The sequence below is a fragment of the Ceratotherium simum genome, chromosome 38, assembly GCF_057802395.1.
Source record: "Ceratotherium simum simum isolate JZ-2026a chromosome 38, ASM5780239v1, whole genome shotgun sequence".
Lineage (NCBI taxonomy): Eukaryota > Metazoa > Chordata > Mammalia > Perissodactyla > Rhinocerotidae > Ceratotherium > Ceratotherium simum.
The window spans coordinates 8221035-8508640 of record NC_141937.1 but is presented as its reverse complement, the minus strand read 5'-3'; the positions used below and the strand labels follow the sequence as shown (position 1 = coordinate 8508640).

General features: G+C 45.7%; 4 protein-coding genes and 1 pseudogene across 4 annotated transcripts; 3 read left to right on the top strand and 2 right to left on the bottom strand.

Moving 5' to 3' along the window:
• Positions 1-13498: 13498 nt before the first annotated feature.
• Positions 13499-14473, top strand: MAS1 (MAS1 proto-oncogene, G protein-coupled receptor). Its single transcript, XM_004440536.3, has one exon. The coding sequence runs from the start codon at positions 13499-13501 to the stop codon at positions 14471-14473; it is 975 nt and encodes a 324-aa protein (XP_004440593.1).
• A 58792-nt stretch (positions 14474-73265) lies between these two features.
• On the top strand, positions 73266-190657 carry IGF2R (insulin like growth factor 2 receptor). Its single transcript, XM_087425066.1, has 48 exons — positions 73266-73580; positions 94156-94295; positions 103561-103685; positions 105518-105616; positions 110744-110876; positions 113476-113605; positions 116135-116240; positions 119212-119374; positions 119560-119722; positions 120573-120676; positions 126494-126658; positions 128754-128894; positions 130090-130233; positions 131316-131453; positions 132075-132222; positions 132760-132937; positions 133582-133697; positions 134171-134339; positions 135629-135808; positions 138918-139019; positions 140345-140446; positions 141885-142080; positions 144822-144992; positions 145595-145738; positions 146046-146221; positions 146507-146594; positions 149425-149640; positions 150412-150542; positions 150831-150928; positions 162275-162411; positions 163514-163704; positions 165325-165451; positions 166799-166918; positions 167246-167502; positions 167806-168024; positions 169585-169734; positions 172156-172317; positions 173597-173804; positions 174158-174304; positions 175347-175581; positions 176704-176840; positions 179541-179655; positions 180597-180743; positions 181417-181604; positions 184134-184320; positions 186760-186912; positions 188025-188094; positions 188851-190657. The coding sequence occupies exons 1-48, from the start codon at positions 73432-73434 to the stop codon at positions 189265-189267; spliced, it is 7482 nt and encodes a 2493-aa protein (XP_087281192.1). The 5' UTR covers positions 73266-73431; the 3' UTR covers positions 189268-190657.
• Positions 190658-199619: 8962 nt separating this feature from the next.
• On the top strand, positions 199620-230442 carry SLC22A1 (solute carrier family 22 member 1). Its single transcript, XM_087424949.1, has 11 exons — positions 199620-200071; positions 205486-205589; positions 207750-207904; positions 210476-210644; positions 211901-212015; positions 212249-212355; positions 215623-215837; positions 219609-219717; positions 226498-226610; positions 228042-228141; positions 230255-230442. Exons 1-11 carry the CDS (start codon positions 199661-199663, stop codon positions 230319-230321), a joined length of 1665 nt encoding a protein of 554 aa, XP_087281075.1. The 5' UTR covers positions 199620-199660; the 3' UTR covers positions 230322-230442.
• Positions 230443-238464: 8022 nt separating this feature from the next.
• Positions 238465-238932, bottom strand: LOC101387688 (non-histone chromosomal protein HMG-17 pseudogene; annotated as a pseudogene).
• Positions 238933-252005: 13073 nt separating this feature from the next.
• SLC22A2 (solute carrier family 22 member 2) lies at positions 252006-282832 on the bottom strand. The gene is made up of 11 exons (XM_014795370.2): positions 282422-282832; positions 280905-281008; positions 275665-275819; positions 273380-273548; positions 268856-268970; positions 267240-267346; positions 265707-265921; positions 264744-264852; positions 264084-264196; positions 259397-259496; positions 252006-252072 (listed from the first exon to the last, which is right to left on the bottom strand). The coding sequence occupies exons 1-11, from the start codon at positions 282830-282832 to the stop codon at positions 252006-252008; spliced, it is 1665 nt and encodes a 554-aa protein (XP_014650856.2).
• Between the last annotated feature and the right edge of the window lie 4774 nt (positions 282833-287606).

Below are 287606 nucleotides of genomic sequence, written 5' to 3'. Positions count from 1 at the left end.
CTATTGCCAATCCTCCTCCTTTTTTTTCTCCCTTTTTCTCCCCAAAGCCCCAGTAGATAGTTGTGTGTCATAGTTGCACATCCTTCTAGTTGCTGTATATGCGATGCCGCCTCAGCACGGCTGGACAAGCAGTGCGTCGGTGCGCGTCCGGGACTCGGGATCCGAACCTGGGCCGCCAGTAGTGGAGTGCACGCAACCAACCACTAAGCCACAGGGCCGGCCCCTCCTGCTCAGTCTTGATGTTTGATGTGAATGTCTTGACAATATTTCCCAGGCAGGTGGGTGGAGGTAAATTGGTAGGGGAATGTGTAGGATGTTGTTGGATTGCTGTGTAGACAGCAATGAGAAGGAGGTAACGAGCCTGCCTCTAGAGCAGGGTTTTTCAACCTTGGCACCAATGACATTTTGGGCCAGATAAGTCTTTATTGTGGGGGCTGTTCTGTGCATTGTAGGATGTTCAGCAACATCCCTGGCCTCGACCCACTGGATGCCAATAGTGCCCTCCTCTCAGTTGTGACAACCAAAATCTCCAGATGTGCCAAATGTCTCCTTGGGGACAAAATCAGCACCCCCCTTTTGAGACCAGCATTCTAAGTTGATGCTGCTGTACACTTGGAAAAGGAGCAAGAGATTTCTGCTTCTCCACGCAGACGGCTCAGTTGTCCGGAAGCAGGGAATGAGGCGTTTAATACAAGGGCAGATGTCCCAGCCCTGCACATTCCCATCAGATCCCTTACCTGCCATGGATAGTCCTTCTCACAGATGGGTTTCTCTTTGTCCGGGTTACTGCACACACACAGAGAGAAGAGTTTGTCCTTTGCTCTGGAGCTGCACACCTGGAAGGTCCAGCCTAGGGTCAGACCTCTCTTTTGGGTTGCTTAGGAACAGGACAAGGTTTCTGATGGCCCACCCGGGAACCCTAGTTTTGTTGGCTTGTCTCTCCTCCCTCCCTTCCTTCCTTCTTTCCTTCCTTCCTTCCTGACTGGGAATCCAGGACCGTGAGAGGACTGTGGCCAACTGAGAATGTGAGAGGAGATGTTTGCTTCTCAGATCTCCAGAGAAAACTCTGGCAAGTATAACTGTATAGCATTGAAAACTCTCTGCCCTATCCCTCAATAAAGCTGCACACCCCACACCTCTGCTTTCTTTGATTCTTTTTGCTTTTCAGTCAGCGCTATTGTCCGTGTGTTCCTCTCACTTTCATGGGAGGTAAATGCAGGTAGCAATTTCGAGTAGACCTGCAAAGCCCGCCTCCTTAAACATCTGTGGAGACCACCATGCTGGTGTTCCCTGCCTGCTGATTCATTAGCTCGGTTTAGCACTTCCACGAGACTGGTATTGGCAAAGTGTCTTTCAATCTCTAGCTTTCCTTACACCCCAGCCTTCCAGAAATACATTAAACTGGCAACTGTGTGAAGGAGCTGAGGTTCAGAGGGGCTAAGCTGCTTTGGGGAGGACTCGCATCTAGTGGTTAGTTTGATGGAAAGCGTGGCTCGGAGGCAAAGCAGCCTTAGGCACAGGCAGAATAGCCAGTCACCTCTGCAATGTAATTGGAACAATGTCAAACCTCTCTTCTCAAACATCTCCCTCTCTCTCTCTCTGTTTTTTTGCTGAGGAAGATTCACCCTGAGCTATTGCCAATCTTCCTCCTTTTTGCTTTGAGGAAGATTAGCCTTGAACTAACATCTGTGCCAGTCTTCCTCTATTTTGTACGTGGGTCGCAGCCACAGCATGGCTGACGAGTGGCGTATGTCTGCACCTGGGATCTGAACCCGCGAACCCGGGCTGCCAAAGCGCAGGAGGCAGAACCTAACGCCGTGGGGCTGGGCCCTCAAACGTCTCTGTTGCATTCAGATGTCATACTGCCTACAATTCTTTTCATTTTTGCAGGAAGGTGGTGAGTGTTTAGTATACCCTGTATACAGTCAGCCTGGCTGGCCAGGGCTAGTGTGAGGTGTTGGAGCCTGAGCAGGTGAGGAGCACCCATCTGGAGGCAGCCCAAGGGCTGGTGGCAGTGACATGGCAGGATGAGGAGGGCATCTGCCTGGGGGGTAGAGGGGACCTGGTGCCTGGTTCACAGCTTCTGCTGGGTGAGGAGTGTGTCCCAGGGCAGGGGGCAGTGGCAGTGATGGCCTCTCATGAAATGAAAGACCCCAACAGAGTGAGGAGGGCATCTGTGCAGGGGTGGGGGACAAAAGTGGTAGATATAGGAGATTTTTTTATCCACAGGTGGGTTGATCAAATAAGTAAATATATCATGGGTAATGGGAGACAGGTTTCTCACCATCAGAGAAGGGAATTACAAATATGGAGAGGAAGAAAACTAAACTGAACTCAGTGGTGTTGGGTCAAAATTGGAAATATTGGTGTGAATTCATTGGTATTCAATATGTAAGAAAGATATAGAAATATAGATGTCAGTGTGTGTATGTATGACTGTGCATATGTATTAATATACATATATTCCTTAGCTCTGTCCACTGAGAGGGCCTGGGAGCAGTGACACCCCAATGGCGGTGGGCACACCCAGCACCCAGATATCTTGGCTTCTAAATACCCCTCTCTACTAAAAGGAATCAGGGCTCGTTGGAGAAATGGTTGATTCTAGGGACTGGGACAGGGAACATACAAGATGAGTAGCGCCTGATAAAATATCCGGTCTTTTGGCTTGGAAGGCTGGGAATACTGGATGAAGCATGGAACAGCAGGGAAGGTCTGATTTCTGTTTGGAGCATCAGCTGAGGCGGGTGTGCCACGATGAGAGGCCCAGCTGGAGATATCAGGGCTGCTGGTTAAGGGCCTGGTATTACGGGAGATGTCTGAGTTACAACCATGGATTTGGATATCATCTCTATGCAGCGATAGTTGAAATGAGGGGGTTGGAGGAGGCCACCCAGGAAGAGTCTATAGACTAAGAAGAGAGGAGGGCCAGGAGTGGAGCCCTGAGGCCCAAAGGGCAGTGTAAGAAGAGATCCAGGGAAGGAGACAGAGAAGAAACTGCAGGAAGGCAGGAGGAGAGCCAGAGGGAGGAAAGTGTGTCTAGGCAACGGTGTCATCTCAGAGACCTCAGCGAGGAGGATGGAGTAGGATTCCACGGCACACTTTGTATGCGGTGTGTGGGGGGATGAGAACGAGGTCACATCTTACTCCCTTTCAGAGGACTTGTCTAAAAGGGTGATGCTGATGAATGGACCAGTTCTTTTATTATTTTTCAACAGAAGTGTTTGTTGATAGTGGTGATGACTATGGATTGTTTCATTTCACAGAAGAAAGTGGCTTCAGAAGAAACTGAAAACAACTCATCGCTGTTGGTTTTTATGGTTGTTATGGGTTTGGCACTGGGTAGGTGGTGCCTTAATAAATAGAAATCCACCCTCTAATAAAGAATATCCTTTAATAAACAAAAAGCCCATCCTTTGAGGCTTTTAATAAAAGTCATTACTGACCATCAAGTTGATTGTGGTGATCGCTTCTGGTGACATTAAGGTGATTGTTAAATGTCCCAAAAGTTGTACTGGCCACATATCTGGGTGAGTGGACTTCACACATAAATGAACTGTTGACAAAGCACTGATGTTAGGAGTAGAAATAGTGCTCACTTGAACCTGGTCAGCCCAGGCTCTGGTCTGGCTTGGCTGCTAGCTAAATATGTAATATTGGGCTAGTCGTGAGTCAGTTTCCTCAGCTGTAAAATAAAGGATGGTTTGTGGGATCGACATAATTCCTTCCACTTCTAAACCTTAGTGATCAACAGAGGACAGGCAGACTTGTAACAGTAAGGAAGCGTTTTTAAAAAAACTCCAAGCTGCATCCTCTTACATCTTCTATAACATACCCCAGTTTCTGGGGGAAAAGAATTTGTAACATATACGACAAAACGTTATATTTATATGTTTCTTGCAACTCAATAAAAGAAATGGGCAAAGAACGTGAAAAAATAATCCATCAAAGAAGAAATACAAGTGACTGTTAATAGGAAAAAATATCTAAACTCATGAGCAATCAAATAAATACAAATTAAAACAAAATATCTTTTTAATCACCTATCGAATTTTGGAATTTTTAAAAATGGAGATGTGGAGGAAAAAAGCATATATATGCTGTGAAAAAAAGCATTCATATACTGTTGATGTCAGTATAAGTGGTACCGTTTTTTGGAAGACAATTTGTTAATACACTTTAAAATCTTGAAAAATATGTATACCCTTTGATCCAGCAATTCCACTTATAGAAATATGTCCTAGGGAACTAATTAAAGATGTGCATAAAATTTGCATCCAAGAAAGCTCATTACAGTGCTTTGTTTTTTTTAAAAAGAAATGGTAAAAAATCAGAAGCATCCAGTATCTCCAAGGTTAGAGGATTATTAAAAATAAATTATGGTCCATCCAAAGAGTGCTTATTTTTTTTCAATTATTTTATTGAGATTATAATGGTTTATAACATTGTGTAATTTTAGGTGTACATTATTATTTATCAGTTTCTGTGTAGACTGCATTGTGCTCACCAACAATAGTCTAATTTTTATCTGTCAGCATACATATATGCCCCTTTACCCCTTTCACCTACCCCTAGCCCCCTTCCCCTCTGGTAACCACTAATCTGTTCTCTTTATCCATGTGTTTGTTTATCTTCCACATATGCGTGAGATCATGTGGTGTTTGTCTTTTTCTGTCTGGATTATTTCGATTAATGTCATATCCTGAAAGTCCCTCCATGTTGTTGCAAGTGGGACAATTTTGTTTTTTTTTATGGCTGAGTAGTATTCCATTGTATATATATACCACATCTTCTTTATACATTCATCCATAGAAGGGCACTTGGGTTGCTTCCACATATTGGCTATTGTGAATGATGCTGCAATTAACATAGGGGTGCATAAATCTCTTTGTATTGTTAATTTCAAGTTCTTTGGATAAATACCCAGTAGTGGGATAGCTGGATCGTATGGTATTTCTATTTTTAATTTTTTGAGGCATCTCCATACTATTTTCCGTAGAGGCTGCACTGGTTTGCCTTCCCACCAGCAATGTATGAGGGTTTCATTTTCTCTGCATCCTCTCCAACATTTGTTATTTTATTTTATTTTTTTTTTGGTGAGGAAGCTTAGCCCTGAGCTAACATCTGTTGCCAATCCTCCTCTTTTTGCTGAGGAAGATTGGCCCTGAGCTAACATCTGTGCCCATCTTCCTCTGTTTTATGTGGGATGCTGCCACAGCATGGCTTGAGAAATGGTGTGTATGTCCGTGCCCGGGATCCGAACCTGTGAACCCCGGGCTGCTGAAGCAGAGTACGCAAACTTAACCACTACGCCATCGGGCCAACCCCAACATTTGTTATTTTTTGTCTTGTTAGTTATAGCCATTCTGATGAGTGTAAGGTGACATCTCATTGTAGTTTGATTTGCATTTCCCTAATAATTAATGATGTTGAACATCTTTTCACGTGTCCATTGGCCATCTGTGTATCTTCAAAGAGTGCCTATTAAAGTCAAATTTTTAAAGTATATGCTGACAGAGAAAATGTTTACAGTATGATACTGAGTGAAAAAAAGCAGGATACCGAAGCAGATTATAAAATGCAATCTCAATTTTAAGAAAGAGTGTGCATGTGATATATAGAAAAAAGACTACAAGGAAATAGCCCTGAAATGTTGCATCAGGTTAATTTTGAGTAGTGGCTTTATGTGTGATTTTTTCCCACTGAATTTTCTAAATTTTTTACAATGAACACGTATTGTTTTATAATTAGAAAAAAAAGGGCATGAAAAGAATTTACAATCCCCCCGTTTTGTGTTATGATTAAACAGACTATAAGATGAGCCGGTTGGGGTGAGCGTCTTTCCAATGGACAAGCCCCTTGTGCACAGCAGGGCGGCTTAATCAGTACCCGAGGCTACTTCACTTCGCAGTGGACTCTGAATGCAGAGTGCACACAGCGACCCGGTCCTACAGTGGCAAAGTCAGAATTAGAATTTAAACAAGTCTTTGGCGAAAAAAGTCCCCTATAATACTAGGGAATATGATGCCTTCAACTCCTCAAGTAGGAAGGATTAGAGGCAGACTAGGTTGGAAACATGTAACAGAGAGGCTATAAAAGGTAAGGTCTTAAAAATAGGATCAGGCCCCAGGGCAGAATGGGAAGCGCTCAGGAGTCAGAATCAGGAGCGCCCAGCTTCACAGCGCTTCCTCGAATTAGTCGTGAATGTGTGTATCTCGCAGTCTCTCCAGCTTCCATTTAGTGGTCTATAAAAGGAAGGGGGTTTGCTTAGACCATTGGTTTCCAGACTTTTTTTTAAAGTGAGAGACTGGCTCAGCTTTGAGTTTGAAGTCAGGGGACCCGGGTTCCTGCCCTGGCCAGCTCTGTGATCAGGATCCGTGTGGGCTTTCAGGCTCTGATGCCTGGCAGGGTCCAGGGAGCACCAGACAGGGTGAAGGATGAGTGGTGGGGGCCTGTGCAGCCGTGTGACGCAGCGGCTCTGAACGTGTCCTGCTTATTAATCCTTAGTTTCTCCCCTAGAAAGTGGGAGCAATACACCTTCCTTATCAGCCTCCCAGTGATTGAAAGATACAAAGGTGGCATGAAGAGAAGACTCTTTGGACCCTAAAGTCCTGCACAGCAGCATTCTCACACGCCAACGTATTGCTTTCTCCCTGGAGACTCTAGGAAAGGAGAGGGAAGAGACGATGAGAAGATGCTTCTATGATGCTGCCAATGGCGCTTCCCAATGATGATGATGGCACCTACTTGACTTTTTGTACTCTGTTCTCAACTGAGATTTCCCCTGCTGCATTGCTGTGTTACTGACCACTGCAGCAGCGTGGAGGGCTGTTAGGATGAGCTCCCTTCCACCCCAGACGGTCACTGCCAGCTAACGTGCAGCATTGCAAATACAATTGCTGTCTGAAAATGGAGCTGCATAAAAAAGATGATTTGCATGTCTGGACAGAGAGGCCACAGTGCTAGGACTGGGTTGACATGGAGACAATGACTTACCCACAGTGGTTAATCCTGCTTCCCCTCGTCCTCTCTGCTTTCTGAGAACCCAACCGTGTGTCGAGCCAAAACTAAATTATTCTGAGCTAGACTGTTCTGTCAGCTAGCAGCAATTACCCTTCTATTCCCCTCACCCTTCCCAAGCCCAAATATCCTAGTCATCCACCGATGGAGAGGAGTCATGTACAAAATGACCAAGGAGCCTGGGTTTGCAGAGTGGTGAGTGTGTAGGACCAGCAGCGTTCAAGGCACTTCTTGCCATAGCCTCTTTCACTGGAAGGGCTGAAATCCAGTTTGATCTGGTAAGATTGGGAATGCGATTTTTAGCAACGTGTTCATTTAAATGAAACCCCACTATAACAAAACGATTTGGAGAGTCATCATTAGTTTTTGATGAGAGTTAGTTTGAATGGGATATTTATTTGCTTTCCAATCACATCATGATCAAAATATGCCTCATATGTGATTCGGGAGTTACGCTCTAACCATTCGAGAATTGTTTTCATTAACTGTGATAGCCTGGGCTTGAGGTAGCGGCTTTCTTTTATGGGTAACCAGAGTGCATTCTCAGGACTATTGTGATGGGCTTTATTTTTTTAAATAATTCAATAAGTATTTATTGAATGCCCACGCCAAGTGCTGAAGATTCAGACATGAATAAGATAAAGTCTTGTCTTTGAGGAGTTTGCAGATTAGTAGGGGAGATATAATTTTAACTCTACAAGAAGGAACATGATGGCTATGGAGGTAATTAATGAATAACACCAGAGTGGGAGGAGGGCGTATTGGTAAAGGAAGGGATGGCAGTGTGAGAGGCTCGGAAGGATGGACTGGTGCAGGGAACAAGTTGAACAGGAGACGAGGGGACTCATCCCAAGACTCTAGACCAGAGACATGGGAATAGAAGAGGAGCACGTGGTCTAGGTGGCTTCTGCATTTGAAATTTACATTCAGGCAAATGCACAGTAATGAATAATGTTCTAAAGATGTCATATGTGTGTGTGACTCTTTGTTTTATGAAGTTCTGCTTGTTAAAAAATGTAGGCCCTCGGGTGCAGGGAATACACAGATGAGTACATCTGGAATCTGCCTTGATGCATGTCACCCGATGCTTCAGTCTCAATGGACCATGAACTGCTTTCTTTGTTCTCCCGCTCTCCCAACCGCTGCCCCTCCCATTCCTGATCTCAGTCACTAGTAGTTTCTCTACACAGCCTCATCAGATGGAAAACTCAGTCCCTTGACTCCTCCCTCTTCCTTCCCCTTCACGGTCACTGAGGCCTGACCAGTCTTCGCTGAAATATCTCTGGAATCCGTGCTCTCCTTCCGCCATTGTCCTAGTTGCTGTTTCTCACCAGAACTGTTTCTACAGCCCTGCTGGCTTCTTTGCTCCATCCGTTGTTCCCTTCCAGCCAGCCTTTAGACTCTGGCCAGAGTAACCTTTCCAAAACACAGTTCGAGTCATGTCCCAGCCCTGCGTGAAAATATTTAATGGCTCCCTAGAGCAAACGGCAGTGTTTTTCAAACCATGGCCCTGGACCCACCTGCATCAGAATCCCCTGGGCTAGGAAAATTCAGATTCCAGGGCTTTCTGAAACAGGGGGGCCCTGGAATTTGCCTTTTTAATAAGCGACCCCAGGTAATTTTTAGGCACTAAACTTGAGTAAGCATAGCCTGTAAAAGAAGTCTGACGTTTAAGGAAGTATCGTAACCAGGTTTTCATGCTGAATTCAGTCCAGCCATTCATTTCTTTACAAAATCCTTTCTCTGCCCAAGGTCCACCAGACTCCTCAAACCCCACCATGAACATCCTGTGCCCTCCTGCCTCCATGCCTCTATCCATCTGTTCTCTTTTCTTAAAATGCCTTTCTTCCCCTCCTCAGCTAACAAACTCCTACTGACCCTTCAATGCCCAGCCCTGTAAAGCCTTCCTTGAAACCCTGAGTCATTGCTTCCTGCTCTGTGCTTGCCCGGCTCACGGTTAAGGTCTCCTTTATTCCATTTCCCATATTGAATTAGATTTAGTTCTTTCTCCCTGTGCAGAGAACTGTGTCTTATCTATTTCTTTATCCATAACACTTAGGACAGTGGCTGAAACATGTTTGTTTGAAAATGGAGAGAAGGTGATATATCTGCAGAAAGTGAATTTGGTTACTTTGGTTTGACTTTGAAAGAAAAATACAATTTTATCTTAGGCGTCAAAATGCCTTTCCTACCTGATTTTTGTGCGGAGTACGTGAGAGCTCTGTTGCACGTAATGAGAGGCGGAAAGCTGAAGGAGGTTGTGGTTCAAGGGTGTGAGCAGAGTCAGAAAGATGTTCTTGTCAATTTTCTTAAAAATTCTGATTAGGTCCTGATTTTATTTCTAGTCTTTGGATTAGGTTTGTTATTAAAAGACGAAGACATTTTACTTCCTTGTATAAGGCATTTTGGTTTTCTGATGGCTCTAAACCTGAGCCATCCAGTGTGGTAGCCGCTACCCACAAAAGACTATTGAGCATGTGAGATGTGGCTGGTCTGAAGGAGATGAGCTCTAAGAGTAAAAGACACCTTGGATTTTGAAGACTTGATGTGAAAAAAAATAACGTAAAATATATCATTTTTTATATTAATTACATGTTGCAGTGATATTTTGAACACATTGCGTTAAATAAAATGTTATTAAAACTCATTTCACCTATTTCTTTTTACTTTTTTATGTGTGGCTACTAGTAAAACTTAAATTACACCTGTGGCTCATGTTATATTTCTATTGGATAGTGCTGGTCTAGACCCCGTTTACTCTCTATCTTTTTGTACTCCGGATTATTCTTTTTTCTTCTTCTTTCCCTAAAACACCACCACTACCAGGAGCAGCAGCAGCAGCAACAAAACGCCCAGCTCTGAGGCGCATGCCATCCAACTATGTCACCTACCACCCTCCTCTCTGTGACTATCTGCAAATCCCTCAGTCGCTTTCTCAAATCCCTTGAAGATTTTAGCCCCTGGCTCACAGTCATTTTTTTCTAAGTCTATTCCTATCTCCAACACTACTTCCCAGTGATTTCAATGTCCATATAGATATTTCAGTGTCCATATAGGTACTCTTCCAGAGCCCTGGCCTCCAGGTCCTGGTCTCCCCTCACATGACCTTGTCCTCCACTGTCCCTCAGCCATTCATCCCCATGGCCATGCTCTACACTTGTCAATACCAATAACCCCAACACCACACGGCCATAATCTCAGTTCCAAGCATCGCATTCTCCAACCCCGCCCCCACCACCACCATTTTCCAGTTTCTGCCTTTAGTTCCGGCACCTCAGCGGTTCTCGGACACCACTGAGATCTGCAATAGATGGCTCCTATCTCCTGCTCATTGTCCGTCACCTCCCCGAGACCTCACTTTTCTCCTAACTCTGTTGAATTCCATAGTATGTCGTCATAACCACTCCCTTCCACGGGCTTCAATTCCTTTGCCCCCCACTGTCCGTTGCACAAGCCTGATAATACCCAACCCTGGTTAAATCCAACCCTCTTCTTTCTCCGGGTTTGCACCCGGACAGCTGAACCAGAGCTGGAGAAAAGCCCATGTCATGCTGAATTGTCTCTTTAAATTCATGAGCACCAGCCTGGGCAGGCTCTAAGGTTTGCCTGGCCATCCTGCTCTTTGTGTATTTCCCTAGTCCTTTCCCTCCTTCACTTGATTATTTCACACTTCCCCTCTCTCCTTAAACCCTCAACCTCTCCTCATTCTTAGCTGATGACCTTGCTCCTTACTTTGCTGAAAAACGAGGTACTGTACGTTCGGAAGAGAACTTCTTCTAACATCTAACACTCCCCTGTCACTCTACCCACCTGGCTGCATCTTTAACCAGATCCTCTGTCTTCCCTCTGTTCCCGTGAATAAATTATGCTCCTACCTAAGGCCAGCAACTCCTCGGAGCTCTAGATCCCTACCCTCAGGTATCATCCATTGTTGCCTTTCTACCGGATAATTCTCATCAGCTTATCAACTCTCCCTCAACCCCACAGCCCTCTCCAGTGACTGCTCCATTTCTGCTTGAATTTACATTCAACTTCCTTGAGAAGGTTGTCTATACTCACTGTCTCCACTTACTCTCGTCCCATCCTCTCTGGAATCCACCTTGATTAATCAGGCTTTCATTTTCTCTGCTCCACCAGAACTTCTCTCATCAAGGTCAACAATGACTCTCCTCTAATGGTCAATTTCCAGTTCTCACGTGACTGGAACTTGCTGTGATGTTAGCACAGTCGATCACACTCCCTTCTCCTTCAAACACTCTTTGCTTCCCAGATACCACTCTCTTAGTTGTCTCAGATCCTTCTAGTTTCTCTTGTTTCTTTCTAACCTCTAAACTTTGAAATGTCCCAAGGCTCAGTCCTTGGACCCCTTCTCCTTTTTGATTACTCACATTTCATGGGTAATCTCATTTAGCCTCATGATTTTAAATTCCACTTGTTTGTATACAACACTCACATTTATATCCCCAGCCTACATCTGCCCCCGAACTCCTGACGCCCTACTAGACACCTCCATTTGGCTGTCACACAGGCTTCTTTAACTCCATATGCCCCTCCTAACCGGCTCCACCTGTGCCTTGTCCATTCAGAAAATGGCTAAAAACGTGTTCTCTCTTTCTATGATAACACATATCTTATCCATCAGCAAATCAAATTGCATCCAGAGTCTACCCACGTCTTACTGCCACCACCACCACACTCTGGTCCATGACGTGGTTCATGCTCTACTTTTCTCAGTGGCACTTATTATGATCTGACATCTATTTATTTGTTGTTGTTGTTATGTTATTTGGTTATTGACTGCCCCCACAATGGCATATAAACTCTAAGAGGTTGGTGCTTTGTGTGTTTCTTTCATTGCTGTATCCCAGTGCCTAGAACAGTGCCTGGCATGGAGTTGGCACTGAATAAATATTTGATGGGTGATTTGGCGGAACATGGCTGTCTTACCTACAAACTTACAACAAACCCTGGTCTCTACAGCAGATCTTTGGTCGGCCATGCCGTGGTATTGTGAATTGCGGTTCTTGTGTTGGGCCCAGAGGGTATTGGGGTCTATATCTTCTGTGTAATTATGAAATGAAAGGAGACTCTGCCCCAGTGAAAACAATTTCCAATATCTCGTCAGAACAGCTGAGGGAAGTGTTAGTGGGGAGACGGGGATTCAGGACAGTGGAGGCAGGGACCTCTCCAGGCTCCTGGATCACACCACCGGGGAGGTAACTATCCTTTCACCAGTCCGCCTGCTAGCCCAGGTTTCAGGCACAGCTGTACTGAGTGAAAACCCTGGCCAATGCCAGGGTTCTGCTGACTCAATCCTGGAAACGTCTCATATCATCAGAGACATTCAAGCTCCACAAAATATCACATCTGTGTACTGTTCTGCTTCAGGTGAGCTTGTGAGGAAAAAGCAGATATCTACCAATAAAAATATTGTTTTGGTCAGCTTCCTAAAGGTTCATTATTTTTTGCACATGTAGGAGCCCTGTTCTGCAAGGACAAAGTTCAAAAAGCAAAGAACAATATTTTAACACCAAAAAAAAAAGTCTAAAGAAAAAAACAGCCAAGGCTAGTGGTGGAAGTGGCTTACGTCTATTTGTTACATAACAGGAAGAGGGTACGGGCTGTGCGTGTATTTATTTTGCAGTTTGTAACGTGTGAGGGAAAGTTTCTGAGAATCTTTGCTTTGCCGTCTCAAACGTTTAGCGTTTTTATTGATTTCAGGTTAGTGCTTTGTTTAATGTCTGTCAATAGTGTTTTCCTGCCTAGTCTGGCCTATGGTATGTGGATGTGTAAATACCTCTTGTTAAGGCCCGCCATCTGTTGCAGAGTCTTGGTTTGCACTGCACACCTAATCTGAGTACGTGCCCAGCTTTGTCACAGGTATTGAGACTACATAAAATAAAGGCCTTCTAATTGTTCATGCTTTCAAAAATATTGGTACACTATTGTACGTAATTTTGCTAGCTATTCCCTCTCCTTTACTCATGGCTTATGGCACTTTATGCATTAAAAAACAACAACAACAAGATTGCCCAAACATGTATTCTGTCATAGCATTTTAACGTGATTAACCTTGTCCTTCAGGCCAGGAGATGGAGGCACAGGAGATGAGATGATTTTCAAAATGCCATCCTGAAATCTTGGGCCAGACCAGAAATGCACACCAGGAACTCAGACCCTCTGGCTTTGCCAGACCCCTTTTGGCACTGAAACACAAGCAAATAATAATACAGAAATAAGGGCAATTGGGAGATCAAAAAGTCATTAAATCAATTCTCTTTTCTGGTGAAATGTCTAATTTTATCATCATTAAAAAGAGAATTGTACGGTCTATTAAACATTTTTTTGTACAGCATGAAGGTTTTGATCCATAGCGGAAATTCTCCCTTTTCCTCCACTTCATCAATTTTCATGGTTTTTTTTTTTTTAAACTTATTTACAGAAAATTACCCAAAGAGCCCCAGCCTGAGGCCTCCTCATGGATGAGTCAAATGCGACATCATTTGTTGAGGAGTCCACAAACGCCTCAACCAGCAGGAACACCTCCGTCGGAGACCCGCATCGGGAGATTCCCATCGTGCACTGGGTAATTATGAGCATCTCCCCACTGGGCTTTGTTGAAAATGGAATTCTCCTCTGGTTCCTCTGCTTCCGGATGAGAAGAAATCCCTTCACAGTCTACATCACCCACTTGTCTATTGCCGACATCTCTCTACTCTTCTGTATTTTTATCCTGTCTGTTGACTATGCTTTAGACTATGAGCTCTCTTCTGGCTATTACTACACAATTGTCACGTTATCGGTGACATTTCTGTTTGGCTACAACACGGGCCTCTATCTGCTGACGGCCATTAGTGTGGAGAGGTGCCTGTCCGTCCTGTACCCCATCTGGTACCGATGTCATCGCCCCAAGCACCAGTCGGCATTCGTCTGCGCCCTCCTGTGGGCACTTTCTTGCTTAGTGACCACCATGGAATATGTCATGTGCATTGACAGTGAAGGTGAGAGTCACTCTCGAAGCGACTGCAGGGCGGTGATCATCTTTATAGCTGTTCTGAGCTTCCTGGTCTTCACTCCACTCATGGTGGTTTCCAGCACCATCCTGGTAGTCAAGATCCGAAAGAACACGTGGACATCCCATTCCTCAAAGCTGTTCATAGTCATCATGGTCACCATCATCATCTTCCTCATTTTCGCCATGCCCATGAGACTCCTTTACCTGCTGTACTATGAGTATTGGTCAACATTCAAGAATTTGCACCACATTTCTCTTCTCTTCTCCACGATCAATAGCAGTGCCAACCCTTTTATTTACTTCTTTGTGGGCAGCAGTAAGAAGAAGCGATTCAAAGAGTCCTTAAAAGTGGTTCTGACCAGGGCTTTCAAAGATGAAATGCAACCCAGGCGCCAAGATGACAATGGTAATGCCGCCACAATTGAGACTGTCGTCTGAGGACAGTGGAGTGACATAGTGGACAAAAATGGTGGGACACAGATAATTTGTAGTTTGTGTTTGGAACACAACTTAAGTATCTCCTCAACATGATACAGAGGGACACCCCATCCTATATGCATGAGACACTAATTAATGATGAGGTTGTACTACTGTATTGTATCTTTTGGAAATGCCTGAATACGTGTTGGACCTCTACCATTTCTGTACCTATCAAAAACATTCTTTCTGTTCCTCCTCAGCTCTTCTGGCAGCATTTTCCCATGAACTATAAAAATTCCTCTGGCAGGAAGGTTTATAACTGTGTACAAGAAAAGGTAACAAAAGTATTTATTGGAACTAGAGGAGGCGGAGCAATGTAGCGGGAGGAACATGGACCTGGGAGTCAGGCGGACTCTGTCATTTGCTGCCTGTGCAACTTCAGGCAAGTGGTTTAACCTCTTGGAGCCTCATTTCCTCACTTATAAAATGGTGACAGTAATAGTCCATACCTCCCGGGCTTGTAGTGAGGATGAAATAGGAAGATAAGGGATGCAAAGCACCTGGCACATGTCAATGTTCAATAAACGTCTGTCTCTCCTCACTCCTTTAAGTGGAAGAAGAAATATATACTTCTCTTTTGTAAAGCACACACACACATACACACACACAGCTCTATCATGTACAAATAGTGTTATTATGTTTTTAAATGTAGAATGTAAATTTAGGAAGGTCTTCTTTCTACTTGCAGCATGAAAGCTTTTCATGGCACATCACTTCTATTGAAAACATCCGCAGATGTTATAAAGTCCAACCAGCCACGTGTTACAGCACTGTTTCCAGTTGTGAAAAGAAACGTTGGCCACCAGTAGAGGAGTTTCTCACAGCTTCCTTCCCTTTGTGGGAATCCTAGATGCCATGAAAGTCTGTTTTGAAATCCTTTGCTGGATATACATTTTCATGAACGGAATTTAATTCACGAGTTCATGAGGGTGATGGTGCTTTTGGAGCACCCCCTCCCCGCCCCGCCCAATGAAGTGGTGGGTTATTTATAGCCACCAAGTTCTCACCTGCAGCCAGATGTGGGTTTCTGCCCCTCTGGGCCTCCTCTCCTCCTGAGCATTTCTGTGTGTCATTCCCGGAAGGAGGCTCAGTGGCAGGGGTTGATGAGAGTGTGGCCACATCTTGGAGGGAACACGGACATTTCTCCCCAGACAGATCTTGGCACGACGTTCTGAGCATCTTAGCGCTCTGCCGCTCACCTGCCATGACCTGTGTCTGTGTCTTTGGGCAGCTTGTCCTGGGTTTTAGCTGGGAAACACATCATGGCCTGTAGACTACACTACTATACTTAGTTTCCTTCTGCCCTGTCTAGACGTCCCCCAAAAATGGCAATGCTTCGTGTGGCTCTGTGGAGAGTCATATGTTCTCACCCATAAATGAGCCCATGAGTATTTATTTTAACTGTCTCTGAAGGGTCAGAGGAGCCGTGATGAAATGATTCTCTGTTGCCACCTGTTTCCTCTCCATCCTCTTCCTTTCAAAAGAAACAATCGGGGCCGGCCCTGTGGCTTGGTGGTTAAGTGCGTGCGCTGCGATGCTGGCGGCCCGGGTTCGGATCCCGGGTGCGCATCGAGGCACCACTTCTCTGTCCATCCTGAGGCCGAGTCCCACATACAGCAACTAGAAGGGTGTGCAGCTGTGACATACAACTATCTACTGGGGCTTTGGGGGCAAAAAATAAATAAAATCTTTAAAAAAAAAAAAAAAAAGAAACAATCGCCTGCAGCCATGAGGGCAGCTTCGCTGGGGGTGACGTGCAAGTCTCTCCCACCCAGCCGAGCTCGGATGCAGGCGGCTTTTCAGTGGGTGATGGCCTCTGATTCAGAAACAAGGCAGCTTGCTTTCAGGAGCCCAGATGGGTGTGGAGCAATGACATTTAGAACGATCTTGTTTTTGATTGAAAACAGAGCATCTTCATTGGGAAGGAACAGAATACGGAGATCAGAGTGTCTCTCCTCTGTTTACCATCATCTCTCCCGATGCTGCACTGGCCTCTGGGTTAGTGAAAAAGGGGTCAACCTTGTCTCATTTCAAAGGGATCTTGGTCTCAAAGAGGTACTTAAAGACTCTTAGAAACAAGGAATTTTCACCCAAGGAATATGGTGAACTAACGGGAAGCCCCCATTTATTGCCTTTCTGCAGATGTAAGGGGGGCATTGAATGTGATAATGAATATAAAAATTCTTCTAACCTTTTAAAGAGTCATGGCTTGCAAAGAAGTAGGATTCAGAGTTTGGCAGTGTTGTAAGAACAAATTTCTCTCTTTATTCACCTAAACCCATCCCCCAAAGTGAACCATAAAGTTAAAATTAAAATGAGGGGCCGGCCCGGTAGCAAAGTGGTTAAGTTCGCGTGCTCTGCTTTGGTGGCCCAGGGTTTGAGGGTTCAGATCCCAGGCGCAGACCTACACACCGCTTATCAAGCCATGCTGTGGCAGACATCCCACATATAAAGTGGAGGAAGATGGGCACGGATGTTAGCCCAGGGCCAATCTTCCTCAGCATAAAGAGGAGGATTGGCAACAGATGTTAGCTCAGAGCTAATCTTCCTCACCAAAAAAAAAAAGAAAGAAAGAAAGAAAAAGAAAACTAAACTGAGAAGATTTAAGTAAATATGCAAATACGGAGAGTAGACCAGATGATTTATACCCATTGGACATTTAGACAATTTGCCTAAGTCATCGTAGATTAGGAGGTGCCATTTCTGAGAATTCCCTGGGCATGGGGAGGAGGTTGTTCAGATATAATGCCCATCCTCGACGAAGGGGAAGGATTTGTAGTGTTCATGCTACAAATGCTCATGCGTGGTCTCTCTGCCAAACTCCAAGATGTGAACAAGGCCCGGATGAGCGAGTGGAAGCCCCTGTGGTCTAGAATAGGAGAAGGAAACAACACAGCTATCTACAGCTCCAAGCTGCGCTCACATCAATGTCAGGAGAGATATAAACAAAGTGGTGTGGCAGCCAAGGAGAAGGTGAAATCACATCTTTGGCAGTAAAAAGGAATGTTTCATGGAGGTGCCCTTTGGGTTGCTTGAAGGCAGATAGGATTTCAAAAGACTGAGGAGGGAGAGAATTCCAGGCCGAGGGCAAGCGTGAGTGAAGGCAAGGACATGCAGCTCAGGTGAAGCAAGTCCAGTCTCTCTCACTTCCTTGGATTGGCTGGAGAAGTGGTCCTTGGAGACTCAGGCCGGATCATCAGCCCCCTCCTCTCTCTTTGTTGCTACTGTCTTTGGCCTTCTGGCACCACCTTCTTCAAGTTCCTTGGAATTAGACCCCCAGGCCTTCTCTCCACATCCACTCGCACCATCATCCAGCCATGCAGTGGGTGGCCATTCTAATTTCTTATCTCCACAAGTCCCCCACTGGCCTCCATCTCTGCGTCATCTCAAGTGACCCTCAGCTCCTCTCCTTTCTGAGCTACACTCTGAGCCTTATTGCAACTCAACCCAATCTACTTCTGAAAAGTAAAATCCCACAGTTCTGCCACCTGACCAGGCTCTCCTGCCCCTTACATCATTCACTTTCTTACTCCCACTAGCCATGGGTTTCTACACCACTGAGACCTCTTGTCTGACCATTGAGTTCACAGGGTCTGCGAGTCCCCTTGGCGTCTTCTCTGTCCCTGTGCAAGCAGACCCCTAGTGTCCCTGGTCCAGTCACCCTCTCTGTGCTGTCCCTGCACCCCCCCATCTGGTCTTCTGCCCTGGTTGCCTCTGCCCCAAACCAGGCTGCCAAGCAGCGCAGAGAACTCCCACAGTAGTCAGATCAGGCTCCTGCAGAGTCATGGTCCTCACAGGCCGGTCCCTCCTCATAGCCCCACGAACCTCATCCCCCATCCTGTGGGCAGCTCTTCCAAACTCCCTCTCTCTCCTCCAACTCTCTGTCTGGCACCTTTTCCTGCACTGTCCCTCTCTCCTCACAACCTTGCTTCATAGGTCACTGAAAAAAACCAAAGCCGTTGGCAACAACTCTCAGATCCTCCTGACCATCTAGGGTGACCTCATCCACACCACTCATTCCTCCTGTTTTCCTGCCTGAGGATTTTTGTCCTCTTCCACATTTCCTGTCTACTGGCCTCCCAGAGAAGAATCTTACTCCTGTAGTCGCAACCAAAGTTGTGTTTTTTTTTTTTTTTTCTTAAGTAAAAATCCAAGTCCTTACAGCGATCTACAAGGTTCTATGTGACCGGCCCCTGTCTAACTCTCGGCCCCTCCTAACTCTCCAGGGTTAGTGTGGCTCCCTCCTCCAGCTACAGCCCCTTCCTTGCAATTCTTTGAAAGTGCCAAATACACTCCTACTCCTGGGCTTTTCACTTGGGTGTTTCTTCTTCCTGGAATGCCTCCTCCAGGGCTCTGCACACCGTCTCTCTTCCCTCGGGCTTCTGGTCAGATGTCACCTCAGGAGGGAGGCGCTCTCTGCCTACCCCACACCCGGTCACCACCCCTCCCTCATCCCCTCCCTGCTGGGCTCAGTTTGTCCTCAGCGCTCATCGCCATCATCGTGTTACACATCCCTCTGCTTGTTTGTCCGTCCTAGAGGATGGCTCCTGAAGGTCAGCGGCTTTCCTTTGTCACAACTATGGCCCCAGCCCCCGGAAGAGCAGGTGCTCCTTGTGCTGTGGTGGTGGAATCCCCCGCCCCCTCTCTGGGCAATTTCTTTTCCACATATACACAGGCTCAGCTTGCTCCCATCTTAACCTGGTCAAAAAACGAAAGCCATTCCCTGCAGTCCCGTTCAGCTCCTATCCCATCTCTCCCTCCCTTTGCAGACAACCTTCTGGAAAGGCTCTTCCACACTCGCTGTCCATTATGATTCACCCTTCACACCCAGCCAGCTGACTTGAGACCTCACCACCAGACTGACATTGGCTCAGCTACGAACATGAGTGACTTCCACATTGCCACATCTGACAGGTTCTTTCTACCTATACCTTTTGGGGTATTTGACATGGCTGACCATACTCTTCTTGAAAATCTCTCTTTTCTTGAATTCTAGTTAGCCACTTTTCCTTTTGGCTCTCACTGTGAATCCCATTCTGCCTATTCGGAGTCTTCTCATCTCTTCCATTGTTCTTCCCTGCTCCTCCCCTAAATGGCCATGTTTCCCATGATTCGGTGGCTGGGCCTCTGCTCTCTCCTTCTGCACACTCTCCCTGAATACCCTGATCCATAATCGCTTACATATTAATAACCCTCAAATCTACAGTGACCGACAGAATTCTTTGCTGGGCTCCAGTCCTGTATACCCAACCACCTAAGGGACATTTGGACCTGATGCCCGGCAAACACTTCGAATGCAACCTGTCCAGTTCCCCCCACCCCCATTCCTCCCATATTCCTTTCTCAGTGGATGACACCACTAGTCATCGTGTCACACAGGCCATGCTATTCCCTTGACATAGATTGCCTTTCCCTTTTTTTCATCTAGCAAACTCCATTTATCCATCTACATCCAGCTCATGCAATCACCACTCAGGAGCGTCTGCCTGGAACCTGAGTTCCTGGAGGACCATTTCACGCCTTCTCTTTCCCAGTCTTTCAACATCTCTTTCCTGCCCTCACTCTCAGCTGATGGTTTGCTTCCCTTTTCACAAGAAATAGAAGCAACCAGAAGAATCTTCCACACCTTATAGCATCGTATCTGCTGGTCTGGCTGCATCTCTCTGCACATAGGCTTCTCTCCTCTTCGCTCGGGGGGAGCCCACTGTGCCCACCCACACCCACACACAGCTCCCTTCTCCTATTGCCTGCCCAAGGCCATGGCTCCAGCAATTCTGCCCCCTTTACCCTGCATCGTCGATTTCAGTCCTGACCAAGAGAGGACAGATTTTCAGGAGGCAGGATGGAGGACAGTTGGTGAACCTCATTGGCCTGGATTAGCCTGCCCCCTACCACGCATGCCAGTTGTTTCTCTGTAGACAGTGCATTCACTGAGAGAACAAGTGGAGAGCCCAGCAGTCCACACCACTTCTCCCCTTCCCTGGGCCCTATGTAGACGGACTCAGAATGATTAGTTTCCTTTATGGGCTTGTGTGAAGAGCACCTGTCAGATGCCTTATGGGGTTCCTACAATTTCACCACTAGTGAAATAATCCCTTTAGGTTAAATTTTGACTTTTCACTCAACCCCTTGTACAACTACAAATCATCCCACCAAGTCATACATAACTCTTCCTGTGCTTTTCCCCATGGAGAGGAGCTTTTCCCCATGGAGAGGAGCATCACAAGACTAGACACCCAGGTGTGAAGGCTGCTGAATCAGGGGGTGGGGAGTGGGCGGTGGGGTGTGGAAAGGAGGAGGCGGAGCCATAAAGTACTTGATCACTTGATGCCACACACAGGAAGCTTCTCTTTTTCTTTCACATTTGACTCCCTAACATTACAAGGTTGTGTGGGGAATCAAAATCCCCCAACATGAAAGCATTGATTACCAAATGTACCACTTATAAAATTGGTTCCCACCAAGCCTCCCTCTCTGCTTAGCACTAGAGTCTCTCTTTCCCTGCCTCACCAACATTTTTGTGGGTCAGTCTTGCAATGTTTGAAAATCGATGCAAACACAACGCAAACTGATGGCAAATTTCAACTGGTGATCTTACAAAATATTCTGGATTCTGTGAAGTTGGTAAAAGAGGTGTTGAACTGCTGAAGTAACCCTAAACTATTGACAAAAGAGCACGGGGCAGAGTTAGACCTGTTAGCAGCTGAATCAGAGGAAAATAAGCAAGAATGGTGATGAGATGAGAGCTCCCAAAAAGAAGAGTTTTAATATCAAATGTATAAGGAAGGCTCTTGGGAAAACTGACAAAGTCCTCAGGTATTTTTGCAAACATTACCCATTTATTGATATTCAGCGAAATTAACGGTGAAGTAAAGGATGTCATATCATGGTATTACACAATTTTGACAGAAAAAAGTATGCCAAAAATTAACTCTTTTCTTAAAAGAGTTGACTTTTCTTAAGACTTGACTTAAAACAATAAGGTATTGTCATTTCTCAAGGTTCTGTGGGTTGATTGAGCTCAGCTGGGTGCTTTTCATTTGGGGTCTCTTATGGTCAGCTGCTGGCTGACACCACAGTGATCTGAAGGCTGGACTGGCCGGAACACCAAGATGGCGCACTCACATGGTTGATTGACCAGCGGCTGTGGGGTCAGCTGGAGAGGCCATCCAGAGTTCCTACCCACGGCCTCTTGATGTGGCTAGAGTTTCCTACTACATGGCAACTATGTTCTGAGAGGAACCCAACTGAGAATAAGTTTTCCAGGAGGCCAAAAATCAACCATTGGTTTCTCATTTGTTTAAAAGAATTAGCATGTGGTTGAAATAGCAATAGGTTTTGATAAAGGCAAAAGAGAAAATTTTTTCATATTTTTAATTTTACTGTTCAAGATAATGTACTAAGCTTCTTTTTCTTCAGGATTTACTATGAAATTTTGATCCTAACTTTAACAAGATTCCCTTTTTTTTTTTTTTTTTTGTGAGGAAGATCAGCCCTGAGTTAACATCCATGCCAATCCTCCTCTTTTTTGCTGAGGAAGACTGGCCCTGAGCTAACATCTATTGCCAATCCTCCTCCTTTTTTTCCCTTTTTCTCCCCAAGACCCCAGTAGATAGTTGTATGTCATAGTTGCACATTCTCTCTAGTTGCTGTATGTGGGACACGGCCTCAGCATGGCCTGACAAGCCATGCGTCGGTGAGCGCCCGGGATCCGAACCCGGGCTGCCAGTAGCTGAGCACGCGCACTTAACTGCTAAGCCACGGGGCCGGCCCCAACAAGATTCCCTTTTAACAAACTTTTACTAAAACTAGTCATCCTTGGATAAGGAGATCCTCTTGCACTAGTTATGTTTTTAAATGTGTACATACGAATGTTAACACAAAGAGTTGAGTTGTCAAAGCAGATTCAATGTGAATTGTAGATCTTACCCAACAAAAAACTGAAGATTCAAATGATACAGGCAAGTGCAGGCATCTATGAAACATTTTTTTCTGGAGGAGCTCAAAAGGGAGATGCAGTTCCCCGAATGTTCCCTTCTCCTCCGTGAGAACATATTTTAGTTTCAGATTGACTGATGAGTTTTGAGCAATGTAGACAGATATATTGCTCTTGAAGGAAGGTGTTTAGGTTTGAGGCCCCTCTGTTTTGTATTCTAATTACTCAGATAGAAAATGTGTATGTGACTACTTCCCCTTCTCCAGTCTTCTGTGCCCCATAAATCTATAAATTCCAAATTTATTTACAATATCCATCTTGACAGATCAGGTATATTCTACTGAAAATAGGACTAATTCCCTGAGTAGAACACTTCTACAAAGCAGCCTGACTGAGGTTAGCATCTTTGCAAGGAGCCCTGGTTGAGGTCATTCATTCCCCCAGGCACTCCCTGCAGGGAAGGTGTGAGTTACCGGCTAACACCCTCTTTCTAACACCCCCGCCAACACCAGACTGGAAGTGCTTGAGGCAGAGACCTCATCTTACAAGAAGGGAGAGTGGGAAGGATACTGCACTTGGAGTGAGAAGGCTAGAACTAAGAGCCTGACTCTCTACTTACTAGCTGTGCAAGCGTCAACAAGTTAATCCCTCTGACCCTTGGCTAGCTATATAATCGGTGACTTGGTTGGAGTTTCCCCCAAAGCAGATCCTGAGGCAAGGATTTGGTGCAAGTAATTTATACAAGATGAGTGTGGAGGGAGTGGAAAATTCAGATAGGGAAGGGAGGAAGCCAACATAGGGAGAGTATGGGGGTCCAGGACAGTGGGGACCCTCTGAGAGATGCATGTAACCCACCACTGGACTGCCCTCCTGGAGGGGCAAAGGTGATGCTGAGCCACCACCTCCTGCCCCTCATAGGCAAGGGTCACTCTTAGAGCGACAAGCTCTAGCTCTTCTAGGTGTGTCCTGTGCTCAGGTGCAGCACAGCCCATGGTGAGAACACTTCGAGGCAGAGTCGCTCAGGGAGCCATGGGCAGGTGCAGGATCTGCCTGCAGGTGACCTCAGGGTGGCCTCGGGGCTGACTGACAGCATCTGCTTTAAGGGAATAAAAATAACCTGCCTCATAAAGTAGGTGTGCCAAGAAGCAAGATCAAGTATGTGAAACTGTGTAAACTGGAAAACATCAATCAAAAGTCAGTCATTCGTTGAAGACATCACGCTAAGTGAAATAAGCCAGGCACAAAAGGACAAATACTGTACGATTCCTCTGTACGATTCCTTGCTTTCAGTTCCTAGAGTAGTCAAGTTCATAGAGACAGAGAGTGGGAGGGTGGTTGCCAGGGGCTGGGGGGAGGGGGAAACGGGGAGTTAGTGTTTATCGGGCATAGAGTTTCAGTCTGGGAAGATGAAAATGTTCTGGAGATGGATGGTGGTGATGGGTGCACAACAATGTGAAGGTACTTAATGCCACTGAAGTGTACACTTAAAAATGGTTAAAGTGGTAAATTTTATGTTATATGTATTTTTCACACAATAAAAACAATTAGTTCTTATTCTTTCAAGGCACTAGGCGTGATGCTCAGCATGATTGACAGCGTCTGGCCCGGGGATGGGCCACGAGCCAATAGTATAGTTGATAAAGAATGAAGACAAACTTTCTCAGTCACTCCAGGGGGTGTAGAATGGGCATTATCTCCACTGAGAGCCCAAAGACATGAGGCCAATTAAACAATACATCACAGAACCTGTATTTTCAAATGAGTGCAGTCTCCTTTGAAGCAGCCCCACACCATCTCAGTGAAGCCCCTGCACAGGGCTGGAGAGTAACCATTTCAGCTTTTCGGACCATATAGTCTGTGTTACAATGACTCAACTCTGCTGTTTTTGTGTGAAAGCAGCTGTAGAAATACGTAAATGAATGAGCATGGCTGTATGCCAATAAAACTTCATTTACAGACACTAAAAATTAAATCTCATGTAATTTTCACATCATAAAAACTTTCCGTTATTTTTCTTCAAACATTTAAAAATGTAAAAAATTATTCTTAGCTTGTAGCCACACCAAAACGAGCAGTGGCTGGGTTTGGCGGCACCTGTACTTTGCCACCCCTGGCCTAGAGTATTTTGGGAATCCCTCTTCTGGAATTGCCTTCAATGTGGCCACAACACACCCATTTACATGCCTGACCTCAGTGGTGACAAATCTTCATTGTTTCCTGGGGATTTCACGTTGCATAAGGACCAGCAGACAGCCTGACTCAAATCTGACGGAGAGATTGGTGTAAAGCTGAGAAATTCTGTTTTTGGCAAATCATAAGGTGATACTAGAAATTGAGAGATTTTCTGTGGTAGCTAACTTGTGTGTAAAGATAATTCCATTTCTACGCTCTCAGGGACTATTTTCTTCAGTCATACTCAACTATATTGTCTGAATTCAGAGGGAATTATTGGAGTTTTTCAGAGACCAGGAATGAAGTGTTCATGCATAAGAATTCTTGTTAGATTTTTAGAAGGATAAAGATCTCACATATGGCTTTTGGGTACAGCATGAATAAACTCTAATTGCTAACACATGAAAAACCAGAACATTCCTAATATTGGGTTGATTAGCACTTGCAAGCTTTGTACCATCACCATCCTAAACAAGGAACATAAGCCTTGTTCCGAGTTGTGGGATAAATATTTCAGGATATTCTTAATGCAAAGGTCATCATCACACTGACTTATTGATGTATGCTTTTGATCAGAGTGTACCTTTTAGAACGGTTTGCTCTTAGTCAAATGTAGAAAGCCAAAAACATTCCTTAAAACACACAAAACAAAATAAAGTCACAATGAAACATCATTAAAAATCCTTCCACTTCATTAGCTCTGGTTGAGGATGCTTGAAGGTTTATGGGAAATCGAAGTGAGCTTGAGTGCTTCCTACCTTTCTTCTTCCAAGGAGACGGGAAATAGATGAGGCCCGAGGGGCAGAGGGGCCATTTCTCTTCCTGCAAATGACAAACCGAGAGAGTGCGTGACAGCGCTGATTGTATTTTTGGAGGGCTAAGCACCCCAAATCTTCCCTTGTATCTCTATAAAGGCAAGACCAAGAACAAGAGCATTTCCTGGTTGAATTTCAAGTTTGAAGGGTCTTCTGTTAGACACACGAAGTAGGAAAACCAATGTTAGTTTTACATGGCCGTCAGCCTGGTGGCCCGGCTCAGGCCTCCACATCCAGCCATTTTCTCTGGGCCTGCCCTTGAGGAAGGGGAGCACAGCTTCACAGCACCCTGTCCACGATGACCCTTGGAGGATTATCACTCTTAGACAGTCCCTGCTTGCTTTGACTTTTACTTACAGACCTTATTCTCAACTCTCAATCATTTTCCTTTTTCATCTTAAAGTTGGGTGAACTGAAATGAGAGAAGACGATGTCACTGAGGGCAAAGCATTGTTGAGGGCTACAGGCATAACAGAAAAGCTCTCTCCGGGTCCTTGCGCATCCCCTCTTGGCACAGATTGTGGCGCCGTGGAGACTGGAATGAAATTACAACATTGGGGAAGTAGACTGGGAGACACGATGAACCTGTGTCCTCTCTCTCGGGTTACAAGAGATGACCCTGAGTGGCCGGAGGTGCTCATCAGAGCTGGTCAGAGTTCAGTAAAGGGACCGTCAGGGCAGGACGTTGATGTCTTAGTTGCTTAGCAGTGTCTGTTGGATGACTGAGATCTCCACAGTTTTCTCAGGAGGTGTCCCCATAGGGGCCCAGCCCCCAACTCAGGCCACAGCCTGGGATGAGAACAGGGCTTGGCACAGAGAGAGATTTCCTGCTCTAAGTCAGAGGGGCCCCTGGACCGGTTCCTGGTCCACAAGGAGATGAGACTGAGAGGAAGCATTGAGGACATTTTCTAGTCATTTGACAGAATAATCTCATGTCTCTTGAATCTAATGATTGAAATATTAGACATATTTTGTATGACTTTGGTTTTTATTTCACTTTTCAAGTCTTTTTTTTTTTTCTCTGGTGAGGAAGATTAGCCCTGGCTAACATCTGTGCCCGTCTTCCTCTATTTTGTATGTGGGACACCACCACAGCATGACTTGGTTGAGCAGTGTGTATGTCCGAGCTGGGGATCAGAACCTCTGAACCCCGGGCCGCCAAAGCAGAGTGAGTGAACTTAACCACTATGCCACCAGGCCAGCACCTCATTTATTTTTATTATATTTTGCAAAAGACACGGTCTGCTTTGGATTATAAAAAAAAAAGGAAGATGTCTCTTGTCACAGATTGTTGGGAAGCACTGCTGCAGGCCCTGTGAACATAGTCTCTATTTCTTCTCCTTTCTCTTTCTGGGGAGTTGTGCTTAACTGCAGAGGTAGGCTAGTGTGTTGTGTTGCACTGTGTAATGCTAGGTCTAAGGAAAAGCAGTCCTCAATAACCTAAAGGGCAGAAAGGGCTTGGGTTTTTATGGAGGAGGCTGAGTTGCTGCAGGAGGCAGAGTGTAGCCGGCTTGCTGTTGTTGACCTGCTGGTCCCGCCATCCCCTGGACACCGTCCAGAGGCTGAGCTGTTGTGGCCTGCTGCCTCTGCGTGCCACCACAATTGCATTCCAGTCATTCTGTGTCTATGCAAAGTCCTGGGCGAGAGTGCAGTTGGACACGCCAAGTTTGCACACTGCACGCATGTCCTGGCTGCTGCAGGACAGGAAGAGGGCACATCTGCCCCTCCCCTTCCCTTGTGAGACCTGGGCCCCTACATTCCACAAATGCTACACATAATGGGACACTAAAGGGACAAGTGCCCATTATGGTCCACGGCTTTGGCTGCCCCACATTCCATACATAGCCCTTTCCCCACTTGTAAGTGTCCCACGCCCTCCGCACCTTTCTCTGCCTCCCTCCCCAGCTCCAAGACTTTCCAGTTATCACATCCAGCTCGAGTCCAGGATGCTTGGGTGACGCCCTTTTCTCTTCCTTTTTCTTGCCCTGGAATCCTTCCTGTGGGTTTAGAGAGAAGCAATCAAACAGAAAACCCCAAAAAGAAGGAAATCCCGGGGTAGCAAATATTCACCATCTGGGTAATTAGCCTCTGAAAAATTGAGATATTTTTCATTCAGTTTACATTCTGTTGAACATCAATCTGCACACCTAAGATGATGCATCCTATGGTACAGTTTTTGCATGATCTATACGTGAACCAGTCAATAAAAATTTATGTATGACAGGCTATCTGAAATTTTTCAATTCCGTGATTTTTCACAAGAAACGAAGGGGACAAACTTCCTAATTGTTTCTAGAACCTTGGGGAGCTTTAAGTTTGGGTACGTGTGGGACTCTGTGTGTTTTAAACAGAAGGGGGAGAGTTGATTTTGTGCGGTGAATTTTCCACATCTTTTATAGCAATGTTCTTTTCTGGAATGTGCGTGAGTTCAGAAGTAAGACCAACTGGCCTTAGCGTTGAGACTTTATTTGCATAAATAATGATACCTACCTGGTGAGAAGTAGAGAGTACTACTACTAACTCAAACAGCTATTTACTGTCTGCCAGACACTTTTCTTAGGGCTTTATGTGTATATCTCATTTAATACTTACAACCTTATAAGTCTGTGCTATTACTATCTCTGTTTTATAGACCAATATCCTTAAACTAGTCAATGATAGAACAAAGAATTTCAAAGTGTGACAGTCTGCCTCCAGGACTTCTAGTCTTCATCTTACTCAAATATTAGATTCTTTCCCATATTGACCAAAGATCCTCTTTCACTCTTCATGCTGAAAAGGAAGTTGAGAAATTTATATGTCATGTGGATGACACGAGGAATCACTGGGGAAAGATTAAGATGTTCCTTCAAGCCTAATATCTTTTCACATCACTAATATCCTAATATCTTTCACAGAGATAAGTAGTGTGGAGTTTAGTTATTAAGAAAACTAAATCTTGATGTTCTGGCTCCTTAATTGTTCCCCTGTCTTCCTCCTCCAGCCCAGCTGCTGTGATTTGGCATGTTATGGTTAAACTGAATGGAAGAAAGGGACCTGGAGCAACTCCAGTGTTCTCATTTCAGGTTTTACCGGAAGGTTCTGCAGGAAGCTGCGCTGCCACTGTCTACAAACAAGACAAGAAGAACCTAGGTAGCAGAGAACTTAGCGCTGGGGCCCGGATACTGTTTCTAGGGAGTGTCTGGACATTCCTGCTTCGTGCGTGGGTCCTTGTCACCTTGTGATTCTTCCTCCTGAAAGCGGATCCTGTGGACCTGTGCCTTGAAGGACGCCAACGACGTAAATGTTCCAGTGCGGAACCTGGCAAGTTGGAGGGTACAGGATGGAAATAGAAGACAGATGGGACTGGAAACATGAAGGGCAGTTTTCAAGCATCCTGAGAAGAATAGGAGAGAAATTAGACGATAAGACATAAGGCGAAAGGACACGACAAAATACTCAAGCAATGAACTAAGAAGAATGAAATTGGTTTGAGAAAGGTAAGAATTAACAGTACACAAAACTATGAATAAAAAGTGCATTATGTAATAATTAGCAGGAATCTATATCTCCTTTCAGCAAAGAACTTAAATATTTTAAAATAAATAAAAAACCTTTATGCACCCTAACTCTGATACCAGCCCAACACAAGGTTGACATAAGGGAAGCCATATTATAGAAAGGAAGCCATATTGTAGCTATGAATGACCTCTGATTAACTAACCCAGCTGGATATGCTCTGGCTCACACGTAGTCTAGGTGATTAACAACCACCGTCCAGGAGATATACATGCTCTGTAGATTTTACGGCCCCTGCTGCATATGTACTTCCCAGCTGTGATAAGACAATAATTTTGTTCTTTTGAATTCCTTAGGAATGTAACGACCCCTGGACAGAGATTCTATACTGGTATCCATCATCAATGACAGCTGAAAGGTCTAGTGTGGCGACTCCCAGTCTGGAACACCAGGGGGTCAACATTCCTGACCCCTCCTCTATAGCCCACTAGCCCCATATAACTGCTCCAAGATTCTGTACCCTTTAAGATGGTTCTTTAGGACACTAATCCACCATCTTCCAATCAGCTAGCTCATCACTTGATAAAAGTCCTTTTCTACCACCATCTTGCCTCTTAACGGATTGCCTTTTGTTTTACAGAGAGCAGATGGTGCCCTTTGTGCAATAACACCTCCCCTCCAATTTTTGGAGCCCTTTCATTTTCCAGAATGATCCAGGGCAGGCCCACCCATCCTTTTATCCTCAGCAGTAAGTCTCCAGTGAGGCCCCATCTTCAACAGCTTTTGTCTCTCAGTAACTGTTAAATGAATGAACAAAGAAGGCTTTCAGATAAAAAAAAAAAACAAGTAACCTCCTTCCCCTCCTGTGTGCCAGATTCCGCTTTTGAAAATTCCTCCAAGACAGCCATGACATCCACATTTAATCTACTTACACCTGCATCAAGCACCATCCTACATTTTGTCTTTCTCACTCTCTTGCAGCTACCATTTTGTCCCCTGTGTAGGCTACATAATATATCATTCATTTTTGTGTGTTTTTGTATAATAATTGTGTCATAGTCTATGTAGTTATCTGCCAATTGCTTTTCACTCAGCATTATGTTGAGAGATTCACCTGTGCTGCTGTGTGTAGTGTGGTTCATATATTTTGACTGCTGAAATATATTCCTCTAGGTAAATATTCTACGTTTTATTTATTCTCTTGTTAGTGGACTGTTTTTGTTTTTGTTTTTTTTAAACTGAAAACATTGCTATTTAGAAGCTTTTCTAAACATGTCTCCTTGTATGCTTGTGCAAGAATTTCTCTTGGGCATACACCTAGAGGTAGGATTGCTGGGTCAGATTTACAAAACAATAGCGAAGTGTGTTCTGAAGTGGGGCAGGGCAGATGGAGTGAACCAATTCACACTCCTCCCACAATACACGAGTCCAGATGATCCACTCAGTTGGTACAGAGGATAAAGTTGATCCTCACTATACTTCTCAATGTTTGCCAGTCTAGTGAGTGTTATGTGGTATATTGTTGTAGACTTAATTTGCACTTGCCGGATTACTAAAGCTGTTGAGCATCTTTTTGTGGTTACTGGTCATTTATGCTATACTGTATTGAATAGTGTCCTCTCCTCTCCTCAAATTCACGTTCACTCAGAATCTCAGAATGTGACCTCATTTGGAAATAAGGTCTTTGCAGATGTTATTAGTTAAGTTACGATGAGGTCATACTGGATTAGGGTAAGCCCTGAATCCTATGACTAGTGTCCTTATAAGAGGGCTGGATGAAGACAGACACATACAGAGGGAAGATGGCCATGGGAAGACAGAAACAGAAATTGGAGATGTGTCTACAAGCCAAGGAACGCCAAAGATTGCCAGCAACCATCAGAAGCTAGGAAGAGACAAGGAAGGATTCTTCTCCAGAGCCTTCCGAGGGACCATGGCCCTGCTGGCACCTTGAATTTTTTCCACTGGTCAAATTTTCAAAAATCTCTCTGGCAAGTCTTAATTACTTACATTGCCTTAAGTACTATAGCCTTATATAAGTCTTTATATCTGGTAGGAACATTCCCTCACCATATTCATTTTATTTTGGGGTGATATAGCGAATGCTGCCCATGCTCTGACCATATCCCTTTGAATTTCTTTACATTCTTCATTTCACTACCAGTTTTCCCTGGGACCACTTCCTAATAAATCATTTTCACATGTAGCCCTGTGTATCTCTGTCTCAGGGTCTTCTGGGGAACTATTTTAAGACTTTGATATTCCACATACATTTTAGAATATCTTTTCAGGTTACGTGAAAATCCTGAGATTTTGTTTGGAATTGTATAGAATATCTGATCAGTTTTGGGGGAGAATTATGCCCTTATGATGATACTGAGCAATGGGCTCACTCTGCTCACCACAGTCTGAACAAATTAATCACAATGAGTTAGGGATCGAGAAAGGAAGTTTTAATTTGATTAGCCGGCATAATCGGGAAGATGGCGGATTAATGTCTCAAAAAAAAATCTTCAAAAATTACAGAATCTTGAGGTAGTTATATAGGGAAAATGGAGGGGATTTTCTTCAGGCATGATGGACTCCAGGGTCTTTTATCGTTCCCTTCTTCTGTCAGTTGTGATGGATATCTCATAGGTGTGTTTCCCGCCAGTGGTCAGCCTGTTCCTGGAAAGAAACTCATGGAACAAACTTTTAATTTATCAGGCTATCAGGGAATACATATGTAAGCAGAGGCCATAAATCAGGAGAGCATGTGAATTTTTTAGAGTACGTGCAGAGCAGCGAGTAGTCACACAGAGGAGGGGCTGGGGCCATTTAGCGTAACAAGATGGCATCAATTATGCTCACTTACAGTGATATTAAATATTTTTTACACATGAATATAAAATATTTTTTCATTTGTAGGTCTTATTTAATAACTTTTAACAGAGCTTTTGTAGTTTTCTGAGTAAAGGTCTTGTACATATTTTATTAGATTTATTTCTAGGCACCCTATAGTTTTTGTTGCTATTGTAAATAGTGGGGATTTTTTTTGTTTTGTTTTAATTTTGCTTCCTAACTGTTGCTAGTGTATAGAAATGCAATAGATTTTTACTCTTGGTCCTATTTTTTTGGTATGCCACATAATTTTTGGCTGAATTGTACACGAGAAATGTGTGTCAGGAGCCCTTTGTCAGTCTAGTGAAGACTACAGACTCCTTCTTAGGAGAATGTTTTTAGATGCAGATAATAAAATGCATGGGATTACAAAGAAGCCTTCCAATTATATTGGATTGCAACACAAAGAATTTGGGGTCCATAGACCCCACGTTAAGAACAGTGTAGAAGTTCTGGATGGTGTTATCTCCCCCAGAGAGGGTTGACTGCTAACTCTGGTGAGGCAGATAGAGTGGAGTTTGATCATCTGGTTTTTTTTTTGAGGAAGATTGGCCCTGAGCTAACATCTGTTGCCAATCTTCCTCTTTTTCTCTTTTTTCTCCCCCAAAGCCCCAGTATATAGTTGTATATCCTAGCTGGAGGTTCTTCTAGTTCTTCTATGTGGGACACTGCCTCAGCATGACTTGATGAGTGGTGAGTAGATCTGCATCCGGGATCCGAGCCAGTGAACTCCGGGCCACTGAAGCAGAATGTGCAAACTTAACCACTATGCCATGGGGATGGCCCCAAGTTTGATCATCTTGATACCATCATGGGCTGAGCTGATTTGAGACTGAACTGTAGTTTTGGAAGGCTTTGTCTTTCTCTGGTTTGCACTCCCCTGCAGGGTACTCCCTCTAAGAGTCCCAAATAGGGACTTATTTTAGTGTTAGATAACTTGCAACAGAGAAAAATCCAATCACCCAGTATTTTAGGGAGTAATATATTTGGCAGAAGCAAATACATTTGTGCAGATAATAGCCTCAGACAGATTGTAGATATCAAGACATTTAATCACAGGGTTCTGACATTTAAGAACTCAGAGTTTGGAGCCGTGTTGGCTTCCAGAGATAGGGAGAGCTTAATAAGCCAAATAAATTATTCTTTCGTTTTCTGCTGAAAATGCTGTAAATAGCATTTTACAAGTCCTGTCTGTCATCTTTTTATGAGGAACATTAACTATTCCTCTAGCATAATAATTTTGTGAAAGAAAGAATATTTCTCAATATATTTATTAATTACCAAATAACAAGACGAATGAAAGATCAAAGATTGATTGCCTTCTGTCCTTTCTTTTAGTGATCCAAAAAATTTTTAAAAATATTTTTAATGTACAGTTCTGACCTTTTAGTTAATTTCCATTTGATTTTGGCAACAGAAAGGGTTATATAATAGTGCAGCTTCCTTCCACCAAATAGAGATCTGAGTTTTAAAAAAGTCCAACTATTTAAATTTAGAAATATTCAATGTTTGGTTAAGAAGGAATTTTTTTAAGATTTTATTTTTTTAGAGTAGTTTTAAGTTCATGACAAATTGAGGGGAAGGTACAGAGGTTGCCCATACGACCCCTGTCCCCTCACATGCACAGCCTCCCCTATTATCCACATCCCCCATTAGAGGACATGTTGGTTACAATTGATGAACCTACAATGACATGTCATAATCACCCAAAGTCCATAGTTTACATTACAGTTCAGTCTTAGTGTTGTCCACTCTATGGGTTTGGACAAATGTATAATGATATATATCCATCATTATAGAATCATTCAGAGTATTTTCACCACCCTAAAAATCCTCTGTGCTCCACCTCTTCATCCCTCTCCTCAACCCCTGGCAACCACTGATCTTTTTACTGTCTCCACAGTTTTGCCGTTTCCAGAATGTCATATAGGTGGAATCATCCAGTATGTGGCCTTATCAGATTGGCTTCTTTCACTTAGTAATGTGCATTTAAGTTTCCTCGAGGTCTTTTCATGGCTTGACAGCTCATTTCTTTTTAGTGCTGAATTATATTACATTGTCTGGATGGACCACAGTTTATTTATCACCTACTGAAGGACATCTTGGTTGCTTCCAAGTTTTGGTAATTATGAATAAAGCTGCTATAAACATCCATGTGTAGGTTTTTGTGTGGATGTAAGTTTTCAACTCCTTTGGGTAAATACCAAGGAGCACAATTGCTGGATCATATGCTAAGAGTATGTTTAGCTCTGTAAGAAACTGCCAAACTGTCCTCCAAAGTGGTTGTACCGTTTTGCATCCCCACCAGCAATAAGTGAGAGTTCCCATTGCTCCACATCCTTGCCAGCACTTGGTGTTGTCAGTATTCTAGATTTTGGCCATTCTAATAGGCGTGTAGCGGTATCTTATTGCTTTAATTCGCATTTCCTTGATGACATATGATGTTGAGCATCTTTTCACATGCTTATTTGTCATTTGTGTATTTTCTTTGGTAAGGTATCTGTTAAGGTCTTTGGCCCGTTTTTACATCAGGTTATTTGCTTTCTTATTGTTGCATATTGTGGATAACAGTCCTTTACCAGATGTGTCTTTTGCAAATATTTTCTCCCAGACTGTGGCTTGTCTTCTCATTCTCTTGACATTGTCTTTCACAGAACAGAAGTTTTTTTGTTTGTTTGTTTGTTTTTGGTGAGGAAGATTAACCCTGAGCTAACATCTGTTGCCAATCCTCCTCTTTTTGCTGAGAAAGGTTGGCCCTGGGCTAACATCCGCGCCTATCTTCCTCTACTTTATATGTGGGACTCCTGCCACAGCATGGCTTGATAAGTGGTGTGTAGGCCTGCACCTGGGATCTGAACCTGTGAACCCCAGGCTGCCGAAGCGGAGCACACGAACTTAACCATACACCACTGGGCCGGCCCCAGAAGTTTTTAATTTTAATGAAGTCTGGTTTATCAGTTACTTCTTTCAGGAATTATGCAAGAATTTTTCCTTTTTGACATTTTTTTTTTACAAACTTGTCTTGTTAAAAAAGAAACAACAATAACTACAGTACAATACTCCTTGTGTTATATTACTTCTATTGCTTAAGGTCGGTTGGAAGAAAAGACAGTCCTCCATAGTATGTGGACTCTACCCTGTTTATTCAAATCAGTTCAAACATTGATTTAGCATCTTCTACACACCATGCACTATGTTAAACATAAATAATGTGGTCCTGGCTCAGAGATTCTGTATTTTGTACCCTGCTTGAGTGTAAGTAGCACAAGATTGCTCCATAAGCTAAATGTACCAATAAGTCAGGGATCAAAAACAAAGTAAAACAGAAAATTTTTTAAACAAAACTTTCATTTCCGTAAACTTATTTAGCAGTTTGCATATGGAAAAATCTATAAATTATTTTTAATTTCAGCACACACATAAGTTTTGAGTTTTATGGTTTATTTTTTATTTTTTATTTTTTTGTGAGGAAAATCAGCCCTGAGCTAACATCCATGCTAATCCTCCTCTTTTTGGTGAGGAAGACCAGCTCTGAGCTAACATCTATTGCCAATCTTCCTCCTTTTTTTTCCCCAAAGCCCCAGTAGATAGTTGTATGTCATAGTTGCACATCCTTCTAGTTGCTGCATGTGGGACGCGGCCTCAGCGTGGCCGGACAAGCGGTGCGTCGGTGGGCGCCCGGGATCCGAACCTGGGCCGCCAGTAGCTGAGCACGTGCACTTAACCGCTAAGCCACGGGGCCGGCCCAAGTTTTATGGTTTAGATTGTGCTTATTTTGAAGTTCATAGAGGGCAGATGGTGGGCACCATAATCACTTCAGTCCTGGGGACCACTAAAGATCTGCGACTCATTTGAGTTTAAGTTCTGACTTTGCAAACTTGGTTGAGAGAAGCTTAGAAGTTGGAGACAGGATACTTGCCCACTTCTCCTCCCCAACACTCTCTCTCCCAGAATTCCTTGGACTAGGGAAAAGAAATTCAAGGAGCATGGGGACAGATTTGATGCAGAGAACATGGTGATTTGAAGGTGATCACACTCTTCCCGAGAGTTTGGACAGGGGTAGGAAGGGTCATGAGAAAGTTCTTCCATGATACAATGAGGATTATTATAGTCAGTTCAAGAGGTTTAGGGCTGATCAAAGAAGAGACAGGACCACGAGGTGGCAGTGTTGCACAACAAGCTTTATTGTGTGGCACTTGGACAGGTTGCCTTAGGAGGAGAGGTCCCTCACAGCAGGAGACCCTCTAGAGACAGTGGGCACTGGGCCACCACCTGGAAGGGGAAGAGGGTACAGGAACTCCCAGAGGAGAGGAGACTCAGAGAGGGGTTTACGTGTCCAGGTGTTGTCACTCAGCAGCAGGATGGGAAGTCTCTGGGTTAGAGAGCTCCCAAGGGCAACAGCAGTTTGGGCTCTGTGATGGTTAATTTTATTTGTCCACTTGACAGGGCCATGGGGTGTCCAGATATTTGGTTAAACATGATTCTGGATGTGTCTATGAGGATGTTTCTGGATAAGATGAGCATTTTAACTGTTAGACTGAGTAAAGCAGACGCCATCCCAGTGTGGGTGGGCCTCCTCCAATCTATTGGAGGCCTGAATAGAACAAAAAGGCTAAGTAAGGGAGAATTTGTTCTCTCTGCCTGACTGCCTTCAAGCTGGGACATTGGTCTTATCCTGCCTTTGGACTTGGACTTGAACTGAAGCTTACATCAGCAGCTCTCCTGGGTCTCCAGCTTGCCAACTGCAAATCTTGGGACTTAGCTTCCATAACTGCATGAGCCAATTCCTTATAATAAATATATATATATCTCCTATTGGTTCTGTTTCTCTGGAGAACCCTGACTAATACAGGGTCTTTTATAGTTACAGGGTTTGTCTTATCTATGGCTAGCAGATGTTAGGTGCAGTTTTGTGAGGAATGTAAAATGAGTAGTCTCTAAATGGCTAAAAAAATATGTGTATTTGGACTATATGTAAAGCAACTGAACGTGCGAGAATTTGAGTTTTGTGCCAGTGCGCCTTGAGCTAATAGTCCTAGCCTGCTGTGAAGAAGAAAACAATATAGGGACCATTGTAAGCCCATGCACAGGAACCATGTCTGGCCCATTTATATAACGACTATGGAGGAAAGAGGAAGGTCCCAAATTAGTAAACGTCTTAGTAGGTAACTGTGCTTTACCTAACTCTGGAGTCTTCTCTGTCAAGGGATGGCAATGAGCTGGGGGTCTTACATTTCATATGAACTCTCTATCATCCTTGCTTGTCCACACCACACCAGCCTGGAGAAGGAAGCAAGGGCTCAAGTAACCATAGCAACAGTAACAAAAATAGGCGCGTCTTCTCAGCCGCCATCTATGTCCTTACTTTTCCTGGCAGAGTCCCAGGCGGTTCCACGTGCTCTCCTTGGCTGGCAGCCACGTGAGTCCATCTACCGCAGCCACTGGCGTGTTTGCTTAATAATGTTTTTTTTTCTGATTAAAACATATTTAAAGCTTATTATACAGGATATGGGAAGTAGAAAAATTCAAAGAGGGAATTAAGTGACCCATACCAGAGATAACTACTAACATTTTTATGTACTTCCCCTTAGTTTTTTTAAAGGCATATTTATAAATATTTAACATCATTATTGTTTTGTATTCAGTTTTTTGCACCTTAAATTAAATCATATGATTTTCCTGTGTCATTAAATATGTTTTAGAAGCATAATTTTTAATTCCAGAATAAAATTGCATGCCATGGTTGTAGCATAATTTGTCCAGTTGTTAGATATTCAGATTGGTTCCCACTTTGCCCATTGATAACAAGAGTGAGGACGCTGGCTGCCCCCACTGACGCTGCTCCAGATGAGGCTGGGAAGGGCTCTCTCCCTGTCAGTCTTCATACTTTTAGGCATCAAAGAACATGAAAGTACTTTCTTGGTTTCTTTCTGTATCTCTGATCTTACAACATTTCATTAATCTCATTCTACCAAGAGGGTACAAGCCCTCTTCTGAGAAATGTTGAAGCTGCCAAAGCCAACAAACCAAACTGGTTGGGAAAGAATAGAAGAGCTGGGCTGACTGGAGGTTGGCAGAGCTGGCAATTGAGGCACTACCTCAACAGGAACATTGTACTAACGCCTGGTTTGATTTCCATTCTAAGATGTGCTATGAATCTTTGAAAGTTATTCTTTTTTTTTTTTTTTTTTTTTTTAGATTTTATTTTATTTTATTTTTTCCCCCCAAAGCCCCAGTGGATAGTTGTGTGTCGTAGCTGCACATCCTTCTAGTTGCTGTATGTGGGACTCGGCCTCAGGATGAACGGAGAAGTGGTGCCTCGATGCGCACCCGGGATCCGAACCCGGGCCACCAGCATCGCAGCGCGCGCACTTAACCACCAAGCCACAGGGCTGAAAGTTATTCTTGATCTGAAAGTGCATTTCTCTGTCTGAGAAGGTCATGCCCTTCAATCAAGTGGATATCTTTGCAGAAGATATTCATATGGACCTAGAGGAGAAAGGCATGCCCCTGGGCCGGCTATACTTGAAACTGATCAGTGACTACGCAGTTCAGTGGCAGCTCCTGTAGCAAGTGGCCAGGCAGCCAAGGCAGGGGTTCAAAGACCCCAGTCCCCCATCATTTAGGGGGGTGAGTAGCTGCTTTACTTGCTAAGGCAGATCACACTCATCTTCTTTTGCTGCTTCAGGGCCCACTTTATCAGACCCAACCCAAACTCAGCGCCACCCACAGCATCTCAGTGGTTAGTTGGTTAGAAATGAGGAGAGTCTGCGTGGCCAGCGCATGAGGACTCGTCCTGGTCAGTATCTCCGGGTTGGACAGCACTGGAAGCAGCTGCTGCTCTAGCATCAGAGGTAGTTTTCCCAGCATCACTGCAAGGAATAGAGATTTCCGTTTGTAAAATGTATTGAACAGCAATCCGGAACTGCAACAAACCTTTCTCTGATTGAAAACTGCGGAAAAAAGAGAGATTGTCGTGAACTTAAAAGAACTTTTTGACACAATGGAAAAAAATGTTCGCATAAATTTGACTTGGAGGGGGGGCCGGCCCGGTGGCGCAAGCGGTTAAGTGCGTGCGCTCCGCTGCGGCGGCCTGGGGTTCGCTGGTTCGGATCCCGGGCGCGCACCGACGCACTGCGTGGCAAGCCATGCTGTGGCGGCGTCCCATATAAAGTAGAGGAAGATGGGCACAGATGTTAGCCCAGGGCCGTCTTCCTCAGCAAAAAAAGAGGAGGATTGGCGGATGTTAGCACAGGGCTGATCTCCTCATAAAAAAAGAAAAAAAAAAATTTGACTTGGAGGGAGTGCATCACTCTCTGAAAAAGCCCACAGATTGGCCTGATGCCAAAGATCCTGGTTTCACAGATGCTGGAAAGGAGATGCTCAGCCCCCCAACTCCTCCTCCCCCGTGGTCTCCTCAGAACATTTTACAAAATCTGTGTCGCAGCATATCAGAACTCAAGCGTGATCTCCTTTTCTGGTGCGGTGTCCCTTTTTTCTCCTGGGGCTTGCCTGAAAGGAAACTCAGCACGAGGGTCTCAGATCTCTTGGTAAGCTTCAGTCCAGGACTGGCTAGCATCATTCCTACATTGGCATGATGCTCAGGTGCTTTATGCCTGATCATTCTATATCGGTTTCAGCGGGCCACCAAGAAGCCTTCTTTGCCAAACGATCAACAATGGCAATCTTCCTACTTCACCATGTAGACAGGCCTGGGTCGGGTGGAAAACCTGCAGGCTACAGGGCAGGAGCTGGGGGTGATCCGGAGAAGGCTACAGGTGCTCAGTGGATGCCAAAAAGGCAGGTGATCCAACAGAGGCAGCAGCGTGAAGAGGCCCAGGGAGCGCATGTGAAGGGGCCCAGGGAGGGGTCAGAATCCAGGAACCTGGGAGTCAGACAGAGGGGTCTCAGACCTAAAGAGGGTTGGGGAGACAGGGGTGGAGAGTGGGAAGGAGGAATGAGGGGGTGGGTCCCTGGGCTGTTTGGTCCTTTTCTTTGGGGACACTGCATTTATCTGAGAGGCAGCAGAACGTGGTGATGATGGGGAAGCCGACGTTGGAGGCTTTGCCTGAGTCCGTGTTCTGGCTGTACTAGCCCACTAGCTAGTTCCTCCAAACGAGAGCCTTGCCCCCCGTGACGCAGCTTCCTTATGGAACAGCCGGGATGACTCTAATAGCGCTCATCTCCATGCGGTGGTGAGGATTCAGCGTTGCTCCATGTGAAGCACTGGGAGTGTGGCGCACAGTAAGCTCTGCGTAGCCTCGCTATCATCGCTTCCAAGCCCGCGGGGCCTCCGCTGTGGGCGAGCGGAAGTGGTTGTGGGCGCGGAAAGGGCCCAGACCCGCACCCACGCGTTTATTCAACACCTTGGACACAGCTCTCCTGCACCTCGTCTTGCTTGCTCACCACGTGAGGTTGCAGGGCAGCAATTATTACTTTTATTCTACACAGGAGAAGCTGAGGCTCAGAGAGGGTAATGAAACCGGCAGTTAGCCATTGACGATTAAGTGGCTAGGAACTAAAGTTTTTTTCCTTTTTGCAATTCCTGGTTATAGCTTTTAGCTGTTTACCCTCCCCTTGTTAACTGTGCTGCTTAGGCAATACGCTGTCTGACTCCCACTAGGTTCCTATAGGTAACATCTCCCTGGAGCCTGGGTTACCGTGGTAATGGGTGTTTGAGCTGTTTTTCAGGAATTAGAGCCCCTTGTCCACTTCAGGCCTGTTGAGACCACCAACTCATCAACTGGTCCCGTGCACACGTCCGATAAGTGACCTTTTGAAGTCAAGAGGCTAAAAACTCCATCCTGGGGTCATGCTAATGCTGCCATTTTTTTGTGTGTGTGTATGAGGAAGATCAGCCCTGAGCTAACATCCATGCTAATCCTCCTCTTTTTGCTGAGGAAGACCTGCTCTGAGCTAACATCTATTGCCAATCCTCCTCCTTTTTTTTCCCCAAAGCCCCAGTAGATAGTTGTATGTCACAGTTGCACATCCTTCCAGTTGCTGTATGTGAGACGTGGCCTCAGCATGACTGGAGAAGCGGTGCGTCAGTGTGCACCCGGGATCCAAACCCGGGCTGCCGGTAGCGGAGCTCGCGCACCTAACCACTAAGCCACCAGGCCAGCCCTAACGCTGCCATTTTGTGAACAGGCGTCCCATGAAGAGGCATGGAGTCTGACTACGCTTGCACAGATCATCAATTACCTCGCCTCTCCTCACCTCCAATCATCTGTCTCTACACTGCAGACCACCTTGCCCCCACCTCATAAATATCCCTGAGTCCCCGTTATCAGGGAGACTTGAGACTTGTTCTCCCATTTTCCTCACTTGGCTGCCTTGTGATTAAACCCCCTCTCTGCTGCAATCTCATCTTCTCCGTGTTTGGCTTTCTGGGTGACAAGCAAAAACAGACCTGGTTCGGTAACAATAACTTGCTTTGAGTCACACAGCAAGATTTGGCTTTGTACTTAACTTTCTCTCTTCTATCTGCAACTTCCTTCCTCCCCTGCCCTCTTGACCCTCGTAGAACTGTAGCCATGCTTAGGCCTAAGAGCAGGCCTGATGAAATGAAAAGTAGAAGGCAATGCAGGAGGCAAATGCCAGAAGCTATTTTCCGAGGGTCTGACAAGCACGGTGTTAGTTACTCGTCAGGGCCTCACTCCATGATGCAGCTGCTCTGAGGGCACCAGGATAACTGTGAGGTCAAAGAGCAGCTGTGTTCCTGTGACCTCAGGAAACCACTTTCACATCTCCTGCTGCCCTCTTGGAAGCTCCCGGAGCTCCTGGACCACAGGTGGGCTTGACAGAAATCACGTGAAGAAGTAAGGAAGCCTGCAGGAGACCTCAGCTTGACTTATAGAGCTGAGCCTAGCAGGGCGCCCAGCACAAACCTGACCCCTCCAGCTTCTTGTTTATTTATGTGTAAAAGAGGGCATTTAACTATATAAGCTCAAAGCTTTTTCCCAGTGAGAGAGCCTCCATTTCCACCTCTCTGTATGAAAAGACCCTTAAGACTTTATAGCATAAAGAAGAGAAAGAGAGAGAGAGAAAGAGAGGAGGGAAATAAAACCCAAAACTTAATTCTCCTTTTTCTTTCTTTAACAGGTTCATATTTGCTATTCTGTTGTTCTTGATTGTGGGAGTAATTCAAAGTCCCAAATATGCAAAAACCAGTTGGAAATGTTTTAAAAGGGCAGCCAAACAAGCATTTCTCTTCCAAATAACAAGTTTGATTCCACTGTTGGGTTTTTTTTAAACTTTTGTTTATCTCCACTAATTATTTAACTTGGATTTTAATGCTTTCTCACTGAATAAATATTCCTAAACAGGTTAAAAGAACGGAGAAATAAGATCATCCAAAAACACTGGTCATACAACGTGCTCTACTGATGAGTCCTGGGTTGGGGATGAAGGAACTTTGTTTTGCTTCTGTCCCTGCCATGAAGTGGTGCCTTTGGAAGCCATTTGCCTCCTTGCGCCTGTTTCTTCCTCTGTCAGATTAAGTGGGTTGGACTCTCAGGTGGGCAATTATTATTTTGGGGATGTTTCTGTCTCTTTTCTCGTCTGGGCACAGGACCCTGGGTTTCCTTTGGATAAACACCCCTCTTCCACCATCATGGGCCCCATGCCGCATGAAAGTCCTTGAGGAGACTTTCAATATCTGCCCTTCTTATCTCCAATTAAACCAGGGAAAATGACACGCACAATCAGGGTTGGGAGAAGGAGGAACAGATGGAAGGAAAGGTTTTTGCACCCAGAAAGGTGGGAGAAATCAAAATACACTCACTTCTGCTTTACTGAGTATCTAAGGACCATCTCCCAGCTTGAAGAAATAAACAAATGCCCAATCAAACAGGAGCATCTGGAAGGTCGAGGTGTAACAGCTAGATTTTAGGTTAGCCTGAGGGAAGGCATTTTAGGGAAAGGAAGTAATATTTTAACTGTAATCCTGACTCACCAGTCTCTGAGAATGCACTCTAGCCTGCACGTAGCCTAGATGATTAAGCACCTCTCACTTTTGCAAAATACATGATCTGCTAGTTCTATGACTCTTGCTCACGTATATCTCCCAGCTGTGATAAGGGCAACTTTGTTCTCTGAGTTCCCCAGGAACATGATGACCTCCAGAAAGAAAAACTCTGTGTTGGTACCCGTCACAAATGACAGAAGAAAGAGATAATGTGGCTCCTTGAAGTTCGTCACACTGGATGATCAACATCCCTAAACCCCTCCTTCCTTGCCCTTTTCCCCTATATACCTGCCTCAAGATTCTGTATGACTTTAAGATGGTTCTTTAGGACACTAGTCCACCATCTTCCGATTGTGCTAGCTGATCGCATAAACTTTCCTTTCTCAACCACCGACTTGTTTGCAATTGATTGGCACTGGATTGTGGTGAGCAGAATGAGCCCCTTTTTGCTTAGTTACAGAGGTTAATGGTCATTTTTCAGTTGGGAAGATAATAAACAAAGAGGATGATTACTTCTTAGAACTGCAGTGTTATTTTTCAGCAGTTTTAGTAAAACTTCCCTTTCCCTAACTTTTCTTTCAAATGGCTATTTAAAAATAACGTTTTAATTTTAGAATAGTTCTATGTTTACAATTTGTGAAGATAGGACAGAGAGATTCCATATACGCTACTTCCCTAACATTTTATTCAAAACTTTCCAGTGCCTAGTTGCCAGGCTCGGAGATATTATCAATATCGTGCCCCTTGTGTATACGGACAGCAGAGACAGCCTCTTTTGCTACTTCCTTTTTAGTATATAACTGGCTCACAACTTTTAAAGCAGAGGGATTGGGAGTGATGTTGGAAGAAGGAAGGGGAAGGAAAAGGAGTAGGTTCAGTAAATTCTTTAACGTTCTCAAATTTTATTTTAATGGTTAATTTCAGTCTCACTAGCTGCAAATCTTTACAGAAACTGCTAGCAAGTGTCCGACTGGATGACCCCGTGCCACGAACACAAGCAGTCCTCCTTCCTACAGGAAGACACGTCTCCCTGCCCCTGGGAGTGGCTGCATGGGGCCATGAGCAGCTTGGTTCGGGCGCTGGTTTGGGCAGTGAGGTGCAAATGGTGGATATGTTTTCTGCAGAGTTTATGTCATTTAAAATATTCCCCATGCAGGCCCAGAATATTCTCTGCTGCAACCTGTGTGGCAACTGTTCTAACACCCATTGAGCAAAAAGTGAACATGCTGACCTCTGAGAAGAGCATGCAGAATTTTCCCTTGTCCTGGGAAGGGAAGAGGGAAATGTAGACTCTTCAGGATGGAATGGACCTCGGGTTTTTTTTTTTTTTTTTTTTTTTTGCTAAGGAAGATTAGCCTTGAGCTAACATCTGTTGCCAATCTTCCTCTTTTTGCTTAAGGAAGATTCGCCCTGAGCTGACATCTGTGCCAATCTTCCTCTATTTTGTACGTGGGTTGCCGCCACAGCATGGCCACTGACAAGTGGTGCAGGTCCGTGCCTGGGAACTGAACATGGGCTGCTAAAGCGGAGCGTGCCAAACTTAACCACCAGGCCACAGGGCCAGACCCTCGGGGCCATTTCTTAAGCTTCTTATCACACTTTTAATTCCTCTACTGCAATCAAAACATTGGCATAAAGATAGACGAATAGATCAGTGGATCAGAAGAGAGAGTCCAGAAATAAACCCATGGATATGTGGACAACTGATCTTTGACAAAGGCGCAAAAGCAATGCAGTGGAGAAAGAATAGTCTTTTCAACACATGGTGCCAGGACAATTGCATATCCACATGCAAAAAGATGAACTTGGATCCATAATGAACAATATACAAAAATTATCTCAAATTAGATCATAGACCTAGATGTAAAACCTAAAACTATAAAACTTCTAGAAGAAAGCAGAGGAGAAAATCTGTTACCTTGGGTTAGGCAAAAATGTCTTACCTACAACACCAAAAGCACAATTCATAAAATAACAAATTGATAAACCATACTTCATCGAAATTAAAAACTCTGCTCTTCAAAAGATTCCGTAAAGAGAATGAAAAGATAAGCCATAGACAGGGAGGAAATCTTTGCAAAGCCTATGTCTGATAAGAACTTGCATTCAGAATATATAAAGAACTCTCAAAACTCAGCAATAAATAAACAACCCAATTTTCAAATGGGCAAAAGATTTGAACAGACACTTCATCAAAGACTATATAAGGATGGTAAATAAGCACGTGAAAAGATGCTCAGCATCACTAGACATTAGGAAAATGCAAACTAAGACCAGGAGGTAATACTACACGCCACTTAGAATGACTAAAATTAAAAAGACTAACCATATGAAGTGCTGGCGAGGATATGGAAAAAGTGGAACTCTCAGACACTGCTGGCAGAAATGTAAAATAGTGTGACCATTTTTGAAAACAGTTTAGTAGTATCTTAAAAAGTTAGACATACACCTAGCATATGATCCATCCATCCCACTCCCAGGTATTTTTCTAGGAAAAAAGAAGATATATGTCCGAGGATATGTACACAGATGTTCATAGCAGACAGCCCAAATATCCATCAACAGGAGAAGGAATCAACAAACAGTGGTACATGGAATATTACTCAGCAATAAAAAGGAATGAATTATTGATATATGTAACAACATTGATGAATCTCAAAATCAGTATCCTGAGTGAAAGAATCCAGACAAGAAGGAGTACATACTGTATGATTCCATTTGTATTAAAGCCTGGAAAATGCAAACCAGTCTCTAGTAACAGAAAGCAGGTCAGTGGTTGCTTGTGGGGAGCAGGGAGAGAGGGATTAAAAAGGAGAGGCACAGGAAACTCCTTCTAGGAAGGGATGAGTATTTTCACTACCTTGACCAGGCTGATGGTTTCATGGGTGGATACGTATATCAAGACTAATCAAGTTGTCCGCTTTAAATGGACATATTGTATGTCAATATGCACTTTATGGCATGCCAATAATACCTCAACAAAGCTATTTAAATTTTTAAAAATTCCTCTGCTGAACAATGCCCAGAGCTTTTCAGCAAAGTTCCCTTGATCAAAATCAGAGATGAGGCGGCCCAAAAGCTGCAAACTGAAAGAGTTCTTTGTACCGAATGAGCAGATTCTCGAGCCACATGAGTTATCTGTGGCGGGATCAGTCAGAGGGACTGGGCGAGGGGATGGAGAAGAGCTGGGCTGGTGGGCACGTCAAGAGCCTTCACTTCATCTCTGAGCTGAGTGTCATCTGTGAGATGGTGGCCTTGGACAGGTTGATCTCTAATATCCGAGGCTTCATGATATGGTGGAAATACCCTTCGATTTTCCATTGGACAAATCTGTATTTGAACTCTGACTCCACCACGCACTGGTCTTTGCGTTGTTGCCCTTGACCTCTTTGACCCTGGGCATCCTCAGGCAACACGGGGGTGGGGTGGGGATTATTAACCCCTGGCGGGCTGTGGGGAGGATCAGGCCACCAAGTCAGAGATGCAAGACGTCAGATTTTTTCTCTACTTTTCTGGGACTGAATTTAATTTCTTCTTGGAGCCATCAATCCACTGGAGAGTAGAAGTCAACCCATTTGGTTGGTGACTTTCCTCGAGTAACTTCTAAGTTGTGGAGGGTTTACGTGGGGCTATGGTAGGGGTGGGGTCTGGGTCTTGCCCTTGCAGGGGTTGGCTCAGATGTCTTGACTGGCCTTTGAGGGCTGATCCACACGGCTCACAGTTGAGTTGTGCCTCGTGGGACCTAGCCCTCTGCAGGCCCCGCTCTCCTTGGCCTCCTCCACGCCCCATTCAGGGAGGCAGTTGGCCCGGAAGTTAGAGATATGGCCTGGAGACTGCTTGGATCTGAAGCCCGGCCCCACCGTTTCTTAGAAAGGGCAGAAAATTTGTTTTCATTTCTGAAAACAAAGGGGATTGAAATAATTTAGCTCATAGGATGGTTGTGAAAATCAAATGAGTCAGAACTTAAAACAGTGCCTGGAACTTGGTGAGTCTTGGATAAATGACATTTATTTTGTCATGCTGGAGTGTGGGGGCCCCGTCTGTCCTTGTACCTGGGCTCTTGGTCTCTCCAGGCTCCCCCAGGAAAGGTGGCACCTGGCCCCTCTGATCTTATCTCCCCCAAACAATCTGGGGGTTCCAAGGGATGGAGAGAGCAAGGCCCAGGACCCCATCACAATCTACTCACTTAAGGCTCCCCTCTCCAGAAAGGGTCCCCCTGGGAATTTGTATCCAGTCTTGGGGAGAAAGTGTAAGGGCAGAACGCCTTGCTGCTCCTCCTTGTGCTTTGTTCTAAAAAAATACATTCCAAAAAATACCTCCACCAGGGCCTTAAGTCTCAAAGACAAGCATGGGCTTCTTTGCTGTCTCCATTCTGCTTGATGTGGAGCATCAGTGGTGAGCCACACATGTGGGTACCCCATGACTGAATGCGGGAGGCTCACGGGGACAGGGACATGCAGGGGGTACCCTTGGTTAACATCTCCAGATGTCAGCCTCTGCCTGGTTCTCTGGGGTCTAAGAGCAGGTGCTTGGTGCAGAGGGGAAGTTGCCAGTAGAAGCCACCCTGTCACCCTCGCCCCTACAAGTACTGAAGCTGGGATGGCTGCATTAGATTCTCCCTGCAGGAGACCAGACCTGCGCGGTCAGAATCTCTGGCAGTGGGCTCAGGAGATGGGCATCACCTCTTATCTAATGCCCTTTGCAAAAGTCAGGGCTCAGCAGACAGGGGTGAGGATGCCCCAGGAGTAGAATCAGCTCCAACTCTATTTTCTTCTGGAGACATGTCTTGTTCTCTAAGGCAGCTTAACAGGTAAGCTAATGATGTTTTGGAAGATAACGCAAGCTGAGAAATATATACTGAGGAGCAATGCCATCCTGCCACCTTGTGGTGATATCATTCTGTGAACGCTCTTTGTAACTGTGGCCTGTAACCTAGAGACTATTAGGGAGCACTGATTTTCCTGAAAATGATCAGTGTGTAATCCTACACAATGTCTTATTAACTACCACTACACTCTCTACGAAAAACAGATTATTTAAATATAAAATGTATCATTAAGATCAACCTTTGAGGTATATGAGACTTAAAGTACTCATTCAACAAACGTTCATCTTCCTATATGCAAAGAGCAGTGCTAGGCTCTGGGGAAAAATATAAATATAGTCTCTGTCCTCAATGAGCTTAAAATATGCCAGAGGATAAGGACATTTTACATAAATATCTATATTACAAGGCAAAAAAAGTATGCGTCATACAAGGAGCTTTGGTTGAGCAGGGAAAGAAGTTGACGACGGCGTGGGAAACTGGGAGAGGTCAATGAGGGAGGTGGCATCTGAGCCCAGGGAGTCACCAAATATCTTTGAGTAAAGCAGGGACATGGAGGATCTGTGTGGTAGAGAGTTCATTTGACTAGTAGTGGCAAGCAGTGATCAGCAAAAACTTTTGATCGTGCGCCACTAAAAATCAAACAAAAACAGTGAGCGTGCATTCCACTAAAAGTATTTTATTTATAAATTATAAGCATTTATGGATATAGCATGTACGTTATAAGGCCTATATTAAAAGGAATAGACTAGAATAATAAAGAGAGTAGCCCTAGTACTTTCTTCTTGCTTCCCATCAGACTGTCAGGCCCACCCCAGTTTGGACGTCGCTGAGGTAGACTGGTATGGATGGGAAGATGGAGCAAAGAGAATCAGAGAGACTCTTGCAGGCAAGAGGTGAGATGGACCTAAGTGAGCTGGAGACAGAACGTGAGAACAGGGACAGACCTTTAGAGACAGAACTAGAGAATTGCCAGGAGTGTAGGGAGAAAGAATTGTTAAAGGTAATTCTGAGTTGTTTTGTTTTGAAATCACATGCTGTTGGGAAGATGGTGAATCCCTTACTGAAAGAAAGAATATAGAAGAAAAGGCAGGTTTCAGGAGAAGAAAATGAGCTTGTTTTGTATATGTTGAGTGCTAAGTACCAGTGAAATTTGTTTAGCTGTCCACAGGACTCTGGAAATTTCTTTTCGGAAGTCCAGAGTGGAGTAGTGTCATCTGATTCAGAGGTGATGGCCAACTGTAGGACGTATGAAGTTACCCAGGGAAAGACTGTAGAGTGAGAAGAAAACAGAGCCAGGGACAGACTCCCAAGGAAGCCAACTCCGAGGGGCAGATTCAGCACAAGTTCCCTGGGAAAGACTCTGAGACAGAGAATTGCCGGCAGGTGTGTTGGGAGGCGTCTCAGGATCAACACTTGTAGGGGAGTGAGGAAGGAGGATGGGGTGGAGGGAGAATGAACAGTGATGTGGTTTCAACAGGTCTCAGCCAACCCCTCAGGAGCTCTGAATCGGGATGGCCCTTTGAGAGGTGTGTCGCGGTGTGCCGGCCTGGTTCCTACTGGCTCGTGGGAGTGGCTGCGTGCATCTCGTCCTGGCTCCTCACTCAGTGACAGCAGGTTGATCTTGAAATTGGCCACGGTGGAAGAATTTACACCACAGAAATCACCCAACGTTACAAATTTTCTTGCCAGCTCATCTCTTGGCACAAGGAGACCTGGTGGCCACCGTGGCCCCAGTGGAAGCCTTCCTTCTTTGGGAACTGGGCTTCACACTCTACAGATCCAAGATCCTCTGGGGCCCATTCATCCAACTTTTACCAAGTGTGTTCCGTGTGTAATGTTCTTCAGGCTGCAAGAAAATGAGTCTGACTTTCTGTTTGGAAGGGGTTGACCCATTAGCCCATGGTTTGGACTCAGAACAAGGACACAGCTGCCTCCCTGAGTGCTACCTTTGGTGAATGGAGATTGTCCTCTCTCACTAACAAGAGGAGGATCAAGAAGAAATGTGATTCCTTCTGTCCCAACAGGCCTGGTAGGGAGTAATTGGGCCACCTCCGTAACTAACATCGTATGCTTGTCAACGTTAGGGATGGGGCTTTTTAGCCTGTCTATTGTATAATACTTCCTTTTCCATTAGTTAGTAAAGCATATTCTCTTAAGTAAACTACGTCACAGATAATATCGTATTTTCATCACAGACCTTCCCCATTCATTATACACCCCCACCCTGTTTTAGAGTTTCTAGCCCTGATTTTTAGATAATTCAAGGTATCTCTATTTCTGGGGTATGAAATTCTCAACATGAAATTGATTTTAATTCACTTAAAATGCCACACTACACAATTATTAAGGGTGGAGAAGCGTAGAAAGGGAAGAGGATTATTTTTAATTTTATTTATTTTTCTTCCCCCAAAGCCCCAGTAGATAGTTGTATGTCATAGCTGCACATCCTTCTAGTTGCTGTATGTGGGATGCAGCCTCAGCATGGCCAGAGAAGCGGTGTTTCGGTGGGCACCCGGGATCCGAACCCAGGCCGCCAGCAGTGGAGTGTCCGCACTTAACCGCTAAGCCATGGGGCCGGCCCGGAAGAGGATTATTTGAACGAACAAGAGAATGACGTCATCATTCCTAAAATATTGAGAGTGATCCTAATAGGCTGGGTCTTATTCTTTAATTGCTCGGGGGGTGCTATTTTTTATTGTTTTGAGGAAGATTGGCCCCGAGCTAACATCTGCTGCCAGTCTTCCTCTTTTTCTTTTTTCTCCCCAAAGCCCCAGTACATAGTTGTATATCCTAGCTGTAGGTCCTTCTAATTCTTCCATGTGGGACACCGCCTCAGCATGGCTTGATGAGTGGTGAGTGCATCTGTGACCAGGATTCGAACTGGTGAAACCTGGGCTGCCAAAGCAGAATGCAGGAACTTGACTGCTACGCCACTGGGCTGGCCCCAAGGGGATGTTATTTTTGCCTCTGTAACTAGGTTGTCAATTCTTTGATGCTTCTGACTTTCTGTGGTGTTTAGCCCAGCTGAGGAAAGCTAGAAGGCTGGTGATAGCAAATGGTGGATTGAATCACTTGATTCTTTTTTTAAAGAACAAAGCTTTTTTTCCTTACCCACAGCCCCAGTACATAGTTGTGTATTCCGGTTGTAGGTCCTTCTAGTTCTTCTATGCGAGCTGCCGCCACAGCATGGCTACTGACAGATGAGTGGTGTGGTTCCACGCTGGGGAACCGAACCAGGGCTGCCAAAGCAGAGCGTGTGGAATTTTAACCAGTAGGCCACCAGGCCTGGTTCTGAATCACTTGATTCTTGCCAGAGAAGGATTCACCGAGCACTTCCTAGATTGACTTGATTTTCAGCTTCATATTGCATAGGCCATAACAGATTATTCTACTGTATGACCCAACCCTTTATGTTAGGCTGTTTTACCAAATGCCTAATCTAAAAGCTTCCTCTTGGCATTTATCCCTCTTTTCTCACTCTGTGCTCAGGAAAAATAAACATACTCACTTGAGAATGTTACTTTCCTGTTCATTTATTTTTCAACTATTTTATTGAACTCTTCTTATGTGTGCAGCATTGCATTAGTCACTCAGAGGCCATGGTGATGAATATATTCCTGGCTTAAAGGGGCTATGACTCCAACTGGTACAATACAAGGGTATTATCCAGAATAGGTATGTTGGAAAAACCTTTTCAACTCCATTCTGTAGGTGCCTGGTCTTTATTATTATTATTATTTAAACAGGTTATTGAGATACAATTCACATACTATACAATTCATCTATTTAAAGTGTACAATTCAATGGTTTTTTAGTATATTCACAGATATATGTAAACATCACCATAGTCAATTTTAGAACATTTTCCTCACCTCGAAAGAAACCCCATGCCTTTTAGCTACCATCCCCCTGTCCCCTCACCGTTCCCCTCCCCATTCCTAAGCAACCACTAATCTACTTTCTCTATAGATTTCCCCTTTCTGGATATTTCATATAAATGGAATTATACAATATGTGTTTTTTTTGTGTCTGGCTTCCTTCACACTTAGCATGATGTTTTCAAGGTTCATCCACGTTGTAGCATGTATCAGTATTTCATTTGTTTTTATAGCCAAACAATATTCCATTGTATGGATATACCGCATTTTATTTACCCATTTGTTAGTTGATGGACATTTGGGTTCTTTCCACCATTTGGCTATTACGAGTAATACTGCTATAAACACAAGTTTTTGTGTGGACATCTGTTGTCATTTCTCTTGAGCATATACCTAGGAGTGAAATTGCTGGGTCATGTGGTAATCATTTGAGAAACTGCTGGACTGTTTTCCAAAGTGGCTGCACCAGTTTATATTTCCACCAGGAAGCGTATGAGGGTTCCAATTTCTCCACATCCTTGTCAATACTTCTTATTATGTCACTTTTTGATTTTAGCCATCTTATGAGCGTGAAGTGGTATCTTGTGGTTTTGGTTTGCATTTCCATAATGGTTAATGATATTGAGCATCTTTTCATGTGCTCATTGGCTATTTGTATATCTTCGCTAGAGAAATGTCTATTTAGGTCCTTTGCCCATTTTTTAATTGGGTTATTTGTCTTTTTATAAATGAGTTGTCAGAAGGTGCCTGGCCTTTAAGGGGAGCTAATCTTTAAAGCAGCCTACACCAGTCTGGGGTCACATGATACTTAGGAGTTTCACATATGTATCATGTTATTTTTAAACATTTCCAAAAAGTGTACATACACCAATCATGAGCTCTCATAGAGTAATTAAACTCTCAGTTTCCTTTCCTACAGTCAAAAATTATTACAACCCAGAGTGGTTACACGAGTTACGTCATTCTCATCAGGAGCTGATGGCATGGAGGGTCCGGAGTGAGATTGATGGCCCTGACACAGTGGACAAAGCCACGCCTCAGGCAGCCACAGTTCCTGAACTGGACATATCCAACATGCGTTTAGCCTCAGATAAGAATATAAAGTGACGTGCCAAATCTTAGCAGTGCTTACCATCATTTATTCATTCAGTGGACATTTTGTTGGTGGTGAACTACGAGAACAATTTGGGAAATAATTGACTTCATTTATCTCTTCTGCAAATGTGCATTTTCTTATTTGAAAAGAGATCAACTGTATTGTTGTTACTCCTTAGCATTCTTCAAGCTTCCATTTTCTCATACCATGTTATCATTTATTCTGCTCCCTCCAGGGTCTTCTTTAGCAAATCTGCGACTTGTATAAAGTATGAGGTTATTATTTGGACACATTGTTCTATTTGGAACTTCACTAATGGAGGACCCGACAACCACGGTTATTGAAGCTTTGCGAGCCCTCTTCCCATTGATATCCTCTGGTATCCTGCTTATACCCAACCCCCTCTGCCCCTAAATCATGGACACTACTTCCTTTTCTATTATGGAAGAATTTTAAAGCTGTAGTAAGTGTTGTCCTCTCTGGATAGTTTTGTCTAGTATATGTGTGTGTTCCCACTCTCCTCTCTTGACCACAGTGTTTGTTTTCTCTCCCGTGTTGTCATGGTATGCTCCTTTTGCAAAGCCTTCTCTAAATCTGCTAAGCAGAGTGACTCATTTCTAACCTTGAACTTCCAGTGCACTTTCTGGAGTCCTTAATTATGCTGCTTGGTTAATTTGTTTGCTTATTTATCCATTCATTCAACAAATATTTGGCAGGTGCCTACTATAGGCAGGTGCTATGCTAGGACTAGAGGTACCACTGTGAACACAACAGGCAAAATCCCTCCGCCTCCCCACATGCAGCTTATAGTCTAGTGGGTGCAACTTATCATAAATAAACAAGTGAGAGTAATGTGTGAAAAGCTAAGTGAACAAGAAAAGAAAAGAGTGCTGAGATTGAAAATAGGAGGTAGAGAGAACAACTATTTAGATCAGTTGCAGCTGGCTTCACCAAATTTGAGAAGGCGCCAGATTCCTCTGCTGGTGTGGGAAAGTGTTCCTGGCAGAAGAAACTGTATACACATAAACCTTGAGTCAAGAAAGAACTTGGCGAGTGCGCCATTCACAAAGGAGACCAGCAGGACAAAAAGTAGTGAGAGAGGGGGAGGTGGAACCAGAGGAGGAACAGGTTCATGGTCTTGTGCGCCAGAGGCCAGAGCTTGGATTAATTCACAAGTGCAATGGGAAACCATTAGAACATTTTAGCAGGAGATTGCCATGACCCCATAAGAGGCATAAATTTCTCCATCCACAAACGCGGGTGTGCAGAAATGTGATTTGTCTAAAATTGAATTCAACTTAGCTGACAATTTTTTGTTTCTTCTGATGGAGGAGAACCTCATCTTGCCATAATTCATTCAGTTGCCTCTGGTTTACAACAGTCTCTTTCGGGAAACCTCTCAGTTAACTGGATTTCTCTCCAACTTCTCTCCCTTCTCCTTTCTCCCCACGTGGTGTTTGGGTTCAGGGGAGGCTCCCACACGGTCCTGGTGTGGAGAGGTGCTTTGTGGTCTGTGGCCATCTTGTTCTTGCTGGCCTTCAAGGAGATACACAGTCCCACAAGGCCACCAGAATTGGGCTGCCTTTTCTGGTCTCTGTCCCAATCGAGAGCCCCTGTGGGACCCACCCTAACCTATTTTGGTCGTTTCTTTGCTGGCCCTCCTGCGCCCTGTGAAGCTTCTCTCAGCCCACCTTCCTAAGCATCTCAGCATTGCTACCCACCACTCAGGCGCCCTGTGTGCACAGAAATTCTCTTTGGGGTTTGCAGCCTGGAGGTCTTCGCCCTGAGAGCCAGAAATTCTTCAGTGTACCTGGGGTTCTATCACACTTTCTGTGCTCTCCCATTCCAGCAGTCAGCTCAGGAGGTAGGGTGCTGGATCCCTTCTCAGGGACCACCCCCTCCCCAGCATCTAAATTATTAATGACTCTCAATTTCCTCTTTCTCACCTGCAGGTTGAGTTCTGCCTTTTGAGTGGCAGCTGGCTCTTGTGGGCTTCCACATGTTTCCCAATGTTAACAAACAAAATTCAACTGAGTAAGCTTTAAAGATCTTATTGGCTTTATTCAATGATTCATGAATGGGGCAGCATCCCATCTAGCAGATAGAAAGGAGCTCCGAGGAGCTGTACAAAATGAAAGACTTTTACAGGCAGAGGGGAGCAGGACAAGGAAGTCCTACTATCAAAAAGTGGATTGGCTGTGGCAAGGTCACTTCCTTTAGGGGACGAGAGGGGTCTATCGGGCAGATGACCTCATCAGTGCTGACCCGGTGATTGACTGGTTTAAGATTCCATTCCTGGGAGAGGCTGAAACTGTAATTAAGCTAGGTATTAAGTCTCGGTTTGGTGATGTGGGGCTTAGCATAAGTGACTCCTTTTTGGGCCCATTGTCTCTCTCTCTCTCTCTCTTTTTTTTTTTTTTTGTGAGGAAGATCAGCCCTGAGCTAACATCTGCCCATCCTCCTCTTTTTGCTGAGGAAGACTGGCCCCGGGCTAACATCTGTGCCCATCTTCCTCCACTTTATATGGAACGCCGCCACAGCACGGCCGGAGAAGCGGTGTGTCGGTGCGCGCCTGGGATCCGAACCCGGCCTGCCAGCAGCAGAGCGCGCACACTTAACTGCTACACCACCCGGCTGGCCCCCTGTTGTCTCTTTTTTAACACCGTTCTGAAGACAGAGTTACTCCAGTCCTGGGAGTGTAATAGGGTCAGCATATTCCACGTGAGGGGTTAAAAATTGGTTCCACCAAAGCCCGCCTTGGTCAAAGGTGAGATTTCCCTTCATCCCTCCCAGACCCTGCCCTCAGGATGCTTATCCCACAAGCACCTCCGTCCTATGTTCTAGGGGACTTAGGAGCATGCTGGGCCCTCTGACAACGGACTGGGAAGTCTGGAGGCACAGATGCGAGTTGACTAAAACCAGCTAATTGGCAAGCAACAAGCAGGCTGGTGGTCCTCATCAAAGTGCAGCCAGGGGCCAGCCCGGTGGTGTAGTGGTTAAGTTCATGGGCTCTGCTTTGGTGGCCTGGAGTTCACGGGTTTGGATCCTGGGGTGTGGACTTATACACTGCTTGTCAAGCCATACTGTGGAGGCGTCCCATGTACAAAATAGAGGAAGATTGGCACAGATGTCAGCTCAGGGCCAGTCTTCCTCACAAAAAAAAACAAAAAAAAACAGGCAGCCAGAGGCTGGTCTCTCCACGCTTTTCAGACTCAAGGCTGCCTGAGGCCTACTCTAGGCTTTCTCCGTGTCTCTCTCTCTCTCTCTCTCTCTGTCTGTCTGTTACTCCCTTCTCTGAGCCAACCTCCCTTTTCTCTCCGCTTCCTCAGCTCCCAGCACATTTTATCTCAGCTCTGGGAGGCCCAAGCCTGCTCTGAAAATCTGCATCTGAATCTTTACGTCTGGCCCTGAGGCGGTGGATCCTGGGCCCAGCAGCCAAGTGTTTGCAAACTTTGTTCCTGCTCTGAAGTGGGTGACTCAGGCCCACGGGGCAGGAAGGAGAGGGCCCTGAGTTACTTGAGAAGGACTTTCAGGTGGGGGTGGGGTGGAGAGCTGAGAGGGAAGTTCACTGGCAAGTGCTTTGAAATCTGATTCTAGAGCATTCTAAACATTCTAAAACTTCCCAGTGCAAAGGACAGAGGAAGGCCAGTCTGGAGGCTAGAGCTGATGGTGGCCGGGCCTGGAGGCGGCCCTGGGGACAAGAAAACATAAATATAATGATTTGTTTTGTATTTATAGACCCGGCTATATCGCGTGTGCCTCTGTGTTAGGGACCTTATTTCATTATTTCAAGGACCCTTGGGGACTAGCTCTGCATATTTGTGGAATTTATAAATTCTATTTCAGTCCATTAACCTTCTCCAATCCTTCAGGGTCATCTGGATTATATTCTCGTTCTGCCCAGGACTAGCCATTCCATATAAATTTTGATTAATGGCAATAACTGGCCAAAGAAAGCAGATGTCTTTTGTAAACACACTCAGGATCTATTTTGTCTCCTGAATAGCGGTCTCCCGAGGGAATACCTCCAGGAAGGGGCCTGTTTGTAAGTGATTAGACAGTTAACGAAGCCTGCACAATTCAAGGCAAATGTGCATTTGCTGTTAATTCTTGAAAGTGTCTACTTTCTGTCTTAAGCCTAAAGCCAGCAAGTCCCAGCGTTTGTTGGGGAAAATCAGTCCAATTAGCCTTGGCAGAGCCCCTGCAAGCTGTCTCCCTTATTTACCAAAAAGAAGAGATTCGCTGGAGGGATGCCCAGGTCAATGGGAGACACACCCCACGCACTTGTGCGCCTCTTGCCGAGATTTCCTGTCTCTTTGGTGGCAGAGCTGCCCCTGCTGTGTGAGCAATGGCCCCAGCTGCGGTGAGTCTGAGGGACAGGAAAACGTGAAGCAATAATCCAGATACAATTAGCCCATGCCACTCAGCCTTTGCTAACTGCTGTAACCACGACCCCTGTAGCATACTCTTGGGAAACAGAAAATCATTGTGAGAATTGCTCAACGGAGCTATTTCACAAACTCTAGAATAGAATCACTCAGAGCAAAGCACAGCATTCAAGGTGGAACATCAAATGCGGAGTGAGGGGACAGCTAGAACAGCTGGTTTGCAGGGACCGTTTTCTGGAGGAGCAGCCTGTCGCTGTGGACATTTTTCTTAACCTAAAGGAAGATGGATTCTTCCATGAGAGTGTCTGCAGGCCTGGACTGGGGGAAGGTGTTGGTCTTGCTTGCCAGGCAATTGTCATGTTAAATAACACTGGCTGGATGTATTTAATCAGACCCATCAGAAAAATGTATTCGAAAGTCAAAGGGCGTCCTCACCTCTGCTCACATGGCTTCATAACAAAGATCATGAAGACTGTGAGGTGACTTATGAATGAATGTGGGTGAGGTGATGTCACACAGGGCACTTGAAAAGTAAGCACAGAAACATCTAGTTATATCTACTGATATTTACCATATTCAAAACTAAAACAGATTTTTTTCCCCCTGAGGAAGATTTACCCTGAGCTAGCTTCTGTGCCAATCTTCCTCTATTTTGTATGTGTGTCACCGCCATAGCATGGCCACTGACGAGAGGTGTAGGTCTGTGCCCAGGAACCTAACCCGGGCCACTGAAGCAGAGTGTGCCAAACTTAACCACTAGGCCATGAGGCTGGCCCCTAAAACAAGAAATTTTGAAAATGCTGGAATCCTGAAACCCTCATGCCGTGAGCTGACAAAGGTGACATCGTCACATCTCAGGTAGCCTCTGGAAAGCACTGCTGTGCACGTGTGAATGAGTGAAAAAGGCAAAGCATACTCTATTATTATAAAGATAGCTTAGACTTCACGGATACCTTGAAAAGGTCTCAGGCCCCTCAGGGGTTCCCAGACCACACTTCGAGAACTGCTGACACAGAGAAATGTAAATGGCTCCTGGGTCCCTGCGGGACTGGATGCCACCGAGGAACTGAATTCTGCACACAGGGGGCCACTCAGTTAGCGCTGTTTAGTTTTCAATCTACAGCCTAGAGAAAGGTTTGCAGCAGAATGTGGAAAAGAAGAGGATTCCCATTTTACAGAGATTAAAAATATGTCCCCCAGAGCAGGTTTCCAGCAAGAAAGCAGCAAACTTGAATGTCAAGTTTACTTCCACTAATTCTTAGTCTACTTTTTTATGGGCATTCAACAAATGGTTTGGCCACTGATATTTAAAAACCGTTACCACACCTATATACCGTTTATTGAGCACTTAACGTGTACGGAGCATGTGGAAGTTCTTTACCAAGTGCCCTCTCTGTGTTCAGGACAGTGCTAGGCACTTGACAGCCATCCATCATTATTCGTATTTTACAAGTTAGGAAATTACAGTTGAGGGAGGGTAAGTAAATCATCCAGAGGGCTCAGCTAGAATGTAGGAAAGCAGGGTTTCAAACCCAGGACACCTTTTTGAAAGCCCAAGTGCTTAATCACAAAACCATAGTGTATTGCATAAACACCCCTGTGCATTCAAGGGCCTATGGGAAAATGCTCACACGTCTAGACTCATGTCACCAGTCAATCTCTATTGCCATGTCGATTCAACATCCAATAGCGGAGTGTTTTTACATGCTTGGTATTCTACTAGACCCTGTGGAGGACACAAAAATCATATAAAATATATTGAGCCAGCCCTGATGGCCTAGTGGTTAAAGTTTGGTACCCTCTGCTTTGGTGGCCCGGGTTCAGTTCCCGGTCGTGGAACCACACCACTGGTCTGTCAGTAGGCATACTGTGGCGGCAGCTCACAGAAGAGCTAGAAGGACCTACAACTAGAATATACAACCACGTACTGGGGCTTTGGGGAGGAGGGGAAAAAAAAAGAGGAAGATTGGCAACAGTTGTTAGCTCAGGGTGACTCTTTACCAGAAAAAAAAAAATCACAAAAAATATAGCCCCTGCCTTTGAGTTTACCAAAATAAATGCACAAAAATGGAAAGTTAGCTAATGATACAAGTTAGTATATGGTAAATGCCAAACAAAAGGAGTGTCTTTGGCATTCAGAGCAGGGAGGCCACTGGGGTCCGAGGGGTCAACCGAGGCATCATGGAGAAAGAGGATTTTGTGCTGGGCTTAGAGGAAAGATAGCTGGCTTCTAGGAAAAAAGAATGGAATTGGAATTAGAAACTAGCCTTAGCTGGAGTCCCAGTTCTGTCATCAATCAAATGTGTGAACTCGAGCCAGTACAGAACTTCCAGGGCACGAGGACAGCAGTGCAGCGGTGACATCTCCAGGCATGCTGATGCCAGCTCTAGTTCACCAGTCTTACCGCTGGGCAGCTGGTTGTCCCTTTCCTCAGTCATGCCCAACATGCACATCCCCAGAGTCCTGCCACCCAACGTGGCACGTCCCTCCCTCGGAATTGGTCTCTCAGCCAGCAGCCCTGTGTAGACACGAGCTCCTGGCAGGCTCACACTTTTCATAGTTTTGAACTGAGTTGTTCTCCCCAAATCTCCCTTGAAATCTCATAGATCTGTACAACTCCAAGCCCCTCCATTTCCTTGTTCTACAACCTTGGGCAAGTTGCTTTAACCTCTTGTGAAGCTCAGTTTGCTCACGTGTAAAATGAAGATAACAATGCCTTACACGGTAGTTGTGAAGGTTAATGACTGTCAGTCATCCAGGACAAGACTCGGCACTTTGTAGGTTCCTGATAAATTAGAATGGCTCTTTATTATCCAACTCCGGTGTACTGTACCTACGACATAGTTGCAAGCAACACAAGCTGTGAAATGTTATATTGGCTTAATTTATTTCTTTGTTTCAAATTTCAAATCATCATGGAACTGGGTCATCATGGAAAGATAAAAAAATACTGCTAGTTGTGCTAAACCTCCCCAGAGGGAGTGGGGAGAGAATGAAACTGCGAGCATTTCAACTTTACAAAGTACTCAGCACTTTTTGATTTTAATAAATAACCACAAATCCCTATTTATACCTTTTGATGCTAGAGAATATTACTTATGAGGACTAGTAATTTCTAGGATGTAATGATTTAGTCAGGGGCAGAAGTTGAATAGTCAAAGAAGACCGATTTTTGACTCTAGTCCCACATTCCTCAAACTCAAGTTTCCCCATTGCTATTTTCCAGAAAAGGATGGAGAGAAGGAAGGGAGGGAGGGAAGCAGAGAGGGAGGGAGGGAAAGAGGAGGGAAGGACAGAAGAAAGGAGGGAGGAAGGGAGGGAGGAAGAAAGGAAGGAAGGGAGGGAGAGAGGGGGAAAGGAAGCGAGGGAGGGAAGGAAGGGAAGAAAGGAGGGAGTGAGGGAAGAAGGAAGGAAAGGACACTGCTTTCTAAGAACCTTCGCCTGCTCCTGTGGTGGTTGTTAGGATGCTCTACTTCGCCACTGTGACTTGCTAACAACTACTGTTGGTTTCTTTCCACCAAGTTTTTTCTTATGTCAGTCGGGAATCTCAAGCTAAGAGAAGTAAAAGTTTGCAATTTGTTTTTTTTAGTTACTGAAGAGAGCTGAAGGATTTTCATTTGCAATGGAACATGGGCTTCAAAGGCATGTGTATAAAGTCAATGCAACTGAGACCCAGTGATGATTTAGGGGAGGGGTTTTTGGTGATGATTTCAATATTACCAATATTCATATTGGCAGAGCTTTATTATTTGCATGCCACGGTCATACACATTATCCCATTTAGGTCCCATAACTACCCTTTGAATGGGGTTTTCACTTAGAATGCCTTTAGCGGAGATAACAGATGACCCAATTCCTAGCTAATACAGAGAAGTTGGAAATTTTTTTGAGCTCACATGAAAAGAAGTCTGGAGAAAGGCTTCTCTCTCCCATCCACGTTGTCAAATTGTTCCTAAGGTTGGTGGGACAATCGCTAGTGGTAAATGTTTCCTTGTCCATCCCTGGGGTAGAGAGAGGCTGGCTTTGCGCAGCAGCATTTTCGTAAGAGCAAGGAGGCTGGTTTCCCAGAAGCCTCCAGTAACCCTCTCCTCATGTCTCATGGGCACACAATGGCTTAGGCATGCTCATTTCTGAATTAATACGGCCCAGGGGACAGACAGCTTAGATTGGCTTAGATTCCTCAGCTGGGATGTAATAAATATTGAGCACTCAACCACAATGTCCTCTACATGTGTCCATTTTCTAGATCAGGGGTTGGCAGACTATAGCCCTTAGACCAAGTCTGGCTGACCGCCTGTTTTCGTAAACAAAGTTTTATTGGAATACAGCCACGCTCATTTGCTTGTGTAGATTTATAGCTGCTTTCATGTTACAAAAATAGGGATGAATAGTTGTGACAGAGACCATGTGGTCCGCAAAGCCTAAAATATTTGCCATCTGGCCCTTACTAGAAAGTTTGTGGACCCTTGTTTTAGGTGAAGAAAGTGTGGTTGAATTAAATGACCTCCAAAATTGAAGAGCCAATAAGAGGCAGAGACTAGATTCTAATTCAGATGCCTGAAGCTGTCTCTGCTACCAGCTCCGCTGGGAGAATTTCTTGGGACACCCTTGCATTTTTTGTGATGTTTGCCAATGCAGCCTTTTATACACAGCAACAGTGATATAGGCCTGCTGAAATAAACATGTCTATACCAACTCATTCAGTTCTTAGGAACAATGAATTCACATGCTTCTATAAATAAAGAGTAGGTGGGGGCATGAGAAAACTAATGGGATATTTTACAATTCATCATAATAAGTTTGACTCCTCATCAAAAAAATACACAAACACCAACTGGAGTAGGAATAAAAATTGTCAGTAACCATTGAGATAAAAGCAAAGATTTTCAAAAAATAACTTCACAGAGATGAAATGCTGATTTATGTTACTTTGATGAGTTTTATTCACAGAAAGTTAGCTTTTAAAATGAGGGAAGGGGCCAGCCCCATGGCCTAGTGGTTAAGTTTGGCGTGCTTCGCTTCGTGGCCTGGGTTTGGTTCCTGCGTGCGGACCTACACCACTTGTTGGCGGCCATGCAGTGGCGGCGACCCACATACAAAATAGAGGAAGACTGACATAGATGTTAGCTCAGGGCAAATCTTCCTCAAGTGAAAAGAGGAAGATTGGCAACAGATGTTAGCCCAGGGCAAGTCATCCTTAGCAAAAAAATAAAAAATAAATGAATAATAAATAAATAAAAATGAGGGAAAAAATTGTGAAATCAATGAATACAGTATTCACAAAAAAGATACACCTATGCTATCTGTTTTTCTTGTATTGTGCCTTTAATATCCCTCCCCACATTTACTTTTTCAGCCCGTCACATTCCCCTCTGACTTTCTGTAGTAGCCAATCTACTAGATGGCTCCATTCACCCTCAACTTTTGGTGTTCACGCTTTTGTGTAGTTCCCACATAATGTAAGGGTTGGTCTGTGTGACTAAGAGAACGTGGCCAAAGTGAGGGTGTGCAGCTCTAAAGCTTTGTCATAGAAGGCATGGTAACTTCTACCTTGGTTTCTTGGATTGCTTGCTCTGGGGAAATCCAGTCACCATGCCATGTTCAAGCAGCCCTGTGGAGAGGCCCCCATGGAGAGGAACCGAGGGCTCCCACCGACAGCAACACCAACTTTCTAGCCACATGAATGAGCACCTTGGAAGTACATCCATCCCCGGTCAAACCTTCAGATGATTGCAACCTTGGCTCACATCCTACTGCAACCTTAGGAGAGACCCTGAGCCAGAACTGCCCTGCTGACCCACAGAAAGTGTGAGATAATAAATGCTTATTGCTACTTTAAGTTTTCAAGTTTTGGGGTAATTTCTTAAGGTGTAATAGATAAGTAATATACATTTCTTCCATATTAGATTAAAAAAATGGTGGTACAGTAGGCAGGCAGGTCAGAAAGGATAGCAATGAAACAAAGGACAAAGAAGGAGGCTAAGTAAGAAGTCAAGGGCTGGCCCCATGGCCTAGTGGTTAAGTTAAGTGCACTCCACTTCAGCGGCCTGGGTTAGGTTCCCAGGCACAGACCTAGACCACTCGTCAGCGGCCATGTTGTGGCAGCGACCCACATGTAAAGTGGAGGAAGACTGGCACAGATGTTAGCTCAGGGCGAAACTTCCTCAGGAAAAAAAAAAGAAGTCAAATGAAGGGAAAAAAAGAAGGTATCTCCAGATTTTTCAGAGTTGTGCAAGTTCACTATTCTGATACCAATAACAGTAGGTAGCTTTTCTGTGTGCCAGACACTGTGGTGGTATCTATAAGTACACTTTCTTTAAGGGACCGTGGGTTCTCGTTTCTTGGAGATTTTAAAACTTGATAGGGTAAGGGGAAAATGCTGAAAATATCTCTGTGTGTGTTATAGACATAAAAGAGATACTCTTTCTCATTTCCCTCTTTCATTTAGTTTTCCCACTCATTCAAATATCTGTTCTGGGCACTGAGCTGTCACTGTTCTAGGCACTGGGATCTACCAGGAGCAAAACAGAGTCACAGAGCTGGTGTTCTAGGCGGACTTTCTCTTTTTCAGTGGATGGCATCACCAAATACCCAGTCATCCTACCAGAAACCTGGGAGTCATCCTAATGCTTCTCTTTTCCAACCTCCACAGTGAGTCCCCAGCAATTCCTGCTGTTCTGCACCCCCCTGCTGCTGTCTTCCTGTGAACGTCCATCCTTCTCACCTGGTGGATCTGTTTCCTGGGGCTGCTGTAATCAACTACCACACCAGTACCTGGGTGGCTTAGAGTAACCAAAATTTATTGTCTCACAGTTCTGAAAGCCAGAAGTCCAAGATCAAGGTGTTGGCAGGGCCATGCTCCCTCTGAAGGCTCTCGGAAGGGTCTGTTCCAGGCCTCTCTCCTGGCTTCTGGTGGTTCCTTGACTTGTGGCAGCATCACTCCAATCTTCATATGGCGTTCTCCCTGTGTGCATGTCTGCCTCCTCACGTGATGTTCTTTTTATAAGGTATTAAGAAAGAGACAACAGGTCCCAAATGGAGTCACTTATGCTAAGCTCCATGTCACCAAACTGAGACTTAATTCCTAACTCGATTATAGTGTCAGCCTCTCCCAGGAATGGAATCTTAAACCAGTTAATCTGGAATTGCCTACTCCCCACTGGTGAGGTCATCTGCCCAATAGACCCCTGCCGTCCCCTAAAGGAGGGTGACCTTGCCACAATCAATCTGCCTTTTACTAGTATGACTTCTTTGTCCTGCTCCCCTCTGCCTGTAAGTCTTTCATTTTGTACAGATCCTTGGAGCTCCTTTCTATCTGCTAGATGGGATGCTGCCCAATTCATGAATCGTTGAATAAAGCAAGTAAGGTCTTTAAACTCTGCTCAGTTGAATTTTGTATTATAACAAAGAACACCTGTCATGTTGGATTAGGGGCCCACCCTACTGCAGAATGACCTCATCTTAACTAACTACATCTGCAACAACTCCATTTCCAAACAAGGTCACATTCTGAGGGACTAAGGGTTGGGACTTGAACATCTTTTTGGGTTACACAATTCAGCCCATAACACCTGGGTTATGTCACAGGCCTTCAACCAGGCTCCCTGCCTCAGGTAATCCCTCACACCTATCCTTCACTCAGTGGTCAGTGTTATCTGCCTAAAATGAAAATCGGATTATGTGGCAACCCAGCTGAAAATCCCCCTGAGTTTCCCTTCTCTTTGGCAAAGCATGAAGTTCTCCTCACTAGCCCCGTCCCCTCCACCCCTTCACTCTCACCTGTGTTCTGGCTACATCAGCTCAAATCATCTCCTTTGGGACTCTCTCTGATTCCTCCAGATTGAGTTAAACTTAGAGGAAATTCTCTGTCTCCCTTAGTTCCCTGCAGGTAATTACCTACCTACTTATCACACTGAGTAGTAAATCGTTTACTAAATCGTTTGCTTACTTGCCTCTCTTTTTAAATCTGTGAGTCCCTTGAGACAGGAACTGTGCCTTCTTTGTACTCCTAGTGCTGAGTATAGTATTAATTAAAAAATAAGTATTCCATATATGTTTGTTGAATTAACTTTACTGTCTTCTCTTGGAATTATGCCTTTTTCAGAGAGTGAGGAGAGAAGAGAAAGATGCTGGTCCAATGGGTCACGTGGTTCCTGTGATCGTTTTATGAGAGGACTCACTCATACAGAGTCTTGGTAATACAGATCTAAGGGTTTATATTTATTCATGAGCTCCTTGACTCTCCTTGTAGAGGACATTACAAACTAAGGAAACCGCAGCACATATCTTGAGTCAGATAATGGTTTGTTTACAAGGACACTGTCTGTTTTCCCATCCTCTCACTTACATGAGGTTATCTTGCTTTTTAGCAGAAGAACTTAAAGAATGGAGGTCTCTAATCTGAGGACTTTTCTTTCCAACCACCAACCTAAAAGTGATCTTTTTGCTGGAGTTGCTCACAACACAGCTGCCATCACTCATTTTCATATGTGCTTCTCATAACCTACTCCACAGAGTTCTCCAGAGGAACTTCACATGAACTTTCTCTTCCCTCTTGGTTCCTACGAATCCCCTCAGTTCTCTTTCTATGTGTCTGCTCCATTTCTGCCTTGTTTTCTCTTCTCCATAAATATGGTGCTCCCCAAGGGTGGCAAATTGCATTTTCCAAAGATGGCCACACCTTGATATTTATCCCATTCCACATTCTCTATATGCCTGACACTCTCCCGTTGACAGCTGGGGTCTAGGGTTCCCCCCCTTAAATGTGGGCAGGGACTAGTGACTGCCCTGAAAAATAGTGCACACCAAAATTGGTGTTATGTGACTTTGAAGCTGAGTCCACCTCTCTCCCTCCTCTCTCTCTCTCTCTGCTTGATTTGGAGCCCAGCCACCATGTTTGAAGGAGCTCAGGCCACATGTGGAGGCCACACGCAAGCATTCTGGCTCAGGTCTCAGCTGACAGCAAGCACCAACCCTCAGACATGGGGGTGAATGAGTGTTCTGATGACTCCAGCCCTGAACCTTTGAATCTTCTAGCTGAGGGCCAGAAGTCAAGGACTAGAAAGGAGCCATCCCTCCTGGGCCCTGTCTGAATTCCTGACCCACAGAAACTTGTGAGAATTAATGAGTGATGATTATTATTTTAAGTCGCTAAATTTGAGGGTCATCAATTACACTCCAATAGGTCACTAATGCACCAAGAATCTCTTTTCTCTTTTGTTCTCTTCCTGGGTGATTTTATTCACTTTGCTGATATCCAGTTATCCCTCTCATCACCAACTCTCCTGTCTTTGCAAGTGTCTCCCTCATAATTACTTCCAGCTCCAACTTCTTGTCCACGTTTAGTGTAGTACCACCAGTTGCCTACTGGGCATCTCCTCCTGCATGGTCCTCAGACTTGCTATTGCACAGAAAGACACTTAGCATCTTTCTCCTCAAAGTCCTTTCTCTTCTTCTGTTCCCTCTTTTTGTTCTTGGCAGCACCAACCTTCCCATCCAAAAACTTTAAGTATCATTGATGCCTTCTTTTCTATCTGTCCTACCCAACCAGTTGCTAAGTGTTGCATTGAATCAGTTGGTATGCTTTTGGCTGCAAGTAAGGCAAAAGCCAACTAAACATGGCGTAGCAGTCTGGTTCCAATCAGGAGATAGAAACAGGGGATGTTTAATATAAAGAATTATTAACTATGACAAAAGAGCAACTATAAGATATAAGGAAACTCTATATGGTTCCCTAGGGCTGAAGGAGAGGACCCAGGAAGGACAGGCTTGGAAGGGGTCCAGATCTCATTGGAGAAGTGTGGTTCAGCTCACTGGATAGCACAGAAGTTCTCTGGATTGGCCAGGCTGGAGCTGGTCTGCAGTTGCAGTAGGTCACCCTCCAGCAGGTAGGTAGGGGAGCAGGTGATCAGCAACCAGTGGTGTGGATGTGCTGGACACAGCAGGAGAATCTCTTCTCCTGCAGTGTCCCTCCAGAGTATGTTCTACCCAGAAAGCTTAGCATCACGCTCACTTTAAAGGAGAACTACTTTCAAGTATTCTTTTATCACAGAGCATATATTGAAAGGTGCATTTGGAGCTAAGAGGCAATAAATTATTAACTAACACACTTGGCTTAGGCAAATTTATTTATCGTGTCACAAAACAAATGGTCAGATACTGGCCAGTTTTAGGGTTTTGGTGAAGTGGTCAACAATATCATCAAAGATCCTGATATTTTCCATCTTTCTCCCACTGTGTTGGCTGTATCTTCCCTCAGAGTTACAAGGGGCTATAGCAGCTGCAAGTGCCTTATACAGACAGTACTGCATCCAAAAAAAGGAGAATTTCCTCCTTTGCATCGCTTTTTATTGGAGAGGAAAACGTTTTGCAGAAGGTCCCAAGAGACTTCCCATCAATTTCCATTGTCAGGATTTGGTCATATGCCCTCCCTCTGGTTGTAAGAATGGCTGGGAGGCAAGGGTCTCACATCTTTGGCCTCTTTACTGGGAGGTGGGCTTTGCCAGCAAAGAAGGGAATGCCTGCAGGAAGGCAGCCAACCATATCTGCCTCATTCCTCTATCCAGCTCCCCCTCCATTCCCACGACCACTACCCTAGGCGGTCACAAGGTACCCAGGAGCCCTATGTGGTCACAAGGCCTGAGTTAACCAATTTACTCTTAATTAGTTAATTAGTCAAGTTAATTAATTAATTGGTTAAGTTGATTAGTTAAGAATTAACTCTTGGCCAGGTGTTAACTAATTGGGAACTTGGTGTTCTTGGGGAAGAACAAAAGGCTTTCTGTTGTTTCTTTTGTCACCCTAATTCTGATACTGGTTTTTTTTTTGTTTTGTTTTTTTTTTTTGTGAGGGAGATCAGCCCTGAGCTAACACCCATGCTAATCCTCCTATTTTTGCTGAGGAAGACCGGCTCTGAGCTAACATCCATTGCCAATCCTCCTCCTCCTTTTTTTTTTCCCCCAAAGCCCCAGTAGATAGTTGTACGTCATAGTCGCACATCCTTCTAGTTGCTGTTATGTGGGTCGCGGCCTCAGTATGGCCGGAGAAGCGGTGCGTTGGTGCGCACCCGGGATCCGAACCTGGGCCGCCACTAGTGGAGTGCACGCACTTAACCGCTAAGCCACAGGGCTGGCTCTGATACTTTTATTGAAACAGTTTCTACTCCATTCTACAACCAGATGGATTTTCCTGAAGTGTAACTGTGAATATCTCTCTCTCAGGCTCTAAATCCCCCAGTGAGAAGGAAGTTTATAGTTAAAATCATGAGCTTTTAGAGCCAGCCCTGATGGCCTAGTGGTTAAAGTTCAGTGTGCTCTGCTTCAGTGGTCTGGGCCCAGTTCCCGGGCGTGGAACCACACCACCCGTCTGTCAGTAGCCATGCTGTGGCAGCAGCTCACGTACAAGAACTAGAAGGACTTACAACTAGAATATACAACTATGTACCGGGGCTTTGCGGAGGGAAAAGAAAATCGTGCCCTTTTGTACCAAATCATACAGTTCACACTGAAGCTCTGTCTCTTACTAATTGCATGACCTTGGGTGAGGTATTTAATTTCTTTATGCCTGAATTTCTCATCTTTTAAGTGAGGATAATCAAAGTACCTGTCTCATAGGTATCCTATGAAAAGTAAATGATATAATACAGGAATGGTTTTTGACACACAATGAGTCTTCAATAAGTATTATTTTGTCAGCTATTATTGTTTTGCACTTTATAGCCAATTAAATCTAAATTTCTTCAGTGGATCATTTAAGATCCTGCAGGAGCTGACCCCCATAAAATTTTTCCAAACTTATATTAAAATGGACTATCTCCCTTACTAAGCCATGATCTACTTGACGGAAGATTATATTTTATAAGGCCAGGATTTAGCATAATCTTTGGCCAAAGTAGTTTCTCTCTATTTCCATGTGTTTTTTACTCAAGCAAAAGGCCTTGTTCATGACACAGCTTCTGTCTTTTTCTACCTGTGACTTGCTCTTGCTGTTCTCCTGTCTCAATGTCCTTTCTCTATATTCCCCTACCCCCACCTCATCCTTCCAGGCTCAACTCAAAAGCAGTCTCTTCCATGATGGGGTCTCTTTCCCAGCTCTCATTTGAAAAATGTCAAACCTCTAGAAAAGTTGAAAGCATAGTACAGGAGTGCTGACATACTGCTCACCTACATTTAGCAGTTGTTAATATTTCTGACATCTGCTTTCTATGTATACGTATATCCTTTTCTTTTCTGAACCATTTGAAAGTTGCCCACATCATGACATTTTACAGTCAGCACACATCACCTTAGAACAAGGATGTTCTCCTAGAAAATCACAATATCATGATCTCACCCAAGGAATTTAACATTGATTCAATAATATTATTGACTATATGTTTTTTTTCTGGGCAAACAGATTACTTTATTTATCACTGTAGGAATCACAAAATGCCCAAAAGGAATGACAATGTGCCTTGGGAGTCTTTGAGTCGAATTATACTCTTCTCTGGGTGTTCAGAAAAGTTTCTGGAATTTTGTTGCACACTCTGCCTGAGTTTCAGAGAGAGCTCTGAGCACCATCAGTCTGATAGCTTGTGGATTGCATTCCAAATGGGGCACCCCAGTGGCTTTACTGGCAGCTACCATTGCTCTAGACACCAAGCAGGGACACCTGCAGCAGCAGCATATGTCTATCCTTGATGTGTCACCTGAGCTTGTGTTTCTGAAGCAGGGCCAAGTGTCAAGCGCAAGAAGATTGAGCCTTCACAATGGTGTAGTGGTTGGAGCATCTGGATTCCGAGCCTGGGTCCATCCTATTATTGTGCAGTGTATCCGTGTTCTAGGACTGTTGTCACAAACTACCACTTTTAAGCGGTGTTTTAGGGGCCTTAAAACAACAGAAATTTATAGTCTCAGTTCTGGAGGCTAGAAGTCCAAAATCAAGGTGTTGGGAGGCCCATGCTCTCTCTGAAGGCTCTAGGGGAGAATTAGTTCCTTGCCTTTCTCCTAGCTCCTGGTATTACCGCCAATCGTTGGCGTTCCTTGGCTTGCAGATACATCACTCCTCCATTCTCATATGGCCGTCTTCTCCCTGTGTCTCTCTGTGTCTCTAGTCTACTTCATATAAGGACACTAGTCATACTGGATTGAGCCCACTGTAATCCAGTATGATCTAATGTTAACTAATTACATCTGCAAAGACTATATTTTCAAATAAGGTCACATTCTAAAGTAATGGAGGTTAGGACTTCAACATATCTTTTTAGGGACATAACTCAAGCCATAACATAGGGTCTTGGGCTAACATCTCTGAGTCTCTGTTTTCTCAAAGGTTTGCTGCAAAATTTAAATGAAATACAGGGGTGTTACACCCTATTCCATTTGACTTTAGAGTTTCTAACATAAAATTTATATTCAGATTTTTCCAATTATACCCAAGTGTCCCTTATACATTCTTTTTTTGGGTTCCAGGCTCCAATTAAGGGTCATGCATTGCATTTTGGTGTCTTGCCTCTTTGTTCTCCTTTAATCCAGGACGGTGGTTCTCAAACCTTCATGTGTATGAGAATCTCTCAGAGAGCTTGTTAAAACAATTTTCTGGGGCCCATCTCCAAAGATTTGGAGTCAGTAGGTGGGTGTGGAGCACATGAATTGGCATTTCTAACAAGCTGGCAGGTGATGCCAAAACTACTGGTCCAAGGACCACATGTTTGAGAACCACTGATCTCGAACAGAGATTGGTAAACATTTTCTGTAGAGGGTGAGATGGTAAAATACTTTAGGCATTGTGGGCTCTGTTGCAACTACTCGATTCTGCCACTGTAGGAAAGCAGCCACAGAATACATAAACAAATGGGTGCAGCTATGTTCCAATAAAACTTTATATATGAAACAGCTACCTGGCCAGAGTTGGCCATCAGCCTGTTGTTTGCTACCCTTATCTAGAACAGCACTCCTGCTTTTTTGGGGCGGGAGGGGTGGTCTTTCAGAGCATTGACATTTTTGAATTGTACAGTTCAGTTTTCTTGTAGAATGTTTCATAATATGGATTTGATTGTTTTTTCTTTTTAGTGAGGAAAATTGGCCCTCAGCTAACATTTGTTGCTAATCTTCCTCTACTATTTTGTATGTGGGACGCCACCACAGCATGGCTTGATGAGTGGTGTGTAGGCCTGCTTCTGGGATCTGAACCCATGAACCCCGGGCTGCCAAAGTGGAGCGTGCAAACTTAATCACTACACCACTGGGCTGGGCCCGATGATTGCTTTATTCTGATTAGATTTAGGTTAACATCTTGGCAAGAATACCACATAAGTGATATTGTGTCCTATAGGGGAAAATTGTGAAAGACTTTGAAATGGACCAAAATATTATTGGCTAGCTTCAATGGAAAGCTAGGCATTGCCTAGTGTACTCTTCTGGGTTATCTGATTCTATGTGGGTTTGTGCCTTTCATTTTCTTTGAGCTATTTTACAACTCTGTAAATTGTAGAATACTGATGGTAAGGCCTATGATTCTTGTCTTTAGAAATGCAAATTGTGTCCATCGGACATGCAGTTGATTTTTGACCTATGGATATTGAGCAATCTTCCCTCTATTAGGCAACTGACCTTCGGCATTCCTGACTGCCTATACACACCGTTGGATCCTCTTTGGATTCTCTTCTGAACCAGTTGTAACATGTTACTGGTTCTCTCATGAATTAAAGAGTTGTTACATCTTTGACACATACTTTTTTGACATCTGCATCTGAGTCACGATTACATTCTCTTTTAAATATTATCCTTTTGCAGTATTTTTCATTGCATTGCTTCAGGAAGCAGAAAATGTTAGTTTTTCCAAATATCGGTGATACTAATTTTGATGACTTGATTAAGGTGGTTCTACCAGACCTTTCTATTGTAAGATATATTTTCTCTTTATTAGGCAAATATACTTTGAGACAAAGTGAATATTCTGGTTTGCAATAATGTCCTACCTGATAGTTTTAGTATCCACTGAAGATCTTTGCCTGTAACAATGATACAAGTGAAATTGCAAAATATGAACCCTTTCTTGATGCCCACAGTTGGACATCTGAGCACTCCCTTTGAGCCACTACAACATTTTCTTTTCTTGGGTTGTATTACTCTTTGGCAGTATAGCAAAGTGGCTAAGCCACAGGCTCTGGGACTGACTTGGACGCAAACCCTGGTTTTTTCACTTACCAGCTGCATGCCCAGCAAGTCATTGAATCTTTCTGTGCTTCAGTTTCCTTATCTGTAAAATGGGTGCAATACAGATACTTCTCTTATAGGATTGCGTTAGGATTAAATGAGCTAAATCAAAGCACCAGAACGTTACCTGGCACATAATTACCTGCTCAATAAATGTTAGCTATTATTGAAGCATGATTATTTGTCTGCGTTTGTATCCCTGCTTTGCCATATCTCAAAGTGTCTTCAGGGAAGTTACTTAACATCTCTGTGCCTTCCTTCCTCATCTGTAACAAGGTTCCCGCCTCATAGGTTTCTGGATTCATGCTTGTTAAGTGCTAGCACAGTGTCTGGTACGGAGTAAGCATTAAAAAAAGACGAGCTGTTACCACCATGATTATTCTGTATCTTTTTATTTGCTTTAAGAGAAGGTAAATTTTTTGACAAATCTGAGAACATTTGTCTTCTTACTTCCACTGTGCCTAGCTCGGAGCCATTCACATAGTATGGCTTTAACAAAATACTTGAGTGGAAGAATTAATAAAGCTTTGTTGAGCGGCACTCGAGGGATAGTTAGACTTTCCGCCTCCTTTCTATTTCACGGTCCTGTATTCGTGCCTCCTTCCTTATTGCAGCAAGCCCACGCTTGGGAAAGAACATCCCACAGAAGGTTGTGAGAGGCCAAAAGTTGGAACCTCCCGCACAGGGCTCGGGGATTTGACTCCGCATGGCAGGAAAAGTGTGTCCCCATTCGCCACGGATCCAAAGCCACACACAGCTGTGCGGTGGCACTGACGGCTGGGCACTTAATCTAAGCCTTTTTATTTTCCCCTGTCTGTCGGTCAAGGGTGGGAAACGGTTACTCCAAGTTAGGAAGCGCACGCGTCTGGAGCCAGAGTGCGCGCCAGGGGAAACTGAGGCCGAGACCCCCTCACCTGCGCCCGCCGCGCCGCTTCCTGGTCGGCGCGTGCCGCGCTCACGTGACGGAGCTGGGCGGGGCCGGCGGGCGGGGATCACCTGAACAAGGGAGTCATGTGAGCGGGGCGGGGGAGGGGGCGGTGCCGGGCGCGGTCACGTGACGCGGTTCCGGAGCCGCCGCCGCCGAGCCCAGCCGAGCCGCGCGCCCCTGGGCACTCGCTCCGCTCGCGCTCCTGGTGCTGCTCCTGCCCCTCTGCGTCTCCGTCTCCGCCTCCGCCCTGGCGGCGCGACCACGTCCCGGGCGCGGCCCCCGGCGGCCGAGTGCGGCTGGTCCCGCGCCCGCGGTGCAGCCCGGGCCCGGCGCGATGGGAGCCGCCGCCGGCCGGAGCGCCCACCTGGGGCCCGCGCTCGCCGGCCGCCCGCCGCGCTCCCTGCTCCTGCTGCAGCTGCTGCTGCTCGTCTGGGCCCCGGGGGCCGCGCGGGCCCAGGGCTCCGAGTTCCCTGAGCTGTGCAGGTGGGTGGCCCGCCGGGGCGCAGGCTTCGCTCGCGGTGCCCCGGGCGCGCGCCGGGACTGGGTGGGGGGCGGGGGCGCTCGGGGAGGGGGCCGGGGTGCCCAAGTCTCCTCTAGACCGGGCTGGGGCTCCCCGCCCCCGAGGGAAAGTTGCCCGCGTGGTGCCCAAGGCTGAAAGACTAGGGGTGCTGCGCGCGGGCGGAGGGCGCGGGGGGCGCGACATCCTGGCGCTGGCCCCAGGAGGCCGCTGCCTGGCCACTTGTGGCTATCACTAAGTCCGGGGTGGCTTTGTGTCCGAGTGCCCGGCGGCCCCGAACCGTCCGGGGCACACACTGCGGGCAGCCTCCCGCCCAGCGCCTGCCCCCTCGCAGCGGTGCGCCTGCCCCCTCGCAGCGGTGCGCCTGCGAAAGTTGGAGGACGTAGGAACTACAGCTCCGCTTTGTTCCCGCTCCACGTTGTCCTCAAAGTTCCATTAGCGGGGCTTTGGAGAGGCCCCTGAGTGTGGAAAGACTCCCCCGCGCGAATGGCCTTGGAGTTGGGGGGGGGGGTTGGTTTCACTTGCTGGTTGATTTCCTCAGTGCGGTGTTCCATTTTCTCTTTATAGTAGTTTTTCTGCAGAAGGTGACTTTTGTTTTCTTTTTGATCAGGGGAGCGGGGGGTGGTCATCCTGTATTGGCTTTCACGACTTTATCCTTCACTTCTCCGAACCTAACTTCCTGTCTAGTTGCTCACATGATGTCGTTGTCTCCGGAGTGGATTATTCTCGTGGAGTCTTGCTCTGGGAACCATGACTGTATAATCGCTAGACCCATCGAGGGCTGTTGGTGTCCGGCCATGGCCAGGAGGCCCGGGACTGGGGAACTGCCAATTCCGAGAATTTTCTGACCAACCTTTTCTGGACTGTTTTGAATGATGGAAAATCCAGCTTTTATTTATTTTTTAATCTTTGGTGGAAAGCAATCAGGAGGAAGAGTTCTGAAAGAATAGTGAGCGATCAGCAGTTCTCCCTGGCACTAGCAAGTTACTTCTTAGAATGAAGTGAATTTGAGCCCACTTTGTGCTGATCTTTGAGTTTGTGGTGGAGTTTATGGGGTTCTTATTCCCTTCTATCAGAGATGGTCTTATTAGCACCCCTGAGTTCAGAACTTGCAGAAATTATCATTCTAAGAAGAATGAGGCAGAGCTTACAGTAAAACTCTTTGGAAAGGACTATATTCTTTATTTCTTTTCCCTTTTTTGGAAGGGAGGAGGGGGAGTTTGCTGTATGTTAGTTTATAGGCCAGTTAGCTGCCCTATGATACATAGTTACTCAAGTAATGAGCGTGGTACAGCAAGAAGGCAGGCAACTGATACAAGGTCAGGCTGCAACTGACATTTAAAGGAAGGAGTTTTGGAATAATGGCTGCTGTGACCAAACACATCCATAAGAAATGAACTTAGCTGGACTGGGGGTGTGGAAGTCTTGGTCTTGTTAGCAAATTGGAATTTATTTCTTAGGAGTTAAAGTTCAAGTTGGCCTCAAGGGCAGACCCATATTCTGTGGCTGATGCAGGGGGCCCTTCCTTTTGTGTTAGGTTAGTCATCACTGCGTTTTGAACCTGCATTCATTGACCTCATCTCCAGGTGGAACACAGCCTCTTGGTCCAGTAGGAAATAGCCTTTGTATTTTTAAATACTCCTGCCCACAGTCACATGTGGACGTAACTTAGTGAATGCTCAAATGTTCTGAAGGGTGATATGCATTGTTAGTATGATAAATGTGCCCTCTGCATCTTTAGAATATTTTTAAAGTTGGTACGTTTGGTTTGTCTGCCAGGTTTCCTTAGGACAGCAAACCGCGCATTCTCTGCAGAGGTGGGCTTGCTCACGTTTGTTTCCCTTGTTACTGCTCTGTGGTTTCGCACTGAGACTTCTCCAGAGCCGGATTGAATCTACTTTAAACTCAATACCTGCAAAGTGAAGTTTTTCCTGTTCCTGTTTTCAATGGCTACTTGGCTTAAATACTTGTTAAAATTTTTGGGGGGAGGAGGGGTCAAAAATCTGTGTAGTACTTTTATAACACTCGCCAAAAGTTCCTTAACTCTAGTGGGTATTTGAAGAATGGGAATGTGAGCTGATCATCTTTTTAATACCAAGTATCACCAAAGCAGGATGTGTTAAGCTGCCTTTTTACTCCATCCCTGGCCATCCATTTAGCTGAAATGTACATAACTCACCCCAGTCTCCACTATGAGTGTGGAAAGTAGACTTCTGCAAGTGTTACTGTGTGTGTGTGTGTGTGCAGCTTTGTCACATGGCTGCAGTCCTCGATAGACACAGGATCACAGTTCCAAATGTTTGTAAATTCCTTGTTTGTACTACGGAACACATTTTTCCATTGAAAACCATCTTGGTCCTTGTGATTTGGTGCCTAGGGCAGAACCCAGATCCCCGTCATCCATCTCAATGGGTTTGGAGTGCCCAGACATGGTACAGCTTCAACGAGACCCTTGTGGTCAATTCTCATCATCTCCAAAAAATGGAGTTGGGTTTCCAGGGAAACATCCCCTCCTCCCAAGCCCAGGTCTCTAAAGCCCCAGAGGGTACATTACATCTGCAGTCCCTTAGGACCAACTGGGGGAGTCAGGGGTGCGTGCAGGGCACCATGTGGGCCCTCGGGTGAGGGCAAAGCTGGCCCTGATGACTCCTGGAGTCAGGGTGGTGGGCAGGGGTGCAGTGCCTGGGGCAGTCAGTTATTGGGAGGGAGGAAGGCGAGTGGAGGAGCTCTCAGCAGCAGCTTTGATTACATCTGTGCACGTGGAGAGAACAGGTCTCTGCGAGTCGTGCCCTGAAAAGCAGGGACAACAAAGGCAAGTTTCCCACAGTGTGTCTGGCTCTGCGCAGCGCTTTCAGTAAGTGCTTGTCCTGTGGAGACACTCAGTCACGTGTGTTCTAAGTGGGAGGATTGCTGCCCCAGGTGAGTCTCGTACTGTGGGAGAAGTTGGGGAGCCTGAGTCACTCAGCTGTTTCTTGGGAGGTGGTGCGCTAGCAGAAAGAACTGGAGGCCACTGTGACCAGCTGTGGGACTGGCAGGTCCAGAGGTCCGAAGGGGTCTTGTGCTGGTGAGGGATGCCTGCAGGTCATTGGGGCAGGACCAGAGAGAGCAAGAGGAGAAGGGGCCCAGAGGAAGAGGGGGCAGAGGCTGGGCCACACAGAGTCACTAAAAGTGACCCAGATGCTCTCCACTAGTCAGTAGCTTTACTCATTACTGTATGATTTACACTTTGTAAAATGCCACCTCACGTATTTAATAGGTGAGTTTCCACCCTTTAGGTGTTAGCATCCTTAATTAGTGAGGTCGTAACAGTTTGTACTAGTTATAAAACAATGCATTGGGCTGGTTTGATTTAAGTAGTTAAGTAATTTAAAAGTTATTCCGAACAAATTTCCCCCTAGTTGTTTGGATATAAATGCTGGAAAGGCTGGAAAGGTTTTATTATGTTGTGGACAAGAGAATAATGAAGCCGGCTGGGAGTTAAGGTTGATTTAGTTGCTGTCTCTAAGGAGATTTTTTTTTCCTGCGATTTTTCTGAAGGAATGATGCTTATCTGCCTAATTTGGGCCACATGTTAAACCTGGACCACATCCATTTGTGTGTATGCATTTCTTGCAACAATAAGTGTGTGTAGATGCCCAAGATTCTTCATTATGGGTAAATGAGATCTCATGCATTAATTCTTAGAGTAGCATCCTGACAAAGTCCCAGGAAGTGAATTCCTAATTGGGCTTCACATCTTTTATCAGTGCTTCATAGAGGGATTTTTAAAAGGGAGGGTTGAGAAAAATAATTTAGATGTTCTCATCTTTGTTTTGATCTCGGCATATAAAACCGTATGGTACTAGGCAGAGAGAATTCAACAGGGCTAGTGGCAGAAAGTAGCTGATTACTTTGCAGTTACTGTTGTTTTTCTTCTTTTTCTGTTCTTTTTCCTTTGAATTGTCCCAGCCACGGAGACCTCTTGTTAATGCCTCCACTGGTCATGGATGTTGTATGAGGAGGGGAAGTAGCTGAAATTGGGTAGCTGAAATTGGGTATACTTAGGAGTCCTCCTGTTTTCCTCAGCACTGACTCGTGACCAGGGAGGGACAGAGGCCTGAATTTATCCTTTATTCCTGGCAAGGTGACGCAGAACTCATTTATTCTCCAAGTATTTCTTAAGCAGAGAAAAAAACTAGGAGGGATCAGAGCTGGAATGGAGATACCATAAACAGAACGCCACACTGGGTTCCTGGAAGACTGCTGGCCACGACTGCTCTCCCCAGGGAGCCAGCAACCATGAACACCCTCCTCTCCTTATTTTTGTTAATTTTTAAATAATGTGTAATCTCAGTTTTGATTTTCTCTTTGATTCAAGAGTAATCTAGATGTTACTAGTTTTTGGCTATTATGAATAAAGCTGTTGTGAATATTTATGTGCAAGATTTTGTGTGGACATGTGCATTCCTTTTTTTCTTGGGTAGATAATGTAGGAGTGGGATTTCTCAATGGATGGTGAGTGTTTACCTTCATAGGAGCTGTCAGACTGAATTCCAGAGTGGTTGGCTATTTTGCATTCCCACCAGCAATATGTGAGAGTTCCAGTTGTTCCGCATCCTTGTTAACACTTGATCTTATCAGTCTTTTAAATTTTAGCCAATCTGGTGGGTTTGTAATGGTATCTCAGTGTTAAAAAATTTCTTTAAAGAGTTTTAAGAGTTTTTTATGTATTCTGGATACAAGTCCTTTCTTAGGTATGGGTAATGTGTATTATGAATATTTTTTCCCAGTCTTTGGCTTGCCGTTTCATTTTCTTAGTATATCCTTAGAAGAACAGATATTTTTTAATTTCAGTGAACTTTATCTTTTTTTTTATGGTTTGTAGACTAAGAAATCTGTGCCTTCCCCAAGATTTCTTAGCCTCAGCCCTATTGATATTTGGGCTGGATAATTCTTTGTTGTGGAGACTGTCTTGTGCAGTGTAGGCTATTAAGCAGCATCCCTGGCCTCTGCCCATTAGATGCCAAGAGTAGCTGCCCCCCCCACCCTTGCCCCGCTTGTGACAAACTGTCTCTAGGTATCTTAAATGACCCCTGCTAGGCAAAATTACCTCCAGTTGAGAACCACTCATCTACTCTAAGGTCAAACAGATTTTCTTCTGTGATTTTTTCCTAGAAGTGTTACAGTTTTAACTTTTATGTTTAGCCCTATGATCAATTTTTTGAGTTAATTTTTATGTATGATATGAGGAAAGGGTGAAAGTTAATTTTTTTCCATGACTGTATCTAGTTCTGTTTGCTAATATTTTTTGTAGAATGCTCACAGCTGTGAGATTGGGCTGTAATTTTCTTTGCTGTGCTGTTCTTGGCTGAGTTTAGTATGTTTGTCTGATGGAAAGAGCTAGTTAGCTTTTATTTTATTTACAGTATTTTATTTACAGTATTTTATATGCTGTGGAACAGTTTTGTATAAGATGGACATGTTTTCTTTTTTTTTTTTTTTTTTTTAAAGATTTTATTTATTTTATTTTTTCCCCCCAAAGCCCCAGTGGATAGTTGTATGCCGTAGCTGCACATCCTTCTAGTTGCTGTATGCGGGACTCGGCCTCAGGATGAACGGAGAAGTGGTGCCTCGATGCGCACCCGGGATCCGAACCCGGGCCACCAGCATCGCAGCGCGCGCACTTAACCACCAAGCCACAGGGCCGGCCCTGATGGACATGTTTTCTTCCTTAAATTTCAGTAGAACTCACCAGTAAAACTATCTGGGCCTGATGCCATTAAGGAGATGGAGTATAGTGGAGGAGGTGTTTTGATTACCATTTGTTTTATCTACTTTATTTTTCTATTCAGATTTTCTGCTTTTTCTTGAGCCAGTTTTGGTACTCTGTATTTTCCTAGAAAATTGTCATTTTAGTTATATATTCATATACACATATGTAGCATGCTACTCTTACACTTTTGAAAATACTCTATCTGTAAATTAAAAAAATTCCTGATATTTATTTGTGCATTTTTTCCTTAATCATATTTACTAAAGATTTGTTTACCTTTTCTAGTCTTTTTGAAAGAACTAGCATTTTGTCTTGTTTACCATTTCTATCACCATTTACTTTGGATTTTAGTAATTTCTGCCCTATCGCTAACTTTTACCTCATTTTCCTTTTCCAGTTTGAGTTGAAAGCTTAGATCTTTTATTTTAAATCATTTTATATAATTAAGAGATGAATTTAAAGCTGTATGTTTTTTTGTCCTGAGGACCATACCACTCATAGGTTTTGATGTAAAGTTTTTATCCTTTAATTCTAAATATTTCCTTCTTGGACCCAAAAGTTCTAAATATTTCAGTTTCTTGGACCCACTAACTTTTAGAAATCTTTTTTCCCTGGGTAAATGGATCACCCCCCCCCCCCCAACCTTGTGGCCAGTAATTGTGGTGGAATTATTGACACTTCCTTTGTGGCCTAGCACCTAGTCAAGTAGGGAATGTTCTATATGTTTGGAAAAAATGTTCTCTTTTTGGGTCAAAGTTTCATTAATTGTGCTGTTCAGCTTTTCTTTACTGTGACTTATTCTTTGTCCTGCTTGATTTGTCTTTTATGTTTTGTATCTGGTTACCACTTTGGACAGGGTTCCAGAAGAATATCTCGTCTCCTGTCCCGTAGGTTAGCGAGTCTCCTGTTGTTCTAAGCTCTTCAGCTTTTCTGTTGATTTTTTTTTTTATTTCAACAAGGTCTCCAATTGATGTGTATAGTAGTGCCCCCTTATCTATGGAGGATACTCTCCAAGACCCTCAATGGATGCCTGAAACGGCAGATAGTTCCTAACCCTATATAGACTGTTTTTTCCTATACATACATACCTATGATAAAGCTTAATTCATAAGTTAAGCACAGTAAAAGATTAACAACAATAACTTAGAATAAAATAGAATAATTATAACAATTTATTATAATAAAAATTACCATAGATCTTAGCAATCTCAGCATATGATTTTTTTTCTTATTAAGTTGAAAACTGTCACCTTTTCACTTAAAGTAAGCCCTTTACGGCTTCTCTCTGGCGTATCCGAATTGCCAGCATCACTACTCTTGCGCTTTGGTGCCGTTATTAAGTAAAATAAGGGTCACTTGAACACAAGTGCTGCGGTACCATGACAGTCGATCTGATAACCGAGATGGCTGCTAAGTGACTAATGGTTGGGTAGTGTATACAGTGTGGATCCGCCGGACAAAGGGACTTGTTATGTCCCAGGTTGGACGGAGCGGGATGGCGTGAGATTTTGTCATGCTACTCAGAATGGCGCACAATTTAAAACTTAGGAATTGTTTATTTCTGGAATTTTCCACTTAATATTTTTGGACTGTGGTTGACCGCGGGTAACAGTAGAATTGTAGAAATTGTAGAAAGCGAAACCATGGATTAGGGGGGACTGCTGTATTCACAGCTGCCTGTTCTCTCTTCGTGCATGCCACCGCTTTCATTACCCCTCGGAAGATGTCTCGTAAGGTTCTGCTCTGATTGCTCCGTTCATTCTCTTTCCTTGGGCCCAGTTTCTCTGTTGGGGTTTGTCATCTTGTTTTCACGGTGTTGGTGCCCTGCTGACGACTGGTGATTCCTGGCTGTACTCTTTGCAGTAAGGCTTCTGTTGGGCATCTGTGGCCTCTCCTCATGCAGCTGTGCAGGGCGGGGCTGGGAGCCGTTGTTGGCACTTGGCTGTCAATTGTTTTCGAGGAGATAAGGGCTGGGCAGGGCGTTCCTCTGGCTGGTGTGTCTCTGTGGCTGGTCTTGAGTCTTAGGTCCTTTTCCACCTTCCCCAGTGTCACCCTAGCCCTGTTCCTGCCAGGAGACAGCTGCTAAAACCATGTTGATGTCGATGGGCAGAGTGCAGTGTGTTCTGCCTGCAGCTGGAGACGGGAGAGCTGGATTATTGAGTTGGCTATGGCAAATCACTTCTGTTCTCTGGATCTGTTTCCTCCTAAGAGAGATGGGAGTGGAGTTTGGAAGTGCCTGTCCTGGTTTTGAATCTGGACGCCTCCCTTTACTAGTTGTAAGGTCTCGGGCCATTTCCGGGTCCTGTGAGGTCTTAATTCCCTTTGGTGTCCTTTTGGTGCGACCCTGTTTTGAGGGTTGGTGTGAGGATTAGAATGTAGTTAAGTGCCTGGCCGGTCCTCATGCTCATAAATTGTGGTGGCAGTGACTGCTTTTATCTATAGGTTAGAGTTGCTCTGTTAGATCAGTGATATTTTTAGCCCATTGCTCTGCACCCCCGCCTTCTCCGTTAGTGCCTTGGGAGCATTTCTTCTTTACCTCTTGTATACATGGGCACTCCACCTAAGAGTCCTTTTGAGAAAGAAACCTTTATGTCATTTAAAAAAGTTTTACAACCACTGGACTCTGTGATTCTCAGGGTCCATTTTTGCATCCACAATTCTGTGGTTCTGAGGTATGTGTCCTTCAGGATTCCTTCAGTGCGAGTAGCAGAAAGTCCACCTCAAATTCCCTTAAACCAGGAGGAGCTGGATGGCCGGAGGTGTGGGATGTGGGCGGGTGCCAGGTGCCATATGTTGGGGCAGGCCCTGGGCCCTGGGCCCTTCTTGGCAGTTTTCTTGGCTTAACCTCCTTCCTGTGGTGACTGCAGCAGTTCCACATCCAGGGAGGAAGAGAGAGCCTCCTTGTGCATCTCCTGCAGGAGTCAAGAAGCCCCAGCTGACTTCTGCCTGGGGGTCAGTGGTCAGAAGGGGCTCCTGGGTGCACTTAGACCCCGCCCGGCTTCCCTGGAAGGAGGGAACGGGTGCTGGCCTGGATTCCAGGGCGTCTGTTGGAGGTGGGAACGGGGAAGGAGAACGCAAGCCCGTGGGATGGATGTAAAAGCACTTGGTAAACTCCACTTTGCTGTGCAACTTAGAAACCAGCTGCTGCTGGCTAGGTTTTGAGGCGCCCAAAGCAGTGCGTCATCTGCCTATTTCTGGCTCTGTGTTCACCAGCGCAGGGGGCAGGTCGGTGTGAATCCTCCACAGTGGGGGAAAATCCCAGTCCCTCTAGTTCCTGCAAACATGAAACTTGACCTTCACATCAGCTAGAGACCTTGGGTAGGATTTTTCTTTTTTGTTTTGTGGGCTCTTAGATCCCCTGGGGCAGCCGTCCTTCGGTAAACATATGGAGGGCAGCTTCCTCTGGGCCACCGAGCAGATTCCTACAAGTATTACTGTTCACAGGGAGCGAGGAGAGTTGTAGGAAATCAGAGAGATTGTGAAAGTATTAATTTTCGTTTTGTTTTAGGATATGGAGGAAAAAATTAAGGAATGTGGAAACAGTGAAAAGTGGCCTTTGAAATTTTGTTGCCAGTGGGCGGCCTGGGAGGAAAGTTGAGGGGCTGTCTTCTTAACTGGAACCTTTGGGCTTTAAGGCCGAGAATATTCTTCACACATATGCGTGTGTTGTGTGATAAAATGTGCGAGTGCACGGAGACAGCTCATGCAGGAGTAGATTGACCGTTGGATTTTGATTGTGTGTAAAATTAATTTGTTGCCATCTGTAGGATCATCTCTAGTCTAAAACCAGTTCTACATTTTAAAACACTGTTTTGTACTAAAAGCACAAAACTCCCCAAGCACTCCCTGCTTCTCGCCCCCGGGCTGCAAATAGCAGCACAAACCACCAGAATGGAAGTGCTGAAGAAGTCGGTTCCTAGAAGTGACACCAGTGTCTCCAGTGAGTCATCCTTGTGGTTCCTCTGAGGCTTCTCCACCTGCTGTCCGCCACAGAAGTGTTACCACAATGGAGAGCAGCAGCCTGGATCTCTCCTGTATCTTGAGAGTTGACCCTTTAGAGGAGGCAGTGTGGCTTGGGCACTGTGGTTGACACGCTGAGGCGGGGAAGAGGAGCTGCGGGCCGGGGCTGTTTTATGTAGGCTGCACTATCCCGGGGTCTTTCTGTTAGGTGACATTCAAGCCGACCACGAAGGAAGTGAGGGAGTGAACTATGCGTCTTGCGGGGGGAAGAGCATCAGATGGCTCTGGCAGGGAGCACGGCTGACATAGTTGGGAAATGGCGAAGGAGCCATTGTGGCTGGAGCAGCATGAGAGACTGAGAGAATGGAAGGAGAGGACTGGAGAGAAGGCAGAGAATTATCTGGGGCCAGGTCCTATAGGCCATTGTAATGACTCCGGCTTTTATTCTGAGGGAGGTGGGAGCCCTGGGAGGATTTTGAGCAGAGGAGTGACATAGGGTGGGGGGTGGCCAAAAGGGGAAGCTGGGGTTTTTGATAGACCAGGTAAGAAGTGATAACAGTTGGGACCAGGGTTGTAGCAATGGGTGTGGTGAAAAGTGGTCAGATCCTGGATATTCTGAACGTACAGCTGATAGGATTTGCTGATGATTGGATATGGGATGTGAGGAGAGAAAGAAGAGAAAGGATGACTCTTAGGTGTTTGGTCTGAGCAGTTGAAAGGATGGAGTTGCCGTTGTCAGAGATGGAGAGGGTTGTGGGAAATGTGAGTTTTGGGGGAAGAGGAATTTGGCTTGGCCATGTTGATGTTGAGACGTCTACTGGACATCCAGGTGGGAGGTCGAGTGGGCAGTTAGAGCTGTGTCTTTGGGTTTAGGGCAGTGTCTTGGGCTGGGGAAATCAGTTTGGGAGCTGCCATCATATAGAGAAAACCACTGGATGACATATTGATGGAGGCAAAGTCTGAGGTACAGTCATGCATCTCTTAACGACAGGGATATGTTCTGAGAAATGTGTCATTAGGTGATTTTGTTGTTGTGTGAACATCACAGAGTGCACTTACGCAAACCTTGGTGGTGTAGCCTACTACACACCTAGGCTACCTGGTACTCATGTTATGGGACTACTGTCGTATATGCGGTCCTTCATTGACTGAAGCATCGTTATTCGGCGCATGACTGTGCTCAGTTCTTAGAGGTCTGCTAGATGACAGGGAACAGCAGAGGAGGCTGACGAGGAGCTGCCAGGGAGCTGGGACAGGAACCAAGAGAGAGCGATGTGGGGGAAGCCCAGGGAAGAGCGTGCTGTAAGAAGAGAGTGGTCAGGTGCTGAGCACCCAGAAATGCGAACACCCAGAATTGACCAGTGGGTTTTGCAGTGCAGGGGTCTTTGGTGGCTGCGACACAGGTTTTGGTGGAGAGGTGGGAAAAGCCTGGTTGGATTCAAGGGAGAATGGGAGGATAGGATGTGGGGACAGCAGGTTTGGACCACCCTTACAAGAAGTTCACTGTAAGAGGGATCAGAGAAATGGGTGGGATGTGGAGACAAGGGAGTGTTGTAACAAGTGGGATATAGCACAAAAGGTTTGTATACCGAGGGGAATGGTCTAGCACAGGGAGAAAAATTGGTGATCCAGGGGGAAGGGAGAGAAGGAGGGAGAAGAGAGAGAGGAGACAAAAACAAGTAGGTGAGAAGGGCTGGGAGCCAGAGCACAGGGGGGAAGGCAGACTATGTGAGGACGATGCTACTAGGCTGGTAGGTTTGATGGAAACTTGGAAGTTTCTAGTTCAGCTTCCTCAGTGAATTAGGACTCAAGGTCTCTGCTAAGGGTAGTGACTTAGAACAGCTGCTTGTTCTCATCAGGTTACATTTTGGTTGGTGACGCCTTTACCGTGGCCATGTGGTGGAGATAATAACACAAGCTCTGGGGCGGAACAGGCCTCTTTCAAATGCTGGCTTTGCCACTTGTTGAGGTTTTGACGGGAGGCAAGGTCAATGCCCTCAGTAGGCCATTGTTCCGTGTCCGTGAAGGAGGGCGCAGCACCTGCCTGGAGAGACTGGGCGGAGGTCAAGTGATGGTGTTCGCAGATCATGCAGCGAAAGTGTGGGGCGTAGAGTCACTCAACAAATGTTCCCCTTATTCTTCTTAAAAGCTTTTAAGGGTTAGGTAAGATAATGCTGTTCTTTTTAAATGAAAGCTTTTGTAAAGGTGATACTGACTTGGCACTAAAGGGGTATGCTGTGTGTTTGTTTCCTTTTCCCAGCTGGGTGTTAGGTTTTGCTGAGCCGGACGTGCCACCCTGACATTTGACCCCAGCATCTTCAAAGCAGAGCCTTTTCTCCTGTGTCAGCCGCATTGGCCTGGTGAAGATGCTAGTAGGATAGCGGCTTCGTGAGCATCGTGAACCAGCCAGCTGAGTGCCCAGAAATTAGGAAGGCAGACCTTCCCCTGTAGGTAGGGCTCTGAGGCATGGGCACTGGGTCTGGGAAGGTTTTCTGGGATGTTGGTGACGGCCGACTAGGGGACTGAGCATTAAGGTTTGAATTCTATGCTGAGGGCTGGGTTGACTTTAAAGGCAGTTGAATTCAGACATCCATATAATTAATCCAACCCTTCCTTATGCTTATGAGGAATGAAGGATGAGAACATTTAGATGATTACTCTGATTTAAATAAAGATTGTTATGGAGCAGGGTTTAGGGTTGAAATACTGGCCTGCATCCTGGTATCATGCAGTTGATCTGAGCAGAAATGCCACCGGTGTCACAGAGGAAGGACAGGCCGGTCCTTTGTGGTAGCTGTATGTTGTGCCGGAGCGCTTGCTGATTTACTAAGAATTCCACACTTGGCATTTCAGTGAAACCTCTTTAGGAAGAGTGTGTCCTGTCCTTTTCCCCTTGCTACGCTGCCAGAAGTTCCAGATTCATCAGGCCTCTGTTCTGGTGGCAGCTGGTGGCCACATGGTGCAGGCTTGGGTTGGCCTGAAGTGGCTGGCCTGTCCTGCGAGAGCCCAGAAGGCAGCTGGTGTGTGCATGTGCGTGTGTGTGTGTGTCCCCGTGGCCTGAGCACCCCTGGCCTGTCCTGAGAGATCCCAGGAGGCAGCTGGTGTGTGTGTGTGCACAGGCATGTGTGTGTGCGTGTGTGTCCCGAGCCCCTGGTCTTTGTCTTGAACTCCCTCAGCCCTGTGGAGATGGCCCAAGACAAGGCCTGCCCCCTGCCTCCCTCTCTCCTCTCCAGTTCCTTGCCAGTGTCATGTGACATTCCTTTAGGCGGCCCCAAGCCAACTTACCTTTTTTTGTAAACTTAATTTTTAAGCCGTCTGAATCCTTCTGTTGATCCAGATGAAAGCCTTAGATCATAGTGTCTCGAAAGCTCTGCTTTCCTGGTCTCGATTTTCCTGACAGTGACCTTGCAGGGGCTCAGTCGCGTAGACAAGGAAGTTGGGGCTCAGAGAGATTAAGCATGTCCCACACAGCTGGTCAGACCGGTGTGGGGTTCAGGGCCCGGTCTGGGGGTTCTTTCCACCGTTGCCATGGTGGCTTCCCGAGTGAAGCTCGCCTCTCTTTTACATTATCTCTGTCAGTCACTCCTGACGCTGGTTTTAAAGCATCATTGGGCCCCCATGCCCACGCCCTGGCGCCTTGGGCTCTGGTGCTGACTTAACAGCCTTGCTTCCAGCCGGATACCTCTCTAGCCAACTGGCTTCCTGCTCCCAGACCCTGTGTAACTACCAGGGAAAACCAAAGACTGATGTTTGGCACATCCTTGTTTTTTTTTTTGCAGGCCCTGTGTCTTGATCCACAGCTTTGTGGGTTTGCTAGAATAGGAAGTGAAGTACTTCCTATATGAGCTCTGGCTGTGCCGTGTCAGGCTCATGTGCTGCCCAGTCTTCATATCAGGGTGGGGATTTATGTGCCACATCAGATTTTTCTCTTCTAGTGTCAGCAGCAGAAAGTTGTTGACAACAGTGGCTACATTATGCTTTGGACATTCTGCTGCAAATGTCCGTTTGGGAAACCCTGCCTCTTTCTATGCCCTCCTTTCTCCCTGTCCCTCTCAACCCCCTTCTTAGTTTAGGAGACTGTTCCAGACTTTTGAAGGTTAGTGGGCTGAGTGTGTGAGCTGAGAAACTATCTGATAATGATAAGGGGCAGTAGTGAGCCAAATGATTTCCTGAATGTTCTGTTGGAGGACTTGGATGCAGGCCAAATGCAGGAAAATCTTTTTGGATGTTCACGTTGGAAAGACTTTGCATTCCCCTTATCCCCAAAGTTTTGCTGCTCTCTCTAGATTCAGAAAAACATTCCTGTAGCCAGTGACCGTCTTTGTGAATTTAGCTCGTATATCACCAACTGGGTTTTTTTTTTTTTTTTAAAAGAAACCAAATTATAGATTCACACATGCTTATTAATTACATTACTGGTTCCATTGTACCTCTACCCTGCTTTATATACCGATAATTGTAGGCCAGTAATAAAATGTTTAATAGCCACATGACCATTACCATAACCCCAGGACTCAGGGAGTGAGGGAACGAAGGTGTATTTCGAAAGACTGTGGCTCTGTGACAGTCCACGAGGAAGGGACAGAATGAGAGTTCTTGGAGCTGTTTTGTGTTGGAGGGAAGGAACTCAGCTTTCTAAGATTTTTTTCTTTAGGGGTTGGGCATACCATACATTTTATCATTGAATTTTATAGACTTTATTCTAGATGTTAGCTGTTTTAAGAATGAAAGCACCCCAAATTATATTTTGCAAGGTATTGCAGTTTTGTAGGTATTCAGTGATGACACATGAAAACTTGAGAGGTGTCACAGTAAGACATCAGTGTCAAATAGTTTAAAAATATTGTTTGGTTGTACCCCTCCAGCCTTTTCTTCTGACTTCTCTTTCTTCTGGCCAGACATGGATACTTCATTCAGTGGAGATGGCTCTGTGTTTCTCTTCTCTAAGCTTCCTGAACTCGAGGCAGATTTGCTGCCCCTAGATTGGTTCAGCCCTGACCAGGATGGCTTCTGAACGTGGTGTTTGCTGGAGCAGTGTTGGGAAAGTAGAAACGCCTTCCTGTCTCTGCGTTGGTTGACAGTATGCCACTTGTGTGCTTCCTTCTCATTGGGAATCTACCATCACCTTTGAGGATATTATGAAACTTAAACCGAGTGAGGTTAAAATGGGACCTCTGTGCCGCTGAACAGCCGCAGACTGACTGCAGTAGTAGTATAAAATGGTTTCAGCAGAGGCCATGGGATTGTAGTCGGGGGCAGACAGTCTTAAGCTTTCTTTAACTAAGAGAACGACCCAGCCTGTGTGCTCAGCTTGCACAGTGAAATTAATTGCCTGTGTCCAGGGCATATTGCAGTCACAGAATTCACCTTAAAATCAAAGATCTCTTAAAGTCATTTGCCTTGGGTGTGACTTCTCCTCTGCCCCATTCCCTGCTGGCTCTGATTGTTTGATTGTGGGATGGTCCCCAGTTACTGATGGCACTTACTATGGGACTGTTAGTGGGGTTTTCGGAGGGCGGCTCTGTGGTAAGCTAAGGAGTCATTTTAAAGGAGAGTGAAGCTGAGATGAGGAGAACGGGATAGATGTGTTCCTTCTTAGTGGAATCCTCGACCAGCTTGGGTACAAAAGTGAGGCGAGTGCAGCCAGGGGGAAGGAGAGGGCTCGGAATTGATCCTCCTTCGGAAACCAGTCTGGTGAGGGAAGAGAGGCTGTGGTAGGCGCTGCCTTTGGTGTTTGGCAATTCACGCGGTGCAAAACAGAAAGCAGAACTGGACAGAGGGTACAGAGCAGCAGAAGTTTAAAACTTGGGGAAGAAGTTGAGCTGGGAAGAGTAGATGATTGTTGATCAGCGTGACGCGGGGTAGCCCAGATCTTCAGAGAGTTCGCCGCTTCTCAGGGGCCATTGTCAGATGGACTCACTCTGGAAATCTTTATGCCAACCTCGAATCTGTGATTCTAGTGGCATTTATTGTGACAAGATTTAAACTCTAAAGTTTGGTGGAATGGTTTGCCAGGTTCAGTGTTGTACCTCAAACTAAATATTTCCTGAAAAGGTAAAAAAACTTAAAAACATTGGTTCTATGCGAGGCAGTTGAAGCATTTGCCCTTGGGGCTCAGGCGGACCTGGGCGTACTCCAGGCCTTGTCATTTCATAACCGTGTGATGCTGGGCAGGGCCCTTGACCTTTCTGGGCCTTGGAATCTTTGACCTTTCAGCTGAGGAACTTGGGAGAGTGGAATAATGGCGTCCAGTGCTGGGGTGGCTTTGCCCCGTGGATGTCGGCACCTGTGGTGACAGTTGTGCTGTGATGTGTTCTTAGTCCCCTGGCCCGCTTTCCTCCTCCACCCATCAGTCAATATTGATTCTGTGCCTGCCAGTCGTCGTTCTGGGAAGGAGGGCGTTCCTGTCCAGAGTAGCTGTAGTTGGAGACACCTAAGGAGATCTAGCCCCGAGTGTGGGAACTACCAGAAGAGCTGGCGTCAAGCTGTGGATGCAGGGGGGACAAGCCCCCGCGCGCGGTCCGGGGGACTTAACTCGTGTTCGTGTATATCTAGAGTTGTCAGGTTGGCTTTGAAATGAACTTGGATTTTTTGAGAGCGGGAGAGGGACATTTTGCACTCTGGAAAATGAGGTAGAATGGCAAGAATTTTGCTTGCATTTGCTAATTTTCAAAGCCAGGATTCTTGCACAGATGGTTTTGTGTCCAGAAGAGCAGTTCTAACCGGGCTTAGCCTGCCTCCTTCGAGGATATTAACTGAATTTCGCAAGGCTGGGACAGTGGGCAGGGCTTCTGGGTGATGTTTCCCATCGACCAGCAGCTGCTGCTTTGGACCTTTGTGGTTTTCCCTGCCCCACCTCCCTGCATCCTGTTGTTTCCCTCAGATGAGCTGGAGTATGGCATAGAGCCATAGTGACTTTTAGAAGACGTGGAGTGTTAGAGTTTCAAGCAAATGCCCACTGGGTGTACATACTTCTCCTGCTGTAGGAGATGCTGGTAGAGCACATATATTTAGAAACATTTTTGTGTATGTGTATGAGTGAGGACTACGTTTCCACACAGCTTGCAAATATTTTCTTCCAGAGGTTTTGTTTCTTGCTAAAAAATTTTAAATTTTGATATTACAGCTTAGTTTTCTCTTTGATCTAATCTGTTGGTCTCATTTTTTTCCTATCAGTTTTTTTTTTCTCAAGTCTTTACTGGTATAAGCTCAAACAGCTTGGTCTTGAATGTAGACTTTTTTGTGAATCTCAGCCAAATGGTCTTACTTGGCTGTGAAATAAGTCATACTGTTGGGTTTCCTAGTTTTTGCTGTACATGTTCACTTCAGGTAGAGAATTTTCTAGTGGACAAACTTGGACAAAAGTTTATTATTCCTCGAAGATATCATTAAATTTTATTGCGTCTGTAGTACTTTTATTGCTTCTGAAACCATTCTCTGGTTCTAGAATATGATCATGGTGCTTTTAAACTTCAGCATAAATTTAAAGAATGGTTTCAGCCTAGGCCATTCTGGTGGTTTGGCCTTTCATGTGGCAAAGAGTCTAGAATCATCTAGTTTCAAACACATGATTTTTTTAAAAAGCGCTTTCAGATATTTATATGACTTTCAAGTTTATTGTGAAATAGTCTTTAAAAAATATTTCCTGCTCGTGGAAGCATATCTAAATGACAGTTTAACTAGAGTGCATACCGAAATACATAATAGTTTTTGAAGTATGCTCCAGGAGTTTTCACATAGATTGTTTCAACTGAATGATTATTCCTGAGCTCCTAATGATACAGGGCGCCAGGCATGTTCATCTGGTTTAAAGCAGACATACGTCTGTTGGAATCAGAATGTGTTAAGTGCTGATGGCCTGCAGATGCCTGGGTGGTGTAGTTTAGAGACATGCCGTGGCCATTCTTTCATTTTTAAGTGATATGACTAAGGGCTCTTCACCCAAGTGCTGTAGGTTGGGTATGTGAGGGGCATGGAAGGCACCAGCCTGAAGGGAGCTGCCCTGTGGTACGTGGTTAGATCAGCCCCCTGAAAAAAGCCAGCACTCAAGTTCTGTCAGAGGATCCTCCCTACTCCCATCACCACTGATCATTTTGAGAAATCTTGACAAAGCAAATATGAAATGCAAATAGAGAAAAGAAATAACATCAAATAGAGCAACATTTTTCTTTTTAGAGACCCTGATTTCCAGATAATCAGGACAACATCCCCCGTTTTACTCTTTTTCATCTCTTTTCTGCTCTCCAAACACACACTCTTTTCATTTACCTTATTTAAATATCACCTTTGCAAAAACGGTGGATTTCTGTTTTTAAGCAAGGCATAGCATTGTAGGTCCTATGCGGATTTCTTTAGTTCTTTAGAGTTGATTCCTCCTGGTTGACTCATTCTAAAATGATACCTTTATGTACCTCTCTCGTATACTTAGGATTGTGAAACACTTTAATGATGCCACTGCCAAGGTTTTAAATTTGATGTTTAGTATCCTGGAAAAACTTAGTCATGGCTCCTGAATAAGACATTAGTGTTATTCCTTAATTAACCATAATTAATAGAAAAGTTTTACTTATACTTTGCAAATAAAAACACTTGATATTTTATTTGTTTGTTTGTTTTTTTTGTGAGGAAGATCAGCCCTGAGCTAACATCAATGCCAATCCTCCTCTTTTTGCTGAGGAACACCGGCCGTGAGCTAACATCTATTGCCAATCCTCCTCCTTTTTTTCCCCTTTTCTCCCCAAAGCCCCAGTAGATAGTTGTATGTCATAGTTGCACATCCTTCTAGTTGCTGTATGTGGGACGTTGCCTCAGCATGGCTGGACAAGCGGTGCGTCAGTGCCCGCCCAGGATCCGAACCCGGGCCGCCAGTAGCGGAGTGCACACACTTAACTGCTAAGCCACGGGGCCAGCCCCACACTTAATATTTTAAAGAAAGATGCATAGTGTCTTCAAATGGCCTTCCTTTGCGTCAAGTACGAAATCAAAACTGCTTCCTTTAATCTGCAAGGCCCCTGTGTGGCCAGGTGTCCCCAGCGCCTTGCCCTCACTTGCCGCTGCTCTCCTCGTCCACCTCGCTCCCACATCGCCCTCCTTTCCTTCCCACCAGTGTGCTGAGTTCATTCCAGCCTCAGGACCTCCCAGTGGCTAGTCTGTGTGCTGGAATATTCTTCCCACCATATCGCCCTCTAGGTTGCCCCTTTTTGTCATTCAAGTCCCAGGGCAAAGATCAGCTCAGAAGACTTCCCAGTCTAAGTAGCTATTTGGTTGTTTCCTATGACATTATGCTATTTTGTTTTTGTCAGAGCTCACAGATACTAGTAGGTGGAATTATTTTGTGAATTTGTTTACCTGTTTCTTTTCTGTCCTCCCCTGGAATATACACTCCAGGAGGCCGGGGACTTCTTGTCTCTTTTGATCATTGCTGTACTTGTTGGTGCCTCTACTGATGACTTTCTCATGCCTGGTAATACTCGGGTTATTTTCTTGTGCCTGACTTAAGTTAGGAGACAACTCTGAGGTGTCACTGACCGAGAAGCTGAGTTCACTGTAACTGCTTTCGAGCCTGGTGACACCCCAAGCTGGGCGCTCGCCAAGCACACTGGCCTGTTTTTCAGGTTTCTAGCAGTTCAGTGGCTGTAAGAACTTCCAGGGGACGCCAACCTGCCTGAATGCTGACGTGTGTTTGTGTCCCTTGGCTTGTTAGCAGGTGAATCTGATCGGTCCCAGACCTAGGTTCAGGAGAATGCTGCGCTCCTTGCCTGCCAACAGCCCCGTTGTTGGGGTTCCTCCATTGCTGGACAGGGCAGTGGGGAGACTGCTTCTAGCAGGGAGAAGTGTGTTGCCTGGGTTTTGTGCCAAGTCATTGCCCTGCTGTCCTGCTGCCTGGTGGACGGGGAGCTCTGGGATGTGGACTGCTGCTTCCATGAGGGAGTGCTTTCTGTCATCAGGGTGGTGGTCTCAGGGCCTAGCGACCTCGAGGTCTCACCCCCAGGCCCTCCACAACTCCTGGGTAGGCCGAGCCTAAGCAATTCTGATTTAGTCTATCTCCCTTCCTTTCATCAGTGCTGTGGCATGAATACAGTACCTTTGCATTTTGCAGGGGACTTTTTAGTTGGTTTCCTCGTTCCTTGTCTCCACCCTGGGTGAGGACATTATGCCCCTTTTACAAAGTGGACAAAACACTGTCTCTGGGAAGAGTGGAGAACTGAGAATAATTGTTTTGACAAAACTGACAAACCATTGTTTTGTCCCAAGGATGCAGACTGGTTCATTAACAATTACCCACTGATGCAGTGGGTCCACCTAAAGTCAATTTTGTCTGATTTTAAATCAGATCATTGCCCCATTACACAACTTCACCTTATCAGTTCAGATCTGAACTCTAGCTGTAAAAGGTAAAACCAGAAGTAGAACTGTCTTTCATGCCATAACTAGTTTTTAAGTAAAATAAAGTTAAAAACAGTCCTGTGGCTTTTCAGCATTCCACTGTGATTGGAGAGGTTACTATCTTACATTCAACATGATTCTGGAGCAGTTACTTCTCTGAGTTGATGTTCTTAAATTAATGGTAGAGTTTTAAGTATTTTGATGATCCTAGAGTCCTGAGGCGGCTTCAGAGTGGGTTGAACCAGAGCGAGATGGTATTTAGTGGTTTCTGCCCTGGCTTCTGTTCAACTTCACATAGTTTGACTTGAGTATTTTTGGCTAATGAAAGTGGGTCTTCTAGGCTGTGGTCATCTTAAGCAAATGTGGCTTGAATGTAAAACTAGAGAGAAGTTGAATTATTGGCAGATCAGTGACAGTGACAAATTATTTTTCTTCCTTTCTAGTTACACGTGGGAAGCTGTTGATACCAAAAATAACGTGCTTTATAAAATCAGCATCTGTGGAAATGTGGGTATCACCGAGTGTGGGCCGTCAAGTGCTGTTTGTATGCACGACTTGAAGAAAAACAGCTATCATTCCGTGGGTGAGTAAAACTGCCCTTAAATTACTGAATGAACAGAATGATCCCAAGTTTGCAGAAGGACTCTATGTATATATAGCTATCTACACGATTATATATGCTTATAATATATAATATACATTTTATGTTTTATAAGTTAAAAGTGGTAACAATTTAAATGTCCACTGTGAGGTTAAATTAGGTTACTTCCATCTAGTGGATACAATATGGTTGATCATTTTGAAGAATTATGCACCTGTGTATTTATTGCTAGAGAAGGATGTTTCCCATATAGCTCTGCCTTCTCATGTTTTTCTTAAACCCTGTCTTTACTCTTCTCCCTCCTTGACCACTTTTCCTCTAGTGCCCAGCCCCCTTCCCTTCCTTGTATCTTTCTGCTTCTTCTGTGGTGGTTTGATTCTTAGGCAGTCTGTATCACTTTAGGTCAGAGATGGTCGTTGGTGTTAGGCTTACAGTAAAATTAAATGGCCCTAAATAGCCAATCCCAGAGAAAAAAGTGCAGACCTTTCTTTCCTAAGGCTCATTTCATTTCCCCAAATGCCTTCCCTTTGGGTCGCGATCCCATTCCTCTGGTGAGGATGACGAGTCCAAGTGGACTGACCGCTCTACTAGGTTACATGGAGTGGGAGAGGGGCAAGGGAGAGACGTAGGGCAGATGTAAAAGCAGCCGGCGTCGTCCTGGGATTTGGTGTTGCGAATATCTGTGGTGACCTTTGACTAGGACACTTTGAATGGTGAGGTCTGATGGTGAGGGACAGTCATGAAACAGAGACAGCACGTGACAGGGGACGGTGTGGTAGCGAGAAGCGGATACTAGGGAGGTTTTTGGAATTGGGAGAGGCCGGCTTACTGTGGTAGCTCCGTCTGTCATTTCAAATGGAAATTCCTAAACGCAGTGAAAAGGGCTTTTTAGAAAGTAATGTTTAGAGTAGGAGAGTAAAGTTCGTGATGTCTGCCGGTTGAGGCCCAACTCCTGTTTGGTTTTCCCCTCTCCCAACATGGAGACTGTCTAGACTGAAAACACTGGTGACAGGGATTTGAGGCCCAGGATAGAGATGTGAGAAGGACCAGGTGGTTCTGAACTCTTGGGTCAGACAAGTTTTATTATTTTGTGATATCCTTAAAAAACTTGCAAATGACATTGCCTGTTTCCTGGTTTCCATCTTTTGATGAATCATGGAGAGAGGCCGCACGTGGGCCTTCTAGCCAGCGTGACTCAGGTTTGCAGAAAGAGGAAAAGTAGTTTTCTCTTGACTTTGTTATAATACTTGACTGTAGTATTTTTGGCTAATGAAAGTGTGTCTTCTAGTTTGTGGTAGTTTAATGTAACACAGGCAGACACCAGGTGCAGACAAGTTACTAGGAGGATGATTTGTGGGCTGGGCATGGCTGGACAGAATTTGAGAATGACCAAGTTAGGTAGGCTCTGAAAGCCAGGCAGGAGAGTTATTTTCCGAGGTAGGTAGTAGATCTATTGTAGATTCTTTGTGATGGTAAACGGGGCGGTGATGTGATAACATGCTTTATCTTTAGAAAGTGTCTTTAGAAAGCTGGGCCTTTTAGAAAGCTGGATGAAATAGGAGAGGTTGGTTAAAGGGGAGAGGCCAAAGGTAACTAGTGACTTAAAAGCTGAGTTATGTTAAGTTGACGGTGATATAAACCAGCAGTTTCCGATCTCATTTGACTCCCAGACACACGGCAGATGCTTCTCCCGGGGCCTCACACTCCCAAAGGGAGAGAATGGGGCCATTGATGTGCACTTGCAGCACCAGCAGGTGCTGCCCTGTCCTTCAGCTCAAGAGCAAAATATGTGAGTGAGAGTGACGTTAGTGTTCGCACAGAGATAATCGCGAATCAGACCTAATCTGGCTAATTTGTTATACAGTATTTCTATTGTATAATTTATTATCATAAATCTAGTTTTATAACTAAATAACAACTAAATTTGTCGTGCACTTATGTGCCAGGCGTTATGTTTTGAAGTAAAATGTCTCATTGAATTCATTCAGCAACTTTTTGAGGTAGGTGATTTCATTTCCTTCGTTTTATAAACGGAGAAACCCAAGCACGGAATGGATAAGCCGTTTGCCAGAGGTGGTACGGTTGTGGGTTTGGATGCTGGCAGGCCAGCTCCAGAGCCTGTGAGCTGATTCCAGGCTGTGTTGTCCTGTGAGTCACAGGGTCATATCAGATGGTTGTAGAGCTAAGATGGCAAGTCTGAACTCCTGGCTCCGAAAGGACAACTGAGAAACTAATTATGAACGTGCTAGAAAGGAAAAATGTGAATTTTGAAAACAGCTACAAAATCTGGAGCTCCCCATAGATCACAGGAAGAGAAGAGCTAGTACAGCAGTAGATCCAAATATATATGAAAACTTAACGTATAACCAAAAATTGGGTACAATTAAGCTCTTTGTCTGTTAGGAAACAGCGTTAGACTTCTCCTTCAAAGTAATTTTAGTTAAAAGTAAAAAGACAATAGAACATGGGGAAAAAACCTAGTAAAATAGAAATATAATCTAGAGGAGGTAAGAGCTTCTCTTAATAAATGATAAGAAAGACAACCCAGGAAAAAAAGGGTGAAGTCTAAGAATGGGCAATTCACAAAAGAAGAAATTTGGATGGTCAATACCACTTCATTAGTAAGCCAGGTGTGAATGCGAATCAAAGCAGTAATGAAATCTCATTTTTCCTCAAATTGTCAGAGGTTTAAATGGTTGAATCATAGAGTGCTGGCAAGGAGCCTAGAAACGGGCACGTTCACATATTGCTATGGGAAGATGGTTGTCTGTAACCCTTTTGGGAAGATAATTGTTGATGTGAGTTTCATACTGCCCATAAGGGCAGCTTTTGTCCTTAGAAATGAATATTAAGACTTCAACTTTGGTTTAAACAATATTACATTATTTTTGATTTAAAAAATCATCCAATCAGTTCTTCCTTAGGCAAATGATATTGTTAGGTATATAAATCTAGCAGACTTCTGCACTCCTTTTTATGGGACCTGTGAACAACATTGGTTCTATCTACAACCTAGTTGAATCATCTATACCACATTTTAAAATGATTTATGCATTTTAGAAGTTTTATTTCCTTTTAAAGTACTTCAGGTGTCTGATCTGACAATTAAAACTTTAAGTAGTAATAATAATTCTTATAAATTTAATAGTTTAAGCTTAGAAATATGATAAACCTGACGTTCTCTTAGATGTTCTAATGCTGTGTCACAGGTCTAAATCAATGGCTCAGTTATAACCTTTGAATTGCAGTTATAACATTAAACATTGCAAGGATGTAAAAATACCGAATATGTTCACGTTCCTCCTAACATCCCAAATGTTAATACTGTGGTTTTAAAGTAATCTTTCTGACAGTTAAAGCTACATATCCACTTCAGGAAGCCTGTTACCAGCCCATTTAACTGATGTAATGTACCCACCAGGGAAGTGTTGATTGAGGTTACTTACCACCAGCGCCTGGGATTCTGACTGCTTCTTATTGGTGGCTTGCGTAGGGTGCAGTGAATCCGATTGTAGCCGTTGTGTCAAGTGACTTCCTTTACTCTGAGGAGCCTGGCTTTTGACTCCAGGCGATATTCGTGTTCTCTGGTTCTTGTGTGCGCTCACAGAAATCTACAGCAGCCATCCAGGTTGATCAGTGGGTTGAATTTTGCATCTCTGACTATTACGATGTGAAAATATCTTTTCCTCTTAAGCCCTGTATTCTTTCATTTTCTTAAAACCGTATAGTTCTACTGGATATTTAAGATGAAATCTGGTTGAGTTTTAGATATAATTCGTGTTTTTGTCTCATTTATGGTGTCTTCTGATAGTCTGGCAATATCTGTGAAATTTTAAAACATATATTCCCATAACCTACTTCTGTAAATCTTGCCAGTAGAGGACTTAGTACCGTATATAGATTTTTGTACAATTTTTTTTGGTAGCATTGTTAATTATGACAGATATGCTGGAACAGCCTAAATGTATGGGTATGGTTCAATAAATTCTAGTATATTTTATTCTGATTTTCTTGGTTAGATGACATCTTAAAAGAAAGATGTATAAATTATATTTTAAAACAGTCAACATTTAATATTCATTTATTTGTTTATAACAAATATTTGAATGAATCAGTCACTGAAACAGACAAAAATCCCTTTTCTCATGGAGCTTGTATCCTAATGAGTGGGAGAGACAAAAACAAACACTGGCTAAATAGTATGTTACAATGTGATGAATGCTGTAAAAAAGAGAAGGAAGGAGAGTCTGGAGTGCTGGGGGGATCTCAGGAGAGTACGTGTTCAGGAATATTAATAGGGTTAAGTGTTGCTGAGAAATTGACATTTAAGCAAAGACTTGGAGCTGAGGGAGTGAGTCACATGGCTCTCTGGGGGAACAGCCAGCACAGGGGACAAGGGGCAGTATCTGAGGGGGTAATCAGTGGTAGCAAGAATAGAAATCTCTTTTTAAAGAGTGTTAATATAAAGAGGAGCAGAAATACGAGGCAAGAGCTGGAGGGAAAAATAGGTAGAGAGGATTCTCTTGTAATTTGGTGAAATAACATGTGCACAGTACGCATTGAAGGACACGATACAATAAAGAAGGGAAAGTGGATAGCGAGTGGGACCGAGACGTGCTGGAGCACGTCTGTGACTAGCACGGAGAGGGCTGTCTGCCTGTCTGGCAGGCTCTGATCGATGTGTTGGGGAGGCCTGGCGGCCGCGCGAGGGGCCCAGAGGCCGCCTGCGGAGTTGGGATGGCCAGGCCGTGCAGCCTCAGCGAGGCCGAGTTGCGAGCTCGGCTGGGCTCGGCCGCGGACGCCGAGGGTTGCAGGCGAGGCCTGGCAGGCCCGGAGCGCGGCCTGGTCTGGCGGGCTCTGGTGAGCGCTGCCTGGCGCGCAGGGTCTGCAGGACCCTGCGCGGCCTGGCCTGGAGAGCGTGGCCGGGTCTGGCGGGTACGGGCGAGCGTGGCCTGGCGGGCCTGGCGCGCAGGGTCTGGAGGACCCGACGCGGCCTGGCCTGGAGAGCGTGGCCGGGTCTGGCGGGTACGGGCGAGCGTGGCCGGGCGGGCCCTCGGGTGCGCAGGGTCGGGAGGACCTGGCGCGGCCTGGGCTGCGGAGCGTGGCTGGGTCTGGCGGGTCCGGGTGAGCGCGGCCTGGTCTGGCGGGCCCGGGCGAGCGCGGCCTGGAGGGCCCGGCCTGGCGAGCGCTGTCTGACGGGCCCAGCGCGTGGTCTGGCGGACCCGGCGCGGTCTGGCGGACCCGGCCTGGAGAGCGCCGTCTGGCGGACCCGCCACGGCCTGGCGGGCCCGGCCAGCGCGGTTTGGTCTGGCGGGCCCAGGCGAGCGCGGCCCGGTCTGGCGGGCTCGGCCTGGAGACCGCGGTCCAGTGGGCCTGTCGCGCGCAGCCTGGCCTGGAGGACCGGGCCTGGAGAGCGCGGCCTGGAGGACCCGGCGCGGTCTAGTCTCGTGGGGTCTCGCCAGTGCGGTCTGGTCTGGTGGGCCCGGGCGAGCTCGGCCTGGTCTGGCGGAGCCGGCCTGGAGAGCGCGGTCTGGAGGACCCGGCACGGTCTGGCGGGCCCTGGCGAGCGCTGCCTGGCGGGCCTGGTACGCAGGGTCTGAAGGACCCGGCGCGGCCTGGCCTGGAGAGGGCGGCCTGGTCTGGCGGACCCGGCCTGGAGAGCGCCGTCTGGTGGGCCCGGCGCGCGGGGTCTGGGTTGGAGGACCCGGCCTGGAGAGCGCGGTCTGGAGGACCTGGCGCGTGCGGCCCGGCGCGCGCCGGAGGACCCGGCGCGATCTGGCGGGCCCGGCGAGCGCGGCCTGGTCTGGCGGGCCCAGCGAGCGCGGCCTGGTCTGGCCGACTCGGCCTGGAGAGCGCGGTCTGGAGGCCCTGGCGCGCGCGGTCTGGCGGGCCTGGCGCGGTCCGGCGGGCCCAGCGCGCGGTCCGGAGGACCCAGCGCGCGGTCCGGCGGGCCCAGCGCGCGGTCTGGCGGACCCAGTGCGGTCTGGCGGACCCGGCCTGGAGAGCGCGGTCTGGAGGACCCGGGGTGGCCGGGCGGGCCTGGGCGAGCGCGGCCTGGTCTGGTGGACCCGGCCTGGAGACCGCGGTCTGGCGGGCCTGGCGCGCGCAGCCTGGTCTGGAGGACCCGGCCTGGAGAGCGCGGCCTGGAGGACCCGGCGCGGTCTGCTCTGGTGGGGCCCCGCCAGGGCGGTCTGGTCTGGCGGACCCGGCCTGGAGAGCGTGGTCTGGCGGGCCCGGCGCGCGGTCTGGAGGACCCGGCGCGGTCTGGCGGGCCCGGCGAGCGCGGCCCAGCCCATTTGGCGCCGTCCTCGGGAGCTGGCCGTGGGCCTGGCGTGCTGGCCGCCGCCCCGCAGTCCTCGCCCGGCTCTCGTCTGGGGAGGACGGCCAGGCTGGCCGGTTGCCGCGGTTGTCTGCCGCGGTTCGCTGCGGCCTCTCCCCGAATGCCCGGGTCGGCAGCCGCTCGCGGCTGCGGGGTGGATCGGGCAGAGGAAGAAGGCGAGGTGGACGGGCGGGCGCGATGCCGATGAGGCCTGGCGCTGAGGGATGCCAGTGCCCCGTGTAGCGGCGGCCAGGGCCTTCCTCGTTTCCTTTGCAGGGCGGGCCTAGCAGTTACGGGGAGCCCCCGGCAGCTCTGGGCACAGGGCCGGAAGGGGCCGCGGTGTGGGGGGACAGGAGACGTGGGGGAGGGTCTTCAAGGTGGGGGGGCCGCGGCCCGGGAGCGCCCCCTTCTGGCCGCAGCGCGCGCCGCTTCCCGCCCGCCCTCCGTGTCTCCTGGAGCGCAGCGCTGCAGGGGCGCAGAGTCCCCGCCCCGTCTCCCGGCCCGGACACACCCGCTGTGGGCGGGGCCAGAGCGCTGTCCGCCGGGCGCTGTCCTTGGTCCCGGAGCCTCGGCAGGGCTTCTGCACCCTCTTGGCCGAGAAAAAGGTTTTCGAACAGACCCCTGGAGTTTGAGGCAGAGAAGGATGATTCCTGCAGACCTGTGCACTTAGGCAGGCAGGAGAAAGAACCGCGTACTGTCAGCCCGGTGCTGTGGGCGCAGCTCTGAAACCTGTTACCTCATCCCCATTGGCATCTTAATTCCCACCTCTCTCCACTTTTTTCTTTTTTTTCTGTTTTTTTGTTTTAAAGATTTCAGGTGTTTGTATCAAATTGGACCAGTTATAATTCTGAGTTCATGATATGCACTCATCACTAATCCATGGGCTAACCTTTTTCTTTTTGTTTTTTAATTAGTCGTTTTGGATAATGTAATGAACACCATCTCTAACAAAATCTAGGAACCTGACAGTAACTACTATCTGTGTGTTCCCCCATCCCTCTGTCTCTCTTCATTGGAAGTGATCATTAGCCCACATCCTGTATTTAAATTTTCTCCCTCTGTCTCTGTTTCTGTCTTAAAAGTCTGTGTGTGTATGCGATGTTTTTTAACAGAAAATGTATATCACGCTATGTGTAAGTTTTTGGGACGTAAGTGGTAACAGCAATATTATACTGCTAAAAGTCAACCGAATTGTTATCTTTCGCTGTGGTTTATTTCTTCTAACTCATAATATCATGGGGATCTGTCAAAGTTAACTGATTCCCTCTTCTGTTGCTGGGCGTTGGGGTTGTATCCAGGTTTTTCTAGTGTGAAGAACACGACATGTTCACATTCTTTCACATGTTTTTTGTTATATGTATATGTGCAAGGTTTTCTGTATGTAAGAGTTGGATAGCTAGGTCATAGGGTACGTGAATGTTCAATTTTAGGATGTGTGCCATGCTGACTTCGGTAGTGGTTGTACCAGTTCACGCTCCACCAGCAACACAGGAGAGCTCTGGACCATCTCTCCTCCAACACTTGGTATTTAATTTTTGTCAATGGAGTGGCTGTAATTGGTGTGTCATGTGGTTTTGATTTGCAATTCCTTGATTACCAGTGATGTTGAACATCTTTTCATATCTTTATCGACATATGTCTTCTATTTGTCAAATCGTGTCTTGTCCATTTTATATTGGGTTGTCTATTGCATGTGACCTTTCTCTCTAGAAGCTTTAGAATTTTCTTTTTGCCTTTGATATTAAAATTCACCACAACGTGACTAGGTGTGGGTTTCTCCTTCTCTCTCCTTTTTGTGTGCTCTCTGTCAGAGGTCATTTATTTTCATTTATTTCCTAGAATTATAAAAAAAATTTTTTTTGTTTTTTTGTGTGAGTGTGTATATTCTTGATGCCAGTTCTTTGCCAGCTCTGTGTATCTCCAGGTTTATAACTTGTTTCTGTTTTCCTTAAGGTATTTTTTGATGACTGTAAACTTTTAAATTTAGTAAATGAAATTTATTGGGTTTCTTTTGTAGTTAATGCTTTTGAGTCTTAAGAAATATTTTCCCACATTAAGATCTAAAAGATAATTATATTTTCTACTAAGAGTTTTGAAGTTGGTTTTTGATGTTTACGTCTTTAATCTGTTTAGAGTTGATTTTTGTATACAGTGGTAGGTAGGGATCCAATTTTATCTTTTTTCCGTATGGATTGCCATTTTGTTTTCAGTTCCATTTATCAAACAGTCTCTTGTTTGTCCACTGATCTGATACATTACCTCTGTCATACTTCAAAGTTTGATTCACACGAATGTCCCTTGGTCTGTATTCTAGTCTGTCAGTTTTTCTGTTGGTATGCCAACTACCATCATGTTGATACTGTATAAACTTTTGTTCTGGATTATTACAATATCTTAGGCAAACTGAGACGTGATCACCTACTTTTGGGCCATTGTAAAAATTTTGATTTCATAGCGTGTGTGATATTTCAGCAGCCAAGTTGTATATTCTGATTTATTTTTTGAAGATTTCCCTGGTGCAAGATGCATGGGGAAAGGGATGGTGAGGGACGAGACAAGAGTGGAGGCAAGGGGACCAATTAGGAGGCTATTGCCAGAGTACAGGTGAGAGATGATAGTGGTTTTAGTAGTAACGGAGATGGGGAGATGTGGACGGATTTGAGATGGAGGTTGAACCAAGAGAACTTTCTGATGTATTGAATGTAGTAGATGAGAGAAAGATGGGACTCTGTAATGTGTTTGAGGCTTGACCAGCTAGGCAGATGAGGATGCCATTCCTGAGATGGAGAATTCTGGGGAAGGGACAGTTTGTAAGTTTATAAGCTTTCAGATGAATTATAGCACCACTTTTAATTTGCTTATGCTTGGAAATAGCTTTACGATTATGAATGTTCTATAGCTTGTTTATGCTTTTTCCTCTCCAAATAGGTGACTCTGGTTTGAAAAACGCAACCAGATCTCTTCTGGAATTCAACACAACGGCGAGCTGTGAGCCGAAAAGCACGAATCACCACTTCCAGAGTAGCATCACCTTCCTATGTGGGAAGACCTTGGTGAGTCCACACAGAGTCACTTTATCATCTTTTCTTTTGTTAACAATTTTTGCCCCTTGGGCATTCTTGCTGTAAGTGGTATTCCAGGAAGAACAACTGAGCAGAATTAAAAACACAAACAAGCAGAAACCCAACCAAATCACCATTGGCATTAAGAATCAATAAGTAAACAAATCCTAAGCCTATAGTTATAACGCTAAGTGGAACTTGACCAACATCCTATGTAAAACTACAATTCAAGGTGATTAGTGTGTTTCAACTCAGAGCACTGTTTAATGTTTATGTTGCAGGCATAACTTTTTTTCTTTCTAAAACCTCTTCTCCCAGCATTTTATTTTGATAGTTTTTAGAGCAATGTGTTTATTTTTTAATGTTTTTCTTTCCTCATTTACGTTAAGTTGGAGAGACCAACATCTATCTAGGAGAAGCCTTGGCCAGTGGATAATGGGGTTCCTAACCTTTTAGGGTATCACTAGTGTTGAAAGGGGACATATTTATTTAAAGCATGATGCTTGTTCTTACTCTCTGCATATTTATGTGACTTTTTGGTTTTAATCTTTAGTATTTAGAAAGGGACTTCCAGTAAATAATTGCTAGCGTTTAGGTAAAGCAGTTTGTGTACAAATCCTATAAATATTCTCAAACTAGAGAAAGAACCTAAGTGTTTAGAAAAATCAGGTTGAGTGAAACTCACGTGCCTACCAGACTCCTTTAAAATGTGATTTTAGAATTTGGTGCTGAGGGGCCGGCCCGGTGGCACAAGTGGTTAAGTGCACACGTTCCACTGTGGCGGCCTGGGGTTCGCCGGTTCGGATCCCGGGTGTGCACCGACGCACCGCTTGTTAAGCCATGCTGTGGCGGCGTCCCATATAAAGTGGAGGAAGATGGGCATGGATGTTAGCCCAGGGCCAGTCCTCCTCAGCAAAAAAAGAGGAGGATTGGCATTGGATGTTAGCTCAGGGCTGGTCCTCCTCACAAAAAAAAAAAAAAAAAAAAAAAGAATTTGGTGCTGTGACTGCTGCATCTTCAGGCCGGTAATGTCTCATCTGAAGAACTTAAAAAATAGAGCTTATATTGTTAATTTTGGACCAGCCCATCAATTGCACTATCGTCCATGTTGAAACTTTGGGGGAAAAATCTGTCTGCAGCGGTATGAAATATGGAGATCTGTGTTACAGAATAAGCCAGCTGCTGTTTTAATTTTAACTAATTTCCTCCAAGAATTCTGTGTTCACCGCACAAGAACCAGAATTTCGAGGAACCTCTTAGATTTGCACATGGGCGTGTAGAGGTAAATTCCTGCCGTGTCATGTGTCACCCAGCAATGCTGTGGTGACCAGTTTGGAGTCAGCCCTGGTCGCAGTGTGTCGGGAGGGGCTGCCCTCGTGTGTGGGGGCGTCTGGAGCAAGGCTGGTGTACAAACTCAGCCGGGACCAGATGGGCCTCCTCCCTCGGCTTACAGGATGCGTGAGGTCACATTTTCTGGCTTTGGTTTGTTGGCATTGGTTAGAGAACATTTGGAGTTGGAGACTGCAAGGAGACTGAGGATTACGTCCCATGAATTTACTGTACTTGCATAGTTGGGGCAGTGGAACAGTTGGGGACCCATTATGCCAGAATTCCAACGTGATTTCACGAAGCTTTTGTCTCAGAATTTTTGGGTTTGGGAACTTCCTGATGACCTCGTTTAACTAAAACAGTTGCGTTGCCCACCCCCCTCCTCACCCTGCTTTGCTACTTTAAAATTTTTCATTAAGCTTTACTGTTTTAACTTTAAAAAAGAAAACTTTACAGTATGCAGCATGGTAACTTATTTTTATTGTTTTGAATAGGGAACTCCTGAATTTGTAACTGCAGCAGACTGTGTGCATTACTTCGAGTGGAGGACTACTGCAGCCTGCAAGAAAGACATCTTTAAAGCTAATAAAGAGGTGACAAGGGGACTTCAAGGTTACAGGCTTGCGAAGTGCATTCTGGGACCCTTAAGATTTGAAATACTGACACAGATCTTTTGGAGTGGAAACATTTTTCAGTTTTCAAACTCCATTTGAGCAGAGATACCACGTGATTTAATTGTTGAAACGATGTTGGGTGGTTCTTATTTTTAGGACAGGGCATTTAAAATATCGCAGGACGTGATTGGAAGTAGGATGGCTCACCAATCTAAGGCAAATTACTTCTTGGTTTCTGGTGCTGTGTAACTCAGTAACTAATGACTGTGGTCGAGCTTGGGTTTAGATTATTCATTACCTGCAGGTGCCATCTGCTCAGCCATGGGCTGGCTTCTGGATCCAGGCCAACTGTCCCTAAGCCCTTCACCTCTCTGCCTGCTGACCTCAGAGACCAGATAACTGTTATCGTTACTTTAACTCTTTCTCTGACATTGGGTCAAGTCATTCTTGGCAATTTAATGCAGCATCCTCTTCCCTTGCTTTGAGGCTCTGAGGCTGGCTCTGCCACATGGCTTTCCCCGGCAATGGAGGGGAGCAGACAGCGGTTCCCTCAAACACCTCTCCCCTCCCACCACCCTGGGTCTGAAAGATGGTTTCCTGTGCTCACCTAGACTACAGTCTCTGTGGATTGGTTCTTCTCACTGTTCCCACCACCCTGGGTCTGAAAGATGGTTTCCTGTGCTCACCTAGACTACAGTCTCTGTGGATTGGTTCTTCTCACTGTTCTCCATTAGGTTTCTGTTCTGAAGAGTTGAGTTGAAACACTCTCTTAGGCGCTAGGAACTGACAAAAGGGAGTAATCAGTCATTTTCAACTGACGGCCTAATACCATGCCGTTTAAGAAGGGCGAAAGAGATGTTTGTTTTTAAAAAATAAAACCAAATCAAGTTCTGAATAATAAACTAGCACTGATTTTTCAAATATGACAATCTGTAAAAGAAGACAGTTTGATACGGAGATGGAAGAGGCAAAATGCATGAAGGAGAGCATGAGGAATGCTCAGTGAGAAAAAAGGTCCAAGTGTGGAAGGAGTTAGGCCTACTACAACGACACTGATATTTAGGAGATGGTGTCTAATTTAAATTTTAAAACTTGGGTTCACCTGTTTGCTAGGACACAGTGAGTGGCAAGAAAAGCATCTCAGAACCGCAGAGGGGTGGCCTTCTGGAGACCCCAGACCTCTGCAGGCCCCACGCCTGTTCCCGCGGGCCCTGATTCTTCAACCCGAGACTGATACCCATTTTTCCTGTTTTAACTGAGCATCCTCTTCTTTTGCTTTGCTGACCTGATAGTTGTGTCTCCTGTCACCTATGGAAAAATTGCTTTCATCAATAAATAAATAGCCACTTGTTTCTGTTTTCTTTGTGTTTTGGGTCAGAAGTCACAAAGTACAGCCTGTGGGCCAAATCCTGCCCCTGGCCGGTGTTTGTGCAGCCTTAAGAACGGGTTTTACATTTTTACAGGATTGTCCAAAAGCAAAGAATACACAGCAGAGACCTATGTAACTCACAAAGCCTAAAATATTTACTCACTGACCCTTTACAGAACGAGTGTGCCGACCCCTGTTCTAAAGTGTTTTTTGGGGTGGGAGTGAGGAGGTATAGTCTCTGTTTTTCTCAAAATGGTGACGTTTAATGTCTCTTAGGAGCTGATGTAGAGATGCATGAGAAATGCTGCATTGTGTTCTCAATGCTCGTCTCTTGAGATCTGGTTGACAGCTGGGCTTTATTCGTTCAGTTTTCATTTATTGAGGGCCTCTTGTGGGCTAAACAGTAGGAATGTGATTACATTTTGAAAGGATTCTTGCTTTCAGCAAGCCCGTAAACTAACGATATGGAGGGCATATCCATATTCAGGACCTGAATTTATTTCTGCTTTAGGTACAGATAAATTAGACAGGAAGAACTGAAAAGCATGATGGCTTCTGAAAAAGCAGAGCTGTCACCGTTGGCAAATCATAATAAGGCATATTCCCTTTTCTCTGTCTTCAGTAGGATCTGATCACACCTTACAGGCTATGGTATAACTTCAAAAATTAAATGCTTTTTGTACTTGCAAACACTCACCATTTCTTAAAAAAAGAAAAATCCAGATTTGATTTAGTATCAGTGTGGTCTTGATTTCCACATCTTACTGATGTCTCCTCCTTTCTTTTGTTTTGCTTTGTTGGATTTAGAATGATTTGATGGGCAAAGATTACGGTAGCTCCAAACAGTGCCTTTTAAAACTACCAGTATAATGCTTGTTGGGTGGATTCTGACAGGGTTATTTAGATAATAATTTCTTTAAAACTTTGTGGACATACGTCCCCTACCATAGCACTTTTGGGAACACAGAAAATTCGGAACTGGCATGCTAGTGGTCTTAGCAAAGTGACATAGATATGGTTGATATCCATACACCGTTAACAAGGTTGACTCAGTGTGTGGTGTGTGAGGCTGGCGGGGCCCTCTGTCCCTGGCGGCCTCATCCCTGCTCTTATGAATGTCTCCATTGCTTGGCTCAGTGGAGCAGGAAGCAGAACTTTCCCCAGGAGCCTTGACTGTTTTTCCGATGTACGCTCCAGTTCTGTGAGGCACTGTGCTGGGCGTGTCTTCTGTTTCTTCCTGGAGTAGAGAGAGGCCAGAAGTTGCTAACTGCATTGAGCTGTGGGGCTTGCTTACTGAAACCCCTCAGGCCTTTCGGTGAAGCTGAGCTAGTTTCAGAATTACAGTTCTTTCGGCCGTGGCCCCCATCCCTTCCTGCCCTCTGCCAGCTTGCTCCCTTTCCTTCACAGGCTCTCATTTTGTAGCTGGAGAGGTGCTGCTCGTCTCCTGTTCTAACCCGTCAGCCGAATTGCTCCCTGCCTCGAGTTAATGTATTATCTTGCTGGAGGATGGCAAGCTTTAGATATGCAGGGTTGTGGACACTGTGGTGACTTTTCAGTGGACCCTAATCACAGTCTGCAGTTACAGCTTTCTTTCGTTTTAATGGCCTTTCTGCGGATGTAGCGTTAGGCATGGCTGAAAGTGCCAGCCTCCTCAGTTAGCGGGCTCTCTGATCAGCGTTGGAGGCCATGGGAGACTTGGCTTTAAGGATCTGGCTGAAATGAGTTCGTGTGTCCCCTGGGGCTGTGAGGAGGTGCAAGCTATTTGATTTAATCTGTTGGCTCTCCATGAAGTCTCTGAAAGCAGGCCTGGGGAAAAGGGCTAGTGGGTCAGAGCATTCCTGCAGGGTGAGAGCATCTTTCCAAGAAACATTTCAAAGCTAAATATTAAGCAGTTAACTTTTGTAAGTAGACCTACCAGTCTAAATGGCAAAATTTTAGGAAAATTGTCCATAGAAAGTGATGAAACCAACTACTTTGAAATGATTGCAGAGAACATGAATTTTTAGAATATTCCTTGGCAGGGGCGATTAAAAGGATACCAGTGTATTATTTTGGAATTAAGACTTACAGGAGTGTTTCAAAGAAAGACATAGCAGTAGACGGTGTTAACTAGGTGACCAGGGCCTTTTTACTCTTGGACACATCTCTGGGCTTGGACGCTTTGCCTTCACAGATAGGCAGAGCTTTTAAAGCACAGGGTCGTGCCAACTGTAATGGGTTCCTTGACATTTTAAACATAAGAGGCCATTAGTTCATAGAGGTGAGAGGGTGGTCATAAGTTAGAATCCAGTTAAGGGTGGATTAGATGCCCAGAGGAGAGACTTGTCTTTGTATGTTACTGAGCAGGTGTTTCATGAGCCCCTGTTAGGTTCTAGGCATTGTCCCAAGACTTGCTTAGGGCCACAGCGGTGACAGAGCCCCTGTCCTCAGGGAGTGTATACTCAAGTCAGCAGGTGGCGGTGCCTGGTAAGACACGTCGGTGCTATGAAGACAAAGGAGGCAGGGGAAGGCACAGAGAGAGGTGGAGAGCACTATTTTAGATGAAGATGTTAGAAAAGGCCTCACTGAGCAGGTGATGTTTCATCTGAGACCTGGGTGAGGTGAGAGGGAGCCACGTGGATATCAGGGAACATTCCAGATGGAGGGAGCATCCAGTTCCACAGGGCTGGGCTGCACCTAGAGGCTGCATGGCTGTGTGGAGTGGTCCATGAGGTCGGAGACCGCGGAGGAGCTGGCATTCTATTCTCAGTTGATGGGAAGCTGTGGGGGGGTTTGAGCTGGGAGTGATGTGATCTTATGTAATTTTAAAAGAGTTGATCTGGTGGTTGTGGAGACATGGGCTGGGGGTGTAGGGGGCATGTAAGCTGGAACCAGGGGACCAGTTAAAAGAGATTGTCGCAGGCAAAGATTACGGCAGTTTGGACCATGGTGGTAATCGTGGAGGTGGTGAGAAGTTGATTGATTCAGGATTCGGTTTGAAGGTAGACCCAACAGGACTTGCTAATGGTTTGGGTATGGAGTGTCCGGGGTCCAGGATGACCTTAAGGTCATGTCTGAGCAACTGGCTGAATGATTGGTCTGTAGTGAGATGGGGAGCACGAGGGTTAAGAGCAGGTTTTGGAGGATAAATTAAAGCGTGTTTTAAATATGTTAAATTTGAGATGCTTTTTTATATCCAAGTGACAGTGGTAAATAACAACAACAAATAACACTTATGTCAACTTACCAGGAACTGCACCAAGAGCTTTATAAATATATTAACTCGTTCAGTCCTTATAGCAACAGTATGAAGTAATTACTAATATTATTCCCATTAGACATATGAGGAAACTGAGGCACAGAGGTTAGATTGGCTCATGGACATATTAAGGGTCTCACCAGAGTTTGGACCCAAGCATTTTGTCTCCAGAGTCTGTTCATAGACACAGTTCTTCTGAGGTTGGCTGTGAAGTCTGGAGTTGAGGGAAGAGGTCACGACTAGGGACATGCATTTGGGAATCATTGGTAGGTATTTAAGGTCATGCACGAGATCACCAAGGGAATGAGTGTAGACAGGGAAGACTGAAACACTTGTCAGCCTTTGCTTTGCTGCTTCTGTCATCAGGGCAATCACTGCCTGATAGAGACCCTAAGGAATGGAGACCAAGGTTATATGGCATTGGTCATAGGCTTTGCTGAGCCACTAGCCCCAAGAAGGTGTGTGTGGAAGACTCACTTTTTCTCTTCCTCTCTTCCAGGTGCCATGCTATGCATTTGATGAAGAGTTGAAGAAGCATGATTTAAACCCACTGATCAAGATAAGCGGTGGTTACTTGGTGGATGACTCTGACCCCGACATGTCTCTCTTCATCAACGTTTGTAGAGACATAGGTCTGAATCTTTGTGGGCGTGGGGGTGGTGGTGTGAAGGATTTCCTAGGAGACTTCAGTATCTTTGCCCTCCCACCATATTCCTATTTGAAGATGCATGTCACTGATGAGGCCCTCAAAGAAAGCTTTTGTCATGAAAGATATTCTCTATGCACATCCCGACCCCTTGGCCCCCAGTCAATTCTGATCCCATCGCAAATTCCATCCGAACTATTGGTCCGTCCCACTGTGTTCTCTCTGCCAGATACTTTGGGTTTCAAGATTCTGCAGTAAATCTGACTCCCCATGAGATGGAGAGGAGAATGGGTTGATTGGGTGTGCTGGGGTGCTGAGATCTGCTGGAGCAGAATGGAGTCAGAGTTCCTGGAGGGGCCGTGGTCAGGAAGGTCGCTCTTGCTGGCTGTGTGTACCTACGTCCCTTGGCTTTGCAGGCTGGGTGGAAGGGAGAAAGGGATGACCAAAGGCCTCGGGCACTTGGCCATGATGCATATTTCAACCCAGGCTGACTTCTTGCCTGGCTTTCTCCGTAGGTGCCAGAACTGGTGCAGGAACCTTGGGTGTCTTTGCTAAATTAACTGAAGGCTGTAAATGGTCTTTATCTAAAAAGGGTCACAAGAAGTTTTACTACGCCTTTGCATGTTCTATCAGTGATTTCTAAAATCTAGCTTGATGTTCCCTCCAAGGGCTATGAGTTGTTAGTCCCGGCGGCCAGGACTTGTCTTTCTGCTGTGGTAGCAGTGAAAATCATGAGTAAATTTTGCCTGGAATTAACTAATAAAGTGATCATTTTTAGTGTTTTCCTACATTCCTTTTTCTCACGTAGTACAGAGGACTTTGGCCTTAGAAAAGTTTGGAAAAAATTTTAAATATAAAATCAATACATGGGTAGTAGGCACATGAATGTTAATTTATAATTATTCTTTAAATTGTATGTCTGTATTATATACCATTTTTGTTTATTATTTCTAAACAGTTTTAAAAAGTGAATATACCACATACATGGCTCACCAAAAGCGACCAGTGATAGTTTTAGATTTTTTGTGTCAGTTAAAGTTATTCTTTTGTTCTCCAAGGACAGCTTTTAATGTTCTTTTGGAAAAAGGCAGATAGACAAATGAGTTAAATAACACAAATTTAACTTTGTGTTAAATGAGTCTGTGACTCAAATTTGAGTATCAAGTTGAAGAGTTATAGATTTTTGAATTCTGAAATAATATGCCATTTTAGGTTTGGAAAACCTTTAGATTTCTTAGTCTTTTTATCATTTTGAGGGTTATCCTAATTCACTGGATATATTCTTATAAAAGTTTTTTCTACCCAGTTTACTGTCAGTTTGAGTTGAACTTCAGTGACTTTGAGTCACACCAAAGGTGCCCCAGTTTTTGCCCAGACATTCTGCATCCCCAGGACATTGCCCCAGACCTCAAACTGTGTTTGAAAGTGACCCTCAAAACCTCAGAAATTGCAGATTCACTGCTGTATGCTTAACTCCTTGCACACCCAGGGGCACTTGCCTTACACTTTTTCTTCGGTACATCGAGCAGTCTGTCTAGTGTTGTGTCACTGTGAGAGCAGGGGCCCATGTTACCCCACATTCTCCATGGGGCCTAAAACTGCCCATTAGGGAGATTTCGCTGTACAGGCTTGAGACCTAAAGGTTGTCTTTTCTTTTCATCAGCTGGTGCCTCCTCTCAGCAGCCAGGAGAAGATATGGTCACCCTGCCCCCTTGGATTGATAAAGCTTTAATTAAAGCCCAAGCAGAGTGATATTTACTCATTTGTGGGGGAGCTGTTTTTTGAACCCCTGTTGTGTGGTAGGCACTGAATGACAGCATTGACCACACAGAAGTTCCCTTTCTCCTGGAGCTTGTAGTCAAGTGGAAGGAGATGCATAGTAAATAAGTAAACCTTATAATGTGTAAGATAGATGATGATAAAAGGGATGCATTGTAAGGGACACTCAGCTGTAATTGTCATGGCTGTTGCTGCTGGCGGTCCAGAAGGTCTGGGCGTTCTTTTCTTTAATCCTCCCCCAACCCTGTGAGGTAGGGCACTGGCGATTGGATAGTTCTGTAGCTAGGCCAAAGTTATACAGATTGTAAGTAGTGGATCTAAGATCTGAACCCAGAATGTCTGTGGGTTCTTTCCACTAATCTACTCATCTTCCCACTAACCCACGGAAAGCCTGCATTTCTAGTCCATTTGTAGCTTGAGAGGGGATAATGCTAAAGTTAGTGTGTCTCTAGGAGAGAAGGGGGGATGTTCCTGAACTACGAATAACACAATAGTCCCTGTTTATTGGGTACCTCTTGTATACCAGGTGCAGAGTGAGCGCCATACATTCCTTCTCCCGGCAGCCCTGCAGGGCGGGTGGGCCTATACTCATTCCACTCATTCAGAGAGGTCACCAGCTTGCGCAAGGTCACGGAATGGGATGTGATCCTAGCTCTTTTTTCTTTGCAATCTTCTACTACCTTATGTTAGTTACGGAGGCTTTCAAGAATTCAATCATTTTTTTAAAGGGACCTGAGCCTAAGGTTGAGTGTGATTGCCACTCCTGACGCGTAGTCTGATTCAGTGTCATGCGTAACGTTTTACAGACTCGCTACGGGACTCAAATCCGCAGCTGCGTGCCTGTCCCGCCGGCGCCGCCGCCTGCCTGGTGAGAGGCGACCAGGCGTTCGATGTTGGCCAGCCCAAGGAGGGACTGAAGCTCGTGAGCAAGGACAGGTCGGTCTGCCGTTGGTGTTTGTAATCCTCAGCAGGAGCCTGGCTTTGCAGGGAGTTGCAAGAACATCCCTTTTCAACAGGGCCTGAGATAGTCCCTGCAAAATGACCATTCCATGTCTGCTTGTAAAGTTATTAGTCATCGCTGTGAGTCACAGGGGCTGCTTTGCTTGTTGCCTTTCTAACCCCTTGTCTCTTCGAGCGGTAAAAATGTGTATCATGATCCAGCCGTATCCATACATGTATTCAGGTCGTGAAATAATGCCTACCCTGAGGTGTGTTCTGACATTTTCTGTGCCACGTCACGCCTGCAGTTGATTTTGTGTCCGTAATTTTCTGTTCTTTGAAAACACCGTGCCGGAGGGCGAGAGGCAGGAGGGGCATTTTGCTGGCATCCTTCCAGGGCACTGAGTTTGCTTCCTGCCTGGGGCATGGTGGTGTCGGGGGAAGAGGGAGAATCTCCCTCTGCCCTTTCCCTTAAGGTTCTTCTGGCTGGCCAAATAATCAACAAGACAGGTTAGCAGGAGAAAATAATACCAAGTTTAATAACATGTATACATGGGAGAAAGCAGGGACACTGCGTTTCTCAACACAATAGCAGAAATTCTCGTCTTAAATATCATTTTCAGCCAATGACAAAGGAGGATTTGGGGGTGGGGGGAGTCAGTTACAGGAGATTACCACTAAAGCACAGTAAACAAGAGTAAGGTTTATTATACAGCCCCAAGGCCTCATCTTCCACATTGATAAGTTATTAGAAATGAGCTCACCCCCCCTTTTTCTCAATACAGAGAGGGAGATACCTTTACAAATGGAGACTTCCCTTGTAAATGATTGTCTGACAACTCCTCGCAGGGCCATCCAAAGAATGTGGCCAGAGAGACAGAACTCCCGATAAGATGGGCTTGTTGGTGCCTTTTCTATTGTAACCTCTATCCTAAATTATCTTTTATAGCAGTCATGATAATAACCCCTTCCTAAAACAGATTTTTTGGTTTTAAATTTTTTAGGCAGTTTGGGAGGGGAAACTCAAATATTTTTCCTGAGCTCTCTGAGTCCTTATTGTCTTCAGCTCGAAATAATCCGCATACCAGAGTGGTGCTTCCTGGGGCAGCTTGCCCTGAGCACCATCAGTTGGCACCCTAGTTCCCAGGGTGGGGGGGCGGTTTGTGTCTCGTAATAAGCTGTGCTGTCTACGCACGCTTTTCTCCTGCCTTTGTACCCTGTCTTGGCAGAGAGATGTTTTTCTCCATTGTGTCATGCATGACCCCATCCTGAACTTGCATCAAGAATTTTGATTTTCTCCCCATTCCAAGGGGCTTTGGTAGACGCCTCGTTGCGGCTTGCTCTAGTCTGGAACTAGTGGTGTGTCAGGGCGTGCAATTATACAAGACCAGCGCTCTAACCACTGGGCTACAGAGCCCACTTAGGGCATGCCGTTATAGATCGCACTTCTGTCCACAGGAAACACTGGAGCATAACCTTGGTGTAAAAATGTGTGGGACATGTCCATATGTGTGTCTGTGTTAGTTTGCCAGGGCTGCTGTAACAAAGTACCACGAACAAAGTGGCTTCAACCACAGAAATGTATTTCCTCTCAGCTCTGGAGGCCAGAAGGCCAAGGTGTCGGTCGGCAGGGTTGGTTTCTTCTGAGCCTCTCTCCTCTCTCCTTGATGTGTAGACGGCCATCTTCTCCCTGTGTCCTTTCCTCTGTGTGTCCATGTCCTGGTCTCCTCTTAGAAGACCAGTCGAATCTGATTGGCGGCCACCGTAATGACATCATTTTAACTTAGTCATGTCTTTAAAGACCCTCCCTCCAAATACAGTCACATGTTGGGGTGCTGGGGGTTAGGCCTTCAACATATGAATTTTGGGGGGGACACAATTCAGCCTGTAACATTGTGCTAAGAGACAGATGGGTGATTCTTCATCCCACGAGGGCTAGAGAGGACTCCGACTGTCTTCAGAGAGAAGGAAGGTCGCCTGTTGTTGGTTCTGCGGCCGGCGCCCCAGGAGCGGTAGGCACATCCCGCAGCGAGGCTGGCACGCCCGCCGGTGGCTCCGGGCTCTTCCCCACTGTGGGAGGCTGTGGCGGCCGCGCGCCCGGCCGTCTTCAGGTTAAGAAAAAGAAAACATCTTTGACTCGCACTTCGAAGTTGTTGTTTAGAGAGAAAGTGGTCGTGCAGCCTGTGGGCAGAAACCCGCTTTGCCTGCGCGGCTGGGTTTGTTTTGTTTTGTTAGATCATTTGTCGTTTTTGTTTGTTTTACTCAAACAGCTCTTCTTAGTATTTCAGTTTACTTGTTCGTTTTATTTGTTTATTTTAACAAGAAATAGCGCTCCTTGAAATCTACTTTAAATTTTGTTTTCAAATGGAAATGAGAGTTATTTTGTACTGTGGCTTCTTTTATATTTTAATATCTCTTCTGTCCCCCCTTACCCCCAAATGAGTGTGCTGAATGCTCAGGGCAACAGGTTAATTTGAATGTAATTTATACGTATGTGACGCTCTTTTCTTAATATGTGCCATCCAGGCTTGTTCTGAGTTATGTGAAAGAAGAGGCAGCCAAGCCAGACTTCTGTGACGGTCACAGCCCGGCGGTGACGATCACATTTGTTTGCCCGTCGGAGCGCAGAGAGGTGAGTGGCCTGACTTAGGATGACTCCCCAGTGGCTTGCGTGAGCTTGGTTACCTGAGTGTCAGCATGAATCTGGGGTTGAGGCCTGGGGTTGGGGCTGGGTGGAGGGTCTGGGTGCAGGAATGGGGGAGCAATAGAAAGATGCGTCGGTGGAATATCCGGGAAGACCTGCCTCCTGGGGTAGACTCTGCAGCCCGCATGGGTGAGCCTCTAGAGGGGAGAGCAGCTTGGTGTTTGCTTTTTCTCAACCACCCGGAGAGGCCTTTACATATGTTAATGTAGGATGGTGTTTTGTTCTCGCATCCCGTGAGATGATTTTAGTGGTTCATGGAGAGATTTTTAAAATTTTTGTAGTTATGCTGATTTGCATGAGTATTTGAAAAACCATACGCCTAATCCCTGACCTGTGATTTCATGGCTATTATTTCTTAGTATGAAGCAAGGTAAAAATAGCTAATGGTTTATAGAAACGTAGTGAGAAATGAGTAGCACAGGTGGCATGCAGACCTGGCAGAAGTTGTGTGGGCCAGCAGCTGAAGTTTGGAGGGTACTGATGTAGGGGAATGATGGCCAGAAGGAAGGTTCCTGCAATCTTACAGCGGAGCACTTCATCCCCTCCCTGCCTGCCTAACCCCCTTCTGACACTCGCAGGCAGATTGATTGTTCTGTTCTCTGGCTGTTTACTGGGTTCTCGTACAGTTGTAAATTCCTTAAGGAGAGGGCCTGAGTGCAGCTCGTCCTTGGGCCGTGTGCCCAGCAGTGCTACACGTGTCCCCAAAGTCTTAAGTGCTTTAGCAGATGTGGGGTGCTAATGGAAGGGGGACATCCCCTACACAGGAAGGGTAGGGCTTTCCTCTAATTTACTTCTGCCTTCTCGTTAAGAGAATGAAGTAGGAGGAGCTGCATTCTTTTGCCAGGGAACCATCCTCCCCCTCCCCACAAACAAACGTGGAATTTCCTCTGCCTTGGGCTGGCGGCTGGCCTTTTCTGTGTGTGCGGGATATGGAGTCAAAAGTGCAGGCCAGGCTGGCTTTCCAGTTTACGTTCCCAGACTTCCAGGGCCACGTGGTGGCAGCTTAATGAAGACCAGACTGTCCCACCAGTAGTCGACGTTGGTTCTGAATGTGATGTTGAGGAATATTTATTTATACTTTCCATTGTGCCTACAGATGGGAATTGAATCTTTTAAGCCTGATGAGGCATTCTAAGCTGGTGGTGGTTTTAAGTGTTTTTCTTTCTTATTTGTTCTTCATTCAGTAAGAATCATTTTATACTCTCACAATGAAGAGAATTGGTACTTTCCCTCCTTTCTTCTCCATGGGATACGAGACACTTAGTGGTATTAGATGGGGAGGCTGATTTGTTTTTAGCAGAGCTGGAGGTTCGTTTCCAGCTTCACTGTCACTGGGTAGAACTTGGGTTACCCGTGATACCTTAATACTTGAAGGTTTATGTAAGCATTTACGCTGGCTCATCGAATGCTTTTAGGAGCTGGGATTTTAGTAGACATTCATCTTGTCCTTTTAAAAAAGATCCTTTTAAAAAAGCTTTATTGAGTTTATATGCTATAAAATTCACCTGTTTTTTTTGCTGAGGAAGGGTTGCCCTGAACTAACATCTATTGCCAATCTTCCTCTTTTTGCTTGAGGAAGATTCGCCCTGAGCTAACATCTGTGCCAGTCTTCCTCTATTTTGTACGTGGGTCGCTGCCACAGCATGGCCTGATGAGTGGTGTAGGTCCATGTGTGGGCTGCTGAGTGGAGTGCGCTGAACTTGACCACTAGGTCATGGGGCCAGCTCTAAAATTCACCTGTTTTAAGTACAATTTATTGGTTGTTAGTATGTTAACAGAATTATGCAACCATTGCCACAATCTCACATTGGGACATTTCCACCCCCTTCCTCCTCCAAAGAAAACTTGTGCCCAGTTGTAGTCACTCCCATTCCTACCCCCAGCCCTGGCCACCACTAGTCTACTTTCTGTCTCTACAGACTTGCCTTTTCTGGACATCTCATAGATGTGAATCATACACTGTGTGGCCTTTTGTGTCCGACTTCTCCCACTTAGTGTTTGGCACCAAATCACTATATGTCAGACTGCCCTGAGTGGAGTGGTTAAAGCATTGATTTTGAGTCAGCCAGACAGGGCTGGACTTGTAACTCTGTGGCTTAGTAGTCATGTGACCTGTTTGTAAACCCGGCACTTAGTACTGTGCCTGACACGTTGCAGGCGCTCGGGAAACAGTTGCACCAAACTAGAGTGATGGTCTAGAAGGGGCCCAGCCATTCCTGATACTAAGACCAGTAAGATGTTTCTCCCAAGGATGATTAAAAAGACGACCCTGCCCTCCAGTGAGCAGTGACCTCAGCATCCGTCCCAGTTCACACCACAGAGGAGCGTCAGAACTCATCTTTGTTAGAGTAGTTCTCTGACGGCAAAGTGACAGAATCCAGGCTTGTGGTGGGTGGTGCCTCAGCTTTACCCAGGGGCAGGAGCAGATTTGAGTCCAGCTGAGGTGGTGCCCAAGACCCCTTTGATGATCTTAGGAAAGCAGTTGGGGACCATTTCCCCAGACGCGCACATGCACGGTGAAATCCACTCAGCTTTGGGGGTTCACGTGGCCAAGGCTCAGTAGCACCTCTGATCAAAAGGAGTGATGGACCACACACCCGTCACACGTCATGACTGCTTGTCACGGTCGTGCTTGTCAGGTGACATTGAGTTCAGGGCGAGCTCACTGGCTCAAGCTTTGAATGTGACTCTTGAAAGTGACTGGAAAGGTTGCAAGTAAATGGAGTTGTGATAAGTCAGACCATGGAAGTATGTTAGGGGAAAACACAATTCTACAACGGGAACAGAAAAATGTAGAAACCCAACAGCATACCTTTGAGCTTTCCAGAAGCAGGGAAAATCTGCGTTTGAGATGCATTTCAGAAAATGAATTTTGCTCCTTTCACACCTTTCCTGTTAGGGCACCATTCCCAAGCTCACAGCTAAATCCAACTGCCGCTACGAAGTCGAGTGGATCACTGAGTATGCCTGCCACAGAGATTATCTGGAAAGTAGAAACTGCGCTCTGAGCAACGAGCAGCATGACATCGCCATTGACCTCCAGCCGCTCAGCCTGGGCCCAGGTGAGTGGGTGCCACAGAAATAAGGAAGTGGGGGCGGGAACAAGAGTGCAGGGACCGCATTAACCCCTGCCGCTGGGGTGGGTGTTTCAGAAATACAGGTTTAGGTTCAGCTGACTTAATGCTGTAACTTTGTAACACCTGTAGACGTTAACAAAGCCTCTTCTTATTTATTCTCCTTTCTTTAGCTACATATACTTCAGATGGACAGGAATATACTTTTTATTTGAGTATCTGTGGAGAAGCTGAAGTGCACGTCTGTAATAAGAAAGGAGCTACAGTTTGCCAAGAGAAAAAGTCCGGCTCCACTCAAGTTAAAGTGGCAGGAAGATACCAGAATCAAACCCTCCGGTGTGTAAACTGCCTTCTTGTGATTTTCGAGTGCATTTGTGTATATTCTTGTGAGACGTAACTGACCCCTCTCCTCGTCTTCCTCCTTCCGTTTTCCACACAGCACGGGAAAATCAGTTAAGCCAGTGTCCCTTCCTATTTGACTTCGGCAAGTTGCCGCTTGTCACTAAACAGTTGGCTGTTTTCCCTGGCTTTACGATAAGAATGCTTCTGTTAAAACTGTTCACTTTGTACTCTGTTGTTTGTCAGGAACCGTACTATAGGAAGTTGGTTTGCAGTTGATACAGCTTTTGTATTTTAAAATTTATGTTTCCGAGGAGTTTTGATTTTTCTCTGGCAGCTTGAAACGCTGAAACGCTGTTAGCATTACATAAAAGTTTTAAACAGCTAAAAAAATGCATTCAGTGTAGTTCTTGCAACCCTTAGCTTGGTAATTAGCTTCACAAAAGCATTATGAAAATGTAGTTCTCTGAAAATAAGTGTTGTCCAGGATGGCTTGGGTAAGATGTGTGTATGACAGTTGCTGGACAAGCTGTGTGCTTTTTGGGCACTCTTAGGCATTATTTATTTTGTACAAAATTCAACAGTGAGAGCAGAAGAGTCTTCATGCTCACGGCAAAACCTTCAGCGCTTTCTTTCAGCTCGTTATTACTTTAAAGTGAGAGGACGACAAGCTGGTCCATTTGGAAGTCGTTTCCTTTAGACATTTTTCCCCAGCTGGTGAGAGAGCTTGCTGTTTTATGTCAGTCCTGGTTGGTTGATGGTATGCAAAAGGCTTAATGTAGAAATGTTTAAAAATTCACGTTTCTGTCTTAGTTCTCATGTCTGTATGCATATTACAAATATCTAGATACTCCGACGGAGACCTCACCTTGATATATTTTGGAGGCGATGAATGCAGCTCCGGCTTTCAACGGATGAGCGTCATCAACTTTGAGTGCAATAAAACCGCAGGTGAGTGTTCCCTGGGGTTCAGTCCACACTCTTCGTATCGATGGGCGCGTGTGCTCTTGGAAGTGGAATGCTGAATGGAGCAGTCAGACGTCCTCCTGCGGACATGGCCCTCTCCAGTCCCCAGACCAGGTTTTTCTTTTGCAGCGACTAGGAGTACCCCCACCCCCACCCGCCAATGACACATACATCCTGTTTCCATTTTCCTCTGCTCTCTGTTTGTTTTGGGAAGGGGCCCAACACTGGGCTTGCTGGGAAAGGCTTTCTGTCTTGAGTTCTGTCTCACACCAGAGCGCGTACAGATCCAGCAAGGTGGGTTACTCACTGACTTTGAGTGGGTTGTCCCTAATCAGCTCCTCTTTTATGAAGTAAATTTCAAGGTAACTGTTTTTGCCAATAGTGGTCCTGTGGTAGAGGCTGGATTGTGGGATCGCAAAAGGTCACAGGGCAAGTTTAAGCGGAACGTTTGGTTTTTCTGAGTGATTAGAAGCTTCCTTGAAGTCATGATGGCACTGGCATTTCAAGAAGCCGTGCTGCTTTTCGTGTCTTGAAGATCCTGGACACAGTTTGCATCTGTAGAGAGGTGATGGGATCCCATCACCATCAGAGAGCCGTCCTGTCCATGGACCTCCCAGCTGTGACCCCAGGCGCCCCACATGCTGACCAAGCCTCAGCACAGAGCTCTCGTCCTGGAGGCGGCTGGTTCCAGCCCCATCTGTGTGCGGCCAGCACAAGCACACACAGCTGCCCTACCCCCGAGGGTCTCCCTGGCCCTTCATTCTGTTTGTTTTGTGTGTTTCTATGGCAGAGCTTTTGACCAATTGGTCATGGGACAGGTTCCTACATGATTCACCGCAGGGTCTGGGGGAGGCAGCTGTGCATGACGTGGACTGGGCTCCAGAAGCTTGTTCTGTGATGGTGAAGGAGGTAGGAGGGGTTGTGATCAATACCGAGCTCTATAAACTGCCTAGAGAGCAGGCAAAGAAGGAGCCTAGGGTGAAGCCGACAGCAAGGCTTTATGTCAGAGCCCCCGTTTGCTCCTCTTGTCGCGTCTGCACTTGCTTTACTGTGGTCCACGGGCTCCCTTGTTGTCCGTCAGCCCCCTCCCTCCTCCACACGCCCTCGCTTACACTGGAATCTGTTTGCTGGCCCTTTTGATAACTTTCATGTTCTCAGCTGATTCGTCCAACACACATTTTATTAGTACTGATTTGCTCAGACCCTACGAGGCCTGAGCATGCTGTGATGACTGAGGGCTGTCAAGGCTTTTACAGACTAGAAGCAGAGAGAAAAGGAAAGTGATGATGGTAGGGCTGGGTAATGCTGGCTGGACGAGAGCTACCGGTAAGGACTGTCAGCCGGTGCTTTGTCAGGAGGGAGGCACCGAGGTCAGTGGTCTGGGTGGCCATGAGGATCAAGGCAGTTGGGAAAATAGGAGTGCTGCTTGAGTGAGCTCTACAGGGGGAGTAGGAGTGAGCCAGGTGCAGAAGTGGGGTGGCTGTGGGGACCGGGCTTAAGGGAACAGCTCATGCAAAGGCAGGAATTTGGGTAGCTGTGAGCAGGTCAGAGCTATGTATTCAGGACGTGGCTAAAGATGCCTCTAAAAAGGAGAGCGGAGCAGCATCAAGAAATGCTTGTATGTCCTGCAAAGGAGTCGGACTTTTTCTAGAAATCAGTGTGAAGTGCCAAGGACTTTAAGCCAGGGGGTGACATGAATCTGATTTGGGTGTGGCCTTTGGATTCATCTCCCGTCTGGTTTGAGTGCCCTGCTGCCCCCACTCCCAGATTCTCCATCTTTCTTCCATTAGCCTTACCTCCTCCAAGCTTTTAGGAGACCTTCTCTCGGTTATACTCTGAGTCCCTGGGAAATGCAGCCTGCTTCTTATCCCACGTCCCCAGATCTTCTGGTGGGGCTGGACAGGGCTGCCCGTCCACTCCCCAGCCGGGTCTCCTGGACTCCTCTGCTGGTTGGGCTGCTCTGCTGTCGGGAGACTTCTGTGGGCCAAGTCTCCCTGTGACCTTGTCATTACCTCTCTGGCCCTGTTCTGTTCTGGGCTTTTTATAAATGACTTGGCTGAGGTCTTTGAGAGTGCGCTGATCTCATTTGGGCTCACTGGGAAGAATAGAATAATGATCCAGAAAGATCCCAGCAGATGAGGAGGAGATGGAGAAGGGCGTGTAGTCAGGGCCTCAGGGAAGAGGTGTGGGCATCTGAGAGTTGTGCTTGGAGGCTAAAGCCCAAGTGAGCTGAGGCTTGAAAGAAATACTAGAGGCCATTGTTGTTCCTCTTTTACTATTTACTATAAAATTTTTTCGAACATATAAGTAGAAAGAAGATTATAATGAAAATTTATATGCCCGCCACTCAGGTTCAGCAGTCGTTAATGTTTTGCCAAATTTGCTACATATAAACCATATGTCACTGATGGATCGTAACGTTACGCTCCACCCCAACTCCACGAGAGGGCATTCCTTCCCGTGACCTCAGAGTCGTCGTCAGACCTGACCAAATTAACAACAATGCCCTCATGCCAAAGACCGTCTTACTAGGCTGATTTTGTTATGATTATGACAAGGAGACCAGACAGAGATGTTAGATGTTTTCTGGGAAATTTCGAGCCTGTTCTCAGGCTGGAGTTGGATTATAAAATATGTAAGACTCCTTCCAGCTCTGTGATTCAGAGCAAAGTGTATGTACTACACCATATATGCTATATGTACTATATATACTAATATACTGTGTATTACATGTGCTATATAATTGCATGTATTATAAAATTGTTTCATTATTGCTTTGTTCGATTTTAAATTGAGTTTTTAGAGTAAACCCTTTGGTGGATTCTGTTCATTGGGTAAACATAATAATGTGTTTTTGCGTGTGAATAGGTGTTACTTGGCTGTGTACTGTAATAAAATGTGGTTTATAGTTTAACTTGGATCTCCAGGAAGGGAAATTTATTTATGCTTATGAATCTCAGGTCCATGCATTTTCAAGACACAGAAGTGCATAAATTTATTCTTTTAGCTATAATATTTTTTTAACCATTTGTTTCAATAACTTACATATAGTTTGCAGTAATGTGATACCTTATTAATGGTGATCCTGTCAAATAAGGACATTAGATCATTTTTTGGGCAGAATGATGTATTAGGATAGGCTACTACAAAACTCTCCACAAATTTAAGTGGCTCATTACATTAAAGGTTTATTTCCTTTAGTTCAGTGCAGGTAGGTCACTGAAGGGCTAGAGGTGGGGGCTCTGCCCAAGTGGTCGTTCAGGGACCTTTGCACTTTCCATCTTGTTTTGCTGCCACCTGTAGACTAGGCTTCCAAGGACTCTGCAGAATGGGAACTGCAATTTTCTTTTTTTTGGTGAGGAAGATTATCCCTGAGCTAACATCTGTTGCCAATTCTCCTCTTTTTGCTGAGGAAGATTGGCCCTGGGCTAACATCCGTGCCCATCTTCCTCTATTTTGTATGGGACACCTGCCACAGCATGGCTTGATAAGTGATGCGTGGGTCTGCTCCCAGGATCCGAGCCTGCGAACCTCGGGCCGCCAAAGCAGAACACGCGAACTTAACCGCTATGCCACCGGGCCGGCCCTGCAATTTTTTTTAATGGGCCAGAACTAAGTGGTATGGCCCAACCTCAAAGGCAGGGAGACTGGGAAATGTAGCTTAGCTGTGCATCTAGAGGGAAAATTAAACCAGTTTGGTGAGTAGGTAGCATTGTCTTTGCTGCAGAGCAGTGGAGGAACTGGTGCTGCTGCCTGCTACTTAGGCAGAGAGCTCCTTGGTTCCAGTGGAAAATTCCACTTTCCCTTCAGCTGGTTGTGGAATCCAAATACCATGAGGCCCTGTAAAGTGGTGTGCTGGGGAATGAACTGTGGAGGCTGGAGAGCCAGGATGGCGCTTTCAGGCTTGTTTGATTGATGGAGAGGTTGCGGAAAGCTTATACTAATCATTCTGATGGATGGAAACTCTAGGAGGCCCCAGGAATAGGAGTCCGGAAGGCAGAGCCCATTGTGTTTAAAAACAAATAAACAAATGTGGTTTGCTAGAGGGGAGTCATAGCTTACTGTTCTCCTAAAGTTCTTTGAGGAATTAAATAAGAATACAGGTAAGCTGCATGCCAGTGGTTATTTAAAATCGACTCTCCCTGCAGGTCATTTGTCAATTTCAGATGCAAAACCCAACCAAAGTAGGGATGGGTGCTAGAACCATCCCTATGGTTATGAATTTAATTATTTAATCTTTTGTAAACTTATCTGGTAAAAGAAAAACACAGTGAATGCTTCAATTTTACGGAAACACAGACATTTCCAAATACTGAAATATGAATCCAGTAGGAGTAAACTTTATGTAAATCATGTGGGTGGAGTGAAAAGAGGGAAATAAGCTTCATTGCTCAGCTGATAGTACACGGGCAGGGCGCGGTGGTCCCAGCTAGAGTGGGTGGGCTCTGCATTGGGAGCACTGCTTAAGAAAGAAAAACCCACAGTAGTATAGAGTATTGCCTTATGGTTATGAGCCTGGCTTTGGGGCCAGACTAAGTTTGATTCCTGCCTCCTCTGCTTTCTAGCTATGAAATCATAGGCAAATTATTTAGCCCCCCATAATCTACAAAATAGGGCTAAAATTGTACCTGTGCCATAGGATTTTTAGGATCTAATACGCCCATATATATCAAGTCCTTAACCCAGAGCCTGTTTTCTGCAGCCAGCCCCCATGGCACTTAGGTGGTTGCTTAATGCCAGGCTCAGACAGTGCTCGGCACAGGTTTGCTGCTGTTGCTGGTATTATAATGTTTATAATATTAACGATTTCATAGAAATTGCAATTGAAGCATCATTTGCCCTTGGTACAAAATATTATTTCCCTTTGCTTTAGAACATTGTGCACTTTAGGGCACCAAACATCAAGAGAGGCAAATCATGTAGGAAGTCCAGAGGAGAATTATTAAACCATCAAGGGATGGAAAACAGAGCTTTGTGCCAGCGGTCCATCAGCTTGGAACGGCGAGGGGATAGTATTTCTAGTAAGGGAAAAATCAACCAAGTTCGCTGAATCCCAGGCTGCATCGGCTAGGGAAGTGGCCCGTGAATAGCTGGCTTCCAGACCAGAGCCGAGCTGTCAGGGCTCACAGTTGGGAAACCTGTGGGGCTTCTGCGAGGCGGTGGGTGAGGAGGCTGTTGATTTGAGTCAAGTGTTCGAGACACATGTACTGATGAAGTCCCGAGGACTTAGGATGCTGGCACCATCTGGACATGTGCCTCTAACTTTGCGAGGGTACACAGACAGCAGCACGCTTCCAGTGGAGTGACTGTAGACGTTATCACTCTTTCCCTTTCATTGTAGGGATGAGTCCCAGGGAACTGACGTTGCTCACTATCGTGTCATCAAGCCAATGGGACTCCTGTAACTAGAGCTCTGGTCTGAGCCAGAGAATGTTCATGAGCCTGTTGGAGGCTGACCACAGCCCGAAGCAGCAGAGCCCTGCCTGGTGGCTCACACGTTCCTCGTTAGCACTCCTTTCATGTCCCTGTTGAACATGTTGTAAACAGCCTGATGGCCGATTGAGACCAGCCACCCAAGATGAAAGGGACGTAGGACTGCCATTGAGGGATTTATGTTTGTCTGAAATTCAGTAGAAGCCACTCTCACCTCTGACCCCTCTCGTCTCTGGGGTTTGGGACTTTAGTTTGTTTAATTGTACAGTTAGCATTGCTGTCCTATTTGTTATTTCTTCCCTTGCTCCTTGGACATTCCTAGGTTTCGGTCACATAAGGGAGTGTTATTTTCCTTTTCAAATTGCACAGGTAACGATGGGAAAGGAGCTCCTATCTTCACGGGGGAGGCTGATTGCACCTACTTCTTCACGTGGGACACGAAGTATGCCTGTGTGAAGGAGAAGGAGGACCTCCTGTGCAGCGTCAGCGACGGGAAGAAGCGGTACGACCTGTCTGCCCTGGCTCGGCACTCAGGTAGGGCTCTCCTGCCCTCGCATGGCTCAGTCATGTGCTCACGGGAACATTCTCTTGCCTCTCTCCTGGTGAATGCGTTTGGAGATGCTGTTGCTATTTTCTTTAATTGTATCGCGGCCTTTCCCCCCCTTCTCGTTTGTCAATATGAATTATTAGAAATGACACTGAATTAGGAGGCAAAATATCTGACTTTCAGGTCGACATTACCATTTTCTGGTTGGGACACTTGAGCTAATCTTATCATAGTTTTGTGAAAACTGCCAAGTGTCTCCTGTGTGCCAGGCCTTGTGCTTTGTGATTAGAAACTTTTTTTTTTTTTTTTAAATTTAAACTCTTGTTGCTAGGAGAATAGGTCTTTTAAGAACTTTTAAGTTCTCATCTCACACACACAAAAATTTTTCACTGTGTATGGTGATGGATGTTAACTAAACTTACTGTGGTAATCATTTTACAAAATATACATATATCCAGTCGTTATTGTGTACATCTAAAACTAATACAATGTATATGTCAGTTATATCTCAATAAAAAATATTTAAACTCTTACAACAGCCTTCAAGTAGGCAGTGCTCCCACTTAACACATGGGCTGTCAGGCCTGGAGGATTAAACACTTGTTGTGGAGGTTGGTGGGCTCAGTTTGTGCCCTTTGACCCCTTGCTGTCTCCTTTTGTCTCCTGGCCTCTTTTCCCATCTCTAAAATGGGATCAGCATTACCTGTCCAGCCTCAGATACTTTTGTGAGGCTGCAAGGAGAATGGATGTGGGAGCCCTTGGGACATGCAGCGCTGTGTTAGTGTGAGGTGGGGTTGTCAGCGAGGCCTGGCTCACGGTGAGGACCAGCGCAGGTGAATGTGTTCATTACCCAGCAAGTGCTTGCTCAGCATTTGTTATGTGGCGGCACTGGACCAGGTGCTGGGCACACAGTGCTGACGAGCCTGCCCCTGCCCCATGGGCCTTAAGGTTCAGCAGGGGCCAGAGAAGACTGAATAATAAGAATGGGGGCTTCCAATAGGGATAACCCAATCTAGTCGGGAAGTTTCTAGTTTTACCCTTTTAGCAGCCCTGGAATTGGGTATATATAGAAGCGAGTTGCATCTGTGGAGTGGAGATAATACCTAACGCAGAGAGAATGCCTTGCCTAAAGTCACAGAATAGCCAGCTGCCATAGGAACGGGTTGCTCATGTGTTTTGAGTCCCGTCTGGTCTGGAAAGCACAATATTAGGAGGAGGAATTTCTCTTCTGTGGAGTGTTTGAGAGCTTTCCTTTGAACCCGGGACCTCCGTTATAAATGCTCTGGATGAATGAGTTGCCTCGGAAGTCAGTGTTTGTGTTTCGGTAGTTTGGCACCCTTCAAGCTGCTGGGAATGGAGCCATGGTTCAGTTCTGGTGCCTTTGTGCTCCTGAAGAGATTGGTTTCTGCACAATGGGAAGAGCTCTACCTCTGAGCGGAGGCTGGTTTGAGGACTGTGTTGCTGCATCCAGCTGTGTTGACTTGAGCAAGGTGCCTCCCTTCTCAGGCTCCAGTTTTCTCACAGTGAACCGAGTGGTGGTGTTAGATCCCTTTAGTCAACATTTTTTTTCCCTAAGCTTTTAAGTACAAGACACAACCTAGCATCCGGTGGCACCAGCATTCACTTGGCTTGGGTGGAAGGGTGGTAGGTTTCTCTTCGCCGCACAGGCCTTCTCGGTGGTCTGAAGAAGGTGCATTACTGATGGCGTGACGTTCTGCTGGGTACTAAGGCACGGGCTGCTCTCCTGATTTGCTGCGTCCTTTTCTGATTGTGTACTTTGGGGCTTGGGAGAATTCTGCTGTTTAATTCTCTGCCCCTGCTCCGTTAAGCCTACTCTTCTGAGGAGGTATTGGGCATGGTTTGTTTTTGTCACGTAGAGCAGAAGCCTCAGAATCCCGGTGAGTTTCTGTGCCTTCAGGCTGCTTGGGTCCAGAAACGTGAGTGTCTGAGGTTCAGCGACCACATGCTTATTAGTGAGCTTTGGGTTTTTACCTTCGGCTTAATCAGAATTTATGGTGTGACTCACGGAGAAATAATCACTGCCTTTGGCTAAAAGAAGATTTTTTTTTGTTGTTGTTACAGAACCGGAACAGAATTGGGAAGCCGTGGATGGCAGCCAGAGGGAAACAGAAAAGAGGCATTTCTTCATTAATATCTGCCACAGAGTGCTGCAGGAAGGCAAGGCGAGAGGCTGTCCTGAAGACGCAGCCGTGTGCTCTGTGGGTGAGTTGTGAGAGTCTAGGTGATGGTCTTCCTGAAGGCAGGCGGAACCTGGCTGCATCCAGGTGGGAGTGAATTACAGAATCTTTCTGCGGTTCATCTAAGCCTTCTCTCTCTGGGTTCAGTATGTAAAGGATGCTAAAGAAAAAAATGTGACGACTCAAAAGTAGGTAACTGCATGGTGCTCTCTGGAAACTGTAGAACCTCAGGTGTCCTGAAGTTGGTCAGACCCCTCCGATGTTGGTTCACGCCATGACTGGTAACAGAAAGAACCGTGTTGGAAAATACTTGATTATCTTTTTACTTTGTAACTTGAAGAATAACATTGCTAGTACTTGTATAAAATGGATTCTGATTTTTTAACAAGTTTACCGCCTAAAATTGTCCAAAAGTTATGGCTTAAAGCAAGTGGAGTCTTGTATTGTAGCCTTTGTTTAAGAGTCTTTGTATGCCTTAGGTACCTTTTCTGTAATTGTGCTGGTCTTGTGGCTGTCCTGCAGAAACTTCTCAATCTGATATAGAGAGTTAGCATGTCAACTGTTTGTCACTTAAGACTCATTTCAAAAATGACAGGCTGTGAGAGTCATTAGGATCTGTTAGAAACATTATATAATGAGCTGTGAACCCAGGTTGGATTGTAGGAGTTACCCCCGTCTTCAGAATTCATGGTGTGTCTATGCATGTCCATGCCTTCATTTAAGAAGGATTTGGAACAGAGTTTTAGTATTTTATAGCAAAAAGCTACTGAACCAAGACTTAAATGGTCACCTGCTTGGCTTGCTGAACAGGTTTAGTTAGTTTCTGCTTTGGTCATGGGACAAACTCTAGCCCCTGGCTGTGCTTTCAAAAGACCTTGCGTCTCAGGGGAGCTGGGGCCCCGAAAATGGGGCACAGTGTTACTTTATGGGATGGCATGATGTACGTGCATGCCTTTTTGCCTCTCGTGCCCGTAGAGGACATTGTTTTTCATTCTTATGCTTTCCTACTAAGCCTGGAGGTGGCTTTCGAGTGTGGCTGCCACTGCCTGGTCAAACTTGTCACTAAAGAAAAATCCACTGACAATCAGGGCGAGGCTAGGTGGGCCGGGGAAGGGACCACGGCACACCTGCTGGGTCTTGGCTGATTTTTCGTACCTCCTCGTCTGCATCATCATTTTTAGTCGTGTTTTCTGTTTTTCCCCTTTCTTTCTCTTTTCCAGATAAGAGTGGAAGTAAAAATCTGGGCAAATTCGTTTCTTCTCCCACAAAAGAGAAAGGAAACATTCAGCTCTCTTATTCAGATGGTGATGTTTGTGGTCCTGACAAGAAAATAAAAACTAACATCACACTTGTGTGCAAGCCAGGTAAAAAAATCTAAAAAAAAAAGAAAAAGATGAAATATGTTAGTGGCTTTTGCCAGAGGACTTCATCATTTCTGTTTCTCATGGCCACTGCCAAGGTGATGAGGTGGAAAGTGGTGGTGCCAAGCTCAGGTTCCAGGTTTTTTTTAGCGGTGGTCAATTGGATTTGATCCCCCGGCCCTACCCAAAACCAGGCCAGAAATGGAGAAACCACGTGGCGTCTGAGGGAGTCATGTTGTAATTTTCCAGATGAGTTACGGGTCTCCACACGGCTTCCTCTTCCTCAGCACTGATACAGAGTGATCGTGCGGGCTGCTGAACTTCCTCCAAAGAGGGAAAGTCATAAAAGGTTTAAAGATGTCTGTGATCTCGTCATTGAACACAATGCTCCTCTTCGCTTACCTTTATTTATAGGTTTACATTGTTTTCACAGGGTTGAAATCTGTTTATGTTCACATATTTTTATGGTCCTCAAAACATCGTATTTTGTAAATACTCTTCTGCGTTTCAGTTGTGCTTATAATTTTTAGGGACTTCCTGGTTGATAATGGCTTGGTTTTACTATTTTAAACATTTCCCTTTTGGATTGATTGCCTGTTTCCAGTTTGTAATTGTGCTGTCTCCACCTCCCATTGAAATATTTCCTTTGGGTAAATTCCCAGCTGTGGGATAGATCAAGGGCTAGGACTATTTTTTTTTGTTGTTGGATTGTGGTAAAATATACACAATATAAAATTTACCAGTTTTAAGAAATTGTAGTAAAATACACATAACATGAAATTCACCATTTTAACTCTTTTTCAGTGTGCAGTCAGTGGCGTTAAGTACATTTACATTGTTGTGCAACCATCACCACCATCTGTCTCCAGGACTTTTTCATCATCCCCAACTGAAATCTGTGCCCACTAAACACTCCCCCTTTCCCTCCCCCAGCCCCCAGCAGCCCCCTTTTTTTCTGCCTCTAAGTTTGACTACTCTAGGAACCTCATATAAGTGGAATCACATAGTATTTGTTAGGATTATTTGTAGAAAAAGGGAAGGTTTTCGAGAACTGTTAGTGATAGATCTTTCTTTCCCCTTGACAGGTGATCTAGAAAGTGCTCCGGTGTTGCGAACCTCTGGGGATAACGGTTGTTTCTACGAGTTTGAGTGGCACACGGCCGCTGCCTGCGTGCTGTCTAGGACGGAGGGTGACAACTGCACAGTCTTTGATTCCCAGGCAGGTGTGTGTCTCAGCAGCACCTTGCTGGTTTAGTGTTACCTGGAACTGCTTGGGTTTTCATTTTTTTCTTCAATATTTTCTATGTGTGTTTTAGAGATAGCCTGCTTTAGAATTATATAAATACTGTTTGACCAAAATTCTGAAAATCTGATGTTTGAGGCTCCAGAGAATGAAAAACCTATCTTAAGTTGATGGTTGAGGTAGGTCTGCTGAATGCAAAACCTGAAGGTCACAAGGAAATAAATTATGTTTAAAAAGCCTTTTCACATGAGTTTCTGGCCAAGAAACCCACTCTAGGGAGACTTTTCAAGGTCATCGTATTGTGGTCATGCCGCTTTGAAGATACTGGTTGTTTATTTGACCCGTAATTATGGGCTTTGAATGGGTTTTTAAGTTAACGCAGTAAAACGGGAATGGTGGTGGTGAATCTGTCTCCCAGGGAAACGTGAGTAAGTGCAGTTCTGGGGGCGGAAGGGAAAGGCATCTTTTCTGCCTTTTCGTGTCTCCCTGCCGTGAGGCAGTTTCTGGAAGAATCTCTCTCCTTGAAGCGGCAAGTGGAGGTCACCCTTCTTGACTGTTCTGACTGACCTTCCATACTTGGATTGTTTTCACTCTTTCTTAGGGTTTTCTTTTGATTTGTCACCTCTCACAAAGAAAAATGGCAGCTATAAAGTCGAGACAGAGAAGTATGACTTTTACATCAATGTTTGTGGTGCGGTCTCTGGGCCCTCCTGTCAGCCAGATGCAGGATCCTGTCAGGTGGCAAAAAGGCAAGTAATGATTTTCAGTTATGGGTTTTTCCTTGGGTATCTTGTGCTAACAGATATTTCATTCAGGAATAGGTGTGTTCCCTGCTATCGTCATTGTTTTACGACGAGCATTTAAACACCCAACAGACTGGCCTAAAAACTGGAGGATGCTGGGAGTTTAATTTCCCAGAGAAGGAGCAGGCCAGACCCTTGGCAAAGAAGCGTGGATTTACAGAATGCCTTATTTCTGTGTAGTTTGTTCTCAGTGTTAGAGATTTATGTGTATGTTTCTCTATTCAGTGCAGTATTACTTCAAATGAAGTGAGTTGTTACTTGAACCAGCTGTGCCAAGAGTGGGTTGGGGACTGGGGTGGGGCCATGTTGCCCCCCAGCCCCCTGCCCTTGGGAATCCTCATTCGGGATCAGGGTGATCAGCAGCCCTGGGTCCTGGTCACTGTCCCTCCACCACTGCTCGGTAGCCCATCCTTCAGTGTCGCGGCATTACAGCACTTCTGGACTTGGCATCTTTTCTGAGAGACATTTGTTTGTTTATTTCAGTGATAAGAAGTCCTGGAACTTGGGACTGAGTAATGCTAAGCTTTCATATTACGATGGGATGATCCAGTTGAACTACAGAGACGGTACGCCCTATAATAATGAAAAGCACACACCCAGAGCTACACTGATCACCTTTCTGTGTGACCGAGATGCTGGAGTGGGTGTCCCCGAGTATCAGGTAGGAACTGTGCCGTGTGTACATGGGTGCGCCTCTCACTGACGAGGGCAGAGAGGGAGGGAACATCAGTCTCATAGAGGCAGGAAGAATAAAAAGTGGTTACGGGAGCGCTCGTGGCTTTTCCGAGTGAGACGAGGCTCTAATCGTAGGTGAGGTACGAGCTGGAGCTACATCGTCCGTCAGGTTGTCTGGCTCCCCGAGACTTAACCAGGAGGCTTCGTGGGCCCTTTATTTACGAGCAGAGCTTTTATTAGTCTGGTTTCCTGGCCACATCATCATCTCCTGTGATTTTAATCTTTTTCGATTTCCCAGGGTACATAGGTGGTATTCATTTTCTGAGCTGTTTATTCAGTGGGCCATACACCTCAATGATAGCCTGCAGCCCTGTTGGTTTGTGGTATAAAACACACAAAAGCATCAAAAAACATCCCTCATTCTTGCTTAGCAAGAATTTAGATTTCCATCTAAATTTATTACCGAGCATTATTCCTTTTGATAAAATGAAAGGAGATGGGCAAAGTAAATTTTCTTTTATACAGTTTTTATTTGCAAAAAATGCCCGTCATTCTTTTAATGCTGGCTTTGTGCAACATTTCTCTTTCTTTTTGCTGTCCCTCTTGTTTCTGTCCTTGTCATGCGATTAGGAAGAAGATAACTCTACCTACAACTTCCGGTGGTACACCAGGTACGCCTGCCCGGAGGAGCCTCTGGAGTGCGTGGTGACCGACCCCTCCACGCTGGAGCAGTACGATCTGTCCAGGTGAGGCAGGGTCAGCCTGCCCTCGGCCTCGGCCCGGGTCCACTGTCATGCTGAGGTCGTTCAGGCCTTGCTGGTGAGCATGTAACTGAGCCAGTGAGCACGGAACTGAGCCAGTGAGTCATGTTCTGGGGTGCAGGACTGAGACGGGGAATTTCAAGCAGAATGGACTCTAATAATAGTCTGTTGGTCTGTGATATCAACCAGTCTTTGCCACAGCGAAGCTTCAGTCTTCAGCTGCTTCATTTCAAACAGTGCTGTCAATACAGAGGTGGGAGAGCAGTTCAAGGTCTGCTGAACACTGAGTTTAGTGAAGGTTAAGTGTCCTTGTGGGCATCATGAGTCATGGCGAGCCCACTTCTGTTGTTTGATTGGTAGGGTGGGTTTCATTGTATGTTTCTCTAACTACTTAGAGATGTATTGTCAGACTGAAGTCTGTGAGCATGAAAAGCATCCATTTTGCCTTGAAATTTCAGGCTAGCAAAATCGGAAGGTGGTCTTGGAGGGAACTGGTATGCCCTGGACAACGCAGGAGACCGAAGCACGTGGAGGAAATATTATATAAACGTGTGTCGGCCTCTGAACCCTGTGCCGGGCTGTGATCGATATGCATCGGCTTGCCAGATGAAATATGACAACCGTGAAGTGAGTCTGCCTCCCCCGCATGGCTCCTTCTTCCTGAGCACGTGACATAGTGGGTGGAGGGCATTATTTTGGGACTCCCAGATCAAAGTAGGCCTGGCTGCTGAAGCGAAGCCCTCGGTGTAATCTCATCTGCCCCCCCACAGATGCGATTATTTTGGAGTCAGTGTTCAGATTTAAAACTTAAAAACATGCCTTGGTGCTGGTGACCTTCAGTCACAGCACAGGGCAGAGGAAGCTCCAAACCGTGTGTCTAGCCTAAATTCAGAAGCGTCTTTGAGTGATCAGCAGACATCTGTAAAGAATAGTTTTTGCTTCCAGAAACTCTTGCTGCTGGCTAATTAGGGGGAAACTGGCTTGGGAGAGTCACTGTTGGTGAACTAGAGCCACATGTTGGCTCTCACGCGGGCGCCAAGCTGCGCTTCATCATCCCGTCGCACACTGTTACTGCCAGAACTTTGGTGTGTTTTCTCGTGCTCGTTGTATGCGCTGAATCCTAAAATAAAGATGTATGTGTGCGTCTTTAAAAATAGCATGTCGGGAGCATACTTTTCCTGGCATGTGTTACATGGCGGCTTGGGGTGTTGTAAAGAAGGCTGGCGGCGCACCCTGGTGGTGAAGAGTTAGGTTCCGTGTTGTGCGTATGGACACACGTATGTGTGTGTGTTCTTTGTTGGAGCGAATGCCTCAAAGTACAGTCAGTCCTCATTCACAGATTCTGTATTTGCGAACTCACCTGCTCGCTAACATTTATTGTAACTCCAAATCAGTACTTGCAGCGCTTTCACAGGCATTTGTGGATGTGTGCCAAGTGGCCCAATATGGATGGTCCCCTCTAAGGTGGAACAGGGTGACGCTCTGCGTTCTTGTCTAAGCTCCCCTACTGAGATGACCAGAGGATGGAGGAGACGTGAGGGGGCAGGGCCAGAAGCTCCTGGCTCTGGGTCAGGTGGACCGGGTTGGGATCCCCGCTCTGGTGCCTGTTATTAGCGAGGTGGCCTCGAACAAGTCACTTAGCACGCCTGAACCTCATTTTCTGTTTTGTAACATAAAGAAAATAGAATCTACCAGCATGAGTTGTTTTTAGGGTTTAAGATCATAATCTATGTGAGATGTGTACACATAGTTGTCTATTTCCCTAGGAATGATGGTTCTGTGATTGCTAATTCAGTGTTCGTGGCAACTTTATAGACCATAACTACTTCAAGTAATGAGAATCAACAGTATCAGTGATGAAGGTATGAGTTGTTTTCTCATCGGAGGGAAAACCTAACGGACACGTGTGTTTGCAGGGGTCATTTTCTGAGATTGTCTCCATCAGTAACTTGGGAGTCGCCAAGACGGGCCCCATGGTGGAGGACAGCGGCAGCCTCCTGTTAGAGTACGTGGACGGCTCAGCCTGCACCACCAGCGATGGGAGACAGACCAACTACACCACCAGGATCCATCTCGTCTGTTCCAGGGGCAGCCTGGTAAGGCGCTGCTTGTCGCCGACGGCCTGGGTTGTTCGGGGTTCTTTGTGACTGAGTACCACCTGCCATGTCTCCCTCCTGATGGAGATGAATGAGTCTGGGGGTGGGTGGAGGGGTTAGGTTGCTCTTAATTCTTTAGGTCCGCGTGATATAACGTGAGGAGACAAGACGTGTGGCAGTGGTGCTCTTGTGGCTGTGCTCTCTGAGGTGTAAGCCTCATCTCTTTCTGCAGGGGTGTGACATACACTGTGTGGTGGTCTGTAGACGAGAGTTTTCTCTCTGTGTGGCATAGACTCTGACCTGCCTGTTAGTTCTTGGTGACTTGGTGATCTAAGGATCACGGCCGCAGAACCGGTCTTAGAGATGGTTTGGTCCAAACCCCAAAGTTCACAGATGAGGAAACGGAGGCTCGGTGCAGCTTAGGCCTGTGGACAAACACTGAGGGATAGATGTGTGTCTCAGTGGCGAAACAGGAATGCGACATGAAGGCCGGGCAATAGAAGGTGATGGGGATTGCTTTTGGCCCAGAGTTCCTTAGGGCAGAATACAAAAGAAAACTCCCAATAAAAGTGCTTTGGGGTCATTCTGTGTGGTCCCAATTGCTTTTTTTTTAAAAAAAATTATGGTATAAAAAATATATAACATAAAATATAGCATTTTAACCATTTTTAGGTATACAGTTTAGCAGTGGTATTCAGTACATTCACAATGGTGTGCACCCATTGCCGGTATCCGTTTCCAGAACTTTATCATCCTAAACCCAATTACTTTTTTACCTAGAATTTTATGTTTATACCTGAGTCATGTGTTTTATGAATAATTGCCAAACTATTAGATAAATGCAGAGTGCAGATACTGTTATTTGTGTTTATTATCCAATCAGTTCTTTAAAAGTCCACTTTTTTTTTTGACGAAGATTGACCCTGAGCTAACATCTGTTGCCAGTCCTCATCCTTTTTTCCTTTTTTCTCCCCAAAGCCCTAGTGGATAGTTGTTTGTAATAGTTATACATGCTTCTAGTTGCTCCATGTGGGACGCTGCCTCAGCATGGCTTGATGAGTGGTGTATAGGTCCGTGCCCAGGGTCCGAACCCTGGGCAAACCCCAGGCCGCCGAAGCAGAGTGCGCAAACTTAACTGCTACGCCACTGGGCTGGCCCCTAAAAGTCCACTTTTTAAGGTCTGTTACAGCTTTCTCTAGCTTCTTTGAAATGAACTAGCAAAATGCGTTCACCTCTTTCACCAATCCAGTGGACTTTGTCATGTACATGCCAGTCGTCGTGCAGACCCCAAGTTCTCTATGTTGTTTGCCAACACATGATTTTTTCCAAGAGATAATTTCTTTACAGTTCAAGAAGGTCTCTCCGATAAGGGAATGAAATTACTAGCTGGCTGAACGTGGGTGGGTCTGTGTTGTGCAAGGAAGGGTTTTATAACTGAGGCTATAAACAAACACTTCTTGATTAGTCTGAGCTTGACTTTCCCGTTTTCTTCCCTCAGTCACAGAGAGGAATCCTGGTTGCCCAGCCCGGCCCTTGGCACGTCTGGGCGCGTCTTGCATCCCCTCCTTGGAGCCTGGCCCATGGCCTCCCCTTCCCCTCTCTGGTTTCTGGTTGCCATGGAGGTACTGGACAATGCCAGGAAGTTCGCTTGGAGCTTTAGTTTTTCAGCTTTCCTGTAACACCTTGTTTGGACAATGTCTTTTAGTTTTCAGAGCAATTTCACATCGTCACGTATCTCTCAGCCCTTGTGCAGGGCCTGGTCAAATACTGTGGACCCAGCAGATTCTCAGTGAATAACGAAGGTCATGTCTGCAGTGGGTTCTGTGAGTCACAGTGGGTTAGAGCTGTTACTTTAAGCATCCACCTTGTGAGGCAGAAGTGACAGGCGTGTGTTGATTTTTGCTGTTGGAGACCCTGAGGCTGAGAGGGTGGGGTCTAGGTCAGAGGGCACCTGGTGGGTAAGGTGTGGGCTTGGGGTCATGTGACTGTCATTTCTTTCGCCTGTGAGCCGAGAGAGGTGGCTTAACTTCCCCGTGCCTCAGTTTCCTCATCTGGTTATAGATGGTGGGTAATTACAGAACCTGGTTCGTGGGGTCATTGTGAGGCTCAGTTGAGAAATGCTAATAAAACTCTTAGTGCCGTGCCTGGTGTGTGATAAACGCCCTCCAGATCTGAGCTGCTGTGACTGTGGTGAGGCGGTGCTCTCACAGAAGGGGGTATGGTGCATGTTTTGGGCACTTTTTATGGAAACATACCCAGAAAAGTGCACAGATGGTGAGTTACTAACAGCTGGGTGAATTTTCACAGATTGAACACACCTGTGTAACCAGGACCCCCCCCCCCCCAATCCAGAAACAGAACACTAACAGCACCCAGAAGCCCCTCTGTGCCCGCTTCTGGTCACTTCTCAACTCCTGTCCTGACCTGTAACCCCATAGATCAGTTTTGCCTATTTTTTTTTGCCTATTTTTTTTTTCCTTTGGTGAGGAAGATTAGCCCTGAGCTAATCCGTTGTCAATCCTCCTCTTTTTGCTGAGGAAGACTGGCCCTGGGCTAACATCTGTGCCTGTCTTCCTCTACTTTATATGTGGGACGCCGCTACAGCATGGCTTGATGAGCGCTGCATAGGTCCGTGCCTAGGATCTAAACCTAGGAACCCCAGGCCGCTGAAGTGGAACGTGTGAACTTAACCACTACGCCACCACGCAGGCCCTTAGTTTTGCCTATTTTTGAGCTCACATAGATGAGATCATACGTGCTGTAGTCCTTTGTGTCTGGCTTCTTGCGTTCTTCACTCTTGGTGTGGAGCGTTTCCAAAAGCATGGATGTGGACTCCAACCTAGGTTTGCATCCAAGTCTCCCGTTTACTGCTGGTGTGATCTCAGGTGCATTTCTTAGCATCCAAGCATGAGAGGTAATATCTCCTTGATAGGAATAATGAGAACATTAAGTTATAATTAGATAATGCACGTTAAGCCCTGTCCCTGTCCCTGGCACATAGTAAACATTGAGTAGGTTTGGCTGTTTTTATGTATGAGGCCAGAATTCTTTTGGTTAGATCAAGTTCCATTTTCTCGTATTGACTGTTACCCTGGCTTTGACTTTTCAGAGTACCCATCCCATATTCTCTCTCAGTTGGGAGTGTGTGGTCACTATCCTGTGGAATACAGAGGCTGCCTGTCCCATCCAGATAATGACAGACTCAGACCAGGTACGTGTGCTGTCCCGGGCCTCTCGCCCAGCTGCCCCAGGTGTCCGGCTCTGCACTCAGCCCTTCTCTCGTGCTTCTGAATCTGTTACCAGTGTCACCATTGCCTCTTGCATTCCTCTCCCCCAGCCCTGGCTCCTGGATCCTGGGACAAGAACCAGGACCCTTAGTTGAATGCCAGATGGCTATAGATTCCTTCCTTTTTCTCCATCCCACTGTTCTTTTATCGTGGCTGTGGCACCCCAGTGGGCTCTGGGACTTCTCCGTTGCTGCAGAGAGCTGATTGGTTAGTACATCACTCTAACACCTAAAACATTTCAGTCCCTGTCATCTGTAGGATACAGCCAATCTGTTGTAATATATCGTCATCTATAGGATAAAGCCCGCATGATTTAATGTGATGTTGTCTACAGGATACAGCCTATATGTTTTAAAATGATAGTCAAGGTTTTAATGCTCCGATTCCAGCCACATTCCTACTGTCTCCCCTCCCTCAGCCGTGTACCCACCGCAGTCCTAGGCTCCCCCCGCTCTCTGCCCTTGGTACATGCTCTTGCCCTCGGGTGAGCCATCTCCTGCAGAGTGTAGCAGCAAGCCGCTTGTTGTTTTCATAGCACTGGGTATTTTCTTTATTATGGGACGAATTCCCCTCCCTTCCTTTATTAAGTCTCTGCTAGGTGCAGACCCTTTGACGGCAGACCAGGCTCACCCACAGGGTCCTGGACTCATGGGTGCTCGGGGAGGGTGAGGATGTTACGGTGCCGTACCCCATCCACGGTCAGTACTTTCTAGGGTGTGGCTGGTGCTCCATTCCCTGCATATGGTGGATGGGGCAGAACAAAGACCCAGGTGTGGTGGGAGGGGAGGGTTTGTTACTTCTCCTAGAAGAGGAGACGAGACAGTGAGGTACTCTGTCATTCCTCCCATCGTTGCCTTTAGGTGAATAATTGAGGCAGAGAACGGAACATTTAAACCAACTTCTTCAAGTTGTTTTTTTATAAAAAGTTATGTTATGAGTCTCTCATGGTTCCTAACTTTTCCCTTGGGGTTGGCAGTGGTCTTCTTATTCAGGTAAATAGAGTAGCCGTAAGAGCTTTCAGGGGAGTTTAATATCTCTGAGCCAGTGTGACACTGGGGCACACTTCAGGTGCTGTGCTGTGTCTGAAGGGGCTGGTGAGTACACAGGGCTGCTTTTCTGAGGGTTTAATGTCAGTGGAGAAGCACACGGGTTTGTGAAGCCCATACGTGCAGGTTTTGGAAGTGCCCTGTGTGCGCCATGTTCTCATGGAGTTGGTTGAACGTGTCTCTGTCCCCTCTTGTTCCTGCAGGCCTGCTCCATCAGGGATCCTAACAGTGGGTTTGTGTTTGATCTTAACCCCCTGAACAAGTCCCAAGGATACATGGTCTCAGGCGTTGGGAAGACTTTTGTGGTAAGAGTTACAGGGTGGATTCCAGTTTGCTTTGACACAATGAGGACAGAGTGTGTTAAAGTCACCTGCAGCTGGTGGCTGGGGAGGCTGGTGTCCTCAGGAATTGCCCAGGGTGCTGTGATGGCAGCAGCTCTCACCCAGGAGGAGACAAGAGAATCCAGATTTAAGGGGGAAATGAGGTAAAACCATCACTCCCGTCCTGGTACAGTGCAGACATGAGGGAGTTGTTCTTCAGAAAACAAATTATTCCTAATCTGTTGCTGTGTGTCTAGAGTGGTGATCCCAGGTCAGCAGCACCAGCATCACCTGAGAACTCCGTAAGGAACGTGCTAGAAGCGATGAACCCTGTAGAGAACATGCTAGAAAAGGTGGAACCTGTAGAGAACATGCTAGAAGCAGGCAGAGAGGCTCTGCCTTGTGCCCTGGCAAGGGTGTTAGGAGGTGGCAGGTGCACATCATGGCTCTCAGTTGCAGACAACAGGGACAGACTCTGGACAACAAAGTAGAAGTGGGGTTGATTAGAAGGGCATCTGGGCTCCTGGGAGACAGGGCATAGCCAGCGTGCTGCCATCTGCTTAGGACACCACTACCCACCAGCCAACTGCAGTCATGCACAGCATAACTACCTTTCAGTCAAGGACGGACCGCATATATGATGGTGGTCCCATAGGTTAGTACCATAGAGCCTAGGTGTGTATTGGCCACACCGTCTAGGTTTGTGTTAAGTGCACTGTATGTTCGCACAATAATGAAATCACCTAACGACGCATTTCTCAGAACGTATCCCCATCGTTAAGCGACACATGACTATACTTGGCATTGTACTAACTGGCCATTTCTTAAGTAGGAAACTCTGATCTTTAAGAAAAACACTTTCTGTACTTAGTCCTTAGTTTTGTATACATTGTCCATGAATACTTAACAGGTACAGAGAGGTCTTTCTTTTCTGCGTCTTCATACCGAAGAGCATAGTCTAGTTAATTTTCACAACTACAGTGAACTTAACTGAATTTAAATGGAATGATATCAACATCTTTAAGAAGTATAAGGGTATCACATATTTACTTTTAACTAACATGACTTCAGCTATCTATACTTTCTCTAATATAATTGAAAACTATAAAATTTTCGCTTATATCTATTCTCCCTGTTATATATGGCGCATTATTATATGCAATATATGTCCTGCATTTAGAGATGCGAGGCTGTGTAAATAAACATGCGTAACGAGCCTTAGAGGCAATTTATAGGCATTGCCATTTGGAATTTAATTTTTGCCTTGTGACCTAACTTTAGGGTTTAACCGCCCAAAGAGGGAAAGTTGATAACTTGAATAATAAATAACAACTGTTTGGCCTGGCAGTGTTTGAGGGCCCTTGTTTGTGGTGAGTTCTGCAGCCTGAGTTGGTTTGTATGGTTCTCACTGTCTGGCCTGCAGTTTAACGTGTGTGGCACGATGCCGGTCTGTGGGACCTTAGATGGAAAACCGGCTTCTGGCTGTGAAGCAGAAACCCAGACAGAAGAGCCCGAGAATGTGAAGCCAGAAAGGCTGGTTGGATTGGAGAAAAGCCTCCAGCTGTCCACCGAGGGCTTTATAACTCTGACCTACAAAGGGCCTCCTACCTCTGCCAAAGGTGAGCTCAGACCATGTTGTTTTTGCAGCTAACAACTGTCCGTAGATCTTTCTGAATATGTAACATAAGGGCAAAGTCCTCTTGCTGCCCTCCCACCACTGGGCCACAGGGGCACCACACTTACACATCCTCTGGTTGGGTTCTCCCAGGTCCCTTACATCAGGCACCTCCAGTTGTGCCTCTGACGTGGAATGTGTTCACTCTTTATCGTGTTTCAGGTACTGAAGAAGTGATGGGTGAAGATAATAAAACTTTTGTTTTTTCCTAAATTTCTCTCTTTCCTCCATTCTTCCACTTAATTTTCATTGTATCTTTAAATACAATTTTGCTGTGTTAGATTTGTTAACATTTCTACTCTTTTCTGCAGCCGTGTTGTGGCGACAGAAACTTAGTCGCCATTTTTGGTATCAGAAAGTGTGAGGCCAAGTCCGAGACCTTTGGGATGACCGTGGTGGGGTACAGTGACAGCCATTGTGTATCGAGCACTTCCTGTGTGCTGGTCCTGTGTTAAAATGCTGTCTGTGCATTAGCTGGTTGATCCTCACACCAGCCCTGTGCTTCTTACTCCTCATTTGTACTCAGGCCTTTCTGCTTAACCACCTCTTCACTTTACAGGTGACGAGGCCCTGAACATCCCTGTTCCCTGGACAAAGCCAGTAGCTCATTGGTGGGCAGAGCCAGGGTTAGGATCTGGGTCTCTTGCCCCTATTCCTGGCTCTGCCAGTTAATGCATGTCCATTTCGCAGGTGGGGAACCTGAGGCCCACAGAGGCGCTGTGATTTGCCCAGGGTCACACAGCTGGTAATCAGCAGGGCTGAGATTTGAGTCCATGTCTGTCTGACTTCTAAACCTGTTCTCTTCCCCATCACACTGTGGAAAACTCGGGAGGAGGCAGTGATGTGATGTGGTTGCCCAGAATACTAATGCCATCTTAGACGATGGCAGTAGAAGTTAGTGTCTGGAAGGGAGAGGGTGATGGCTCTGCTCTCCTGGGTTTGTGACAGTCTGCAGTCATCGGTGAATTTTGTGTTTCACAAAATCTGTTTGCCTCAAGCTAACAGATACTAAAACTTGTAGCACACCAGGAAGAGACCTGTTAGGACAGCAAAGAATAATTTCAGGATTCCTAGGAAGGGCGGTTTAAGATTTGGGAATCTTTTTAACTTCAACGACAGGAAACATGGGTCTAGGGACTGCTGTCAGATCTTGGAAGGGTTGTCCTTCAGAAAAGGAATTAGGCTTATTCTGTATCATTTGTTGGGGAGGATTTGGACCAAAGACTGAAGTTACAGGGAGAAATTTTGGCTGGTCAAAGGAGAACATTTTAGTAGAGCTGGGTGCTGGTAATCCTTTGCTTTACAGATAGAGAGTTCTTCAGCTCTTGATCGTAGAGTGAGCACTCATTCACTTGAGTATCCAAAAAATAACATGCTTCCTTCTTTTTAATAATTCTTTTGCTCTTCAGTTTCAGAGCACTGTTTGAAAATGAGATAGATTAGGCATTTGTATATGATTTCTTTTTCTTGCTCTAATTTGGAAAATAATCCTCTGTTTCTTACAGGGTTACCGATGTAGTCGTGTGGCTAACGACCACTAACATTTACTCACTGCTGGGTTTGCATCCAGGCGCCAGCGCTCTGGGGGGCTCAGCCCATTTATGTAACCAGCTCTTAAACCTGTGTTACCCTAGGCTTGCACTTAACTTCTCTTTGCTTCAGTTTTCTCCTATATTAAATGGAGGTGATACCATGACCTCTCACCTCCGTGGACTACTGTGGGGGTCAATGCATTGATGACTGTGGGGTTCTTTGCTCAGTGCAGCCTCCGGCCCTGCACACCACCGTGGGCCCCCTTGCTGCAGGAGCCTTCTTGTTGGTCGTCCAGCTTTTGCCCTCGACCCCTCCCCAGCCCCCCAAAGGGTCTGTGTTCTGCACAGCAGTCAGATATTTTCAGTGTTAGATCATGTCACTCCCAGCTCAGACCCTCCAGGGCGCCACCTGCACCCAGAGTAGAAGCCAGCGCCCTCACAGTGGCCGAGGGACACTTGCCACTTCTCTCTGACGGGATCACCATGCACTCTCTTGCTCAGTCCTGCTCACCTCCTGTTTCTGAAACCATTAGGCGCACTCTTTTCCTTCGTCAGATGTCAGCTCTGATGTCACCTTCTCAGTGAGGCCAGCCACCACATTTAAACTCATCACACTTTGTCTCCACCACCTTTAGGGTTCTTACGTCCCATCACTGCTGCGTTTTCTTCCTTTGGTAGCTTCTCGCTGCCTGACGTGCCACAGACTGTGTTTAATTTGCTTTCTCTTGGGGGTGCTAGACTGGAAAGTCAGCTCCCGGGAGGGTGAGGGTTTTCTTCTGTTTCTTTCTCCCCTGTGTGTAGTAGGAACTTAGTAAATACTGTTGAATAAACCAGTAAAGGAGAGTTACATTGTTTTCTAATGTTTGCGTTGACGAACAGATGTATTTTCTGGACTGTAAGAATGCCAAGACATAGGTTCATGGTGTAAACGCGTTGCTGTGTGGGTCACTATGGCAATGAACGTGGCCACTTTGTAGTTCAGATCCGATCCTTTGAAGCAGACTCAGCGCTGCAAGGTAATTGCTTGAGAGGGCGGCATGAGGCTTGTTTGGGGGGAAGGGGGAGCGCGTTGTCTGGCTGCTGTACTGCGCTACGGGGTGCGCTGTGCTGTGATCGCTGCTGTTGCTTAAAATCTGGCCTTCTTGTTCCCCAGGGACTGCTGATGCTTTCATCATCCGCTTCGTTTGCAATGATGACCTTTACCCAGGAACCCCCAAATTCCTGCATCAAGACATTGACTCTGGCCTGAAGCTCCGAAACACTTACTTTGAGTTTGAAACTGCGTTGGCCTGCGTACCTTCTCCAGTGGATTGCCAAGTCACGGGTATGGCCGAGAGGACAAGGAGTTAAGAGGCCCGTGTGTGTGCATGAGTGTATATGCATGTGTATGTGCATGTCTGTGTGGGGTGTATGTGTGTTTTATTTTACAGGAAGCATGACGCTTGTGTTATATAATTTCTTTGGTGCCTAGAGTTGTAATATTTCTCTTGAAGAGAATTTGGATATATAATTAATGGTTTTAAGCTTTATTTTGGAATCAGAAGCTGCTTAAGAACAGAAAACTCAAGGGAAAAAATAAAATACTCACTGTCAGAGCTTCTTATTTGAGGCAGGAAAAAAGAAAAAGATGTTAAAGCTCTGTAAAGTGTACCCCAGATGCTGAACAGTGTCCCCAGAACCCCTCATTCTCGGTGGGTTGGTCCCGCACCTCCACATCAAGGGTGTGTCATTGGGAAGGGTGGTTTCGAGGATCAGAGCGAGTGTATGTTTCTGTAGGAAAAGCCTCTTGGCTTCCTGTGAATCTCCTTATTTTTCTGTTATGAATGTCAAGTTGGCACATCATCAGTCTTCAGTCAGGGTTGAAAGGTGGTGCCCCAAAGCTAACAAGAAAGTAGGAGTATCCAGCATGGTTCTATTGTGTTTCAGACCTTGCTGGAAATGAGTATGATCTGAGTGGCTTAAGCAAAGTCAAGAAGCCTTGGACTGCTGTCGACACCTTGGCTGATGGAAAAAAAAGAACTTTCTATCTGAGTGTCTGCAATCCTCTCCCTTATATTCCTGGGTGCCGTGGTGAGTTTAGGGGTTTTTTTTTTTTTTAATAATTTTATGTATTTATTTTTTCCCCCAAAGCTCCAGTAGATAGTTGTATGTCATAGATGCACATCCTTCTAGTTGCTGTACGTGGGACGTGGCCTCAGCATGGCTGGAGAAGTGGTGCGTCGGTGTGCACCCGGGATCCGAACCCGGGGCCTCCAGCAGCGGAGTGTGCACACTTAACCGCTAAGCCACGGGGCCGGCCCGAGTTTAGGGGTTTTGACTCAAGTTCCCTCTGCCGTTCCTCCCATCCCCTTACCAACAGATTTCCTGTCTCTTTCAGGCAGTGCAGTGGGATCTTGCCTGGTGTCAGAAGATAACAGCTTTAACCTGGGCGTGGTGCAGATCAGTCCTCAAGTTGCAGCTAACGGGTCCCTGAGCATTGTCTATGTCAATGGTGACAAGTGTGGAAACCAGCGCTTCTCCACCAGGATAACACTTGAGTGTGCTCAGATATCAGTGCGTGTGCCAACGCATGATGAATGTCTTGTCTGTCAGCCTTTCCATCTCCCATGTCCGTTTAGTCTCTGTATCTTCTGTCTAATTCAGAACTTGCCTGTATTTTCATGAGGTTTAGGCCTTCAGTAGGGTTTGACTAGACTGTAGTGTTTCCCCCAGGGTTTTACATGTTTATATAACTTCACATGGAGGTTAAAAGTTGGGTATTAATTGTGGCTATCTTTTGACTGATTTTTTTTTTTTTTTTAAATAAATGAAAAAATAAGCTATTGGTTTCTATTATAGGGATCACCAACATTCCAGCTTCAGGATAATTGTGAATACGTGTTTGTCTGGAGAACGGTGGAAGCCTGTCCCATCGTCAGAGTGGAAGGTAAGGGCCCAGCTCACGAATGGTTGTAAACGTATGAAGTATCACACATCCTAAACTGCATCTTAGATACGAAATCTTGTAATAACGGCCACCTGCGTGATCATGAAATGCTTGTTAGTGGATGGATAATTTTTTATCCAGGAGTTCTGTTACTCCACTACATTGCTAACTTTACCAGTAACGTTTTCTTCACGGACCTGGATTGGTGGGTTATTAGCTTCTCACACTTGAAAACATTAACTTGGGATTTTGTTTTGTTTTGTTAGATTAAGCAGATCTTTATCCTGTGACGTAGGCTTTTCTAGAAAGCTGTTTTCCAGGCAGTTTGTATTACATATGCGGGCATACCTCAGAGATATTGTGGGTTCAGTTCCAGACCACCTTAATAAACAGCTTACACAAATTTTTTGGTGTCCCAGTACCTATAAAAGTTATGTTTACACTATACTGTAGTCTTTTAAGTGTGCAACGGCATTTTGTCTAAAGAAATAACGTACGTACCTTAATTAAAAAATATTGCTAAAAAATGCTAACCATCATCTGAGCCTTCAACAAGTTGTAATCTTTTTGCTGGTGGAGGATCTTGCCTAGATGTTGATGGCTGCTGACTGACCAGGCAGGTGGTTGCTGAGGGTTGGGGTGGCTGTGGCAATTTCTAAAAATAAGCCAGCAATGAAGTTTGCTGCATCGATTGACTCTTCCTTTCACAGACGATTTCTCTGTAGCATGTGATGCTGTTTGATAGCGTTTTACCCACAATAGTACTTCTTTCAAAACTGGAGTCGGTCCTCCAGTTTTGCTGTTACTGCTTTGTCAACTAAATTTATACTTTTTATCCTTTGTTGTCATTTCAACAGTCTTCACAGCATCTTCCTCAGGAGTGGATTCCATCTGAAGAAACCACTTTCTTTGCTCATCCATGAGAAACAACTCCTCACCTGTTAAAGTTTTATCATGAGATTGCAGCAATTCAGTTACATCTTCAGGCTTTACTTCTAATTCTAGTTTTCTTGCTATTTCTGCTACATCTGCAGTTAGTTCCTCCAGTGACGTCTTGGACTCCTCATTCCTGAGGGTTGGAATCAGCTTCTTCCAAACTCCTGTTAATGTTGATATTTTGACCTCTTCCCATGAATCTTAAATGTTCATAGTGGCATCTAGAATGCTGAATCCTTTCCAGAGGGTTTTCAATTGACTTTGCCCAGATCCATCAGAGGAATCACTATCTATGGCAGCTATAGCCTTATGAAATGTATTTCTTAAGTAATAAGACTTAAAAGTTGAAATTACTTTTGGATCCATGGACTGCAGATTGGATGTTGTGTTAGCAGCAACGAAAACAACATGAATCTCGTACCTGTCCATCAGAGCTTTTGGGTGACCAGGTGCATTGTCAGTGAGCAGTAATATTTTGAAAGGAATCTTTTTTCCTGAGCAGTAGGTCTCAACAGTGGGCTTAAAAAATTCAGTAAACCACGTTGTGAAGAGATGTGCTGTCATCCAGGCTTTGTTCCATTTATAGAGCACAGGCAGAGTAGATTTAGCATAATTCTTAAGGGCCCTAGGATTTTTGGAGTGGTAAACGAGCATTGGCTTCAACATTAGCCCCTAACAAGAGAGTCAGCCTGTCCTTTGAAGCCAGCCGTTGACTTCTCCTCTCTCGCTATGGAAGTCCTAGATAGCATCTTCTTCTGATATAAGGCTGTTTTGTCTATATTGAAAATCTGTTGTTTAGTGTCATTAATGAGTGTCATTAACGTTCGTTAATGATCTTAGCTAGATCTTCCGGATAACTAGCTGCAGCTTCTACATCAGCACTTGCTGCTTCACCTTGTACTTTTATGTTATGGAGAATGGCTTGTTTCCTTAAACCTCATGAACCAACCTCTGCTAGCTTCAGACTTTTCTTCTGCAGCTTTCTCACCTCTCTCAGCCTTCACAGAATTGAAGAGAGTTAAGGTCTTGCTCTGGATTAGGCTTTGGCTTAAAGGAATGTTGTGCCTGGTTTAATCTTCTATCCAGACGCTAAAACTTTCTCCATGTCAGCAATAAGGCTGTTTCTCTATCTTGTCATTCATGTGTTCACTAGAGTAGCACTTGTAATTTCCTTCAAGAACTTCTCCTTTGCATTCACAACTTGGCTAACTCGTTGGTGCAGGAGACCTAGCTCTTAGCTTATCTTGGCTTTCAACATGCCTTCCTCACTAAGCCTAATCATTTCCAGCTTTTGATTTCAAGTGAGAGATGTGTGACTCTTCCTTTCACTTTAACTCTTAGAGACCATTGTCACTAAGTGGCCTACTTGGCCTAATTTCAATACTGTTGTGTCTCAGGGAAGAGGGAGGCCTGAGGAGAGGGAGAAAGATGGGGTCAGTGGAGTAGTCAGAACACACCGAACATTTATTGATGAAGTCTCCTGTCTTATCTGGGCATGGTTCATGGCCCAGCAAAACAATTACAGTAGTAACATCAAAGATCACTGATCACAGATCACCATAACAAATATAATAATAATGAAAATGTTTGAAATATTGTGAGAATTACCAAAATGTGACACAGACACAAAGTGAGCAAATGCTGTTGGGAAAATGGTGCCAATAGACTTGCTCGATATGGGGTTGCCACAAACCTTCAATTTGTAAAAAACACAATATCTGTGAAGCACAATAAAACGAAGTGTGCCTGTACAAAAACGAGATAATGTTGAAATGATGTTTAATGCCTATTTTGAGACAGGACTTACCTGATTAAAAATTGTGAAACTTTTTGCCTGCAGATGTGAGTGAGTGTGTAATGGCACTTGCCCTTCACTTCTCGTGTGTTCTTGCAGGAGACAACTGTGAGGTGAAGGACCCAAGGCACGGCCACTTATACGACCTGAAGCCTCTTGCCCTGAATGACACCATCGTGAGTGCCGGCGAATACACTTATTATTTCCGGGTCTGTGGAAGGCTGTCCTCAGGTATTTGCTCAACCAGCGACAGGTCCAAGGTGATCTCATCGTGTCAGGAAAAGCGGGGATCCCAGGGATTTCAGAAAGTGGCAGGTACCATGGTTTTTTCTTCTACTCTTGTTGCAAAAGAATGGGATTACGTGTTTGGGATGTTATGCTAAAGATGACATCTTTTTTGAGTAGGAAGAGTGACGGCTGTGTTCTGGTGAAATAGCGTATTCATGATGGTTCTGATTTTGATTTTCTTAATCAGAACACATACTGACGAATGTTGTTGGCGTTTATTTCATTCTTATTTAGCAGTACTGGTTAATGATTCTAAGATCCTATTTCTTTTCTTTATGACGACACTGGGACACACTGAACTAGCCAGTAATGGACGTTCTGAGGTAGTACTTTCTAGAATTGAGTCAAAGGGGACACATTTAGTGTAGGGTTTGGCTGTAAAGCTTATAAAGGGCAGGCTGTTGGTCATCATACTGTCTCAACAGCTGGGGAAAGTAATAAGTTTAGGAACATTTCAAAAATAAGCTGAAGGAGCTGTGCTGGTGAGTCTGGGCAGCCCTCGGGGGCCGTGTTGTGGAAGTGACATCCACTTAGCTGATCAGGCTGAGGAACGTCTGCATGTCATGGTGCCCGTGGTTAGTCTGTAACATCGCCACCTTGGATGGGAGGAGGCCTGGTTTTATTCTTCCTACAGTGTAATGTGACAGGGAGTGCGTGGTACAGTGCTGGTAGGCGAGACATACTTGATCTTCTAACTGTTTATTCAGGATGCGGGACGTGACATGTCTGCTATGATGAGCGTGGCGACCTGGGGGCTTCCTGAACCGATCCTTGTTTGATTAGCTTCTTCTTGAACAGGTATCCTTACTCAGAAGGTGACTTATGAGAATGGGCTGTTGAAAATGAACTACACTGGGGGGGACACCTGCCATAAGGTGTACCAGCGCTCCACAACCATCTTCTTCTCCTGCGACCGCAGCACGCAGAAGGTGAGTGTGCTCAGAGCTGCGGGGAAGTCTGTGTGGCGCTGTGGGGTGCTGCTTCACCCTCCTCCTGCTGCCTTGTCTTTATAGGATGAATCTGCTCTTGAGCCTCATAAAATCTCCTGATGAACTTAGTTTAGATACATTATTTATAGAAAATATGTTGAAACCTTGATTAATTTGTATAGATTTTAATGAACATAACCATCCTTTACTATTTTCATCCTTAAAACTCAAAGTATAAATGAATGGAAGTCTCCCATTTTACGTATGTGTCTCTCTGAACTTTTCTAGCCAGTATTTCTCAGGGAGACTTCGGATTGCTCCTACTTGTTCGAGTGGCGAACCCAGTATGCCTGCCCACCTTTTGACCTGACCGAATGTTCATTCAAGTAAGTCGAGGCCTATGTTGATGCTTGTGGACAGTCAGATTAACTTGATACGATTGTGCTTTAGTCGTTCATGGTCTGGGGGACTGAGGATTAGATCAGTCAAGTGATTTCTCTAAGCCTTAGTTCCTTAAAAATGAGGAGTCAGATTAGGTTAGCACCCAAATCCTTGCTGTGATTATTGTGTGTCAGGATGCATACGGGGAAGGGATTGGAGTCAAAACAAAACCTTGCATGATTCACAGGTGTAAGTGGAGTAGTGACCAGGTCACCTGACCTCTGACCCTCCCGCAAACACAGCTTGTCTGGGGACACGACGATGAAGGAGGCATGGAGAGGGCAATGGCAGAGATGCACGGGCTGGGGTGTCAGAGAGAGCATGGGGGGATGACACCCAACCTGCAGGTTCTTGGTGGCCGTCACTGGCTCTTGATCTCCGTTACCTGAGGCTCAAATATGCTTTTGAAGTCGGGTGCTTGGCAGCTCCTGAGATGAGGTGGAGGTTTTCATTGTGTGTGAATTTCAACAGTCACCCTTGAAACTATTAGAAAGTAGTCATCTTGGGTCCTGACCCTGGAGATTTTGGTTTTGTAGGTCTACAGTTCTGAATATTTAAGGGACATGTTGACAGTTCTACTGTGTGAGGACCCACTCTGAAAAGAATCACTGAGTTATAGCATCCTATCCTGGGGAAAAATTGAGTCATTTCCGTGTTTCCTTCCATTCTTTATTGTGTTTTGTTTTCTTTTATTTAGGTAAAATAATACATTTTTGAGGTTTTAGTAAAGTATGGAAATGCATACATTTTAGTCATCTATGTTTAGTAACTTTAAATCCTAATTTAAATTTAGTAATGTTACCTTTTCCAGTTAATGCTTCATAAGCATTTTCATGTGAAACAAATTCACTTCTCATTTCTAATGAATGTGAGCTGTTTTTCCAAGTAGACATCCCTGATTTACTTAGCCATTCTCTTACTGTCATTTGAGACTGTCTTCAGCTTTCTGATATTTGTGTACAAGGAGTGTTAGTTTGATATTCTCTGCACGTAAAGCTTTTTTCCCCAAAATATTTTTATGTCAAGGGAAAATTGAATTATCGGTTAAAATGAAAGCTTATACATGTATGTTGTAATAAATTCACAAGAGTACAAAAATGTATCAAATGAAGTAAGCTTCCCCTACTCCCATCCTCTCACCTCAGTCTCATTCCGCCTTTTACCATATCTTCTTGTGGTTCTTTCTGGAGCCTTCCATGACTCTAAATGATACATATACACCTGTTTGTCAATCTCAAATGGTATCTATTGATCTCTGTCTTAAAAGATGAGAAATGTAATTCACATGTGCTCTTCTCCTCTCTACCCAGCTCCACCTTTGTTAGTTCCATTTTTATTTCTTCTAATGGCCACCTCTAGAATATTAGATACTACGCTCCAAGCTCTATTTCTTGTTCCATCACCTTTAGACAACGTCTCTTTACTTCCTGCAGTGTAAGATGAGGGCCTCAGATGCTGCCTCCCCCCGATTCTCCTTCTCCTCGGCTTCTACTCCCCCCTGCTGTTCCTCCCGCCCGCTGCTCCTCCCTTCCTGCCTCTCCTCCCCACTCTGCTTCTCCTCTCCCTCTGCTTCTCACTGCTGCCACCTTAATGTCAACAAACTGTTGCTGGCACATTGTCAAGGTTTAGAACCTTTATATTCTGTTTGGTAACTCTAATGGTCTTCCTAATTTTATTCGCAGAGTGATTCTAAAGAATTAAACACTAATAAGCAGCATTTACAATATTGCATAAGTGTCATTTACTGAAAACTCACAAGGTATGATGGGCCTGCTCTTTCGGTTATCTTTCGTTCCCTGAATTATAATTCATTTTCTTTTAATGGGTGCCTTAAACATGCATTCTTGATTTAACAAAAAGCTAAAGTTACTCAGGAGCTCTGCCCATCTCTCCAACAATGAAGTAAGGTGGCACGTGTTAGCGTTGGACACTGTGTCCCCATCTCCATGGGACTGTTGTCTAGTGTTTCAATTCTGACTTGTTTTCTTACCTCTCAAAGAAGTCATGATTGTGGTTTTTTAAAAAATAATCATCAGTTGCTTGACTGTATAAATTTTGTTTTATGAAAAGAAAGAGAAATAAATATTAGTTTCTTTGACTTACTCTTCGCATCTTATTCCTTCCTTTTGACATAATTTTCCTTCTTTAAGTGCTTGGTTTAGTAGAATGCTACTCATAGTGCTGGTTTGCAAACTACTTGCTACTGGTCTCTGATGAAATAAGCAACAGAATGTAAACCAGCAGTGTCGCCTTGCACACTGTCAATGAAGGAACCAGTGTATCAATTCATTGGTTTATCTTCTGGCTTCTTATGCATTTCTCACTAGTCCTGGGATACAAACCACACTTTTTTTTTTTTTTTTTTTTGTGAGGAAGACCGGCCCTGAGCTAACATCCGATGCCAATCTTCCTCTTTTTTGCTGAGGAAGATTGGCCATAGTCTAACATCTGTGCCTGTCTTCCTCTGCTTTACATGGGACGCCGCCACAGCATGGCTTGACAAGTGGTGTGTCAGTGCGCACCCGGGATCCGAACCTGTGAACACTGGGCCACTGAAGTGGAGCGCGCCCACTCAACCGCTGCGCCACCGGACTGGCCCCCAAACTGCACTTTTGAGTAACACTGCTTGGTAGTTCTAACAGAGAGTCTGCAGAATTAAAATCTTGGTTTTATTTGGAAAGGCTTAATTTTATCCTCACTAGCTGGGTACAGAATTCTAGATTAACAGTTTTTTGTCAGCACTTTGGAGGTAATCCAGCATCTCCTGGTGCATCTTATTGCTTGTTAAGAGTCCACCCTCTGTCAGCCAGCTTTTCTCTCTCTCTCTCTCTCTCTCTGCTTTTTTTTCTTGTGTTTGTTCTGCAGTCTCAGTATGATTTGTTTAGGTGTGCTTTTATTATATATTATATATATTATATATATATTATATATAATATATATAATAATTATTATTATTATTATGTTGTTTGGAAGTTGGTGCTTTCTAAAACTAAAGATGCGTGTTGGTTATTTATTTTGGAATATTTGCAATTATTATATCTTTGAATGTTGCTTCTAACCTATTCTGTCTCTTTTCTTTTGGAACTTCTATTAATCATGTCTTACACCTTCCCATTCTTCCTACTATGTCTTTTAATATCTTTTTCATCTGTTTCTGTACTTTTTTTTTGTTTAATTTCCTTAAACCTATTTTCCAATTTACTGATTCTCGTATCAGCTGATTTTAATTTGCTGTTTGGACTGTTTGTTGCCTTTTTAATTTTTGTGACTGTACTTTTCATTCTAGGAGTTCTATTTGCTACTCTTTCTCCCCACCCCAGCTTTATTGAGGTATAATTAACAAATAAAAAAATTTATATATCTAAGGTGTACAACTTGATGTTTTACTCTATGTATACATTGTGAAATGATCACCACAATCAAGCTAATTAACATATCCATCACCTCATATAGTTACCATTTTTATATGTGTAGTAAGAACATTTAAGATCTACCTTCTTAGCAGATTTTTAAAATTATTTTATTGAGGTCACATTGGTTTATGACATTATGTAATTTCAGGTGTACATTACTATATATCAGTTTTTGTATAGACTACATCATACTCAGCACCAGTAGCCTAGTTTTTATCTGTCACCATACATATGTGCCCTCTTAACTCCTTTTGCTCACTCTCCCCACCGCCTTCCCTCTGGTAACCACTAATCTGTTCTCTTTATCCATGTGTTTATCTTCCACATATGAGTGAAATCATATGGTGTTTGTCTTTCTGTCTGGCTTATTTCGCTTAACATCATACTTTCAGGGTCCATCCATGTCGTTGCAAATGGGATGATTGTCTTTTTTATGGCTGAATAGTATTCCATTGTATATATATACCACATCTTTATCAATTCATTAGTTGATGGGCACTTGGATTGCTTCCACGTCTTGGCTATTGTGAATAATTCTACAGTGAATATAGGGGTGCATATATCTCTTTTGTACTGTTGATTTCATGTTCTGTGGATAAATACCCAGAAGTGGGATAGCTGGATTGTATGGTATTTCTATTTTTAATTTTTTGAGCAGTCTCCTTACTGTTTTCCATAGTGGCTGCACCAATTTGCATTCCCATCAGCAGTGTATGAGGGTTCCCTTTTCTCCACATCCTCTCCAACACTTATTATTTCTCGTCTTGTTAATTATAGCCATTATGATGAGTGTGTGAGGTGATATCTTATTGTAGTTTTGATTTGCATTTCCCTAATAATTAGTGATGTTGAACATCTTTTCATGTTCCTGTTGGCCATCTGTATATCTTCTTTGGAAAAATATCTGTTCATATCCTCTGTCCATTTTTTGATTGGGTTGTTTGTTTTTTGTCATTGAGTTGTATGAGTTCTGTATGTCTTTTGGAAATTAACCCCTTTTCGGATGTATGATTTGCAAATATTTTCTCCCAGTTGGTGGGTTGTCTTCATTTTGTTCGTGGTTCCTTTGCCTTGCAGAAGGTTTTTTAGTCTGATGTAGTCCCATTTGTTTATTTTTTCTTTGGTTTCCCTTGCTGGAGTAGACATGGTATTCGACAAGATGCTAAGACAGATGTCAGAGTGTACTGCCTATATTTTCTTCGAGGAGTTTTATGGTTTCAGGTTTTACATTCAAGTCATTAATCCATTTGGAGTTAATTTTTGTGTATGGTGTAAGATAATGGTCTACTTTCATCCTTTTGCATGTGGCTGTCCAGTTTTCCCAGCACCATTTATTGAAGAGACTTTCTTTTTTCCATTGTATGTTCTTGGCTCCTTTGTCAAAGATTAGCTGTCCATAGATGTGTGGTTTTATTTCTGGGCTTTCAGTTCTGTTCCAGTGATCTGTGTGTCTATTTTTGTGCCAGTACCATGCTGTTTTGATTACTATAGCTTTGTAGTCATGTTTTGAAGTCAGGAATTGTGATGCCCCCAGCTTTGTTCTTGTTTCTCAGGATTGCTTTGGCTATTCGGGGACTTTTTTGTTGTTTCATATAAATTTTAGGATTCTTTGTTCTACTTCCATGAAGAATGTCATTGGGATTCTGATTGGGATTGCATTGAATCTGTAGATTGCTTTAGGTAATATGGACATTTTAACTATGTTTATTCTTCCAGTGCATGAGCATGGAATATCTTTCCATTTCTCTGTGCTGTCTTCGATTTCTTTCAATAACGTCTTATAGTTTTCAGTTTATAGGTCTTTCACCTCCTTGGTTAAGTTTATTCCTAGATATTTTATTCTTTTCGTTGTGATTGTAAATGGGATTGTATTCTTGACTTCTCTTTCTGCTAGTTTGTTATTAGTGTATAGAAATGCAACTGCTTTTTATAAGTTAATTTTGTACCCTGCAACTTTGCTGTAGTTGTTGATTATTGCTAATAGTTTCCTGGTGGATTCTTTAGGGTTTTCTGTTTATAGAATCACATCATCCACAAACAGAGTTTTACTTCTTCCTTTCCAATTTGGATCCCTTTCATTTCTTTTCATTGCCTAGTTGCTCTGGCCAAAACATCCAGTACTATATTGAATAGGAGTGGTGAGAGTGGGCACCCTTGTTTTGTTCCTGCTCTCAGAGGGATGGCTTTCAGTTTTTCACTGTTAAGTATGATGTTGGCTGTGGGTTTGTCATATGTGGCCTTTATTATGTTGAGGTACTTTCTTTCTTTACCCATTTTATTGAGAGTTTTTATCATAAATGGATGTTGGATCTTGTCAAATGCTTTCTCTGCATCTATTGAGATGATCATGTGATTTTTATTCCTCATTTTGTTAATGTGGTGTATCATGTTGGTTGATTTGTAGGTGTTGAACCATCTCTGTCTGCGTCCCTGGTATAAATCCCACTTGATCATGGTGTATGATCCTTTTAATATATTGCTGTATTTGATTTGCCAATATTTGTTGAGGATTTTTGCATCTATGTTCATCAGTGATATCAGCCTGTAATTTTCCTTCTTTATGTTGTCCTTGTCTGGTCTGGATAGCAGGGTAATGTTGGCCTCGTAGAATGACTTAGGAAGCATTCCATCTTTTTCAGTTTTTTGGAATCATTTGAGATGGATAGGTGTTAAATCTTCTTTGAATGTTTGGTAAAATTCTCCAGAGAAGCCATCTGGGCCTGGACTTTTGTTTTTTGGGAGGTTTTTGATTACTGTTTCAATCTGTTTACTTGTGATTGGTCTATTCAGATTCTCTGTTTCTTCTTGATTTGGTTTTGGGAGATTGTATGAGTCTAAGAATTTATCCATTTCTTCTAGGTTATCCAATTTGTTGGCATATAGTTTTTCATAGTATTCTCTTATAATCCTTGGTATTTCTGTGGTATCTGTTGTAATTTCTTCTCTTTCATTTTTAATTTTATTTATTTGAGGCTTCTCTCTTTTTTTTCTTAGTGAGTCTGGCTAAGGATTTGTCAATTTTGTTTATCTTCTCAAAGAACCATCTGTTAGTTTCATTGATTCTTTCTGTTGTTTTTTTAGTGTCTATTTCATTTATTTCTGCTCTCATTTTTATTATTTCCCTCCTTCTGCTTTGGGCTTTGTTCTTCTTTTTCCAGTTCTATTAGGTGTAGTTTAAGATTGCTTATTTGAGATTTTTCTTTTTTGTTGAGGTAGGCCTGTATTGCTATAAATTTCCCTCTGAACACTGCTTTTGCTGCATCCCATAAGAGTTAGTATGTTGTCTTTTCATTTTCATTTGTCTCTGGGTATTTTTTGATTTCTTGTGTGATTTCTTCATTGATCCCAATGGTTGTTCAGTAGCGTGTTGTTTAGTCTCCACATATTTGTGACTTTCCAAGCCCTTTTCTTGTAATTGATTTCTAGTTTCATAGCATTGTGGTTGGAAAAGATGCTTGATATGATTTCAGTCTTCTTAAATTTATTGAGGCTTGCCTTGTTTCCCAACATATGATCTGTCTTTGAGAATGTTCCATGTGCATTTGAGAAGAATGTGTATTTTGCTGTTTTGGGGTACAATGTTCTATATATATCTATTAAGTCCATCTGGTCTAGTATTTCATTTAAGACCACTGTTTCTTTGTTGACTTTCCGTCTGGATGATCTGTCCATTGATGTAAATGGGGTATTGAGGTCCCTTACTATTATTGTATTGCTGTTAATTTCTCCCTTTAGGTCTGTTAATAGTTGCTTTATATACTTTGGTGCTCCTGTGTTAAGTGCATATACATTCATAAGTGTTATGTCCTCTTGGTGGAATGTCCCTCTTATCATTATATACTGCACCTCTTTGTCTCTCATTTTTTTTATCTTGAAGTCTGCTTTGTCTGATATAAGTTTGGCAGCACTTGCTTCCTTTTGCTTGCTGTTTGCTTAGAATATCGTCTCCCATCCCTTGACCCTGAGCCTGTGTTTGTCTGTAGAGCTGAGAGTTGTGTTTCCTGGAGGCAACATATCATTGTGCCTTGTTTGTTAATCCATCCAGCCCCTCTCTGTCTTTTGATTGGAGAATTCAATCCATTTACATTTAGAGTGATTATTGATGTATGAGTGCTTAATACTACCATTTTATGTCTTGTTTTCTGGTTGTTCTATATTTCCGTTGTTTCTTTTGCTTTGTACTTCTGACTACCATTTCAGTTTGGTGGTTTTCCATTATGGTTTTCTCAGTTTTCTCTTTATTTATGATTTCTTGCTCTGCTCTAATTTTTTTAGTGGTTACCATGAGGTTTGTATAAAAGATTTCATAGTTGAGATAGTCTGTTTTCTAATAGCTTGTTATCTCCATTAGCCTAAGCGGGTTCTACTGGTATCTTCTTCCCCTTCTGAGTCATTGTTGTCACAAATTGTTCTTTTCTGTGTGGTGAGTTTGTGACTAAATTGAAGTGTTTGTAGTTATTTTTGATGCTTTCCTTCCGTTTGTTTTTTATGTCATAATTGTTTACTAACCTAATCTGATATAGAGCTGCAATTTTCTGATTCTATCTGTCTCTTTATCTCATTGCTCAAAGTGTTGTAAACCTTTGCTTTTTAGTTTCAGATGAGAGGGCTCCTTTCAATGTTTCTTGTAAGGCAGGCCTAGTGGTGATGAACTCTCTCAGCTTTTGTTTATCTGGGAAAGCTTTTATTTCTCCTTCATATCTGAAGGATAGTTTTGCTGGATAGAGTATTCTTGGCTGAAAGATTTTGTCTTTCAGTATTTTGAATATATCATTCCATCCTCTCCTAGCCTGTAAGGTTTCTGCTGAGAAATTCACTGAAAGCATGTTAGGGATTCCTTTGTAGGTTATTTTCTTCTGCCTTGCTGCCCTTAACATTTTTTGTCATTGAGTTTTACCAGTTTTACTAGTGTATGCCTTGGAGAAGGTCTTTTAGCATTGATGTAATTAGGAGTTCTATTCGTTTCATGTAGTTGTAAGTCGAGTTCCTTCCCCAGGTTTGGGAAGTTCTCAGCTATTATTTCTTTGAACAAGCTCTCTACTCCTTTCTCCCTCTGTTCTCCCTCTGGAATACCTATAATCCTCATATTGCTTTTCCTAATTGAGTCAGATATTTGTCAGAGAATGTCTTCATTTCTTTTTAGTCTTAGTTCTCTCTCCTCCATCTAAAACATTTCTATATTTCTGTCCTGTAAATTTCTAATTCTCTTTTCCATAATGTCAGCTCTATTTTATGGATTCTTGATTATTTTTTATCTCATTAATTGTGTTCATTTCCAGAATTTCTGTTTGGTTTTTTTTAAGAGCTTCAATCTCTTTGGTGAAGTATTCCTTCTGCTCACTAATTTTATTCCTGAGCTCATTGAACTGTCTTTCTGAGTTTTCTTGTAACTTGTTGAGTTTCTTTATGACAGCTATTTTGAATTCCCTGTCATTCAGGTTGTAAATTTCTGTGAGTTCAGGATTTCTGGAGACTTGTCATTTTCGTTTTGCTATGAAGGGTTACTGTAGTTATTCATCGTGTTTGATGAACTGATCCTTTGCTGGCGCATTTGTGGTAGTATCAGGTCACAGATTCCACCTGCCACCACTGGGGGGCTGGCGGGGGCAAGAGCTGTGTTTTCTGATCCTGCCCTGTCTGCTGGAAGTTGTGCCACTAGGGCTCCCTTGTGTTTGCGTGCTGGCCGCAGCCACTTGGCAGGTCACACTCGCACACGCAGGCAGGGCCTCTGTGTTCCACTGGGCAGGTTGCTGTCGTGCAGGGCCACTGTGCTCAGCAGGGGACTGGCTGACTGGTGTGCTAGGCAGAAGGGGAGGGGTGCTTTCTTTCATACATGGGCCAGCTCTGTGCTCATGGGAGGCTCTGCTAAGCTGCTGCGCTTGGTGGGGGCTCCTTCATGGGAACTGAGCAGTGCTACTCAGTGGGGAGCGTTCCCATGGGCAGGGCTGCTGCTGCACAGTGGGCACTCCTGTGGCTACCACTCTGAACGCATTTGTGCACAGGCCAGCTTGCCCCCGCCTCCTCTTACAGTTGCACTGGCTGCTGTGTGAGGAATCACGACCTAGATCGCTGCCACTGGGGTGGGGGAGGGGGTCTGCGTCCACTCACCTAGTTCCACTGCTTCCTGGGGATCCAGTCCCCTCATCTTCAGAATTATGGCTGCGTGGATCTCTCAGGTGTTCTATGGTGCCTGTGTAGGGAATCCTCTGTTGGTTAATGAATGTCATTTAGTTGTAACTTAGAGGGGAGAGACAAAGGGAACAGCTCACTCTGCCATAATGCTGACGTCGCTGTTGCTCATTCTTAATTTATCACCCCCCCTTTCCTCTCATAATGTCATATACTTTTATTATAGTTTTAATTCCTTTTTTTAGGTCTTTAATCACTTTACATAAGTCTCTATCAGATATTCCTTATCTGAAGTTCTTGAGGATCTGATTCTGCAAACACCTGCATTTCCCACAGATTCCAGTATCCGTTAATAACCTTGTCTTTTGTTCCTTTCTCTCTCACATCCCATTATGGTCCATCAACCCTCAAAATGTCTAGATTTCTCTCTTCTGGAAGCAGTGCACCACCCTCGTTCAAGCTGTCTTCCTCTTGCACCTGTGTCACTGCAGTAGCCTCTCAGTGGTCTCCTGCTCCTGTCCCTGCCACTCATTGGATTAGTCCAGCACAACGATTAGAGTGATCTTGTTAAAATTGTCAGGTCAGGCCACTCTTTTGCTGAAACCCTTGAATGCAGTGATTCCCCTTTCTCATTTGGAATTACAAGCTAAAGTTGTTACTATGAGCTAAAAGACTCCACCTGATGTTACACCTGTATCATCTCTACCTTCATCCCTGCTTCCCCCATTTCACTCCCTCACATTCGCTCTGCTCCCACCTCTCGGGGCCCTTTGCTCTTGCTACTCCCTCTGCCTGTGCTGTTCCTTACCTGCCTGTGCTGTTCCTTACCTGGTGCCTGGGTGTCTAGCTATTCCATGTCTTTCAGAGTTTACTCAGACGTCACCTCAATTAGGTCTTCTCTGACCGCTCTGTCTAAAATCTCAACTCTCCCACCTCCCCCAAACTTCATATCCTCCTTTCCTGCCTTTTTTCCTCCTCAGCTCTAATTGCCGTCTGATAGACTGTACAATTTTAAACATTTATCCTGATTATGGTCTTTTTCTTCCACTAGTAACTTCTGTAAACTTCGTAAGATGGGTGATTTTTATCTATTTCGTTCTTGCAATACCCTCAGCTCAGCATGTATTTTTTTAGATGAATGAGTGATTTTTGTCCTCCTCTGATATGCTAAGACTTCCTAATGAAGTGGCATCTGTGACTGTTCATTGGTCTTCTCTTGGACCGGGTGCTCCACGGGGACAGGATGTTTGTCTTTCTCACCATGAACACTGTACCTGGTCTGGGGTTGGTTTTCAGTAACTGTGCATATTCAGGATTTGAGTAGTAAGCAAACCTCTAGCCTGAGCAGAAGGGTCAATTCAAGCACGTTTTGGTTTTAGTGACCATTGGTGGCCCCAGGTTTTGACAGTAGATGGTGGTCTGTGCTGTGGGTGCTCCATGTGTCTTAGCTGTAAATTCTTGTCTTCTCGCTGGCCTGAGCATGCAGAGCACTTACTTTTCAGACCTGGTGTTTGCTTTTTTTTGTTAATATATAATTTTGTTGAACTAAGTCTTGAAGTTTCCTCAAGTTGTTGCTGATTCTGACCGGAAGTGGGAGAGGGCTCATCTAAAGTCTGTTCCCGGCTGAGATCTGATTCCTAGGATGTCCGGGAGAGACTGTGCCTTAGATACTTGCACCGTTCCACATCGAGTGCTACATCTACAGTTAGAATACAATTGAACCTAACTGCAATGTTCTCTTTCCTTCAGAGATGGGGCTGGCAACAACTTTGACCTCTCATCCCTGTCGAGGTACAGTGACAACTGGGAAGCGGTCACGAGGACAGGGGCCACTGAGCACTACCTCATCAACGTTTGCAAGTCTCTGTCTCCACAGCCTGGCTCGGGTGAGAGAGGGCACTACTGGCTTGTAGTGAATTTATGGGGGTAGATCAAGTAGGAATGGGATTCTTGGAAGGTGCATTCCTCTCTGACACGTGAATGGTTTGGCCAAGAAGTGGCAGGAGGAATTACTTTAGGGTCTTAATGACCGATCCCTGGTGTGGTGCAGGAGAAATCAGTGCAGAAGGCTCTGCTGGGAACATGATAACCTTTTTTGAACATGAGGAGATGGTGGTAGGTAGAGATAATCATGGTGGCAGATAATTCTTCTCAGCAGGGTAGGCGATACAGGGTGTGAAATGGAGATCTGGGGACATGCCCTCTGTACGTAGTGGGAGTAAGTGGGGTGGGCCTCCTTTTATGATGCAGGGGCCAACTCACCCAAGCCCTGAGTGCCAGTGATGAGACTAGAATTCACTTGTGCACGTGGGACCAGGAGCAATATACAGTGATCTTGGTGCCACCCATGGCCTCTTGGAATCCTAAAGATAAAACTTGTCCTGTTTTCCTGTAGTTTTATACAGCCCCACCCACATCTTATATGGCTCAACTCAAAGTGGGCACTGTTTTTTTAACTACAGAGAATGGTTTTCATCCTCTTTGTGGTTTGAGGCCGTTGGGCCCACTTCCCCTTGCTCTGTGTGCTGGGCAGATTAGGTGGCACTGTGGTTCTTAATCCATGAAGGGGGACTAATTCTTTACCCACAGCAGATGGCACGGACATTTCGGAGACTGGGAAATGAGCGGAGTTCTTGGTGACTTCTTGAGTGAAGATAGCACATGAATGTAGCCTTTTAAAATGTTCTGTTGGCTTACTCTGGGTATTTCAGCTTCATCATATGTGGGGTTCAGAAATAATTCAGGCTCTTACACCTTGGATTCTCCCCATACTCCATGCCTACCCCCAATCCATCTATGGTAAAACAGCATTGAATTGAGTGAGAACTCATGTGGTGTCATTGTCATCTGACTTATTTGAAAGAAATAGCTGATATCTTGGAGTGATTGTTAGAATCAGTATGTAGTGTGTCTGACATTACTTGCCAGATAAATTCTAGACTGGAAAATCACTGAAGGTAACTCTTAATTGTACCCGTGGTGTTGCAGAGCCGTGCCCTCTGGAAGCAGCCGCGTGTCTGCTGAGTGGCTCCAAGCGCGTGAACCTTGGCAGGGTGAGGGATGGTCCCCAGTGGAGAGATGGTGCAACTGTCCTGAAGTACGTCGATGGTGACATGTGTCCAGACCAGATCCGGAAAAAGTCCACCACCATCCGATTCACCTGCAGTGAGAGCCAAGTTGTAAGTGACATCGCTTTCTTGGCCTTGGATGCAGCTTTGGGGACAGTACGAATCCAAGGGAGTGAGACTGACGTCTTGTCTCCCTTGGGATGTGAGTTGAGGAGCTCCGGATGACTCGGCTTCACAAAGGGTGAGAGAGCAGCATCTCCTCGGCCCTGTGGGCCGTGGAGTACCTTCTTTGGCTCCTGGGGATGCTGACCTGGCAACTCTAGTTTCAAAATTAGTTGGTTCTCTTTAAAGTTTGACTCAGATCCCCCAAAGGCTGCAGAGAAAACTAATATTTGACAACATGCCCTTTTTCTTCACGGAGGCAACTTGAGAAACACAGAAGGTTGGACAGACCTGGTTCACAGGTAGCTCTTCCGCTTCCTAGCTGTGTGACTTGGTTAAATGCTTAACCACTCTAAACTGTTCACTCGTTAGTAACGCGATATACCGATCCTGCCGAGCTGTTGTGAGGTTGAGAGAGAAGAGGTGTCATTTCTGGTGTCTGGTGGGTGTGAGTAAATGGTTGCTAGTCCCATCTCTGTGACCTGTGATGTGATTCTTTCCCCTAATGGGTTGGTATGTGCAGTTAAGCAGGTGTGGACTGAATTAATGATTGCTCTGGACTGTTTTTCACCACAGAAACATCTCCGCATGTGGGGTTAAGGTGTCAGATTAGGGTTATAGCTAAATTTGGGAAAAAGATCACGCTGGACTGGCCCACTCCGTGTTAAGATGGATTGTCCACTCTCTCCAGCTGTGTTTGGCCCCAGTGGTAGGAGGAGCCCAATACGAGGCAGGCTGGGGAGCCTGAGGCCTGCCCTCTGATGGCAGTAGCAGCTGAGGTTGCCTTTCAGGGAGACTGTGCAGTGGCTTAGCCTAGACCTGTGAGCTGCTGGGGTCTGGAAACCTGGGCTGCAGTAAGACTTCCTCAAATGTGTAACTGAGCAGAGTGGCTCATGGCAGAGCAAGAAAGAGCTGACCGACACGTGGAAGGGAAAGTGAGGATGGTGCGTGAGGGGCTCTGCACGTGGGTGCCCAGGAGGCTGGACTACAGTATGGGCTTGTCGGGGCCGGGCAGTGAGGCCGGGGGGGGGTTTATCTGGGAAGGCGTGGACTGCAGGAGGAATCTGACCAGTTCTGTGGTGGACGAGAAGCGTTTGAGATGTCTGGAGCAGGCCTTAGCCAGTGCCCGGGGAGGGATTGGTGGTCTTCGTGACCACTTCTCTTGGCAGGTCTTCTTGTTTTGTCCATGACAACAGATTTCGGTTCATTTGTTTTTCAGAATGTTATCAGTTATATTTACTCATTTGTGCCTCACAGTAGCCCTTTGGGCATCCTTTGCCTACCCTGTCTGCAACCCTGTCTCATGCCTTAGCTGTAGGAAAACCCCCCTGGTCCCCCAAGCGGATTCTGGCTCTCACTTCCCTGTATGAGTGAAGCCCCCAGTGGTATCTCAGGAACAAATCCTCACCCTTTGCTTTTCCTCACTCTGCCCCTCATCCCATAAACACGCTAAGACGGAAATGTCACGTGTGTGTGGTGTGTGGCAGAGAAGTTCCCACTTGATGCAAGTTACATGATTATGACATCGAACGTGTGCCCTATCAGCAACCATCTGTCCTCTGCTTGTAGAACTCCAGGCCCATGTTCATCAGTGCCGTGGAGGACTGCGAGTACACCTTCTCCTGGCCCACCACAGCCGCCTGTCCCGTGAGGAGGAATGTGCACGACAACTGCCAAGTCACCAACCCTGCCACAGGTGAGACACTGCCAGTCACCACCCCCCTCACCCCCAGAGTGAGGGACACCTCCAGTCACCACCTCCCTCACCCCCACAGTGAGAGACACCGCCAGTCACCACCCCCCTCACCCCCACAGTGAGGGACACTGCCAGTCACCACCTCCCTCACCCCTCACAGTGAGAGACACCGCCAGTCACCACCCCCTCACCCCCACAGTGAGGGACACCGCCAGTCACCACCCCCTCACCCCCATAGTGAGGGACACCGCCAGTCACCACCCCCTCACCCCCACAGTGAGGGACACCGCGAGTCACCACCCCCTCACCCCCACAGTGAGGGACACATGATCACCACCCCTCATCCCCCACAGTGAGGGCCACCGCGAGCCACCCCCCCCTCACCCCCACAGTGAGGGACACCGCCGGTCACCACCCCCCCACCCCCCCAGTGAGGGACCCCGCCGCTCACCACCCCCTCATCCCCCCCAGTGAGGGACACCGCCGGTCACCACCCCCCTCCACCCCCACAGTGAGGGACACCGCCGGTCACCACCCCCTCACTCCCACAGTGAGGGACACCGCCAGTCACCACCCCCCTCACCCCCATAGTGAGGGACACTGATAGTCACCTGCCCCCCCTTCCCCCCCCCCCGCCTCCCCCGTGCCAAATGCACACACAGAGGACAGAATGCTGCTGCCTAGGGGTGCCCTGGTGCCCCAGCTTCACACTGGGTCCCTCACTGTGTGTGGGGGTGGTGGTGACTTGGGAGTGTCTCACTCCCAATGTGAATGTTTGACGTTTTCTCTGGGATCTGCCTGCTCGTGTTGACGGGTATTTCTTCTTAAGTGGAGAAGAGACTGCCCATCTCCCTGAAAGCTGTGCTCCCTGTAGCTCCTGTTCCTGAGGTTGCCAGTCCCACCAGCTCTGGCCTAGTAGAGCTGGTTAGAGTCAGTCTCCTTGTTCCTTTTCAGAGTTAACATGGGGGCAGCTAGGAGACTCTGAATCTCTGCACTGGGGACCCAGAAAGGCACAGGTGGCAGTTGGAGGAATGCTATGGGGCCCTCCCGATTCCCACCGGAATCCCAGTGGCTGCTGTGGCCCAGCCCCAGGAGGAGGAGGAGGATGCTATGAGCTGCTATCTTCTGGGGAAAGATGGGCCATCTCATAAATTTGGGGACTGATGGCTTCATGATACAGACAGGCTGGTTGGGAGCATTTTTAGGGCCATGTCAGTGAAAGGGGCAGTGACTTGGGGTGAGAGGTCAGAAGTCCTGATGGCAGCAGGATCCATGTGTTGAGTGTGTTGGTGATGGCCCTCCCGAGTCTGAGCCTCCTGTGGTCACCGTGTCCCCCTCCTCTTGCAGGACACCTGTTTGATCTGAGCTCTTTAAGTGGCAGAGCTGGCCACACTGCAGCCTACAGTGAGAAGGGACTCGTCTTCATCAGCATCTGTGGGGAGAATGAAAACTGCTCCCCTGGCGTGGGTAAGGGCTGCGACTTTCACCTGTAGTCTGCCTCTCTGTCCCTAGGGTCGTGCTTGGGCCTCCGTGTTCCTATGGTAGAAGAGATGAGCAGCAGTGAAGCTCAAACGCCTTCATTTCCTGCAGCAGTCAGCTTGTATGGGGGGAAGTACGTGGTCCTGTGATGAATTATTAGATGTATGACACTTGCTAAAACCACATGGGATACTCAGAATTATGAGTATTAGCTGTGAATATGAAAGTCTGGATTTGTGGAAAGTTCTCATGAGAAAATTGGTCATTTGAGTTCATAATTGTGTGTTTTTTCCTCCCCCTTCACATTTGGTACAGGGGCCTGCTTTGGGCAGACCAGGATCAGTGTGGGCAAGGCAAACAAGAGGCTGACCTACGTGGATCAGGTCTTGCAGCTGGAGTATGAGGACGGATCCCCTTGTCCTTCCAAATCCGGCCTGACCTACAAGAGTGTGATCAGCTTTGTGTGTAGGCCTGAGGCCAGGCCCACCAACAGGCCCATGCTCATCTCCCTCGACAAGCAGACGTGCACGCTCTTCTTCTCCTGGCACACGCCTCTGGCCTGCGAGCAGGTGGTGAGTCTGGGGCTGGGCACATGTGACATCTGAGAAACCCACAGCCCAGATGCACCCAGGTTCCATCACCAGTTTTATTGATGTTCACGTGGTTGCCAGCAGATACCCAGTGTATCTCATCCACTCCTGATGGTCTCAATAATAATTGGTTCAAAGTGCCCAAGGTTATATAACCGAGTATATGGGGACATTAAGCCACGCTTAGTGCTTTTTTTTGCTCAGCTTTTCAATTCTTGTGGGTAACTGAACGGTGATTAGGAATATTTTATTGTAGACTCCAATGAGGTCTTTCCTATTTAATAGACGGAATGTTCCGTAAGAAACGGAAGCTCCATTATTGACTTGTCTCCCCTCATCCACCGCACTGGGGGTTACGAAGCATATGATGAGAGCGAGGATGACGACTCTGACACCAACCCCGACTTCTACATCAATATCTGCCAGCCACTAAATCCTATGCACGGGGTGCCTTGTCCTGCCGGAGCCGCTGTGTGCAAAGTTCCCGTCGATGGTGCCCCTATAGTAAGTATGGGAAATCCAAGGGTGGAAACAATTTTTGCAAGATTTTTAACACTGACCTTCATGTTGTGTTTCTTGCTTTCAATGGAGAGAGTTACTCAAGCAGAGAGAATGGAGAAATGAGCTGGGACTGTGTAGGTTCTGGGTTCAGTAGAAGAAGATTAATGTAAGGATTTGTGTGTTGAGCCATCAGCTGATAATGGTGGCCAGAGGGTCTTTGAGCTGTGGAAGAAAATGTGAACATGTGTACAGATACATTCTTTTGTACCATGTTGGGAGTCTCAAGGTCAAGAAATTTTTATGTAAAGTCGCAAGAAATGACATTGGCAAAGCTTGATGTCCTTGTTTGAAATGCATGTCTTATGTAATTAAAATGCTTCTGAGATGTTGGCACTTTCTTTGGTAAATGAGTTATAATTAAGGGCAATAGCTAAATATTCTGCCTGGAAAGTTTGGTTTTATACTAGTATTTTTTAGTATAGATCTGGATCTTTAAAAATTGTTTTCATGAGTTATCTCCATGTTTTGTCAAATCCTTGGTATGTTTTATTATTTGAAATGCATCTCAAAAGTGGCCTATTTTTATATTTCTATCTTTATGTTTTGAATAGTGGTATCTAGGTATTTAGATGTCTTTTTAAAAGATGGACAATATCTGTGGCATTGAGAAACACTGGGAGTGGGTAGGGGTATTGGCCATGATATAAATTTAACAAAGCCATGGGTACGTGAGAAATAGTGAGCCTGGATAAAGCAACTCTTAGTTGGAAGCATGTTTGTATCATCCTTTCCAGCAGTGCAGGTTGGCATCCTTGATGTGAGTCACTTTCTGAGAGGTCTGATCTGCTGTATTTTCCTGCTTGACTACTCTTTTTTAGATTTTAAAAATTATAGTAAGTTTTCTGATTGGACAGTGTCGTTGCGGTCTGAACATGCCCCACCGTGGTGAATGAAGAGTGTTGTGGCTTCATTCACACACACGCACTCATCACGCATATACTGTTCACCTTTCTTTCAGTCATCTGTTTATTTACTCATAGATACTTACTGAGCAGCCAGTGTTTGTCAGGGGCTGTGCTAAGCAATAAAGGTGATGGTAAGTGACAAAGCCCTGTGCCCTCCCCAAGGGTGTACCAAAGGGCACTGCTGTGTAAACAGACCATCCCAGTGCAGTGCTTGGCATGAGGAGATGGCTCAGTACGGGGGCTGATGTGTGGGTTCCTGCCTTCGGCCGTCAGGTGATAGAAGTCTTTGCAGTGTTCTTGATATGACTGGAGAGAGAAATTTCTATTGCCTGGAATCTTTGAAAATTGACTCTGGGTAGAAATAGAACCAGTGTTACTAACTGTAGGATCAAAGCTGATAACCACTGAACTCAGAGGTTTCTGCGTAGCATCTGAATGTTAGAACTTCTCGAGTGAGGTACTGTTAACCCAGTTTCTTTAGATGCTACTCATTTTCAAAATGGATAAGGTCATTTTTGCAATTGTTATTAGCTCTTATTCCACAAACCTGGGAAACAGTGAATTTCCTGACGTATTTTTTGCTTTTTTCTTCGTGTAGGATATTGGCCGAGTCACAGGACCTCCAATCCTCAATCCCATAGCCAATGAAGTTTACTTGAATTTTGAAAGTAGTACTCCTTGCTTAGCAGACAGGCATTTCAACTACACATCGCTGATCGCATTTCACTGTAAGAGAGGTGTGAGCATGGTAAGTGTGCCGCCTGTTTACAATCTAGAGGCTACAGTAAGGATTAGCGAGCCAGAGGCTGGAAACCCATAAAGCATGTTTCCAGTCTAAGGTTGCCTGTATATGAAATGTCTACCTTGGATCATACGGTACATCAGTGGTGCATCTGAGTAGCTTAAAACCAGTAACTTAGCAATGCATAAGGTCACCATGAGTTAACAGGGCAGATTTTGCATGTAGGGACTCACTATAATTTAAAAACATGAAAGACTTGAGTATAGAAGTGGCATTCAGCTTTGCCTACCAATGTATAAAAGTGTCATAATTTCGTTTTTCTTTTTTAACTATGACATTGCTGATTTTGTTCTTATTGGGAAGTTAGACTTTTAGCAGCTGTAATCATTCAAGATATAATCTAAAATTCAAGAGTTAGCAAACACAACAAGACCTCTGGAATCAAAATACAACAAATCATACATTTTACTTCTAAGGAAGGTATTGACTTCTGTTTTCTTTGCATTTTAAAAATAGTACTGGCTTCAGTTTTAACAATAATAATGAGGACTGTTTTGTCATAAAGAGTTTCTGCATGTGTTTTCTCTTGACCTGTCTCTGTGAACTGGAGATAAATTGGTAGATTATGGCTGCCATTTCACAGTGATTCAGAACGGCTGGGTGACATGCCTGATGTCATGCAGCTCTGCAGTGGCTCTGGGCCCCTGCCTGCTGCTTGGATGGAGAGCTCTTTGCTCCAGGCAGCCCGGCTCCACAACCCCTTATCTGTGCTTCTGAGGTCCATAAAACTCTGATAATTTACAGTCCTTTGACGTGAATGAACTGAGGCTACTTATGGTCCAGATTTGTCCTAATGGGAATATTCATACATCTTGCTGCAGAAATATTAATGTGCTTGATTACAGGACTGTGTGGGTGTGTGTGTTAGTTATGTATTAGAAATATATATCCCCAATTGCCTCTTAAAATCCTGAAGATGATGAATTCTAAGGCTCATCTGGCCCTAGGAGTTCAGATAATGGATTATGGTTCTGTAATGTGTCTTGTAATTTCAGTAAGAGGACTTCCTCAATTCTTGACCTGTAGTAGGAAAAGGAGCCATGGCTGCCAGGTATGGGTGTGTTGACAGTGGCAGGAAGTGACCTGGCAGCTGCCTGACAAGGAGGGACAGTACAGTAATTGAGAGAGGGGGCAAGACCAAACCATTGCTGTCTGGGGCCTCTCTATATAGAGACCCAAAGCACTGCAAAGCCCTGGGGCGTGTCCCTCTTCACTAACTGTTGGGCGGAAAGATAATTGTGAGTTATCAAGGCAAGGCGGAGTGTGGTCAGTCAGATCCTTTTGTCTCCTTATACACTGTCTGCACGTTGATGTGGGTGTGTCTACACACACGCATCTATAGGCGCCCACCCTATAAAGCAGCATGGCTTAATCTGTAGAAAGGCTTCCATTTGCGGTAATGTTCCATTCTTAAAAGGAGATTATCTTTTAAAGATCCTGCACCTGTGAGGAACTCTTGGACCCCATAAAGAAGGTGGGACTGCTTATCTGTAAAACTGCTGGCAGGTCTTCAGGGCGGGTGTACACTGGACTTGCTGATTCTCAGAGCAGCTGCTTGTTGCGAGTGATCAGCATTTATTTGTTTTTAGAAACGAGGGCTCTCCCCCTGAATGTGGATTCCAGTTTTGGAAAAATGTTAAAGAGATTTTCTTCCCCTGTGATTTTTGTCTTCGGTGGAAATGCTTTTTCCACTTGAGTTTCTAGGAACAAAAGATCCTCAGCAGCCGCTAAAAATGAAATACCTGACCAGCTGCCTCATTTGTTTTTGTGGTCGTTGTTGAGCGAGGGAGGGAATAAATGCATTGGTTCAGGATACTTGGCCTGTGGAATGTCTGGCTGTGTGGTGTGTCACCCTTATTGTAAATCTCCTCAGTTTCTAGAAATGGCGGAGTGGAGATGTCACTTATGAGCATACTGGAGCACTTGCCTCCCTCCTGGGTGATGACAAGGTTTCATTTTCGCACACCTCTCTGTCATGACGTTTGAAGACCTCTCCTTTTCTTCCTTTGAGCTGGTAGCACGGAGCATTGAGACTGTCTGTCTCTTTAAGTACTGGGCGATGGCCTGGAGTCCCCGAGGGGTTCCGGGTGTGCAGGCAAGGCTGCCTGCCAGTGCCATAAGGGCAATATTGGTTCCTTGCAGCTGGTAATGACAACTGCCCCTCCCTTTTGGAGACAGGCTGCTGTGGGTCACCCAGAGCGCCTGGCCGTCTGCGTGGCTGTGTCCACAGACACTCTTTCCCAGGTGTAGTAACGATGCTTGCAGTCCCAGGGGCAGGTGTCTCTGGCGCTTGCTGGGGCTGAAGAGCGGTGCGAGGATGCTGTACCCAACCCACGTTTCCGAGACCTGTGCTCTTCTTCAAAACAGGGAACCCCTAAGCTGCTGAGGACCAGCGAATGTGACTTTGTGTTCGAGTGGGAGACCCCGCTTGTCTGTCCTGATGAAGTGAGAACAGAGGGCTGCTCCCTGACGGATGAACAGCTGTACTACAGCTTCAACTTGTCCAGCCTTTCCAAGAGCACCTTCAAGGTAATGCCACTCACCCGGAGCCTGGGGATCTCAGGACGCAGTGGCCTCAGTTCTTTCTGATAGCCTCTTGTGTTTTAGGTAACATGGCATTTGTGACTGCTGGAGGATATGTGGTCACTGAGACAGTGCATGGCAGGGTGGTGGTCTTAGCCCCCGTCCTGGGTACACAGGGTCAGCCTCTCAGGGGCGGGTTCTGGACTGTGTGGCTGACCAGTCACAGCTGGCACTTGAGTTGTGCCTCACGGTTCAGTGTTTCATTCCTTACGGCTTCATGAGGATTAAATGACCCAGTGAGGTCAGCAGGGGGACCCTTCACATTGCGGATGGAGAATAGGAGGTGCTTCGGGGACACATACGTGACCATGTACCCATGAGGGGCAGGGCCAGGTCGAGTGCGGCTGGCAGAGGCCACGTGGAATTCCCCCTTTGTCTCCAGCCTGGCTTTGGGTAAAGAGGTGGCTATTTCACTGGCCACAGAGGCAATGGGTGGAGGGAGCTAGGAGATTCCCCTGGCTTGAGATGCATTTGGTCCTATCTTGCTCTCCCGGCCTGCGTGTCGTGGACTGTTTGTTATGTTGATGAGGCTGTGGTCAGCTTGGGTCACTGGTGATCAGGGTGCCTTAGACCTCTAGGCCTGTGATCTAGATGTTACCAAATCACATGGCTGTGGACCATGCCCATGAGATCCCAGCCCCTCCCTGGGGACGGCATCTGGTGAGTGGTGAGCTCTGAATCATGTGCCCGCATGCCAGTGCCCTGAATCCTGTAATGGAGACCTTGCCCGGCCACAGGCCCTCCTGACAGGTGCACGGCAGGTGTGAGCCTGCAGAGGGCGGAGTGGCGAGGAAGGGAAGGTGCACATTTATTTACAGAGCATCCACTCTGTGCTTGTTAACTCAGTCCTCACCACTCCTCACATTACAGGTAGGGAGACGTGGGCTTTACGAAGAGGGTGAGCTGCCTGAGGTCTCACGGCTGGCTCGTTACCCCAGCCCGGCTGCAGAGGACTGCCAGCACTGAGTCTGCCACCAAAAGGGGGCAGGAGAAAGAAGGAGGCTGGGCCTGGGGGTGGAGGGAGGTATGGATCCTTCAGTGGCCGGAGGGAGATGCCCAGAGAGCAGGCAGGGCATTGCCCCCCTGAGGAAGGCCAGGGCTCGAGGGAAGGGAGGTGAACGCTGAGGTTCTGTGCACAGCACGTAGGGTGAGCCCCACTCCCTGCCCTGATCGCCCTGTCCGCCTGAAGACGCAGTCACAGCCATGCATGATCCCATCTGTCTAGGTGACTCGAGACTCGCGCACTTACAGTGTGGGGGTGTGCACCGCCGCGGCAGGCCTGGACCAAGGAGGCTGTAAGGACGGAGGTGTCTGTCTGCTGTCCGGGAGCAAGGGGGCATCTTTTGGACGGCTGGCATCGATGACACTGGACTACAGGCACCAGGACGAAGCTGTCATTTTAAGTTACGCCAACGGAGATAATTGCCCTCCAGGTAAATCTTTGCATGGGGCGAGTCTTACATTCCTGGTAAACATGAAATTAGACCTGGCAGCGGGAGAAAACTGGGGAATGAAGCTCCACATCTTGTGAGTGCTGAGAACTTGGATTGGACCATGGGACGTTACGTCCTGACAGCCCCGAGTGCACGTGGTCAGGCCTTGAAACACACTCTGGCCTGTGAACTGCTTGTCACGTTGTGGCCGAGAGGCCTGGTGGTCCCCAAGGTGGCTTAAGGTGACCGCTTCCATAGGGGATCCTCATTGGGCGATCCTAAATGATTGCACGTGGCAAGCACAGTCAGTGTCGTTTTGGCAATCTGGGTTATGCAGATCTTCTTTTTTCCAGAAACTGATGAAGGTGAACCCTGTGTGTTCCCCTTCATATTCAATGGGAAGAGCTATGAGGATTGTGTCGTGGAGAGCAGGGCGAAGCTGTGGTGCTCTACAACTGCAGACTATGACAGAGACCACGAGTGGGGATTTTGTACATACCGTAAGTGGGAGAGCTCCGTGTCTGGGCACAGACTGGTGCGGTAGACCAGTGTACGCTCAAGCCTTGCTTCATAGGAAGCTCAGATGTTTGTGGCGCTCCCAGTTAATGGCAATATTTCTGTTGTGTATAACTTTTTATTTTCAGGGCTATTTTCTATAAAGAAAGGACATTTTTAATCGCTCCATGGGATGTATTGAGTAACCGTATACATAGACCACAGCAGAGCTGGGTTGAGATGCAAACCCTGGGTAGTCACCCAGGTCCACTCACTAGCTCGAGGGACCTGTGTCCACATAGCAGTTGTCAGCAGTGGTGATTCACATTCATGCCTCAGCAAAATTGATACCCGTCGTGGGTCTGCAGGGTGGCGAGTGAGTCATCAGGAGTAGCAGTGGTTTCGTTCATTGACTTTCTGCTCTGGGGTGGGCACGCGGCAGGGGCTGGGGGTCTCATGGTGAGCCAGACTTTGTGCCCTTGCTCCTGTGATGCTTAGAGACCAGTGACATGAGCACATCCTACTAAAGTGCGTCGCACAGACAGATGTGAGTTCCTAAGGAAAGTGAGGTGAGATAAATGCATGAAACATTTAATTTTTGCAAATGATCAGGGAACAAAATGATATATATTAGTGAATTACAAATGCTAAATTTACAGGGGACTACTATCATTTTGTTTTGAGGCTTATTCTGACAGGACCTTTCTCCTGGTCTGTTGGATGACACATTTTTGGATAATTACAGGTGTCTTACTGTTTCTCTTTTTATTTTTTGTTACCATTTGTACATTAGTCAAATATTGAATACCTGTCTACAAGGAATTGGGCTAGTGCCTCGGGGTTAAGAAGTGCAGTAAGAGACGCTGTGCCTTGAGCGAACTTGGTCTATTTAGGGTTAAGATAATGCGTGAATGAAACCAAAGGAGGTCCAGCGTGGAGCGGCCAATGGTGGGCAGGGTCAGTAAGACCTGAGCATAGGGAGCGGAGTTTAAGAAACCCGTGAGACACAGGCTGTGGTCTGACAGTTTTTCTACTCGCTGCTGCCAGCAAACGCCGCCCGGACCTCTACCATCATCTTTAAGTGCGACGAAGATGCTGACATCGGGAGACCACAGGTCTTGAGTGAAGTTCGTGGGTGTGAGGTGACATTTGAGTGGAAAACAAAAGTCGTCTGCCCTCCGAAGAAGATGGAGTGCAAGTTCATCCAGAAGCACAAGACCTATGACCTCCGGCTGCTCTCCTCCCTCACCGGGTCCTGGTTCTTTGTCCAGGAAGGAGCCTCGTGAGTACCCTTCGCCACTCGCCCGCGACGTGGTGCTCTCAGCGTGCGGGAACTTGACACCCTTGACGGTAGTGGGCCCATCGTGGTCCACCTCGATTCTAAGGGCGGGACCGCCATGTGAATCTGATGCTCACGATGGCTTGAATGCCTCTCTGCTCCTGGGAGCAGCCCAGAGGTGTCAGCCTGTGCATGGTAGGCAATTTTGAAGGCAGAGATGAACAGAAATCGGGCTTCAGAACCAAAAGAAGCTGGTTGTCAGCTGTTGGCCTGATCATTTAGTCCTGATTTGATTTATATTTGTGAGTGGCAGCCATCCATGGCTGGGTTTACGGAGCTGTTAATTTTCTCAGCTCTTGGGCATGAACTCCTTAGGCTGTACTGGCCCGAGGTTCCTTAATTGTACTGACTGCTCCACGTGTGGAACGCTTGCTCTCTGCCAGGTGTGCTTAATCTGTCAGTCCTCACCGCAGAGGGGAGCATGGACTTGGAGGACCTGAGTAACCTTAGGTAAGGTGAACAGCTCACCAAGATTTGAGCCACTGCCTGTCCCAACTCGAAAGCCCTTTTTCTAAACCACACGGCGTCTCAGGATTTGCTCCGAGTGCCTGGTTGACGTCCTCCCTTCTTCTGTAATCGGCCCCTCTTTGCCCTTTCTTTCTTTCTTTTTTTTTTGTGAGAAAGATCAGTCCTAAGCTAACATCCATGCTAATCCTCCTCTTTTTGCTGAGGAAGACCGGCTCTGAGCTAACGTCTATTGCCAATCCTCCTCCTTTTTCCCCCAAAGCCCCAGTAGATAGTTGTATGTCATAGTTGCACATCCTTCTAGTTGCTGTATGTGGGACGCGGCCTCAGCATGGCCGGAGAAGTGGTGCATCGGTGCGTGCCTGGGATCCGAACCCGGGCCGCCAGCAGCGGAGCGTGAGCACTTAACCACTAAGCCACGGGGCCGGCCCCCCTTTCTTTCTTTGAAAATCTCTCAGTGCTGTGTTCAGAGGTGCCGTGGGACCCTTGGATTTCAGAACGATTACTTCTTGTGAAGTAACGGACAGAGCTGCACCTGAGGGTGTCAGGGCGGAGACTGAGATTGGCTCCCTCTCCCCCATCCCTGTGCATGTTTTATAGGTACTATATCAACCTGTGTCAGAAAATATACAAGGGGCCCCTCCACTGCTCTGACAGAGCCAGCGTTTGTAGAAGGAGTGCATCTGGCGAGGTCCAGGTCTTGGGCCTTGTCCACACGCAGAGGCTGGATGTCTCAGGTAAGGCCTCGGGGCCCTGTCACACGTGGTTATTGGGGCTGCGTCTGAGTTGGGAAGGTGAGGGCATCCTCCTGTGACTGGGAGGGGTCAACACAGGCTGGTTGAAACTTCCAGATACTATTCCCGTGACTGTTTCTCAGGCATTTGGGCAACTCCGGGAATATTAGAATAGTACTCCTTCATGTTCTCTGGGACGCCAGGTCCTAGTGTGTGTGCAGAGGGCTCAGCTCTCTCGGGAATGTGCTTCCACCCAGGAGGAGTCAGGGTGTCAAGGGTTCCTCTGAATCCTGGCTCTGGCTGTGGGCCGAGCACCTGAGCCTGCATATACATACGTGAGTGTTTATTCGGGAAAGCCAAACCATTACACGAGAACTTGGTAGAGAGAATTCAGGGATCCATTGTTGTAATGTCTTAATTTGGAAAATAATAATGAAACTCTTTTTAATAGCGTTAATAGAAAATTCATCTTGCGTTTGGTTGTTGAGTGAAGGAGTCTACCTCTCATTATTTAAAGGAGGAGGGTAGGACTTTCGTAGTTTAGGAACAATTGGGCTATGTTAGGGGGCCAGTAAGGAAAAGACATACACCTTTGCCTGTTAGACTAGAGTGGAGTCCCCGAGTTGTCCTGGTTAAACCATAGGGTCACTTAAGTAGCACTTAGCAGAGCTCGACCTGTTGACATGGAGAAAGGGAATTCTGAGGGAACCACTGCCCCTCTTGACAAAAATCAGATTCTGCAGGTTGGTCGTCGGGGAGAGTCGCCCCACGGACGGGAGTGGCCGGACCTCTCAGCCCGTGATTCGCCCTCCTTTGGAGATTCTGAGTTGTTGCGGCCATTTCCGCATGGCACACAAAGGGCTGGGGGTTGAGGAGGTCTCTCTCCTGCAGTCTCAGAGTTATGTGTGGGTGTTTGACCAGTCCTGCCCTCAGTTTCCCACAGCCAGCTGAGAGAGTGGCTAGAATGTGTAAGGCTTCACTGGAAGTGTAGCAGTAATCTCTCAGTCCCCAACACACGGGGTGGGTTCTTACTCTGGGGCCCCAACAGGACAGCTGTCTAAGGACAACCACAGTGTCCCCACGGTTCATTTAAGGGGGATGCATCCACATGGGGGTGGAGAAACAGATTCTTTGTTCCGAGAACTACCTTTTACCGACAGGTGTGCTGTCTATATGTGTAATGCCCAGCAGCTTTGTGGGTGGGTGTTCGAGTCCATTTCACAGATGGGGCAGCTGAGGCGTGGAAGGTTGAGTGTATTGCCCAATGAGTCTGGGGCGTCCACATTTTTGAGGCCTCCCCTTGTTTGGTTACATACCACAGCAGTTTAAGAATTTCTTTTTTTTTTTTTTTTTTGTGAGGAAGATCAGCCCTGAGCTAACATCCATGCTAATCCTCCTCTTTTTGCTGAGGAAGACTGGCTCTGAGCTAACATCTATTGCCAATCCTCCCCTCGCCCCCACCAAAGCCCCAGTACATAGTTGTATGTCATAGTTGCACATCCTTCTAGTTGCTGTATGTGGGATGTGACCTCAGCATGGCCGGAGAAGCGGTGTGTCTGTGCACGCCCGGATCCGAACCCGGGCCGCCAGTAGCGGAGTGGGCACACTTAACCGCTAAGCCATGGGGCCGGCCCAGAATTTCTCTTTAAAGCTGTGGAACTCTTGAAAATTGTATACAGAACCCCAGTATTGAAAACAGATTCGCCCTGCCCAGCTTTGAATTTGGGCGAGCGGAGGCTGGTCCTCACCTCTTACCTGCGGTGAGCCGTCCCCGTCCCTCGGCTGTGTCCCGTGGAGAACACGTGGGAAGCTGCTGCGGCAGTCCTGTTGTTTCCTCTGCAGCCCCTGCCTCGGGCGCACGTGTGTGAGAGGCGGGGGCTGGAGAATGCATGCCCGTCCTGGGGACCTGCCCTGTGCCCCCAGAGCCATTATCTCTCTGCTGAGCCAGGCTGGTCTCAGTCCACCCCCAGGGCGCTCCAGGCAGCCACTCACAGTAGTTTGGCACCAGCATGAGAGTTGACCTGGTCGCCACGCTGTGAGATTTGTAGCTAAAACCGTGTGCTCACTTGCCTCTCAGACCCTGCGAGTTAGGGTCTTCAGCTGTTCCTTTTACCATGTCATTTTCAGAAGCGGAAAGAGCTCGACGTAGAGCCAGAAGACCCGAGAAAACCAGAATTGTTCTGTCTCTGGCCTTTTGCTTTGTAGGGTGGAGGTCTAGGACCTGCCCTGTTATTACTGGGAGCTCAGATGAGGGGACAGTTCGGGAAGGCACCTAAAGTGACACAGAAATTGTACAAAAGTGGAGCAGGGGTGACAGCTGCCGTGAACTGAGGTCCTGTTGTAGGCACACATCGTGAGGGCATTTTCTATACACCATACACCTAGGAAGCCTGCACACTTAGGTGGTATTCCTGTTGCACACGTGAGGAGGCCGAGGCTCAGAAGGTCAGCGGTGTGGAGTCATGAACCTCGTGAGCTGGGCGGTTGGGATTTGAACTCGAGTCTTGCTCTTTTGGTGCAAGTAGTGGTGCGGGCCGGGAGGCGGTCACTGAGCTTGGGAGGTGCTGATAACCCGGGCGATAAGTCTTCAGAGAGCCAAACATTTGTTCTGGCCTGGTCCTTAATATAGATTTTGACTTCTGACGTCAGAGGTTTTTATAATGCACCAGAAATAACGTCAGTTCCATTATTTGTGTGTTTCAGGTGATAGAGTCATTGTAACTTACTCAAAAGGTTATCGGTGTGGTGAGAATAAGACTGCGTCCGCCGTCATAGAGTTGACCTGTGCGAAGACGGTGGGCAGACCTGCGTTTGAGAGGTGAGAGCACTGGGGTCTCAGAGGGGGACGATGGAGAGTGCCGGGAGCTTCCGCCCCGTGGTTTTCACTTGTGGATTGGGGACTATGTGCAGGGGAGAGAGTGTTTGGGTTGTCACACTAGGGAGAGGTCTGGCTGCTGGCCTGGGGTCGGGGCCAGGGCTGCCGATTGTCTTGAAGTGCAGGGCTGTTCTGCACAAGGAGGAATTCCGTGCTGGGACGCACTGTTCTACCACTCTGTGAAGCAGTGTGTCACTGGCCTCCATCTTGGAATGACATGTAGAACAAAAGGCTGTTGAAGTGGCCTGTCTGGGACCCACGAACAGGATGCTCTTGGATTATACTAGAAGTCTCCAGGCAACTCCATATCTGGTGTTAGGGGGAGTTTGGCCAACAGAGGGAGGATATGAGCTGCTGTTGTGGACCAACTGGTTCTTTCCATAAGCTGGGCTTGGAAAAAGGGAGACCCAGGAATTGTCCAAGGATTTAATCAATTTATAAGTCTGAAAATAAGATAAAATTGTGAAATAAAAATTCAATTGTAAAATGAAAATTCAAAAATCTAGGAGCAAATTTTTCCAGCTTTTAGCTGTTGCGGAGTTTCTGCATTTTAAGAAAATCTGTATTGAATACGTGCCTACTTTTTCACGTTGTGGATGTGCTAGCCAGTCACCTTCCCTGTCGTGGTGTTCAGAAAAGTGAATAAAATAGCCGGCTTAGCCCAGAGCTGCCTACCCATCATGAGGGGCGGGGAGGGCTCAGTGCTGGGGGGCTCCCGGGGAGGCCTCGGAACCCAGAACTGGCTGGAGCCCTGAGAGCCCGCGAGCGTCTGCAGTCTTCAGGGCGCCTAAGGCTTCATGTGCTAGTCACCACCGCACAGTCCCGAGCCTGGCGGGCATGACCGCCGTCTGTCATCACTGCCATCCGCTCTGGCCTCCTTCCAGGTTTGACATCGACAGCTGCACCTACCACTTCAGCTGGGACTCACGGGCGGCATGTGCTGTGAGGCCTCAGGAGGTGCAGGTGGTGAACGGGACCATCACCAACCCTGTAACTGGCAAGAACTTCAGCCTCGGGGATATTTATTTTAAGTAAGTGAAAGTGTCGTTTGAGAACTGAAACGTATTCAAAATTAAGCCAGCGGTTCATACCTTTCCCTGGTGGGTGCGATGCAGGATAAATAGGCCCATGTGTCTTAGCTACTGTTTCTAGGGAGTTGGCATATTTTGCTTAAATGGAGGGAAAGCATTACCCAAGTGTTAAGTTTTCACACCAAAGATGGGGAATTCTCTTGAGTGTAAAAATAAAGTCACGCCCCCTCTTCTTCCTCCTCCCTGCCCCCCACCTTCATGATAAGCCCAGGGGTCAAAGCTGAAACCTTCTGAAACAGTTTTTGATCAGGACTCTTCTGGGCTTACCAATTTGTGGGGAAAAAAGTCGGTTTCTCAGCGGCGTCACTGGGGTGGTTCCTGGGGTCCAGTGGCCGTGCCCGGGGCAGGATGAGGTGGGAGTGGTGCTGGACACAGCCTTGGAGAAAGGCACACTGAAGCTCAGCACGTGGGCGGGGCAGGGGTAATAAGACAATGCGGGTGGAAGTCGGTGCCCCCAGAATCTCTGTGGGCTCGTGGAAGCACCGCCCAGGCTAGGAAGGCAGGAGAGAGGCGGCATCCTGCAGCCCTGCTGGTGTCCCCAGGACTCTGGGTCTGGAATAAATGGCTCTCTTGAAGAACTGCCAGAGTCGCTTGATCTTTTCTGTCTCTTCAGGCTCTTCAGTGCCTCTGGGGACATGAGAACGAACGGGGACAAGTACCTGTATGAAATCCAGCTCTCCTCCATCACAAGCTCCACAAACCCTGCGTGCTCCGGGGCCAACATATGCCAGGTTAAACCGAATGACCAGCACTTCAGTAGGAAAGTCGGGACTTCTGATAAAACCAAATACTACGTTCAAGGTAATTGCTCTCGGTTAATGGTCCATGTTTCACTTCCTCGGAGGAAGAGCTTTAAAATTCTCGTGAACAGCCCTCTCCAGTTGAAATCTTAGATAAACTTTGAAACAAAAAGCCCTCATCTGACTCTGTCCTGATATGCAGTCATCAAAATGGACTGAACGGTGTGTGTCAGCCTTGAACATTTCACTGCAGGCGAATTTACCTCAGTTAACGGACAAACGAGAAACCAAACCTGGTCTAAACCAGAGGTGGTGAGCTGGGGGTGGAGGTAGAAATTTCCTTTGATCTGCTTTCAGTTATGATACTTCTTTATTGTGAAACTTCAGAAATTACTATAGAAGGGTAAGAGGTTTATGTTTGTCAGAAAGACGAAAAGAAAAGAGAGAGAGACCTGGCCTGAGCATTAGACGTGGGCGTGGAGGAAGCACGATACTGTGCTATGGAGGCGGTGTCGTTTGTTCCTTGTTGACCATGGAAGATGTTTCCAGGAGGTAGCTCATGGGTTTTTGGTTTTAACAACTAGTCTTTTGCTGTACACCTTTTCATGATTTGATTTTTAAACCAAGTCAACATACTAGCTTTTTAAAAAGTTAAAGTGTGTTTTAAAAAACCAGCCGACTCTGATGTAAAGGGCTACGGAGAGATTCCAAGACGAGGAGAAGCGGCTCCTGCCCGCATCGTGGTGGCTGGAGACGTGCATGTTTCCATGCTCAGGTGCTGCCCAGTTATTGCAGTTAGCAGTGCCTGACAGGCCAGCAGAGAGACTTGCCAGGCAAGCCTGACTCACTGGCGTGATTCCATCTTGTGAACTAAGTCCCTGTAGTTCTCCATTCTTTTCCAGTAATTCTGAGTCAGATGCCGGAATTGTGCATGGGCTGGCTTGGGCCCTTGCTGTGCTTGGTAAATGTTGACTGACTGCAAGACTGCTTTGAAAGCCTTCAAGGCTCCCTGTTATGCAGAGAAGGAAAGTCTAACCTCTTTTGAACACAGCCTGGAAAATTTTGACTGATCCCACGTACCAATAGGAGCTGCTTCTATTGGTAGAAGACCAACAGAAGTCTTAGAGGCTGCTGGTGCTACAAATGCACCCAGATTCAGCCATCCCATTATTCACGAGTTCCCACAGTTGTCATACCATCTTTCTACGTGCATTCCTTGTGCTGGAATGCCACGTCCCACCCCACCTTCCTCATCCCTTAAACCCTAGCCCATGTGTCCCGTTCTTGGCAAAGCCCACCTCTCCTCAACCGCAGGGTCACTGCCTCCCTCTGTGTCTGCAGCGGTGGTCAAGCTCCACACCACAGCCCTGGTCAAGTCGTCTAGTTACTAGTGGAAGAGCCTTGACGTTCATAAGGCATGTGTCTGGTAGGCTCCCTGCAGTCCCCAAATGTCAGAACGTGTGTGTGTGCCTTTGTGTATTCATGGTTGATAAAATCCCTTTTGGACCTTTTCACTTTCTTTGTTCACCAGTAGGTTTAGTTTTAAGACTGCTTTTCACCTTTCATGAAGAAATGCAGTTTAAATCTCTTCATGAGTTTTTTCACTCATTTGAGGGGGCAGGAACAGGAAACCACAAAGCCCTGTCTCTAGCTGAGACACAGAGCAGCCATCTCGGCTCCCTCACTAGCACATCAATTTGCACCCGCACGCCAGCCTTGTGGGACAGTCCGTTCAGGTCGTGCCTCAGCCAGTTCCAGGTGAGGACATGTGGGGCCTTCCTGAGCCCAGCCTGCCCAGCCCAGGTCTCAGGGCTCCCCTGTTTGTGGCCTCACACACTAAACCCCCTGGTGCTCCAGTGGTGGCTGACTGTGAGGTGTGTGAGCCATCTACCAAGTTGGGAGGGGGCAGAGTCTGCACCAGGCTCCCTCACTTCTGAAACCAACTGCAGGTTCGAGGGGCTCTCATCACCACAATCAGGTTCAGTAATTCACTAGAAGGAGCTGTTATAGTCACAGTTGCGGTTTATACAGTGAAAGGATATGGATTACAATCAGCCGTGGGAGGAAGCCCAGAGGATGGAGTCCGGGAGGAAGGCACACGCTTCTGTTGTTGTCTCTCCATGGATCAGGATGTGTTAGGTTCCCAGCATCAATGTGTGACAACACGCACGGAGTATCACTAGCCAGGGAAGCTCACTGGCAACTCAGTGTCCAGGGGTTTTGTTGGGGTTCCATTGTGGGCTTGATTGGTTGGTTGGTTGGTTGGCTGGTTGGCTGGTTGGTTGGTTGCCCACACAGTCTATCTCATTCTCCGGGTGGGCTTATACCATGTGGCCAGCCCCCCTCCAAATCATATTGTTAGCATTGGGCAAGATTCCAGTCTTTCTCACATGCTGAATTAGGGCAGGGGCTCCATGATACATGTCCAGCCTGTGAAGAAGAGCGCACATGGACACTTGATGAAGGACTCTTATGTCTGATTTTAAGTCTATGCAGACTTTTCACAGACTATGAAAAGTTTAACTCTGCCTGTTACTGAAACGTCAATGGTAATAGTGCTCTGGTTGTGTCTATGCCTTCCTTTTGACAGATGGCGATCTAGATGTGGTGTTTGCCTCATCCTCTAAGTGTGGAAAAGATAAGACAAAGTCTGTCTCTTCCACCATCTTCTTCCACTGTGACCCTTTGGTGAAGGAGGGCATCCCTGAATTCAGTCACGAGACTGCTGACTGCCAGTACCTCTTCTCCTGGTACACCTCTGCCGTGTGTCCTCTGAGGTAAGTGTGGTGGCCTGCCGTTGGCACGAGCTTGCTGTCGGTCACTTTCCTCTTTGTATGAGCACTTACAACTGTACCCCCACCCCCTCTCTCAAAACTTAGCCCAAGCATGAGTTCGTATGTGTGTTTTTTTCCTCCCGATGTTTTATTGTGGCATCTTCAAACATGCACAAAAGACAGAGAAAGAGATAGAGGTAAACCCCACACAGCCAGCGTCCTTGGCCTTCACGCTTGGCCAGCATCGCCAACACCCACCACTCCCAGTAGCATTGGCCGTCTGCCCTCATGTGCACTGCGGGCTGTGAGCACCTCTCACACTTTACTTCCACGTGTGTTCCCAGCCGATGCTTCCCCTCATTGGCTCTGGAACCAGGGGCCGTGTCTCATCTTTGTGTTCCCAGTACGTCTTTTCTTTGTGTTCTAGTACAAATTATTATATGGTAAACTGCACTTTAACTTGAGTGAAGTATTTTCTATGCTTGAATGAGTGAATAACTTGTTCTACAGATCTGGAAATCACTGTTGGCCAGGTTTTCATGGGAAGTCCCGGGAATACATTTCTGCTCTGAGGGCTTTCTGGCGAAGGAGGGGCCGTTGTGGCCTCCGTGTGGCTTTGGGGAACCTGCCTCTTCCCATGCCCCATGGCCTTTGTTCCTTGGCCCAGCTATGTTGTCGTGTGTAGAGAACCTTGTCCAGAACAGAATGTCTTGTTCTAAGTTGCTTTCCTCTTGGATTTATTTTCCTCCTATTTCATCATCTTACAGAAGCTTTTCATTGTCTGTCCTAAGATCAGGAGAAAAATGAGTTCTTGCCATGTAATTTTTTCCTGCATCTCCTGAGAAAGGGATCTTGTAGTCTGCAGAAAACAATGGTAGGGACAATGAGGGGAGATTCCAGGTCACATTTTTTAGATCTTAAATCAGTTTTCTCTTTTACTTTCTGTGGGTGCTAGCCCAGCAAAAAAAAAAAAAGAGTCAGGTTTGTCCTGAATTTTCCAGGAACACTGACGTAAGGCAATTCTCAACAAATTTCTAAACATTGGTGCCGTGTAAATGACATACACAATGCAATTAAGAGCCGATAACAAAAAATTAACTGAAAAATAGAAAACCATTTGGAAACTAAAACATAATTCTAAATAATTCATGGTTCCCAGAAGAAACCAAAAGTAGAAATCAGAACACACTTGGAACTGAATGATCACGAACAGATCATCTACATCCATGCTGGGGTGCATCTGCTGTGTGTCTGTGTTCCCTGAACTGGTTCTGACTCAGCTGGTTTCTGACTTTGAGGGCAGAGTCTGCCGAGCTCTCAAACATGTCTGTCATGAGGTGGTGTCCCCACCTGAGCAGGCGGTGACAAATGTGTCCAAGCTGGAACTGAGTGCTGAGTTCTTCTTGATGTTTTTGAACCAGATTCTTTGGCTTAAGCTGAATTTTGACTCAGAGCTGTTACCCCTATGTGGTCAAGCCGTTGGTTGCCCTCTGACCCAGTTATTTCAGTTAAATACTTTTCTGAATTAATAGCCAGCATCCGCGGTGTCCACCTTCATTACGTGTGTGGCCTGTTGAATTTCCCTCTTGTAACCAAGCAGTCCGGATATTTCTGTTCTCTGCCTCTCGGGGCCAGGGGTAATTTGTATTACGTGCTTCTGTTGCTGTTGGTGAGTGGCTCGGACTGACTGAGGGCCAGAAAGATCGTCAGAGAGATCGTAAGTGTCGTCATTATACGAACATGTAATTATCTGAGCAGAAAGGGAAGTCAGTTGAGGTCTTTCTAATTTTTATCAGTTATTATCATTACTTTCCTTGAATGTTTAATGTCGTGGAGATGTAATTGCTTTTTCCTGTACCTGAGTGGGCATTGTGAATTCTTAGCTGATTGTATAGCTGCTGTGTTCGTCACTAGCCCTGCCTCCTGGGACTTAACAGGCCTCGATAGACAGTGACTTGACAGGGTGTCTGTTCCCTCAACCCCTGTGAAGCATGGAGGCCGTGCCCCAACGTGAGATGTTGGGAAGGAGAAGCTGCTATCCGGGCTGTGCTCACTATTTCTTCCCAGAGAAGAGAGCTGCGGGCTGAGAGACAAGTGCGGCCAGCTTGTCCCTCAGTGTCTTTGCTGCAGAAGCACCTCTGTCCCTGGAGAGCCCTTTAGTGGGATAAGCAAGGATGGGGGAGGAGGCTGTGTTCCTCAAGCTCAACTCTTCTCCTTTCCTTAATAACTGTTCTTGTAGCTTGAGGCAGTGCCTTCTGACGTGTTTTCCAACACTCCCGCCTAAACTCATCATCAGAAGAGCTTGTCCGTTGCTCTTCTCCACGTCTGGTGGATCTCGTGTTATCGTGTGGAGTTTGCAAAGTCAGAGCCATTCCCCGAGTTGGGGATTGCTGGGGTTGTCACTCTGGCGGCATGGTGCTGAGTGATGTGGCTTCCTTCCAGGGTGGGCTTCGACAGCGAGAGTGCCGAAGGGGAGAAGCCAGAGCACAAGGGGCTCTCGGAGAGAAGCCAGGCCGTCGGGGCGGTCCTCAGCCTGCTGCTGGTGGCGCTCACCGCCTGTCTGCTGACCCTGCTGCTCTATAAAAAGGAGCGACGGTAAGGAGAGGGAAGCATGTGGGCCGCACGGCCAGTGGTTCAAAATGAAACCTGGGCTTGTCTTGTTTTATTTTTTGAGCCTAACAGCAGCCAAAGTCCTGAAGTTCTAAGTTGAAACTCTTCGGAGATGTCTCCAAAGTTGTGTTTTGTAAATGAGTGCTTTTCTATGACAGAGTGTCTGTCCCGTCTGACCAGAGCCATAGAACCTGTCCCAGGGACACAAGTCAGGCCTGGTGCTCATGTCACACAGCAGATGCTCTTCGGGCTCTCAGCCTGGCCCGCCCATTTCTGGGACGTTGGTGTCTGGGTGTGTCCAGAGATGGACAGAAAATTAAACACTCCCTTCCATGAACAGACGTCCTTCTGATCTGCCCTTCTCCCCCGTCCTCCCATCATAAAAATGAGCATTTCTTAGGCACCTGCTCTGTGCCAGGTACAACACCATCCTCTTGGCTCCCCTTTGCTGGGTGAAGGGGCTCGTCACTCATCAGCCACTGGTGTGGCTGTCCAGTGGATTTTCATGTCATGCGTGAAGGAGGCACAGAGCCTGAGAGCCCTGTGGGTGGTGGCCCAGGGGCGGAGGAGCGGGCCAGCTCTGGTGCTCCCCACAGTCTCTCTTGTATACCAGGCAAGCCATAACCGAATGAGAGTGGGGGTCGAGAAGTACTGACTGCGGCCATCCCTGACCTGGAGAGGCCGTCAGTGGGATGCAGGATTGGGCAGAAGGTCTGGGTGTGAGCCGGCCTTGGGTTAGTCACGTGGCACACGTAATCTCAGCGCAGCCTTGGAGTAGCGGGAGAGTGTGGTCCCATCACATCCACACATGAAAAAGTGGAAGCACAGATGTTCGATAACTTGCTCTAGCCCTTGCTAAACCACAAAGAGGTGGAGCAGGATTTGAGTCCACTTCTGTCTGATTCCAAAGTGTTCTTCTCGCTGAACTGGTTCATAACCCTGCTGTGGGTTGAGCATGCCTGTGCCCTGGGGGGGTGTGCTTGTGGGGGGTGCATCCTTCTCTGTTGGCCGCTCCAGGTGGCAGAGCTGGGGCGCAGCTGGCTGGGCGGGACTTGGGCCCTGTGGTTCCACCCGAAGTAACTGTGGTCTCCTTCCAGGGAGACAGTGATGAGCAAGCTCACCAATTGCTGTAGGAGAGGAGCCGACGTGTCCTACAAGTACTCAAAGGTAATTCCTGCCCCCCCTCCCCCACGTCGAGCATCTCATATTGTTACAGTGTCAGTCAGGGATGGTAAGACAGGCGTCATCACAGGCAACCTGAAAGAGAAGAGGGAAAACTTGCCCCGTTGCTTTTAACGCCGAAACACTTTTTGTCTTTTTTTCCAAGTTTTTCTCATCGTGGTTGCAGCAGATTTCCTTTGAGCATTTAAGGTTTAGGTTACTTTGACTGTTTTGGCTGTTCCAAAAAAATATAGAATCGTGAAAATTTTTGTGCATCTGGCAAATATTTGGATGATTTCCTTCAGATAAATTTCCAGAGAAGAGGCATTATTTGGGCCAAAGGGCATAAATATGTTTGTAGCTCTTGATACATACTGCCAAATGGCTGTCTAGAAGGCTTATCTCAGACTCATCCATGCGTCCTTCGTGTGGCTTCTCTTATTCACCACACGTCCCCTCCCTGCCACACAAGGGCACCTGGCTCTTAATGAGAAGCCGGAGGAGCCCGTCTCCGAGCACTGCCAACTTGTCGCTGGCCTGCTTTCCTGTCACCTGTGACACTGTCTGCCTTGGTTGGGTCTTAGCAGGAGCCAGCGGTTGCCAGTCCTGGCTTCCTCTGCCTGGTGGGGGACTCAGGAACGTGGTGGCTCTGGAGGGTAGGGAAGATGGTCCCCGACTTGGGGTGGGTCATGGAAGGAGGGTCACGGAGGAGCAGAACAGGGTCTCTGATGGGCTCCACGGTCTCTGCTTGGTCCCTGGCAGGTAAACAAGGAGGAGGAGGTGGATGAGCATGAAACAGAGTGGCTGATGGAAGAGGTCCAGTTGCCGACCCCAACGCCCGGGAAGGAAGGGCAGGAGAACGGCCATATTACCACCAAGTCCGTGAAAGCCGAAGCCCTCACGTCCCTGCACGGGGACGACCAGGACAGCGAGGATGAGGTCCTGACCGTCCCGGAGGTGAAGGTCCACTCGAGCAGAGGGACTGGGGCAGAGAGCGCACAGCAGATGAGAAGCCCACCGAGGAAGGCGCTCTGGGAGAGAGCGGACGACAGGGTGGGGCTGGTGAGCGGGGAGAAGGCCAGGCGGGGGAAGCCCAAGAATGCACAGCAAAAGGCCGTGAACTCTGGCAACCTGGCGTCCTTCCACGACGACAGTGACGAGGACCTCTTACACGTCTAACTCCCAGTGCCTACAGGGGTACGTGGGTCTGCACAGCCAGGCACCTCCAACCAAATAAGACTTCAGCTCAATGATGCTTCTATCATTTTTGCCTTTAACAAAAACTGTTTCAAAAGGGAGAGCTTTTGTGAGGGGGAGAGGGTGAGGAGGTCAGGTGCGCTCGTCCGTGATCGTTTATATCATTGGGATGAGGCATCAGTCCAGTGGCCAAAGGCCATGCCCGGGCCCCGGCTATTGTCCCAAGTCCTCATTTAAAAGCACGGCTGCCGAGCGCTTCATAACATGTGCCCGGGCCAGACGCATCTCCGAACAGAGGGCTGTATTTGAAAGACACCCTTGCTGCTTTAGGCCCTGTAGGGTATTTGACCATTATATTTTAGCATTTAATTCTCTCCTCCTATTTATTGACTTTGACAATTACTCAGGTTTGCGAAAAAGGAAAAAACAAAACCCAGCAGTTTTCTTCCTGCCGGCGGGGGGTAATGTACTGGTTCATCCATTGTCAGAAGGGGAAGCTGTCGGCGTCGGATGGTTTCACATGAGATCTTGAACTGGTCAATAATGTAGCCTCTGAGTTAGAATGCTCCATTCTCTTTCCCTCTCTGCTTCCTGTTTCTTAAGGGAACACGCATGTGCACGCACACACACGTGCAGGGTCCCTGAGTGCCTAGGCGTGGAGGGTTCACCTGTTCTATGCCTTTAGTCAGTAATTGCTGCAGTTTCTTGCATGCCATCTTCCATCCTAGGTGCACAGAGCACACTTATCAGTATTTCTTTCGCCAGCTGGTGAATTCAGCCAACTCACCCAAAGATTGATTTTTGTGTGTGTGTATGAGAATGGAGTTGAGATGTCAGAGAAGATAGCTTTTCTCCAGTTTTGGGATATAGGTCTCCCCTCTTCAGGTTCTCATGATACCACCTTTACTGTGCTTATTTTTTTAAGAAAAAAAGTGTTTATCAACCATTCGACCTATAAGAAGCCTTAATTTGCACAGTGCGTGACTCACGGAAATTGCGTGAAAGTTGATGGGCCAGAATGTCGCCCCTAACGTTGCACTTGGATTCCGGCTCTGGGAGGTGCCGAGGTCGGCCTCTCAGTGCTGCAGGCCGGGGGGCAGCACTGCTGGCCCTCCCTGCCTCTTGGCTCCTTTCTTGAAGTGTTTGATGAATGACTTTTCTCATGTTATGGAATTGTACATAGACTCAGTGGTATTCATATACTGAAAAGCGAACCGCTCTACAGAATTCCTTGGTTTGTACTCAGTTTGGCTGGCTTATTTGATTTCCACATGAGTGTATTTTTTAAAATTGATTTCTTTCCTCATTTTTTCCAATCAAATTTACTGTAATATAAAGTATTCAACAATTTCAATAAAAGATAAATTATTAACTGGGTGTTACTACTTTTTCTCCTTGATAGTGAAAAGCCTCTGAGCTGGTTGCCAGTCTGCCTGCGGTCTGTCCTTCCTGTGAAGTTACAGAGATGTTGAGGTTTTACTGCGGTGTCCCAGCTGACCCGTCACGAGCAGCCCTTCCCTTTGCTCTCTCTGTCTTTCCCGTATGTAGGTGTAAGTCCAGGTCCTCCTCGCCTCTCTCGGCTTCATCTTCATCTGATTTCTTCCCTCTTTCCGAGAAAGCAGACCTCAGGGCATTCCCTGTTTGCCGTAACAGGCACCGTGGGGTGCAGATTCCGAGGACACCAGAGAGCGTCATGGTAGGCAGCCCAGCCGAACATGGGGGTGTTTTCTTGTGCACAAATTCAGTCTTCCTTCTGAAATTACTGAGTAGTACGGGAGCGTCCTAGGTGTAACGTGGAAGCAGACAAAGTGGCAAGTGACTGTAGCGTCAGAACCAGCCTTCTGGGAGCGGACATCCTTCCTGTCTCTCCTTCTCTAATTACCAACCGGAGTGATTTTTCTTTTTTTTTTTAAGGACTTTACAATGTCTCTCCTGAGGCAGTCACTCCAGGGTCTTATAAAGGTGTATGTGATGACCCAGGAGTCGCTGGTCCTCAGACATTGTGTCCATGGGCTGTTCTTCGAGCCACCCCTTCCCACTAAGACCTTCCCTCTCAGGATGGGCACTTGCAGGGACCCGCTGGCCCTGTTGGTAAACTTGATGGGGGGAAGGTTCTCCGTCTGCACCCCGGGCTGCCTGCCTGTGTGCACAGCTCATGGGCAGCCCGCAGAGGGCCAGAGGAGTGACCACTGCATGTATGGGGGCATCTGCTTGAGTAGAGTAATAGATAATCCAGATACTCTCCACTCCTCAGCCCCTGAAAACAGACTAACCGTCCTTGCTAGCTCTTGTCGTAGGTAGTTTTAGGAAAACACGCCCTGACAGCAAATAGGAATTAGAGTCTTTTCAGAGAAATGATTTCATTGATGAGCAACCTTGATACTTTGTATCCTTTTAACCACTTTTTCTATGCCCTTTTTTTGAGACTGTCCATTCAATGGCAGAGAAGTGAGTTAAGTGGGGCCTAGGGACGGTATAGGCAAACCCCGTGCTAAGGAGATCCACGATAAAGAGGAAACCTGCGTCTTACATGAACGTTTTAAAAGCATTCGAAACCAGTTCTTCACCAACCACTAAAATAACACATTGCACGTGACGAGTCCTTTAGGAAGATTGACAGCCACTTGGGCATTTAAAAAAATACTTTGCGATAGTCCGATCCTTTGTACGAGTTAAAGACTAATGGGCACGTACATCTTATGTCTCTTCTTGGGGATCAGGTCACGAGGGGATAGTGAGCATGTTGGGGGCAGGTGGTATGGACGAAGTTAGATTTAAATAAATCCACCAGCTTCTGAAGAATACCTACAACTCAGTGACATGTACACAACACAGTTTCTTAATTCTCCAGCTGTACTTCATTGACTGGGGTTAGCCTTTCACGCCCTCAAGGTAAACTTACTCTGCATCCTGGGAGAGCTGGGCTGCTGTGGCTGCTGCACTGCTGAGGGCGCTGGGCTGGGCAGCCTAGCCAGGCGGTCCGGCCGCCCCTGTCTGAGTCTGGGCAGGCTGAAGTGTCAGCATTCTGGGCAGAAGGGTGATGCTGTGCAGGCCCAGACGCAAGACAGCCGTGTTGAGTTTGGGGACAGAGTGGCTGGGGGACAGGAGAGGTAAGGCTGAAGCAGGCCTGGAACTTGAAGTGTCTGCGTTTGCTTTAAGCACCGCAGAGTAGAAGAAAGAGAGAAATGAAGACACTTCAACACCCAGAGGGCAGGGCTGGGTGGGCTGCCCTGGCTGTGCAGACACTGGAAGCCTCAGGCTCTCAGCCTAGAAGGAAGTGCTGTCCTGGAGGAATTACAAGGTGTTCTCCTTAAAGATGCTATCTCCAAATAAGGTCACATTCTGAGGCACTGGGATTAGGGCTTAAACATCGGAATTTGAGGAGGGGACACAGTTCAGCCCATAATGGGTAGAAACGCTGTCCCGAGGGACTGCAATGCACCCGGGAGGTGGAGGACACAGACGCTTTTTGAGCTGGCTTTTAGGGACCCCTGAACATCCCTTAAGGAGACCCTTTCTGTGCGTGCACGCACACATGCGTGCACACACAGTGCTAGTGTGTCCATAAAAATGGATTCATTCATACATTTAAGAACTCTTTATTGACTGCCTTCTATCTGCTGGGCACAGTGGAGCTTGGAGGTTGTGAGCAAAATAGAGTGTTTCTAAGGCCTATGATCCTGAGTCCCTTCTCTTAACTGTCTTTTCTGTGTGGGGTTTTCACCAGGGACCAGCCTGGGAAATGCATTTATTCCAAGATGGGGAGTTAGTGCACATCCGGGAGGACACTAGTCATTGAAATCTCTTCCCCCTGGTGTCGTAACAATGGCTGCAGATTTGCTTTGAACTCTCACCCTGAGCCAGGGCCCGAGCTTTAAGTCCTTCATCTGCCCATGGGGTCCACACATCACCTGCTTTGGTATGGCCCACACGCTAAGAATGGGCTTTACATTTTTAAAGGGCTGGAAAAAATTGAAGAATATTACACGACACATGAAAATCAGGTGAGATTAAAATTTCGATGTCCCGAAATGAAGCTCATTGGAAGCCCCCGTGCTTGTTCACTTACATCTCATCTAGGGCTGCTTTCGCACTGGGACTGCAGAGTTGAACAGTTGGGACAGAGACCATATGGCCCACAAAGGCCCCAAAGCCTGAAACACTTACCACCTGGCCCTTTACAGAAAAGCTTGCCACCCCTAGATCTTGCGTACTTCGCCCAACCACGCCACGAGGGAGGAGCAGTTGTTGGCCCGTTTTGCAGTCGAGAGCATTGCACGCAGCTTGGTACTGAGGGAGGCGGATTTGAAAGGGCTCGCTGATTCCAAAGCGCCTCACCCATATGCTGTGCACGTGCTCTTTGGGCATCTCCAGCGTCACAGCAGCCTCCAGACTTGTCCTCCGTCTGTTAAGGGCAAGCCCATCCTTCCAGATGCTCAGGCCGGAAGCCCTGGAGTCTCTGGCCTCCTCTCTCTGGCTCTCACCCCCCATCCAGTCTGTCAGCACATCCCGTCATCTCTGCCTTCAAATGACATCCAGAGTTTGCTTCTTTCCACCACCACTGCTGCCACCTGGCCCCAGCCACCTGTGCCCCGGCCACCTGGCCCCAGCCACCTGGCCCCAGCCACCTGCACCCAGCCTGAGCGACCGCCCCAGCCTCCTGGTAGCCCTTTGCCTTTGCTGCCTGCGCCAGTTTTCAACACAGCGGCGGCTCAATCCTTTCAAACCTGAGCCACATCACGCCGCTGCCGGCTGACTGTCTCCCGTGGCTCCCCTGGCCTTCAGAGCAAAGCCCTAGTCCTGGCAGGGCTGCAGGGCCTTGTGACCAGGCCCATTGTCCCTCTGATGTCTATCGTTTTGGCCTCTTCGCTGGCTCTCTGGCAGCCACACTGGCATCCTCGCTAGTCCTACATAGTTCAAAGTAGGTCCCGCCCAGGCCTCTGCTCTCGCTGTTCCCTCTCTCGGCAACACTCTTCCTCCTGCCTCCCCCAGGGCTCAATGTCACCTCCAAGAGGCCCTCCTGACCACGCGCTTTAAGATCCAAGCCCCCGCCTTCCTATCTCCCTTCCCTGCTTAATATTTCCTCCGTAGCACCTGCCACCTATTAATATCCAGTCTTCATATTTATTTTCCAATTATGGATCTCTGCTCTGAGACGTTTGTTTCTCTGTTCACTGCGGTGTGCTCAGTGCCAAGAGCAGAGCCTGGCAGACAGTAGGCTCTGCGTATTTGTGCAATGAATGAGTGCACGGGGTCCTCTGTGGGGACAGGGTGGCTGGGAAGCTGAGAGCCGAGCAGGTTCTCTTGGGCAAGGCTTCGACACTGACGTCTTGAGGATGTGAGCCCAGGCTACCTGGGTCCTAGAATGTTCCCACCCATTTGGGACTGGAACTGAGAGCTGGAGACCCAGGTGACGGCCCTGGCTCCTGCCTGACTGTGGCGTGCTGGGCGAGCCCGTGTTCCCGGGACCTCCAGCCCCAGTGGTGACCTCTGTGAGCACTGGGCCCTCTGAGCTCTGAAGGTGGGGACAGTAAGTAGGGATTTAATGTGTGGCTTCATTTCGTATGTGTGCTGGAACAGATAGGCACAAGAAGATTGTCATGGGCAAGTGAGGCAGACTCAGGCCATTGGGTCAGACAGTCCCAATGTCTGGAGAGGGAAAGAGGAGGCAGAGGGCCCCCCTGCCTTGTCCTCTGACAGAGGCCCAGGAGGGAGCGTCCTGCTTGTCTGCCTTCTGCATCAGTGGGTTTTTTTTTTCTTTTGTGAGGAAGATCAGCCCTGAGCTAACATCCATGCCTATCCTCCTCTTTTTTTGCTGAGGAAGACTGGCCCTGGGCTAACATCCGTGCCCATCTTCCTCCACTTTATATGGGATGCTGCCACAGCATGGCCGGAGAAGCGGTGCGTCAGTGCGCACCCGGGATCCGAACCTGGGCAGCCAGCAGCGGAGCGCGCGCACTTAACCGCTAAGCCACGGGGCCGGCCCCATCAGTGGGGTTTTGGTGTGGGGAAAGCAGAGTCATCAGAGCCAGTTCCTGACATCGAGGAGGAGCCTGGGGTGTGGGGAACAGTCTGTGCCCCTAAGAAAGGCTGTGCCTTTGATGACCCGGCCAAGAGCCTCGCCATGGGTTCCCATGCTGTTTCCTCGCTTCTGGGTGCTTCCACACGCCTCATCCTAGTTCATCACCTGTCCCATGATGGCCTCAACAGAAGGGTGCTGTCTGGAGAAGCTGCTGGGGGTTAGGGCTGTGAGGAGAGGTCTACCCCACCACGGCAGTCCCCTCCTGATGGCACAGAGAGGGAAACAGCAAACCCCGGGGCCTGGTGAGGAGGCCCACAGCCCGGGACAGCCATGGGGCCTGAGCCCAGCCCGGGGAGGAGGGGTGCCCAGCGGCAGGAGCTTCCACCCTGGGCAGCGGCCGCCTCGGACCCCGGATCACTGGCGGGCAGCAGGCAATTCTGTTTGTCCACAGCTGTTAGGGCAGGGAGTGGTCAGCCCAGTCGTGCTGAAAGTCACTTCATTGTGAGGTTCACCTGGACTCTGTGCAGTGCCTGGGGAGCCCCCAGGGGCGGGGTTTCGCACACAAATCTGGGTTCACCCCTGAAGCTGTCTCTTCCTTCTCTGTTTCCTAAAAGTGAGCCCAGCAGCCCAGCCCCAGGTCCCGCTCCTGTGATTGGTTCTACCCACCCCCGCATCTCCTCACTGGCCTCAGGAAGTACCAAGGCGGGGTGGGGGTGGGGGGTGAACTGACCTGGAACAAATGAAACGTATCAGCATGAAATCTGCGTGTAACTGGCCATTGGGCCAGTTGAATTGCTGCACAGGGAGTTCCGGAAAATGGGTCACTAGCGATAGGGCTTTCAGGGAATTAACTTCTTGAGAAATGGATAGAGCCAGCTGCATGACTGCAGACAGGGGACTGAGCTCTCAGGCCTTGGCTTCTTGTCCCTAACATATAGGTGACTCAGGAGTTCTTGCAAGGATCACATGAGACAATGAGTAGTGTGCTCAGCGAGGTACCTGGCCCATCATCCTAGATGCTCAGCAGGACCGTGGCACTGGGCCTTTCCCAGTTGGCCTCTGTTGCAGTCCTCGGTCGCTTCTCTCTTTTGCAACTTTGGTTACCCGGGATGTCCCAGCCACCCCTACGTGGAACCAGGGGCTGAGAGATGGGGGAAAGGGAGTGATGCAGGGGTGAGGTTAGGGCCTCCCTGATCTCTGGTCCAAGCGAAAGAAAGAGTGCTCAGCCAGCTGAGAAGCAGGGAAGGGCAACTCCCACCCGGAGCCTGGTGGCTGCTCTCTCCACAGAAAGAGAGAGCGGTGGGCGTCAGGCCTGGCCTGGCCTGGAATGGCGGCTGGGGAGGTGGGGACAGGGAGGGCCCTGCTTTCTCCCCAGGATGTGTTGAAAGCATGACCTTCGAACCCTGGCTGCTTCCCAAGCAGAGGACTCATGTCAGGGGATCCAGCACATTCGGGGCCGGTTGTGCTAGAAAAAGCCAGTAGTCTTCCTCTTGTGTGTCTCCCTTACTACTCACATGGAAGACTTCACTTCTGGTCACCAAATGTGTGGACTTTCCCCCCACACCAAGCAATTCTCTGTGACACCTGCTGCGTGTCCTTCAATTTAACTCAATTCTGACACTGTCTACCTGGAGATAGTACCAGATCCTACAGGTTAAGGGCTCAGTTCCACGAGACTGCCCCACACTTCGGATGCCAATCACAAGTAGTGGGTCCCCAGGTTACCCACAATTCTGTCTGACTTGGCTGCAAATAGGGGTTCCCATGACCTCCTCCCCCTTGGATTCAGTCATTTGCCGGAAGAGCTCACAGAACTCAGGGAAACACTTACTTACATTGACCAGTTTATTAAAGGATGTGCTGAAGGATACAGATGAACGGCCAGATGAAGGGATATGCAGGGTGAGGTCTGGGAGGGTCCCAAGTGCAGGAGCTTCTGTCCCTGTGGAGGTGGGAAGGTGGGATGGGTTACCCTCCCAGGATGTGGATGTGTTCACCAACCTGGAAGCTCCCCGAACCCCATACTATTGGGATGTTTATGGAGGCTTCATCGTGTAGGCATCACTGATCGTTAACTCCATTTCCAGCCCTTCTCCCTTCTCCAGAGAATGGGGGACGGGGCTGAAAATTCTAGGCTTCTCATCATGGCTTGGTCTTTCCAGTGACCAGCCCCCATCCAGGAGCGATCCAGGAGCCCACCCAGAGTTGCCTCATTAGGACAAAAGATACTCCTATCACCAGGAAGTTACAAGGGTTTTAGGAGCTCCTGCCAGGAACCAGGGGCAGCCACGGGTGCTGAGACCTGCTTTTGGGGCTGTTTGCCCCTGGCCCTCTTCCTTGCCTCCCTCCCAGACCGAGTCCTGACACTTCCGGAGAAGAAGACACGTCGAGAAGGGGCTTGCAGAGCTGCAGCCCCCTGAGGTGAGTTGTGATTTCCACACAACCAGCCGGTGCCCCGCTGGGCTTGCAGCCAGCTCCCAGTGCCCACGGAGCAGAGGTGAGAGTCCCAGCATCAGAAGGGCCGACTTGGCACCTGTGCATCTGTTTATCTCCTGTGTGCACAACTCGTGCCCTTAGTGTCACGAGTTCTCCTAGGGTTGAACTGGGGCAGGGGTGGTGCAGGCAGGGCGTTTCTGCCTGGTGGCACTTTGAAGTCATCTATCGGCAACTGTGGCCAGGGCCTGCGGGGTCCCACCCCTGTGCCGAGACAGCCCCCGTGGCCTGGTTTCCTGGGACTCAGGTTGCTCCACAAGCAGCTAGGAGCCTGCCCAGGGAGGTAATGATGCTGGGTGATGTCCCACGTGGGTCCTGGAAAACCTGGCCGTCCTAAGTTGGGGGGAGGACATGGGGAGATGGGTCCTTGGTCAGACTCACGCCCCCCAGGCTGGAGGACTGGTTAACTGAACAACCAGAGGCTGCTTTCCAGTGCAGCCCATGGTGCTGGGCTGCTGACTGCAAAGCTATGGCTGTTAGTATGCAGGTCCCGGCTCTGCTGCTCACTTTTGGGTGACTTTGGGCAAGTCACCTCACCATTCTCAGCCTCGAGTCCCTCGTAGTGTAATGCGGGAACAAGATGGGAGAGTCTCCTTCTGTGTTTCTGGGGTGGAGGCTGGGGACCAGATGCCACCTCCCGGCTCTGTCCCCTGGTGAGCAGGCCTCATGCTCTGTGTTTCCCTGGAGTGACCCAGGAAGGAGGCCTGGAGACTGGGGAACCCGGCTACCACAGGCTGCCCGTCTGCCCCCACCCGCAGAACAGCCACGGGACAGGCGTGTGGGCTGCCGAGCCTCAGAGCCCAGCACAGGTGTCCCGGAGGGGCTGCTGTTGGGTGTGTGTGGAGCATGGTGAGCAGCCGAGGGGCTTGTGGACAGGGCTGCCCTCAGGCCCACATAGAGCAGGGCTGCGCTCACCCCTCCGGGCCTTTCAAGTCCCTGCTGCTCCCAGGAGCCAGTGCTATTGCTTCTGTCTATCGCTGTGTAGCCACATTGTCACTAACTCAGCTGCATAAAGCCACAGACACTTGTCTCCCAGTTTCTGGAGGTGTAGGAGGGAGGCTGCAGCATAGCGGGATGCTCTGCAGTGGATGTTCATCTGGGGAGAGGTCCCCTTCCAGCTCATGTGGTTGCTGCGGTTGTAGGACTGAGGGTCTCAGGTCCTTGCTGCCTGTCAGCCAGGGGCGCCCTCAGCACCTTGCCATGGGGGCCTCCCCCACAGAGCTGCTTCCTTCCTCAAAGCCAGCAAGGGGGAGAGGGAGTCCCAGCAGACGGCCATCACACCCTTATATGATGGACTCACGGGAGTAGCATCGCCACATTTGCTGTATTCCATTGGGGACAAGCCAGTCTCAGGTCCCTGCGTGCTCAAGGGTGCAAACACCAGGAGGCAGTGGGACGCGGGGCCGACTAGTTAAAGGAAAGTGAGCTGCAGGGTTTCACTGACCCTGTAGCCGTGCCTAGCAGTCGGTTTGCTGTCTTTGCTTTATCTGGATTATAAAAAAAGTTTTAAATAGGTGAACTCTTAGGAAGTGCCCTAAAGAGACTGTGGGAGGTTTCAAGGTGCCCCACACTCTCTCCTCTCGTTCTGATTCCAGAGAATGAGGACCTGAGCTGAAGGTGATTTGCTCTCTTGCCAAGCAAACAATTTGGCCATCATCCTCTGCCTTCCACCCTTGCCCTGAACCGGCACCGGGGGGTAAAAGATTATTTCTGCTTGGTCAGCTTCCAGGTGATCATGCTTGGACAGCAACTTGATTTCAGACCAGCCTATTGCAGAGAAAGCCACATAAAACATTGACCCCAGCCAGCCGCTGCAGCCCGAAGCAGTCTGGTCAAGGCAATGACAGTGCTGGCCCAGCCATGCCCACCGTGGATGATGTTCTGGACAAGGTCGGGGAGTTTGGCTGGTTCCAGAAGCAAGTCTTCCTGATCCTATGCCTGATCTCAGCTGCCTTTGCCCCCATCTACGTGGGCATCGTCTTCCTGGCCTTCACCCCGGACCACCGCTGCCTGAGCCCCGGGGTGGCCGAGCTGAGCCGGCGATGTGGCTGGAGCCTGGCCGAGGAGCTGAACTACACTGTGCCGGGCCCGGGGCCGGCGGGCGACGCCTTCCCCCGCCAGTGCCGCCGCTACGAGGTGGACTGGAACCAGAGCGCCCTCGGCTGCGAGGACCCGCTGGCCGGCCTGGCCGCCAACAGGAGCCACCTGCCGCTGGGCCCCTGTCAGCACGGCTGGGTGTACGACACGCCCGGCTCCTCCATCGTGACCGAGGTTAGAGCAGGCCCTGTGTTTTGGGGAACGTGTGGGTTTCAGGGGCAGGGAGGAAATTTAAAACAAATCCTATGAGGTTCAGTTTCACATCAGGAGGGGAGTTAGCTTCACTGAGCACTTAGCACGCATCCTGGGCGTTCTGCATTCTTCCCTTGTTTAATCTCCACAGACTCTGGGTGTTGGAGGAGGAAGCCGAGGGTCAGAGAGACCATCGCAAGCCAGGCTGAGCCAGTTTGTTTGGACGTGGGTCTATGGGACGGGGGTTCCTCTTCTTCCTGAACCACTAGCTTCTCCAAGAGCCTACAGAGTTCACTTGGGGTACAGCTTCCCCACTATTAGAATTGTGGGTTCCCTCCCTTCACTCAAGAGTCATGGACACATGACAGCTGAACAGTGGCCGCTGAGGAGGTGAGGGCAGCCTGGCTTTGAAGTCAGACTGAAACCCAGCCATGCCCCGGATGAGCTGAGCATCACTGAGTAGATTACTGTCTCTCTGAGCCTTAGTTGTCTCATCAGTAAACCAGGGATGATGATGACATGCCTCACAGGATTGTGAAATTTAGCGGAGGACTGTCCAAGTGCTGACCAAACATGAACTGAGTTATGCTGGGTGGTCCCGTTGGTGGCCTTTGGGACAGGGTGGCAGTGTCAAAGGGCCTTGCTTGGACAGATGAATGTGTTATTTGAGCATTTTGCTTTGAGACTATTTTAGTAAAAAGACACCAGACTTTTTTCCCTCATGGACCCTTTGAAAGTCTCCAGTGTGACAGGCGTGGGCACTTGGAAACTGGCATCGAGGTCAGCTGGCGAAGCCACGGCCCGAACCTGTGCAGAGGCTCTGTGTTAGCAACGCTCGGGCTGGGCGAGGGCGCTGCTTGCCTGGAACAGGAGGTAGCTTAGTGGCTCAGCGTCCAACATTTGAGGCTGTCACAGCAGGAAAGCGCAGTGTCCTCTCCTCCTGCCGGATCAGCACACTCTCCAGGGGGAGAGGACAGAGCAGTGAGGCCCCCCCAGAGAAGCAGGAGCTGGTGCCATTTGCTTTATGTGCCATCATGTGAACATCTGGTCTCCAAGGCGTCCTCCAGCGACAGATGACCAATCAGATGACTCGCCTCCCAGGGATCCTGAACTGTCCAATATTCTTGCTGGGAATCTAGAAGCTGACCAAGACGGGGAAGCATTTGTTCTCTGTGACCGAGACGTACTCTGCTTGTACAGGATCAGACGCAATCATTCAAGCATTCGCTCCTCCGTCAGTTCATTCAATAAACGTGTTCTGAGCTCTTCCTCTGTTCTAGCACTGGGCGTGATGCTGGGAGGGAGACAGAGAAGGAAGCTATGAGGTTCCCTCAAGGGGTCTGCAGTCCCCAGCGAGTGGGAGGAGAGGGGGTGGTGAGACTAAGACCAGCACCCAAGACCACACGTGGGCAAATGCAGAGGAGTCAGCAGGCTCTCAGGAGGGGATCTTAGCTGCTGAGCTGAGCAGGGCTCTTCTGGAAGGAGGTGGCATTTGAATGGAGCCTCGGGTGGTATTTTGAGGAGCAAGGACAGGGAACAGGATGGGGAGGGAAAGCTTGAGCCAAAGCTCAGGGAGAGGGCGTGTGTGCTAGTTTAGGGAGCAATGAGTTGTTAAATTTGTTCAAATTCAGGGTCCTGTACGGGAGTCGTTGGAGAGAAAAGTAGTGATGTCTCACTTCTGGGCCAGAGCACAGAGTCCTTATACAAGATCCCCAGATAAAATGTAGGATGCCCAGTAAAATTTGAATTTCAGATAAATGACGAACCATTTTTTTAGGATAATTATGTCCCAGACAGTGCGTAATCTTTGATACTGATAACTGAGGCTGAGAATACAAATATTGCATGGGGCATACTTATCCTAGAAAAAAAATGTCGTTTATCTGACGTTCAAGTTCAACTGGACACCTTGTTTTTTTTGCTGAGGAAGATTAGCCCTGAGCTAACATCTGTGCCAATCTTCCTCTATTTTGTATGTGCCTCACTGCCACGGCATGGCCACAAACAAGTGGTGTATGCCCATGCCCAGGAACCAAACCCAGGCCGCCAAAGCGGAGGGAGCCGAACTTAACCACTAGGCCACTGGGCCAGCCCCTGGACACCTTCTATTTTTTTTATGCTAAATCTGGCAACCTTGCCTTCATGCCAGATGAGGGAGTTTGGTCTTGTTTAGGCAGAAGAGCAAGATGATCCTAGCTGGACCTTGGAAATGGTTGGACAGAGGGTGGTGGCAAGGTAGGGCTTCCCCAGAAGTAGGGAGAACTTGAGGCTGACAAATGAGCGCCTGTGAGAAATGTCAACCATCATAGTTGTCACAGGAGCAAAAGGAAGAACCAATTTAAGAGACATGGGCTTGGCATGGGTGGGGGAGAGGGAGGGACCCAATTTGCCTGAGGGTTCTGGCTGGGGGGCGATGGGCGAACAGAGCTCCTGACAGCTGAGGCTGGAACACAGAAGTAGTGGTTTGGGCAGGTGGAGGAGGCTGGCGAGGTGGTGGCCTAGGCCGGGGCAGCAGACATGGTGGGGAGGGGACAGATGCAAGAGGACCGACTGGCTATCTGGGCTGATAGGGAGTGGACTTCCCGGTGACCCAGGATCTGAATGTGGGTGAGGGCTGAGAGAATCCTGGAGCCGTTATTCACAGTGAGTGAGGAGGAGGTGGTGTAGGAGAAAGAGCTCATTTTGGGACATGCCGAGTTCAGAGGGCGGTGGGAGTCGTTGGGGATGTTACAGGTGGTGAGACGCATGGGGCCTCTAGGGCAGGAGAAATTGGCTCCTGGAAGGAGTGGGCTCACTTTAATTCTCCCTTCTGATTGCTTCAAAACTGCCCTTGCCTCCACTCCTCATCCTAAGCTTATTTGGGGGGAATTCACCTTAGTTATTCATTTCTGCAGAAGTAATCTTTAACTTAGCCTTGCCTTGGACATTGGAGCTTGCTTAAGGGAGGCTGATAAGCCAACTTGTTTAAACACCCAGCTCCACTCCCCTCCAAGCCGGGGACAGGGGTCAGGGGTCTGTTGGGGAAGAAACGTGCGTGTCCCCTGACTTCTGACTCCCCCTGTCGGGATGCCCTGTCCTCTCAGCCGCAGCCTCAGCCACAGCCCCACACCAGGCCAGGGGGCCACTGTCTTCCCCTGACAGTGAACATGAAAGTTCTCAGACTGAGGTGACAGAGGTGCTTATGTTTCCAAACTTGCCTGATCCTGGGGATCAGCTGGACTCTGATCCGTGACCTGCTGAGGCAGGATCCATAGGAATCTGTATTCTAACAAGGAACCTGGGAGATTCTTGTGACCAGGCGAGCTTGGTGAACATTGCCCAAGACACAAGGCCCTGGCCCTGGTGAGAGCCCAGCAGGAGCAGTGAGCGGGCCTAGGGCCCCATCCCTGGGGTGGGGGTGGGGGCAGTGGTCGGGCGTGAGTTTGGGAGCGCAGGGGCATGACAGGTTTTCACGCCTTGCGGTGAGGCTAGACAGAGCTCCTCGGTGTAGGCTGGGGCAGAGATCTCAGAGGGGGCAGTGTAGGCAGGTAAGGCCAGACGCCCCTTCCTCTACCTCTGTGAGAGCTCTGGCTTCACACAGGACAAGATGGCACCCGGGGTGTTCCAGGAAGGGCAGCAGGGACATCTAGAGACACTGATGGCAAAGATTAGAACAAAAGTCAAAAAACCTGTGGCTTTAGTGAAACCTAATATCACAGAACGTCGTCTTGGGCAATGTAGGTGGAGGCTGCAAAGAGACAGTTGGGCGGTTGGAGCTGCAGACTCCAGGACAGCCAGATAACACCCAGGAGTGGTCTGTCCTGGGTGCACTAATAGCTGGGCCCCTGGAGGCTGGTAAACCAAAGAACCACAGGAGAACCTCCATGGGGAGCTTTCAGCTGAATTTTGAAGGGAATAAACATTGGCTTAGTAGCGACAATGGGAGGGATGCTGAGTGGTAGCTTGTCAAGCCTCCCAGAGCTGAGCTACTCATGGGGGCAGACAGTGGGATCCGGGCATAAGACAGAAAATAGGACAGCTCATTCTTAGTTTCTGAAAGTCAGGTGGTAACATGGAGTTTTACCTATATTTTATTTTAAAAAGTGCTCGTGTCATGGAAGACGGAACCCCAGGCTGGCTGAGCACGGAGCCCTGGGGCTTTTAATGATTGACCCCTGGGGCTGGGACAAGGTCATGGCTCAGACTGGCAACTTTAGAGATTTGAATGGTGGGTAATAAAACCTCCATTTAAAAAGTTAAATGATTTCTTATTTACCCAAACCGTTTTCACAAGATTTCTCCCCTTCAATGCTCACAGTAGCTCTGTGAGTGTGACAGGACAGACAATACACCTGTTTCAGACTGGGACACTGAGGCCCTCAGTTGCTAAGTGACTGCCCTGCCATCACATCCCACAGTGTCATCTGGTAGGGTGGAGCCATGAATCCCAAGGAAATAGAGCCGTGCAAGGAGACAGGGGGAGGAAGGAAGGAAGGATGTGTCTCTGGACACCACCCAGAAAGGGCTGTGCCAGGCCTGGGGAGGGGTGAGGGCCCCTTCAGACCCTCTGGTCTCCCTGGAGCTCCATCTTTCCTTCTGTCCTCTCTGAGCACTAAAGAGGAAGTGGCGATGCTCCTGCATTCTGGCCTTCTGCCAGGCCCAGGCATGTGCCAGCATCACCCATGTCTGTGCCAGGTACGGGGGGACTTCCCCTAAGCTCTAAACCTAAAATAAAGCCCTTCCCAAGGCAGGGCTCCTGCTTCCGCCTCTGCCTCTCCCCCTCCGCCCTCTGCTCGCCTGGCTCTTGGCGCATCGGATCCTCCAAGTCCGCTGCTCTCCCTCGGTCCTGAGGTCCCGCTGCACACCGCGCTAGAGCACGTGCTGTTCCCAAGAAGGCCCACCTTCTCGGCTCTGTGTCTTTGCTCAGCTCTTCTCACATTGGCCACACGCAGCTCTGTCAGTTGAGACAGAATTTACGTAATTATTGGTGGAATGTACATAATTAAATATGTACTTAATTACGGGCTTTTGACCCATTCTGGAAGACATATATTTATTTTGCTACATTTCTGTTTTTAGAAAATTACTTGGCCGTATTTCTTCTTAGTAAACCTATCTATTAGCCATGTTGTCTTTGATAAGCGACTATCAATGGCAAAGCGCATGACAACAGCCTCTTCAATGAATAAACAGTGAGGGTAGAGCAAAGATATTAGATATAGAATGATATTGACTGAGATTCACCAGAAGCTGTGAATTTGTCTTATGCAAATGTGGTAAGAGAGAAGGATGTGAGACACCTAGGATGCTGCATTTTGTGTTCTGCATTTACTTAGTTCAAAGAGAGGATGGAAGGTGTAGTTTGACTTACAAACGGTCTTGTGTTTCCTGCCCCTCCAACCCCGGTGTGACCGCAGTTCAACCTGGTGTGTGATGACTCCTGGAAGGTGGACCTCTTTCAGTCCTGTGTGAATGTGGGCTTCTTCCTGGGCTCTCTGGGCATCGGCTACATTGCAGACAGGTAGGTAAAGGCCAATCTGACTAACCTAGTGTCAACCCCATGAGGAGAATGGATTTTAGGGGACAGTGATGGAAGACTATGGCCCGCTGGAATCTCTTATAGAAATTGATGGAGTCAAGACATGTAGCTAGTGCTCTGGACAACTGTGGGGCAGCAAGACTGGGAAAGGTGGGGATTTAGGAGGGATTTCAGAGGTCAAAACTGCATGCAGCCTGTAGGGTTGGGGTAGGGGCTGAGGGAAAGAGGGATAAAGCCCTGGTTTGTGCTTCAAGCAGATGGGTGGAAGCGGGGCCATCTTTGAGATGGGACAGAGTGGGTTAGGAACAGACTGTGCTGCAGCTCTTTGTGGGGTGAAGGGGGTGGAAGCAATCAACAGTTCTATCTTAGAAGTGTTACGATTGGAGATGTGTTCAGAGCAGCCTGTGACACACAGGAAAGATGTCAAGTAGCCAGTAGGATATATGAGTTGCACTCAGAAGAGAGATTTGGGCTGGAGTTAACTATTTGGGATTTATCCCCTGTAATTGTTATTTAAAGCTATGAACTATGTTTGAGAGAAGGTGGAAGAGAATATATTGAGAGAACTTTAACATGTAGACGTTGGTCAGTGTGATGCCATAAAGAAGGAGAGGAGACTGGTCCAAGGACGAGGAGTGGTCAAAATCCACGGACGTGGTGGCCACGAGTACCCATGGCAAGGACGTGTCAGTGGAAGGTTGAAGAAAAATGAGAGATGAGGAAGTGGAGTTCGTGTGTGTGGACAACTCTTTAAAAGGAGTTGGGTGTTGGGACCGGCCCCGTGGCTTAGCAGTTAAGTGCGCGCACTCTGCTACTGGCGGCCCGGGTTTGGATCCCGGGTGCGCACCGACGCACCGCTTTTCCGGCCATGCTGAGGCCACGTCCCACATACAGCAACTAGAAGGATGTGCAACTATGACATACAACTATCTACTGGGGCTTTGGGGAGAAAAAGGGAAAAAAAGGAGGAGGATTGGCAATAGATGTTAGCTCAGGGCTGGTCTTCCTCAGCAAAAAGAGGAGGATTGGCATGGATGTTAGCTCAGGGCTGATCTTCCTTACAAAAAACAAAAACAAAAAAACAAAAACAGCTAAAAAAAGGCTAAAAAAAAAAAAAAGGAGTTGGATGTAAAGGCCAGCTGAAGTGGGGATGAACTGGAGAGACGGAGGGTCCAAGATGAGGATGACCTCAGCGTGGAGGGAGTGAGGGACCAAGGGGGCATACGCAGGGGGCTGGGCCCGAGAGCAGAGGGTGAAGGGCCTTTGGCAGGAGACGCAGGACAAAAGGTGGAGGAGATGGATGCTGATGCTGTTAGGTCTGAACATTCTGGGGTGAGAAGATGTGGGTTTCTGACGAGAAGTTTCAATATTCAGTAAAGGATGAGGAAATTTGTTGGCTGGCATGGGGTGGCGCTGGGAAGGGGCAGGAGGTTTGAGGCCAGAAGACATGGAGTAGAGAAATGAAGTAGACATGTTGGAGTCTAGGAAGGAGGATGGCAGCAAAGCAGAGGGTTTGTTGGACCAGGGAGAGATCCCAGGTGTGGGGCGAGGTCACTGGGACCGAATATGAGGGTGGTCCTTTGCTTCCTTGCCTTCCTACCAGAGAATGTGGGATAAGATTTAAAAGATGGAGTCAATAAAGTACGATACTTGAGTGAGACTTTAGCAAGTAATTTGCCCATTTCATTCATGAAAAAAGGAAAGGAAAAAGATTCCTTGATAGTTATACTATTAGAACTGAATATTTTTCCAGAAAAATTTTTATGATCACTGATAAGACTACATGGGGGGAAAAGCCTGGTTTCTGGTGCACGCTGTTAAATCTTGTTAATAATACAGCCTGTTAAAAACAAAGATAAGGAGAGGAGGCAAATGTGAGAACTGGGAGAGTCGCTGAAGGAGGCCACCCACCCTTGGCTGAGACGCCATGTTGCTGGGAGCCATCAGGATTCCCCTCTGGAGTGTCGTAATTAACCTTGCAAGGTCGGGCCTTGTGGAGGGGCAGTGATGTCCGACAGACCCCACAGTCCCTCAGGAAAGCAGTGACTTGTCCCCTGACTGGAACCCTTGCTGTCTCATTGTGCCCATCTGACCCCACATACTCAGCCCCCCGCCTGACCTCCTGTCTCCCTGCCTCTGAAGGTTTGGCCGTAAAGTATGTCTCCTGGCCACCACCCTCATCAGCGCCATCTCGGGCGTCCTCACGGCCATCGCGCCAGACTACACATCCCTGCTGTTCTTCCGCCTGCTGCAGGGGCTGGTCAGCAAGGGCAACTGGGCCGCTGGCTACACCCTGAGTGAGTACCCACTGGCCCCAGGCGTCCACAAGCCTAAGGAACCACGGAGTCAGGCAGTGGCATAGAATGGGGTGGAAGGCGTCTAGAGAAATTGTGGCAACTCTAATTGTGTTTACTGTCTGTGGTGTGGAGACGGCCTCCTTTTCTTTCTTTGTTTTTTTTTTTGGTCTGAGAGACACTTGAATGACCACTTGAACAGATCAGTGTTTCCACATCAACTAATCTATTTGGGAACAAAAAGATCACATGTCCATGTGTTTATAGCAGTGGGGGGAGCAGGCAGGGGAGAGTATTCTAACATTTTAAATGTGAAAGAACCAGCATCTCCCAAAAGGAACACATCCAACTCACCTGGTTTGAAGGACACTCAAGAGTTAGGAGAAAAGGCATAAGAAGAAATAAAAGAAGAGATAAACATCATGATTTAAAAAAATGAAGTGTAAACCAACACGAGTAATTCTATATACTAACTTGTTTTTCTTTCAAATTTTGCATAAAGGGTAAGAATAGGAAACGGAAAATACTTTCTTGGAGGAAAGTAATATAAAAGAGTCATCCGTGCTTTCCTCAGCCAGTGGATGGGGCACATCAGATACCAGTGAGGTTAATCACGTTTTTTGCTCATTTGTGGAGAACAGAAAAGAAAGAGCCTTGTCTTGGCATCTCTGAAAACTCTGTCCTGTGACCTGGCCTTCTGAGAAATAGCTCATGAGGGCCAAGAGAAATCCTGTTCCTCCCTTGAGAAACCATGAACACGTTGGTTAAGTTTAGTGAGTTCCACACGTATTTATCAAGAGTCTTGTCATCTGTATGCTAAATATGCATTATTTGGCACACGGTTAAAAGGATTATCTTGGGGTCAAGTCCACGCCCCACAGTGACCAGCTGTGTGATCTTGGGCAAGTTCATAATCTCTCTGTGCCTCCATATCCTCAAAGTGGGGATGATCATGCCATAAGGAGGTGGTGAAATGCACTGAGTCTACCTTAGATCAATGCCTGCCCCGAAATTGTCCCTGCAGCATTGCTGCTGCTGTGTGGCGGGCATGTGTGACAGGGCTGTGGGCACCACGATAGAAAAGGTGCCCTTCCTCCCTTCAGGGAGCTCAAAGCCTAGAGAGAGAGGCAGACAGACACCAAAGGGGGAATTATGTGATGGAGTGAGAGCTACAGCAACGTACGTTCCTCCCATGGCTTCCCCACCTGCTTACAGGTCACACACTCCCTGCTCCTCTGCTGGCGGCTCCTTCTCAGTCTCCTTTATTGGCTCCTCCTCTTCTCCTCGACCCCTCAACATGGCAGGACCCACGACTTTGCCCTCCCCCATCCCCAAACCTATTCCACCTGCAGCCTGCCCCCTACCCCCCGGTCTGCAAAGTGCTCTCAGTCTAGACGCCCAGGCCACAGTCTCGCGGTCAGCGTGGCCTCCGCTTTCCCTTATAGCCCATCTCCATCCATCAGGGAGTCTGCTGTCGGCTTTACTTTCAAAATACATCCAGAACCCCGCCCATCTCACTCCTCTGCTGCTCTCACGGGGTCCAAGCCTCCACCGTCGCTTCACCTCCACGTTGGTCTCCCTGCGGCACCCGCCGTCAGCGGCAGAGTGAGCCTTAAAACAGACACGGGATCAGGCCACTCCTCTGCTGCAGGGGCTCTCCATTTCAGGCAGTAAGAGTCAATGTTCTCCTCACGCCCTAGAAGGAGGGCCTCGCCCACTGTCCTGCTGAACTCAGCTCCCAGTCACCTTCCTTCTCACGAGACCCCTCCAGCCACATGATCCATCATCTCCTTATGGTTCTTCAACCGCACCTCAGGGCTACCGCACTGTTGTTCCCTCTGCCTGGAACTCTTGTCCCCTGTTACCTGCGGCTGACTCTTTCACCTCCTTTAGGTCTTTCTCACATTTCATCCATGAGGTCTACCCCACCACTCCCCGAAAAATGGCAACTCCTCCACCCTTGACTGTCCTGATTCCCCTTCTGCCATTTAACTTCTGTTCCCCCACAGCACGACCTGGCATATAACCTGCTCCTTTGTTGTGGGTGTCGTCTGCCGTCTCCCACGAAAATGTGAGGTCGCAAGGGCAGGACTGAGTTCACGATACTCCCAAACACCCAGAAGAGTGCCAGGTCCCCCGCAGGCACTCAAAGATACTTGTTAGTTAATGTGCTCTCCTGGGGTCGTGGAAAACATTCTAGCTCAGTCTGAGCTCAGAGGAGGAAGGCTCTAGGGAGGAGAGCCCTGTAGACTGAAGCATGAAGAGCAGAACTGTAGACTGCAAGGGAAGAGATTAACAAAAAGGATGGCTAGAGAAAAAACAGGGACAAGACAGCAGGGTGTATGTTGGGGAGACATGAGCTGAGTTTTATTAGCCTGACACGGGAAAGAAGGTAGGACTGAGCCGGGTTATCATTTGGGGGCAGAGAAATGGAGGCCACACAGAGAGGAGGCTGGGGAGCAGGTGGTGGACGCAAGGCTCGGGGGCTCGCGAGGAGAAAAGGAAGGGACTGGGGATGCGAGCGCCTGGCTTCACCTTCTAGGAGCCTGCGTCGTGACATGTCTCTTGTTTCAGTCACAGAATTTGTGGGCCCGGGCTACAGAAGAACGGTGGCGATTCTCTACCAGGTGGCCTTCACGGTGGGGCTGGTGCTGCTCTCCGGGCTGGCCTATGTCCTTCCTCACTGGCGGTGGCTACAGCTGACTGTCTCTCTGCCCACCTTCCTCTTCCTGCTCTACTACTGGTACTGCGTCCACCCCCTGTCCTCTCCCGGGACCACGAGCCGTTAACCGAGGACCGCGTGCTCACCTTGGCCCGTATTCCAAATGGCCGTGGTGGCCACACGCACAGGCACGGGCATGCTCCCGACACCCAGTGTGCCATTTGGGGTCTTCTAATGTTACAGGGTGGCTCCCAGTGGGGAGCTACCCTCAAACAGAGCCTCTGTAAATTTGCATCCCCTTACATAGAGGCGTGTGACGCTACGAGTCAGACAAAAATCTATCTTGCCACAGAGATGGCATTTGCTCTTTGTTGAATGAATGAATGGATGAATGAAATGTTCTTGGCGAATGTGCACATTAAGCCGTTATGAGAAAAACCAGTCCAGATGAGGTGTTAATTTGATTAGCTGTCAGCACTCAGCCGGCCCTGAAGGGAGAGGCAACAGGACAGATGAGTTTTTATTGTGGGAGAGGGAAGAGGGAGCAGCAGAGGGGGCTGTGGAGTGAAACATCTCATCCACGCACCTTTTGTCACATTTTGCTGAGGGTGAATCTTATCAGTGGGTGACACTGAAGTAGACCCGATCTCTCTAAATGAAGGCTGGCCTCTAAGTGTTGTGCATTTATGGTCCGGAAGAGCCTGCTCTCTACTTGTCAGGGTGAAACAAGGGGCTGTCCAGTGTGAAAGGACCCCCTGGCTGAGTCTTGATGGTTGGGCAGGATGGGACTACCCCATGCGTTTTCAGAAGACCTTATGCCAGAGATTTCCAATCTTTGAGTTGTCACATCCTTGCCCCATTTGAAATCGACAGCATGGTGTCTACTTGATGTTAAAGGAAAGTGAATACAGCTTATTTTGTTTGGGAAATATTTTGAGACTTGTTCAACAGCCGTGGTATTGCATGGAGACATCCTGCTGTAATGCAAGGTTGGGGGGAGACTGTGGAGCATCTATGGTGTGCGAGAAATTTCCCAGGGCCACAAGGGCTGCCAGCTTCCAGGAGAGAATGGGACCCCTGCTCCGTGGAATGAAGGCTACATAGGAAGCAATGGCTCCCTTTTGGTCTGTAAGTCTTAGCAGGTGGCACTGAGAGTATGAGTGACCCACAGAGTTCATGGGCCACCCAGGCCAGCACACGATGACCCCAGAGCCTGGTCCACTAGCTGCTTGAGGAATTACAGTCCCAACGTGAGGAAGGCAGGTGTCGCTCTGATCAGGGCTTAACATCAGACGAGCTCTGGGGAAAGGCCAAGTCGTAATGCTCTGTGTCTGCAGGTGTGTGCCCGAGTCTCCCCGATGGCTGTTATCGCAAAAGAGGGACACTCAAGCAATAAAAATAATGGACCATATCGCCCAGAAGAACAGGAAACTGTCTCCTGCTGATCTAAAGGTGACAAGCTAGCAAGCGGTTTCTAGTGTCACTGAACTGTGGGTTGGGTTTATGACTTAGAAAATGCCTCTGGGGCTGCCTCGAGAAGCAGGGGGCGCTGGTGGAATTTGGGGTGATGGGTGCAGGGTGCAGCCATGGTGATGGCCAACCTCAGCATGCGTGGTGGGCTCTGAGGGCTCTTTCTGTTCATGGCGGCTTAAATGTGGCTGATGCTCTGACTCCCTCCCTCCTAGATGCTCTCTCTCGAAGAGGATATCACTGAGAAGCTGAGCCCTTCATTCGCAGACTTGTTCCGCACGCCGCGCCTGAGGAAGAACACCTTCATCCTCATGTACCTGTGGTAAGGGGCCTTTCCTACGCCTCCCCAGACGGAATCAGTGTGCTGGCCCGCACGCTGGGGTACCGGGTAAAGACAGGGGGACAATGCATGTGGAAAAAGAGAAGTGTGAGAGGGAATTTTAAACCAGTTTTCGAATGGTCAAAGAGCTCTCAGAAAGACCTCCTTATTTCTCCCTTGAGGACTGGTTAATGGGGCAAAGGCCTCATTTTAGGAAGAAGTGTGTGTTACACAAGAGAGGTCAACAGTAAGATGATCGAAATACGACGAAGGGTTCCCAAGGCTGTCTCAAATGCCACGCGTCTCGTCTTTTGAGAATAGCCAAGTCTTGACTTAGCATCAGAAGGCGGATGAGATTTCAGTGGCTCTTGGTGCTTCCAAGGAGGAATATTCCTTCCTCATATCTTAGAACTTCATAGACCTTGCCCAAGAGTGTCTGTGCTTTTATCATCCACAGATTAGGAAACTCACGTACACATATGGATTCACCTATGTACACCTTGCCCACCCCAGGGCTCTGCGTCTCCCTCCCAGGTTGCTATCTCAAGGAGGCGTCCCCCACCCCATTTCCTCAGAGGACATTATATCAGTTCCCCAACATCAGGGCTTTCTCCTCAACGTGAAGGGGGTTCTTTAATTACTCCCCAACAGCTAGGGCTGAGTAGCTGGACTCTGGGCTCCCCCTTCAGATGGAGCTGCTCTGCACCAGTATTGTTTACACTTCCATGTAAGGTTCTATGGGAACTGAGAGTTTGAACGAATAGGGTGGTGCCTGGCACATAGCAGCCCCTCAGTAAATATTTGCTGAGGGGTGAATGAATAACCACTGTTCCTCAGAATCCATCCTAAGTTCTTCAGACAGCAGCTGGGCTCTCCATGCCCTCTCCTTGGCTCACCAATCACCCCGTGTCTCCAAGCTTGCTCCTGGGGTCCTGCACCCAGCCACGTGAGGGGCCCTGGAGCCTTTGCAAACACCCAGTGCCTGGTGCGTTTATATTGATACTCAGTATTCGGTTCAGCAACGGCTCTTCTGAGTAGAGGCCCGGGACCACTGAGGATAGGAGAATTGCTCCCTCTCCATCCTCTAATGCCCTCCTCCCAAGGTGGTGCTCTTGACTCCTCTGCTCTCTTACACCCTGCCACCCAATCCTTTGGTAAATTCTGCTCTATCCTGAAAATATATTCAGAATCTGCCATTTCTCATCACCTGCACTCTTGGCTGCCTGTCTGAGCATCATAATCTCCAGCCCATGCTATTGCAGCAGGCTCCTAGCTGGTCTGTCTTCTCCCCTCCTGTCCCCTCTTAGGCTCTGCTCACGAAGTGGGCAAAGCATCCTTTTAAAGCGTAACAGACCAGGTCGCTCCCCTGTTCACAACCTCCCCCCTCCTCATCCACTGAGAATAAAACCAAATCTCTTTCCGTGGCATACAAAGGCCTCCCCCGATCTGGCCCTGGACACCTTCTCCCACCTCCTTCTTTCTTACAGTGACGCAGGATGCGTGCCCACCACTTCCTGGCCATGTGACTTTCAGGAACCTTCATAATGTCTCTGTGACTCAGTTTCCTCATCAGCAAATGAGAGTAATGAGAGTCCCTATCTCACAGGGATGTTGGGAGAATTAATGAGACCGTGTGTGTTAGAACCATGTCCGACAGACGCCGGAAATGCTCGTACCAACACCAGTTATTCCAACATGTACATGCAATTCATGGGTTCTGCCAGAAGATGGCAGCCCTGCACATTTGTTAACTGTTGGACAGGAAAAGCAAGGTTCTCCATTCCTTTCTCGGAAATCAATCTCTTTATCAGTAATATGTGACTGTTCCCATTCAACTGGCTCACCAGCATGCAGGGGGCACCCAGCTTATCTAGACCCGCTGAGCTGAAGCTAGCGCCTGCCTTTCTGTGGTCTTGACCCTTTTCTCTGGTCGGGAATGATTTGCGACTAGATAAAACAGCATCCCAATGCTTCTCTGGGTGCAGCTGTATCAGACGAGGGGGTATTTTAATGAAAAACATCAGCTGTGACCTCAGTTTGGGAGCTGATAGGCAATTTGCATGCTGGGATAAGACCGTGATTTCTTATCAACCAAAATCTCTTCTCACAGTGTAAATACTGGGATAATCGTTAAATGTTTCTAGCCTCCAAAATTATATAGGTTTGCCAAAAATGACACATGAGACTCTCTAAATTCTCCGTTGAGTGAGAGCAACTTAGCTGGCCCCCATCAGTCTGTTATCTGTGACGTTGCTGCTCTTTCCTTGATAGGCATGGAGGGGTCGTGTGGCCGGATACGGGGTGGAAGAGAGTCAGGAAACAGTGTTGTTAGGGACAGCGTGATGTGGGGGAGGGAGCAACGTGGGGCTGGGAAGGCTTGGCTGGGTCTCTGCTCTGCTGTGCTCCAGACACTTGACCTTGGAAAGATGATGGTGATGATGACAACAAAAGCCCATGTTTACTGGGCGCTTACTCTGTGGCAGGAGCTATACTAAGCACTTATTGTGGGAGAGGGAGGAGGGGGCAGCAGAGGGGGCTGTGGAGAGAAATATCTCAGTCACACACCTTTTGTCCCCATTTGCTGAGGGCAGATCTTATCTGTGGGTGACACTGAAGTAGACCCGATCTCTCTGAACGAAGGCTGGCCTACATGAGTTGTACATTTATGATCAGGAAGAGCCTGCTGTCTCCTTGCCAGAGTGAAACAAGGGGCTGTCCAGTGTGAAAGGACCCTCTGGGGGCATCTCGTTGGTCGGGCAGGGTGGGACTATGCCTGTGCATTTTCAGAAGACCTTATTCCATTTACTGATGAGGGAATTGAGGCACAGAGAGGTTAGCTAAGTTACTTCACGCCACACAGCTCATATACAGCAGTCTGATTCCCGAACCTGCTCACTCGCTTCTCCTGCCCTTCCCCTCGTGGGCCTGTTGGAGCATCAGATAGGTAGAGCATGTGCGGGGCTCAGCGCAGGGCCAGGCACCCGGGTCTGCAGTGAACAGGGGCAGTCATCGTCAGCGTTCTCTAGGACACATGGGTGTATCCTGTAAGCCACACTCTCACATAAATCGTAAAGGAGCTTCTCACCGAGGGCCCCTCTCGGACACCCTTCCTGATTTTTATCCCCCCCCTCATGTTGCTCCAGGACATTCTAAATCAAGTGACTCCTATTTCTCCCCAGCTTGTAAGGTCCTTTGTCCTCCCCGCCAGAACCCGGGCTCTCTCCTCCTCCGCGGAGCTCGCCTCTGACCCGGTTTCTCCTCTTTGCTCAGGTTCACCAGCTCTGTGCTCTATCAGGGCCTCATCATGCACGTGGGCGCCACCGGCGGGAACCTCTACCTGGATTTCTTTTACTCTGCTCTGGTGGAATTCCCAGCGGCCTTCGCCATCCTCGTCACCATCGACCGCGTCGGCCGCATCTACCCATTGGCCGTGTCAAATCTGGTGGCGGGGACAGCCTGCTTCGTCATGATTTTTATCTCACATGGTGAGTTTTCATCATCTTCCAGGGAACCAGATCGTGGGAAGAGTGTTTTAACTCGTTGATAAGCCCCTGGAACAAGAACAAGGGCAAAGACAGAGTATTACCTTAGCTTGCAACTGTTTCTTCTTCTTAAATTTTAAATAGTGGTCTAACATACATATAATGGGAAAATTATAAGTGTAGAAACCAATGGATTTTTACATATGTATGTACCTGGGTACCATGACCTAGATAAAGACAGGACATTTCCAACACCTCAGAAGGTTCCCCCATGCTTCTTGACAATTCATACTCACCACCCCCTGCCAAGATCACCACTGCTCTGGTCTCTGTCATCATAGATTAATTTTGACTGTTCTCGAACTTCATACAAATGGAACCACACTGAATGCACTTTTCCTATTTCCTCCGTTCATCCGCTCATCATTACATCTCTGAGATTCACCCATGTTGAGAGTGTAGTTCATACTTTTTCATTATTGTGTAGCGTTCCATTGTATGAATTCCAGACTATTGATCCATTCCACTATTGATTGACACTTGCATGGTTTACAGTGTCTGCCTATTGGGATTAAAGCTGCAGAGAACATTCCGAGCATGTCTTTTTGTGGACACTCATTTCCCTGTGGTACAAGTCTGCAAGTGCATTTGCTGGGTCCGAGGGCAGCATACATTTAGTTTTAGCAGACACAGCCAAATAGCTTTCCAAAATACTTGGGCCAATTTACACTCCCACTCGCGATGCACGAGCCTTCTGATTGTTCCACATCCTCACCAACACATGGTACTGCTGGTCTTTTTCATACAGCCATTTTGGTGGATGTGTACTTCAGCCCATAATTCTTACAAGCCAAGATAAGCCAAAGCAGAACAATTGTAGTCACTTTTAATTTGAGTCCCTAAATTGCCTTTCACATTTGTGCCTTTTGGAAATGTTGTTAAATAAATACCAAGGCGGATTTGCTATTTTCTGTTTTTATTGCTTGTGCTCTGCCCTTGCTGGTTTAATGAGTTATGTTGGCTTTGGTGCAGGGTATTGTGGGAAATGTCTCATAAAATCCGTATTCTCAAGAACCATGCCGTGTAGGTCAGGCTGGAAATAGACACAGGTGGGAAAAAAAGCTCCGTGTTCTTCTCTCTCCTTGTGTGGGGAGAGAACAAGAGACAGCAAAGCGGGCAGAGCGCATCTGAAATTGATTTTGCCCATTTTCTTTCCCATCTCCCTATTTCTGGAATCCCAGTAAGATGTAACGAATGGGCAGATTTTTTTTTTAATTTTTTTATTTTTTGCAGGGAAAGATTCACCCTAAGTTAACATCTGCCTCCTTTTTTCTTCCCCCACAAAGCCCCAGTACGTAGTTGTGTATTGTCGTAAGTCCTTCTGGTTCTTCTATGTGAGCTGTAGCCACAGCATGGCTACTGACAGACCAGTGGTGTAGTTCCACTCTCAGGAACTGAACCTTGGCTGCCAAAGCGGTGCGCACCAAACTTTAACCATGAGGCCATTAGGGCTGGCTCTGGGCAGATTTTTCTTTTTTTAAAGTAACAGCACTGAGTGCTGAGAAGGAGCCTGAGGTCTGATCAATTATCTCAGGTCTGAGCTCGATCAATTATCACTTGGGCAGGGCCCAGGCATCATGCCCTCTGATCCCGCCCCTCCCCCCCCCCCGACCTGGGCAGGGCCCAGGCATTATGCCCTCTGGTCCTGCCCCCTACCACCTGGGCAGGGCCCAGGCATTATGCCCTCTGGTCCTGCCCCCTACCACCTGGGCAGGCCTCAGGCATTATGCCCTCTGGTCCCACCCTCCCACTACCTGGGCAGGGCTCAGGCATCATGCCCTCTGGTCCTGCCCCCGGACCCTCCTCACAGCTTCCACCCTCTCCACTTGCCTCTACTTGGTCATTATCACGTTAGGTGACAAACATTCATTCCTTCCTCCAGGAAATATTTCAAGTATCTTCTATATGGCCAGCAGGCATCCAGGCCCTAGGATCTCAGCAGTGAGCAAAGCAGAGAAAGTTCCTGCTTCGTGGAGCTTACATTCTAGAGGGAGAAGAGAAGGGTGAAGAGGGATGGAGCGTTAATTCTTTGTGCTGTGGTCCGGGCAGCGTTAGGAGACCTGAATGTAGGGGGAAGGAACTCTGTAAACATCTGGGGAAGGAGCTTTCCAGGCAGCAAACAGCAAGTGTGAGGACCCTGAGGAGGGGAGAGCTGGATGTTGGAGGAGCAGCAGGAATCCTCGTGACCAGAACTGGGTGAGCAGGGGTAAGAGCCGTCGGAGTGAGGTCAGGAGTTGGCAGGGGACAGCTGTGGCTTATATGCTGAGCGTGGCAGGAAACCCCTGTGGCTGTGAGCAGGGAAGTGATGTCACCTGACTGCAGTTCTGATGGTCCCTCTGGGGCTGTAGAGAGTGGTCGCTGGGTGCCCGTGGGGAGCAATGGCAGTTCTCTGAGGGAGATGCTGCACATGTCCAGTAGAGCATCTCACCAGATTGAAGACCCTAGAATTTGCGAGCAAGGCCCTCCCTGTAGGTATCAAGTGAGCTCTTTGTCTGTTATCTTTTGGAAGCTGGTGGGGGTGTCGTCCTTATCTGAAGGCTCGGCTTGTGTTCTCCACCAGGCAGAGAGCAGCACGAGGCTGGGAGAGGCTGCATTGGACCTGGGGGGCAAGCTCATTCCCAAGGCCACCGTGTCCCCTCTCCTTCGAGCCTCACACTGGCTGAGTGAAATGAAGCATGTCCTCCATGGGTAGCCAGGATCTGGGGACAAGGGTCAAGATGACATGTCTGTGACCCCAGAGGCTTTATTAGTGAGGTGGCATGTCACAGGAGCCACTGCATTTTAGTGTTTGGGGTAATCCAGGTGAAATGGATAATGGTGCCCAATTCTTTGATGAGTCCGCAAAAGGAAGAGGGCTTCCCGGACCTTCACATAATCAAGAACTCATAGCCATGGGGCCAGCCCCCTAGCCTAGTGGTTAAGTTTGGTGCACTCTGCTTCGACTGCCTGGGTTCAGTTCCCAGGCACAGACCTACACCACTCATCGGCAGCCGTACTGTGGCGGCGACCCACATACACTATAGAGGAAGATTGGCACACATGTTAGCTCAGGGTGAATCTTCCTCAGCAAAAAAATAAATAAGTAAAAGAACTTATAGCCATCTGCTAGGATGAGACAAGGGTTTGCTTCCCTCATGCTTGCTCTCTGAGACATTATGAAAGATGTTTGGTTAAAAAATGTGTTTGGAAATGAACATTAGATTGAGGATGAGAAATCTGGTCTCAGTTCCAGGACTACTGTCTACTGACTGAGGATCTACTGTGTTTCAGGCACTGTGTGGGCAATGACACTATTGCATGATAATTAAAAAGCCACATTTATGGAGTGGTCGTGGTGGACATTTGACATATATTATCTCGAAATCTCACAACAACCCATAAGCTGGGTATAATTATTCCCATTTTACAGTTGAGGAAACTGAGGCACAAAGAAATAAACAGCTTCCTTAAGTCACGCAGCTGACAGGAGGCAGAGCTGAGATTCAAAAAGCACACTCTTTCCTCTGCACTGTGGAGTCTTCCCTCACATGTCATCATCCTGAAATCTCTCAGGACTCAGTTTACTTATCCCAAAATGAAAGGCTTAGATAAGACAATCTTCCTGGTCCTTCCACCTCTAAGGTGTAAGCTTCCTAACGGGGCTTCTCGAGAGAGGTCACTCCCTGGGCACAGTTGCCACTCGCCTTCCACACCTTCTCTGCGTTTCCCCTCCAGATATACACTGGCTGAACGTCACAGTAGCTTGCGTTGGCCGGATGGGAATCACCATCGCGTTCCAAATGGTGTGTCTGGTGAATGCAGAGCTGTATCCGACTTTCATCAGGTAAGTAGCCATGGGACTAGCTGTGCACTGGCCAGGCTCCCTGGAGACCAGCATTTCCATGACAGTCCCTCAAGGTGCCCCCGGAGCTGACCAGTTTGGACATTGAGATGGGGGTTGGGCATCAAAGAGACGGTCAATGCCTGATTACAGCAGAGGACGTGAAATGGGAAGGTTCAGCTGACCAAGGGTCACGCTGTGCTCTGGACAGAGAACAGAGGAGAGAGCGCTGGACAGGGAGGGGAGGCTGACGAGCGGTATACACTTCAGCAGCTCCATTGACACCTCGGGACATAACTTGCTTAAACAGCAGTTCATATTTGTTTAGTGATGTACAAAGTATTTCTAGACACGCGGTGGGGATAAGATCGTTCTTATCCCCATTTTACACACGAGGAAGCTGAACTGTGGAAAGAGAAAGAGACCTCCCAAGAGTCAGCCAGCTAGAAAGTGGCAGGGCGTCCTTCTGACCTTGACGCTGTTGCTTTTCCTGTGACGACACAATACTTCGCAACAGCACTGGAAGACTCATTGCTTAAAGTCGAGTTTATTGATGTAGGATTTTCTTAGAGCAAAATTCACTCTAAAATGCACATTGTGATGACTTTTGATTATGTATGCATCTAGTAACCGCCACCACATTCAATATGGAGAGGTTTCCATCACCTCCAAACATTTCCTCGTCTCCCTTTGTAGGTCAATCTCCTCCCCTCTCCAACTCCAGCCCTGGCAACCACTGATCTGGTTTCTCTCCCTATGGTTTTACCTTTTCCAGAATGTTCTGTAAAAGTAATAATATGGCAGGTAGCCTTCTATGTCTGGCCTCTTTCACTTAGCATAATAGGATCCATCCACGTTGCTGCGTGTATCAAGGCTTCGTTCCTTCTAGCTGCCAAGTGGTATTCCAGCGTGTGGACGATGCACCATGATTTGTTTGTCCTTTTCCCAGTTCGTGGACATTTGAACTGTTTCCAGTTTGGGGTGATTATGATACAGCTGCTAATAAACATTCACGTACCGGTCTTTCATTTCTCTTGGGTAAAAACTTAGGAGTGTGTCATATGGTAAGCATGTGTTTAAATTTATGAGAAACTATGGAAATGATTTGCAAAGTGGCTGCACCATTTTATATTCCGCCAGCCACATGTGAGGGATCTGGTTGTTCTATACCCTCATCAGCGCTTGGTATTGTCAGTTTAAAAAAAATTTTTAAGTCATTCTTGGAGGTGGTGGTATTATTGTGACTTTAATTTACATTTTCCTAATTACTAACAATGTTGAGTATCTTTGTGTGTACTTATTGCCATCTATATCTTAGAAGACTTAGTTTAAATGAAGATTATTTTTATTATAAAAGTAATTATAACTACTTTAAAGTTTTAATTCTGACCTTTGTCAGAATTTGACATATTTCCTTAAACTCCTCTTTTCCTCTCTATAAACTATTTCCTCTCCCCATGTCATCAGACCAAGGGTTTCTAAGAACTATTCCAGCTCCCCAGTCTCCTCTTACACGTGCGCAGCTCTCTGAGCCTCTCTGTAAGCCAGAAGACACAAGGATGACTCTGATTCACTCTTTTCTCTTTCCCACCTGACTTTTATTAACAGACCCTGTCTTACACTCTTGTTTGTAAAAGGTTGTTGGACTACGTACAAAGAGATGAAGGCAAATTAAAGAGAAAGTCTACCTTTGGCAGTCCTGAGCCCAGAGTCTAATAGCCAGGCCAAACATTTCCATTGTCCTGGCCACCAGACCCAGGGGACTGATTCAAAACGTTAACTGTCAAAGGTCCTGAGTGCCTGGTCCCATGTTGGGGAAGGACAAGTAACCCGTCCCTGAAGAATCCTTGTCAATCGTGGAGAGAAGCTGCTGGATGAGTATGCTCAGTAACTAGGAAGGGAAGCCAGATGTTCAGAAACAACTTTAAACTTGATACCCAGACACACAAAAGGAAGACAGTCATGAAAGTTCTGGTATTTTCAATCTATGCAATCAAATCTAAATTGCTAAAAAAAAAAAAAAAAAAAAAAGGATTATTCTGTTACTTTATTACTTTATAAGCACTTCAAATTCCAATAGTTACTATTTAAACCATTTTGACCCTGCTTCTTATGCACAGGAGACTTTAGGATTGAACAGCATCCTCCTTCTACCTGTCTGCAGCACATATTGTCAAGAACATTCGGCATCAGTATGCACTGCCTTGTGTTGAAAGTGTCTTTCCATTTTTACCTCCTCACTATATTATGAGCTCCTTGAAAGCAGGAACTGCGTATCCTACTCCTCTCTACCTCCTGAAACTATTCTATAGCTGTGCTAACCAGTCACTTAGCGATTGTAGAATGACTGAGTGAAGTGCTGCAGATACGTAAATTTTAAATAAAGGACCCAGTTCCCTACTTCTTCTAGCTTCTGTGTGCTTATCACAATTTCTTCTTTTTTAAGACTTATTTTCTTAAAATAGTAAAAAATAATGGTGTCTTTTCTTTCTCCTCTTGGAAATCACACCAAAGATAGTAGAAGAACAAAAAGAAAAAACCTGCAAATGCCATCTTTGAAACTAAGATGACCCTGAAAGACAATATGTAGGAAGGGCTGCCTAATGCAATGAGGTATAAGAGGGTCTAGAAGATTCCAGGGAGGCACACTTATGACAACAAATTTTAGACAAGGCCAGCAGTTTTCCAAAGTAGGAAACGTAGCTTGAAGGGTACAACCCACGATCTCTTGATTGGAGTAACAGGATGGATGTAGGGGCTGGAGGCGTAAGCTTCCTTCCCTGCGTCATGTAGCTGGAGGTGAAGCAGAGAGAGCAAAGCTGTGAGAGAACATTCAGGAAACTTTGAGATAGCAGGGTGCTGTGTGGCAGGTAAAGGAGAGAAACCCCACATGGTGAGGAGTTCTGAAGCCCTGAAGATTGGGAATAAGAGAGACCAAAGCATCTGATCACATACAACCCGGGTCACAAAGAGAATTTCTACTAGCCTAGCATGTGGCCTGGTCCCTCCCCACCAATCCATCTGAAACGGCTGATACAGGAAGAAACCGCAGTGTTAAAAAGTGCATAATAAACAAAAAAGTAACTCGCCCAGGAGCTATACAAATCTATCATGAAGTAAAAGGGGAAAAGGAACAGGAAAATCAAATGGGAAATGAAGAATTCTCACCAGAAAAGTATTGTCACAGAACAGATGAAAAGTGTAACCAAATATACTACAATCAAATGCAAAATATTAATGAATCAGTTATCTCTATAAAATCAGAATTTAAAGCAGAGATATACATTCTTGGGAAAATGTGCGACAAGACAATAGAAGAAGTTGAAGCCAGCTCAGGAAAGAAATAAAGAAGAAAAATGAAAACATTTGAGAAATGAAAACCAATTTGAAAGCAGTACACAGGAGAATTGATACAGTAAGGGAAGGCTAAGAACTGCAAAATAAGAGCCAGCCCTGATGGCCTAGTGGTTAAAGTTTGGCATGCTCTGCTTTGGTGACCCGGGTTTGATTCCTGGGCACAGAACCACACCACTCGTCTGTCAGTAGCCAAGCTGTGGTGGTGGCTCACAGAGGAGAACTAGAAGGACTTGCAACTGGAATATACAACTATGTACTGGGGCTTTGAGGAGGAAAAAAAAAGAGGAAGATTGGCAACAGATGTTAGCTTAGGGCGAATCTTTCCCAGTTAAAAAAAAAAAAAAAAAGAATTGCAAAATAAAATTGAAATAAGCAAAGACTTTAAAAGGCTTAGAAGTTATGTGTGTGTATGTATATATCCCAAAGAAGATAACTGAAATAATGAAACAAAAAGACTTTTAAGAAACCTCTGGAAATAAAAGAATGCTTGAATCTATGCTTTGATAGGGGCACACTGTGTAACAGGAAAAACTGACCCAGAATGAACAATACTAAAGAATATTGTAGTTAAGTGACTATACTTCAGAGAGAAAGACTCATCAGGCACTCAAGATGAAAGTTTATGTCACATGTATAGGGAGAAACTCAAATTGATAGCATTTGATGAAGACAGTGAAACAATGACCTACAATGACCTCAAGGGAAGAAAGTGTAACCCAATGAATTTTATCCAGTCAAACCCTCATTCCTATATAAAAACAGCAGCAAATCATTTAGAAATATCTCAAAGAATGTGGTTCCTATGAACCTTTTCCAAAAAAGCTATTAGAGAAGAAACTCAGTAAACACAACAATAAATGGAGTAATTTGTCAGAATTTATTGGTGGTGATCACTGAATGTGACATTAAAATGAATGTGGTTTTGGCTACAGAACAGAATGTAAATGTCATAAATCTGAATATAAAGAAATGCTATAACTAATGAAGATTGGAAAGGGAAGGGAGAGAGAATGTTGGAGGTAGTGTAATACACTGATTTCCTCAATACACTGTCTCCAGCTTGCAAAAAAAATGTATCATTAAAATCTTATAAATTAAGTAGTATTAATAGGTATATTTTAAGATATAAAGGTAAACACTAAAAATAATGATATAAGTAACTAAAATCAATGCATGGAGAGGAATGGTTTGAGTCGGAAGTAGAAATATATTAATTTTATAATTGCTCACAATAGGAAGTTAATCAATACTGTCTAGAAAAATAGAGCATTAAGTGTACTAAGTAAAGTTATAAAGGTAATCATTTGAATAAAAATACAAACCTTCCAAATTATCAGAAAAAAATATACATAACCAACACATATTGAAAGATAAAAGACACTAGAAACAATAAAAACCATGACATAAAAGCTAATGACAGAATTAAGACCAAACATTTCTGACACAAATAAATGTGAAGAGGCTCAACTCCTCTACTGAAAACAAACAAACAAAAACAGAAGACTCGGTTGTAAATGTTTTAGGCTTTGTGGGCCACATGTGGTCTCTGTTGCATATTCTTTTCTTTTCTTCTTCTTCTTCTTTTTTTTTTAAACTCTTTAAATATGTAAAAACCATTCTTAAGTTAAAGGCAATAACAATGCTGGATTTGGTCCATGGGCTATAGTTTGTTGACCCCTGATTGAAAGCAAAAATAACATCGTGTTGTGGGATTTATAACTTAGGTAGAAGTAAAATTGTGCAAAGGCTTGGAGGAGAGAAATGCAAGTGTACCGTTGTAAGGTTCATATACAATCCATGAAGTGGAATAATATCACGCGAAGTTAGACTGTGCTGAGTTAAAGATGTGTACTGTACCTAAAGCAAAAACTAAAAAACAAAATAAAGAGTTTTAGCTAGTAAGCCAACAAAGAAGATAAAACAGAATCATTTAAAATACTCAACTCATAAGAAGGCAGAAAAAGAGGAAAAGGGTAACAAGGAAGAGATGGAACAAAAAGAAAACAAATAGCAAGATGATAGATTTAAACCCAACCATGTCAGTAATCACAAGAAATATAAATATAAATCTCTGCCTAGTTAAAAGGCAGAGATTGTCAGATTGGACAAACAAGTGAGACCCAACTGTATGCTGTCTACAAGAAACTTACTTTAAATTTAACGGCAGAGATAGTTTAAAAGTAAAAGGATGGAAAAAGATGTTATAAACAGAGATAGTGTAAGAGTAAAAGAACGGGAAAAGATATTCCATGTGAACACTAATCAAAAGAAAGCTGGAGTGGCCATATTCATATAAGACAGAGTAGATTTCAGGGGCCGGCCCCGTGGCTTAGCGGTTAAGTGCACGCACTCCGCTACTGGTGGCCCTAGTTTGGATCTCGGGCGTGCACCAACACACTGCTTCTCCGGCCATGCTGAGGCAGCGTCCCACATACAGCAACTAGAAAGATGTGCAACTATGACATACAACTATGTACTGGGGCTTTGGGGAAAAAAAGGAGGAGGATTGGCAATAGATGTTAGCTCAGAGCTGGTCTTCATCAGCAAAAAGAGGAGGATTGGCATGGATGTTAGCTCAGGGCTGATCTTCCTCACACAAAAAAAAATTAGAAAAAAAAAAGACAGAGTAGATTTCAGAGCAAAGACTATCACTAGGAATGAAAAGGGTCATTTCAAATAGTTTCTCTCTGTTTCCCCTCTAACTTTTTTTGTCCTCTATTTCTTAATACCGTCTCTCTACCGTTCCCTGTCTCTCCATGTGAAAGAAAAAACTCTACTCACACCAACTAATTCTTCAATTCTCCAAACACCAACTGGGTGTCCCATAATTCAGTTCTGACATTAACTACCTGGAATTAGTGCAGACCCCACAGGTTAAGGGTGAAGTCCCACAAGACTGCCCCCAATTCAGACACCAATTGTAAGCCCTGTATTGTCCCCCTGTACTTCTGATCAACTGGCTATAAATCAAAATTCCCATGACCTCCTCCTTGAGTTTATTAATTTGCTATAATGGCTCATAGAACTCAGGGAAATACTTACACTTACTGGTTTATTATAAAGGGTATAATAAAGGATATAAATGAACAGCCAGATGAAGAGGTACACAGGGTGAGATCTGAAAGGGTCCCGAGCACAGGAGCTTGTGTCCCTGTGGAGTTGGGGTGTGCCACCCTCCTGGCACATGGATGTATTCACCAACTTAGAAGCTCTCTGAATCCCATAGTTTAGAGTTTTTGTGGAGGCTCCATTATGTACGCATGGTTGATTAAATCATTCGCCACTGGTGATTAACTCCATCTCCAGCCCCTCTCCCCTCCCTGAAACTTGGGGTGGGCACTGTGTTTGGATCTAACTAGGATCAGGTTAACATTTGGAAAATTGAATCACAGAAATGTCATCTTTTTGTTCTCCTTATTTTATCAGGAACCTTGGAGTGATGGTGTGTTCCTCCCTGTGTGATTTGGGTGGGATCATTGCCCCCTTCCTGGTCTTCAGGCTGATGGAGGTTTGGCAAGGCTTGCCACTCATGTTGTTTGGTAAGACTCCATGGGACATTTATTATTCCTTCTTTCCAACCTAATCACTCAGTAACTATTTGATGAATGAGTGATATCCCTCAGTGAGTTTCCTGAAGGCGAGGAGGGTATCTGCTCTTCTGTTGTCTCTTGGCTCACTCTGTCATGCTTCATGGGAAAGATAAGATGCTATTCCTAGAAGGTGAGCCAGAGGTTTAAGTCCTGTGGCTCCAGAGTCCAATAATTCATCCTACAGGACAGAATCTGAGAGAACTTTTGACCCAGCCTCCTGCTTTCTTATATATTTGACTCTCAATTTTTGTGCATTTAATATGTAATTGCTGGAGGTTTGAAGATGCTAAATTATCATCCCTCTTCTGCTTCTGGATCTTAAGAATTGAGAAAAGATGATGCAGGAGACAAATGGGAATCAAAGTTTAGTATCAGCTTTGTTACTGATAAAGTTGGATTAGAGAAGGAGGAGGGGACTCTTCCTTCTCTCCCCAAACCTAGACCTTGGGACTTCTAAGACCCTGCTTACCGCTTGGGGGAAGGCAAAATGACTGTCCACCGTGCAAAGAGCTGCCATGCCTGGGCCCAGGTGAATCCATGAGGGGGAGGGAGGAAGAGAGAGAGAGAGAGAAGAGAGTGAGAGGGAGGAAGAGAGAGGGAGAGAGAGTGGGAGAGTAACAAGAGAGGCACACACTGCCCACACATATTACCTATGCTCCATGTCATAGATATATAATATAATATTAATATATAGTAACTATAATGTACACTATATATAAAATAATACATAATGTTATTTTATATATTATAATATATAGTATATATAATATATAGTATTATGATAATTATACTATATAATATATATGCTAAATAATATATACGTAGATTATAATAATAGTATATATAATAATAGTAATATGTAGTAACTATAATTATATTATCACATATATAGTAACTATAATATATAAAAATAATATATAATATAATCACATATATTTTATATATTATATATTATATAATATGTATATTATATATTATATATTATATAATATGTATATTATATAATATGTATAGTAACTATATTTATTGTTACTATATATAAATACTATATTGTATTAATATAGTATTATAGCTATAGTAATTAGTCAAAATCGAGTTTCGCACTGTTCTTGAGGTCCCCGAATCATTAAATCCCCTAACACTTCAACAGCAGTTGCTGTAGAACTTGATCTTTGCAGAGAAGTGAAATGCAGGCGAGATCCCCTTTTCTGACTCTGGCATTCGCCGGGTCACTACTGCTCGGTTTGGGGTTGCTCCCGACCGAGGCTGACCGTCCCCCCAGGCGCGCGGGGCGGGCCTCTCCGTGCTCAGCGCCGTCGTCGCTGTGAGCGGTACTCGCGGCTGCGCCGTGACGGCCCGTGCGCTCTGTCTGTCTCGCAGCGGCGATCGGCCTGGTTGCCGGGGCAACGACGCTGCTGCTTCCCGAGACCAAGGGGGCGGCGTTGCCGGAGACCATCGAGGACGCGGAGAACTTCCGGAGGTGAGCCCGGGTGCTCGGGGACACGGGCCCGCGTCAGACCTGGCCTCCGGCATCGTTAACACGCTGCATTTCCTGGATCTTGAAGATTCAGGAGAGCTTTCCAGGCCTTGTCTCTCGTGTGACTCCCGGAGCTGCCGCACGGTAGCCGTTGACTTCCTCGGGAAAGAACGGAGAGCAGGCACACGCCTCCGGTTGGCGGTCGCTGTTCTCCACCGCCGAGCCGAGAACCGTTCGTCTGTGATGCTGACTGTAGGGGCACCAAGATCCGGCTCAGCCCGAGTTAAAGGCTCTGAGTTGGGAGCTACTTTAAATCAGCCGTCTGTCCTTTTAGCAATTGTTGGCTCAGATTCCTTAGTGACTTTCTTCATGAGGAATGACTTCAAACATTCATTCTCGTGACAGGGACAACTGCTTTAATGGGGTCTCAGATTCTCCTCTTAAAGCAATAAAACAGGGGAAGAAGAAACAGTGCTGGATGAGGTGATCTCTCAGGCCCCTGCCCAAGCGCGGTCTGTGGATTCCGTAGTAAGGACACACGTGTCCCTGTGAAGTAGAGAGAAGAGTCTGTGGGGTCATAAAGACCTGTGTTCACATCCCGGCCTCGTCACCTACTTGGGCACGTGACTTTGGGCGTGTCATTGAACGCTACAGAAACTTAATTTCTGTGCCTGAAAAATAGCCACAAATAACAATTTAGAGGGTTGCTGTGAAAATTCAATGAGCTAAAGTAGGCAACGGTGGCTAATCAATTGCCCAGCACATGGCAGGTACTCATAGATTTTCCCCAGGCTTCTTGCATATTGTGTGATTTCCTCAGTGGTCCTCAAACTTAGTATGCAGAAGAATCACAAAGGGAGCTTACAAAAATGCAGCTTCCTGGGCCTTCTAGGTTTTCAACTTAGTAAATGAATAGCTGAACCCAGGAATCTGTGCTTTTAATAAGCTCTGCTCACAACGTTGGTTCAGGTGCTCTATAAACCTCACTTTGGGAAATTTTGCAGTTCTCGGTACTGATAAGGGACACTCTATTTTAACTATTAACACATTTTGTAGTTGCTGACAATATGCTTCTTTTTGGTCCCAAGTGGTAGAATATATAGCTAATGTTGATTACCTGATTTTCAAATGTTTCATTATAATTTGTTGATAGACACTTTGTCATCTTTTGGGATGTTCGCTTTATCCCTTCACTCTGTCATCATAACATTTCCTGCCCTGCCAGAGGAGGCCGGCTGCTCCTGCTCTGAGCCCATACCTCCCTATACATCCTCTGTTCTCGATAATACTCCTTACAATTCGTAATAATTGCTTTTTTCATTAGCTGTCTTCTCCACTATACTAATTCCATACGCAGTAGGCACAGTCTATTGCCAGAGAGATCATTTCAATTACTCCTTCCCTACTTTCCAGGGAAAACATCAGGGAATGAGAGTGATAGTAACACTAGCTAACATTTATGGAGTGCTCACAGCAGGTCGACTTCACTGAAAGCTTCATGTGCATCCTCACCCCATCCTCTCAAAACCTTGTGAGGCAGCTACTATTGTTATCATACCTGTTCTACAGATGACGGAAATAATGACAGGTACCCCAGATGCAAAATGAAATGTGGCCTACAATGTGACGGAGTTAGGTAGCAACATAATAGATGCTCTACTTCAAAGGTGGGCAGACTCTTTCCGTAAGGCGCCAAAGTAAATATTTCAGGCTTGGGGCCATACAGTCTTCGTCGCCACTACTCAGCTCAATAGCATGCAAGTAGCCATAGACAACACATCAATGAATAGGTGTCAGTAAAGCTTTATCTATGGACATTGAAATCTGAATTTTATCTAATTTTCAAGTGTCAAGAAATAATATTTTCATTTTGATTTTTAAAACTATTTAAAAATGTAGGAAACCATTCTTAGCTCACAGGCCATAGAGAAATGGGCTGCAAGCCGGAACTGGCCGACAGGCCATGGTTTGCTGACTCCTTTTCTTCCTTGCTTGGTATCCTTGTTCTCTTTTTATTTTGAGACTTATTCCCGCGTACAACTTTGCAACAGTTTCTTAATTGAGACGTTGATGGTTTATTTTTTTTAACTTTAATTTTTATTTCTGGTTGTCACAGAAAAGCAAAGCCCAAAGAAAAGACGATTTACCTTCAGGTCCAAACATCAGAATCCCAAGGAACCTGAGAGAGATGCTTCCCTGGGGACCAAGTGGCAGAGATGAAAATGGAGTTCTCATCTGGAGAAACTCTCAGAAGCCCTTATTTCTCCGTACTCTTCCTCATACTTGCTTGCCCCCAAATCAATATCAGTCTTAAAGAACACTAAATATGCTTTCTTTTATTTTATTTTCTTTCTTTTAAGTCTCCCCAAGCCCTGGCTATCTTTTATCTACTTGTCCTTTCTAGTGAGAACTGTTGGTGGTTATCAGGTACTTAAATTAAGTTTGTTGAAGATCCAATAGAATTAAAATATTGCTATAAATGAGGCCTCTGTAACTGGTTTTCTGGAATAAGTATTGTTTTATTCACTTTCTGAAAGAAAAGGTCTTTGTATTTGTAGGTATCCATGTTGGAAAAAGTATTTCAAAATGTAGATTTGGGGGAGGGCACTTGGTCTATAAATATGGTGACTCTTCTAGCAAACTATATCCCATTCACATTTACATATACATGATGGAACAAAAAACATGACCTTCACTCGAAGGCCAGAAGTACTAGATGGCCTTTCTAGGGAAGAAGTTTTGGCCACCTATGTTCCAGGAATATTTGATTCTATTTTACTCTTGGTTTTGGTTCTTGGTGATTCTAGAAGATGAACTCATATGCCAACAATGAAATACCATGGTAAATGTATCAAAAAGAGTTCAGTTTACTACAAGTTATGTGCTTCTTGAACCCTTTTGTTACTGGGGTTTTTTGTTACACAAAAAAACTTCATTTTAAAATTTCTTTATCTGTAGAACAAACCACAAAGACAACATAGTAGCCAGCCTTCAGAGGACCTTGGAAAAAAAGTTTCTAATGCAAATTGGAGGCATGATGAAATACATGTGGTTGTATTATACACACTTCCGGCCTGATCTGGCCTCAGGGACTTGAGATCATGGTGTTCAGTCCTGAGCAACGCATTGATCTCCCTTTGAGAATGGCCATGGGCTGCTTGGAAATCTGAAACTTTGCCCTTGGCAAAAAAAAAAAAAAAAAGAAAAAAGGCCTTGTCTTCCTAACTCTATTTTAAAACACATCTGGCTACATGCAGGGGACCAGTGCTTCATTTCGGCTTCTCCAGAGCAAAGCTCTTACCCTGTATCTTATACTTTCTGACCATGGTGATTATACCCTTTCTTGGTAAAAAATATGTAAATTGCAGGCTCTGAATCATTTTTTTCAAATCTGTATTAAAAATGTTCTCTCTCATCTTCCTTAGAATCTTTTGGCAAAACTTCTGAGGAAGACTTTAAACAAAGAGGGATCGTCGTTAAAAACAACAGCAATAGCCCCCGCCACCCCGCTTTCTCGATGCTCTAGGACATGTCTGAACAAACTGGACACGCACTGTTCTTGTAGGAGAAAGCGCAGCCGGTGTTTGCTTAAAGAGCACAGTGGTTTGCCACCAGTCTCGGTGCCTTTGACAGTGAAGAAGGGCTTGTGTCTATGGATGGGGGAGCATCCCCCCCTGGGGTCTGTTTACCTGCTCTCCCGAGGGAGGAGGGTCAGTCCAGGTGACCAGTTTTAAGGTGGAGCCTGACTGAAGAAAGCGTATTTGAATGTTGCCCAATGTGTCAGGGAGGTGAGACTGGCCTCCTTTCCTTCCTGCCTTCCTCACTGTGGCTACGATGGAGCCAGAGTCAATCCAGATAGAGTTGGGGTGGGGGAGTCCGTCGGGCAGTGTGAAGGCAGAAATAAATTGGTCACAGAGACAGATGGCATTTAAATACTTGGAAAGCCTGGGAGGTGTGACACAGGCATGGAAATGTGAGAAGCTCCTGGGATGGGCGTGGCAGCGAGGCGCCAAGGGTCTTGAAAATATTTCTAATTTCACTCCGTAGCTGAGGCTGTCTCTGCTATCGCTCTGCCTGCTTCCAGAGCCTGTGGGATCTCGTGTGCACTTCAGGCATCTGGATTTTAGTCTCCCATACATAATTTGCTAAAGAAAATATTTAAGATTAGAAGAAGGGTTGCCAGGGCTAGACCTAGGGACAAGAAAAATTTCAAATTCAGGAAGAGTGGGGAAATGTTTTCACCAAAGAGCAAGGACTGTCAGAGATGTCTAAGGTGATATTAAAAAGACAAAGATGCCTAAATATGGAGGGTTTGCCATGGCTAAGCAAAGACAATTTCAACATCATAAAAATACTAATTATAGTCAATTGGAACAAGTTGATACTATAAAAAGAGTCATAATTCCATGATAATACTCAAAAGGAACAAATAATAGGAACTGTGCCAAAAAAGAGAGCACATGAGTTTCTAATAAAGTTTATGAAACGTTCTGTTAATTGTTCAATGCAACTAATGTGATTTCTCAAGGTTAGATTAACACCCAGGTTAACAATATAAATAAGAAACAGATGTAGGGAGGAAATGAAGCATGTTTAAAATATTTAATGTCTATGGTTTGATCATTTTAAATTAAAATATGTTGGCCGGGGGCTGGCCCGGTGGCGCAAGTGGTTAAGTGCACGCGCTCCGCTGCGGTGGTCCAGGGTTCGCTGGTTCGGATCCCGGGTGCACACCAATGCACCGCTTGTCAAGCCATGCTGTGGCGGCGTCCCATACAAAGCAGAGGAAGATGGGCATGAATGTTAGCCCAGGGCCAGTCTTCCTCAGCAAAAAGAGGAGGATTGGCAGATGTTAGCTCAGGGTCACACACACACAAAAAAATGTTGGCCATCCAGAATTAAAGAGACCTAGAAACCAAGGTCAAATCTTTCGGGGGCTCAATCCAAGTTGAAGAATAGAGAATGTAGACCTGCTTGGTTCACACGGGAAAGGATGGCCTGTCATGGATGGAGGCCTGGCAGAGGGGAGAGGAGGCCCATGGGCATTGCCTCAATTGTGACTCCCAATGCCATCTCCCAATGCTGCCATGGGCTTGACTGCCCAATGAGCCAAATCATTGTGCCTTGGGCAGAAATAGTCACAGAATTGTTTATACCCTTGAAAGATTAAAAAAATAATAAAAATGATATTTTGCATTGATACAACTTTTTTTTTTTTATCTTGACCACCTTGCTTTTGTTTATTGGATGGATATATACAACACTTCTATTCCAAAGACATTACTGAGGTAACATTTAGCAGCTCTTCTGTCTCAATGTACTGTACCAAAAATTATAAACATATTAAAATTTAATACAATGTTTTACCTTGAGGCTGAGTTCGGTAGGTAAAACTCAAACAAGAAAATACTTCAAAGTAAACTTGAAATAAATAGCTTTCCATAAATCATACACTACATACATGCTGTATCATTTTTCTTTTTTTGTCTTTTATTTTTTTATGATACAACTTCTTAATTCATACCGAAAAATTGAAAATTATGAGAAAGTTCCTTCCCACCTTGTCTATCATTCTCTTAAGAGTAATTATGATCAAACCTTTGAACACCACTGTAGATCCCAAGCCAGGACCGTGAAAAACTCTGAAATTCTCTCAGGCCCAGGCTCTCCCCATGTCCTCCCACTATGTGGAGAGGCTCAGGGAGGGCGAGCACAGGTGCTGGTCAGTGCTGGGGCCCAGGGCAGGCCACCCCAAAATATCCCACAGTGGTATATTGGTTATTTTGAATTACAGTTACTTGAGAAGCAAAAAGGGCATTCTGACCCTCCTGTCTCTGTCCCCCCAAAAGTAGGAAATACATCTCCCTGTGAGAGATGCTCCCCCTGCATCCTTATCACCAGAGCTAGGAATTCAGGGCCGAGAAGCCTGCATAAGCAAACCTTGCTAATTTACTACCTCAAGCCTAAACTCTGATTAAATTCCTCACTAATTACACACCTCAGATCTGTCGTTCCTCACAAATTTATTGTTTCTTTGTGTAAAAGGTATGTGTACCACCTGCTTTGCTCTCTCTCTGAGCCTTGTTTCTCTATGATCTCCAACCCATACATATTCACCTGGGGTTTTCTCCAGTTAATCTGGTCTTTGGTCAGTTTTATTGTTAGTCCAGCTATAAGAACACAGGAAGCACAGAAAGGGGATTTTCCCCACCCCAACATCAGCCAGTGAATGGGTCACAGCCCAGAGACACCCGGTGAAGCCCGCCTTCACGGGACCGTGTGGCACACCACTGTGGAAGAAGTCCAGATGGTTGCCTGATTATTGAATTGGAAGGTAATAACCAGACATATGCCCTTAGAACAATATGAATTCTTGTTTTCTAACAAAATTTGAGAGAATCATTCAATGATTATCCACTGATTACAATTAGCCAAAAGCCTAATGAAAAGACACAAATCTTCTAAATATCTGTGGCTGGTGGCAGAGGGGAAAAATAAAGTGAAGAACCCATGACTCAAACTAAGGGCATGGAGAAATATTACCTCGGGATTTGGGAAATAAAACTTATGACCCATCATCATCTGGAATTGGGAGGTTCTAGAATTTTCCTTTTCCAGTGTGGTCCCCATGGACCAGCTGCTCCTGACATGGTCGCTGTTGTTCAAAGCTGGAGACACAATCTGCTGTGTTTGGACCAGACTGCCGGTGTTCCAGGGCCCAAACCAAAGGCTGCTCTCTTTGGACAAGAAAGACAGATTTCTGGGACAAATGAGAGTCGGGCAAAATCTCGTTCTGTGTCGGCTTTGTTCTAAAGGACAGTTGTGCAATATTGGACCACCCCTATCTGTGGGAAAAGGTTGGATAATTCTAACTTTTGGTGCAGGAATCTGGTTAGTTTAGTTAAAGTAGTATATTTTCTGCCAGTACTTCTGTGAGAGCCACTGCACAGAAGGATGCAGAGACACCAATTAATGGTAGGTTAAAGGAAAATGGTGCACTTGGTAATGACAAAACATCCACACCATAGAAATACAGTGCATGAATTAATGATCCATCTGAGACCAGTGAATGGTGGTCTCCTGATGGGGACAGTGAAAAATGCTCTTGCCTGGATATTGTTGGATCATTACAGGATTAATCATCACTGTTGGGCTGCACAACCAGACCACCCCCCCAATACTTTTATTTTGGGTAAATAAAGGCAAAAATCAAGGGATACTATGCCTCAAGAAGTCTCTTACCTGCTTCAATCCGTTGATCAATCCATCAACCCAACCGTCCACCATTAATACATTTAGCAGTCGTTGCTTAACCATCTATTATGTGCCAGACACAGTTTTAGGTACTGGGGTCCAGTTAGAGAAGAAGATAGGAAGATCTCTTGCTGTCATAGAACTTAAATTCTAGTTGGGGAAGACAGACTAAAAACAAATAAACAAATGGTTGCAGAAATTTCAGAAGGAAATAGTCACACAGGGTGATGGAATGCAGAAAGATTCAAATGCATCCCCACAGGGCTAATTTAGTTTCAGTAATTGCGTAATAATTTTTCCTTTTTTCTCAAATAAAGGATATTAATACATTTATACCAAGGTTCCTGAATGAGTGTATAATCCCTTTTTTTCTACTGAGGACGGATTAATAATATGCGTAAATCCTTTTATTTGATGTTCTTTTCTTAGGCATCTTTCTGGCTCCTGGTTACAACGCCCCTTCTGAAATCTATTTAGGGAGAGATTTGTGTCTTAGTTTAAGGCTCTGATCTTGTCCAGTAAGATTATTGACATTAAACTCCAGCGAGGCTGTGAGTGAATTTCTTTATCAAGCTACAACTTCTGCCTCCTTAACTTTCTTTTATTTTTTTAGTTTAATTTTATTTATTTTTTCCCTCAAAGCCCCAGTAGATAGTTGTATGTCATAGCTGCACATCCTTCTAGTTGCTGTATGTGGGACGTGGCCTCAGCATGGCTGGAGAAGCGGTGCATCGGTGCGAGCCCGGGATCCAAACCCGGGCCGCCAGCAGCAGAGCGCAGGCACTCAACCGCTAAGCCATGGGGCCGGCCCTCTGCCTCCTTAACTTTCAATTGCCAGAGTGGAATGGCCCCCAAATTCCCAAATTTCAGCTAAGCAGTGGGCACACTCTTCTATTTGTCTGCCTCTAATGGGAACAACAGCTCAGGGCCCCACACCTGCTCAGAGTCTTGTAATTTTCGGATCCCCATGCAGAAGGCTGAAAGCAACACAAGTAATATTGAAATATTGCTTGGGCATTGCCTTTAACGAGGAAAAATGAATAGGTGAAATCCTTTAACCAACATCAGACTCTCCATGCCAGGACATTTCCGTCTCATTGTGAGCAAAAGAATCTAAGAGCAGTATGGCCAGAGATGAGTGGCAAACCCAATTTGCAGCAAATCTAAACTGTTCTAGAATCCACTATCTGTACCCCAAACCTTTGAAGAGTGACCCACATATTCTCCGTGTGTGTGTGACTATGTGGTGGCCTTTCCACATAATAGCAAGAAACACACTCTAGGAAACTAGCTCATCTATTCACTCTGGAAAAAATGCAGATTTCATCTGTGAAAAAGAAATGAGCATAGAAAACATAACCAAACGTTAAAAAGATTTAGGAGTTCCAGACAAAGTGACGAACCTGGGATATCATAGCAAATGTTTCCTTTCAAAAGAGTTCCCCCACCCAAAAAGGAGCAAACTTAAGAAAATCTTTAATTTATGTTCTCTCCAAGTTTCTAGAAGACAATGAAGTCATGCAAAGGGAAAACATTTGTTAATAGATATATTACTTTTAGAAGGAAAAAAAAAATCTGGAAAAGCCACAGAGGCAACAAAGAACAGATTGAGTATTATAGAAAACCAAATTAATGAATTAGAGGATGAGCTTGAGAAATTCTGCTAGAATGTGGAGAAGAGATGAATAGGATATGTAAAAAGACGAAAGACAAGGGAAGCAGGGACAGCAGATGCGGTATGCGTATGCGGAGGGGTAATATTTGATATTAAACTTCCTTATCTTTTACCCTCTTCTTCAGGCCCTGCCTGAGTTCTACATAAAGTGGAGGAGTAGTTGGTCCAGGAATGGAATCGGGGAGAAGCGGGGAGTGTCGGACGAGAGAGGTGAGCAGGGAAGCAGCAGAGCCGTATGAGGATGCATTATTTTGGTGATATCCAGAGATAGTTGATCAAGGCCCAAGATCTCCTAATTTCATCATACCAAAGTCACCGCTCAAGCATGGAGACAACCCTGAACACCCCCTAGAAGGTGGGGCATGCCATCAATACGTTCCAATTTAAATCCAATACATTCTGGTTGAATTGTTTAACTGTGGGAAATAAGACTGTTTGAAATATTAGAAAATGATAGAGGTCAACATTTATGCAGTTTTGGTTTGGGCAAGACCTTCTAAACATAATACCAATCAAGAAACCATAAAGGAAAACATATATAGATTTGCCCTCTTAAATTTCAAAAATATTTCCATATGTGAAAAATACCAAATAAGAAACTAAAAGGCCATGACTAGCTCCGAGAAACAACTTGAGAATTACATGCCAGTCAAAGGGTTAATGTTTTTTGTTTTTTTTTCCAACCTGTATCCAGCTTTATTAAAGATACTTTTCATAAACAATCATGGTATTTCGGGCAGGACATGGGCAGACAATCGTTAACAGTATACAACAACTTTCAAACTCCCTTCTTCAATGGACTACCAAAATCAGAAAGCCACTATAAAACCCAACGAAGTCTTCATCTGATGCTCTGAACGGGGAAAGTTGAGAGTGAGGGTTGACATTTCACATTTAGTATGTTGTTTAACAACTTTTCACAAGCCAACCCTGACTTTCAGGAAATGAAATGAAAATGGCAGAATTATCAATATGAAGATCCACAATCTAAAAAAGGAACCGCTGCTCTTTTGAGGGATACCATCTCAATGGTGACATTGGAAGTCCAGATTGCCTGACATACTGGTAACCAATTTTTTTGGATCAAGTCTCAAGAGGTTTCTGGGTTTAAGGGAGTCAGGTCTATGCCGAAGGCGGAGAGGGTGAAGAGGACATAAAAACGAATTTTAGTTTTTCCACACCACCAGGCATTTGTGCCAAGGTGGCTCACGTGTGTCAACATTAAGACAACTCTCCTCCTGAGAACCAAGAGGAAGGTCTCTCAGAACTGGCAGGGAAAGATCTTTTCTCCCTCACGTCAATCCAGCTTTGGAGACATTCTATCAGTGACATATGCCCTTCCCCAAAAAACAACAAAGAAGTGTTCTGTGTGCTAACAACATAGCTTAAAAAAAAAGTAAAACAAAATTCTGCATTTTTATAAAACTTGATAAAAAATAGTATTTCAAACTGTACAGTCACCAGAAGTACACAGTTATCAAAAATGCACATACTTCACTTGGCATCTCCAGCACCTTCATCTTTCTGTGCCTGGTCTGTTTTGGCATCTCCGTTTTCTGCAGGGTTATTCCCATCCTTGCCAGCACCAGCTTTCCCGTTTTTCCCTTTGGGTACCTTCTCTCCCTTCTTTGCAGGGGCCTTTTTAGGCTTGGGCTCTGGCTTTGGAGGAGCAGGTTTAGCAGATAACCTTGCAGATCTTCTCTGTGGTTCGTCCTTCACCTTGGCTTTATCTCCTCTAGCATCCCCTTCAGCCTTTCTCTTGGGCATGGTGGCGACGGCGGCGGGACGTTGGCGCTGGACGCGGGGATGCAGCGGCGCGCGGGCTTTGGTCGTCCTGGGGGTCGCTCTCGCCTTCTCTTCTTCACACTGCTTCAAAGGGTTAATGTTTTTAACATATAAAAGTTTCTTACCTATTAAGAAGGAAAAATGGAATATCCCAAAAGGAAAATGGGCAAAGAACAGAAATAGTCACTTCATAATAAAAAGAAAATTGCCGATAAACGTGTTCATGTTCAACCACGCTACTCAAAGAAATGCAGATAAAATAGGCATGAGATGCTATCTTTTGCTGATCAACTTTGTAAAACCATGTGTGTGAGTGGTGCTTGTGTGTGTGTTGGTGTGTGTGTGTGTCTGAGAGAGAGAGAGAACCGTGTGTAGCAATGAAGATATGGAAACGCAACTCTCTCCAGGAGTGTGTTGGTGGAATTAATTTGTCACTCATTCCGAAGGACAATTTGATGTTTATAACAAAAGTCTTAAAATATGCATCACATAGCTAGTTGACGGAAAAATGCCTCTAATCTCCATACTATCCATGTTCTTACCACCTCTCTTTCCTGCCTCAGAAATTGACTGCAATTGCAGACACAGAGTAACTGTGGTAAAGACAGTTCAAGTCTCTCACCCTTCCTACCTTCTTTCTGACACTGTCTTACTCTTCATCTTCTACTTTCTTATTCGCCACAGCACAGTGACTTACCTAGGTCGTTCCAGAACCCTGTTTCATCAGTTTAATGGGACTTCATTTCATTAGGGACACTTGGCCTTTGTCAATCCCTGCTCCTCCGGGATGCTTTAGAAAGAACCGCTCCACTGGTTAAGTTCGCCAAGTTCCGGAGCCAAATTTAGAAGAAAGGATGGGAATCTCCTTAGAGTTTCCCTCTGTCCTCTCATTAAGTTAATTACTACCCCTGCTGTGCCTCACACTGGACAGCGTCCTCTTGTTCAGCTGAGATAATGATGTGTCCATGTCTGACCTTGGGTGGTCATTTCCTATTTAGGAAAATTGGAGACAGCCAGGCTTGGCTTCGGAGGCAGCCCATGAAAGTGCCAGTAGCTGGTTTCCTTTGAAGACCCAGACATGGACATTTTCCTGGCCTCCCAACTCACCATGGCTAAAAGAAAAGTGACCTACTTTGTCGGCTGTGAGAAAATAGTTTTGTGCATTTTGTACCAACTCATGTTGATAAGGGCCCTAAACAGAGAGCCTGTGGGAACGGGTGGAATGTGGGGACTCTCTCTCCCAGTTAAGGTCTGAGTGTGAGGATTCCAGCCAGGGGACAAAGGACACGGGACATGGGGTTTATGGGGAACGTTTCCCAGGGTGGGAACAGCCTCTGAGACAAGAGTCAACCAACATCATAGTTATATCTGATCTTTGGTGCTCAGAGTCCAAAAGCTTTTTGTACAAGGATCATTGTAAGACACACATATACACGGATAAATACTGTAAAATAATATTAGAATGAGTGTGATTCTATGGGTATGAATAGAGAAAAAATATTAGAAAAATTTTTGTAAAGTTCTCTGCCTTTTCTGGAGTGTGTTTCTTGATGATACAGAAAGATTCTGTACAAGACCCATGGCTATTAAATGGAAACGCCATCACCTCAGTCACATACACAAAAATGTGTCCATCTAGAAACTGGAACCCTTGTGCACTATTGGTGGGAATGTGAAATAGTGCAGCTGCTGTGGAAAACAGTGTGGTGGGTCCTCAAAAAATTAAAAACAGAATTACTGTGTGATCCAGCAATTCCACTTCTGGGTATATACACAAAAGAATTGAAAGCAGGGTCTTGAAGAGATATTTGTGCACCCATGTTCACAGCACCATTATTCACAATAGCTAAAAGTGGAAGCACCTCAAGTGTCCACTGATGGATGAACGGATAAGCAGAATGTGGTATATGTATACAGCGAAATATTACTCAGCCCTAAAAAGAAAGGAAATTCTGACATTTCGATGACAACATGGATGAACCCTGAGGACGTTGTGCTAAGTGAAATAAGCCAGTCACAAAATGACAAATACTGTGTGATTCTACTTACATGAGGTACCTAGAGTAGACAAATTCATGGATGCAGAAAGTAGAAGGGTGGTTACCAGGGGCTGGAAGGAGGGGTAAAAGGGGAGTTAATGTTTAATAGGTACAGAGTCTCAGCTTGGGAAGATGAAAAAGTCCTGGAGACGTATGGGGGTGATGATTGCACAACAATGTGAATGTACTTAGGGCCACTGAACTTAAAAAAGGCTGTGGGCGGGCCCCATGACTTAGCTGTTAAGTGCTCGTGCTCCGCTACTGGCACCCGGGTTCAGATCCAGGCGTGCACCGACGCACTGCTCGTCTGGCCATGCTGAGGCCGTGTCCCACATACAGCAACTAGAAGGATGTGCAACTATGACATACAGCTATCTACTGGGCCTTTGGGGAAAAAAAGGAGGAGGACTGGCAATAGATGTTAGCTCAGAGCCGGTCTTCCTCAGCAAAAAAAAAAAAAAAAAAGGCTAAGATGGTAAACATTATGTGTATTTTACCACAATTAAAAAAAAATGTGCAGTAAATACACCATAGCACTCAGGTGAGTTTTCTCCATGCGTGGCAAAATAGTCTCAAGTAGCAGAGCTAGGTTTTTTCCCACACATTGGACTTCCATCTGGTGATTTCACATTCATCCTGTAGATCTCAGCGGAAGTCCTCCTTGACTCCCAGACGAGGTCAGGCCTCCCGTGACACTTGCTTCTCCTTCTGGGCTGCGGTTCGTTAAGCACGTTCTCTGCCTCAGTCAATGTGCTAGATGAGTGTACTCATTTCACCATTTTCACCTGGAACTGTAACTCCTTGTTCAATGTTTTCTCTTCTGCTACAGCATGAATTCCATGATCCAGGACTAGCATCTCCTTCTTCTATATTGAGTCTCTGTGCCCAGTACAGAACTTGCATATGGTAGACACTCAATAAGTATTGGTCAAATAAGTACTCCTGGGAGTGTCAATAAAATGTTTACTTTTGCTTCTACCCCATAGATTTTAATACTTTCTTCTGGCACCTTGTGATTGGCAAAGCCTTCAATAACACCTACAGACAACATTGAGAGTAGCTGTTCTAAAACTGGAAGCTCTTAAAATTATTCATGGCAAATCCCATTTAGCCGCTCTTGGTACTGCCGGAAGCCCCAACATGCATCGCTAGTAGGTTCTGATGTTTTGTTTTGATTTTTGGTAAGGAAGATTGGCCGTGAGCTAACATCTGTGCCAGCTTTCCTCTCTTTTGTATGTGGGACGCCACCACAGCATGGCTTGATGAGTGGTGTGTAGGTCCACACCCAGGATCCAAACCCACAAACCCCAGGTCACCAAAGCGGAGCACCCGAACTTAATCACTATGCCCCTGGGCCGGCCCCAGTTCTGATGTTTTTAAGCATTGGCTCTGCTGTGTTTCTTCAGGCTTCCCAGGAGCTAAATAAGTAGAAAATGACCATACATGTCCTTCCAGATGTTTTCCTTCTCCCGGAAGAGGAAAGGCTCAAAGCTTGGATTGCATGACGGCTTAGGTAGGTTGTCTTGATTTACGTTGATCCCCAGAGGGTGCCATGAAGTCTAGGGTTCACCACGGGTCTGTGGGTCAACCTGTGTTTCTTCCTATGCATTTCTTTTACTTTACTTTTGTAGCTGCTCTATCTGATCTCATTCTGAAGACAGCTTACTCTCATAGCCACGGACTAGCCCTGCAGTGCATCAAACATTTAAGGAAGTTTATCTTATTGTAGCTTTAACCCCAGAATCAGCTGTCAGAATATTTATTAGTTTAGTTAATCACAGCTGGCCATTTAAAACCTTGCTGGCTAATGCTCGCTGTTTTACAATTTCTGAGGTTAGTGAGAAACATTCTCCCCTCTTATTTAATCTCATTGACGTGGCTAGGTTGCAACATATGCAAGTGAGTGTTCCTTTGCATTCTAAATAGGACAACTTTTGTTTTTTAAATGTATGTCAAAGAAAAAAGATATATCATTCGAAGTCACATTTTCAAGTAGTTATTACCAGATTTTTATCATCATCATCTGGTTTGAAAGAATAAAAACAAATAGTCCATTTAATCCAACTGCTTTCCAATTTTTACGGATTATTGGGTCAACTGAATTAACATTGTTTGCTAACATGTCAAAAGAGCTTGAATCTTCAATAACCAAAGAAACTTCAGGTACACCCATGTGTTTCTTTTTCCAGATAAACATTTATTAAGTTGCTATAGTTTATTTGCTTTCGTAGAATAGGAACTTGCAAGATCTTTCCTTGGCTGCTAACTGGCTTGATTAGTAATTAAATTGTATCTTATCCTGACTAGGAAAGTACATTTTCCTTTAACGAAATGGAATGGTAGTTATTTGCTACAATTACTGGATCAAATACAGTCAAGAAAGACTTGGAATTACGTATAAAAACAATTACACATAAGCTACAAAGTGTATAACCTGAAAAATAGTGCTTCGGGGATTTAAAACCCCAAGGGATGAATTACAACAAAAAGATAAATTTTTTAAATCATAGAGATATTGAATTAAAAACCAAATCTTTTTCTTTTAAGTGTGTTATATTTTTCTGAGCATAAATAAATGATGCACAGGAAGACATCCAATTCTGGCTGTCTGGAATAGAGAAATAGAAAAAGAACCACAAGATAAACCCAAAGTAAGAAAAATGGAGAGAAAGATAAGAGCAGAAAATAATGAAATATAAAACAGAGATGAAGAGAAAGTAGAGATGCATACACACACACACATGTGTGTATGCGTCTGTGTGTGTGTGTATTTGTGACAAATATTAAAAGGAAGGAAATGAGATAAACACAATCTGGAATAGTTGTTACCCTTGGTGAGATGGAGGCTGGACCAGGGATGTTTTAAGGAAGGAAATCTTTATTGGTGACCCATGTAATACACATGTGCTTTCGTATGCATCAAATATTCTCAAACAAATATTTTTTAATAAATACATGCATTACAGAAAATTGGGGAAATGCCAAAATCATGAAGAAGAAAACTAAAAATTACCCCTACTTTCAATCTTAACTCTATTCTGCTTTTAATCATTTTGGATGAAACGGTTTCTGAAGTGTCTCATTATTTTTTTCTTGCTTTCTGAAAGAGTACTTTTAATATACTCGAACCTGTTTTAATGATTTCTGGTTATTTTGTGTACAAAAATTATTATTATTATTTTAATTTTTTGTTTATTGCAGTAACATTGGTTTATAACATTGTAAAAATTTCAGGTGTACATCATTGTACTTCTATTTCTGCATAGATTACATCATGTTCACCACCAAAATACTAATTACAACCCATCACCACACACATGTACCGAATTATCCCTTTTACCCTCCTCCCTCCCCCCTTCCCCTCTGGTAACCACCAATCCAATCTCTGTCCCTATGTGTTTGTTTATTGTTGTTATTATCTACTACTTAATGAAGGAAATCATACGGTATTTGACCTTCTCCCTCTGACTTATTTCACTTTGCATTATACCCTCAATGTCCATCCACGTTGTCACAAATGGCTGGATTTCATCGTTTCTTATGGCTGAGTAGTATTCCATTGTGTATATATACCACATCTTCTTTATCCATTCGTCCCTTGATGGGCACTTAGGTTGCTTCCAAGTCTTGGCTATTGTGAATAAAGCTGCAATGAACACAGGGGTGCATGTATCTTTATGCATTGGTGTTTTCAAGTTCTTTGGATAAATACCCAACAGTGGAATAGCTGGATCATATGGTAGTTCTATCCTTGATTTTTTGAGGAATCTCCATACTGTTTTCCATAGTGGCTGCACCAGTTTGCACTCCCACCAGCAGTGTATGAGAGTTCCCTTCTCTCCACATCCTCTCCAACACATGTTGTTTCCTGTCTTGTTAATTATAGCCATTCTGACGGGCGTGAGGTGATATCTCATTGTAGTTTTGATTTGCATTTCCCTGATAGTTAGTGATTTTGAACATCTTTTCATGTGTCTGTTGGCCATCTGTATATCTTCTTTGGAGAAATGTCTGTTCAGGTCTTTTGCCCATTTTTTAATTGGGTTGGTAGTTTTTTTGTTGGTGAGATGCATGAGCTCTTTATATATTTTGGAGATTAAGCCCTTATCAGAAGTATGATTTGCAAATATCTTCTCCCAATTGTTAGGTTGTCTTTTCGTTTTGTTAATGGTTTCCTTTGCTGTGCAGAAGCTTTTTAGTTTGATGTAGTCCCATTTGTTTATTTTTTCTATTGTTTCTCTTGCCCGGTCAGATGTGGTGTTTGAAAAGATGTTGCTAAGACTGATGTCGAAGAGCATACTATGTTTTCTTCTAGAAGTTTCACAGTTTCAGGTCTTACATTCAAGTCTTTAATCCATTTGGAGTTAATTTTTGTGTATGGTGTAAGGTAAGGGTCTACTTTCATTTTTTTGCATATGGCTATTCAGTTTTCCCAACACCATTTGTTGAAGAGACTTTCTTTTCCCCATTGTATGTTCTTGGCTCCTTTGTCAAAGATTAGCTGTCCATAGATGTGTGGGTTTACTTCTGGGCTTTCGATTCTATTCCATTGATCTGTGCGTCTGTTTTTGTGCCAGTACCATGCTGTTTTGGTTACTACAGCTTTGTAGTATATTTTGAAATCAGGGAGTGTGATACCTCCAGCTTTGTTCTTTTTTCTCAGGATTCCTTTAGCTATTTGGGGTCTTTTGTTGTTCCATATAAATTTTAGGATTCTTTGTTCTATTTCTGTGAAAAATGTTGTTGGAACTTTGATAGGGATTGCATTGAATCTATAGATGGCTTTAGGAAGTATGGACATCTTAACTATGTTAATTCTTCCAATCCAAGAGCACAGAATATCTTTCCATTTCTTTGTGTCTTCTTCAATTTCTTTCAGAAATGTTTTATAGTTTTCGGTGTACAGATCTTTCCCCTCTTTGGTTAAGTTTATTCCTAGGTATTTTATTCTTTTTGTTGCAATTGTAAATGGGATGGTATTCTTAATTTCTCTTTCTGCTACTTCGTTGTTAGTGTTGTGTACAAAAATTATTGTATCATGCTCTAAGATACTGATGGTCCCAGGACTGATAGATTTGCCCCTGAATATTTGCCCCCGTATGAAATGTCCCCAGGCTGATGGGCATTTGGGATTAGTTTCTAGTTTGTTTTCTGTTTCATTGTTATGGGGTAATTCTCATTGCTATATTCTTCTTCAATTCCTCGTTTAGGAGGAAGATAGGCACAGATATTAGCCCAGGGCCAGTCTTCCTCAGCAAAAAGAGGAAGATTGGCATGGATGTTAGCTCAGGGCTGATCTTCCTCACACACACACGCAAATTCCTCTTTTAACCTCTGGCTCCATATCTAATCAACTAACTTTTTTTTCATCCCTAAATCTCTGTCTCATCTATCCCCTTCTCACCACCCAGCACTTGGCTGCTCCACACCTCCTGCTGCCCTTCCTGGATCTCCCTTCCCAACTCTCTTCCCACAACATCAAGGCCCTGCACCCCTGGCTGCTCTCTCTGCCTTCCCCTCCTGCATGTACCCATACCTCAACCACACAGGGTATTCTTCCCCAGACCTGCTGCTGTCTCTGCGTAGAACACACTTTCTCCTTCGTCTGCCTGGCAAATCCCGCTGATTCCTAGGATTGTAGCTAAGTGTCAGCTCCTTGGGGACACCTTTGCCCAGTCGGCAAGCAGGAGCCAGCTCTGACTTTGTGAGCCTTGGCACTTCCTTCCTGTTTGTTCCCAGGCGCGCTTTCCACACTTTGCTGTCCTTACCTGGTTTCTTCCTCTAAACCCCCATGGCAACAAAACCCATATCCATCCCGTTCATCTTGTCCCAATGTCTCGTGCAATGCAGGCATTATTATCCAGTAGCCAGTCTCACTGGCTAGAGAGGGTCCCGCACACTTCTGACACTGTGGTTGGCGCTCTGATTAGAGGGACAAGGCACACACACACAGTTCCAGTCACAGCGCCGTAGTCTGTTATGTTCGAACTGCGACCCCCGCTAGGTTGTGAGCTCCAGGGGCTCATGGACTGGGCTTTACTCCTCCTGGTGTCCCTGATTTTGACCTGACATGAAAATGGTCACTTAACATACATTTTTTGGGTAAATATCTTGTGACATTCCACAAGTTTTCCTAGGACTGAGAGATGGCTTAGAAAATGTGGGGGCACCATGCAAATACAGGCTTTTTCAGAATTCTTCTTCTGATCAAGATCTAAAGATAATAAACATTTTAGTCATTGGCAGTAAAATCCCAGTGAGAAATGCTGCCAATAAGAAATCCTCAGGACATCTAAGTGGCGATGTCAGGAGCTGGGAGGAGAGTTCTGAGCTAGAGTCATTGACTTAGGCGTCCTAGCCTGGGGCCCAGTGTTCGGAGCCATTGCTTTTTAGGGGCCCCTGGGCACGCGAGAGCTTAATGATTGAAGGCCCAAGGCGCTGGGAAGTAGACCACTAGTTCCCAACACAGCCTGACTGGGTTCCAGGATTAATGTCCCCCACATGGTGCTCCATAGCAGAGTTCTAAGATTCGGGGTCATGGAGCACATATCTTTCAATGAGGGGGCAGAGGGCAGATTGCTTGACATCAAAGGGCCTTGAATTAGCCAAGGTGGGTGGGCATGCGGAGGGAGGAGAGGCAGCCCAGCCCAAGGACAAGGGAACTTGAAGGGTGCAGGCCTCAATTTTCCAGGACCAGTCTTGACAGAGGTGGTGTCCTTGTGTGCTAGGAAGGAAAAGCATTCCTGGCCCAAGATTTGTTATATCCTAGGCTAGGCAGGGAAGACGGAGAGTGAGGGAACATTGACATCATACAAACCTGAAAATTACAGCAGCCAGAGAGGTGATGGGTGAGTACATCTCTTCTTCCACATCTTCCTGCCTTGAAGAAATTGTCGCCAGAGACATCTAAACGTAAACTTGAGCCCAAGGCCCATTTGTCTGAGGACATAAAGTAGAGTCAAACTGTTTTGGAAAAGATGTCTTTGCCAAGTCACTTGTGATTCCAGAACTTAATGGGGCTCACTCAGACACATAGTTTCAGAGTCCTTGTTAATCATGGATCATGTGCTAAAATCTGCCAAACAAGGAGAGGGGAAGAGGGTTTTATTCTTGGGGTTAGGTCAGGGTGGTGTTGTAAACACATGGTCCTATGCATTGAGGCTTGCATAAGAGAAATGAAGAAAAGTCTATGTTTGTTTGAAATATCAGCCTTGGGTTCAGGAGAGGCTCACAAAACCTGTACATAACTGACTTGCAGGATTACCTCTCTGCAACGGTTAATTTCATGTGTCAACTTGACTGGCGCCAGGGGTGCCCAGATTAAACATAATTTCTGGGTGTGTCTGTGAAGATGAGATTAGCATTTGAATATGTGGTCTCAGCAAAGTAGATTGCCCCTTCCCCAATGTGGGTGGGCATCATCCAATCCATTGAGGGCCTGAATAGAACAAAAAGCGGAGGAAGGGAGGATTCATTCCCTGCCTGCCATCCCCCTGCCTGCCTGCCTGTTGAACTGGGACATGTGTCTTCTGCTCTTGGACTGGGACTCACACCACTGGCTCCCCTGATTCTCAGGACTTCAGACTTGGACTGAATGACACCATTGGCTTTCCCGGGTCTCTAGCTTGCAGATGGCAGATCGTAGGACTTCTCAGCTGCCATAATCACGTAAGCCAAAATGTCCTTTAATGTACATTGATCTCCTATTGCTTCTGTTTCTCTGGAGAACCCTGACTAATATACCTGCCTTCTGTAAAACCAGCTGATGAACCCTCAGCTCCTGCTAGATGGCCACATTCTAGCGTGCTCCCCATCTACATCTGCTAGTTGAGTTATAGGCTGACTCAGAGTCAGTTAGCTTTGCTCTCAAATCTGCTTTTTCTTGGTGAACTTGATATTGTAATTACCTAATTTGATGGCATTATGTAACCCGATGAAATCTGAATGTAAAAATGAGTCACATTTTTATTGTAATTTAATTAAGGTAAATTAAATGCTTTTTGATATTCAATAAAAATGAGTCACTAAGAATCTTGTCTAAATGTGGGAAGTCAAATGTAAAATAAAAAGTCCTGTAAGAATCTGGGATTTTGGATTCAGATTGTTTCCAAGTATTTTGAGTTCTGGCTCTACTTTAAAGAAACCACAATCGCAATATAAACACTGCATCACGAACGTGGTTTATGCAACAGAGAGCACACAGAATTCCTACCAGGAGACCTATACTTGAAGAAACAATCCTTGTCCTTCAATGAAGACAAATAAATATATATTTTTTTGTTTTAGGTGAAATTAATATTCTTTTTGACAAATTGGGCACTAGGTAACAAGGATTCTACTGGGCGTATTTTGAACAATCCGGAGAGAGTGGGCTGCCGCCCTTCCATTCACAAGTCACCTCTCAGAGTCTGCATGGCCAGCCCCTCTTTCTCAAGAGGGTTGGGGCCTGCTGGGACCACCACACCCTGCACACATCCCGAGGCTGTTGGGTCCCAGGAGATGGGCAGCCTAGCCACCTCAGGGCTGTAGGGAGGGATCCACGAGGAGGCCACGTCCACAGAGCACTGAGCACAGCCCACACACAAAGGTGCTCCGTAAATGTTAGCTGTTCTTCTTGTTTCCAGATTGCCACCTTTTTATCTGACCACTTGCCTGTTGCCTGCCTACAAAAAATGCTGTTTAGTTCCAGGCACACAGAAAAAGAAATGCAGATTTTAGAAGGTTAATAGTATTGCCTTCTCTGTGCTCTTATAGTTTTTTTATTCCTATGTTCCTTCAGGTTCGCAGAGATGGAAATTTATTTCTCCCCTTGAGACATGCTGGAAGCTACTCTAGGCGTATCTGGGGCAATAATGGGGCAGGGGAGATCGTGAGGAATGCTGTCATCCCCTCTTAAGGTTACTAAGATGAGGTCATTAAAAGTGTTCAAGCAAGGGAAGATTATTTTTTTCAAAAAGAAAGAGAGGGGCTGCTTCCTTTGGCCAAGGAGGTTCAGGGGATTTGGAGGGTCAAGATTTTCAGATTCATTTGAGTTCACCCAGCATCTCCATTCTAGTTCTCAGGGGTCCATTCCTTCCCACTCATTGTATAACTTTCATTTAAGAGTCATGGCTAGGCCATGAATTCAACATATGATGTAATTCTGTAACCCGTAGGATCAAATTTTGAGTCTGCTTTTCAGCCTTGCTGCCACAAAGCTCAAGAATTTCTTTTAACATCATTCTAGGTAGCTCTCAGCTTCTCTGGCAAAGCCTCGACTTGATATTTTAAAGCCCTAACTTTTTATTTTCTTTTTGTAATTTTTCCGGTGGAGTCAGAAGCAGCCAGCTCTGCCCCAGAGCTTTTGTGGTCAGAATTCCCATTGTAGTGATAAAAGTCAACAGTCCCTTGGCCTTCCAAAGTCTTCCTTTGACTAGGGACTTCGGTTCACGTAATCACAGCTATAAGTTAAGTAACTGCTTTGCCACTGCACACCATGGATAGATACCATCAGTATCCCACTTTCCCTTGACAATAATGTGATCAATATGTTCAACCCCAGTCATATCATTTAACAAACCACAGATTCCCATAGTTGGGCATCTATTTCCTGGGTGTCGTCTACTCATGGTCCCAACTAGAGTATTAATCTGTGTTTAATTAGCAAAACAGAAGCCACGGTAGGTATTTCAAGAAAAAGCAATTTAGTACAGAACTTGTTTACAAAACTGTTGGCAGAGAAAAACTGAGAAAGGTGTGCTAGAGAGAAGAGGGTGTTTACACAAAGATCAGGAAGTGGAGATTGCTCTTGGCCGGAGCCCAAAGGCCTCTTTTTGCCATGAAGTTGACGAGGCACTTCTGTTGCCGCTGTCATTGTTAGAATTACACTAGTGCCACTGAGCAGGGACCAGGGGCCTCCATCCCTCTGTTTTGGATGGCCAGACTCCTTCATGATACAGGGGAAAAAGGCTTCTGTCTTGCTCCTGCCTCCTGTCTGGCAGTGCTACCCATTGGAAAAGCCTTGTAGGAAGTCAGGGGCACAGGGCCAGGGACATGGAGTTTGCAGGTTTCAACTCCTGTTGTTACCAAAGGGAACCAATTTTTTTTGGCCAGGAAAGATTCTCCCTAAGCTAACATCTGTTGCCAATCTTCCTCTCTCTCTCTCTTTTTGTCTTCCTTCCCAAAGCCCCAGTACATAGTTGTATATTCTAGTTGTAGGTCCTTCTAGTTCTTCTATGTGAGCCGCCACCACAACACGGCTACAGACAGACAAGCGGTGTGATTCTGTGACCGGGAACCAAACCCAGGCTGCTGAAGTGGAGCTCACCAAAATTTAACCATCAGGGCTGGCTCTTGTGGTACTTAGCTTTTAAAAATCTATTTACTATATTACTTTGGTAAAATATTAATATAAGTTTTTAAATCCAGAAATTTGTACCAGACTGAAACATGATCACCTGTGGTTTAATAATGCCAACTTCAACACAGCTCTTTATCAAACTCTTCTCAAGATCTTTTGTAAAAAGCACACATTTATGCTTATTCAGTCTAAATATAGATGACTTAGTGATTTCCAGTTGTATTCCTGATTCTTTTATTTTAGATTTCCTTAAAGTCTAACCCCAGTAATAATCAATGTATTTTAAAATTTATTCACATGTAACACTGAAAGGCCCATTTAAAGGTCTTGACATACATTCTGGACAACTTGATATTGCTTTGGATATGACATTTCTTTAAGAAAACAGGTTCTCTGATCCCAACTTTATTGTTTTTCAGATCTTTTCTATTATGTTTCCCTGGCCCATAATTCCCCTATGTGTTTTTGTTTGATAACATTGTGGAGAAAGGAATAACATAAAGAAATACAAAGATGAAAAAAATTCCCAGCAAACCAATGGCTGTTCTCCTAGGAGTGCTGGAAATAGAGTGAGCTGGAGCAGCTTGGCAGGATCTGGTCCCATGGGTAGATTTTAATACAGTTGTACAACAAACTCCTTTTGGCCACAGATCTAGGTTAATAGGGTTCAAAGGGAAGTCAGGTTGAATTGTATGGGCTTTGTGATGAGTGGAGAAATCCCTGATTATGGCCTCAGATGATCAAAGCAAGGCCATAGCAGGAATAATTGTTCATCTTAGTTTACGGGAACATCTGGTTTCTCGACTTGGACGTAAATCATGTTTTCTTTCTTTTTTCTTGGTCTGCAATAATAAAACAAAAATGGAGAGGGGAGAAAGAAATTATGAAGAGGCTGAAAACCAAAATAAAGTGGATAATAAATAAATGGAACAACAAATGGGTATGAGCCTTGTCCAGAATCAGTCTTGTTCTGAGTGGTGATTCTCTAAAAGAAAATGGACAGAGCTTGGTGAATAACTAATGTGGATGGAATGGTTCCTAAAAGTCTCCTCTAGGAATGGACTGGCTTCAGTTCCTTATGTAAGGTGCTCCACGCTTCTCTGTAACAGAGAATGTGGGAAATGTCTAAATTTAATCTTATATCAATTAAAAATGATGATTGCAAGATCTAGACACTGTTATCATCAGTTCTGCAAAGAGAATTTTAGAAATTATTTTTACCAAAGTTCATTTGCTTTTCAACAGTTGGACAAGTGAAAAATCATTTCAAAAATTTGATCATATTGCAAGTTTTCTCAATCATCTTGTCATTATGAATATCAGGATGTTACTGACACTCGTTGTAGAAACGCCACTTTCTTCACTGTGTGGTTCCCAGTCATGTCTTCTTGACATACTCCTGTCGATAGTAATATTGACATCTGGTGTGAGGCTACTCCTGGGTCCCCCAGCTCTTCATAGAATTCCCCCGACCTGGAGGTGTTTAGTCCTGTCTCAGTTTCTAGACCAATCTGAGACGGGGAGGGTAGCAGAAGCTCACCCGAATTACCCAGTGGTGCTGGAGCTCTCACAGACTCCAGAGGCAGCAGCTCAAGCAAATCTGCTGAGCTCGCAGGGTCTCTCTGCCAACAATAAGAGTAACAGCAACAACAGCAGCAGGAACAACAGCAACCACAACAATAGCAACAATAACAACAGCAGCAGCAGCAACAACAGCAACAGCAGCAACAACAACAACAGTAGGAACAACAACAGCAGCAGCAACCACAGTATCAGCAACAACAACAATAACAGGGACAACAATAGTAACAGCAGCAGCAACAACAGTAACAACAGCAGCAACAGCAGCAGCAACAACATCAATAACAGGAACAACAACAACAGCAATAGTAGCAGCAACAATAACAACAGGAGCAACAACAACAGTATCAGCAGCAGCAACAATAGCAGTGACAGCAGGAACAATAGCAACAACAATGACAGTAGCAGCAGCAACAACAGTAGGAACAACAACAATAACAGCAGCAGCAGCAACAACAACAGGGACAACAATAGTAACAGCAGCAGCAACAACAGTAACAACAGCAGTGACAGCAGCAACAACAGCAACAACAACAGTAGCAGCAACAACAACAGCTGTGACAGCAGCAACAACAGCAACAACAGAAGCAGCAATAACAACAGCAGTGACAGCAGCAAGAACAACAGTAGTGACAGCAGCAACAACAGCAACAACAATAGTAGCAGCAACAACAACAGCAGTGACAGCAGCAAGAACAACAGTAGTGACAGCAGCAACAACAACAGTAGCATCAGAAACAACAACAGTTGTGACAGCAGCAACAACAGCAGTGACAGCAGCAACAACAGCAGTGACAGCAGCAGGAACAACAGCAGCAACAACAACAGTAGCAGCAGCAACAACAACAGCAGTGACAGCAGCAAGAACAACAGCAGTGACAGCAGCAACAACAGTAGCAGCAGCAACAACAATAGCAGTGACAGGAGCAACAACAACAATAGCAGCAGCAACAACAACAGCAGTGATAGCAGCAGCAACAACAGCTGTGACAGCAGCAACAACAACAGCTGTGACAGCAGCAACAACAGTAGCAGCAGCAACAACAATAGCAGCAGCAGCAACAACAGCAGTGACAGCAGCAACAACAGCTGTGACAGCAGCAACAACAGCAGTGACAGCAGCAGGAACAACAGCAGCAACAACAGTAGCAGCAGCAACAACAGCAGTGACAGCATCAAGAACAACAGTAGTGACAGCAGCAACAACAGTAGCCACAGCAACAACAGTAGCAGCAGCAACAACAACAGCAGTGACAGCAGCAACAACAACAGTAGTGACAGCAGCAACAACAGCAACAACAGTAGTAGCAGCAGCAACAACAGCAGTGACAGCAACAAGAACAACGGTAGCAGTAGCAACAACGATAGCAGTGACAGCACCAACAACAACGGTAGCAGCAGCAACAACAACAGTTGTGACAGCAGCAACAACAGCAACAACAACAGTAGCAGCAGCAACAATAACAGCTGTGACAGCAGCAACAACAGTAGCAGCAGCAGCAAGAACAACAGTAGTGACAGCAGAAACAACAACAGTAGCAGCAGCAACAACAACAGCTGTGACAGCAGCAACAACAGTAGCAGCAGCAACAACAATAGCAGTGACAGGAGCAACAACAACAATAGCAGCAGCAACAACAACAGCAGTGACAGCAGCAACAACAACAGCTGTGACAGCAGCAACAACAGTAGCAGCAGCAGCAACAACAGCAGTGACAGCAGCAACAACAGCTGTGACAGCAGCAACAACAGCAGTGACAGCAGCAGGAACAACAGCAGCAACAACAACAGTAGCAGCAGCAACAACAACAGCAGTGACAGCAGCAAGAACAACAGTAGTGACAGCAGCAACAACAGTAGCCGCAGCAACAACAGTAGCAGCAGCAACAACAACAGCAGTGACAGCAGCAACAACAACAATAGTGACAGCAGCAACAACAGCAACAACAGTAGTAGCAGCAGCAACAACAGCAGTGACAGCAATAAGAACAATGGTAGCAGTAGCAACAACGATAGCAGTGACAGCACCAACAACAACGGTAGCAGCAGCAACAACAACAGTTGTGACAGCAGCAACAACAGCAACAACAACAGTAGCAGCAGCAACAATAACAGCTGTGACAGCAGCAACAACAGTAGCAGCAGCAGCAAGAACAACAGTAGTGACAGCAGAAACAACAACAGTAGCAGCAGCAACAACAACAGTTGTGACAGCAACAACAACAGCAGTGACAGCAGCACCAACAGCAGTGACAGCAGCAGGAACAACAACAGCAGCAGCAACAACAACAACAGCAGTGACAGCAGCAAGAACAACAGTAGTGACAGCAGCAACAACAACAACAGTAGCAGAAGCAACAACAGCAGTGACAGCAGCAAGAACAACAGTAGCAGTAGCAACAACGATAGCAGTGACAGCAGAAACAACAACGGTAGCAGCAGCAACAACAACAGTTGTTACAGTAGCAACAACAGCAGTGACAGCAGCAGGAACAACAACAGCAACAACAACAGTAGCAGCAGCAACAATGACAGCAGTAACAACAACAGTAGAAGCAGCAACAACAACTGTTGTGACAGCAACAACAACAGCAGTGACAGCAGCAGGAACAATAGCAACAACAGTAGCAGCAGCAACAACAATATCAGTGACAGCAGCAAGAACAACAGCAGCAACAGCAGCAGGAAAAACAACAGCAACAACAACAGGAACAGCAACAACAACACTAGCAGCATCAGTGATAACAACAGTAACAACAGCAGCAACAACAACAGTGACAGCAATAGCAGCAGCAGCAGCAACAGCAGCAGGAACAACAATAGCAACAACAGCATCAACAATAGTAACAACAGCAGCAGCAGCAACAACAGTAGGAACAACAACAACAGCAGCAGCAACAACAAAAACAGCAACAACAGCAGCAACAATAGCATCAACAACAATAGCAACAACAGCATCAACAATAGTAAAAACAGCAGTAGCAGCAACAACAGTAGGAACAACAACAATAGCAGCAGCAGCAACAAAAACAGCAACAATAGCATCAACAACAATAGTAACAGCAACAGCAGCGGCAACAGCAGCAGCAACAACAATAGCAACAACAGCACTAGCAACAACAGCAGCAAAAACAATAGCAGCAGCAACAGCAGCAGCCACAGCAGCCACACTGACAAAATGCAGCCCTGCCCTGGGCCCCTCACCTCCATCATCCCACTGTGAGCCCAGCCCTGTGAGGTGAGACGCCAGCATGGGCCCCGGACTCTTCCTGCCAGGACTAGAACCTTGGCTTTGTCACTTACTGGCCCCGTGACTTTGGGCAAGTCCTTTCATCTCTCTTGCCTGGGTTTTCTCCAGTTGTCAAGTGGAGTTAACCATGACACCCGCTCCATAGGGCTGTTGCGAAGATTAAATGAGGGAATCCATGAGGAGGGCTTGGAAAGCACTAGTGGGAAGCTCTTAGTACATGTTAACTGTTATAACCCCATTTTACAGAAAAGGAAACAGGCTGAAGAGGTGAACATGAGTAAGTCAAAGGCTGTCTTTGTAACTAGGATGGGCTCAGGGCCTGTAGGAACCGAGACTTGGGGGTGGGGGGCAGCTCCCGCGCTACCCTGTTCTTGCCGGCTCTCCCTCAGTGTCTGGACGCTCCACCTGGGTCAGCTCTTCTGAGTGAGCCATCCTGCCTGCCTGACCCCAGGTGCCAGGTGAGGTCTGCCCTCTTGCTCCCGGACAGGCAGGCTGCCCTCCCCATCTTTCTCTGCAGGTGGACCTTGGCCCAGCTCTGCCTCAGTCCTCACCATCCCACACACTCTGTCTGCAATTCCCCCGGCTTCACACAGAAATGTCTTCTGTCTTGAAAGGTGTACTGGGTTACATAATACAGAAAAAAGAGAAGTGCAAATCTTCCTAGAAGTATTTGTAGATCCCATAAATAGAAAGTATATGAAATATCAACAACAATAATCTTTTAAATATCTCTTTAGCATACTTCGCACCAGCCCAAAGAAAATAAACAACTCTTACAAATATAGGTGCATGTGTATATCACTGAGTTGCACTTCCCTATCTCAAAACCATTCAGAACATATTTTAAAATTAGATTTCCAATAAATCATCTAGGTACATATTTTCCTGTTTTATAGAACAGCTATGAAAACTTCTATGCATAATAACAGCAGTTATTGGACATTTACAAAGCTCCCAGCACTTTACACGCATCATCTCAATCATTACAAAAATCCAATGGGTAAGAACTGTTGTCCCCATTTACAGATGAAGAAACTGAGACTTAGAGGAGGTAAGGCCACACCCTGTACTACTGCCTTCTTGACACTGGAGCGGGCTGGGGAAAGCCCAGAGAAACCTCAATTTGGGATGCTGTCGAAGGAACCCAGCCTTTATTCCACAACTATTTGGCGAGCACCTGCTCTGGGTGTGCCAGGAACTGTGCCAAGCTCTCGGGATACGACAGTAGACGGGATGTAGTCTCCGTCCTCCTGGGGCTGGGAGGTAGGTAGGCACTCATCTGCATGGGAAGCTGCATGGAGATAGGGGTGCAGGCAGATGGTTGGTCTGGATCTCAGACTCAAACGTCTACATGCACCAGGCAGATGATATAAGTGTTCTAGGCACAAGGTACTAGGGAATGGGGAGACTGTGGCCTACTCCAGTGGGCGCGCCCTTCCAAAAGTAGAGCCATCACTCAGCCCCTGCAAATTGTCAAAAGAGGAAATGCCTGCTCAGTGTTACCAAATCCTCCAATTTCTTTTAACAGATCCTGGCAATCCAGTTTATGTGGAATTTCCCATTTTATAAAATATCGTGTGGGCCAGGCAAATGTCTTAAGAGCCTGGTGTCCTGCGGGCTGCCAGTGTGTGACCTCTGGCTGAATTCAAGGCTTCTTGTAACTCTAAGCTTCAAGTTCTAGGAAAAACCTCAGGCCGCTGCAATTCTTTTTTTCTTTTTTTTCTTATGAGGAAGATCAGCCCTGTGCCAACATCTGCCAATCCTCTTCTTTTTTGCTGAGGAAGACTGGCCCTGGGCTAACATCCGTGCCCATCTTCCTCCACTTTATATGGGATGCCGCCACAGCATGGCTTGCCAAGCGGTGCGTCGGTGTGCGCCTGGGATCCGAACCAGCGAACCCCGGGCTACCTCAGTGGAGTGTGCGCATTTAACCGCTTGCGCCACGGGGCCGGCCCCCATTGCAATTCTTGCAGCAACATTTGTTCAAGTACTGACTATGTTAAATGTGAAGGTTTTGTAGAAGATAAAATTCAGTTCATTTCTTGGCACCAATGGGCCAAAAATGGAGTATGGATAAAACAAATAAAAATATCTAAGCATATCATATAAATGAACTTGTGGGGAGTGTCATATATGTTTCTCTATGTTTAGATTTTTTTTAGTTTACTTTTTGAATAGGTTCATATGGTTCAAAATTCAGGAAGCAAAAAAAGGTATGCATTGAAAAGTCTCCTTCCTACCTATATCTCATAGCCACTCAATTCTATAGACAACCAATGTCATGGTTCTTGCATGTTCTTCCAGAAACACAAGTAAATGTGCATATATATTTAATATATATAGTACACAAATGGTAGAAAATATACTTTTCTATGCTTTGCTCTTTTTTCACTAATAATATAGCTAGGCGAATTTTCCTATCAGTGTACATAAAGCTGCCTCATTCTTTTTAATGGCTGTATAGTATTTTATTGAATGACGTATCATAGCGTATATAACTGGTCTCCCAACTAATGGGCATTTAGGTTGTTTCCAACCTTTTGTTACATAAAAAATTTCTTTAATGAATAATCTTTTACATGTGTCATTTTGCACACATAAATTCCTCGAATTGTGGAATTGCTAGGTAAAAGGATATGCACATTTGTAATTTTGATACTATTGTCATATTGTCCATCATAGGGGTTTAGATTTGGACTCCTACGGGCAATGTAGGACACTGACTGTTCCCCACATTCACTCCCAGCATAGTATGTTACCAAGCGGTTTGATCTTCGACCATCCAAGTGGATATTAGTGCGGTGTTAATTTGTACTCCACTTATTATGAAGGATGTACAGGATATTTTCGTATATTTTAGAGCTGTTTTCATTTTCTTTTCCCTGAATTATCTGTTCAAGTCCTTTGCCCATTTTTTCTATTGGGTAGTTGCTCTTACGGATTTGTTAGAACTCTTTATATATTGGAGATATTAGCCCTTTGTGGAGAAATAAATATTTTCTCTATGTTTATTATTATTTTTTTAGCTTATGGTAGTTTTCCAATGCAGAATTTTACATTTTTTTGAAGATGGACTTTTTGATTTTTTTTATGGGTCCTAGATTTTTTGTCCTATTTACGAAGACCTTCCCTGCCACGAAAATATGAAGGTGTTCTCCTATAGTATCTTCATTATTTCACTGTTTCTTTTTCTGTACTTTTGGTCTTTAATTAGTTTGAATTGATCTCAATGTATGGTGTGAGGTACAGATTCAAACTCATCTTTCTTTCCAAGTGGCTACAGCATTGGCCCAAAACATGTATTCAAGTGTTCATTAGGAATGTCAACTCCCTACCTCTGCATGTTTTCAGCTTCTTCAATGGTCTCAGGCAAAGTCTTCCCTTTGGTCTCTGGCAGCAACAGCACCAGTCCTCCAGCGATCAGGCCAACCACGGCTGAAAGCCAAAGAGATGCAAATCACATTAAGAACTGAGACATGCAGGCTCTATAATTAGAGCTCCTCTTCTTTCTTTTTAAAAAAAATGTTGGTGATTTCCTATCCTTACAGATTCCTTTGCCATCTCTGACTGCCCTATTCTCCATCATAAATATTTTGCCAACTCCAAACTCTGTTGAGTTACAGTTCCTTATAGGGAAATGAAATGCTTAACATTTTGAGTCAAGGTTATTCTAGGCTAGAGGACATTGCCACAATATTAAGATACTTTGGAGTTAGAAAATAACTCTGAAAAAAAAGAAAATCAGCTCTAAGAAAAGGAAGAACATAACCCTGCCAATATAAAGCACTTAGTAATGAAAACGTCAGAAACTTGGATCATTACTAGCAAATAAAAGTAATGAATCATGTATTACTGCATAACAACACTAAAAAGTAAAGCCAGGCCTTTTAGTTCTAATTCAGGTGTTCGATAAGTTCTCCTTGTTTCTTTTTTCTTTGTCTCCAGCTGTAATCTCTTGCTTATGCTGGGGGTAATAGTGTTTTTGTTTCTTTAAATTCCTGTTGAAGTTTTGGGATTTTAAGATTACATTTTTACATGTTTTTCTGTAATAGAATGCACAAGTGGGATGTGGGTTCTTCACTGGTTTTGGGGTTTCAAAAAAATGCATGCTGGACTCCATTTTTGTGTCCTTAGAAAATGACAGAAACATGGTGTAGTGGTTGAGTTCAGCGCGTCCTGCTTCAGTGGCCTGGGTTCGTGGGTTCGGATCCCACGTGCAGACCTACACCACTCGTCAGCCATGCTGTGGTGGCAACCCACATACAAAGTGGAGGAGGATGGGCACAGATGTTAGCTCAGGGCAAATCTTCCTCAAGTGAAAAAAAAGACAGAAACAGAGGCCACAGAGTGCAGTGGTTCAGGGTACTGGCTGTAGCTCTGGGCACCTGGGTTCCAATTTTGACCCCTGCTTTCTGGTCTGAGAGCCCCAGGGAGTTCTACAATCTCCTTGATGCTCCAGACTCCCCTATATAAAGTGGTGTGATATACCCACCTCACAGACTTGTTCTGAGGCTAAAATGAACTCATATTTGTTAAGTGCTTAGAACACTACCTGCCACATGGTATAAACTAAATAGCTAACCTCTCAAAATCTTCCAAATCTCTGAAGATTCACCTGGTTGTAACTCATGCAAACAATAAACATACTTAGTTGGCTTTGATTCTCTGAAGTGTATGAATTATGAAGACAATACAATAGCTTAATCAAATTGGCATCCATTTAGCATTTTATATGTGCAAAGATAGGCCTAATTAACCAGGATATTCCCTATCAATTTTTCCAGTGCTCTTTGAATCAGGATTTTCCAGTGTGTTGGTTTGTTGATTTTCAGGCTTCTAGATCACGGTTTCTGGCTATTTCAAGACCACAGTCAGCACACCATTATTGTGTGGGAAACAAAAGGGAAAGAAATTAAAGTGCAAAACTATTACTTTTGCTTCCTGCTAGCTACTCAGATTAATGGCTGGTGAGGAAAGAAGATGAAAGAACTAGCAAAAATAAAATTGAGAATTGTCTTTCAGTTTACTCTAAATGTTGAAATGCAGTTAAAATCCTTTATCTTTTCTAGGGAAGGCAAGGTCTGAGGGAGGGTCAAAAACGGTTCCTCTGGGTCCAGACTTTGCACTGCTTTGTTTAATAGCACTTAGAGAAACAAGTATCTGTTCTTGACCCAGAAATGCCCCACTGACCCATTGAGCCCTCACTGCCCACGTAAGGGAGTGGCCGAGATTGAGGCATCTCTAACTTCCTCCCTGGAAGGAAGGAGTTCAGAGCGTGTAATGGCACTTCCCAGAGATGGAAAGGGGGCTCTGGGAACAGGTCCCTCAGCCAGTGTTGGGGGAGGAAGGAATCTGGGGCACGTATGTCCCATAAGCAGTGCCAGCTTCCCTGTGGCCAAATCATGGTTATCTCAGGATAAAGAGCTTGTGTTCTATCAACTTGGGCCATCTTGTTGTTATTCAGTTGGAACGTGGAGGAATTCATTGGGTCTGTTTCGAGGGTGAGTTCTATCCACGGTTTGGGACTTTTGCCGGCAGTTATACAGTGGAAAATTTTCCCCCTCACAAATCCCTTGAGAAAGAGGAATGAGCAGAGTTACTTGTGGGTGGCAATGCACAGCGTTAGGAGAAAAGCGATGGGGCACTCCCCTGGTGTGCACCTAAGGGGTCTTATCTTCCCTCCCCCAAATTAAGCGAGTGCTGTATGCCCATGGAAAAGTGTTATATTTTTGCCAAATTAAAAACAGCTCAGAATGGATCTTTTTTTTTTTTTTTAATTTTTTGTTTATTGCAGTAACATTGGTTTATAACATTGTAAAAATTTCAGGTGTACATCATTTTACTTCTATTTCTGCATGGACCACATCATGTTCACCACCAAAATACCAATTACAACCCATCACCACACACATGTACCGAATCATCCCCTTCACCCTCCTCCCTCCCCCCTTCCCCTCTGGTAACCACCAATCCAATCTCTGTCCCTATGTGTTTGTTTATTGTTGTTATTATCTACTACTTAATGAAGGAAATCATACGGTATTTGACCTTCTCCCTCTGACTTATTTCACTTTGCATTATACCCTCAATGTCCATCCATGTTGTCACAAATGGCTGGATTTCATCGTTTCTTATGGCTGAGTAGTATTCCATTGTGTATATATACCACAGCTTCTTTATCCATTCATCCCTTGATGGGCACTTAGGTTGCTTCCAAGTCTTGGCTATTGTGAATAACGCTGCAATGAACACAGGGGTGCATGTATCTTTACGCATTGGTGTTTTCAAGTTCTTTGGATAAATACCCAACAGTGGAATAGCTGGATCATATGGTAGTTCTATCCTTGATTTTTTGAGGAATCTCCATACTGTTTTCCATAGTGGCTGCACCAGTTTGCACTCCCACCAGCAGTGTATGAGAGTTCCCTTCTCTCCACATCCTCTCCAACACATATTGTTTTCTGTCTTGTTAATTATAGCCATTCTGACGGGCGTGAGGTGATATCTCATTGTAGTTTTGATTTGCATTTCCCTGATAGTTAGTGATTTTGAACATCTTTTCATGTGTCTGTGGACAGCTAATCTTTGACAAAGGAGCCAAGAACATACAATGGGGAAAAGAAAGTCTCTTCAACAAATGGTGTTGGGAAAACTGGATAGCCACATGCAAAAAAATGAAAGTAGACCCTTACCTCACACCATGCACAAAAATTAACTCCAAATGGATTAAAGACTTGAATGTAAGACCTGAAACTATGAAACTTCTAGAAGAAAACATAGGCAGTATGCTCTTCCACATCAGTCTTAGCAACATCTTTTCAAACACCACATCTGACCGGGCAAGAGAAACAATAGAAAAAATAAACAAATGGGACTACATCAAACTAAAAAGCTTCTGCACAGCAAAGGGAACCATCAACAAAACGAAAAGACAACCTAACAATTGGGAGAAGATATTTGCAAACCATACATCTGATAAGGGCTTAATCTCCAAAATATATAAAGAACTCATGCATCTCAACAACAAAAAAACTACCAACCCAATTAAAAAATGGGCAAAAGACCTGAACAGACATTTCTCCAAAGAAGATAGACAGATGGCCAACAGACACATGAAAAGATGTTCAGAATGGATCTTAAAGGAAACTGAAATGGGTGCACTGAGGCATTCCGGCTGACATGAGAAGGTGAATGTTGTGTGTGGGAACCTGGAGACCTGTCTGTGTGGACACGTAGAAGAGGAGAATCTGTTCCATAGGCTACAGCTTGGGGACAAAGCCATGGACACTGAATGAATGGAAGTGCCCAGCATTCCCTGTCCCGTTTCACGGTCTGCAGACTTGTGTTTAACATACACCTCTGTGTGTTAATTGTTGATAGTTAGATTTGTCCCTGTCACCTTCTATCCTGCAGGCTGGTCGGGCATGGAGAGGACTCTGTGTTGGTACATTCCTGCTTGCCCCAACTCCACGGGCAGCGTCAGAAGGGAAGTGCTGTGCCAGTGCTCCTTAAATCCAATTTAATCTGAAGAAGGGGTGACAACACCAACACAAGTGTTCCATTATGCTGATGCATTTTCTTTGCCTTGGTCTTTCTCTAACCTGGGCTTCGAAATGCCCTTTGCAAAATTTTAACCGCCTTTCCTTGAAGTAATGAAGTGAATGTTTTGTATTTTTCCACATCTGGGCATAGAGGAGGCAGAAAGAGTGAGCTCTTCAACAAAGAGACCCAAGGAGGGGTGGAAATCAGTGAGGAGAGAGGGGCATTCTTCAGGGAAGCTTCCTTCCACCTCACTCTTTCTTGACTTTGTACCTCTAAGGGTGTGAGTCCTAGTGGGTTCCCGTATAGAGTCTTAGAAGGTACTAACAGCATTATGAATACTAGTCTTACTCCCACTAACTAGTACTAATTGCTAGTCATATTGACTAGTTACTAATAGGCATGACGCCTATTTTGAGGTAGAAAAGGAAGGTCCCTAGAAAAACAGGTTTTCATTTAAAGACATCTCTGAGGATTTCTTACCAAAGACCACCAGTGGGAGCTCTTGCCAGATATTGGTGAGTCGGTAGACCAGGAATGGCGTGACCATGCCACCGATGTCACACATGGAGGAGCAGACGAGGACACCAAGATTCCTGAAGTGCAGGAAACTGATTTAACTTTTTGACTTATCACAATACAATGGTTATCTCCCACCTTACCCCCAAATAAATACTTCCCCAAATCATCAAAATGCCTGTGAACTGGAAAAAAGTGTTCATGTTATTTTAATGCATATAAATGATACATGGCACATAATTCCATTCATACTCTGTTGTACTTGTTTTATATTAGCTTTCTTGAAGATTTTTAATTGGGAGTGGTGATTTTTACTTTTTGCTTTGATCATCTGGCTTCCCTGAGCTGTTTCTATAGTCCTGTTTGTGCTGTTCCCCATCACTTTCTCCTGTGGCCATTTGGTAATCCCTCTCTTGCGATTCAATATCTTCTGTTCTCCCCACACAGTTTCTGTAGTTTAAAGTCTATAAGTGTGAGATGTGAACCTGTTACTGCCTTGAAATGTTCTCATCTTCTCTTACCCTGTGTTTTGCAGCGTAAGGGGTCCTCTGCTGGCACCTGTGGTAGTTCTAGCCAGTAAGCGAATGTCCTAACCACTCTTCATGCTGAGGAAAATGTGCTCACCTGATGAACGTGGGGTACAGTTCCACGTTGACAAGGCAAACCATTTCATAGGCCATCGTAATCCCCATTCTACCCAAGCACGCCACTGTAACTCTTAGCCATTGTAGATCTGAGGGGAAAAAACACACCACTTACACATACTACTGCACATGATCCCTAGTCTTCAAACAGTGCTCCAGAGTGGGATTTGCAAGGGGAAAGTCCACATTCCAGAATGGGACAAGAATGCAAAATTTGTTCTTCTATAGACTCGAGACAACATCAGCAAATTCTCCACGTCTGTCTGTTTCAACTTTAGACACAGTCCTAACACTCTCTTAACTTGAGACCTCAGTCATTAATGACAACAGAATTATACTGGTTTCCAAAGCTGAGCCAACTGTAGTCTAGAGAGGTCACCCCAAAGAAATGCAAAATGTGAGCAATATTCTAAATAATTGCTAAAAACTGAAGGATTCAAACGATGCTCCATTCCGTCACACAGGCTTTTGCTCTCCTTTGTTGAGAAAATATTTTAAAAGGAACTGAATAACTGTTCATTGGTGGCATTTTCTTAAGTTTTCTCATTTATTCTGCAGGGCGATGCAGGGAGGTCAAGGGTGCCTAAATAATATCTGGAACATGCTGGAATAAGACTTAACCCTGGGCCTGCTCTACCCCAAAGCCCCTGCTGTCTGCTCTGGGCCAGCTTGAGGGCCTGTAGTGTGGCTCTCACTGCCTCTCCTGTTGTAGTACATCAGGCAACCATCCAGTGTGATTATGTTACATCAGGCAACCATGAGGTGTCACTGTTCTTAAAGGCAGGGTGGCCATATGGGTTTGCTCAGGAAGGTCCTAGAAATTGCATTCATTCTTTTCAAGTTGATTTGGATGATAAATTACATGTTCTTCCTATCAAAGGGCTGTGACACTCCCTCTTCTCAGGGCCTTGGAAGACAAGTGCCAGCTTGGCCTGAAACTTACCAGCCGGGATAAAAACCGAGGCTAGACACACTGCTCCTGCCACCATATTTGATGCAGCCCAAGGATAACGGCGACCAATGCGGTCAATGGTGAGGATGATGATGAAGGCAGCTGGGAACTCAACCAGGGCAGAGTAGAAGAAATCCAGGTAGATATTGCTCCCTGCAAGGCCCATGTGCATGATGAGGCCCTGGTAGAGAACAGAGCTCGTGAACCTGAGCAAAGAGAAGAGCTTAGGTCAAGCCAAGCACCAAAAGGAAGTCAGGGAAAGGGAGAGGCTTCTGGAAAAATAAGAGTTGACTGTAGATCACTTTTCTTTGCCATCTTCTTATTGCTATTCCCTCCATTCCATTGTTTTTACCCTATCTGACCCAATGCCATGGCTGGCTGTGACCTCAGAACCAGGAAAGGGGAAGAAATTAGGATAGCGTTCCCTGGCCAAATTGAAAGGCAAGAAAAAAATGTCTTACTAGAGTGATTTATCTAGTAAAACGATATGAGGTTATTAGTGGTTGTTAATTATTTGTTTCTTTGTGGTCTTCTAATGCAGTTGAGATCAAAAAGATTGACTACTTAATTCAGATTTTGAGAAACTGGAAGACCAAATGGATACAGCCTCCCTTCTTGATGATTTATCTTCTGGACTGATACAAACATTTTCATGATGTTTCTAGTTTTGTGGACTAAAAGTGTCCATTGTCTGTAATGGAAAATATGAGGATAATTGGCAAGAGTCACAATTTTTCAGAAAAGGAAAGAAGGAAGATGAGGCCAAATTTCATTGCTGCATTTTACACGCAATATTGTGAATGTTGCTAAGTTAATTCCTGATGAGTTTTGCTTTTGTCAGTGGTTATAAATCTTCATTTGGCTGGTGTGAGTCATCCCAATGCTGCAAGCTGCAAGGAAAGTGTGTTGCACTAAGGAAAGCTTGGTGCAGAGGGAACAGCTCAAAGCTCTGAGAGCAACCTGCAGACAGGGAAACAGGCTTAAGTTACTGGATTCTGGAGCCCGTGGATTATTCTTGTGGTTCACTCTTGTTCGGAAGTTAATTTTTTTCCTCCGGGTAGAAAAGAAAAAGAAAGGGCCTTTTCCTTGTCAGCCCTGTATGATCAGGAGAGATCTACACTCATCATTGATTAATCCATGCCAATAGTTTTCCATTTTGGCCAAATATTAGAATCACTTGGAGAAATTTAAAAGTATTGGTTCTTGGGCCCTTCCCTTGACCAATCAAATCAGTATCCTTGTGGGGGAGGAGTCTGGCCTTGGTGTTTTACAATCTCCCAAGAGATTCTAGGGTGAAGCCAAGGTTGAGAATGTTCTGAGGGATGCTTTGGGACTGTGAGCTGATTTCAACATCTGCCTGAGAAAAATGTTATCAGAAAAACCTGCTATAAAGGAGCCATCTTGCCATCCACCATCGATGCTAATACTGGAACTAGGCTGTGTGAAAGTACTCTTGTTCCCGTAATGTGGATGCTTAGGATTAAAAGAATTTGGAGGGATTTTAAAGTGAAAAATATTCCTTACCAGTTGTACATCAAGATCAAAGTGTGTTTCCTTATCTGAGGGGTTCTGACCAAGTCCAGAAATGAAGGATTCAACTTCTCCCCAACTTCCTCATCAGGTCTGAGGCTCTAAGAATAGAAACAATAGGAATGGCTTTAGTGTTTTCAGTGATCGTGTCCCAGGGTCATACAGGGAACAGCGATAGTACCTTATACTTGCTTATCATGTGCCCAGGACTTGGCTAAGCCCTTCACACACATCAGCTCAGTTAATCTTTACAAGTCTCCGAGAAGTTAGGGTCTGTGTTTTTCACCCCATTTCACAGAAGAGGAAGCTGGGCTACAGAGAGGTTAGGTAACTCATGCACACATATAAAGGGATACTATTGGTAAAGCACAATGGGGTAAAATTGAGGCCCAGCCCAGTGGGGTTGAAACGCCCTCTCTGATGCGGACTCATTTGTCACCCATCGGTCAGGAGGCTCTGCTCTGGGACCTTGGCACTTGGACCAGCTTGACATCACCTTGAACTCGTTAGAATGAAAGATCTCAGGCCCCAGCCCACAGAGACTGAATCCGAATCTGCATTTTCACAAGGTTCCCAGGTGAGTCCTGTGCATAGATATTAACATTTGAGAAGCCCTGCTCTCCAAGAGAATAGTAGGTGATGGAGTTGAGATTCAATCTCCAGGATTCTGACTCTCTCCTAAAGCAATATATGATGGTGCATGAAAGACACGCCCCAAAAGTGAAGCCACCTCCAGCAAGACCAGCAAGGACCAGACTTATCATCGCTACATGAACTCTGAACTTGGGTGAGGCGATGCCTCATGCATGCGTTATTCTCTGGAAACTCTCCGAAAGGACCTAAAACCTAAAAATCAGTGCCATGCCAGTCATTAGCGGAAAAGAATACGTATTCCAACCACCCAGAAACCAGAGAGGAAGGGAAGAGAAAAGGCCTCTGTGCCCAAAAATCCTCATTCTAAATGTCATGTAAATCTCAAATTCTTACAGGTTACTTATCCTAGATCTTCATTCAGAAATGATTTACCTTATTTCAACATAATTTTCTAATTAGCTTGATGTTCTCTTTTCCAGCCCCCATCAGATGAAAAGGTTTCAGTTAAAGGTGCTGAGGTCTACTAAGGGCAGAACCCTAAATACAGAGAAAATGGACTCCTCAGTAATTTGTTCTATTCAAGAAGGCAGGAGATTGCATAAAATGTTTTGGGACATTTTCTATCCAAAATTTTTTAAATTCTAAGAAATTATTTGCGTGTGAAGAACTGTTTTACTGATCTGGGCATCTTCCCTTGGGAAAACCTCCTTCCCTGAGGATGCTGAGGGACACAGGGGTGAACAAGTCATCAGGTACTAAGGCAGGAGTGGTCAGCACAGCCTTGCGTTTCCCAAGATAGAAGCTCCTCATTTGACTTTCAAAAGGTTCTTGGTTTCCTTTTAGTTTTGTATTTTCTGTCTAAAACATTCAACTAGAGAACCATGAATCTTAGCACAACAGAAATGTCCTGCTACATATGGCAGGCCCCTTCTGGGGCGCCCCATTGAGACAGTGCGCGGTTTTCCCAAATCCTGCTTTTCACTGCTCTTTGATTTAATACTTCAGCACTGGCTCACCTGAAGAGAGGGAGGCAGAGATTTTCTGTTTTTCTTTGCGATGTGCTTAATGATCCTCAGGGCTTTAGCATTTTTGTTCTGGGAGATCAACCACCTCGGAGACTCAGGTATGCACCTAGGATACAGTGTGTTATCGGTGCTGTTAAGAGGAGGGGAAAGTCTTACTGAACCCCCTTCCCCCTGGTGGTCATAATCAGATTTCTGTGAGGGATATTACACAGTGAGTTTTGATTGGATCTACAAAGGAAATAAAATTGTGCAGAGGTCACACAACAAAGGAATCATCAACAAAATGAAAAGGCAACCTCCTGAATAGGAGAAAATATTTGCAAATTATATATCTGATAAGTGGGTAATATCCAAAATCTATAAAGAACTCATACAACTCGATAGCAAAAAAACAAACAATTTGATTTAACTATGGGCAGAGGATCTGAATAGACATTTTTCCAAAGAAGACATACAGATGACACACAGGTCATGGAAAGATACTCAACATCACTAATCATCAGGGAAATGCAAATCAAAACCACAGTGAGATATCACCCCACACCTGTTAAAATGGCTATTATCAAAAAGACAAGAAGTAACAAGTGTTGGTGAGGATGTGGAGAAACAGGAATGCTTGTGCACTGTTGATGGGAATGAAAATTGGTGCAGCCACTATGGAAAACAGTATGGAGGTTCCTCAAAAAATTAAAAATAGAACTATTATATGATCCAACAATTCCATTTCTGGCTATTTATCCAAAGAAAACAAAAACACTAACTTGAGAAGATGTATGCACCCTCATGTTCATAGCAGCATTATTTACAATAGCCAAGACATGGAAGCAACCTAAGTGTCCATCAATAGATGAACGGATAAGAAATTTGGAATATTATTCAATCATAAGAAAGAATGAAATCTTGCCATTTGTGACAAAATGGAAGGGCCTGGAGGGCATTATGCTAAGTGAAATAAGTCAAACAGAGAAAGACAGATATCGTATGATCCCATTTATATGTGGAATCTCAAAAAACACAAAACAAAAACCAAAGCTCATAGATATAGAGAACAGATTGGTGGTTGCCAGAGGCAGGCGGTTGGGGGTGGGCAAAATGCGTGAAACTGGTCAAAAGGTACAAACACCCAGGTGTAGAATGAATAAGTCATGGGGATGTAATGTAGAGCACGGTGATTATAGTTAATAACACTGTATTGCACATGTGAAAGTTGCTAAGGGAGTAGATCTTAAAAGTCCTCATCACAAGAAAAAACTTTTTGTAAAATTCTGCAGGGTACATGTTTCTTTCCCCCTTCAAATGCTGACTTCTACTCAGCCTTGTGCAGGGAGCCTTTGGGTCCCCTCTTCAGAGAGTTCCCAGTGGAACCATGGGAAGTAAACTGCAAATCCGGGTGCAGCTGAATATCCAGTTCTGTGCCACAGGGAGGAGAGGCATGTCAGCTGGGGTGGGCTCCAGGCTTTGCAAAGGGGGTGAGAACTGACAGATGTGTGGAGGTGTAGAGGTGGGAGGGTGCAGACCATCATGAGGGAAAGCAATTCTGAGAGCTGAGTTCCTGAAGGAATGAGATAAGAGTTTGAGGTCAGATGGTGGGAGAACCTAAAAGCCAGACTGTACAGATTGAGCTTGACCTAGCAGGACACAGGGAGCCCCTGTACATCCTTAAGCAGCATGATAGGCACTTGGATCCGTGTCTGCAGAGTACTCTGAGCAGCTCATTCAGGGCAGATGGGAGGAGGAGGGACTGTGAGGAAGGAGGTGGCAGGACTCTCTGGTGGTAGTTCTGGCTTAGAATCAGGAAAGTCCCAGTGGGGGTCATCACTCTGGGAAAGAAGGATTGCTCTGAGAGGTGGGGCCCAAAAGGAACTCAGGATGGATGTTTTTGTGGGAGTGCAATGGAGAGAGGAGTCCAGGACAATTCCTCGCTTAAGATTCCACATCAGGAACAGAAGCATAGTGTGCTCAGCGGTGGTCAATCCACAGCTCACAGCTCGGATCCTCTCCTCTGTGATGCTGCAGGGCAATTTTTCTAGATCATACTTGGTGCTTGTGTTCAGCTCTGTCTACCCACACTTCAGGAAGCAGAGTCAGTTGGGACAACTATTACCTGAGCTGAAGGGCCAAGAAGGTGAAGAACTTGGGAACCAGGCCAGAGAAGGTAGGACCCAGAAGTGGTAAGCCTAGAGGTGAAAAGTCTGATGCACTCTGAGAGGCATATCCAAATAGTTAAAGACTTGCCTGGTAGAATAGAAGTTAAAGTAATTTTTTGAAGTTCTAAATTTAGAATTAGGAACACTGGGTAAATTTGATGGGAATATAAATTATGGCTCAATGAAATGTCTCTGGAACACAAGCTTTGGTGTCTACGGTAGCGGCTTACTTGATGATGAAGTAAGCGTTATCCATGACACTGTTCAAGCAAAGGCTGGATAATCACCCAGTTGCTATGGGACTCCAGTCCTGGACAGGAAGCTGGGCCAGAGGACCCCTAATGTTATCTGACCTCAAAGAGCTGACAGCCCACTGGGACAGACAGTAGGGTCATGCGATGTCAAGTCAACAATTGATCCCAACAAGCAGTGAGATGTGAGGGTTACAGAGATGTGTGTACAATGCTACCTAGCAGGGGAGAGCAGCCCACCTGGCAGGCTGATCAGGAATAGCTTCAGGGAAGGTGAGGCTTGCACGGGTTCCCTCCTCCTGTGACTTCCACACCCCTCCTCCTCTGTAACTCCTCCTTTCTCACTCATGGTGCCACTTCACTCTTCTTCAGTCCTGGCTCTTCTTCCCCAGCTTGGCTTTCCAAAATTGGTGTTTTCTCGTGTTCTGCCCCATCTCCTTCCTCACCCGGCTCTGTTCATTTTCTCCGAGTGATCTCATCCCTCTCCATAGCTACAACAAAGAGGTGAATTTCACTTGAATTCCTGATCCCTCAGTTTAATTGCCCGTGGAGGTCTGCATGTTGATGTCCTTCCAACACCTCAAATTCCTTATGCCCAAATCTCACCTCATCATCTTTCCTTCCAAACCCACTCCTCCTTCTGTGTTCCTTATCTCCCTGAGTGACACCTCCATCAATAGGCAGATGCACAAGCCTAAACTCCAAGTGTCATCCACTCGGCACCTCCTGTCTCTAAACCTCCACCTTTAGTCTATCACCAAGCTCTGTCATTGCCACCTTATTAAATTGTTTATAATTTTTTCTTCTTCATACCCACAACTGCTGTCTTAATTCAGGCCCTTGTCCTCTCTTGCAAGGACAATGGCAAGTCTCTTACCTGATCTCCTTGCCTCCATTCTTCCCCAAAACACCTGTTTTCTATTCTGTATCTTGAGTGATCTTTTGAAAGTATAGTCCCATCATGGAGCTTGTAGAATTGTAATTAAATTAAATTTGATTCTATTGAGTGAAAGTGGCAAGAAAATGTGCATCAGAGGAGGTCAGAGCCTGGATGATAGGTGGGCCTCTTCTGTCATGCTAAAGCATTAGGTCTTTCTTCCGAGGGGAACAGAACTATTGAAAGACTTTTAAGCAGGAGAGTAACAGAGTGGAACTAGATTTTTGAAATATAGTGTGAAGCGTGGATTAGAGGATGATGATGCAAATGTCGAAGAGACCAGTTATGAGTCTATCGTAGCAGTCCAGGCAAGAAATCATGAATTCCCAAGGGGAAAGGATAAAAAGGAGTGGATTCAGAGACATAAAGGAGGTAGAAGGGATATAGGGAGGGAGCTAAGGTCCTTCTCAGAGTTTTACTGGCTTTTGGAGGAGAAACAGGCTTCCAGGGAAGGTCGAGATGTTTAATTCTTAGACAAGACAACTATAAGAAGAACAGGTGGATATGTCCAGGAACTAAATAAGTGAGTTGTTGCATGGGAGAGAGATTTGGTCGATAAATCCAGCATCCCTCTTGCTTTATTTCAGATTACCTCGCATTAGGGGTTTCTGATAGTTTCTGCTGTGTTTACTGTTTTCCATGTTTCTCTTGGGCAGGAGGGACAAACATATTTCATGTGCCTGGTAACTCTGATTGATTGGTCTGTCTAGGGTGCCACGTTGGCCATATCTGGGATAAAGACTGCTGGGATTGATTGGGGATGTCTGCTTTGGGCACGGATGTGGGGAAGTGGTGACACAAGTGTCACGCTCCACCTTCTCCATCCTAAAGTTTCTTCTGAGGAGGGACAGAACAAAAACAATAATATTGTCAATCTCTTTAAAGGGTACCACAGCCACTAGAAGCTAATTTAAACACCACATAAATAATGTGAAAATGTAAGATTCAAGTCATAAGATTCTTAAACCCAAAGTGAAAGGACATTTGATTTCCAGAGCGGGAGACAGATCGAAGCTCATACATTTCATTCCTGAAACCTGGACCTGGGCTTCCTGTGAAACAGGCCTGGAGAGTGAAGGAAACCTTACAATTCAGAAGGACACTGTGTGCTAGGGAAGGCAGCCTTTTTAGCAAAATAAAATATTTCAGTTTATCTCCTTTTTGTGCCAAATGGACTTACCAATAATAGAACAAGAAGCAGAAGTTGGGCAGAGTAACCGTGAACTGCAGCCATCTCCAGTGAGGAAGCATGTACGCCACCCCAGCAAGCGCCAGGAGCCCAAAGGTGAAGGCAACTTGGTAAAAAATGCCCACTGTTCTCCGATAGCTCAGCCCGACAAATTCTGTAACTGCAGAGAGAACCCAAATGGTCAACGCAAGTCAGGACAACAGTGAGTTGGCTGTCCCATTATGGGAAAACTAGAATGCCAACCTCAAAAAAAGTAGTCCAAATTCTAGAATTTTCTCTACAGCTCTCTGAAAATTTAAAAATGTTCGTTGGGGCCTATTTTGTTATAATTATTGCTGTTGTGTTAATTAATGTAAAATCTTATAAGCCCACATTAGATGGGGTGAAAGGCATGCCAACATAAGCGAAATATTTGATTCATAGAATAATTTCAAGGATGAATGCAATAATATTTCAGATCCATGCAAAACTTTGATCTAGTGTAATAAGGCAGTGATAATTTAAGATCTGAATACATGAATCAAACATTCACTTTAGATTGTAGATGACTTTTATGTAAATGAATACCTCAATATAACTGTTCTCTTCCATAAGTTAAACGTTTCCTTGGCAAACCTGTTAATGTGCATAAAATGGCTTGGAAACCCAGCAATGAGTTTCCAAGCTGACTGGAGTCAGCTAGTAGTGGCTTGCAAGAACTGATTCTTACATTTTCAAGAATTTTGCAAGCTGGTTGTTAAACCCATTGGCATCTTAAAATCAGTCATGGTGGGAGTATTTACAACTTAGAAATTGGAAAACACTATAAGTCAAGGCTTTTTATTTTCCAAGACCCAGTTTATTGGCATACCACTGCCCATGGTATAATAATCAGCTTTATCCCATCCCATGACTTCATCATGACAGATGCGTAAAGTCTGTGGTACATGGATGTAGGGAATAGTCATTTTTATATTACAAACATACTAGAATTGAAATTCCAGATCTTCCATGAGCCACAGAGTTTTTGCTTTAACTGTTTGGTAATCATGTGAAGGACTTCAACTATTTATAAACCAAATAGGAATGCTCTCTAGAAATATTTCTACAAATTACTGCGAATTATCCAAAAGTATTTTAAAATAGAGTTAAACAAAATTATGTAAGTGCTCAATAAATAGAAATGTTTGTCTTTCGAAGTGATTTGGGTCATGGACGAGGTCTGATGGGGATGGGCTAGAAAGGGGTTGAGTGGCAAGGTGTACCTCAATGACATTCAGAGGGACTGGAGAAGAAATTAATGGGAGGAGGTTGAAATTAACTGTTGCTGAAATTTAAATTTATACAATTAAATTCTACATATTTCTACATATTATGTGTTCTAGGAACCAAATCACTGATCGAATAACTGCATACATTAATTCCTTTGTTGACCAAACATAGATTAGGTGTCTACCATGACAGGTACCTAGTAGTATTAAGCACCATCTCCTCTTCATCTCACAGCATTCCCCAAATTAACCTTACCAGGTAAAATTTTAAGCACACATATTCTAGTTCTCGCATGTGTAATGAGAGCTTTGTTATTATTATTTTAATTTCAAAATGTCCATTTCCCTTTGCATGGATGCTATTTGAATGTACCCAAAGAGAAAGTATTGATGGAGTTAATTCCCGCGAACTGATTATGGTGGTAATTTTTCTTGATATTGCTTTAAAGATACCATGCTGTTAGAATGCATATATTCTCCTATACTCCATGGAGCTTAAGCACAACTCAGGCTACTAAGGAGTAGGATGTAAATGATATTCCTGGTCCTACAAATGGTTTGCCGAGGATCCTACATTGACCACAGGACTTGTGCTCTTAGTTTCCTTGTACATAAATTGAGGATAACTGTGGTTTACTAGAATGGATTTATGCGAAGTAATAAAGTCCCTTATAAATCTAATATATCTCTCATCATTGAATTTTCTTTATATATAGGCTTGGTAGGCTAGATTCTCTCTCTGTGTAACACCCCAGGGTACAGACAACAAAAAATTCCGAGAGTTATATAAGAATCTGGATAGCATGATGTTTACCCTCATTTCTGCCTTCACTGTTTTCTTTATAGGAGGAATGCAGAATGAGTTGATTGAAAAGATTTTAGAAATTCTTTTGACAAAGAAAAAGAAATCTCTCAACATTGCCTTGAAGCCGAGTCCACGTTTCTGCACAGCTACCCCCCCCACCCAACTGTGTTTTGGCAGTAATGTCCCTTCGTTCTCACAGCTGCAATCACAAGCATTCTTACTCAGGATGTAGGCTATTAACCAGCCTGCCTTGCTGACCAGTCCTTGGATCAAGCGAAAAATTAACATCCATGTGTAGGTTGGGGAAATGGCCATGAGAACTCCGGATGTAGCATTTATGAGGATTGTAATCAAGAGGCAGAGCTTACGGCCAAATCTGAAAGGAGAAAAACAACGAGAGGGAATAGAATTAGATTAGATTCATGAAGGCTGTAGAAAAATCATGGAGGTTACGGAAACCTAAACTAAAGTGCAGGTCAACTCTGCATTATGGAAATTCAGGAGGCACGGACTGATACCTACCAAGAGAATCTCTGACTCCAGGGCAGTTCTGTTTAGGGCTTTTCATCAGAGCACTATGTATAAATTTAAAGCACAATAAGCCCCATTCACTCCAGGGCTACAGTACCTTCTCAGTCCCACACTGTGGAGGGTATTCAGGAAGAGGGTGATTCTTCCAGGCCACCCAGTGCTGAATGGCCTGGGGGCCTGTCTAGGTCTTCCATCATCATATGAGCTGGAGCCTTTGCACTAACAGCTTTAACCAACTGCCCACCCAAGAGTTTTTGCTTTAGAAAAAACAAAATTCAGTGTTTAACGTACGCCCCCATCCATTTTCAACTCTGCTTTTGGACATTGTGGGATTTGCGTGTCCTCATGGAAATGGTCTTTTGTGTCGAGCTGTTGTCACTTCATATGTTGCCATCTCATAGGGCCTTTGTTATGGAGTACCCTGGCAGGATAGCTTCCACACATTTTATTTGAGGGACTTAGGTTTCATCAGTTTAGGGACCTGGAGAGTGCCTCAGTGCACAGAGTGGAGGATAACTTGCAAACCTGGGTTTTCCCTTGGCCTTACTGCTTGCTGAGGTTGGGTGAGTTATTCAACCTTTCTCAATTTCTTCATCTGGAAAAGACCTATTTGACCCAGTGGACAGAGGATTAAGTGAGATATTCATGTAACAATGTTTATTAATCTTTGTTTATCCACTTCAAACTGAATAGTCCTTCGTGCTTTATGGCATCAGCATCGCACATTTAATGGTGGCTGGACGTTTTTAAATTGCTGCTCGTCTTATTAGGCAACTGTGTTCCAGTGCCCATTTCAATACTAACTGACCAACTGAAAATATCTGCAACATCATTAATAATCATTTGGGAATATTAATGCTTTAAATCTGAAATTTAAAGATCAAGCAGTCTCATTAGTAATTAATGTAAACCACTAAACTCCTTAAGACCCTGTTTTGCCCATGTCATTTTTTGATTCTCACTCAGTGGTTCTCCATTGTAACTATATATCCCTTGGCCTTTTATTTAAAGCCTTCCAAAGGCATCTCTCAACATAATGTTTTAGCCTTTCTTCCCACATTCTCCTACCCAAACCCCTCCTTTACCCTCAAAGAGTTTATAAACCTGTGCTCAAGTGATAATTCCCCAACTTCCAAAGTTGACTTGGGCATACTGTAAACACCACAGTCATGCTCCTGTAGATGGACAAAATCCTGGGGCAGATGAGAAGGAATGTTCACTATTTGAAACTCAGAGCATGAAAAACCTTCAGAAAACCAAATCCATAATGCAGAAAAACTTAATTGGAGGACACGTCCCAAATGAGGACTCAATGCTATTTAAAAAACAAGGCAGGGCTAGAAGACATTTTGGAGACCTGGGATAGTGGTTTGAGACTATTCCCTGCCCCACCCCATAGTACCACTTAAGTGGTTAAATGAAAAACAAAGAGATAAAACAGGGGAGAGGGGTGGGCTCCAGGACCACTGGCTTCCTAAATCCTTTAGCTACTGGTTACTCAGAATGTGGCCCAAGGCTGTCAACACCACCTAGGAGTAGTAGACACAGACTCTCAAGCCCACTCCAGACCCACCGGATCAGAATTCGACTTCTAGCAAGATCCCCAGGTGGTTTATATGCACATTGACATTTGAGAAGCACTGCTTTCATTTCACTGAACCTGTGTCCTCATCTCCAAATTGGAGATAATAAAATCTCCTTTTAAAGGCTATGATCCTAAATGGAATATAACACACGAGGATGCTCAATACAGTGACTGGCGTAGCATAGGGAGTGAATACCTTGTTTTGGAAAATTCCACACAGTTGGATAAGTTTGACTGAGACCCCCTAGGACTTTGAATCTGCTTTGATCTAGTTCCATCGTGAAATATAGACAGTGGGGTGCTGGCTCTTGAGAGTTGACTCGTAGGCTTTCAGAAAATTTTCGAGCTAATTGTTAAGCACAGCCATTATTAAAAATTAAATTATACACTTACGATTAAGTAAAGTGTATTAAAAACAAGTGTAATAAATATGCAAAACATCACTTCCTAATTATTTTACTGTGTTGGGCTATTATCTATGCTCATGAAGTTATTTACATCTATCTGTTGTATGTGTATGGTAGAAATACCATACAATGCTGTATATTTCTAGCCAACTCTGTTCAGTGACGTCATTTTGGTGGCTTGAAATGGACCACTGTGGGAGTATTTACGCCACAGAAATCAGCAAATGCTACAACTTGGGGCTTTTTCCCTCAGACCACCAGTTGTTAAACATTTACAAGCATGTCACTAAATATAGCACTTATAATTATTGAATCTTAGAGTAAAAAACCTGGTATTGGTGAGAGATTACCTTTTTTGTGTCAGGCGATACTCAAGATCATTCTTGAGGAGGTTTGGATGATGAAATAAATTAGCATCTTATAAAAGGTTTATTTTCAACTTCTCTAATCATGTTTTTCTCCCTCTCCTCTCCTTCTCCTCCCTCCCTCCCTCCCCTCGGCCCCCCTCTTTCCCTTCCTTCCTTCCTTCCTTCCTTCCTTCCTTCCTTCCTTCCCTCCTTCCTCCCTCTCTACCTCCCTCCCTCCTTTCCTCGCTTCCTTGCTTCCTTCTTTCCATTTGCAAAGCTGACCTTCAGAAAGTTGACTTGGTTTCAGACTCAGTATTCTCATTTATGACCTTTACATAATATCCTCCTGGATTTCTTCTAAAAGATATCCTAATCAGCTGTTAGGTCATATTTTTAAAATTCTTCATAGAAGACAATCTAGTTTATTTAATGTTGGTTTAATCTGTAGCATAATATGGGTTTCCATAAGATTCTTGTCCCATTGTATAAAATCTGAAAATTGTTCAGAAATAGGCATTAAGTATGTAAAAGATAAATTGTCTTTTTTCTCACTCTATCGTGGTTATCTTATTGCACACTCTTACACGCACAGACAAATAGAACAGAAAGAAGGGGCAACAACCAACAAAACTTCAGACAGTTTAAGAACAGGAAATAGAGGTATGTACACAGTTTTGGGGGGAAGAATAATGAGTAATCAACTTTACACAGGAGATGTCAACAATAGGAACAAAGTAATGAGGTCATCTAAGAAGGTGGATAATTGACTGGGGATTATACCTCAGGAATGCACTGTCAGGAGAACATTATAACCCATCTCCTACTCTTTGAGTGGGATGAGAATAATTAACTCATTTATTTAACCAGCTGCAAGGCTCAGTCACCTATTTACTCACTTCTGTCCTGGCAAGTTGAGTGTTAGTATCTGCACCTTACAGTGAAGGAGGGAGTGAGAGGGAGCAAGGAACCAGCAGGGCCAGACGGCCACACACTGGACTCTGGACTTCCCCTTGTCACTGTGTCTCCTGACTACCTAAGGAGTCATATCCAAGTCACTGTCCTCAGACCTTTGGCAATAAAAATAAAAGCATATGACCTTCCTCTTCATCTCATAAGCCTCCCACACAAAGTCCCAGAAAAAGCCTTTGAAGGAAGGCTGAGCAGACAGTTCTAGAAGTGATGTGATGGATGGAGCTGCCTTGTGGGCCAGTACCTCAGCTGTCATTCTCCCTCCCTCCTGCTGCCAGTGGGCCCCAGGCTGTGAAAGTGCAGATGTCCCTGGGAGGTGTGATAGATTAAGCCATTTTACTAATCTCTAACACATTTGCAAGTTTTAATCCAGCCTGATAATATAATATAATCAGAAAAATAATCCATTTACCTTTAATATTATACTCACAGGATTGGGTTTATCTGTATCATAGATATAGTTGGGGAGGGCAATAAGCATAAAGTGTATTTACCATTTATTTCAGAATTAAATATATATATTTATATTTTATAATAAATTATAAATATTAAAATAAATTATAATAGATTATCTATATATTTAGTATATAGTTATAGGTCACTATCTCACTAGGTGATGGATGATTAAAGAGGATGATACCATCCAAAATGCTGAGCACCGTGGCTGGCATGTGGAAATACTCAATCAATTGTCAGCATTATGAGTATTAAATAATTAGCCCTGATGGCCAAGTTCTCTAAAGTGCTTATCATGTGTAAAGCAAATTTTTCAGTCCCTTTCCCTTTTGAGGACTCCTAAAAATATCTAATTGGTCATCAACAGAGTAAAGATGCATGTTATAAGGAACTTTCAGTGTAGCGAATCTGAGATTACAAAATGATGGATAAATAAAAGGCATCGGGATAGCTGGGATTAGCATGAGTCACGGAAAACTAGCCACAGAAGACACGGACCCATCTGGAGGATCATTTGCTGTACATTCTTTGTGGAGGGGTCTTTCCTCATCCCTCTCCAGGGACACTGACATTATGGAAGTGGATTTTTACCTCCCTCAGTGTAGACAGACCCTGTTTCCCTTCCACCAAATTATATCCTAAATTCCATATATATAATTACACCTGGCCCCAGGGCCCCAATTCTGGAATTCTGCAATCCTACAGGCTAAGGTAAGGAGAGCAGTAATGAGAGTCTGGGCTGGCTCTTGGTATAGGAGAGGCAGGCAGAGGATAGGAGAGAGCTCAGTGGCCGCGAAGGCTCATGACCACATGGATGGATGGCAATGAGGCCAAAGAATGAACTGGGAATTACAAAAGGGATCAAATCATCTACTACTGTGCCTTCTCACCCTAAGCTTCTGGATAGCCCACAAGGAAGACTGCTGACTAATGTTGAAACATCCCTCTATGGCCCCAGAGATTTAGAAAATAAGGACATCGATCATGATTCTCGAAGCAGCAGCAGAACTCGATGACTGCCAAGACAACCCTAGGAAATCAGGCCAGGAAATTGTGGCCTGTGTGCTTTGGGAAACGATGATATTCAAGCAGGGGCAGGTGAATCCAAGTGCTTTCCGAACCTGCGGACCGTTTAAATTCCACCATCTTTTTCGTGCTGCACCTACCTGTCTGCTATGTAGCCGATACTCATTGAACCAATGAAAAATCCGAAATTCACAGCTGACTGAAACAGGTCCAGCATCCAGGAGTTGGCACACACTAGGTTAAACTGCCGTAAGGGCGAGAGGTGTCCCGAGTGAGGAGAGAAAGAAAATAAAATCCTGTTAGACATAACTCCATGCAGGGAACGCATTAAATATTCCTTGCATTGAACTGATGTGGCTGAATGGCAATAGACCAACTTTCTTGCTCGTATTAATTTTCTTTACACAACCAAAAGATTTGTCCTGCAATCTCTTTAGCATTCCGTCTGGCAGTATGTCATTAGGCTAAACTCTATTGTTGGCTAAATCAGCTGAAATTGGGTAATTACTCCATTTCTGCACAAACCATTTTTCCTAACTTTAATACACAGAGGCAAATAGGTGTGTGAACAGGATACAAATGCTGCCCCGAGGAAGCTGGGATGGTCATCGTCTCTTTGCTGTCTCCTTAATAGCAGGAGCATCTTGCTAAATGCTGTTACATTTGCTCCCATTTGGAACAAGAGGCCGTGTTGAAGGAGAAACAGGTGCCGGCCTGGAAGTCAGCAGATCCGGTTTCTAGGCTCACTGTTAATTCTCTCTGTGGCCTTTGGCAAAATTTTTCTCAGCTCTGGGCCTAGTTTTCTCATTTCTGAATGAAGGGATGAGATTAGCCATGCTATAAAGCCTCTTAAAGTTGTATGGTATTAAATCTATGCTCCTCCTTTATGTGACTATTAAACCACTTTAGACTCTTAAAAAAGGCTCCTCTAACTGAATGTCTGTTCATACGGAATATCTTCACCTTATCCAAGCAGTCCTTCTAAATCAAGCTAGGCAACTGGCTTTCTCTATATTTTCAGAATAATTTCATCCCTCCATTTTGCTTTGCCTCCAATAAAAGCAAGTCTCCATTTTTTTTTTTGTTTTCTATTTATTGAAATGAGGCTTCACCATGAGATGTTAATGTTGACTGTGGTTTTTAATAAAATAATAGTACCATAGCATAAGCTCCAACCCCAAATGGTTTTATATAGACATTTTGAGCAAATTAAAGAGAAAAAAATAGCCATCAAGAGAAAAGTTCATCATATTACAGTAAGGCACCGTTTGGGTGAATTCCATGAGCTTTCAGGTGTCCATTCGTATGGTGGAAGGATGGAGGGGGGATAGGACTTGCAGAAAAAGAGGAGGCTTGAAAACGACCCTTCCCAGCACTAGTTCCAGGAATTCTGATATGCGTTTGCTTGTTTCTTAGCGCTGAGACTTGCATACCTGAGAATCATTATTGTCAGAATTTGATAAAGTTTTAACCAATCCACTCATACTCCATACAAACAAGAGGCTACATGTTTTTGTTGGAAACTAAGATTTTATAAGATACTTTGAGTTCAAAGAGCATGCCTGGGCACAGTATAAGAACCAGGCCTTGCTGGCTTCTTCCTTAAGAAAAGCTGCACCATTTGCTTTTTGGATGTCTAGGTCTTGTGCTCACTTACCTCGGTCACGATGGAGGAGCCGGGCGTGTCGTACACCCAGCCGTGCTGACAGGGGCCCAGCGGCAGGTGGCTCCTGTTGGCGGCCAGGCCGGCCAGCGGGTCCTCGCAGCCGAGGGCGCTCTGGTTCCAGTCCACCTCGTAGCGGCGGCACTGGCGGGGGAAGGCGTCGCCCGCCGGCCCCGGGCCCGGCACAGTGTAGTTCAGCTCCTCGGCCAGGCTCCAGCCACATCGCCGGCTCAGCTCGGCCACCCCGGGGCTCAGGCACCGGTGGTCCGGGATGAAGCCCAGGAAGACGATGCCCAAGTAGATGGGGGTGAACGCTGCAGAGAGCAGAGCTAAGAGGAAAAATGTTTGTTTCTGGAAAAAGTTAAATTCTCCTATGTGCTCTAGAATGTCATCGACTGTTGGCATTATTACTGGAGGCAGGAGCAATCTTGATGCTTTTCCCTGCACTGCTACAAATGTGGCTGAGAGAGGCTGCAGCCAGCTCAGAGCAACTCTTGACCAAAAGTCAAAAGGTGAGAGTGAATTTACTTTAGAAAGCAAGCAGCCTTTGGTCCAGACCTTTCCTCAGTCAGGCTAACTTCCAGCTGTGCACTCCTCCCAGGGGTGTGTGTCCTGCTGTTCTCCCAAAATGCCCCGAGCAAGTAACAGGGCGAGACGTTGTGTTCATTGTAACATCACTCTGCCCAAGTTTGTCGATACCTCATACCAGCACCACAAACAATCCTTCCTCTGTACCCCACGGGCGAGAAATCCGAGAGCTTTCGCATGTCACAGATCTGTTAATCTTTCTCTAGTAAACTAAGTTTCCAGCAAATTAATATATTCATATCTCACCCACAGAGTCAAGCTTGTTTCTCGAAGGTGCTACAGAGAATGCACACGCACTTGGCTTCGCTCGCCGGGTATAATGTGAATCATGGTCGTGGGGCAGAGCTGCTGTCTGGATTGAAGGCGGTTTGCAAATCCTGTCACTGGGCTTGTTCTACAAACAGCAGCAAGTACACCCTGGATACAAGCTATGGCTGCTTGTTTTGATTTTTTTCCGGATTTTAGAATTCTCCTTTTTAAAGAACGCCAATCTGGCATCCTTGCCTTTCAACCCTGAAGTGTCCTTCCCTTGATGCATTTGTAAGGAAAGAATGAAATGTTCGCTGCACACATCGGTCAAGTGGAAGGCAGGCAGCAATGTTTTCATTCTGCTGTCTTTCTGTCCTAGATATTTCTGGCTGTGGTTGGGCTGCCTCTTTCAGATGGTGTTGGGGGTATTCAGACACAAGAGAAACAGGCAAACTGTCTTTCCTGGTGGTCGAGAGGATCCCTACTTGGGTGGGAAGCTGCCACGTAGGGAAGGTGACCTGTTGATATTTCTGTGTAATAAAATGCCAGACGTTCAATCCAGTTTTCTTTCTTCTTTTTTCTCTGTTAAATAGTTAGTGGGTATAATAGCACGGGTCTAACAGTAATGAGTCCTCCTCCCTACTGCTGCAAGCTTCCTGTTTTCTTTAAAAAGCAAAAATTAGGGCACCTGTCGGGACCCCGTCAACCTCTTCTGAGCCTTCGTCTGCCTCACAGAGATGCTCTGCTCGGCGGCGTCAGGACGGCAGGCCGTCTGCCACGCCGGCCCCAGTTTGCCATCAGCTAAAGTGATTGGGTTCAAACTCTACAGAACCAAAAGTGTTGGGGAGTATTTCTGGCACGAAAGTTATAGTTACAAAGCTCATCCATGCAATTATACCCACTGACTATTCAATAGGAAAAAACAAAACAGAACAAACGAGAACTGGATTAAACTTCTGGTTGTATTGTGACTGGCCAGGCCCAGGCGTGGCAGGCCACAGTGAACAGCGGTCTCGGCTTCTGAGGTAATGAACCATCACAGACTGAAAACGCCAGACTCCCAGGAAGCTGTGACTTGTTCTGGAGCCATCTTGGATCTTGGATCTTGGAAGGATTTGTGGAGAGATGAGGCCATGGTCGGTTGTGGTCATGAATCTGCAGACACATTCCCGTTCTTGGCTCAGGAGCTCTCCAGATCCAGAGATATTTTTCAAATAAAATGAAAAATCATTAACAAGATAAAAGGCAGATAAATAATGCCAACCAGCAAAAAGATAAGGCAATGTCAAGCAAGAAGAATATCCCTTAATTTCCGCTTCCAGGAAAATGGAGCCGATGTACTTTTTCTTATTCTTCCCACTGAGTACGACTCAACACCCTGGACCCTACGCGTGAAACAGTCATAGGAAGACTGAGCAGTGGAGAGAAGGCAGGCTGGCTAGGGACCTCTGGGCCCAAAGAGCGACATAGGGGTGAGTTTTCTCCCCGGGTTTTCTTTCTGCCTCACATAACCTAGCCTGGGTGCTGGAGAAGCTGGCGAGCCAGAGACACGAATGGGCACAGACATCAAAAACCCCCACAAAAGCTTACTTTCTCTAGATTACCAGGTATAAGTTTTTCAATGACCCCTATGGACATCTCATTCCCCCACCCCTCCTTTTTTTTTTTGTGAGGGAGATCAGCCCTGAGCTAACATCCATGCCAATCCTCCTCTTTTTTGCTGAGGAAGACTGGCCCTTGGCTAACATCCATGTCCATCTTCCTCCACTTTATATGGGACGCTGGCACAGCATGGCCTGAGAAGCGGTGCGTCAGTGGGCACCCGGGATCCGAACTCGGGCCGCCAGCAGCAGAGTGCGTGCACTTAACCGCTAAGCCACGGGGCCGGCCCCTCATTCCTCTTTTCTTTTAAGTTTTCTGGTCAGTTTCTTGTTAGTCCCAAACCGTCCACGTCTCTTAAAATAATCTTAAAAGAATGCCAGAACTCCATGAGATGTAACACTGGTTTAAAAGTTGCTGTCTGCAATTCTGCTGTGTGATTTAGACATCTGAACAAGTGTGCTGAGCACCAAAGACATTGTTCCCCAGTTGGGAACAATCCACAGGGGCCAGCTGTCACCTAGTCCAAACTCTGTCAAATGTGTGGATCCCTTGACAAGATCCTCCACACATAGCCACTCAACCTCAGAGGCTGCCAGCTTCACTGCCCAACATTTCTAACTGATGAAAAAATTCCATCTTCTGTAACGCCAGTGCCTGTCCACGTGCTGTTTCTGCTTGCTGGACCTAGTTCTCCCTTCCAGAACTACCAGAACCAAGACTCCTTTCTCTTCAACGTGACATCCATCACATGATAGAGATTTATAGCGTTACTATGGCTGACTTCGGGAGACTGAGGCTTCTCCTAAGAGTCAAACATGACCCGCTGTGGCTTTGGTCTTAGCACCACAACCTCTACTTCCAGCCTTTTCTCTGACCCCAGGCACCGATGACAGAAACCAGAGGAGGATAGGCAGAGTGCCATGCCTGTGGAAGAGAGCATGACAGGGAGGAGGGAGGAGAGAAGGAAGCTCGCATCTGCAGAGCGTGTGCTCTGTTCCAGGCTGCGTCCGTGTGACGTCTCTCCTGTAACCTGTAGAACATCCGTGGGTGGTGGATGTGAGCGCTCCTGTTTATGGATGAGGACACCGAGGATCAGAGCCATTTAGGGACTTCTTCAGTATCAGCCAGCTAGTTAAGGATGAGTCAGAACATGAGGCAAGCGTGTCCCCACAATTCCCCTGCCTTCTGTCATTCACTGGAAGTGCTTCGGGAGTGGGCTAGTTAAAAAGTGACCACAGTCATAAAACTGGGCTCGAATCCCAGGGACCCAGGGGTGGTCCTGACCACCTCTTACTAGGAAATTTGACAAACATCTGCACCCTGGATTTGACTCATTGACATGGTCCATTTCAAGACACCAGATCTTCATGTCATGAGCAAGAGGGACCAGGTGAGAGGTAAAAAGAGTGTCGTTTGCCAGGGAGAAATGATGCTGAAATTCACGACGAATTACTTATAGTAAACGATCAGATAAGGAGAAGGTAAGACCTCAGATCACTTACAGCAATTGGTTTGCCCAGTCATTCAACACTTTTCCATTGACGTACTAGCACAGGAGCAAAGCCCACTGCATGGCTGCCATAACATTCATCCTCCTTGGGTGACAGACTAGACTCTACAGCAAAGCCACACAGGCAGTGAGCAGCTCGAGGGAACAAACCACAGAAGGAGGGGAACTTAGTGATGGAGCTAACTCAGTGCTTGGAATTTGAATCTGGTCTTTCGTGCACTTGTCACTTGCTCTGTGGGGGGTGCTTACATATGCAGAAGCGTGACAAGAGGATAATCCGATCCAATGCTGAATGCTCACTTAATCCATATAATCATATGATTCAGTGCAATTAACGTCGGAAGTATTTCTCAATCTTTTATCAGGTTCCTTTGTAATGTAAATAAACATTGTCCCCAGGATGTGTCTTCTGGTGGCACTGAGGAAGGCCAGTTGTTCCCAGACTTTCTCAGCTCCCCCCATCACAGGAAGCACTTCAGGTGGGCAGTTAGAACTGATGAATCCTACCCAGTGATAAGCCAGGCATCAGGTACTTGGAGGACGACAGGGCAGAAGCATGTGATCCATCAGCAAACGAGAGGAGGTTTTGTGGCCAAGTGTTATGCAGGATGATGTCTGACATAACACATAGACATCTGACGTGGAGACAAAGCACAGTGCAGCCTCAAGTTACTGCTTCCCCTTGGGTAAGCTTAAGTCTCAATTACCTGAGACAAGGTAATTGAAAGCAGATTGTTTCTCAGTGATGCATGTTGTGTCTTCTCTAGGAGGCTCAGAGGGATAATGGCAGCAGACCAGGCAGGACAAGGAAGGGAGAGTCCACACAGCCGGACTGTGGTCCAGCCTCGCCCTAGAGCATCCACGTCACTGGGCAGGCTCCTAACTTCTCTTATAAATTGGCGACTATACCCAAGACAGAGAGCGGATAAGCAGGGCACCCAGCCTAGTGGCTCATTACAGTCAGTAGTCATCAACAAGACATTCTTCACTCCCTCCTTCTCTTTCTGCCTTCTTTCCTTCCTCCCTGTCCCCTACCTCATCTTGCCCTTGCCATTGTCTTCTTCAGTTCGCTCCTGCCCATCTGCATCACTGCCAGGTGGTTGGGCGTAAATATCCCCAGCTCCCATATAGCAGATTTTCTATTCTCCTCACCCCAGGGACAGCCCTGAAGTGAGATCTGATTTATCCCTTCCCTCACCGTGACGAGTCCAGGACCCGACTCCCCACTGG

Excerpts from the sequence above, each read along its gene's own strand:
- MAS1 (XM_004440536.3), top strand. The coding sequence starts at position 13,499 with ATGGATGAGTCAAATGCGACATCATTTGTTGAGGAGTCCACAAACGCC.
- IGF2R (XM_087425066.1), top strand. The coding sequence starts at position 73,432 with ATGGGAGCCGCCGCCGGCCGGAGCGCCCACCTGGGGCCCGCGCTCGCC. Across the intron at positions 73,581-94,155 it reads GAGTTCCCTGAGCTGTGCAG|TTACACGTGGGAAGCTGTTG; the intron begins GTGGGTGGCCCG and ends CTTCCTTTCTAG. Across the intron at positions 126,659-128,753 it reads TGCCCTGGCTCGGCACTCAG|AACCGGAACAGAATTGGGAA; the intron begins GTAGGGCTCTCC and ends TTGTTGTTACAG.
- SLC22A1 (XM_087424949.1), top strand. The coding sequence starts at position 199,661 with ATGCCCACCGTGGATGATGTTCTGGACAAGGTCGGGGAGTTTGGCTGG. Across the intron at positions 212,356-215,622 it reads TTCATCCTCATGTACCTGTG|GTTCACCAGCTCTGTGCTCT; the intron begins GTAAGGGGCCTT and ends CTCTTTGCTCAG. Across the intron at positions 226,611-228,041 it reads CTTGCCACTCATGTTGTTTG|CGGCGATCGGCCTGGTTGCC; the intron begins GTAAGACTCCAT and ends TCTGTCTCGCAG.
- SLC22A2 (XM_014795370.2), bottom strand. The coding sequence starts at position 282,832 with ATGCCAACAGTCGATGACATTCTAGAGCACATAGGAGAATTTAACTTT. Across the intron at positions 281,009-282,421 it reads GCTCCTCCATCGTGACCGAG|TTTAACCTAGTGTGTGCCAA; the intron begins GTAAGTGAGCAC and ends CCCTTACGGCAG. Across the intron at positions 273,549-275,664 it reads GTTAATAGCCTACATCCTGA|TTACAGAATTTGTCGGGCTG; the intron begins GTAAGAATGCTT and ends TTCTCTCTGCAG.